A 275,896-nucleotide genomic window follows, 5' to 3' on the forward strand; every position below is an offset into this window, starting at 1 on the left:
GGTGCTTCTACAAACTACGGGCTCAGGAGGCACACTTTTCATTTTCAAACAATGTGTGTCAGCCTTCCGCTTAACTACTTTGTGTTTGCAGCAGGGGACACAGAATCTACTGAGATGTACGGCTTGGCTGTGCAAAAATGTGGGGAAGATCAAGGTGTGTCACAATAGTTTTCACCTAATTGTCACCATTTTGAATCATTTCATTAGTGTTAAATCTTAGCTTCTGCCTGTCACATTTTGTGATCTTGGCTTTTTTGTTGTTTTTAAGTATTGACTAAACAAACAGACGGAGTCTTTGTGAGGCTCCCCATCTAATTTTGGTTGTTATGCATCGATTTTCTGTCAAAAGACAAATGCAGCTGTGTCTTTTTTTCACTTTCCTCTGCATTCAGCAGGCACGTTTGCAATTTCTGCAGAGGCATCTTCACTTCCCTGGTCTCCATGACAGCAGGGGACAACACAGCATCGCTTGCAGCGTGTGACGTAAGGTTTCTTTCCAGGCGCCAGCAGGATTTTTCCCAGTGTAGCGCTGCAGACAACCCTGGCCCAGTCCTCTGCTTTTGTGTTGTTTCCCAATGTGACACAACAAGAAAGATTGTGCAATATGGTCAATTCAGAAAACGCTTCGCTGCATTCCTCATGTTATGGTGCAGAAGTTTGAAAAAGGAAGGAATATTAACCATAAACAATTCAAGATTTGCACACCTCCCCCCTCTTTCATTTCTATGATGTTCTCTTTTCCTTCCTTTCACTCCAGCTTTCCCTTGTCTTTTTTTCCATTGCATAATTACAGCTGCTCTCCGTTGGTCGTCCCTCTGGCCAAAAGCTTAAAAGACTCAGAAAGTCCCACCAACACTATGACTTCAACTTTCCACTTTACGTGTGTCCTTGCAGAGGGAACAAAGCCCCATCATAACAGTTAGCATACTTGCATGATGTAACCTGCTGTGCTTTGCGTTAAGTAGAAATCCTTGTGCAGGACTGACATAATTTTGTTAGAGCACTAAAAGTAAGAGTCAGGGATTAAATGATACTGTACAATCAAACTGTGGAACAGAGAACGCTGCTTATCCTGTTGTTTCTTGCTTTAAGGCACAACCAAATCACAAATCCTTTCATTGATTGCATTACAATTGCAAAGTTTAGTTTACACGCTGAGCAACACTATTCCGTTTTCTGAAAGTCAGAGTCCAGCTTTCTTCAGCTCCTATGGTGTCACTGGCATGCTAAGGTGGAGAATAACATCTGATTTCATTGTTTGAAGGAAGATAAATAAATCTGATTTTAACTTTTTCCAATTCTGGATGCATGCAGACTATCAAAAACATTGACATATAGTCCAGGGGTCTTCAAATCCAGCCCTTGAGGGCCGGTGTCTGGCAGTGCTAAGATGTGCCCCTGGTTCAACATCCATCCATCTATCGTCTGTTCACCCTTGTCCCGTAGTGGGGTCGGGAGGGTTGCTGGTGCCCATCTCTAGCTACGTTCCGGGCGAGAGGCGGGGTACCTGGTTCAACATGCTTCAATCAAATATCTGTGTTACCTCTTCGGTGCAGTCAAGCTCCCCAGTGTCCTGCTAACAACCTCATTATGTGACTCAGGTGTGTTGAAGCAGAGACACCTGTAGGACACCGGCCCTCCAGGCCTGGATCTGAAGATCCCTGAAATACAGTGACATGCGGTCAGGGGAGGCAGGTGAGGCAGTGCCTCATCAGCCATCATGGAAAGAAAGAAAATATATAATCATAAAGTAATTTAAATTGTTATATTCATCCGGTGGTTTGTACTAAAAAATATTTATTTTTCATGTAGCTTCACCAATTTCGATTTTTATTTGTTCAAAATCGCTGAATTTTCTTATTTTCCCATTCAAATGCTTGGAAGCGATGCCGGTGAGGCAGCAGCGAGCTCTGCCTCACCTTGGATTGCGCAACCCCTGGCTCTGCGCTGGCTGCTAAGCGGAGAGAGCATGTTGCTGTACGGCGTCAATAAAATGGTTTAAACAAATTTAATATGTGAACTTATTTCCAATAACTTAGCTTATGTATATAATGTACAGTGCTTTTTGTCACCAACTGTGTTTGTGTAACGTGTTTCGTGTAATGAGCGATTATAAACGGCAGAGAACAGGTTCGAGGTGAGGCAGGCAGTTCTCTTGCCTCATGGCAGGGGGCGCTCAAGATCCCAGACGTTCGTCTTCACTCCTCAACTGCCGAGTAAGTGACAGCGAGCTAGGCTAAACGATTCAGGAAGCAAGTCAAGTGCAGCGATAGATTATAATAGAGATAGTGATTTTTTGTTTTGTTTTTTAAGGAAATGTGTGTTTTGTGAGCTACAGTTTGTATGTGTAAGGATGCAGAAGTGAAACATAACCTGTAAACTGCTGTCAATCTATGCATCTATTTGCAAATCTGATTCTGATGACGTCAGTGCCTCACCAGCTATGAACCTCACCGCACGTCACTGCTGATATAGATTATTAAAGCAAAAATATAGAAGCCAACAGCAACAAGCTTTACAACAGATACATTTCTGATGTATATGCCCTCAACCAGATTTTTTTTTTTTTTTTTTTTTAAAAAAAAATCCTTAATACACTTGGGGCATTAAGGATAAAGAGGGCAGGGGCTCAAGCCCCCTATGCCTATCTCTTCTGCACGTGCCTGGGATGTTTTGTTCACATTTAAGATGAGATGATAGTAAATAAATGTGCCAGATCCTCCTGGCACATTTACTGTTACAAATTCTCAGACTTCATTGAGAGTTAAACAAAGCAAATGACAAGTCAGCAATGAGGTTTTAGGAAATAAGAGGCAATTGAAGCGCTGCCCGGCCTAAATTCTTCATCAGTAGGTTTACTTCCGGCCTGCCTCTCCGTAATAGTTTTACTTTCACTTGATTGGACAGACCATCTTTAATGACAAACTACTGAAGCTTCTGATTGGATGCTGTTAAATGACGTCAAATGTATAACACCGGAAAAGCCCGTCTCAAAGTTCGGCGCGGAAACCACGAAGTAACGGAACGAGATGGCTGAAAACGGCTCAAAGTCTAAACTGAAACGGAAGAGGAGTTCGGTGGAGGAGCCGAAGTCTGAACTAGGTCCCCGAGGAACAGCGGAGAGGAGCGGCGCAGCTCCGCTGTCCAGAGACGGAGCAGCACATCCTGACAGGTCAGGCTCTTTACGGCGGCTGGACATTCAGGGGGAACAACGTCCAAGGCGAACTAAACGTCTCAGGCGTTTACAGCATGCTCCGGAACCGGAACATGCTCCGTTCCGACTCTTCTGGCTCACCGGACTGCTGACTGGTGAGCCAGGATGAGTTTTAATCACCGTGTTGCATTCAGGTTCACTGTGTAAGGGAGGTTATATGGTTTCCTGACGTGTTCAGTGTCAGAGACATGCTCTGGTCAAAATCCATCAGAAATACAGCAGCAGAAGCCTCGACAAATTTTCTGTCTGTCATGTTTTAAGCTATATCTCTCATCCTTTCTTTTATCGGGATACTAATCCATCATTTTAAATCACTGCAACATTAGAAACTCTAAAACACATTAATATGCCAAGATTTTATATATATATATATATATATATATATATATATATATATATATATATTTATTGTTAAGGGGTGGGTGTATTGTAGTTTGTCATAATAAACCTTCAACGAGGATCGGTTTGCCAAGTGTAGAAAAAGCCGTGCTGAGGTTCAGTATCTTTACCATCCAGGAAATGAGTCTTTGGATGTTGTGGATAGTATAGCTCACCAAGTAGTAAAGTTCAATCTATCGCTGAATTATTAATAAAAAATGAAAAATATTTAGAAGGTTATTCTTTCCAATTAATTTGGCTGCTCAGTCTAGAAAACTGTTGATCAAAAGCATTTGAAGATGGCGTCCCTGGTGGCCAGTTGGCTGCTGTTTTATGCCATTAATGGGAAACAATAAATACCTTACAAGATGCTGTCTCAGAATTATTTACTTTAACCTTTTTGCCGAAAGCTTGCAAGACGGAAATGTGTCAGCCATGTTGTTTTCAGAAGGTTCTGGATTCAAGCACAAATTCCAGTTCATTGAAAAAGACAGAGTGTAAAATGCGCCGTTACGTTTTGAAGTTTGATTCAGTGGCAGTCTGTCACCTCAACCTGGCTCAAACCTGCTTCTGTTTCTGCGAAGCAGCCAGATTTCAGCTTCTACTCTTTATATATTCAAAGTCTCTCTCTTTCTTGCGCTTTTTAAAAATTCTTTTATTTTACAAAAGGAGTCACAGAGCACCAGATCAAAGAGGAGCCTCATAAATAATTTAACGCCTAGATTAAAAATGCATTGAAAATCATTTTTGTAACGGGGAAGACGACAAATTAAAATTACAGTCCTTTTTATGTTTTGTTTTTTTTTGTTTCTCCAAAAACTTAAAAAATCTGTTGAAGTGTGTCTCATTTTTATTTTATTTTTTTAAAGTGTTGGAGAGTATTCATCATCGGGCCTGATGAAGAAAGAGCTCAGTTAGCTTAGTAACGCTGAGGAACAGAGTGTGTGAGCTGCTTTCAGGTGTCGGCCGCCTGCAGCAGCAGCACCATGGTGGAACATGTTGCGGCCCCCCGCTGTGGAGAGCCTGTGGGCGTTCACACTGATGTCTGCTCTGCCGCACCTGCAGAACCAGCTCTGGGACCCGGTTCCTGATCTTCCCCTTCCTCCTGCTGCGGTAAGTTACCGAAAGCTGCTCCTGTGGAGAATACAACTTCCTTCAAAGATATTCAACAGGCTGCGTTAAAAGTCCAAATTCAGACTTTGTGCACTAGTTCACTTCAGTTCAGGTTGTCTCTATAGCACCGGTTCACAACAAATGTCATCTGGAAGCATAATTCAATCCTATATTCGGATCCTCTGTCACACAGTGCATCACGGTTTCCATCTAAGGAAGCCCAGCAGGTCGTTGACTTGCAGCATTCACTTCCCCTGGATGATGTAGCAACAGTGGACAATCGCTTGTTGACTTTGCAGCAGTCCCTCATCCTGAGAATGCGTGTAGTGAGTGGAGAGGATAAACTCCACTTCTTTAACAGGAAGAAACCTCCAGCAGATCCAGAACTGGACTCGGTAGGACCAGCCGTCTGCCAAAACCAACAGGGGGTTTGAGGAGACGGAGCAGATGCACAAAAAAAAAAAAAGAAAGAGAGGTGATCCAGGAGTGTTTTCTACACTGGGATTCCCCTTGAAGACTTCCCTGCTGTGGGTTTATTCTCTATGTTTGAGCTGTTTGTTTATAAATTCACAGTCCTCACTGCCAATTGAACTGCGCTCCCTCTATTCACATATTTCAGTGCAACCCGTTGTAAACACCAACCTGTGACTCAGAAGTCTAAGACATGGAAAGCAGATGAATTGCTCTGTCACTGGTTTGTGTTTCTGTGCTCTGATTGGCTGAGGTCTCCCCAGTGACTGCTTCCTGATCACAATCCAGACACAGTGGTCTCAGGACAGCATGATCATTTTTGCATGTTTTTGGTGCGTTTGCCTGAATGATGACACCAATAGATAGCCTGTTTTAAATTTTGTAGACCTGATAAGACTAGTTTTTTTTTTGTTTGTTTTTTTTTTCTATTTAGAGACCTGCCACACCAAAGGTAGAGGAGCAGTGGACGTATGATCTCTTCAGTGATGCTCCTCCCTTTCCAGAAGACGGCCCACTCCCCCCGGGGCTTCCGTCAGACCCGGACCCTCAGAGTGCGTCTTCTCCCCAGGAGATTGCCCCAGTCCAGACCAGGCCTTCTGGAGAGTCGCCTGACAAAGGGCCATCGTCTGACAGCAGACAGAGTCCTGAACAGCAAGCTGAACCTCCCAGATCCCTCAGCAGGACTCAGAATCCAGCTGCGTCTCCAGCAGGAGAGCCGAGGGTCGGACCACTGAGCAGACGGCTTCTAGCCGAGTCGCTGAATGTTTCCAACCCACCGGATTCTCCAGGTGGCGAGAAGGAGAAGGAGGAGGAGAAGGAGGTGCAGAGTGCTAGCAAACATGAAGAAGGAGCTCTGCAGAGCTGCCCCATGTGTCTTCATGTGTTCCCTTCTGGGTAAGAGCTGCTCGTCACTCACTTTCTCTTCTTTTCACACTAAAATGAAAAGGGAACATTCTTTCCCGTTAGTCCTCACGAGTGGCAGAGGGCAGCTCTGGAAAGTGCCCGGCGAAATAATGACCGTCACCTATTCAGCACAAAGGTGTTGGTTGCTTTATGTCTGAATGTGGTTGGATTCTGAAAAGTGACACGTTTACAGTTTCTCTGAGTTTGGCCAGAATATTTGCAACGTTGCACTTTGTTCCCTGATCTAGGGTCTCTGTGAACAAGAGGAGGAAGAAAAATCTTATAGGTGTGTCCAGAAAGAGGGAACATTTTTGTGTAGTAACAACGTCCACATAAGAGATGATGTCGGGCCAACCTGGTAGAACATCCTGTTGATGATGAAGATGCTGCTCGTGATTGGAGTGTTAGTCTCGCATCCTTTTCCTGACTCCCGTAATATTAATGACTCAAATCCACAGAGTATTCCTATGAAGTAAAATCCCATTTCCATCCAAGTCTCTGAAATGAATTGTTCTTAGTTGATTGAGCTGAACTATGCTGCAGGATTCATTATTGATGAGATGTGATGGGAGTGATGAGTCCTTGAACCAAACCTTCATGTTGTATGACTTGTTCCAACTAAAGCATCCTAGGAACGACGAAGCCCCAGAGTCAAAGGTCTGATCAGCTGAAAGATGGTCGTTAAAACTATATCAGCTCACTGTCCATGCAGGGTTTTATTACGACTCGCGTAGTAAATCCTGGTCAGCTAATGACTGATGTTAGTGGCTCTGTTTACGGTCACCATGTGTTCTTTTAGCGTCCCCAGCTGGTGTCGACGGGCCCCGCTCCAAATACTAACAGAAATCCTGTCCGACATCGCCTCAATCACATCGGAAACGGAATACGCCGACACATCCCTGACCGCACAGACCTTTCACACTCTCACCGCAGCTCAGATACTCACCTGTTTCCATCAGCGTGTGATTAATGCCCTGCGTTATCTACCCAAGTGTTCAGTTCTTATTTCATTAGATTCATAAAAGTGTCTAGAGTTTTTTTGAGAAAGTGTTGCAGGACAGAATGTATTATTATTATTATTATTATTATTTCTGTTATTTTCTCTTAGTTAGCAGCTTCCTGGTGACCTCGTCCCTCTGAGTGTGATGCTTTCTGGCCCTCCAGGTTCACGCAGACGGAGCAGGACGGCCACCTGGCCCAGTGTCTCTCTGAGCTGAGCGTGGACATGACCTGGTGAGGCCACAGGAAGCCGGCGGCCGTCCCGGGGCTTCCGGCAGCCAGATGCCCCGACACACTCCAGGACCCGGTCAGCTGGCAGAGGGCGTGGTCAAGTCATTTACTCCACTGACAGACTGAACACTCGCGTACCAGAGGGTCAGAGCTGGGGGAACGTTAGAGGGCTTTGACTTGAACTGAGAATCTGATGAGACTTGCCCCTCGTGGTAACGCAGCCGCTGAGTGGCTGGGTGAAGCTGTTTCTTCTTCTCTGCATGACTTTTGGAAAGGAAACTTTGGCTGTAGACGCACCATTCAGCTTTTTGACCCACTTACAGCTGGTTCAGGAAACAGAATTATCTGCTGGAAAGTCCTTCAGGACCAGCAGCGCCTGTAAAGTTCAGGAGATGAGGCGCTTGTTCTATTATTGGATAAATTCAAACTCATGTTCCACATTTCAGATCTGTAAAACTGGAGATTTTCAACCTCAGTTTTAAACTGGAACTGATGATCCATTTAAAAAAAGTAAATAACATATATACATATATTTTAAAAGATGTAATTGTTCTTGAATCTGTAATTGCAGTCATATAAATGTATTTCTCCAATTTGATGAAACTCAGGGTGGAATATGTTCTTTAAAAAAAATAAAGAAAGAAATTGGGGTCTGCTTTCAGTGTTGGGATGGTTTTGTCACCATGGTAACAGCCTTTAAACCCACTCTGTACAAACTGGTGTGTTTTTGTAGCCTGTTTATACTTTCACCTCCATCAGAGACGGTTCAGTTGGACCTTGGAGTGGATTTCTGCAAGAATCGTCATCATTTGTCTGAATTCTCGGTTTAATATGAACGTTTGATTTAAGCCACGTTGGACGGCTTTCCAGGATGAACGGTGAGTTCACGACCCTCACCTGCCGAGAAATTAAACTTTTGTCTCATCGTTCCACAGAATATTTTCTGGATGTCTTTGGGTTGGCCTTGTGAAAAATAAATATGCTTAGTATAATAAATATTGAAAAAAGAAAAACAGGCAAAACTAACAGAAATAAAGAATACTTAAATTCCTGTCAAAAGCAAAAATACAAATGTTTCATGGGGTTCAAACGTTTTTTGAAACATCTGTCCTGAATTTTAGGTTGTTTTTCTTTAATCCCTTAACTGTCGCACCAAAAACACTTTCATGCAAGTCAGCGGATGCATGAGGTCACCATCGTCCTCATGACGGGTTAAAGTTAAACAAACCTTTCTGTTAATTACTTTATCTGTTTCTTTAAGTTCAGCACGTTGTGAGCTTTTGTGCATCGTCATTGCCGTCCTGCGCTTGACTAAATTAGAACATTTTGAAGTATGTAACGCAAGAAATGAACTTTGTTGGATGAAAACAATCTGGCGCATTTATATTTCATATACCTTTCTTCTGAAGCATGTAGACAGGTTTTCTTTTCATTTAATAAGAGTTTCCCCAGGTCTCTACACAGTAATTTATGTATGAAAATATTTATTTCACAATAGTTTTTTTTTTGTGTGTGTGTGTGTGTGTGTGTGTGTGTGAACATTTTAGCTTTTACCTGGCCATTATGAGTCTTCTAACACAATTTATGAAATAATATTTTTCAATAAAAATATTATTTCTTTGAAGTTTTCTATTCCTAAGCTGTTTAACATTGTTGTTGTTTTTTGTTTTTATTTGCTTGTTGCTAAATTGTAAAATTTTTGCTTTGCCATAAATTTGTTTTCATCCCATTTCTCTAACAATGTTAATTATCCTTCCACCGTAGAAGCTGCTCCAGACTTCAGTATTAATGTGTTGTCAACACATGGAGTAAAGGTTAACTTTATATTCATTTATATTCATATATTCTTTATATTCAACTTTGCATTCATTATTTATGTCACGTACAAAAGGGTTAGGACTTGTGTCGGTCCTACTGGTTTAATGCAGTAAATCGTTATTCGCATAATTTTTTTTTATTAACATAGTGAAGAAAGTGTGTTTCCCGAAAATATTTAAAAATTCGTTGATATGGAAATGTACACAGCAGGGTAAAATGAAGTCAGATTATCTGCAAAGAAGTGATTCGGCTCTGCTGTGATCTTGGGATGTCGCGTTCACAGCGATCACCCTCTTCCTGTTAATCAAGGTAATTGGCTGGTTAATTGGAAAGCGCCTTCATACCAACATTGTTAGTGTGACACTTCACGGTGAACCTTTATGTGAAGGAAATGCTGGCGAGTTTTACTCGGTGATCCCTCATCAACTGGCAAATTGACTCTGCAAGGTGCTTTTTTTTTTCATCAGATCATCTGCCTCACACGGAGAACAAGTGGTCAAAGCTCAGCGCTGCTGCTGGGAACCATTACCGAACTGGAACGTGCAGGGAATCAATCCAAACAACAGGATCAAGTCCTGCCACATGCTAGGAGGACTTCCGTGATGCAATCAGCCAGGCCGTGTTTTTTTTTTTTTTTTTAAACCACTCGGTGTAATATGATCGATTGAGTTTGATTGTCCTACTTTACACTCGTGATTGAACCGGAGTGTGTGTAACTGGATCTGAACGGGGAGGAACCGGACTGATTTGGATTTGTTGTACTTGCATTTGAACGCGAGCCGTTTGTCAAACTGAAATGCTGTGTTGGATACACTGAGCTCCTTTAAATCAAGGCTAAAACCCGTTTACTTACTTTGTCAAATGCCGTCAACCTTATTCCTCCTCTTATTGATCAAAGTGCTTTTATTTTATAAATGGCGACTGTAGCATGATTTTATAGTGTAAAGCACTTTGAACTGCTTTATTGCTGAAATGTCTTTTCATAAATGCTGTTCAATTTCTAAATAGTTGTATCAATGGGGGAAAAAAAATCTTCTTTGTCAAATATCGGTGTGATAAATTCTCCTTTCTGTTTCAAGTTTACTGGCCATATCTAGACCCAAATTCTGCTTGACCTGTGGAATCAACTAGTCACTTAAATAAAACCTTTTTGACAACAAGTAGGCCAAAAGCTAGCAAGCTACATCATGCCTCAAACCATGAATTCAGATCTGCATCAGAAAACATGAATGAGAATCTCCAGATGTCAGTTTGTGACTTTATCCAGTTAAGACGTTGCGATCTTGAACATGCATTTGAATGAACGAGTCACAGCAACATTTGTAATAAATTGAATTTATTAAACATGCCACAGAAGCCCGACCAGGACCCCGACCATCAAGCAAATAATTCTGGTCCGGCTGCATTTCTGTCCCAACATCAGTTCTTGGTGTTTTCTGGGGGGAGAGTTCTGTTCTGTTCTGTCTTCTCAAACCTCAGAGCCACGTTCTGCTTACGCTGGAGGTTCCTTCCTGTTAAAGGAGTTTTTCCTCTTTGCCGTTGCTACATATGGAGTATTAAGTCATCGACTCAACGCGAGCCATTGTCTACTGCCGCTACGTCTAGGAGTGAATACTTAGTCGATGCCCTGCTGGGTTTTTCCACTAATCCGATTTGAGAAATTAACTGATTTTGAACACCACTGTATAAATGCTACTTCATTTGTCCCAGTAGATGAACATAAATGTAGCCTACATTAGGCTTTGGGATATTCTTTGTATGCCTACGTTGGCTTTTAGGTTTAGTCAGTGGAACTTGTTACTGTAGAAATATGTAAGTTCTGGCAGCATTTATGTGGAAAAGGTGCAGATTGGAAGAATTGTGTGTGTGTGTGTGATTTATTTTTCTTTTTTTCTCGGCACCCTGAAAATGTACAAACTATTTAAGAGCCATTCGAGCATTATGAAGTGATTTTGACTAAGCTGACCCAATCACGTGAAGATGCAGATTCATGAATATTCTAGTAGACGGATGAAAATTTCAGAGGATGATCTAAGAAGGTTCTTCCCTCACTGTGAGAACGTAGAGAGCGCTGATGAGCCTTGATGCCGTTTAACACTGGAGCTTCGTTTCCCTGCAAATCAAACAAGGACGGAGCAAGGTCACGGAAAACCAGTATCATTTTAATAATTACACATATTTACAAGGACGTAGTGAAGCAACGGTAAGCAGATTGACCCAGCATTATGTTTAATAAAAATCGTGGTCTTATTTCCTTCATTTTTCAGTCATTCTTTAAGGTGTTCTGACGTTTGGATTCAAGGACTTCCAGTTCATCCATTGGTCCCTCAGAAAACATGTCGTCCGACGTACAAAAAAGCTCAACGAAATTGTTTAGAACATGCAGCGAAACAGGTGGAGTTTATCGGGGAGGCTTCCTCTGATCTCCATCAGCATGTTGGTGGAAACAGAAGCACTTCGTTACCTATCCGATCCCACCCTGCAGATTATTAAGATTCACAGTCAAGGTGAGCTCATTAATCCTATTACGGCGTTATCAAATTAGCACAGGTCACAGTTCATCTCGTAATTCCCGGCCCACAGAGAGCTCCTCTCCCCCCACCCCCCTTCCCGAGGAGATCGACCTCCATCCTCAGAGTTGATATTCACAGATTATTATGGGGTTCCTGAACACAACAGTTCTGCTCCAGGAGAAGTCGGAAGAATCTGGGTGTTTCCAGACTTTTCTGTATTTAAAGGAAAAAAAAAAAGCTCAAACTTAAATCTCCAACTCAGTAGATCGTGTATAAAAATGGACTAGATGCATTAGCCACTCCAGTTGTTTTTCTTCAACAGAAGAATCATTCATTATCCGTCTCAGGAAAGCAGTCTGTGCTTTTTATGTTCAAAGGAAATATTTGCAGCGCGAGGGAAACGAACATCTGAACTTGAAAACGTCACATATATTGTCAGTGACAATATATGTGAAACGTCAGCTGTGAGAGTGGCAGTACGTGGATCAGCTAGAACCCGGGTTACCTTCAAACTGCAAAGCGTGCGCCGCACGCCGAGCTGCAGGTGGCGGCTGGGCTCTGGACCATGAGGAAGGCTCTCGGTGTAGAACTGACACACGTCTTCCAGCAGCAGCACCACCGTCCAACAAGATCAATGATGCGATCCCTGCTTTAAACCTTCTGAGCATCAGACTCAGGCAGAAGGACCTTGACAAAAAACCAAGGGCCTGCTGCACAGACTGGTGCACTTACATCACACAGGAATCAAACGTTGAAGAGACAGCTCATGCAAATGATCCAACCAAGCTGGGTCTTGGTTTACCTTCCCAAATCCTCTCCTCTCTCTCGTGTCCAGCAGAACGCCACGTAGTTTTCTGCTTTGTCTTCCTCCTGACTCCGCACACAGCCAGTGGAGCTAGAGGTCCAATCTTGAGAAGAGTGTGGAAGGTTTAGGTCGAAGAGCAGAGTGAGGCTGATCCATGAATACGGTGTCAATGTTCAGGAATGCTGACTTTGTTCATTCAGGGCTCAACGGGTTCTAAGCTTCGCGGATCAGCTGGGGTCCAGATGCAGACGGAGGATATGGACTCTGTACCTGAACACGGTCAGCCTGTCTGGAAGTACGACAGGCTGACCGTCACATTTCTACCTCCGCGACCAGTTCAGGCCAGCTTAAGTGACAGAACCGGTTGTCTGTATCACCACAACAGATCGGAGCAGCGGCGGCAGTACTGCAGGCTCCACCCATCCATCTTCTGCTCCATCCTATCAGAACTCTCTGGTAACAGCTTAGGTCATCGTTCATTTAATTCTACCCAGTTTGCTGAGCGAGACCTGTGATTCAAACTGTGTCTGGCTGAAGGGACGACACTGATACCAAACAGCCATCAGCTAACACGACAAGGCTAAACCGTCCGACGTTCATCTCTTGAAACCTTCTGCTGGTGTTCTATGGTCCCCTGCGGATCCAGAGCCCAGCTCTCTCTACATCCAGCAAAGCCGACCTTGGTTCGGAGACGGAGACACGTGGCGTCTCACTGTGGAAGTCAGAACCAGTCGAGTGCGGATGCTTCTGTCCAGCTGTCTGGCAGGAAGTGGGACGCTGGGGATGGCGTCTGTTCAGGCATTAAAGACTCAACAAGCTCTCCCTGTGTCCCGATTCTGCTCGAGCAAACTTATAGACAATCATCGCTGAGAGGTTTTAACACTGAAAACAAGAGGATTGGACTGAGCGGCCGGAGCCGGTGGGCGGAGAAGGTCCAGGAGGAGCAATCAGAGACAGAACTCATTTGATCTTTGAGGCACTTATTAAATAAAAACTACTCTCTCAGACAGACTCCCAAGTTTAGTTAGAGACAATCAGAGAAGGTAAAAAAAAAAAAAATTGCGGTTGAGAATGAGAATGTGCCAGTCGCATCAACAAAAGGCATCGTCCATTTTGGATTCGTTACCAACATCGTAACACGCAAAAACCTGATTCTTTACGTTGACATTGTACATTCTTGCTCGGTCCGAGGCGTGGCCTCGTCTACGAGATAGAAACACAGAAATGAGGAACGGGGCACCTAAAGTCATCTGAAGCTCTCGGTCAGAACTCTGGTCTTCATCCTGGGACGGGTGGAAATGTCTTTCATGATGGCAGGCACAGAACGACACACTTCTGCTCTGAAATCACAAAGCCGGTCATGCTTTGACTCGAGGATGGAAATAAGCTGAAAGAGAAAAGGAGAGGAGAACAGAAGGGTGGGGAATGATCCCGGAGTCCACGGTTTACTTTCCACTTACAAACTCCACAGACAGCAGAGTCTGATACTCAACAAAACAACCCAAAAGTCCAGGAAGGAAACTTTCCCGTCCCCCTGTCCGCGTCGCCTTCATGAAGCGAGTTCATCATCCTCCTCCTGGCCTTCCACTGTTGGCTTGTGTTGGTTTTATTTTTGGCTAAGACGGCAGCTTGGACAGACAGAAGGTGGGCGACAGAGGAAGCTGCTCTCTCCTTCATACAGACTCCTCTGTGGATAGCAGCAGGGGGTTGATGTATTCAAATCCCTCAAACTCTGACTGGTCTATTCTCTTGATGACGTCCCTGAGGAGGAGAAGGAGAAAAAAAACAAAAACCTGTTAGAGTTGTTCCAGTGAAAACAAACCACCTGGCTCTCTTTGGATTTTATTCTGCCCAAAATCTGGTGGCCTGCAATTGAAAATATGTCCCGTCTTTTTTTTTACATACCGTGATATAAATGTTTACGCATCCTGTTGTAATGCTTTATTGTCGGGATGTCAATAATACAATGTCATTTCTAAGCTTTCTTGACCTTTAATGTGATATTTCTCCTGAACAATTTGCCTGAAAACTCTGGGGAGAAAATCCAATATGTTGTTGAAGCATCATGGCATTCAACTCATGCCATGAGTTGAATGCCATGATATATTACTGTTCCACTTGGTAAAGGTTCTCTAAATCACTCAGACTTCCAGAAGGTCTCAGGTTCAGTATCAGGAGAAGTTTGATATTTTATCAAAACGTCCTTCCTTAGTCATGTTTGGATTTGACTGCATGCCTGGACTCACTGTGGAGCAGGAAAAGGAAATTAAACTTAAAATTTCTAGAACTGCTCGTAATTTCATCCACCTCAACAAAACCCTGGTTAGATTAGAAGCAAGTAAGCCCACAGCATGCTGCTGTCACCATGGAGACGGTGTTAGGTGTGTCCTCAAACGCTTTCTTTTTTTTTTGTTATTTAGCCTGTTGCGATCACACAGAGTCTCTGGTCACCAGAAACAACCTTTTTTTCTTTCTTTTTTAAAAAAAAACTGGGTTCTGAATACTGGTTTCATGTTTCCATGGAGCCACGATGACATCATAGCGCCGTCTCTCTCTATCCCCGCATGCGCCTCGCTCTCTCAAACATCGTCTAGGCCCGCCACGATAATCCATGCATCAATTAATCGCATGATAAATTAAAACAACATCTATCTCAATATTCATCACTTCTTTTTCTCTCTTTCTACCAAAAACTGGATGATAAAAGTCTTAAGTTTGGTGACTTGGTGTCAACTAGCGCTTTTATTGAAGGACAGTTTTGTTTACAAAGTCTTCAAAGTGAATTTTATGTGTTGTTTTATTTATTTTGGATATTTAAACTGTCTTCCAGTTCCAGTGTCAAAACGTTCATTAGAACTTAACGTTCACTGATCTTTCAGAATGTGTTCTTGAACTATTATTATGCCATTAGCATCACATTACCTAAAAATGATCTCAAAACAACAACGTTGTCGTTCATCGCAATAACTTCTGGGACAATTTATCGTCCAGCAAAATTTGTCATGGTGACAGACCCAGTGTCGTCTGGTGTCTTTTGTGTTGATCTCTGGCGCCACCGATTGGCCCGGCGTGTCTCTAGAGACCCAACCTCGACGGAGACCTTTCTTACATTTTGTTTATTACTTTAATCCCAACAGATTATTGACTCTGTGTCATCATAATGGGGAGTTTGTCTCATTGCTGCTCGTCCAGTCAGGAGCGTACAGACTGTAGACAGATCTTTATTTCACTGTTACAAACTGGATTCACATTCTGGATTCCCCAAATCAAAGGAGAAGCCAAGCTGGTTTGAAATCGACAGCCAGAGCTTCACAATGGTGCTTGATTTGCGACGCAGGCGTTAACGGAACAAGCCGCTCGTCTTTATTGTCTCTCAGCATCCGTGTGCGGTTCCAGCCTGTACCTGCTCTGCTGGCCCATTCTTTCACAACAAAAGCCACGAATTTCCTCCTCAGGCAGCAAAATAAAAAGCCATAATTTGTGTGTGTGAGTGTGTGTGTGTGTGGGGGGGGGGAGGGGGGGGTAATTATTCTGAGAATATTTCTGCTAACAACAAAAGCGTCATTGCAGGTAAATGAAGTGGAACCCCATGCATAGAGAGTGAGGAGTAGCAGAGTAAAAATAAATGGACTCCCTTAGCAATGCTGCTGCTTTCTTCTTCTGTAGCAACAGGGTGTTTACTCATCTGTGTGTGTGCTGGGGGTCGAAGGAGAGACGAAACCCAAAAAAGGCCTCCTGCTAGAAAGGCTGGGAGGTTTTCCCCCTGCAGACCCTGAGCGGGGTCTGCAGGGACCCCTGGGGCTTTGAAGTGAAAACAAAAGGTGCGCTGAGTGGTCCACCAGGTGGGTGGGAGTCTCCCGTTAAGGGCCACCAGCGGCGTCCAACAGGTTGCCCGTCCCACCCACACGGAGCACCGGGACAAGAGAATAAAACACTACAGTGTCTTTCCTCGAGTGTATTGAGTGGAATATTGATGAAGCAAATATTTTTCTTCCGTCTGATCTCGTGTGAAGTGCCGCGAGCGTAGGAGGAGGTCAACCAGCGAGACAACGATTGGATTTGGAACACGGAGGACTTTCTGAAAGGCGGGGAGACGGAGCAACAGAGAGGGGACACAGAGCAGAGAGGAGACGCTCTGGGAGGGGACCAAAACAAACACTGGTATTTTTCTCTTCCAGGCCAGGAGGAGCTGAAAGCATTACCAGATGCAGGGAGAGGAGCGCACTGAGGGAGGAGAAGGACCAGGACCAGGGAGGCTGGACGCCACTCAAACCAACACTTTACGGCCTAAACTCACAGTGACCGTGGGACAGACTGCGGCATGGAGGCGAGCACAATCACGAGTCTGAGTAGTTTTACGAAAAACTACCAGAAGATTCACTTCCTAGAGTTGCAAAACGGTTCATTTGAGACAGTTTAATTTAAGATGTTAACAACAAAGGCCATGTCTAATAAAGCAAAGGTCAGATTTTATGGTTCAGACTATTCTCTGGATCTTTACTAATGATGGAAGACAGATGACTTTCCTGCCACGATGTTAACACCTCATTACAAAAACGACCTCTGCAGGTTTTTTCCCCAGAGGGAAAAGAATCCGCAGCACTTCCACATGTTGGACCTTTCACTGCATCCGCCTCTGTTCTCAGTGACGAGGGATTAACGAGTCAAAGTGAAACAGAGTGATGCATTGGAACAGTTTGGAATGGTCCTGAACAGAAGGAACAGTTCAACCCAGTTAGGAAAAGTAGGGAATGGTTCGGGACGGTTTGGAATGATAGTAACAGTATGGAGCGGATCAGATTGGTTGGGAACAGTTGGGAGAGGTTTGGGACGGTTTGGGACAATAGTAATGGCTCGGACCAGCCGGGAACAGTTGAACCGGTCCAGAAGGGTTTGGAACAATTCAGAACGGCTCATAATGGTTCGGAAAGGTTTAGAATGGCTGGGAACAGTTCAGAATGGTCTGTTCTGGTTCAGAACGGATCGGAATGGTCTGGAGCGATTCGGAACGGTTCAGAACCCCGTAGAACCCGTCAGGAGGACAGCGAGGCCAGCCTGCTCTCTAAAACATGGACTGCAGCTCATTTAGATGGGTGGACAAATGAAACTATCAGCACAAATCATTCAGATTGAGGTCTAGACTTTTACTAGGCCACTGCAGCACAGATTTTAATTTTGTCCATTGTAGTGTAGATATGCTGGTGGACTGTAACACCCAGCCAGCTATCTGAGGCCTGTAGAGTCTGAAGTAGATCTGTAGAGTCTGATCTAGTTTCTCTGAGCACTGCCTGTTCTCAACCTGCCGTTAAAATATCACCTCATAGGTTTTCCTTCTAAAGAACTGTGTTCATTGAATAAACCTCCTCTGGTTGATGGCAGCAGCAGTTGTTTCTTTAGGATCACGGCTCACGCGTCTCCTACTTGACACTGTGTTCACACACGCCCGCGCACACACACACGCACAGAGCGTACTGCTGCTCCAGAGCAGCAAACTGCCCACATCCCTGCTGTTACTCAGGCCTTCTCACTCGCTGATGATTCAGCAAGAAAATCAATTCCATATTATCAGCAGCATGTGCTTCTCTGCTTTCTCTCTTACCTCTTTGGAAGCAGTAAAGGTGACCCATCGGCGGTAATGGATCAATATATTACAAAAGGCAGCAGTTTCTCAAAAGCTCCAATCATTGGACGTCACGTTGTTTGTTGGATTCAGTTCATAAAAACCAGCAACAAGCTCAGACGTGGATCAGCATTGGGTTACACAATCTGAGAACAACATCCAGGAGGAGCAGTAGGAGATTTACCGCCACCCCCAGCCGTACATATGGATCCGTCAGGAAACCCAGAGGACCATTCCTGCTGATGAAACCTTCGACTAGAGTTGGCCAACCTGAACACGTTGACCAACTGCTGGACTGCGGTGCAAAACTTTTCACAAATGAGTTCCTGTTGATCGTAAAATGGTGTGAACACAACAGGCTCCTAAAGACTCTGCTGGGACTTCTTGAGGTGAGAACAGACTGTAACATGCTGCAAAATAAGAAGTAAGGATGGATGGGAGGAGGGCTGGCAGAGGAGGGGGAAAACTGGCCGACTGGTCATCAGTGAGCGGTGATGACCCTCACTACAGCTGGCTGTCACACACACACCACCTGGACCAGGGACAGAGGGCACAAAATGTGCTTTCCTGGGCAGTAGCTGAGACAGCCATTTTCTCCCAGACAGAGCTGGCACAAAGACCCCTCCGCCTCCTCCCCCACCCCACAGCAATCCTGGCTCTTAATGTAGCAATGTAAATCTCTAACATGGAGGGTTTACACTCCTCTCTCCCCACACAGCTTTCACTTTTCTTTCTTCTCGTGCCAAGCCCATCATGAGTGGGAGCGAGAGGAGACTGAAGTGCTTTTTGCATCACCCCCTCCTAGCGGGAGTGGGCGACGCCAGCCCCTCTCCTTGGTAACAGAGGGAAGAGAAAGGGAAGGGGAGACAAAGTGCGAGACGCAGGAAAAGATGCGTGGGTCTTTCTTTTATTTTCTCCTCTTTTTTTTGTTGTTGTTAATTTGCCTTTCATACACAGGAGAGCAGAGAGGGATTCTGGGGGATGTGAGGAGCGAAGCTCATGTGACTCCATCAAACAGCCTCCGCCTGAAACGGTGCTGCAGGCCACCCTGTCCTGCACCGTCTTCTGGTGTGTTGTTTGAGGCTGAGCTAACGTCTCCACTCCTGAACCAACAGGCACTCCACACCCACCCACACACACACACCCACCCACACACAGGTCTGTGACATACTCCCCTCATCACACCCTGTCACAACGAGGGGCAGAGCTTCGGCGCCACCCTGCTGCAGCTTTTTTAATGAGCTCTGAAGTCTGACAAGCAAAGCGGCACCTTCAGACTGAAGGAGTCGCGGCGTGACACTAGTTCAGTGCCACCTCGCAGGACCGGAGGAAGTTCATGTCGCTCCAGCTGAAGGTGAATATAATGAGGATCCAGGATGGGCAGGTGGTGGCAGCGAGGCAGGGGGCGATTTTACAGGTCACATATCCCAGCCGTGATATTCATATCTCAAATATGATGCTGCGAGAGACTTAAATGGACCTAAATACTGAAACTGAAAATAATCTGGCATCAATCTGCACATCTATTGTCTTCCTACGAAGAGAATAGCAGAAATCGGCAATAATCCGATCAGCCTACAGACTGCTGCAGAGTCCTCCTCTCCTTGGTGGTAGCAGACTTTCAGTTAGCACTAGAGTTTGTTCGATTCAAAATACTTTATTGGATCAAAAGAGTCATGGTTTAAAGACTCAATCTCAATTTAAATTTCATTGTGACTCAGCACTCTAATCACATTGTCATTAGCAGGGTATTTGTGTCTAGAATCTTGAGGAAAGAGTTTGATTGGAAACCTTTTGGAATAAGGCTGGAGCATAAAAAGTGAAGTGCTATGAATACTTTCCAAATGACCTGCAGACACGACCTGGATGGTAGCTCTTTGACCAGAAACGCTGGATGCAACATGTGTTTACCCCATACTGAACTTCACTGAATTGAAAAACTCAAATGGCTACAGCTGAGAGAAATTAGCAGCTAAACAGTTTTCTGGATCGTCGAGAATTTCAAGGTGAAGTTCAGCTGGATTGGAGATCTGGAGAAAGCAAAGGGGGGAGAGCCACCAGGCGTCCTGGTTGGAACCGACAGCAACACACAAAGATCCAGCATAAGGTGTGGAGATTAACAATGTTAGTTCTACCCAATCAACCTGCTGAATATTAATGAAATCATTTATCTGGTGCCAACTTGGTCCAGCAACCCAGAAGCAATAGCGATAATCTGTTGATGTTTTGGCAGAAAATCAGAACAGAGACAAATACTAAACCAGAAAGTTCTGTTTATGTAAGATACCTACCCATGTCAACCAGGAGGCAATAATCTGTTGTCTGTCTGAGCCTCTGAGATAAGGACAAGTCCAAGAGTCAAAAACCTCAACAGGTCCTAGAACTGCTGCAGTCCAGTTCTTTCTAGATGTTCTCAGTCCTACAGAATATGCTTCAACAACACAGAGGTTCATTCCTGTTTAATATTAAACTGTCAAGCCTTATTAAAATGTCCATTTCTTCCTGCTTATGAGAGGTCTGTTTTTTGAAAGTGTATTATACATAGCGGGTATTGAATTTCCAGTCTGTCTGTTTTTGAGCAGCTGCTTTGTTTAGAGATTGATGGAGGAAAAAAAAAAAAAGAAAAACAGTCCAATAAATGCTTTGCAGGAGAAGTTTAAATGCTGGAGCCTGAACAATCAATCCTGCATGGATTTATAGAAAAATCTTGTCTAGCAAAAGCCTGGTATCTATTGGCAGGCCTTATTAAAGGCGTATGGAAGCTGTTTCTAATGGCACAGAGGAAAACAGGCCGAGCTTGTGTCTTCGTGCTGCGTCTGCAGACGATCCCCAGCAGCAGAGCGCCACTCATGTCTGTTGTTGTGCCAGATATCCTCAGCCCCTTTTCTCTCGAAAAGTCAAATCTTAAACAAGAGCTCCTGTCAGGCCCTAAAAGCTCCATGCTGGTGTTAATCAAGACAATGTCCCTGATGGATAAAGACATCAGCCTGGGAACCCCGTGGGGGATGTTTTGCTGTATTTGATGAGAAAGTCCTGTGGGAAGATGGAACAGCATGCAGCGCTGGCGTGAAGGTAGGATGGGGAGGGGCTTCTCCATGTTCACCACGGATAGAGGGAACATGTTCTCCCCCAACACCACCTCCCATTAAGCCCCTCCTCCTCCCTCCCAGACTCACTGTATGTATGCTGCCGTTAACAGAAAGTATTCATCATCTTTATTCATGTCTAAAGGGGTAAGTTTTACCCGACAGGAACACTGTGACATGTCCAGATGATGTGTTGCTATAGTAACAATGATGTGGAGCTACACAGTGAAACCTGAATAAATGTGGATCCATCCAACCATCCATCCATCCATCCAACCACACCAGATTGAGCTGCTCAATTTGTTTCCGACTGGTTTAACTGAGGAGAATTGTCCAGGATGAGTTAGTGGAAGATGGCGTCTCTGATCTACCACCAGTGTTGTTTTGTCTTGTGTTTGAATGAGAATGTTCCTGAAGAAGGAACATTCTCATTCCTCCATTAATCCTTCACTTTGTCCTTTTTTAGTAGAAACTCCTGGATTGGTGCTCCTGTGTTTTTAAAGTTTGTGCTCAAACCCCAGTTGGTATTACGGTATTGCCACATGCATGTTCACCATAGCTGTAAAGTAAACCACTGAATGAAACCGACTGCCCACAGTAGCTGCATGCTTGCCCCAGAGGAGGGATTGCTGCAATGTAATTTGAGGTATTTTCTTAGATGGAATTTTTAAAGCAATAGCTGCCTCAACTTGACTGCTTATCAAACTAAAACAAAATAGAAAAATTTCTCTGATTGGACTGACTTGATTACATACTTCTGCACATGAACTGCTTCTATCTGCCTTGCAAAGTGCCTTAAGATGCCATTTTTTGTGAATCGACACCACATAAATAAAGTGATTAAATGGCGCTTTGATTGGGAATGACTGAAAGAAATAAACCGAATAAGAGTCAACATCCATCAATCTGTTGCTGTGTGGACCTATTAATTCCCCTCTCTCACGCTAATTGTATCTATTGACTATAAAATGATTAAAACAGACATATTCTTCTGAATTGTTTCTGCCCCCCAGCTCTGTTGGTACAGTGTGTGAGCGCTGGCTGAAGCAGAGGAATGAAGAAACTGCTAACCGCCTTCAGTCACTATAACTTCTCCTTCAAACCACGGTAGCAAGTAGCTGCAGGTGTGCTAACAGCACAAGCTGCTTCGAACACATTCAAAGCAGCCTGTCAGCTGCTTTATATCGTGAATATATTGCCAGCTGACATGGTTAAACAAAATCAATCATTTATTTCAGACAAAAACTGACTGAATTCTCCTTTAAAACAAGTTGTCCTACTGGGCTGCTGTCCAGCCAAACATCCTTTCCTTTCTGGCAGCTAAAGCAGGAAAATATGTAAAAGAGAGCATTTTGATGAAGAATTTAGTCCTATTAAAATTCAGTTATTTAGTTAAAGTGACCAGGAGAGACATGTATGAAAACAAATGGCCCAAATTGCCCAATCAATATGGTAACTGCAGCACCTGACCTTTATTTTTCCAACTGCATTACATACAAGCATGACGAATTAATGCTAAATAGTTCATGCAGAGACTGTGTGTGAAACTGAACTCATTCATTATTTTAGCAGGGGATTTATAAGGATTTTTTTCCCCCTTTACTAAGCCTGCTTTTTATCTTTACACAGATTATCTTAGTCAGAGAGTAACATCTGTTACAGGTAACATTTCAGTGCAACAAATTGCAAAGAACAAATACGCAAGGGGAGCAAATACTTTTTTACAGTGCTGGGCGGCATAAACTAGAACTACAAACACTTCATATGAGCAGAGAAGAAACAGAGAAGAAATAGTACTCACTCATCGTCTGGTGTTAGCTGCACTGGTTCGTTGGTAAACTGCGTGTCAAAATTTTCCAAGCCGTACTCATCAGTGATTTGAGGTTTGAAGGGCGCCGTCATCTCCTTCTTTTCCAGCTGAAGAAAAACAAACCCATTAACATGTGTCATCACCGTGTGCCGCAACAGTTTTTCTCTTCAGAACTGTGGAGTGGTGGCCATGGAGAGAAGAACAAACAGCCTGTGTCAAAACACCGCTAATGACCATGCTGATTTGTTCTTAATACGCTGTTTGTTATTGGTCTTCCTCGGTTTTTCCTGTGCTGCCGTTTTTAAAGTTTGCAGTCGAGTTTCAGAGACTGATGACGTGTTGTGAGCCGGGTCGGTCCCGGAGGCATACAGTTCTGGATGCGTGCTTGAAAGGTTTCACTGGTTTTGTCCCTGCAGCTCCGTCTCTCTGCTACACACTGCGCTGTCGCTAACGCTGGCTCTGTGTGTCAGATTGCTGCATAGTGAAGAACAGGATGCAACCACGGGCCACTGTCGCCACATGCTCATTCAACAGGAGACTTGATTTAATCTGCTGGATTTTCTAAAGTCGTAGTTGACTTTGAAATGATCTGTATGGTTTGAATGGACTACAAACTTCTGAATACAGACGGTTTTTTTACGTTTTACTTGTTTTGCAAACTGCCTCGAGAAAGTATTTGTCGCAAACTGGAGCAATTTGTTTATTATTGTGCTTTAAATGTGACATGACTTTGGCATTTCAGGCATGTCAAACTGAGAAGATGGTTGTCTACAAATGCCAGGGGGTATTCGCTATAAAAATGACATCTTAAGTCCACATCCTAATTGTCTGACAGACTTTATTAAATCTGGACGGACTGTTTGAGAGGTGAGGATGGTGGAAGGTCCCAGCAGCCCAGGGAACAGAGGCACAGGGTGTTGATCCACACCGACCCCGACACACCACCATGAAGGTTTAGGATAACAAGTATGGCGACCAAGGATGGCGGACAAACGGCAACGATAAACGTAAGTTCTGTCTCCACCATTAGTACGTTGAGCAGCACATACATGAGCATAACTGACAGCACAAAGACTCTCCTCTTGGCCCTGATTGTTCCTGACTGGGAGTGGTGCATTTCGTCAGACAGCAGTAATCACACTGGGAGGAAATAGAGGAGCAGATTATCCGTCTCATATTACACAACATAGTAACAGTTTTAGCAAGTATAAATCCCCAAATGAGAGATCTTTATCTGGCTTTGTGTAACATTTGTATTAGTATATAAATACTCAATGATCCTATATTTTTCTTAATAGCTACAAAGATCTGTCACACTTTTAACATTCTTATTAGGAAAAGATATTGTAACCAATATTGTAACCTCTTTCTGTATTTCAATACGACCAAGTGTCCAGGGAATTATGCGTAAATGTAGTCCCTGTGTCACATTCACACAGTGGACTGAGCTGCTGTTGTTTTCCTTCAGAGAACTACTACAGCAGGTCTACCACTCCTAGAAAGGATGTGAAGGATTTCTTCCCCCCTTTATCTATACTTTCAATCCCTGTTAATCTTCTTTTTGCATAGTGCTGAAATAGTCCCAGAAATATTTATCCTTCATTTCTCTCATCAGAACTCATTGTGTTTTTCCCACCTTGGAAGTTTTGTGACAGATTGTCCTGGCTCTCTGCTGATTGAGCATAGACTCAAAGCCTCTGTGTGATTGTGAACTTCTATAAAAAAAAAAAGAGATAGTGGAAGCGTTACTGTTGCTGCATCTGCGGTGAACACACGTTTTGTGTTTGACCCCGCGGCACGTCTGAGGAAAGGAAAATACCCTTGCACATGTTCGGTGGTTAAGCAAACACAGGCCAAAAATAAATACTGTTCTGTTCAGTCCGCCTGGTCCTTTCCACATGTGCTGCAGTGCAAACGGGAGGATTCTTTTTGCGGCAGTGACGGCAAGAAGATAGAAAAACAACAAAATGCTGAATGTAGAGGCAGCAGAATAATTGAGCTGGAGTGATTCAGCTGGGAGAATTTTTGTCTGCTGTGTTTCCATGGTTTCACATCAGTAACTCACCCTTTTCAATTTGAGGCTGAGGACATTTTCCTAGAACACAAACAGGTACAATGTTTCCTTCTTCATGCGATTTGGGAGGGTTTGTTAAGTCTTAAGGACTTTGTTACGGACTAAACCCGACTGGACGACTGAACATTGGTTTTAGCTTATTTTGGTAAAGATCGAGTTAGGGGCAGGGGAAAATCTTATCTGATCAGTTAATGCACACTGCAGGTTCTTCAAAAAGAACATCCAGGAGATTACACATTGATCATGTCAAAAAGCACAAAATAATCTTTGTGGTGCTAAATTAACCAAGTGAATCATGGCTCACTGTTTAAAATAACCATAAAGTCTGTGCACATCACAGCAGAAGTGTGCAACAGATTCAGGTTGTCTGTGCAAACCTCAATTCAACCAGGCCAAAAGCAGAAAGCATAGCTGGATGTCCTTCAAGCCCTGAGGCAACACTTGACAGGAAGTGGTTGGTTAATACATGAAGATGGATCAAGTTAAGCTGGGAGCACACTGCGAGCCAACAGTTACCCCCCACATCCACAAACAGAACCCAGGACCGAACTAAATACAAGAACTACCAAGTCCTCTGGACACCAGCTCCTCACAAAGGGACAGAAAAACTGCAGACTTGGACACATTAGTCAAAGCACCATGCAGTCTGCACCTGTTCACTGTCGCCACGTGCTTGCTCAGGAGGAAGAATGACTTTGTCCAATGGCAGGGCTTCTTTACAAACATTACTTTGATCAGTCTTGTGTTGCATTTAAAATATGATTAGATGGTCTGTGACTCAGTCCTATTTGTCTATATCAGCCTTGTGTAAAGTATGAGCTCCAGTTCAGATCTGGGTCCAGACGCCACCCAGAAAACTGGACAAAGTATTTTGCACATCTGACCTAACAAAACTTGGTGTTATAAGAATCCAAGCTTCACAGAAGCCACGACTTATTGAAAGAGAAGTGAAAAGGTCAGTCTTTTTGTGATTTCTCTTGTGTGTCCCACTTACTCCTACAGTTGAGTGAGAGTGGCCTGAACACAGCAGCACACTGCAACGCTGCCCGTCAACTACAATACGACGTACAAAGCAAAGGGATTCAGTTAGGGAGCTTTCCCCACACAAACATAATTGGAATTGGTGTAAAAAGAAGTTGATATAGGAGTTCAACATACAGTAAGTATCCCAACAGAGATAGAAGATATTGGATGTTTTTATAACATTCAATGTGTACTTTACTAATAGGGGTTTCCAGAGAAAGCCCTACTAGTTTATGTAAAGCACTTTGAACCACCTTGTTCCTGAAAATGTGCTGTATCAATAAAATGACCTTGTATTACCCAACACCTCCAACAGCAAAGATCTTCTGGTGAATGAGACAGACTTTCTCTAGCTGCTTGTGCCAAGTCACTTCCAGTTATCCCTTGTTGTGCATAAGTCTAAGTTAGGTGTGTAATCTTATTTTTGCGACTTAAGTGTGACTCATGTCGGAGTCTGAAGCTTGAGTCGCCATCTCTGCTGAATCCTAATATAACCCCTGGTGTTGATAAAGCAGTTTTTTTGTTTGAACATGATCCGTGCTGTTGAACTGTCACTATACAGAGACTGCGTGCTGCAGATGAAGTCATTCCCACTTCACTGTTACTGACAGCAGTAGTGCAGAGAGACTGACTGTTCTGTCATTAAAATGACAGGTGGCAAATAAAGGTAGGGGGCACAAAGGTTTGTCATATTCTACTGCAGGCACAAACAAACAAACATCTCTAGAAGGGTATGGAAGTATCTTTATAGGTTTATGTTTACTTTAACTACACCAATCTGTTAGCGGCAACTGAGCAGATACTTTTTTTGTGTGCGTCTCTCAGCTCGTCTGGAGGGAACGCTCCAGGCCAAGTCATCAGAAGGCAGTTTGTACTAGTTAGCACACATGTGGGCTAATGGGTAGCTCTGTCTGATGTAATACATTTTTTAACGAACTCACTTGTGGGCCGGACTGAAATCAACATCATCAGCAAGCATAATGTGGTTGGTACCAATGGGCCTCAGATCATCATCATCATCAGGTGGCACACATGTAATACAATAATCGTAATTATGTCGTCAAATTAATCATCTGAAAATAATCATTTTTGTTTATTTTTTCCTCGAAATTTGTCACTTAGTGAGGGTGGAATTCTCCCTCAAAGTCTACCATGCCGTAACATTTCTATGTGGTTAGCATGGGCTACATCATGGTAGCCCAGGAGGGAAAAACTCACTAAATCTGATAAATAGGCCTGAATAGCATTCTAAATTTCATGTAAGTGTTCATTTCTACTATTGCCGACTGACCTTTTTATAACACAAGTGATATCGTCCACCCAGCCCCCATGCACACACACACGCCCACACACACGCACACACACACACACACATTGAAGCATAGAAACCACAATCCAAAGCTCTGCTGGAACTCACAGGATTAAACAGATTACCTAACGATGCTCAGCTAAAATAAGGAGGATTTTGTTTTTAAGAGGAGGGCCACAAACTGATTAGTTATAAGATTAAAACAGTATTAAAGGAAACTACCACGGCTCTGTCTGTGTTGAGGCTTTATTCCTGAGACCATCAAGGTTTGTTTTATTGTTTTTTTTAAGAGTTTGGTTGATTTGAATTGGAGTAGGTACAAGCAGTCAGCATCATCCCTGTAGAAGTACATTCAGAGTGCTGGCTGTTTGGATCCTCAGGGAGAAACCGGAGTAGTGAGGTCAATCCACCAAGACCCACCAAGAGATCAGCTTGGAGGGATCTTTACAAGCTCTATTTACAGTTCTCTCCAAATTGTTCCAACTTTTCTGGTTTTCTACTTTTGTACACTTCATTTCCATTCTTAGATTATTTATTGTCTCAGGGTGAGCAGCCTGTCAAAAACCCCAAATCCAATCTTTTATGATCTGTCAGCAAAAACAAGTTGCACTTACAATATTATCTGTGAGGATCTAAAAAATAAACTCGGAAGAAGCTAGACGGATGCTTGACTAGGCTGGGTTCTGTGCAGGGTGTCCAGAGCTGGACCTGCATGGATGCTGGGGAAACACTCTCCAACATTTTCAGTTCCAACAGTCCTTGTGTGTGCCAGAGGCAGTCATTTCATTAGTGACGGGGAGAATCAACCCTGTAGCTGCAGACTTTGCTTTCAGTACAAAATCTTTTTAAAAAAACCTTCTCCTGGTTGTTTACACCTGAAATGTGTATTTAACCAGATTGGTGTAGTTAAAATAGACAATATGTATGAGAAAAAAAAAACAACTAAAAATGTTTCCCCAAGATTTTTAATATCTATAGTCTATGGGCTAAACCATCTTCTGGTCCATCTCAGGGTAGCAAAGCCCAGATATAATCTTCAAAAATGATACATGCCTCTAGTCTAGATAATAGTTTGGTATGATACCCCTTCTAAATAATACACAATTTCCACACTTTTCCACAATCTACATAATTTTTCTTTTTTTTTTCCATCAGGGACACAAGTTAAGAACTGAAATACTTATCAGACTCTATGCATTAGGAAAATATATAATGTACCCATAATGTCTGTCCATGGGAGTCCGAGCTGTAATTTGAAGTCACAGATTTGTGCTATAATCTTAACTGGTTCTTTGCTGTGTGTGCGTGTGTATGTGTGTGCGTGCGTGTGTGTGTGTGTGTGTGTTCCAAAAGCATTGATGCAACAGTTGGCTCAATCTAAGGCAGGTGACTCAGAACACACTACAGTTTACTCTACAGCATCAATGAATCAGACGCCCGGAGTGGTGCTTCAGTACACCTCCACATGAAGGAGTTAAACACGAGAGAGACTGAACTTGTACATGCTACATACAAAGTCTAAAAACATGTTTGACCAACAAACAAAACTCTTTTTTGTGAAGTAAGGACATTTCACTAGTTCTCACATTATACTGCGCTCCACTTTTAGCTTTACAGATTTGGTGTGACCAAAGTTTTGGTTGATGATACGTAAATGGGGTAAGTGGGTGAAATGAATGGAAGTCGATACAAATAGAAGATAGGAGTAGAAGAGAACGTGTGTTTTCTTACTGCAGTCAGGGGAGGGAAATCTCTTTACAGTATCAGATAAACATATTTTGTTATTTGATGGAAAGCTCTATGTATCAAATGAAACATTCCTTGCACCTCAGCATGTTCACGTGGTCATCAAAATTCAATAACAGATCCTGAAATGGCACCTACTCCTTGTTTTCCCAAAGTAGGAATGTCATTTTTGGTGTGAAAGTGCTATGTTTACCCTCGTCTGGGTTAATGCTGTTTAACGATGCCTCGGCAGCATGTTCATCCCGCTTCCTGCTCAGATCTGCTCTCAGTGCCACTGAGAAATGCCATCCAGCTTATGAGTCTCTACTCCGAGCTCATCACCCTGACAGTGCTCTGGCAGTCGCGTTTGGAGGGGAATAACAGCGGCGGCAGGTAAATGATGTTCAAACGTGTCATCGTTCCACAGAGAACAGCCGCCCCTCAGGAAATGTCTGACAATATTAATATAGGGTAACAGCAGTCGTGGCGTGCCAAGCCTGCTAGGTATGGAGACCAAGACGGGTTCTTGGTTTAAGGCCACAAAGTGTCGCTTCTCTACTTCTCCCAGCTTTGTCAACCTGCTTCCCACTGCAGTGTGTGGGTGTGTTGGTGCTGGGCTGAGGGGGACTCCCATGAACCAGCAGCACTAAGGCACAACTCATTAAGACACAAACAATCAATTTTCTGTTTTTATTACCTGCTGCTCCGCTTTATTGTCCCACGGGAACACTGAAGCAATGAAGTTGGAGAAAGAGGCTGAGTTATTCCCGAACACAGAGCCGGTCATGTATTGTGCTCTTTAGCTTTTTTTTTTACACAGTGCTGCACTAAAACTGGATCTAATCCCAAATCCTTTCAAGTAGCCAGACGTTTAAAGTCCTGCAGGTTTTCTGCTTTTTGCTGGTCTAAGTTCTGGTTATATTAAGACTGCACAATATCCCTTGTTTTTTAAGGTGATGTTTTTAGCTCAATCACTATAGACCTACAATAGGTGAGGCAGAAAAATTGATGTTAGCTCTGGTTAAAAGAGGCACATTTCATGCTCCTGGAAATCCCCCCAGTGGAAAAATCAAACCTGCCGCTGGTCTCCTCCCAACATCAAAGTTATTCCTGCACAGCAAGTGGCTGCAGTGCTCATCTAATGCTCCAACATGAAACTAGAAATAAACAAGGTGACCTTAAATGCTTCCTTTTGAAATTTGGATTCGGAGTCTCCAGTGACTTGACACTGTTTAGCAAGCAAAGTAATGGCGCATAGAAACACTGACATAAGACTCCAGATGCCTTCTGACCACGGTCATACTGAATCGACAAAGGATTCCTGAAAAGGTTTATGTTTTGAATGCAGCTGCTTTCCATCACTTGTCAGTTGGCCAACAGACACGTACCGATACCAAGATCAGCTTTTTTATTGCTTTATTTCTGTTAGATGACCTTGTGTGTGCTAACGGGCGTCTTTAAATGAAATGTACTACTATTATTAGGGCTGGATTTTTAACTTGTTCATTTGTATTAGTTAATTAAATCGATTTCAACATGTTAAAAATGTTGAAGCAATCAATTGCTTTTATTTTCTGGTCATACATAGGCCCCTGTATTATAATATGTTGCGTGTTTCTGGTGCACAAGCTACAGCCATGCACAACGGAAATGGACGACAGAGCTGCCTCTCTTGCAGCCCCATTTGTTTCTGCTTCAAAAGTGACGTGAAGCAGAATTGAATACTGGAGAACACTACTGCTGTGTTCAAGTTGTACAAAATTGGGAAGATCGCCGCAGTCATTCAAGCCTCACACAGCACTTCAATTGCTAAACATGCTTCAGCAGCACAGATGTCCCCAACGCCAATGTCAGCATCCACAGTCCCTCCGTTTGTCTATCCATCTTCTTCTGCTTATCCGGAGTTGGGACATATGGGTAGCAGCCTAAATAAAGAGGCCCAGACTTCATTCTCCCCAGCCACTCGGGCCAGCTTCTCCAGGGGAACCTGGAAACATAGTGACCTCCAGCGTGTCCTGGGTGCTCCTCTGGATCTCCACGTTTCTACAGAAGCTCCGTGAACAATCAGGGCTTCCTGAAACACCAGAACGATGAAAGGCCAGAATAGCACTTTGGTGGTTGAAGAGCCTGGAGATTAAAAAGCTATAAATATCTTTGCAGTGGAGCTCATGTTTCTATTTATTCAACTACTTGGCAACTAAAAGGGGTTTTGAATTGAAAATGTTTATTTTCTCTATATATATCATTTGATTAAAATTTGATTATTTAACAAACGGATTCAAAATTAATACTTTTGTTTCTGAGCTTGTGGTTTTTAAATTATAAATATCTATTTTGCTGGCATGTAATTTTTTATTAAAATGCAATTAATTTTGATGATCTAATAATAAACCTTGCAATTAACACGATTGAACATTTTTGATCGAGTCCCACCACAAATTACTACTGAACTGAAGTATGCTGATGGAGGCAATCAAATACATTAAACATGCCCTCCATCAAACAAAATGGGCTCCCAAAAACAAAACCCTAAATGTTGCTTGAATAGCAACTGCTGTAATCAAACACATTCAGCCTTAAACGTGGAGATAAATTCAACTCCACACCTACAGGCCAATGTACGGCATGCAGAAATGGTTTGCTAACACAAATAGGAAATTAGCCACTCATGAAAGGATCTTCATGCATTTGACATCCAGATGTGGTGAATAGGAATGTGTCAAGACATTAGTGATGGTGGAACCAAGTGCACAAAAGCAGCAACAGCAGAGAGTGGAGTTGAAAGTTTCATAAAAAGATGATAAACAAAAACTTGTAACAGGATTTAACAGGAGAAACCAGCAAGGAGGAACTGAGTAAATATACTGGGGATCTTGATTACTAGAACAAGGAACAGATGGCCGACTAGAAGCAGGTTGCAGGTGTGAGGGGAGAGAGAGAGAAAATGGCACAGGGGCGAGCGAGAGAACAACTAGACATAAGGAGCATAATTAAACTAGACAAGGAATAACTAGAAACGAGAAATAAACATCGTGAACTAGAATCACTAGGAAAGGACAGAACTAAAGTAAATCAGACTCAAGAGGATAAGTAATACAGAATAATAAACAAATCTGAAAACAACCTAGAATCCCAACAGAATGGGCATTTTAAGAGACTTTGGTTGTTGGTGTAAGACTGGATGGTACTGGGATGTTCTCCAGCCACCATTTTCTAAGTTCACAGAAAAAGAAGGAGAAAATACTGCATCCATTGAGCAGTTGAGTGGATAAAAAGTTATAGTTGCTGTCAGAGGGAGAGGAGATTGATTCTAGATGCCAGAAAGGCAACAGCAGCTCCAATCAAGAGGTAATGTAAGCAGAACACCGACTTTGATCACAGACCTTGAAGCTTGGGCCACAGCAGCAGAAAACAGGAAACTAAGGCTACTATTAACACGGCTCATTGACTTTCAACAATACCAGATTGGGAAAAAAAACACATTTCCTGGTTCAGTCTCTGTTTGAGCAGGGGGGGTACACCGTGGACAGACCACCGGTCCAGCTGACTCTACGCCTCAAAGAATTAAGGAGGATCTGAACGGGAAAGGGCTCCAAAACCGAACCAGCTCAATGTACCTCAGAAAGAGGCAGGTGAACATAGATTTCTAGCCAGTGTGTTAATTGCACAAAGCTAGACACACAAGGCCCACAGATGACTTCATGTCACAATCACAAGAAACATGTGCAGTTCATCCAATAAGTCATTAAACATGCTTCCAACTCAAATCAGTCTTGAGCTTTAGAGATTAAGTATTAATGGTTATTTATGACATCCCATCTCCAGACGCATTCACTGAACCAAGCTCAATAATTTTTTTAGTAGACCCAGGTAGAATTCACAAATACTTCAGACGCCCCTCTGAAAATGAAATATTTAGATATTTATGCACACTTACTGAAGAAACCTTTGACTACTCAACCCTGAATAGGTGGGGGTCCACTGGACCGAATTCTGTGCATTTGTATTTTTAATTGACACCATTTTTCTCAAATTACAATAAACATACATTAAGATGAGAGTCATTCAAAAAACCCACACGATTTTTTATTTTTTTAATTTGATCTGCCACTGTTTCTATCTTCTTATCGTGTGAATAAAAAGTAAAGTGCAGTACAAATGTTTCAGAATGAATAAGTGAGTATGTGTGTGATTAATGATTCCCTTTTATTTGCCTTGTTGCTTCACCCGGGGGGAACACGTGGTGCAGGAGTCTACGCAGTGTTCAGAACTACATCAGTTATTTCTAACACAAACACGCCGATCATCAACAGGAGGGTGTGTTCTGTGTGTTGTTTAAGGTCTTCATATGTACAGTAGAGCCAGAGACCGGAGGCTGATGAAGGCGCTTCAGAATGCATAATGACAGCTGCGCGCTCTGCCGCTGAGCTGACTCACATTAAATGTGGGCGTGCAGCCTTTTGTTTCTTTTTCAGATGTGTTTTAAGTGAAATGTCAGGGCGTGGAGTCGGAGCACAGATCATGTGTGAGCAGCTGTCTGTCAGGAAGCAACATGCAGTCAAGATGCTCCGACGGTGACAGGAAAACGTGGAGTACAGTCTTTTCTAAATGGGAATCAGAGATAATGCTAAGGTTATTTCCAGGGTTTTTCTTCTATTCCCACACAAGCTTTATTCAAAAAGGTTGTCCTAAATCAAGTGGATGGGGGTCTAAATTGGTCATCAAAGGCAGTATTCGTGGAGTACGGGTGCGCCGATGTGAAAATTTTGGCTGATGCTGATGTTTAATTTTGAACATTGCTGTTTTTGGTGATAACCGATGTTTACCGAAATATTTCACTAACCTTTGGATCCCATGTGGAAAAACAAGCACACCGCTGACTGGATCACTGCTTCTCTTAAACTCCCCACAATTCTGTGCTGCGTCACTAACTTCACTTGGACTTATTGCAGCCGGGCGTCATGTTGCATCTTACAGTCTCACCTCTCACACTGAACCTTTTGATATGGCTGACTATCAAGATTTGATAAAGGGGCTCAGACAGTGTGACACAGCTCCAAACTTCTAAATCTAAAGACATGACCATTTTTGATCAGACCTGTTTCATTAAATTATTATTATTATTATTATTATTATTATTATTATTATTATTATTATTATTATTATTATTATTGTGAGCCACCATTCAAAAGTAATATCTGATTTTGATTGGTCATTTTTTTTGTATTCCCCTTTTGATTATCATTGTTATCAATTTCAAGTTATTTAAGTGGCTATTGTGGGCTTCAGTTATTAGCAGAGGATTACTAACAACTGCTTTACACCTGTGTATATTGCAATAAAATGAAACGGCATCAAAAGGTTTCTGTATTTTAAAGATGCAAAACAAAAAGTGAAACTAGTGCAGATTCCTTACACACATGGTAATATATTTGGTAACACTTTATTTGAAGGGATGTGCATGAGACTGACAGGCCGCTGTCATAAACATGACATAACAACCTGTCATGAACATGCAGGAGTCTTCATGTCATTTACCGAATGATAGTTCATGTCAAGAGTCATAAATATTCACAAAGACTCCTTCATAGGTATGACAGGAGGACACGCAGTGAATGCTGTCATAACATACGACATGTTATATGTGTTATGTCATGTTTATGACATAACACCTGTCAGCACACTCCTTCAAATAAAGGCCTACAATATATTTCAATAATTGGTCTTTATTCGTCTTGATAACTGTGGCTAATCTCTAATAGAAATCCAAAATTCTGTGTCTAAGAAAATTTTTATATTTTATAATACAAATAAGAAAAAGTTAACTTCTCTATGAAGTTAACTTAGGGACTATGATTTCATATACCTGCTTATACACCTTTTGATGATATTCTCATTTATTGACTATCATCAAATGGCTTTCTCTCCAGGCTCAATTTCAATGAAACAAATGTCCACATTTCAACAGTTTAGAGTTCAAACTTAGGTTGGACGTTTACTTGGAAAATGCAACGATATATATATATATATATATATATATATATATATATATATATATATATATATATATATATATAAATAAAAAAAACTCCCAGTGATTTAGTTCTTACCTGGTCCCAGTCTATATTGCGGAAAAACGTGTGTGACTTGATATCTGTGAAGCCTGTTTGGACCTGGCAACCAAGGCGCTCCTTGGGATCCTGTAGGGATGAAACATTGGTCAGAGTCATGCTCACAGACATACTGCAAGTACCTAGTGAATGCCCGCTCCATCTTTTCCTGCACCGTGGCTGTTTCACGACTGGATGCTGAATGTAACGTTCCACGTTAAATAACTGGGTGACCAGAGGTGGTGGGTGTGGACGGCTCTCACCTTGTTTAGAAAGCCCTTCAGCACGCTGGCAGCTTTCACCGACAGAGACCTCGGGATGCGAATGGGCTTCTCAAGGATAACTGTCGACAAAAAAGAAGGGCAACAGGAAGAGAAAGAAGACAGAGACAGTGAAAGGGCAGTCGTGAGTTGGGAGAAGGATGATTCAACTTGCCCGTGGGCGACCATGTCTGCTGAGTGGGAGTCGGAGGAAGGGAGGACACGCAGTGAACGCTGCTCTGTTTTCTGCATCACGTTCCATGCTCCACTAATAACCTTGGAACTCACACAAGTGAGGAGAGCTTGAAAACAGATTTTTTTTCACCTTAAAACCTTACTTCAAGGATGTCCAAAGCATTCATGCTGAATTTCTGTTCAAGGTAATGTGATCAGAGTGTGTTTTTCACTCATGTTTCAGAATTACACACTGAAAAGTGGCTCTGTGTGGTGTTTACTACCAACTTCTCTGCTTTAGATCTTCCTGGAATCGTGCCACTCCTGGTGGCAACATGTAGGAGTTTCTCTGTTAGCTCTGATTTGTTCTTTCTCAAGACTTTAGTTCAGATTTTTTTGGGTTGTTTGTTTTTTTTGATGCATGTTAGGACAATTAATCGCTCTGGTTCCGAGTGCTGCGCAGAGGGAAGAATTTTTACTGTTTTACATTAGAGCAGTTGCCATCGCGCCAAAACTCAGAGGGATAGAAAAAGGAGACTTTGTGGATGCAGAGCAGAACCAGCAAGCAGAGAGAGAAGGAGGAAGTTCATCATAGTATGATCATACCCAGACTCCCACAGCTCTCTGCCCAAACAACCAGAGAGAGAAGGAGCAGCAACAGCAAATGAAATACTGAGCTGTTAGCCTGTAATAACAGCCAGGAAATTGTCATAATCCTTCCTGCCTACAGCATCGACTCCTTGGACGATAGGAGTTACAATGACATTTAATCTAACATTTAGATAGATATTTTTCAAAAGTATTTTTGAATTGAGAGGCTGAGTGATTTAGACAAATGGCACACAGGTCAAGGAACAGTTGAAAATTGACTATATTAGTCAAAGATTAGTTTCCATCTTGTGCGAGGGAGGTTCTGTGTCTGTTTTACTTTGAGGGAACATGGTTCACCACATCCACCATGGTCTGTATAAAAATGAGCCACTATATACTGTTAAAGTCCAACGCAATGGGAAAATTACATCTTATATACAAAGCATGTCCTTGGTCACTTTCCACTGTGTAGCAGTTTCTTTGGAAAAGCAAAAAGACCATTACATGTTTTTGCAGTTCAATAAGAAGGCAACATCATGGTTCATAATTGGTTTCTGTATTTCTTAGGCTGTAAAGCACTTTGAACTGCCTTGTTGCTGAAATGGGCTGTACTAATTAACTTAACTTGACTTTGCAGAGCAAAATCCAAACAAGTTTACTTCAGAAAACAGGACACGAAACATACAGTGTTTCTGCCTCGAAAAAAAGGCATTCAGCCTCTATTTAGAATCTATTTGACTGAAAAGTTATGCCTCATGATAAATGTTAATCACTTCCAATTCAGCTCAGTTAAATTACTTAGCATCAGTTTAACATGTCACATTGAGGAATTTTACAAAAAAAGTCAATTGCTGTTAAGTCACTCATAATATTCCTGATGCTGGTTATTAAAGTTCAGTTCATTACTGAAATCAGAAGACGGAGGGCATGATTTTTGACAAACAGTAATATTTTAAATTCTAATATTATTAGATAAAGTACAAGACTTGTGAAAGTAGTGCAACATTCTGGAGTCACGATGGATTCTCATTTAACATTCAACAGGCAGGTCAAGATTGTGAGCATAGTTGGAAAAGCAAATCTTTAATACTGTCTAACATTTCTTGTTGCAAATATTTTTTAGGACATTAATTATTATTTTTTTTTTTTCATTTAAATTCATGTTTAAACTCTTGGTCACCAGCAGCCCCACCCGCTACTCACCCCTCGGGATGATTTAAAAAAAGAGAAGGCCTTGGACCCAAAGCCTGCTAGATCTCTTTTTTTTTTTTTTAAAGATTACAAACTGTGTAAAATTTTCCAAGTCTTCAATGAATTTTGTTTACCCGGTACGGTTCCTTTTGGTTCCTGAAGTAACTGGTGGAGGGTAAAGTGGGAACTGTAGGGTTCTAAAGCCTTTGTGGGTCAAACAGGAGGAGCAGACGGTCGGAGTTCCCTTCCTGCAGGCTTCAGTTTAGATTAGAGCTCAAGCAGTTTCTTCAGAGCAATTTTTCCTCTTGATGGTATTGTATTGTGTTATTATTCTAGCGGGGTTAATGAGTTTTGTGTTTTTATTTGTGTTGGATTTTGAATGCCGTATTAAGTTGACATTGTTTTTTTTGTACAACCAAAAAGCCCAGATTTGTATTGCAAAGCAGCTTATGTTAAAGTTATTGGTATTAACACTATTTCAGTGCAAATAAATTGGGTTCAGTGCTCATCATAATATATTATTGCACATATTTTATTATTTTAAATACTATGTACAGTAAAACAACAAAATTATTCAAGAACATCTTTATAATGTACCTGTATCCTATGAGGTAATTTGCTAATTTTTAAATTTCTTAAATTCTCCCCTCTTGTTCTTGCTTTGACATAAATTTCTGGTTGATTATCAGAATAACTCCAACGTTCTCCAGTCTCTGAGTATCTTAGCTCTGGGGCTGGCCTGTGCTGCACCAATAGCCAAAGCACACCCATGGCACCGGCTCCATCTCGGTGCCATATGGTGGGTGGCTCTTCTAGTGAAAGGGTTGGTTTCCGTTGGCAGGCGTTCTCCCAGGAACCTGCTGATCAGCCGCAGTAGAACCACCAGGAGGATGGTACCGATGGCAGATGCTAGCTGTAGCGCCGTGCTATAAGCTCCTGACGGTCACAGCTGAGACAAAGTGCCTCACACTGTAGTATGGAGGAATTTCTGCTGCTGCGGACAGTGCGAGGACGGGAGGGGGAGGTGATGGGGTTGCGCTATGTAAGGAGACCATATGGCTCGAGGAAACACAAACACAAATAGAAGCAGAGAAATTCTCCACAATGATGAAGTGAGATGACACCTACAGCTCGATTTCTGCTGAGCTCTCACTCTTTAGCACGCTGTTGCAACTACGTTCAAAACTGGAGGCAAGATAGTCGGATCTGTGTTAGCCATCTTTTTTTTTATCCAAAACCCTGTGATTGTATTAATGTTGAAACATCCGATTGTCAATATGCAAATGAAACATGTCTCTTCAGAGAGAGCTGCTACAGATATTAAAAAGGTACCAAAAAACTTTTTTAATGCACGTCTGAGTGGAACAACTAAGCCCAGTTTATAAGTTTTAACATGAAGTTTTAAACTGAAGTTTTAACATGAAGAAAACGGTATACTAATGTAAGAAAATGAAACGCACACACAAACCACAAAGTAGGGATGCAAACAATTGATTGACTTATGATTAATGGTTCAATATATTAAAATTAGTGCCTTTTGATTAACTAATAACATGAGCTTACACTTTCTTTCAGTGTTGCAGCACATCAGAGGGAACCACTGGTCATCCTTAAGCCGGAACTGATTGTAAGAAAAATAAACATGGCGAAATCATCCGAGAATGGGAAAGAGAAATGCTCCAAACAGAGTCCGCTATCGGATGGTTGTTGCACTTCAAGCGGTTCTGTTTTGAAATCTAAACACTCAACAAACTCCGTAACTTACAGAGTTAAGCCGATCTGCAAGACGGAGACGGCTGTCATCTTCTCAGTCAAAAATTATTGATGTGCCACGAAGGCGAGAATGACGCAGAAAAAGTTTAACATGATAGCAAAAGATGTGATGCCGATAAACACAGTTGATTTTGAGGGATGTTGTGAGTGAGAGCACTTCATGGAGCCCCGTTTTAACATCCCTTCAGGAGCAACAGTAACTGCCTGCTTGGAGGCATACTGCAACTAACAACACAAAGGGACTAATAAAGTATTTTAGAACTGAATAAATAGAAGTGATCTTGACAAACAGCAGGTGGGATGATCATGTTGGTTTCTGCTCAGAATGTACGTCTGCAAACATCCGAGAGAGAGTCACTGAATGCTGACATGTTGCTCCTGGAAAACTTGAACATCTCGTTAGAGTGAAGCCACAGTTTAGTTTCCTTCTTATTAGAGCCATGTGTGTGTTGTTGCAACAGCTCTGTGTAAATAAATGAGTTGGGCCAGTCTTTTAAAACCACATCAGTTTTATTTGATTGAGAAAATCCCCAAAACCTCCCTCAAGAAATCTGACTACTTCACTTCCCATTCTTCAGTCCATGTTTTAAGAAGGTAGTGAAATGTTGTATTAAAAGACTAATCCTTTAGTTTATGACACAAATATTTCAGTGACATAAATGGTTACTTCCATGTGGTCAGTTAAACCTGGCATTTTAGTAACTGGAGCTCATTTGTTCCCTGGATCCACTGATCCTCCGCTTAGATACGTCCAGCTTCTAATGCAAACTGATGACATCAACCAAACGCTGATTCAACTCCCTCAGATGCTGCCCAAGTCGAGTCTTTCCTGAACAGATGGAGGCCTCCATCTTGGAATAAAGCTAACCTGCTGTGGTAAGCAGGGCTGCAGCCATCCTGTAGTTGAATGAACACAGATGCTATCTGTAGATCGATACACAGTTTTATTGATGCTCAGGTCAGATTAGGTCATCATGTAGAGACCTACTTGATCTCCTGGGCTTGATTTCTGACAGGTGCAAGAAATTAGTGACCTCCTGCAGTTTGTATTTAACCTTTGACCCGTTGTGCATTCCTACTTTCCATACCCCACGTACCCCAGTGAGGTAGTCTCCCAGCACTCAACAGCAACTAAGGGAAACGTACTCCACTACACAGCTATACAAGTAGTAGCAAACTTGTTCAGGGGACAACAGACGGATATATTTTGTTTTCTAGTTCTTGCGTACCTCTCCCCGTATAGCCCAAATCATAAACTGCGTCTGCATGCCCGTTTTCAGAAAACGCTTAAGAAATTGTTTTATTGTCTCAAACCAAACCTGTCTGAAGATTCTCAGTTCTCCAGGTTTTTGTATTCAGGAAGGTTTAAAGGTTTTGTCTAAAATCTTAAATTAATGTCCCCCTCCATTCATTTAATATGGAACTTGTGGGACGAGGCAGTAGTCGCTTGTCCTCATCCAGCCAAGCAACCGCCATAATTTGTGCATGTGAAATTTTGAGCTTGTGCACATAGATGTGCACAAGCGGGCTGACAAAGCAACACAGGAAAGTTGAAAAATTTTCAACTTTTGTTGCTGTCTGCTGTCGTTTGCCACTCCCCTTGCATCAGGCCCATATCATTGTGCTGTGAACTACATAACCCTCAGCAGGAGAGAAGCTTTTAGGTCGAAATAGGTAGATTGATTAATATGTTTTATGTATTGCTAACACATTAAAATCTTCAGACTCATTGCATGCCTTAACGCATTAACATTAATTATAAAGTGAACTATGGCATTGGATCACTCTGTCATGTTGTATTATATTGTGTTAGATGTCATTGACTTTTATTATCCTACTGTCACTGTTGTGTTAGTTAGCTTTGGTCCTTACAGAAGAAAACAGTGCAGGTCTAAAGAACTAATCTCGACAAAAACCTCCCTAGCAACTCCTGGGATTTCTCCAAATGTGTCCTTATAAAAATAAAATTGTGACAAACATTGAAGCATTTCCTGCTCAGAATCCTGGATCTATCACCAACATTTCGTCACTGAAGCGACAGAAGAGAGTTCTGTGATTTCAGGTGGCTCAGGATAATGATCTGGCTCCATCTCTGCTCGATGAAAAGTCCATCAGCTGCCAAACGAAGGAAAGCCATGAAGGAAACACTCCACTGGTCCTCACATGCAACCGAGTCCCATTTGTTATAGAGGCCATGATGTACTGCCAAATCCTCCAGGGCTCTTGTGGGGCAGGACTTCGTACTGAGGATGCGTTTTCAGCCAACGTCATTCCGAGTTCGAGCGTTTACTCAGCACACACTGAGAGATCGAATAACTTCACCTCTTTTAAAGATTTATGTGATAACATGAACTGTTATGGTATTTGAAGAACACAGTTTACAGTCACAGATTCCATCCAGTTACACTGAAGCAGCAGAAACTGATCAGGAATGGCTTTCCAAATGTTCGTCGCTGGCCTGGATAGTGGATAGTGTCTCTTAGCTGTTCAGCGTGTTAGTCCAGACCTACGTTATGTTACTGCCAGATCACGCAGACAAAGATGATTTCCAGTTTAAGGTCTAGTTTTCTCTGTAGCACTGAAAAAAGTCTAAAAAAAAGTAAAAAAAAGGCCCAATTTTCATATTTAACCGTATACGTTCTGCATACTTCATTTTATTTTGCCAGCTGTAAAATTGTCCCAATTCCATCTAAATATGCCTGCTCTAAAGCTACACTACTATAAAACCTACTTTCTTCATATCTGCAAATTATTTTCTTGATCAGTTTCAAACAATTTTGAAATCAACTGTAACATTTTATTTGACGGCGTGTGCATAAGACTGACATAACACCTGTCATGAACATGAAGGAGTCTTTATGAATGTCTATGACTGATGTCATGAACTGTCATTCTCTTAATGCAAAGTTTCTCTAAAAGTTGTGTTGACAGTCCTCTAAAAGTGCCAACTTTGAATAAAAGTGACATTATTTATGAAATTATACAAAGTTGACATTTCTAGTGGACTTTTAATGCAACCTTTAGGGCAACTTTGAGTTAAAAGAATGACATTTCATGACAACAGTCATAGACATTCATAAAGACTCGTTCATATTTATGACAGTGTCATGTCATTCTTATCCACAAGCCATCAAATAAAGAGTTACCAAATCAACTAATAAGGCTTAAATTAAAGACGTGGCATATGCAAAGTGAGCCAAGTGAAGGATACCTCTGGACTACTTGAGTTTTCAGTTGACCTTTCAATCCAAGTGCCATGAAATGACTAAACACATTCCAGCTTAGGGTGACGGCAAGCAGAGCAAATGACTGTATCTCACCTTGGAAGAGGTATTCCTCTGTGTTCATGTCAGGATTGTCAGTAATAATATCAAACGGAGACCTTCCGGCCATCATCTCGAACATCAGCACACCCAGAGCCCACCAGTCTACACTGAAGCCTGGGGGAAACACACAAACACAGGATGGGCTGGTAACTAAGCAAAGTTCATCAGCATAAACCTGCCTCAGCAACACTTTTTGTTGCTTAGCACTAACACATTCATGGATACTCGAGTATGGCATAGTTTAAAGCAGCTTAGCAACCTTACAGGACAGAAACCCTGAAATGAAACTATTGTTCCAGTTCCGGACTGTCACGCTACAGCCGGCATGTTCTCACCATAGTCCTCTCCTCTCAGGATCTCCGGTGCAATGTAGTTGGGGGTCCCACAGAAAGTGCTGGTGGTGTCCCCTGGTCTGATGCCCTCCTGGTAGGTGGATTGTAACGTGAAGTGAGCAACGGCGCCAATGTGGGGATAACAAAAAAAAAACTGAGGTTATGCTAGAGCTTCCAGTTCAGGCTGCTCAGCTTGGCAGACAACACGATTAGAACTTCAGTAAATGTTTGGTTCTTGTAGACCTTGCACATGCCGTAGTCCGTAAGCTTGATGTGTCCTTCATGGTCCAACAGAACGTTGTCAAGTTTTAGATCTCGGTAAATAATCCCCTTCTCATGAAGGAAGTTCAGAGCGATGCAGATTTCAGCAGCATAAAATCTACAAAGAAAATGTTTAAATCATCACACAGCGCCACCAGCAGGCCAAAGGTGTGCATGCACACATACCTGTGACTATTAAAGTCATTCGTCTCCAGGGTTTGTGCACAAGTGTATTGCAAAAACAATACAAGGTTTAACAGCAAATGTTTGCAACCATAAAAGGATTGGGCAGCAAAGCCTCCAGCACCTGGGCTGCTACTGTCCAATTAGTTACAGATTTTAAATTAGGAGAAAGGAGATAAACTCAAGTTCTGCTATTAAAGTGTCTGCAATGCTCAGAGGTAATGTCAGAATAAAAAATAGCAAATAGGTAATCAAGAATGTAATGCAGATACAGATGTGCTCTATGTCAACAAGCTAATTCAACTTTGTGATGAAGGACAAAACCTGCCTAAATGTTTGATAAATATAAAAACGTATATAACTAAAGGAATAAACCACAGGACTAAGGCGACACTTCAGAGTTAAATATGAAAAGAATCAGAAAAAAAGTTTAAAATCTGAATATAAACAAAAACATAATCAGGGGGAAAATAGAGAAAAGACATAAAGAAGAATTAAAGAAAAAACATGCCATTAATTAATGTTTTGTTAATTTATTGAGCTGAAAACAAAGCTGGTTGATTTTAGTGGTTTCACTGCTGCAGTCTCCAGGTGCAGACGGCTCTTGAGTTGTCATCATTGTGTTCATATTCACGTCGACAGTCAAGAGCACCAATCTAAGAGGTGTGACCAGGACAAACCTCCTTCAAAATGCTCAGTGACCATGTTCCCATAATGCATCCATTTTTCCCATTTCATTTCTGACCACAAATTCAATTTAGTTTATTTAATGTGTGGAAATTCAAAGACCAGTCTTTCTTAATTTTTCTACTGAAGTCCATTTGTATTGTAAAAATAGATCTTAATGTTTTGTCTATTTACAGTGGCTTGTAATAATATTCATACCCCTTGAACTTGTCCATATTTTGTCACATTACAACCACAAACATAAATATATTTGATTGGATTTTAATGTGAAATACCATCACAAGGTGGTATAAGTGGACACCACACTTTTCAGTTAATTTGTAAAAAAAAATAAATTATAATTTAATCGTGTATAATTTTCTTTCTGCGTGGTCGGTCACATTAAATTTCAATAAAATATATTTATGTTTGTGGTTGTAATGTGACAAAATATGGAAAAGTTCAAGCCACATGGGGACACTGTAGTTTTCAAATGACTTCATACGGCACTGCGATAACACATTTCTGTAGATGTTCTTAATCATGGCATACACAATATATATAAAAAAACAAAAACAGTCTGGACAAAATAAAATACCTGAAGTGTAAAAGGAAACAGACATTAAGGTTTCTTTGGTTTCCTGCTGCTGTCAATAATCTCTTCGCTCCGATGTTTCCTTGCGCTTCTCTAGTTTCCGACTCGTTGGAGCAGAGTTCCTAAACTCACCCGCTAAACAAGTGAAACTTTGGACAGCGCTGCGGCGGCACTCTGCTGCAGATCCTTCAGTCTCCTGCTGTGAGTCATGCTCAGAGCCCGTTTGGTGATGATAAAATTTACTTGGACTGCTTCTTTGGTGAGTCAGCGGTGTGTTTTCTCTCCGTGTGTAGGTAGTGTTTTCTGTCTCTTGGAGACAAGCCTTCATTAACTCTGACAAGGCTTTCTGTGTCTGACTGCTGTAAACCAATGATTGTCAAACAGTGAGGGGGGGAGGGAGTCTGCGTTTGACAGAGGAATCACAGATCCCACGGCGCTCACCCACATCTCGGCTCTGGCAGCCTCTGTTGTTCTTCTGCTGCCTTCAGACGGCGCAGAGACACGTCCTATCAGCATCACCCGCGTCGCCCACTGCGCGGGGGAGCGCGTCAGGGCTCTGTCTAAGAACGCTGCTCATGAATATGTACAATCATGATGAGTGCTTAACATGCTGCTTTGCATATGTACAGCCACTGTCTCCAGGTTGCAGATTGAAGAGGCCGATCAGGGGCCCAACGGTGCCTCTCTAAATTACGGAGCCTTTGATCCGAAATTTATCAGAGCTGCAGTTGGAGTGCCCCCGAAGCAGGCAGGCACAATGAATTATGGGTGCTCGCTGCATTTCTTCAAGATGTAAAGAAGTCTTAATTCAGATTTGGAAGCATTACAACGTCCCCGCGAGGATCTGCTCGGTGTGAAAACGGAGGCCCCGCAGGAAAATGTTTATAAAAAGATCTTCAGTCGCTATCGCCGACCGCACTTCGACAGATCCTTCCATAAAACCGATGCTGTTTGTTCTCAGAGATCGTCCCATCCCTCCAGAGAGTCCACGTTTAAACAGCTGGTGGTTCCATGCATGCGTCTCCCGAGCAGCCGTCACATCAGCTTAACCAAAGTCCAATAAAAGCACCGTTTACTGATCCTCCTGGCCCTGCAGCAGATGCCTCTCAGCTCTAATCTGGCCCACAGAGATTTTATTACAGCAGATGCAGAAAATCCAGATACAATTATATTACTACCTCAAAATGAAGCCGACACATGAAAAACCTATAATAGTAACCTTGCATGTGAATGAAGGCCAGTTAAAGAGGTCTGACTGCAGAACTGGACAGAGACTTGGATTGTGTGTGGAAACAGCTGCTGAACATCTGGATGCTTACCTGGCATGTTCCTCTGGGAGTTTCCGCTGCCGTTGCATATGAAACATCAGATCCCCACCATTCACATATTCGATCACCAGAAATAACCTGAAAATACAGCCAGGACATTTTTAATCCCCCACACGGTGGTAAACATGTTAAGAACCCCTTAACATGGTAAATGGCTTTACTCTACAGTCAGACATACACACGTTCACACACTGAATATTACTGTTGAAATAAAACGCACACCAAAGTAAAACCTGTGGTTAGTCAAACTAAAGCTCTGCTCGCTACCTCAGAAAAAAGTTTTAAGAAATTTTGAGTCTCGTTTAGGTGGAACATACTTTTAGTTTTATTATGATGGAAACAAATTAGCTTTGCTGCAAACCGAGTAATAATTAAAACAAAACAAACATACATTTCTGTAGGTGTGTTACAAGGTTTGGTGTAAAAAGGTATTGGCATCTAGTGGCACAAATGCTCACTATTGTCTCAAAACTGTGATAGTTATGAATAAAGTGCAGAATAATGAGACCCGTAAGTTTTGAGAAGATGCTTGTGATTAAAATCCTCTGATTTTGACGGACAGAGGAGGCATCTTCAACATCTGGTCTGATCTGCTCTTGCTGACCTGGTATGAACTGCTGGAAGACAGAGCCTTGATTTGGTTGGAAAACTAGATCTAAAGTCACCATTGTCAGAGCTTTGGACTTTACAGAGAACATGCCATCTGTGGGATCGCCTGATCAGCTTTTCCACAAGATTATCTGGAAAAAATCTCATCTCTCAGCCCTGTTTGCTTTATTCACGCCATCCGGAAGAAAGACACTTTCAGCATCTGGTTTTGTCTTTACAAAAAACATTCTCCCCTGTTGCTTTTAGCAACATGATGGTGGTTTGACATTAAAGTCTTCTGCCACACAGACAGGACTGTTCCTCATAGAGTTGATCTGCTAAAGTCTGAAAGCTCTTAATGCTTGAACTGGGTTGGACAATGAGTCACCAAAGGTTCATTTAGGATTCAAGCCACCACCTTTTAAACTCTGATCATTACAAATAGGTTATGTGTTTTTGTTTTATCGCCTTGGATTTCTGTAGTCTCTTTGGTTACTGATGTTTCTCATTAATAAATACCTGTAAATAAAGATTAATTTGGTTAAATGTAAATTTGTACTTTTATTCAAGCAGTTGGTGATTTGCCTCTTAGTCGATCGGTTACAGTACTGGTAGGAAAACCTTCAGTGTCCAACTTATGAATGGAATGTGATCACACAATAGCAGAGAACGGCAAACACAACGGGCCTCAAAGTCTCTTTTCTAATCCAAATAGAAAATAGAAAGCAAACGGGAGAGGAGAGCTGATCAAAGGAAAACCATAACAAAGTTCAGACTGTTTGTCATGGATTTGTTTATAAGGACATGGAGTTGATGTGATTTCTGTCTAAAATGTCCTCATCAGATATTGATCCAAATGCGGGAATATTGGACTTCATTATCAAAAGAGCTGAACCTGGATTGCTTAGCTGATTGAATATTCTATTAAAGGCAGAAAATATCAAGACAGCATTCGAGGTTAAATTGATTTTTGTTTTTATTTAAAACGTCCTTCTAGTGTTCAGAAAGCATTAAAAAGTTGTAGCCGAGAAGGGCTGGCCTGTAACTCAACACTATCAGTCTTATCTGGCTCTTACCGACTTTCTGTCTGAAAACAGGAGTGGAGGCCGACTAAGAATGGATTTGTAGACGCCTGCTCAAACACATGCTTCTCAGTCTGCACCCAGTCGATATCCTGCAGAGAAGAGCAAAGACGGCGATGGCAGATAATTACAATCAATCTGTCTGATCGATCGGCTTCCTCAGACAGACTGATACTCCTGAGATCAGTCGGTGTTCATGCTCCGGGTGATTCAGACTGTTTGCTTCTCTGAGTCGTCCCAGATAAAACACTGCACCTTGACTGATGGGCTGGAACAAGGCAACATTAGAAACTTGTCTTACAAACTTATTGACTCACACAAGTGACAGACTGACAGGAATCACCGTAGCTCAGGAACGCCTTCATGAAAGCCAGACTGTTCTATCATGTGCATCCCGTTTCATTCATCACATTAAAAGAAACATAAAAATTAAGTAATAACAACAGAGCCAAAATAACATTATTTACTGATTTGGCCTCTTTGTGAGGAAGACTTTTTTCTTGATACTAGAAAATGACACAAATTTTTATTATAAACAGATAGAAGTAGAAGGACAATCTGACAAACGGCATCAGAGAAAAACAACGATCCCACATTGACAACTAAAACACACGTATTCTGTGTAAACAAACAACGTATTCATAGTGGAAAAAATAATTCTGAATAATTTCATGTTGAGGAGAAGAATGTGAAGTACAAGCAGAAGAAAAACAGATTTCAGAAAGGTCAAACATTTTTCAGTCACTGAGGGCAAAAAGTAGCCAGACAAAAAAGGAATCTCAAAACTATCAAAGCATTCTATGAAGAAATGAGAAATCTCATTTTCATTTGCAGAAATCATTAATTGCAGAAATTGCTTCTTTTCTTTTTCTTGTTTTTTTTTTCTTAGCAACAAACTATTTAGTTACAGGTCCTATCATTTCTGTCCAAGCCTGTTTCTTTCGTTTGTTGTCGTTTTTTTTTATTGATTTTGTTGAACCACAATTCAAAGGTAGTGCATGACTTTCATTCATTATCAGTATCAGTGATTTTTTTATTTATTATGACTTTTTGTATTTGATAATTTTAACCATGTCCATAGAAAAATCCTCCATTTTAAAATGTAAAAAACTATATCTGCTTTAGTCTGAGCTGAAATATGTACAGTTTACTTTGAATTGATATCCCTGACCTAAAAAAAAAGGAGAAAGTTGTGCTTTGCTGATGTTTTCTTTTGCTGCAACATGCTTTGGAAACTAATTTGAGATTGTTGGAATGTGTTTGGTTCCCTTTAAATGATCCCACACTTGTAAAGAAAATGCATGTGTGTTTTGAGCAGCAGAGTTGACTATGTGGATCCATAATCTCCTCCATTAGGGCCAAACAGCTTATTCTACTATTAACTCTTGTTTGGATTCAATCTTATTGGGTTCAATAAGATTTGAGAAGTCAAGACATATTGGCCATTTAACACTTTGTTCATTTACCAAAAGAAACAGCCACAAGGACTAGACCGCGTCTTTGATCAAATAAAACAAAAAAAACACATACACTCTTAACAATATAATACGTTTTAATTCATTTTCTTCTTGCCTACCTAAAACTAAAACTTATAATTTACACCTTGAGAATATCCACATGTAAGTTTTACAAGTTTTTCCCCACTATTTCAGTTTATGTTGTTCAGACTGAAACCTTTCCAGCTCAGGTAGCAGCACTAAGACACCGGGTCATATTTCCTCATACGGGCCAGTTTTAAAGAAAGAATAGATCTAAAGCAGAAGGCATTCTGTGGGTGTTGTTGAGCGTTCTGTGATCAGGAATAACGGGGGAATTTCAGCCCATAAAGTCTGAGGATCTCCTGATGTAAGGGTAATTAAATCAGCTTTCCAAAAGTAGATTTATTTTCAAAAGCATGTTTCAGGAGAAAAATAATTGACCAAACACTATAACCTAGTTTCTGGAAATCTGTTCTCCTTCTGGTCTCTGTGTTGGCCAACACACACTTCTATTGTCCTAAAGATCATTTCACAGATGCTCTAAAACAGGGGGGTCCAAAGAGCAGCCCGGGGGCCATTTGTGGTTCTTGGATTGTTTTTTTGTTTTTTTTTGTGTGTCCCCCCGCTGCAGTTCAAGAATGACACTAACTTGTTTAGACAGAAAATGTTAAGTAAGACACAAAGTATTCATCTTTTTATAACCAAGCTTGCATAGTAATTAGAACCACATCTATCCACATATTTTTACTGAAAACCCAACTCTTTTAATTAATTTATTTTAATTAATTTGTAGCAAACATTTTGAAAGAATGCAACTCAAATCCTGCTTTTATAACTGGAAAGAAATATATTCAATCGAATCCAAAATAATTTGAAAACTATTATAAAAGTTCTTGTAATAAGGCAAACATGCAAAATCCATTTAATATTTTGAATCTATGTCAAAAGAAAAATTATAACTAAAACTAATAATAACTAAAGACGAAATAAATCTGGAGGACTATTTGCTTGATTTTAGCTGTTGTCTTTCGGATCACTTTGACGGGATGATTTTGGCTCAGGTGACAGAAGGTTTGGACAGCCCTGCTCTAAGCACTCTGCAAAAGTGCAAAATTCCCCATTAGACCATAAAGTCCGTAAAAGGACATTCAGGACCTTACCTTTTATCCCATATAGGCTGTGTGACAGAGTCACAGAGTATTTATGACGTCAGTCAGCTGTTTTTGATCAGAACTAGAGTGCTCAGCCTGAGGCGAGAGTGTTTGATACTGATTTAAAGTGTCGTTAAATGGATTAAAGTTCACGTTTTATGTGTGCTACAATAAACCGGTTCTACATCTTAAGTTGCCATGCTGTGCTCTGATACGGTTAAGGCCTAATTCACAACAGCACAACACAAACCACATGCTGTGCTCATGATTCTGAATTTCTTCTTGTTGGCTTCAAGAATCTGTAATCACCCACAGAAAACTGAATAGCAAAGTATTTTATCTTTTCTTTTCAGCTACTTCAACTAGCTCTCAGTGGAGGCTTCCAGGCTTCTCTGATGCCAGATTAAAGGAGAGTTGAGAAGTATTAAAGTGGTGTGAACAAACAGACCACAGAATCAGTGCCAATAGGATTTTCAAGCGAAAAGATGAACATTTTTTTCCTTCGAGTCTTCGCTGGTACAAAACCAGTTTACTACTGAGTCCAGTTCACCTTAATACTAAAAGGCAAAGATGCTGGATGCTGATCTTAAGTGTAACTTAAGAAAAACATAGGTTTGATTTCTTTTTTTTAAATGAGAATTTGTTGGGCAATACTGACATCTGCTGGATGACCAGTTAAAAATACAACAGCCAATCTGCAGCACTACAGATCACTGGCTCTTTGGGAGCAGTAATGGAAACATTCTCACCTCTCCCACAAATTTAAATTATACAATTTTGCAGGCGGATTTCTAAGATTTCCCTTTGAATTGTTCTATATTAACATATATTGCTAGGAAAAACTCTAAATCCATCCATTTGGGATTCATGTTTTGTCTAAACAGCGACCGTATCCTGTAATCTCTTGACGAGGCCTTTGTCGGTGCTTCTCCAGGCTTCCTGGAACTCTTTCAGATTTCTTGGACAGCTTTTTCTGGTATCTTTAGTCCAGTACCTGATCATTTTCACAGCAATCTCGGTTCCTAGCTTTGACATTTAAATCACCCACGGAAAAGCTCCAAAACTGAAGAAATGACCAAGTGTCATGTCACCACATAAGCATTTAGCAAAGAACCTATTTAAATTGGATCAAGAGGCCTAGACTGCTAGATGACATGGTTCCCCCACAGCAAGAAGGTCCTGGGTTCAAATCCTGGGTTGAGAGTGTTAGCTTGTTCTTTTGTGCATGTGAGGGTTTTCTCCAGGGACTCTGATTGCCTCTCACACCAAAAAGCACGTCAGATGAAAGGTCTCTCTAAAATGCCCTTTCTGTCCAGCGTACCTGGCTGGTTGTCTGTGTGATTGTCAGCCTTACCAGGTAAGTGTCTCAGTATAATTTCATTATCCCTCCTCACCGTCAATGACTGATGAAGGCAGGCTCCATCCATCGGTTGGTAAGTTTGTCTGATTTCAGGGAGAAATCTGTTTTTTGAGTCTAAAAGCTTGGGAGCAATAACAGGAGGTTGTTCCTCTTCCTTCATATTTTTCAGTGTTAATTTTTCCTCTTTTGCCTCTTTTCTTGCTTATGATGTCACCTCATTTACTGTGGAACTGCTAAACAAGGTAATGGCTTCTGGCTAATAAGTTGGGTGAATCCGACTTCTTATTTTTTTCTCGCAGTGATTTTGCAGTCCAAGTTCAGTTATGCTGAAGTTGCAGGTAGACAAGTCAAAATGTTCAGTTCAAGGGTGTATTAACACACACGAGTTCTTACATCAATTTTGCATGCACATGATGAGGTCCTTGTCATTGGTGTGATAGCATTGAGCCTTCAGCTTCTGTTAGCGCTGTGTGCTAGCTTTTAGCTGCCTCTTTGAGCATGTTTTGAATGTAATTATTTGGCTTTATTTTTACCATTTTTGTCTTGGGAAACACATAACCCAAATGCATTCAGTGACGATCTTGATGTTCACATTAGATAACTCCTTCATTATGTTGAGGCTTTGTTTACTTCATTCATATTGTGGTAGCATTAATATTCAAATAGGTGTCTAATATGCATGGACACTATAGTTAAGCTACGCTCCTTATTGACGGTAATTGGTATAGATGGTGAGGGAGTAAATACACTAATAACACCATTGCAATGCATTTATTTGAACGCATAATTCTGCCGTCTTCATTCTCCTGCTCTGGCTCCAACATGCAAGACTGGATGGACAAGTCCTCCGTTGTTGACATATTTAATAAACTTTGGAATGAAAGGTTTACCTGCTGGTAGATAATGATATCGCTGCTATCAAACTACAAAAATGGCCAAAAAATGGCCAAACGGGATGGAGTAGAAAGTTGTGCGGCCAGAAGGGGTCGTCTTCATCCTCACAGTTGTGTTTGGAGCCAAACATGGTCAAGATCTGCAAGGCTTCTTGCTTCAGACGTGGGGAAGCTGAAACAGGAACCATTTGGAGCCATAAAGGGGAAGAATCGGTCCTGACAAACTACTCCTTCAGAACCAAATCTGCTTGGAGGTCAACCAGCTGCATCTGTAGATGCCCAGAATTTACTCACTTGAAATGCTGTGTGACTTCCTTTGAGAAGCTTCTGACATGGGTTCTAAATGAACATGGTGAGCTGAAGCTGTCAAAAGTTTACAGTGAGTTTCTCAATAAAGTCAAGAGAAGAAGACGCATCTTGCTGTCCTTAACCTTTGTCCTGCACTGCAGGGAAGTGAGCCGGCATGGCTTCCTTCAACTTCTTGAAGTTTCCTCTGAAACTGAATTGTACCTGCGCTGTAGCCTCAAGTTCAGCTCACCTACATGTGAAGTAATGTCAACCGAAAGGCCAAGCTGTTCATCTGTTTCTCATTTTCTAGGAATTCAGAAAACTGTTTTCCCTTCTGACTTTTTTTTTTAGCTCTGCCAGAAAATATGTCATTTCGTGTCAAAGCCCAGCGTTTGCTAACCTGCTTAATAAAAAAAAGGCAGTTTGAGACCTTCTGAGAAAGAAAACACGGTGCATTATCTTGCTGAGGCGAACATCTGAATGCTGCAGATGAGATTGAGGTTCATCAGACTGGGAAGCATCACTTCAACCTGTTCTAGTCCAGTTCTGGTGAGTATGTTTGGAATGTAGCTTCAGTTTTCTGTTCTTAGCCGATAGTAGTGGCATCCATCGTTGTCTCATGCTGCTGACGCCCGTCTGCTTTCAGGTCTGACATGTTGAGTGTTTCCATACAATATTCTGCATATTCTAACAAGTGGTCATTTCAGCACACAACCCAACTGTACCCAATTGTATAGTAGTATATGTATATGCTTTGAAGTTGGTGTTGGCAGCAATATTTGGTAAGGACAAATTTTGTGGACTAAAGATGTAAAGTTTGTTTCCAACAAAATAATATGCTGGTTATTTCAACATACATTTAGTGAAGCCGAGTGTGGGATTGTTACAATTAGAATTAGACTTTATTGTTTGTCACTGAACAGTGAGGTTAAAGTCTGCTCCAACAGTACAAACAATGTAGGGATTATGTACAATATAATTATAAATATGGTGATATTTACATGATTTACAATATTAAATCAGTTAAATTTATATATACGAACACACACACATAAAACCACCGTACAATTAGGCTTATCTTTCAGGGTGTTAAATGCTTTTGGGAAGAAGCTGTTTTTGAGTCTGTTTTGCTTTTGTTTTGATGCACCTGTAGCGCCACCCTGAGGGCAGCAGGTCAAGTATTGTCATGCCATAATAAAAACTTGAGTAGCAGGAAGATAAAATATTCAACAACAAACTCATGCTTCTGCTAATCCCACGGCTTCACTCACCTCATCATCATGGACCAGCTCCTTCTTCACCACTTTCATGGCAAACACCTGCTCATTCTTCTTTAGCCGGACCAGCAGCACTTTGGCGTAGCTACCTCGCCCAATTACACGGATCAGCTCAAAGTCGCCCAGACCCAGAGTGGTGCCTTGGGACAACTTAATGCCGTCGATGCCGTCCACTACAGCCTTGATGTCCTGCAGGGGATTGAGGTCAGAGTCCTGTAAGTCGGAGGATGCAGTACGATGAGTTTTGGTTTGGATGCTTTAAGTGAAAGAGTGACCAGGCCAATCTCTCACCTTCGTCTCTACATCTCCCCTTGAATCCACTGCACAGTTGTGTGGCAGAAAAGATACTGCGAAGAATGGAAAAGAGACAGACGGCAACGTAAACATGCAATCCTGTTTAGGGCCAGCAGAGGGAGAAACATAATAACAAACAGAGTTATGAGAAAACACCAAACCAAGTGAAACCATGCAGCTCTTTGCAAGAGCAACTCTAAACAAACAGTCAGTCTGGTTGGCCCATCAGAGTCCGTTTAACAGGAGCATCAGCTGAGCAGGAGCCATGTGGGCTAAAGTAGTTAGGTAACCGCTGAGAGTTACATAAGCAGTGATGGTGAAGTGACCAAGGTTTAGCATTTTTGACAAGGAAATTCTGTTGTTGATGTTAACAGGCTCTTCTATCAGGGGGAGTCTAACCCCGAAGGTTACATTCTTTCACATGGTTCTTTCTCAAATTAAAAACTGTAAATACTAACTTGAACTTCTCATGTTCTAGGTATTATAGATACACAGAGGCTGCAGTGGGAGGATCAGGTTATGGACTAACTGAGATAACACATGTCAATGTGTATTACATCAGAAGTAGGTCTCATATTTTTTTTCGCACTCTACACATTATAGGTTTATATATATATATGAATATGTCCTGCAGGGGATTGATATATATATATATATATATGTTGATATTCACATGGGAGTCTTTTAAAACTACCTCATTCTAATTTATTAATTCATACTGAACATTAATTCCATTTTGGGAATTTTTCACCATTAATACCATGTAGTCACTTAATTTCACAGTTTAGAATTAAGTAATCATTGAACTAATTGATAAAAAATTATCTAATTTATTATACATTAAGCATAAGAAATCATCAAGTTCTGAGACGGATCAGTGATCGGCCGCAACAAAACTCATAATTACAGGAAATTGAAATCTTCCTTAAATCTGTAAGATAAATAATGATATATATTGATTTTATTTTTAACAGACCGATATTTTAAAACTACCCAAGCTTAAAAATTACAATGTATATTATGTTGCAATGTATGAATATTATACAGAATACATTATAAAGTTTATTTATTCAGCATCAGAAGCAGGAAAAGGGTAAACAGGGTCACGCTGCTTTAAATGGGCAAAAAGCAGCACCATCTAGTGAGTGAACATAGTAATTAGAAATATCATAAATAATTAGTTCTAACACAAACAAAATAATTAATTATGTTAGCTTAAGATCCAATATGGAGTTTTAGTTGACTTTCAAAGAGACATGGTTTGTCCTTCAGAACAATTGTCTTGGTTTAGGTGTAGTTTAGCTACTTTGAGCTAATTTCAGAAACTAATAGATTTTTTTCACAAAAATATAAATAAATATCTTGGTAAACATGAGCTGCTATCATTCAGCACATTTCAAACTAAATGTTCACCAGATTGGTTAAGGGTTAAAACCTTTTTAACAGGGCGAAGCAGCAACACAAACACGGTTGGGGATAATGTCTCCTTAAAGAAGAAATGTCTTACTCCCGTCTGTGTCCTCCGTGTCATCCGGTGGGACGTCCACCTCCTCTCTCTTGGAGTCTGCAGGGGGTTCCTGTGATGGCATGACTGGATCCTGAAAAAAGAATTTCAAAACTACGTCTAAATATCCACCGACGTGATCCCCCAGATATCCAGTGACATGTCCTTGGATGTTTTTACACTCTTGGTGAAGAGTATGCTGAATCACATCAGCAAGGACTGTGGAAGAAAACTGCATTTGTATTGTTGCTTCCAAACAAGCAGCCTAAGGAAAGACAATGTAGGACTCCCTCCGAAACAGGCATTCAGCTTTCTGGGGCCACAGAGTCACTAATCTGCCTCTGATGACGACATGCTGGTCAATATTCAGACAGCGGACACTGAGCTCACTGTCAGAGCTAGCATTATTGACCACATTGATTTTCTAATCTGGACTTCTGTCTTCAGATTGCTGAGCTTGGAATCTGCTCTGCTCTCTGGTCAACTCGACTGGTCACGTGGAGCACGCCGCTGTGCTGTAGTGGTGGCTAACTTTACAGAGGATGGAGCAGGAAGCTGAGCTGCACAGTGACCGCTTAAGACACCGCAGAACACGTTCTATGCTTACTGACAGCCAAACAGTGACTGGTGACCCGTTAGACAGCATTAATAACACATTAAGAAATTTAGTAGGTGGTAAAAGAAGTTTAAAGTGGGGTTAAGTTAGAAAACATCTCACAGAGCAAAGTTGAGTGTGTCATCCAAGACAGATAGAAACCAAAACATTGACCAGCTAATCAGTCAAGATGACTGAGTTTCACATGTAAAGAAATAAACACATGGGTATTTTTTTGGCCAGACAAATAAAGAGCACTGCAATTAAGACTGGTAATTGGCTCAAATACATAAGAAAGGCTTCAGCTCCACCTTGGATACAGAGAGGTTCAAAGACTGTTGGTCACCTAGGGGCCAAAAATAATTGGGCTCATTTTTTAGCTGTGTTGCGACAGCCTGTGTGTATGAATGAGCCAACAGGAATGTAGCTCAGGGTGGCATGTGGATCCATACATTAGTGACACACAAAGCAAATTCAAATAGAAGTCAAACGTGCCAAGTTGCTCTCCTTCTCCAAAGCCACGACCTGATTCCTCCCCGTTATTTCCCACCCGTGTTAAAGAGCACAACAAAACAACCCTTTCTGCTTCGCTTGTCTTAAATAGCACACACTGGATCATGTCGCATCCCGAACTGTGCAACAGGGATAAAATGAATCATCACATGTGGACTGAACAGTTTTGATGCTTACACCAATTTTACTTTGGAGTTTTTATTTTGTCAAAATGTCTTCTGATTGGCCCACATTAACATTGCTTTACAAAACCACCTTGGTGCAAAAACTTTAAGGCTCATGGACTGAATGTCCATGGACTACCTCTCTTAAACTTACTGCTAATCCTAGAGAAAATGTCATGAGTGAAGCATCTTGGAAAGCTAATCGTATGCATCAAAGAGCTCTGCGATGCTACCAGAATTCTGACACGATGCAGGTTCCCCATTCTACTTGTCGCCTTAACACCAGCATGCAGTGCTGTGACATGTTGGACTCCACGGCGTTTTCCCACTCAGGGAATGTATCCTCACACTTTCTAACTGCGTGAAACTTGATTTCAGAACGGAGTGTTCCGTCGAGCCCATATGCAAATGAATAACTCACCATAAGCCTTTGGCAGGTCTGAGGGAGGAGTCTGTGACAGCGCTTATGGACCAACAGTTTGCAGCTGATACACTTGTAGCCCTGCCCGCCCAGCCCCCATATCCTTTCGCTACAGTGGCCACAGTAGGCTTTCTGGAAGACACAGACACACACACACACACATTAGTTTCTCGATCACTGCTGAATTTATTCATCAAACACAGGCAATAATGTTAAGAAATGACAATAAATGTAAAACCAGGCTTTTAAGGATCTATTTGCAAAATAATATATCCAATTAATTTTGTGTTCTTCCTTTTTAGATTGTTGATGGGTTCAGTTCACAACAAAAATTCTCTTCACACACTTTATTTACAAAGTAAACTGGTCTGGTTGAACTATTGCCACAATCTGCCAGGTTCATCCCATAATCAGATTCAGATTTTAATACACCTGCATTCTAATTAAAGTCAAGTGATTTTATCTTAGTTCAACTCAGAACTGTGAAATTTAGCAACTAATTTCTGCATGCTCTTCATGCTTTAGAAACATAAAACATGAAATACACAGTTTCAATACTGTACAGTGATGTGTACAAGTATATCATGACCATGTAACAGTCCACATGATTGTTACATGATGTTTGCACATGGTGTACATGGTGCACATATTCCAGTACATTTTGTGATAGGTGTATCAGTAGGTCTAATCAACATTGGCTGAAGTTGTTGCGATCTGACTTGCCTAATATCAGTCTTTTGCTCTCAACCGGAGGTTAGAGGTTAAACTGTAGATTGTGTCTCAGAGTAGGAAAGGTTTTATAAAATTGGACAAAATGTCCTCTTCTTTATCTTCCCTATACTTTGATCTGGTTTGCAGTATGATCATAGAGTTCAGATTCATTTATTCTTACACATCTACTTCAAGGCTGCGTCTCAGTTACATCACAAGCTCTACAATGAGTTTTCCCATTTCTACTATTTCTGTTGCTGGCAATCTTGGCTTGTGTTTATTTACGCTACATTAGTACAAAAGGATGTTTGCTTCGACATGTTCATGACTCATCAAACCACAACTCCTCAGAAAGGAAGCTGACACTTGAAATGCGGCGCACGGATCTGGCTGTACCAGTACCATTCATTGACAGAGGCTGTAAAGAACAAAGAGCCTCAGTCATTGCTCTGTTTCAGTGAAACTTCAAGAGGCTATGTTCACTCATGCAAAGCCAACTCTGAGCAGATGTCAAGCATACATTTATAAAATATTCATAGTTTTCTACATCCCGTCTCTGCAACACACAGGATTACCCTGTGGAGTAAAAAGATCTTCCTTTAAACTTTGGCCTGATCAATACAGTAAAAGAAACATGTTGGAAAGTCTGGTCTGTTTTCCGTAACACCCACATCTATTAAAAAACCTGATAGTTATTATACAGCGTTTAGAGGCTTCAGTCAGTAATAAGCAGTGGAGTGTAGCAGCTACTCCGGGATAAGCATTAAAGGGTTATTAAACACTCCAGACCAGATTGAAAACAGGTTGTTGCTTGAGGTAACAACAACAAGGTATGTGGGATGTTTTCTATATGAGAAAATAAAAATGAGGCTCTACTAATAGTATACAGCGTATTCCAAATTATTATGGAAATTGGATTTAAGTGTCATTAAATGTATAGATGGTATTGTGTGTCAGGGCTTTTTGAATCTCTGTAATTAATTTCAGAGAGCTGGTTGATTAGTTTGTCTGGTGAGCTCAATTAAAGGAAATCTACTTTAGAAGGATGTTCCACATTGTTAAGCAGGCCACAGGTTTCAAGCAACATGTGAAAGAGAAAGGATCTCTCTGTTGACAAAAATCATCAGATAGAGTGGTGCCAGAGGCTTGTGGTGCATCAACCAACTATTGGGTCCCTAACCAGAGCTCACAAGCAGAAACAGTCTCAGTGGGCCCAGCCGTACATGAAGATTAATTTTCAAACAGACTTGTTCATTGATGACTGCTGTGCAACCTGGGATGGTTCAGATGGATGCAGTAGTGGATTGGTGGTGGATGGACACCACGTCCCAACAGGACTGTGAGCTCAGCAAGGAGGTGGAGTCATTGCTGACTCCATCTCCTTGCTGAGGTGGAGCAGGTCCTAGCATTTGGTCAAGTCCTCAATTAGTTAAATTAGTCCCCGACATTTGGTCAAGAACAGCTCTGTGCATTGTGCTTTCAGGACTTAAAAAAGCTTTACCATCCCTACAGCCTTTATTGCCGTATTTGTCACATGGAGACTGTCTTGCAATCCAGACTCCAGCTACCTTACAGATGTCCTCTTATTTATGATAACACCATAGCAGATCATAGAAGTGCCCAGAAATAATCACGGTCCTGCTGTCCAGCTTGATGTCATGGTGGCTAAACTTGACCTAAACTTTAAAGAGACGATGTTAGTAGTGAAAACAGCCCAATAGAGACGCAACTAATGAGAAACAACATCCTTCTGCAGCAGAACTAAGACACTCTGCTTGTCGAATGCTCCACTAACCAAAATGTTATTGCCTGTTTCAGCTTAGTTTTAAAAGAAATGACATCAAATCAGATAACAGTCTGAAGTGAAACTCTCTTAACCTGTTTTATAAAACATGGATTGTGTTGAGTTTTAGGCCAAAGAAAATAAATCTTGATAAAAAGTTAGTGAATCATTCAGAAACTAAGAAGAAGACGCGATCAGACTGCTGTAGAGGACGCATCTGAAACACTTTGATCTTGTATTGTTAACAGGTGCTGGAAAAGAATATTTTCCCTCTGTAATATAATCAATCTTTCAGCCCTCACATTTTTGGCCTTCATGCTTGTTTGTCTGAGGGAATTTGTCACAGTGGATAAGCTTTAAGAGGTGGAAGACTAAATTCTGCCAACCTCATGATGTTTTTGGGATGCTGTCTACGTAAGATGGCACAGACGGGGACAGATAGAGAGACATGGGAAGGTGGGAAAAGTGCTGAAAGATGAAGGTGCTGGGTCTGGCAGAAAAAAGGAAGGAAGGAGTGAGAGAAGAAGGGGGTGGAGGTTGGAGGGAGTCTGACCTACTTATGTTTGTCTTATTTATATGCCGAGGACAGCAGAGGGAACCAAGCAGAGGCTGCAGGCTGACTGAGATAAATCAACTGCGCTAAAAATCCACTCGGTAATTTCTACGAAAAAATACTAATTTAAGACAAGAGAAAAGCTTCTTGTTTTCATTTCAAGCTCAGCTCAGATCACCACTACACATCAGGTAGAGAGGCTGGCTCTGGCACTCATTACCGCTAAGACTAATCAGGAAAACTGTTGTTCCCAGACAGCAACTACACAGTTTGGGCAAGAGACGTTCTATATCCAGCGGCTGTGTTATTAAACAGGTTAGCATATTAAAATTGATTGTGAAATGTTATAAAAACAAGCAAAAGACAAATGATAAGCTAATATCAAAGAGATCAAAAATAATAAGGACTTGGAGGGAAAAAAACACTATTTTGTAGCACATGGAGGTCAGTATGGACAAATCAGACTTTAATTATTTTAATGTTCATTTATGATGGAATTTCAAGGAAGGCAGAAGACATGACTGAAATGTGTGAGTTCAGTACTTTGACAGTTTTCTCCAGCTGTAAGGAGAAAATGACTTGGAGAAGATCAGGATGAGTGAAATCGAAAGGAAATCTTTTGAAACACCGGAAACAAAAGAAAATGTTTTACAGCCCGGTAGTGGAAATACAACAGCTGTGTGTGTGTGTGGATGTTTTTCTGGGTTTAGCTCTCTTACTCTCTTATTTCCAGTGAAGAGAACTCTTAATGCTGCAACACACAAAGACATTTTGGACAACTTCATGTTCCTGCCTGGGAAACAGTGGGAACAGACTTTGCATCAGTACCCAAAGGAAGGTCTGTAAGGACCTGGATGAGTGAGTTTAATGTCAAAGAACTTGCGTGATTTGTACAGAATCAGACCCAGTACTACTGACATTATCTTGGAACAGATCTTGGGTTGAGGGCACCAAACCAGACGCCACAGTCCTGCATTACCACAGGTCACATTAGTACTAGTTTTACTCCAAAAGCTGTGGAGCCGTTGATTAACAGAATCTAGGTTGTAATCCTAATAACTGTCCTTAGAGCTCTTAGAAATGTCCATAGTTTTCTTAGACTGACACAAAACAGGAATATTAACAAACTAGATATGTTAATATGTTAATATCTAGTTTGTTAATAGATAAATAGATATGTGTATTAATATCTACTAATAGATATTAATATATATCATTTATTTATTAATAATAAATATTATTATTAATAAATAATGTTTATTATTATTTGTGATATTATTAATATATTATTAATAATAATATTCCTTATTAATAATAATAATAAATATTTATTTATTATTTATTAAATAATTAACAAGAAATTCTTGTGGTATTTCTCATATACCACAAGAATACAAGAAAGAAACCATCAGAGCTGAAAATGAGAAAAAAGATAATTAAAAAAAAAAACAAATTTCTGAGAAGATTTTGAATTTTTTTTTGCCAATTTTAAGTCTTGAAGAAATCACCCTATGCTTACAATAGCAGTCTCAGAGGTTTTAAAGCGGTAAACTTTGTACTTTGATTCAGACTGCTTACTGAGTAAATCTGAGTCGCTTCAGGGGGTGTGGCAGAAACTCACAGACGATTAACATTCTGGCCTTCATTGGCTACTCACACACTTTTGTTGTTGGTTCTGGCCAATAAGATGAGAGTCTGAAGGAAACACATGGCTGCTTAACATTACCATCACATCACCTTAATGCGTGCAGGTTATGGGCCGTTGGAAAAAAAGACCCACAGCCCAGGTCTGTCTAAGGGTCCGGGCCGAAAGGAAAAAATAAAAATCTCCATACTGTTAAACTGTTGTTGTGTAGCAGCAAATGTCCTCGGAGTACAACCTGCTAATGGATCCTTTAACTTCAGAAAGAGAATAGCAGGACATCAAAATAATTAGATGTCTTGAAACCAAAAGAGCCTTACTTGTTGATGACAAAATCCACGAGAAAGATACCAGTGAGGAAGAAAACACACCAGGACTACTTACATGATTGGAGCAGTTAATTATTAGTTAATTTATCCAAAGTAATTTAAATGAAAAGCTACGTTAATGCGAAATTATTTTGACTATGATTTATTTTTAGGAGCAGTAAAATTGTAAAGCATCCAAGGGGTGAATACTTTTTACAGGAGCTGTATCTGCCACTGCCTAAAAGACAAACTTTAGGAAATAACCCCAACATGCCACAGCCAAACCTTTTAACAACATTAAACACAGATGTGAGGTCTTTTTCTGGCAGGTGGAACCTGATCTCCCTTCAGTGCGACCATGCTACTTAAGATCTGAAAGCACTTGAATGAATTTCTTGCAGTGCTGTAGAAGATCACTTACATCCTGTTTGAGAAGGCAGGATGGGCAAGTGGAGCCTTTTAACATCGTAGCAGGGAAATGATGGAAGCTCACGTCTCAGAGACGAGGCATCAGCTAAACAAACCACAACTAGGTCAGCATGAATTATGGATCAGCAGTCAGAAAGCTCAGCTGTAGATCTGACTTGATTACTTGTGATTTATAATTCAATGTGCCGCACCTTCTCTTCAGATAAACCGGAAGAGTCCTGTGTTCTGCTCACATTCAGAAGCAGATAATTGTAGTAAGGACTTGACTTGGAACAGATCCTAACCAAACGTGCTGTTCTCTCCCAACGCTCCTGGGTTCTACAGGACACAATCCTTTCTCCGTGTAGCTACTGAGTTACAAATAACTTTTCATTACAACAAATGCGACCTGACCTGACTGAGAAAATCTCATCTTCATCTGATCTGAATGCTGAATGGCCATGTTGGAACTCAAAAATCCAGCCTTATGTGACAGCACTGCATGCATACATGCATGCAAACTATACCAGGCTGCACTGACCGCACTGCTATAGCATGTCAGTGTTATACCAGCACATCTTCTACACTACTACCTAGTGACGAAGATTTTAAGTATCAGTGAGGAAATAAAATTGAGAATATTCCAGCTCAGTACAGAAAAGGCAATGGAAAATATTTAACACATTTTTAATATTTCTCTTAAGTTACAACTGGAAGAGCATTTATAATGATCAGAATGTGCAAATCAAAGCTGTAAAAAAAGCTGTAAAAAGGCACAAATTTTTTGGTAACAGATTATTTGACGGGGTGTGCATAAGATTGACAGGACACCTGTCATAAACATGACACGACACCTGTCATAAACATGACACGACACCTGTCATAAACATGACACGACACCTGTCATAAACATGACACGACACCTGTCATAAACATGACGTGACACCTGTCATAAACATGACGTGACACCTGTCATAAACATGACGTGACACCTGTCATAAACATGACGTGACACCTGTCATAAACATGACGTGACACCTGTCATAAACATGACGTGACACCTGTCATAAACATGACGTGACACCTGTCATAAACATGACGTGACACTGTCATAAACATGACGTGACACTGTCATAAACATGACGTGACACTGTCATAAACATGACGTGACACTGTCATAAACATGACGTGACACCTGTCATGAGCATAAAGGAGTCTTTATGAGTGGTCAATAATGACACTTTTAATGAACCATTAAAAGTTCCAACTTTGCATTAAAGTGTCATTATTTCCAAAATAATGCAAAGTTGGAACTTTTAAGTTACTTTCATGGCAACTTTTAGAGCAACGCTGCATTAAAAGTGTCATTATTTACAGAATGACACTTCATGACAAGTCAGATGTTCATAAACACTCCTTTATGTTCATGACAGGTCATGTTTATGACAGTGTGATGTCACTTAATTTGACATTTCGTCCAATAAAGTGTTACCAATTTTTCTTAGTGCATTTCTAAATGAGACTGCCTCTGAGCTGAACTGTAGATGAAAAGTTACTTTGCAGAATGCTGACCTAAATCACTTTTGAGTAACCAGTTTAAATAATAAACTGAACTTTGCGGAAAAATACTCTCCATATGATTGAAGTGAATTTACTAAATATTTCTGGATACAAATTAAATATATTTTGTGAAGTACTTTGAAATGGAAGTTGTTGTGAACAAATGATATATATGCAATTTGAACTGAACTTTTCTTCACTATAGTTTTGGTTGTTTTGCACCAGATTATTTCAGGTATGTAAAGGAGTCGTCAGCCACAAGTGTAGCTTGGGATGAACTGGCAAAGTACAAATGTGGCAAAGTACAAGTCAAGTCTCAAGTCTGTCTCTGGAATTAATAAATTGACATCTGTTTATCTCTGCATTCATATTTAAACCACATTTTCTTCTCATTCTGAACAATTTTTAACAACATTGAAAACCATTTTCTACATCCATATTTAAAATCTTTGCTCTCAATTCTATATAGTGACGATGTTTAAATTTAAGGTACAAATTCCAACATCATGAACAAGACAAAGTCTAGTAGGGAAATAAATGAGTAATTTATTCTGAATGAACAAAACAGATAGTGATTTTGTGATGACGTTTTCCGCTAAACGCAACAGGAAGTGCTTCTCCAAAGGTCAGTTAGACTATTTTGCTTTTAAATGATCCAAAATCCTCTAATACAGAGTTCATTTGGAAAAAGAAATTCATGTGGGCATCATTATGAAGCTACAGCTAACATCAACAGATTGCTATGAGCCATAATAATCCATCAACACCACTGGCTAATAATCAAGATGATCCTTTCATCAGTGACGTGCGGTGAGGTTCATAGCTGGTGAGGCACTGACGTCATCAGAATCAGATTTGCAAATAGATGCATAGATTGACAGCAGTTTACAGGTTATGTTTCACTTCTGCATCCTTACACATACAAACTGTAGCTCACAAAACACACATATTATCTCCTGCTTCGATTGAAAGTCCACTTGAGAAAACTTTTTTAGTGTTGCAATGTAGTCATCCATGTCGAAAGTCGGGATAAGCGAGAGGAAAAAAATCACTATCTCTATTATAATCTATCGCTGCACTTGACTTGCTTCCCGAATCGTTTAGCCTAGCTCGCTGTCACTTACTCGGCAGTTGAGGAGTGAACAAGACGAACGTCTGGGATCTTGAGCTGCCATGAGGCAAGAGAACTGCCTGCCTCACCTCGAACCTGTTCTCTGCCGTTTATAATCGCTCATTACACGAAACACGTTACACAAACACAGTTGGTGACAAACAGCACTGTACATTATATACATAAGCTAAATTATTGGAAATAAGTTCACATATTAAATTTGTTTAAACCATTTTATTGACGCCGTAAAGCAACATGCTCTCTCCGCTTAGCAGCCAGCGCAGAGCCAGGGGTTGCGCAATCCAAGGTGAGGCAGAGCTCGCTGCTGCCTCACCGCATCGCTTCAAGCATTTGAATGGGAAAATAAGAAAATTCAGCGATTTTGAACAAATAAAAATCGAAATTGGTGAAGCTACATGAAAAATAAATATTTTTTAGTACAAACCACCGGACGAATATAACAATTTAAATTACTTTATGATTATATATTTTCTTTCTTTTCATGATGGCTGGTGAGGCACTGCCTCACCTGCCTCCCCTGACCGCACGTCACTGCCTTTCATAGTGCAGCAGCTGCAGTCTGCAGCTCACATAACAGCTAAAACTGGTACTTAAGACTGTCTGTATGTCTGCACGTTACATCAATATAAACAAGCACGAGGCAAAATAGAAAAAAATATTATTGGTTTAATCTGCAAGTTGGAGTTCACGTCAAACTCTTAATTGAATAAAATTTCCTGAAAAAACTGACAGTGATTTTACCAATGGAAAAAAGCAGCACATCCTCAGAAAATGAGTGTATATCAAGCTTTAAATTTTAAATACTGATGGATTCAGTCCAATATAACTGACTCAATCTCTGTTCACCTTTTTCCTCCAGTTGTCTGTAGCTGAGAGCGAATTGTGTGTGTATGCCAGAGGAAGGTGAGAGACTCACCCTGTTAAAGCTTTTGGCCTGGAAAAGGTGTCCGTTCACTCGGTAGAGCTTCCTCCATCTTCTGGCCCCGCGGCGGTAGACTGATTCTGGAAAACAGATGAAAAAGCTGAAGAGCCGCAGCATGGTGGCTTTGCTAAGGCTTTATAATAATGTCATAGTATAATATTTTCCATCATCCCACTGCAATAAATGCTTTTAAAGCCATTTTACTTTTCATGATGTCGATGATGATTTTATCGGTATGAATCAGATCGTATTTAAAACATATTTTGCTACAAGGTTTCTGTATCTTTACTGGTTTGTTTTCTCGCAGAGACGTGTTTGCTTTTCAGCTGAGTTAGGTGTGTAGCTGTAGCTTGATGAAACAGCTATTCTGCTGTAAAATAAGCAAAAGGCAGGATGTAAACAGTGACTGAGCTGCTGGGATGATTTCCCAGTAATAATTCATTAGCTGCTCTCCCAGACTTTACTGGTTTCCTAGTATGTCTGGCTGCTGTTACTGGGTGTGGCTATGATACATTCCTCCAATAACTCATTTTCCCCTCTGTTGCCATGGTAGTCAGACCATCTATCTGCCAACTATTGTTGGTGAGGAAGTCAGGATGACATTGCCTTCTAATAAAAGTGTATCTCCAGATCAAAGCTCACTGTGTGACGCTTGATGAAACTGACTGAAGCAGAGCAGCAGGAAGAAGAAGATGCTGACACCTCACAGTTTTGTACCTGCATGCCCCGGAGTGAACTCCAGATATTATGATCATCTTCTTTGAGACAAAAATGTATTATTCCACCTCTGCATGTGAAGCATGACTACTTTCTTTTCCAAAAAATAAAATCATTCCATCCCATTTAACAGCCATCCCATCTTTCATCCCATCTTTGTGGCTGCAGCTAGTCTGCAACTGCAGCCACAAAGATGAGTAAATAAACATGATACTTTATCCATGGCTGCAGTCTGGTGTGTAACAATATGACCCATTTAGATTCAGCAATCTAAGCAGATTAGGTTTTCAGAAGATTACATGCTGCATAATACACATGCTGAAGTTAAAGGTTTTGGGTTTCTGGTTGTGTGATGAATGTCCATGTGCTAATAGATTCTGTTTCTATCTCTGCGATTCAGGGTTGGTGAGATCAGCGTGAAGGATCAGAAACAGAAGCAGGCCACCTCCTGAAATCAGTTCAAGTCAGACTGTCATCGTCTTAGTTCCTTGTTCTCTGAATAGAAGTGTGAGATGCTACACCTTCTTACATCTCATGCTAGATAATAAGAATACATTGTATTTATTTTAAAATGATACGACAAAATGATTAAATCACTTGAATAGAAAGAGAAAAAGGCTTCAGGTAGAATAAGATAAAATAATAATACTATTAAAGTACTAGCACAACCACTAAGAAGAAATCTGTTCTTAAAGTCATCTAAGTGACGTTACATTCAGGAAATGTGTTGATCTGTGATTCTTACAATCCAGAAAACATGGTTGAAATCCTGGAGTTAGACAAATCAAATGAGTCACATATTGAATTGGCTAAAATATATTTGGGCTCTGCCAGCAGGATTAGAGACACTGACATTCAAATGGCTGTCAAGAGAAGGCGGGTCACTGCAGCGGGCCTGTGGAATGTGAGGGAGGGTCCGTGTTGACCACTGTGGTCAGGAAAACATGAGGATCTTATCCAAAACACACAGCATACAGCAGAGTTAGCCAATCATTTAAACAAACTCACACAGACAAACATCATGGCACACAGGATGGGACTAATCAGACTGGGACCGAGTGGAACCGTCTGACACAAACACACCAACTGGGTCTGATTGAGGTGAAGCTTTACAAAGCTGGCAGACAGCTGCAGGTCTGTAGGATCTGTTAAAGTCACCAGATCAACAAACAGGAGAGATCACAACTCCCTGTGCATCCTCCTGAGGCAGTCACCAAAACTAGACTAACACACTGTGTTTGGCTTTAAACTCTGGTGTAGACACTGCCCCTGACTGAAGGATCAGCTGGCAGTGTTCAGCATTAGTGGTGAGCCGAAGATTCAACTAGAAGACAAAATACTGTTTTCCTGCAGGTTATTCAGGAGAGCAGGACTTTCAGCACTTAGTCCAGTTCTGTCTGCTGTGGGAGAACCTGAATTTGGAAATCCTGGGAGATGCTTGATTTTCTAAGAGGTTTAAATCTACAATCTCTGGGAATGTAAACAGACACTGCTGTTTACATGTTACTCATTGCTGTTTTGGCTGGATAGAGCTAGCGCAATTGGACCTAGCATACGTCATATACCCAGAAACCATCCGTCCGTGTGACAACATTCTATTTAAATTGAAAAACCAAACAGTACTCAATGTTTTTACTGCAATATCTAAAATGAATTTAAAAAAGTCTATCGTTACAGCTGATTGTGGATCCATTTAACTAACCTCGCAGATGACGGTTTGGTGACTACAGCTGTAAACATCGCTAACTATTCAGGTGACCTGGTAATAGAGCCCAAACCTAAACACACCAAAGAGATTTCCATTCTCAGTTCCTTCCTTCATCTTTAATCAGATAATCTGTTGTTGCTAGAATCTGCTCTGTTCCATTTTAGTGCGATCACTTATAGCACAAGTTCAGTCTTCTCCACTCCCACCCCGAAGGTCAGAATTGCTGATGATGCTCCTACAACACGTTTACACTCGCCTAACGCTCCTTCAAATCACTGACAAATTTCAGCGCCATCCTCAGGAGAAGACAACTGCTCCAGCGCCCCACTTTTCTTCCAAAGAGCCAGAGAGAGAGAGAGAGAGAGAGAGGAGGATACGAAGGGAAGGAGGACAACAGGTTACGTAAAGAGTAAAATACAACACCTCCAGATGTATAGGCCAACATGCAGAGTCCTGCCATTCTCTCTGTAGAGGGAATAAAGACGAGCATCCAGAGTGCCGCTGATGGACTGCAGTCTGAGAAATGAGCCGAGCAGCTGAGGTTCAGAGTCTTACAGGCAAATCTATCAGGACAGGACATTTACAAAGGCTTGCCTCACTTCCAGACATTGTTACTTTCACAGGAAAGTAGCAGCCACAAGTTACTGCCAACAAGACCCGCCCTTTCCCTCACACACAAACACAGTGGTCATGGTGTAACAATGCACACCTTGTGCTCATGTTGCTCTGCCAAAGTACAGCTTCTCGCAAAAGTCTTCACACCCATTAAACTGTCAATGTTTAAGTTCCAACCAAAAATGCCAGCATATTTCATCTGGATTTTATGTGACAAACCAACACAAAGTAGTGACTGATTGTAAAGAAGAAGTAAGAAAACAAAACTTGCTTTCAAACATTTTTCTTCTAATAAAGATGTCTAGAGTTTAACCTCCTTTACTCTGACATATCTAAATATAGTCTAGTGTATATTTAGATGTACACTAAATGGGGGGTTCTGTGGTCTCTGCAGATCTTCCACAGGATTGGATGGCAGAGGTACAAACCACCATGTGGGATGGCAGACAAATCAGTGCCACGTGCTGATGAGTCAGTCCATCTCGGTGACACCATGCCAACAGATCTATTGCCATGTTACCCCCGCATCCAACTCACAGCACTGAGCAGTGAGGTATGCATAAGAACAGGAAGCGGCGCATCACAGTGGGCGATGAAGCCAGTATGAGCCGATACAGTATGAGAAAATATTGACGCTCAACATCAGAGACTTAAAGCAGTGACTGACCTCCACAGTCACTCGGATCAATCTATTTTAAACTGTTTAATTTATTCTGCACAGTAAACTGTGAAAACCTCGTTTAGTTCATGAACTGATCCAAACAGTCACAATGAAGACCCCACCCCCACCTTACAGGAGCGGGGCTGTTCATGTCTGTTTTATAGCTAATATCTGGACACAGATACTGGCTACACACTCTGAAGGATTTCAGATATGCAAGTAAAAAAAACAACAACAAAAAAACAATATGAGTTGATATGATCCAATTTCACTTCGAATTTCACTTGCTTTAGAGCAGCTGATTCAAATGATTGCATGACCATCAAGTGTTGCAGAAGCCTGTTAATCACCCACATATTCAATCCAGGTGTGTGGCAGAAGGGAAACACCTAAAACATGCAGGGCAGGGGGGCCTGAGGACCAGAATTGAGAAACACTGCTTTAGAGCAAGTGCGCTGGCAAGTGCCGACTGCACTTCAATGGGATTGGTTCAGTTGAAGAGACTTCATTTCACTAATGAGACACAACACAAACATGTCTTGTCTGCCAAGTATAGCGCAGATTTATAAAACCTGACTAACAATGAACCAAAATACACAGCAAAGCAAAACGATAGTACTCGTCAACCTGCAGGTGTAACTGAGCTGTGAGGAATAAATGCATTGTATACATCGTCAACAATAAAAATGTAATTTGTTTATTTGCTTTTACAACTATTTGCTATGTAATGCAAAAACATTCAGTGCTGCTTCAAGCCAGCACTTGTATCACCAGCACTTTTAATAGTTAACTGTAATGACTGTCATGTTTGATTATTGTTGTGGTGGACCAATACCAAAAATGATGATGAAAATTATTAAATCTTCATCATCGAGCAGATGGTGAAGATTTAATAAGAAATTATGATCAAAACAAAATTTACAGCCAACCAGGTGAACACAAAGATCAGGAACAAAACAGTTAGTGGGTACGGGAAGAGCACAATGCCTCCCATCATGCTGTGCGTAGCCTTAAGTTTTCAAAATGCTTCTGGTAGCAAGAACTAGTCATTTAGTTACCATTTATCGCTAGTCAAACTCTGCTCATAATTCTTATTAAAGTAACAATGTTTTAAATCCGGGGATGCACTAAGAAAGGCAGGCAGGTCAACCAGCCATTGACCAGAAAGGGTTTGTTTAGCCCTGACTATTAACTGGGATTGCTGTCCTTTCTGCTCCACCCTCCATAGTGTTGGTTCCTCTAGGAGCTAAGTGTATCAGCAAGTCAAATGTTCATAAAAGATAGAATTGTAATTAACGACTAAGACATCTACATTTAAAACAACAGCTGATAAGGTATAACAGCCATGTCTGACGCAGATGCATGCTGGGTGTTTAATAAGAAGTGCATTGCTGGTGCACAGAGACACAAAGTAATAACAGCTGGGTTTTATTCATCAAGCTGCTGGCCATTACTGAAGCTGCACCATCAGCTGAGGCATGTAGCTGACAACAACACTACTACTGTGAAATCTCTTCCTGTCAGTTCAAAAGAAACTCCCAGAACAGTTCTTGTTCATGTCTTCAGAAGAGCAGGGAGCTGTGAGGGCTTCAGAGGCTCACTGACACAATGAGCTACAGAAGGTTTTAAATGTGAGCAGACATTCAGAAGATTCATGGTGCTGCATGCTCTGAGAAAAAAAAAAGTCAAGATCAGCAAACACCTGCTAAAGAATCTGATCATAAACACTCCTTTTTCCTTCCACTGCTCAACATTTGATCTTTTAGTTGTGAGAGGAACTCTACTGTAGGTGCGTGGCCGGACCTTCAGTAGGTCCGCATTACAGCTTTCTGTGTTTCGCTTTCCTGCTGTTCCTGCAGAAAAGCCGTTCTCTAACAACTGAACATTTTCCTTTGGCTCAAACAAAAATCAGGCTGATGCATTTAAAGGACAATAATACTCAAATTGCAAAATAAATTAATAAGATAACTGCACCTGTATGTACTGCTCAGTCATGTTCTGTGTGGCCGACAGAGATTCAATCAGCAAGCAAAGAAAACCTGGAGCAGATCTGATCTACGTTCAGCTACAGTGTCACTGTTAACAGACCAAACTGCTTCATTCTCTTAAAGAGTCTCTGATGAGAAACTGGACTGGTCCCAGAGAACCTTTGCTTTAATAAAAGACACATAGTGAAGTCTTCCTGAGTCCTCCATGTTCTCCTACCTTTGACTTGAAAATAGAAGAGCAGCGTGAGCAGCATCCCTCCAGCTGGAAACCAATCAGTCCTTCATCCTCTGGATAACCAGCTGACTTTTAGATCAGGAACTCTCCTCCTCATCCTCACCTCTTCCACATCTCTGTATCAGTCTCACAGAGCTGCTTGTCTTTCCGCTCTGCTCTCCTCTCTCCCTCCTCCCCTTCCTTTTTATTCGTCTGTAATGTCCTGAGAAGTGCTCATCTTCAGCTTCCTGCCATAAACATGCCAAGTTACACACATCAGAAAGCTCCTCCAGCTCCACCACTAACCAGTTCTAGTCCTAATCTGGTCGGGCAGCTGAGGCTCCTGGCAGAAGGGAAAACTAAACCACACGACTGAGCCTTTTTAGAGCAGTGTGCAATAGAGTTGCAGTTTCAGCTTCATGCCCACAAGATGGCAAAATTGGTTGTGATATCTGCAGCGTCATCATCTGCTCCCTCCACCTTTTAACCCAAATATAAACCGTTCTTACTTGTAGAAACCCCAAAGCAGCTTCTCACAAAGCAGGTGAAAGAAGCAGTTCTAACAGGTCTGTGTACCTCTGCATCACCACAGACAGCAGGTCATAGGTGACATTAAGCTGTCTCATTTGGATCATAGTTGCTTTAAGTTAAAAACAGACACTGCAGGAAATGTGAGAATTCCTATTTTTGATGCAAAGTAATTTATTTCTATTCTCTACTAGACTTTCTTGTCAACTATGTCACTGCATTTGCAGTTGCTGCGGATGGTCATGGACTTCTGATTAATCGGTTTTGTGAATCTGCCAGTTTTTTTTTTCTCACTGACTTTGTAGTCCAAGGTCAGTTATGCCAAAGTTGTAAGTAGACAAGTGGAAATGTTTGGTTCTAGCGTGTATTAACCAACACGATTCCTTATATCGCACTCCAGCATCACAGCCTCTTCAAAGTACCTGGTAAAATTAAATTTTTCTTAGGTATGCATCTACGTCACTGGGGAAAGTCAGTTTTTGTTCCTTCTCTCTATGGAAATGATGGACACAGCAGAACAGTAAGCTCCAAATAACACTAAAAAGACAACAAAGCTTATTGCTATTGACGTTGGTTGGATCGTTAGCGCTGTGTGCTAGCTTTTAGCTGCATCCTTGAGGAAATAATTCTATTGTATGTTTTGAATATAATTATTTGGCTTTGTTTTTTTGCCGTCTTTGTCTTTGACTAATGCATTCCGTGACGTTCTTGAAGCTTGCATAAGCTAAATGTGGATGCTAGTTTACTCCGTTCATATTGTGGTAACATCCACATTTTAACAGGTGTCTGGCACGCATGCACACAATATTTAAAATAGATCCCATGTTATAGATTATTGGTATGGATGGAGAGGGCGTAAATAGAATAATAACAACAATGGGATGCATTTCTTTGAATGTGTGGTTCTGTAGGTTCTCTATATTGGTCATTAAAGCTCATCTTGGGACAATAAAATGATCCCAGAAACAATAATGACACAATGAGCCTTGTCACATCACACAGCTGCTCAGGACAGATGGGGAAACATCTATTTATGGTAACTTCCAGACTTCCTACATGACTATCTGAAAAAGCTCTGTAGGAATAAACAAGTCCAAAGAGCAGACTCACAACTCTCTAACATCAACCACGTTCATGTATTTTATTTTAGAACAAACTGAGACTATAATGTGCGGTAAGAGCGATAAAAAACAAAAAAACCTTCAGCTGACAAGATGACAAAAGCCATAAAGTCAACCATAAACACAAAGACAGGCTCACAGTAGAGTCTCCTTCTCCCAGCTCAAATTCAGACTTGGACAGGCTTTGGTCTTCTCTTGCCGGCCAGTGTTGCAACAGCAGCGAGGTTGTTCAAACATTTTCTGAATTCTTAAACAGTGACGAGGGAAGTCTGGAGACACTTTTATCAGCGCAACCTTCAAGACATTTCTTCGTTATCTGAATTCGTCGGCAGCAACCTGGGTTAGGCAGCTATTTTCTCTGAGTCAAAACGGTGGCTAAAATAAGCATTAAAACACAGATAACATAATTTTAAAGATATTTATACTATCATCCCTCATCTGTCATGAGAATACCAGTGTGCTTGAAACCTGCTGACTTTCATTAAGTGTTTTGAAGGTGATAGTTAAGGTGTTTTTAAGGAAGTGAGTAGCTGAAAGAAAATATAGTAATTTTTATTTTTTTTTATCTTGTTACTGGCTGGGTTTACATGGGTTGCCTCCCTGTACTATTCTGTTCAATTGTCATCTCTCTTCAAAGCTCAGTCTGGGCTTTCTCCCAGTGACGGGGATTTCTACAGCAGAATTTCCACTGGGCCAAACAGTGAACAGAAGGAGAAGCTGTGAACGACGCACTGTTTTAGAATTGTAGCAACAGCCAATGAGGAAGTGAAGGAAGCCATTCAGACTGTGTTTCCAAATATTGAACTAACATTAGCGTGACCAACAAGGTCTATCTCTATTGGTGCTTCTCTCTTTGCTGTGGAGATTGGCTGCTTACAGTTCAGGGAATTTCCTGTAAGCTTCATGGCGTCGAACTGGCACATTACATGTTGAAGTTTTAACATTTAAAACCTCAACAGAGTTCCCACCTCCAGAATTGTTTAACAGGCTCCAATCGATCCAATCATTTCAGGTACAAATAAAGTGTTCATCAGTGTGTGGTGTCGTTCCAGAACAAATTTTGCCTGACAATCCTCTAAAGACTGACGCTCTCCCTGTTGCTGTCGCCCCTTCTCCTGCCACACTTTTTCCTTCCACTCACTTTTCTGTTGATATCTTTGAACAGACCAACCAGACCTGTTGGGGCTTCCACTCCTTGTGAAGGGTATCGATGGCGTCTGTCCAGTCAGCACTCTTCCTCATGATTGTGTCCTACTGACCCAGAGTTAGAAGCCATTCAAAGGCTCAGGAAACCTTTGCAGCTGCCTTGAGTTCATTAGCAGATTAGGGCGTGAGACCATGAGTTTCCATTAATGACATTTTTCAAAGTATTCTTTGTGCTACAGATAGTAGATTTTCATATTCATAAAATGTGCAAGAAATAAAGGCTTGGAATATATTAATACATATGTGATGATTTTCTGAGTTGACTGCAAGAAACATTGTACTTTTATGCAATAATCACATTTTTTGAGATGAGGAAAACCTTTTTCAGTCAATGAATGCGCCATCTTAAAGCTCTACAGCTTCTCTCTGGAAGCTTACACCGAGTGAAAAAGATACCAGCTGACCTTTACATAGAATCTGTTGGATGAAAATTAGCTTTGAGGAAAAGGCAGTTGAAAAATCCTTTGAATCAAGGTAAGTTCAACATTTAAGCTCCACTTTTCTTCAGATGCAAATACATTTTTCTATTTACTTGCTGAATTAAAACTAATTTTAACCAAATGAGGAAGATCAAGACTATTCCAAAGTGGACATGGCAGGTCAGAGCTGAAAGGATAACAGAAAGTTATACTGGCTGGGAAAATCTTGACTGGTGCAGCTCCTGCATCAAAACTCATGTGTAATAAAAGGTTTCCAAAATGTTGTGATGTAAAGAATATAAAAACTAAGAAGAAAATTGCGTGAAAAACTAAGTACCGCCTCTTGTTTCAAAAGATGGAAACAGGAAAGTAGCAGCCAGACAGATGCTGCTTGTCAAAGCAAATAAATAATCATCAGCAAATATGATCCCCTTCACAAACATCAGCCTCTTGTTGCTATGGAGAGGAGTGTGTTAGCACAATGCTAAGAAGAAAAGGCTATGGCAGTGCACACGCTCAATTTTGAACTCTACAGGCCCCAGTAGAATGTTAATGTTAAATTTCAGGACAGGACAGTCAGAAAAAGACTAAGCCTACACCAGACTAAGCCAACTAAGGAAGAGTGGCCTGCAGAAAACCTTTCCTCTCTAAGAAGCAAAGTTGCATCTGAAAGTAACAAAACTTCTGGAACAGTGTCTTTGGAGACTTAGCAAATCTCAATGATTTCAAGAAACATTAAAAAGAAAAGTAGACCAACATTTCACCACAACAATATCAGAAACCTATCAAGTCAGACAGAAAAGATGGCTCTAGGACACCTGGAGTTTATTTCACTCAAACACCGAAATGATTTCAGAACCTGCTTAAGACCAGATCTACACCATGTTTCAAATGATTATGCAAGTAATATTTTCTCAGATTTTCTTAAATGGTCAATGCAAATGATGGTCGGTATAACTTTCAAGTCATGAACTATTACAGTGTAAATCAAATTTTACTAAGCAAGGCTCACTAACGCTTCAGTTTTCATTAAATATCTAAAGTTTTCATACGACACTACACTATCTGATGATTTTCATCAACAGAGATTCTTTCTCTTTCCCATGTTGCTTGAAACCTGTGGCCTGCTTAATAATGTGGAACATCCTTCTAAAGTAGATTTCCTTTAATTGAGCTCACCAGACAAACTAATCAACCAGCTCTCTGAAATTAATTATAGTGGTTCAAAGAGCCCTGATACACAATACCATCTATACATTTAATAGCACAACAAAAAATGTTATCTTTATGACACTTAAATCCAATTTGCATAATAATTTGGAACACGGTGTATATGAACGTGAACTGTTCACGTACAAGTCTGATTGCGGTTGAATTTAATCAGCAGTATGAACGACCAGACAAAAAAAATGTCAGATTTCAGCAAAGAATCGGAAATGAGCATCAACTGTGAATGTAGCCTTTCTGGCTAACAACAGCAGAAAGGAGTCGGGGAATGAGTGATCAGTCTATAGGTGCTGTTGCAGTGTCGCACCTTGTCATGTTGCCATGGAAACATTATCCAAGTATACATTAGTTCCACTAGTAAAAAAATAAATAAATAAATAAATAGCAGAATAAATAAATCAAGAAGTTCTTGCAACACTCCTGTCATGACACATTGAACATCACTACGATACAGATTATCAACTCTGAACAATGCTACCTTGGTAACGGAGCACAGAGATTAAAACCCTGGCTGCTGTATCTCTGGTCTGGAGGTTAAAATCAGAATTATAAGCCACCATCTTTAGAATTAAAATTAGCTATGCGGGATGTAATCGTAAAATAGTATTTAACCCACTGACTAAGGAATTTCTCACTCTTTTTCTCTCCAGCCCAGAAATTACTGTACCTGTGTAATATTGTGCATTATGGATTACTTCCTGAGGGTGGAGAACCTCAGTCTTGGACGGTTTTTAGCCCAAATAAAACTTTAAATTTAACTTGTCTACTGATGCCACTCAAAAGAAACGCTCGCAGCATTTTACTTGGGTATTTTTTCAACTTGCAAAAAATATGATTTTCTGACCCAGAGCTATGCTCTCATATTTGGGAGGAAGTTGTACCATCAGTCCACAGGAACAGTAACAATAATACACAGAACGAAATTTGGGAAAATGCAAATGATTAAAGGTCTTCATTCTAATTTATGATGTTTGTGACCTTGATAAGTTGCCGTGCTCCACTGTTTCTGTAGACATACTTTAAAAGATCGCGGGCATGTTTAAAACGCTTTCACTTCACATTACCAACCGAGAACAACAAGGTGACCCGGTCAGGCGCGAGGTTCAGTGAGCAGAGAAACGCAGACCAACACAAGAACAGGAGTTTAAAAAAGCTGTGACAGCAAGGAGAGAGCAGACTGTTATTGAAAAGAAAGGGCACTGATGAAGGGAGGAGTAATATCTGAAAGAGGGGGCAGTTAAATAAAGAGGGAATGCCACAGGGGAGACGTCTGAAATGAGGCCAGTTCAGTTCAGAGGAACTTAGGCAGCGGCGAAGCAAAGCTCTCTTTCTCATTGGTGGCTGCAGTGACGCTATTGTTGTACGGCTTGTTTGTGCCAGCTGAAGTGGCGGCCCAGTGGGAGCATTATGCAAGAGAGCACGTCGTTTGTGGATTAGCCTTCTGAACAGATGTGCTGCGGGCTAGCGCCATTCACCGTAGGTTCAGCAGCAGGACAAAGCATCAGCTCCAAATCCTGGACAACAACAGAATGAAGCAGCAACAGCAGAGGCAGAGAGGAGGCAGAGCTCAAAGAGAAATGAAGTCACTAAGGCTTTAAAAGCCCTTAACTGTCACCCTGAAGCCCACTGAATAGCTTACAAGCAATGGGCCCCATCCGTGTACTGAACAGGTGCTTAGAACAAAGCAATGCATGGATAGAGAGCTGCATAAAAACAGTTACAAAGTCGGGCTTCTATCACCTGAAGAGCATTTCCATGATTAAGGCACTAATGTCTCAGTAAGATTTAGAGAAACTCATCCATGAGTTTATCTTTAGTTAGTGATTACTGCAACTTGGACAGGAAGTGCAAATTATACAGTTTGCTATAAACAAACTGTATGAAACAAGTTTTTATGGGGGGGGGAGGGGGGGGGGCACCGTAAATTAAAATCCAATTGACAATGCCCCAAACTGTCTTATTTGAAATCACTGCAGTCAAAAAGAGCAGGAGGCAGTCACAGGTTAAGAAGACAGTCAGGCGGCATTTTCTTTCAAAGTCTTGTGTTGCTTTAAATTATAAGGAGCTGACTTTATGTAAAAAATTTATTCCTCAAAAGCTTAATCTACAGTTTGGAATTGGGTCTAGAGTGAGTAAAAGACAGGTAAAAACACGCTTCGAACCACTGTTGCAATGAGGACATTTCTCCAACCACATTTTGTCTGAACCATCACACACGATGAGCTTGCAAACTTCTGATCCTCTGGATCAGACCTGGTGGGGTGGAGGGGAGTTGAAGATAGAAATGAACTACAATGTATAAAACCAGTCAGGTGAGCAGAGCAGCTCTTAGAAAAATGAACTGGTAATCATATCTCTAATCTTTTCTTTCCTAAGTATTTGTAACAGAGGGATTAGACCATAGGTGTCAAACTCCAGTCCTGGGGGGCCTGCAACTTTTAGATGTGCCTCTGCTGTACAACAGAATAATCAGGTCATTAGCAAGGCTCTGGAGAACTGATCTACACAAGGTGGAGGTAATTAAGCCATTTCATTCCAGTGTTTTGTACCTGTGGTGCATCTAAAAACTGCAGGACAGCAACTGGAGGGCTGGAGTTTAACACCCCTGGATTAGACAAAGAAGCCCAGATTAAACAAAGTTTCAATCATCTGTTGGTCAGGCCACTGTTCTCCTCATCTCCAGAGAGATACAACGGCTTGCAAAAGTATTCACACCCCTGGAACTTTTTCATGCTTTGACACATTACAACCACAAAGATATTTCATTGAAAATCAGCGTGAAAGACCAACACAAAGAGGTATGCAATTGTGGAGAAGAGGAAAAATTATAAATGATTCAAAACATTTTTTACAAATAAAAAACTGAAAAGTGTGGTGTGCAAAAGTATTCACAGTCAGAGCAGCTGGGCTTGTAAGGAGATTAGATTACAGACAAGTACAATAGAGGTGGACTCTATTTAGTCATCAGGCAACTTCACAATTGACGGAGAATGTTTTAGCCAGGCAGTTCATTTTTGATGTAGTTCATGTGCAATTATAGAACTAGAATAAAAAGATGTGCAATGACTTTATGAACTCCAAGCTGGAGTAGTAACCTCTGTTTAAATGACCTTCAACCGTCTGGATCATCTGTCAGTGTGTGGTGGCGGTAGCATCTTTCCATTTTAAACGTGTTTTAAGGCTTTTAATAGTGTCTGCTGTCTGTGTTGCTGAAAATCTGATCCAAATACAGGATCATTGTTCCAAACAGGAAATGGACGTTTCGTTTTCATTCCCAGTCAGCCTCTATTATTAGTAACAGGTTGGGAAGAATCCGAGTCCAGATTGATACAAAGCTCTGATATTTCTTGATAAACTGTGTTCATCCATGAGTCTTCTGGATAATGATGATTTATTAATGTATTACAGTTTTAGTTCGCATGAGTCGGCTGTTTCTAAAACGTTTTCTGTTGCTATCAGGCCAGTTCAGCCGAATGAGAGTCAAAGTCATATCAGCATTTTCAACGACTAAGGCTGATGATGTCACTATCATGCCACGTGTGTTGACAAAAACAAAGTTTCTTTATGGGACAGGAATGTGTGCCGGTGTGCTGCTATTGGTGCTACACAGATGAGAAGCTACTCTAACTCCATTACAGATGAAAACACCTGGATGAGGATCCCAGTCTGATCTGAGATCAGTCCGAATTTCCTCCGGTGATCACGCCACAATGTCAGCTGCCAATCAGAGTCAAATCAGGTTTTCTCTGCTCCTGAAGTGAATCTGACAAAGGTGGCAGCTAGAATAAGGAACGTGAAAATGTCAAACTAAAACTGTGTAGCAAACGGTGTGTCAGAAAACCAAAAATGGAATAATAGCAATGTTTTCTCTGGATAACAATGGGTGACCAGCCTGTACTGCATCTCCAGGTTCCAAGGAACATGGAGTGAGAAATCCACCCAGCAACTTCTCCAGCTGTCAGTGAGGAGTCACAACTGGGAAATCAGCAACAGAGAACTTAAGACGATGTTTTGCAGAGGGGTGGTGGGGAGCCGAATGCCTCCTCTAATGTTTAACTTTATCTGATTAGCAAAAATAAGATGACAAATTCAAGGGCACAGGGAAATCTGTCTTTTCCCAAACCTTTGTGTCTATGTGACCCGATAAACACTTCTTCTTTAGAATGAGATCAAAAAGGTTTCCATGCAACTGTTTCTAAGCTGATGTTTGGATTCGGGGAGAGCGGTACTGTTTCAGACATTCACTGGAATGTTGAATTCCCAAAGGCTAAGCTAGGCTAAACTAAATGACATCATTTATAAGAGTAGGAGTACAGTAAGCCCTGCTTCCAGCTTTATTAAAAGCGGCTCAAGTTAACTCATAAAAACAGAATAAATGGCTGAATGTAATGTGAGCACTGAGAGGCACAGAGACAGGAGCTTCATTCTCCATCTGTTTGCTTTTCAATAAGGAATTTCACTGCAATAAGCCTCATTTACACCACAGCGAAGATTCCAGTTAAAATTCTTCGAGTCTTTTAAGAACAATTAGAGATTAAACTCAAAAACATGAGACTATTCACAAATATTGACCTAACCTTGGTGTAAGTTGGCATGAGCAGCTCATACTGACTGCTAAAGTTCTGTAGAGATTTACCTGGTTTATTTATTTATAAAGAGATTTTCTGTATTTCAGTATGTCCATTGAAGTATATTTTTGTTGTCCATAAAATTCTTTTGAGAGACACACAAGTGAGGTCTCTGTAAGACAGACTTAATGAGTAAACATATTCATTAAGCAATCTAAATATACCTATAGATTCAACCCAAAATTTTGAGCTTAAGGTAATCAAAATTAGACGCAACCACAGCTTCCTATATTTGGCATCACTGCTTGTGTACATTGGACCTCCAAGCCCTGGTCTTTATTCAGCCTGTAACTGTAGACTAGGCCAATCTCAGCACAAAGGTCTCATCCTGAGTGTGTTAAAGATCTAATCTGTTTTCAGACACTTATACCAGTCTGTGTTCTCACGTTCACACTTCACAACTTCTAGTTGTTAGCATTTATCCACATTCATTATTTAAAACGGACCGAGATCAAAGGAAGGCCAGACTTACAGTAACAGAGTCATTTGATTTTAAAGTGAGCATGTTTTGGAAACAGTCATGTTTTTAAGTGTGTGGCTTATGCTAGTAAATCTAGGAAATAATTCTGATTTGGCTGCTCATGTAAGAAAATATCTTGTTCAATGAACAAATCTGTCAAAGGAAAACAAAGGGCACTTCCTTCTCTATTTCATATTCCAACCACAAACCTCTATGTGTTATGGAGGATTTTATGCAATAAAGTAGCTGCATCAACAATTGTGAAGCTGAATGAAGTGTCTTTTTTAAAAACAAATAAAAATCTGAAAAGTGTGGTGTGTACTTGTACTGAACTTTAGACGTTGCCTGGTGAGGTGTGTGTGTGATGTCATCTGAGGCCAACAGGAGTTGCTCTTCTTCTGGCCTCAGAAAACAAGCAGCATGATGAAGACCAAGGAACACAGCAGACAGCAGACAGGAATGTCAGAGAGAATGTTGTGGAGATGTTCAACCCCAAAAACGCTTACGTTAGTCAAGGGGTCCGTGACTTCATAGAAAAGTAGCAAGAAAAATGCTGCAGTTGAAAGAAAACCATAAGAAGTCCCAGTTAAAGTTTGCCATTAGATCTGGTATCTAGGGGACACAACTGACATGTTCAAGAAGATGATGTGGTTAGATCAGATCAAAATAAAGTGTTGATCTACAAACAAAAGGCAATGAGTGACTGAGAAGGAAGATTGAACAGTCACCTACTCAACCACAACCATACAACACAGCGGTGGAAGCATTATCCCGAGGCTTTGCCTTTATTCAGTAAGATAGATGAAACTAAATCGTTAACAACCCTGGAAGTAATCAGTTAGAGGCTGCAGAGGACCAAAGACTGGTCAACCATTCCAAACACACAGCCAGAGCTACAGTAGATTGGTTCAGGTCAAGACTGTTCATGAACTAGATTAGCCTCGTCAAACACAAACCCACTGAGAATCTGTGGTAAGACCTGAAAACTAATCTTCAGAATACTGAAGATTAGTATCAGTGTATCAGGATACTGATACACTGATACCGTAACACTGATGCATTTTGATCTAACCATGGCACAGACCGCTGATCAGGACCTCAGTCAGTATTTCATATCAGTCTGTAAACAAGCTGTATCTGGTTGTGTTCTGTAAAAACAGACACTGCCCAGAAAAAGAGAAATCCATTAATGCCAAGTTCTTTTAGAACTGATTCGACCTGAATGGATCACACCTACATATCAGGTTTTCCTCTAGCTGGAGGAAGCAGCTGTGCAAATAAAAATATCATCCTCATGACACCTAAAAGTGTGTCTGATTATTTTTAGCCACAGCGCTGCTTGCATGTCTGCACTGGAGAAAAGCAACAGAACAGAACCTGGTCAGACTGAAGCAACTCTCCCCAGAATGGATAAAATCCCTAGAGACTCCCATAAAAGTTGGCTCAGCCCGGCGAGCCGGTGTCAGGCCCGGCCGCGTCATTAGCAAGCCAACATTACCTCTGGATTCCTTGCATCACATCCGTGACTCATGTTCATCGCAGATGGCAGTCAGTACTTTTCATTCCTGACGCTGCTGCTGCTGCTTCACACATCTCTCACTCTGCCTGCATCCTTTTTTTTCTTCACACTGCAGTGTGAGTGTAGCAGCATCATGCTGGTCTGCACACTAACTGAGCAATCCCTGCAGTGGCAGCTGAAGAGGCTGGACGTCACTGAGAGAGCATCAGAACCTGATCATAACTACAGCTGAGCTTCAACACCACCAGCTACCAAAAGCTGCTAAAGAGCTGAGGTCAGGTTTTTTTTACAGGTCACCTAAAAGTCTCAAAATAAGGTCAAATCTATTCCAATAGTACATCATATCCCATCATCCGACCGGGAACCACAAGCCCGACTGCTAATGATGTATTTAAGGTAAGAGGGTTTTAGTACTTATGCATTGGTGCTAGAACTCCAGAAAACAAGGTTCTGGAAATAAGTAAAGCATATTTTCTTAAATGTTCATCTCAAGCTCATAGAAAATGAGCAACACACTATGTATCATAGCAGAAAATAATTTTTTTTTATGTCAACTTAAACAAAAGCATAAATTATTACATATTAAGTGAATATAAAAAAAAGAATTATTAACTTAAATCATTAAAGCTGAAGCATGCAACTTTTATTTAAAAAATATGCTTTTTAAAATTGTCACCGTGTCGTGACAGTATAATATGAGCCAGATAATCTGTTTAAAGATCAAGCATGTCCGCCATAAATGTATCAGAGCAGAAAGTCCTGGAGGCTCTGCTATCGGGAAAAAGGTGTAGCGTAGCAGGGAGCGAGGGCAGAAGGGGCTGATGAGCAGTACACACACAAAGATGACTGACAACGCTAAGAGCCTCTTCCTGGCTCTGATTGGTTGCTTCTAGTTAGTACTGGGAGTGCTGGGAGATGGCATAGGAGTTTGATTTTCAGATTTCAGATTATGTCTCATACCATGAGAAGTGGTACTAGCCTGTTTGGTGCCCTGGGAAAAGCACCTTTCCGGCACCCCCTCCAGAAGGTTGTTGACGGGGGGGGGTTATGATTTGCATTAGGCACTATTGACATTCAGATCCTCCGGTTGTAGGGTTGTAGGGTGGTCATGCCGCCCTTGGGAGTTGCCCATGCTGCCCATATCAGAAACCGTCACTGCATACTTCGCTGTCAAGACATACTGTAGACATACTTTTCTTTAATTGTATTCTGTCTGCAACCTTGTTATAATGCTTGAATAAAACTTGATTTGGATTCTCCCTATTTTCTCGCCACAATTGCATTCTGTTAAGTTAGGAGGAAGAAGGCTTCATATGAATTAAATGAAGTCATTCTGATTGCTGGGAATCATCCCCTAGAGGACGAAACACATTTAAAAACTTGGGACCGGTTGCTTCGCTTCCTCCTCTGGTCAGACAACATCAGCAACAAAGTGATTCCCAAAGAGCCGTTAGCATTTATTTGGCATATAGCCCTCAGTTCCTCTATTAGGTCTCCAGCTGCTATCCCAACAAGCTTAAACACACTGGAACTGAGACTATTCAACCCAGTAAAATAATGCTTCATTACTTCTTATGTGCAACTAATAAGAAACAGCAGATAAGTTCTCTTTTCTCAAGGCTTTTAGATACAAAACAACAGAAAACAAGATGACATTAGCAGCTAATTAGTATGATGCTTGCTCGGTGAAAACAACTGATCCATTTTTATTTTTTATTTTTTTTACCAAGATTGAGAGAGCAGGTATGCTTAAGTAAGTGTTCCCTTCTTCCTACTCCCATACCAGTGTATGGGTATGGAATCTGGCTCAATGACCAAACAGAAAAGTAGTGGTAAACAAATTATTTTGTTCTTGGTTATGTATGCACCTGTTTCTTGGATCCTACTGATTTGTTTGAAATAAATCCAATCAAATCAAAAATACATTTGTGTCTGAAACAAGCTTTGGATGCTTGTCATACAAATATAATAAAATGAAATGTACAAAATAAATGACGATTCATCGTACCCCCTGGTGTGGGGGGCCTCCATCCTCGGAAACCAATGATGGAAACTGATGATGGAAGCTGAACTCAGGACGGTCGCGTCGAGTTCTGCAGCCTCCACATGCGGGGCGCCGCTCTAACCACTGCAGCATGCAATGCCTCAGCATTGGCCTTAAAGGGACAGTGATGATGTATTTTACAGTCACACAGAATCATTTTATAGCATAATCAAGTACTTCTGTTGTTATAAACATGCTAAATATATCAAGCATGACTTGATTTGACGCCTTGAAATTGGGCCCCTGTCTCATTAAGAAAGTCCTTCTCTTTCCGACCATCCGCTCTTAGGAAGTTGACACAACATCGGTCAATAGGGTCAATAGAGGATGGTTCTGGTTCTGGTCCTGGTCACTGCTATCCTCTTCAGAAAGCTTCTAATCCTGCCATTCTCAACTCTTTATCTGGGACCTCCTCAACAGCCAAACAACACAGCAACCCTTCACAGAAAGAACCACAAGCCAGAAAAGAAAGTAATCTGAACACAGTATTTAACGTCATATTTCATTCCTATTCACAAATGTGCTTCAATGTCCAACAGTAACATGAGAAAATTGTAAACATGTAAATATTCTGCAGCTTTGTTTGATGGAAGTGTCCATCAAAGGCAGATTTGTCAACACAAACCCAGAACTGCCTCAGGAGAACGTGCCTGTCAGTCACAATGCATCATTCTGCTCACTATAGAAACTTCAGTGTGTTAAAGGCAGAACAATGGAGCACTGCTGTGCCACAGTTAACACCCTTCTGACAAGGCGTGATTGAGAGCTTCAAAGCTACAGCGCTGGCAGAGACTCTAAAGTTGAAAATGAACCTTCCTAAGAGCAGATGAACAAAACAACCAAGGGAGGTAGAGTTCAGGCTTTTCATAATTTACTCCGTCTACAAGTTGGATCTTCCACAAGTAGTACTCGGATGATTTACCAAATGTTGACTGCAACTCCAACCATCTGTTCCACAGTGATCAGTTCCACATCCAGACGGATGCTGTAGCGGCATCAGCTGCTCCGCTCGGCTAGCAGCAGAGAGAACATGTGGGTGTGCTGCAGTGCAGCAGGGAGACCTGACCCATTACAAAACCGCTGCTATTCCTGGAGCCAGAGATGGCCAGAAGTGGAGGTGTGCTGACTGGTATGGGTGTGGAGCCGGGCTCAATGTCCAAATGCTCTCGTTAGTAATAACTGCAGATGACAGCAGCCATGTGGCAAGGCATCCTCCTAATGAGCAGCTTATTATACAGGCAGAGGGGAGTAATGTGGGACAGATGTTTTAAATCCTGAAAGGAGTCTGCTGCTGCTGCTGGTGGATGGATTCATTATTTTATTTGTTCTTTATTTTACCAGAATAAAATCACCTACTGAGATTAAAGCCTCCGTTTCAAAGAAGTCCTGGTCAAAATGTCAGAGGACACCGTCTTCTGCCCAACTGGTCATTGTTAATCTTGATTTTTATATTTTGTTTTTGTTACAACAAGACACTGCTCAGTTTGTGCTCAAAAATTTAAACAAAAGACAAGGCAAACAAACAACAATTTAGCCAAAAGACAATCAAACATTTGAGCGCAAGCACAAAAATCAGGTTCAGGTGACCACAAGCCCCCACTTTGTTAAGGCCTCGCTCACTGAGCTGTAAGAAAGGACAGAACATTTAAGCTCTTTCTTGAGCAAAAATAAAATACGGTCAAACAAAACAGACAGGCAGCATCCAGCCTTATGGTGGCTAGCGTCACCAAAAGCAAGTAGATAAGGCCGGGACTGGTCTAGGCAGGATTCGGCCAGGAGTAGAGTTAGACCAGAGCAGAGCCCTAAGTCAACTTGTGACACACAGAGCACAGATGCTTTCATACCACAAGATGCTGGGCCCTGCTGGACCCAACTTGTTGTGTGCCTCGGAATATAAAAACAAACAATTAACAAAATCAGTAAGGAATCCCTCCCTTAAAGAGAAGGCGTCAAAGTTTTTAACCCTTTAAAAACTTCATGTTTTTGTGTGAGCCTTTATATGTGATGTTGCTATTATCCCTTAAATTTCCTATAGTGGTAGAAAAGAAACTGCTTCCATTATATACTAAGTCACACAGGCTGTGTCTTAATTCAGCAGCCACATCCTTCAAAGGACCTGGCCTATCGAGTTGCAATATTGTTATTGTTCAAAAAACATAAGATTTCTTATGCTCTTTTAAAATTCAACTTGTCCTATACTTCTTAACAAGGATTGTTAAGTAGTATTTAACTTTGCAGAAAAGTGAAAATGTGTTGTTTTTTTTGGGGGGGAGGGTGTTTGTCATTGGTGGTGAATATAGTTAAGAACCAGATATTTCTACCTATTGGTAGGGGTTTGTCCCGCAATCAGTAGGTTGCTGGTTCAATACCTACTCCATCAAATGAATGGCTCGTGAGCAGGCCTCTGCAGAGCCAAGATACTGCTAGTGAGAGAAGTCAGCCTTTTGACTCAGTCTTGCTGGAGCAGGGATGCATCTAAAAGTTGTAGGGTGGGGACTGAAATTGATGGCAGAGTAATTGCTCTGCCACCAATTACCTTCATTCTAATCACCTGTGCCTGATTATTGCTTGCTGCCCCTCACTCAGGTGTCCGCCAATTAAAGCTCCTTCAAGCCAGATGTCCCCTGGCAGCCGGATGTGTAATGATCCTCCCTTTCGAGAGCTTGGTAGCAAGGTGACACGGAATTAGATTCAGCTGTGAAATTGCTGTGTCGAGGAAGAGGGGATGGCATGGAGAATTGAGGTTAGCAAAAACATAAAGTATGGCGAGAGCAGAGAGGAAACTTGTTTAAGTGGGGAAAGTAAAGGAAATGTGTGGAGATAAGTTAGGAAATAAACAAGGCAATGTCACTGAAAGAAAGAGCCAGATTCTACAGGATGAGGATGGTGTAAAGAAGCTCAGTCACTGAAACTTACAAAAATCATCAGCGAGATGGAAATGTGCTAATTGGGTGCAGTGATGACGAACAGATTGGAAAAGCAGCAAACGTAGGGGACAGGGATGGCCCCCAATGAACTCTGGGTACCTTTGGGAATGGAGTTGAATGAGGTTGCTTTGATCTTACAGACACAAAGATGAGACCTTTAGTGAAATTCACTCATAAAACTGTATTAGTGATAAAATGTTCATAGAAAAATGTAAATGTTCTGAAATTTATATTTTTAACGGCTTTGTAGAGTGAACATTTCCTGGAGATTCGATTTCAACCATAGGACTATAAGTTTCATCATCAGTTTACAGACAATGCTGAGGGTTGAGGGGTTATTGCAAAGTAATGTAAAGTAATATAAACTCTTAAACTCTTTCCTCTTTACACCACCAGGTTGCTCAGCAAGTTTGGGGAGAACCTTTCAGAAATCTCGTTTTCTGAACTCAAATGGCCATACTTACTTAATTTCCCTTTTTATTTTAATGTGTTTGACATCACTGGAGAGCTTATCCACATGTTCAGAATCTATAAAACTTTGTAACTTCACTGTTGGCAAGTAACTTGTGGATTTCTTCAAATATGGTGAATCAGCATAGTCTGATGGAGAACAGCTGAGGTTATTATTACCAGAAACTTCTTTTTTTTAATCAAAAGCTGAAACTTGAAGCAGAAAATGGATGATTCCTCATGACAGAAAACATAACTGGGGTTTTAATTTATTTCCTTTATTAACTGTTAGCAAAAGAGAAGTTAGTTTGTTTGTAGAAAATACAGATTTATAGTGAAGATTTTCGATGTCAACAAAACAAAGTGGTGCAAATTGACATTGATTTAGCACGCACCTCAAAGCGTAACTGATTAACTCATTTCCACGCACAAGTTATTGTGCAGTGATGAATCCACGACTGTCAGAACCCATCAAATTATATCTCTGAGTAGAAGCATGCCAGAGGATTACATTGTTGGTTGCAACTTAAAGAAAGTAATGAGTATGCTGGAAGTAGCTTTCCAACCCTGGTCGTAAGTTGGGGATGATGAGATTATGTAATGCCACAGTTTGCCCAAACTAAGCCGAGGGAATTTCTTCCCTGTTAGAATGTAAACAAAGCGCCAAGAGATGAATAGCTAGAAATCCTAATGTAATACAGAAGGGAGAACATGACTTATTTTTCCTGTGCTTCAGCTGCTAACAGTCATTGTAGAGAACATAGATGCTCATAATTACTGCACTGACTGCAATATCGAGTCTTAAAACAACCCCCTAGTCTGGCCTTATTCACAAAGAGTTTTAGCTCTCAGATTAGCTGCCAGAGGCTGCCACTGATTTGTCCAAAAGCCCATTTAAAAACTGGAGCGTTATGTGATGTGATAAAGACAGAAAAGCCTCTCCCTTGTTTGACTGTGTTGCTGGCCAGGAAGCCTTCCAGCAATGATATGAGAGCGTTTCCAACAACTCTTTCCTCCAAGGTTAAGCAGAAAGCAGCACAAGCATGACAATGACAAACTGAGAGCCTCCAGCGTTGAGCCTGTACTCTTGATTCAGTTGTTCTGACAGACCATAAGGTTTCTTCTGTAATGACGAATGCAGACCGATTAGGAGAGAAATAAAAATAGACGTTGAAATCAGGTGTCCCGATTTCAATGCTGGCACACACAATCAGCTAGTAAACTGGAAGGCAGTCTGTGATCTAGTCTGATAGTATCTAGTTAACTTGTTCAACTACTTACAACTGACTGGAGTTTTATTTTGCTGTCACACTGGGTCCGAATCCAAGGAGCGCTGTAGCAGCTTCTGTGTGCTGATTAAATGTGATGTCCATTAATAAGAGGAAATGGATGCAGATGTATTATTGTGTTTGTTGCATATCATTAACTTATGTTGCAGACTGAGGAATACAGCTGAGCACTGTCCATTAAGTGCTAAAAACAGGTCAACAAAAAGATGCAGGACCAAAACAAACACACACATACATATACATTTTCTCCTTGATACATAAATAGTGTTGGATAAACTATCAGATTACTCCATGCAATGGGTCATCATTGCATGAAGTAATGCAACTCATATTGGCCTAAAATCTTCTAAAACTTTATAAGCCTCTAAGATGTAAAACTTCAGAGAGCAAGTGAGGGTTAATAAGGCTGAAAGCACAAACACCACAGTGTTACTTTAGGTAAAACACAACTAGAAGCTAGGCACGATGATCCTGTCCATTATAGAGGTCAGTGTCAACCACTAAAACAGAGCAATCCTAAAGCATTGAGGAACTGCTATTTAACTTGTTGTTTGAGAAAAATGTTAAAAAAATCCCCAGATGGACAGCAGATAGTCCTACAGAGAGGATTTTTCAACACTTTACAGTTTTCGTGTCTCAATTTATTGATCATTAACCAAAAGTAAAACAATCTGCATCACTACAGGCGTCATACATAATCAAGCAATGAGAGAAACCAGTGGTCATGAAGAAACAGAGAGACGTTATAGATGTAGTACTTTCAACAATGGTTAAAGTGTTAAACTCACTGCACTAATGAGGCAGTAACTTGCTAGAACCTAAGAGGACTTAGTCTTATGTAACCAGTGATATGAAATATAACAACAACAGTCTAGTTATGGATCTAAAGTCCAATAGTAATAAATATTAAATAAAATGTTGTCTGGTCTCGGTCTTATGAAGTAGATGTTGTGCATCCCAGCCCATGTCTACAGGTACAAACTGTAATGTATAATCACAACTTTATAAAGATGGATCACACAAAGCCACAAGTGATATTGTCTTTGATCCAAGTCCTTCTGAGATAATCCTGAAGGCATCACCATGTCTGATACCACCACACCTGCCTACAGAAAGAATCAATAACATTTTATTTCACTGGTGAACAAACTTGGTTTGTACCTCCGCTCTCTTTAACCTTTCATATATAAAAAGAAAAGCAAACCAAAAGCAACGATAGAGTGTTTTTACTGTTTTCTCATCTTATGAAAGGAGCACAGCTACAAAGTGAGAAATCCCCTAAAGCAATCCCAGACACAAGTTTAAACATTTCTGCATCGTGACTGAATCTCTGAGACAAAGCCACACTTAGCTTTACATCTGATGATGCAACCAAGAGGTAAAATGAGCTTTTTGAAGGTCGATCATTCACCTGAGTTCTATCATTTAGCCTTTAACCCATTTTAGGCCACACAACTCAGCAGAAAGAGCTGTGTTTTTTTGTTTGTTTGTTTGTTTGTTTGTTTGTGAGGGGTTTTTTGCAAAATAACCTTCCAAAGCAGCATTTGGCTGTTAGTCCTGATGATCAGAGCTCTGAGGACAACTAGAGGAGGGATGCTGTAATGAACAGCCAGCCCGTTATATCAGGTGATGTAGTCAATGCAACATACTCTGATGTAGAATGGTTATTAGCTTGAAGGTAAGGCTGGATGCAGACACAACAACAACATGGCAGCCGCGTATACACGCCAACATCATGTCAGTCACTGGCAGGGGCAGCCTCTGGCAAACACAAGCTCCCAGCTTACAGTAGAGTGAAGGCAGCCAGCTAGCAGCTAGCTCAGTGAATCACACACACATGCAAAATCTCGGAGGAAAACAGATCCCCTCCCTCCGTAACACAACAGAAACAACTGAGACAGGAACATCCTCGTCCTTCGTCTCAAACAAAGAGGCTGGTGAGGAAGATGGAGAGATGAAATGATGGACTGATGGATGCAGGAGAAGATATGAGATAGATAGCTCACCGGGTTGCCTTCTTCCTTTCTCTCTCTCCTCCTCTATCTGCACATTATCCAGGCTAAGTGTGTGTGTGTGTGTGTGTGTGTGTGGACATGTAGGCGTGTGTATGTGGATGTGTGGCTAGCCGGCAAAGATACACACCGCTACATCCCCTCCTCTGCCTCTCTCTGATGATCCCTCCCTCTTGGTCTCTCCTCCCTGTGATTTATTTCATTATTTCCTTTCTCTCTCTCTCTCCCTCTCTCTCTCCAGCTCACTCGCTCTTTCCTCCCCTCCCTCTGCTCACAGCTGATAGAGCTGCTTTGCTTTTCTCCTTCACCTCTTCTCAGCTCCTCCCTTTGGAGTCAATCATGCTCCATCTGCTTTGTCAATTTTCTTTGGCACAGAAAACAATCAAAAATAAGCTCAGAGCTAAAGAGGCGGCAGGCTCATGTTGTACATTATGTACAGAGTATAATAAACCTCTCCTGCCTGCCTGCCTCACTTTCACACTGTGTCCGCCTCTGTTTCTTGTGTTGATGCAGCAGAGAGGCAGGCTCCGCCCCCAGAGAGACAGCGGTGCCAGGCCAGCTGATGGGAAGAGAGGGGGATGATGGGAAAAAGGGGCGGCGGTGTGGAGGAGTAGGAGGAGGGTGTAGTTTGGTGGTGATGGGGACGAGGAAGGTGGAAGGGGGGTTCCAGTGCAAAGCAGCCTCTGTCCCCTGAGCACAACATCCAGGATTTTAACATTTCCACCTCCTCCCATTCTGCATCAGTTTCAGCACACAGAGGGAGGTCTGTTCATCCCATCTCTCTTTCTCTCTCTCTCTCTCTCACACACACACACACACACACACACGCACACACACACACACACTCCATATGCCTCTTAGTTTGATTAAATTATCAACATCAAACTACTTTCAGGAGAATTTTCTTCTTCACTGAGCTTTTGATGTAGTTGGTTTGTAGTTCGTCATATGACTTTTGCATCATGAAAACATACTGACATAAACGAAAGATTCCCATTTAATATTATGTCATTTTAGAGGAAATCTTCACATAAACATATTTCTATCTCTAGAAAAGAAAGTGACATATTCCACTTAAATAGCAAAACCCCAAATTTTACTTGTGATCAATTTGATTTCAACAACTAAATAATAAATGTTTATGTGTTGATACTTTAGTTTGAAAGGCTGCTTGTATTACTGTGACCATATTGCACTTTTATTTTTGCAATAATAAGCAACGTGTTAGTTGCAGAAGCAACTAAAACGTGTTAGTTGCTTCTGCTATTTAGCTTCTTAGGATTGGAACTTGTTTCTGTTGTTTGGATGAGCCTTTCCCTGTTACATGGACATGCAATATGCATGTATTGAGTTATATGTTTCAGTCTGTTCAGTTTTTTATTTTTATTTTTTACTATTACTCAACAAGGTCATGGACCTCCAGCGAACCAGTTTTGCAAATCCGTCCATATTCATTTCTGACAGCAATTTTTTGCTGCAAGCAGATGAGTCAAGATGCTTGATTTGCTCTATTGAGCTACACAATTCATTACACTGTGCAAACAGCATCACATAGCTAAAGCTCTCTTTCTTGAAGTGCTTTGTAGAAACACAAAGGACTTTCCCAGCGCTGTGGGAACATTTCCAAGAAAAGCTAAGTTTAACCAAGAACTTTGAAAAGGTTCTCCACTAATATCAAGGATTTCCCAAAGGATTTTGTCTGAGTGAAGGTTCAGTTCCTTCTGTCTATGGAAACGACAGACACAGCAAATCAGTAAGCTGTAAATAACACTAAAAAGGCAGACTTTATTGTAGACATGAATTTATTGGGTGATATTAAGACATCCTGGCCACTATTTTAATAACAACTGCATTATGCCTTCTGCTTATGTTAGCTCTGTCTGCTAGCTGTTAGCTCCTTGAGGACAGAACCATGCTGTGTTTTTAATTGTCTTATTACAATAATAGTTTGCCCTTGTGTTTTGTTTATATTTTTGATCCAAACGCATTCAGTGATGTTTCTGCACTGCGAGACCATTGTATCTCTGCCATCAAACTGTAAAAATGGCCAAACAATACTCTGTGACCTGGAGTGGGGGTGGGGTGTGAAGTATCTCATTTGCTTTTAAAGAGACGGTACCAAAACAAGTTGCTCTCAGATGCACCTTAGAACGGGCTAAACTAGCAACCTGTGGAACTACAATGATGAGGAATTCAGACTAAAGCATTTCATTTCACCTTTGCATAAACCACAACTGAACGATTTCAATGCAAAATGGAAGGATTTAAAAGCATGGCAAGTCCACTTTAAGACATTTAAATGCTAAAAAAAAAATCATTCATTTATGTTGAAAAATGCTTATGAAAATGAAAAACTGAGAATTGAGTAAATCTTTTGGAATTGGCCACTAAAACTTTCAGAATATCAAGTTTCTTGAAAATATTCCCTGCATGAAACCCAGTTGTGGAAACATCTTGGGTTTTTTCTTTTATTTTGTTCTGCATAGTTTCAGAAGATCTGAGTTAGCCTAGAAAATAAACAGTGTGAAAATAAATAAGCAACTGTGACTTCCTTCATCTATCCATCCTGTGAACCCTGTTACTCCTCCCTGAGAAGACAAGCCTGTCCTCGCCTCATCATTCAGCTAATTAAAGTATGGAACCAAATTAAGCGTAACAGCAGTCATCCACAGATGATATAAAAGCAAAACTTTCATTACCTGCCCACAGAACGACACTCTTCTCTTCGCCCAGTAAACCTGGGTTAAGTCTCCACTAAAGCCGACAGTTCCCCATGAAATACAACACACAGAAACACACACACCCACCCAGGAGTATGGTTCAAAATCAGTAGAAAGTTGCTAGCACAGCAAATGGACAGCGAGGGAGTGAAGCAAACAGTGTGAGAACAAACTGGGGGAGGAACATGGCAACAGTGAATCCTCATAGTTCAACAGCTGGACTGATTCTACATTGTTGTGTATCAACTTGTCCATCCTTCCACAGGTATCCTCCTTATATTCCTGAATCATAAGGGTCAACTAACTAACTGAAAACTTTATTCAATCTGTAATTACATATGTTCATTCCTCTATTTGACTCTATTCGTTGCAAAACATGTTTAACAAGCAGTATGTCATTCTCAAACACTAAAATCTGAATCTGGCTTTAGACACACAAGTAGCATAAATGATTATTTTCCTAAAGGCTCAGTCCAGATTTTTTTCAAATGCAGTTCTAATCAGTATCAACTCCCTCACTTCAAGCAGAAAAATGTCATATTACTTGCTGGAACGTGAATACATTCATGGATTCGTGAAAGCCAGTTACCCGCCTTAGCTGACTTTAGTTAAAACATTCTAAACTGAAAATGGTTATATCAGTTACATATTACAACATCTTAGATAATTTATTCTTCAGTTCAGTTGGATTTCTCAAATTTTCCCTGCTGAACAACATTCACGTGTCTCTGAAGTGATGCTGGCTGTGTCAGTCTTCCAGGTCGGCTGTAACTTGTTAGTCTGCTCTCCTTCCAACCAGGATGGAAGAAATGCTTAGAATTTTAAACCATATCAACATCTCCATCACCATGTTGAACCGAGGCGGCATGGATGGTGTACAGACCAAACTCTGATTCTACCATCTGAATGTCACAGACACAATGATTAAAATTCAAACCAAAGTCTTTCCATTCTGTCCAATTGTAGTTTGAAGTTCCTGATTACAGTAGTGCTGTCATGGTTGCATACTTAGAGATGGTTTTGTGCATACCTTAGGTAGATTTTTCAAAAATGTTATATTCCCCTTGGGGATCAATACAGAATATCCTATTCTGTTCTGACCAGGAGTTAGAAGATCTGTTGAATTGTTATTTACCTGAACCATTTTTGTCCACACATCTGCAGCCCATTGCATAATTTCTGTTTCAGATTGCTCTCTGTTAACCTAAAAGATGCTTGTGTGTGATAAATTAGACCAGACCTCTTCTGGCCCCAACAACCATGTTGTTCAAGGTCACTACATTCCTCTTTCTACACAGCCAGGCGCAAGGAGTTTCTGCAACCAAAATGTTTTTGGTTGCATGGCTCACTGTTCATTCAGGCGTTTAACATTTGCCTCTTGTAGGAGCTAACCAAAACATTTCAAATGTTTATACGGCAAATTCCATATTTGTTTCCCTGATCTTATCAATTAAACTTCTCTAAAAATGTTTTCTCTTAAACCAGTTACTTCAGCGAATCCTGGTGTTTAAGGTTCAACTGTTCAACTTGCAGAATGTACATCACATTGATGAGAAGGCCACCATGAAATTGGATAAGCACATTTATGTCCCTCAGAGACCAAACCCGGTGCTTTTAATTACAGCATGCCCTTTGCTCCTCCAAGTCATTTTCGATGTGCAGTGTCTAAAGGACATTTTGTTGAATATAATTTAAGTTCTATCTTAAAGTCTGCATAGAATGTTATTTTATCCTCACGACATTGTCAGAACAAACCAGTTCTTTATCAAACAAATACTAGGTTACTTCCGACTAATATTTTAGAAATTCATGTTTATGTTCCAACATTATCAGGATAACAGGACGCAGACCTGTCCTCTCTGTACAGAGACCCCAATCTGACGGCCTAGAAGTGCTTGAACTGTAATCCTGAAGGCTGGAGACATTGTTAATCACTACATTTTACACCGGGTTTTAAATCTCTTTGCACTGATCAAAGTCAAAATGAAAGACAATGTTCAAACTCATTAACAATGTTTGCAGTGTTTCTCTGAGCTGTATTTCTCTGCTTGCATACAGATGCAGACGGTTTAGCCAAGGCTCATTGTTTTGGACTAATATTTACATATCACATATCTGTGTAAATGGATCCAATCCAGTAATATCCCAGTCCCTTTCATACTAACATTTCTAGAGTTATGGGGCGCCTCTCAGCTACAGCTGAAAATAATTCAAGCAGAAATGTCAAAGTAAGAAAACTAATAGACTCTCTTTCTGCTTCTACTATGGAAAGATTAGGTCACTCTCTGTCCTGCCAGAATTCCAGGCTGGTAGTGGGATATGAAATGCTACCAATCCAATAAAACATCTTGCTAAATTTTCTCATTGTTAAATATGCTACAGTCAAACCTTAGTAGTGTCATAACACAGAGGTGACTGGAACAACAACAGGTCAATCACCAAGTTGTAGGAGGAATAAAATCAGAGAGTGCAGTGGAGACATGTTCTCGGACAAATCCTGCCTCTGTCTGCGATTCTAATAGAGAATCTTGATTTGGCTGCTGCAAGACAAACAGCACACACCTGACTGCATCGTGTTACACAGTTCTATGATTGGCTGCCTCTCAGCTACAGCTGAAACAACTGTGCAAAGTTGAAATAAATGTGAAAAGGGGGGGCTAAAGAATCCTCTTACTGTCTTCTCCAGGGCAGGGCATGCCTGGCTGCTCTGGAGCGCTGGGGAAAACTGGAAGAGACAAAAAGAGTTTCAGAGGTTACACTCCAAACAAATACATTACTGATTTACTTTTCGCTCAGATTCTAAAAAGCAAGAGTGAGTTATAAGTAATGGCAGCGACAAATGTAAAAATGTAAACATTAGTCACAGACCAGGACAGAATTCATTGATACTCTTATAGTTCTTTAAAACAATACAGAGTTTTTGGCTAAAGTTGTCAAGAAAGTAGACTTCAAAAACATCTAAACATGTTGCATCAGTGTATACGACATTATTAGATTCACACAGTGTGGAAGGTGTGGAAGGCCTTAAGTGCCAAAGACAACTAAATTGACGTAAAATACATATGTATGCAAATGAACATTTCAATAATCAGTTATTTTTACGCTTTTGGTAAATAGTAATTATATTACTATTATTTTATTTCATAGCAACATGCTAGAGACAGTAAAGAGCTGGTCTAAAGTGTTTGGCTGTTACCTACTGAGGATCAGGTTGGACCACAACCTCTAGAGTTTGATTATTAACAAAATAAAAGATGAACGAGGCGGGGAAAAAAAAAAATCACAAATTTAATACAAATAGACCTTTGGACACCAATAGAAGGGAAATGAGAAAGATACTCTTTTTTTAATGATTAGAGAATTCTTTGGGGGTCGCTGCAGAAAAGTGTCACTGTTTGAGGTGCCACTTCAACTAAAGAATTTGTTTTTATTAATAATTTAATCAATGATGAATTATTAGTAAGCCAAATAGCAATGTAAATTCTGTTTTTTGGCAACAGATGTTTTGAATTTATGATTTAATGATAATTTGCCTCCAGATCTTTATTTTGCTCCAAGACAAAATGCCCAGTTTGAAAGCAGATGAGGAAGGAACTCACCATGCAGCAACAGTCCAGATCTCTTGCTTCTCCTGTAAATCCTAAAAGCCTCCTCCAGCTCCATCTGAGAGGAAATAGTGCAAGGGTCTCCTGCAGACACAAACAGGTCACATTTGAAGGAAAAATGGGGTGTATGTACCATCCTAACTGGGAAATACAGGGGTAGCAGCATCATGATGTGGTGTTGTTTTGATGTAGGAGAAACTGGTACAATTCATAGTCATGAGGAAAGAATATTATGTTAAAATATTGAAGCAGCATCTAAAGATGTCAGCCAGGAAGTAAAAGCTTGTGCACAGATTGGTCTTCCAAATGGACAAAACCCAGCAGCATTTTGGTTACAAAGTGGCTGAAGAACAACAAAGTCAGAGTTTTGTGTGGCCATCACAAAGTCCTGAGCTCAGTCTTATGGAGAAGTTGTGAGAAAATCTGAAACGGTTTTGTGGTTGGCTTTGCCTTTACAGTGCAGGTGACAATCATAGTAAGAGATTGTCTTTTAAAAGACCAGGTTCAGTAAAGGGACAGTGTTGGGAAGCTTTTGAGCTATGTGTGGTTTCCTTCATTACCCACAGATATCCACCGGAGGAAGCCAGGAAGCTGCTGCTCCACTGGAGGGTGGACCTGGTGCATGATCAGAAGCACCTGAAATCGATCAGCCTCATCTGCCAGAGTATAAGAAGGCCAGTTGTCAGTCCTCTGGTACATGAGTGGTTACCTTCAGTGGTACCCCAATCCACCTGTGTCCAGTGCTCTCTGTGTCTCCCTGAGTTTTCAATGACTATACACTTACTCGTTGTGGTTTCCTTTAGAGTTTCTCAGCAGCTTCCTGAATAAAGCTGCTTGTGCCACCAGGAGCCTCCTCGTGTCTTCAAGACTCTCTGTGAAGATTTCTGGTTTCATTTCCATGACTGGCAGTGCCCCACTCCTCTTACTCCATGTCAGGTCTGCCAAACCTGTCTGCCCTCCAACGATTCCTTCATCTAGCAGCTCCAATCAAATCACTCCAAGAACCCTCCGCTGCCCACAGGAGCATTCATAATTACTTTCAACTTCTCCCTTCAAATTATTCATCTTCTCACCACTCCATTCCCATTCTCTCCTGTTTCCAGAACTCCAGACAAAGATGCACATTTCATTATTCACTTTGTTCAAAAACCTTTTGCTTTTTACTAATTGCCTTCTGAGAATACTCTGCATGTGGGCCAAAGGCATACCCAAAAGCATGACAGACAAGGGTTTCATTGACCCATTCCTTTACCATAAAGGATAATTCTTCCACCTTAGGGTACTCTGAAGAATCCTGAGGGATGGTCAGAGAAGAATACACAAACTCAAAGTTCCTCTTGGGAAAATGAGGAGTAACTTGGTCCACACAAATCCAGAATCTAATCCAGATCTAAACTCCAGAATCCAAGTACTAAGTACAAAATCCAGAATCCAGAATCAGCTAGTCAGACAGAGAGCAGGAGTCATGCACCACAAAGCAATCCAAACAGGCATATAACTAACAGACTCTAAGGAGCAACAACGTTGGAGGGATCAAAAACAGTCCCTAATCTTCTAAAGGTACGCAGGCAAATCACTAACAACAGTTGGCTTGAAAGCTGAGTCAGGGCTGCAGATGATCTGGCAGAGGACTGGAGAGAACCTGAGAACTTTATGGGCAGCAAAACAGGGGCATGCAATTGAGGTAATCAGGCAGAGAGTAACTGGTGCATTCAGAGTAGGCTGGGATAGCAGATGACAGATCAAACTGTGACACACACAATATAGATGAATACTTAGAAAATACTTAAAACTTGCTAGGTATAAATAGCAAGTTTTAGATTAAGAGGTATAGGGGGGATAAAACTGGCACTAAGACTTGCGTCTCAGACCAGGAGTCCAAGTCAAGACTCAAGTCTTCATGGCACAAGTCCAAGTTGAGCCTGAAGTCTTATTTTTGTGACGGGTCAACAAATCTTGTATAATTCTACAGATGCAAGACATAAAATAATTTCCAAGTGCACTGTGATGGTGATGACTTGTGAAATGGCCAGTCCAGGAAGAGGACTACAGTTTGCAAAAGTACTCAGAAGAGAATATACAAACTCAGCCGACGTCAAACAGATATATGGTATCTGACCATGTAGCTCATTCACCTTCATCATCGATCCACTTGAGTGTGATGGGCTGTTGCTTAGCAACGCTGCACATTTTTCTCACTTCCTCACACAGCTCCACGAAGCTTACCGTGGCAGCCAAGTCAGTGATCAACATCAACCTGAAACCACACAAACAGAAGATGTCAACAACAGGTCTTCACTTTAAAGACTGGATCTTAACGTCAGAATTCTAACCAAAGGGTAAATTCCTTCCTTATTACTGAGTGCAGACAAAACTTCACCTTGATAATGTGTAATACAACAAAGAAGCCAGATGTTTCAGCTGCTCCCTAAAGGCATTTACACGGCAAGGACACACAAACAGGTTTACAGAGAAAATGACTATGTATTCATGAAGGCCCACTCATTACAACCGTCTTGTTTATCATTTTTATACAGCATGTAAACAAATACAGCAAAAATAACACATCAGGATCCAGTGCTGCATGCTACAAACTATGGTGGCTCTCACAGTCTCATGATCAACAGCGATCACTTAAACCTTTGGTGAAATCAAATCGAAGACGTACAACAGTAGAACTTGGCTATGTTTAGCAGTGAAAGTAAGAGTATTTCCACAGGAAACTCAAGGAACTGGAATTGAATAACCTCAGTCAGTGAGGATGATCAGTGCGACTCCAGAGCAATGGAGGGTCATATGGTCTGATAACTATCCAGAGAAACTCCTCCATGCATTTATCTTTAGTCTCCTTGATTACTGCAACTATGTTTCCACAGAAAAACAAAATCAGACAGCTACAGCTGATGCAGAACGCTGCTGATCTCGTTCTCACTAAAACCAGGAATATAGAGCACATCATGCCAATTCCAAATCCCTTACACTGGCTCCCCGTAGCTCAGAGATGAGATTTTAAAATGCTGTTGTTAGTTTATAAATCGCTGAACGACTTAGCACCAAAATAAATTAAAGAGCTGCTGTTGTTGTATCAACCTTCCAGACCTCTCAGGTGACAGCATTTAGCTTCTATATGCCACATATCTGGAACAAAAACTGTAAAACAGGTGAAACACTGAGTTCCTTTAAATGAAAGCTAAAATCATACCAGTTTAGAGAAGCTTTGAACCCATTATCACTGGAAGATTGACCGACATGCATGACGCGTGATGATGATTTTGATGATGGCACTTGACAAAATGTAATGTTTGTTTCTGGTTTCTCAACAGATGACTGGATGGTGTTTTGAGCTACAGGGAGCCAGTGGAGGGACTTTAAAACTGGTGTTATGTGCTCCATCTTCCTGGTTTTAGTGAGAACACCAGCAGCAGCATTCTGGATCAGCTGCAGCTGTTTGATTTGTTGAGCAGAACTATGAAGACACTGTTGCAATAATCAGTGTTAAGTCCCTGTGAGCACATTTCAGCCTCGTTGCTGAAATGTGCTATAGACATAAATTTGATTGATTGAGTGATGAGTCCAGACCGACTCTCTTCCAGAGGGATATTCCAGGACAACAATGCCAGGACTCAATGGGCTCTGATTGTGATCGAGAGGTTCAAGGAGAATGACATCATTTTTACTCATGGATCGCTCTCCACAGAGTCCAGAACCTTTTTTATGTCAGCATCCATCATTTACACTGAAAGCCATGGTGATCTGCAATCTATAATACTGAACTTTTTGGAGCATGTTCTGACTTTATTACAGGTGAGATGCTGACTACTAACAATGTTTCCTCACAATCCCACTCAAAGAAAAAGTTAGCTGAACTAGTACATAGGATGATATTTATTCTTCGAAACCACTAGGTGGAGCTTATGTACACACACGCCACATGTCTGAGAACAAATATGTTAGTCACTTTTCCAGTTTACGAATCAATGACCAAGACTTTACCCTCTCTTAAACACTGAGGCTATAAAATGAGCACAATGGTCAACTCAAAGGTCATAAACAATGTGTTATTTGAATTTCATCTCAGTTGTGGCCTTCATGTGCCCTTATCAGCTAAGAACTTTTCTAAATATGGGTGCACATGTTCAGTTTCAACATCCACACTCAGAGTTCTGCTGGGGACTGACTGTGGATTGTTCTGCAGCTTGTATTGACATTCAACAATGCAGCTGATCAGTACCAACGTCCACATGGAGACAGGGCCAAACACACACACACCCAGCAGTGTGTTCTAGAGTGGAATCTGTCTGAGCTGCAGCGAGTGGTCTCCTGATTGTGTCAGACAGCTTTCTGGGTGTGTTCATAGAAATATCAGTTGGACTCTGACAAGGTGGAGCAGAAACAGCGAACCTCTCTGCAGGCATTACCCCACACTCTTTAACACACACCTGAGTGAATGTAGAGTGTCATCAAGCACATAAATGCCACACTCTGGCTTAAAGGTATAACTGCAGAGATCAACTAAAGGTGCTTCATTACTGATCCAGCAAATGTTTCTTAATTCGCTCAGATACAGATCGCCTCGACTCACTGGAATTATTAAGATGACGCCATAAACAAAGCTTATCGTACTGAGCTAATCAAGTCAGATATGTTCTTGTTTCTAATATAATACTCAGCTCAAATGAAAACATTCATCTTTAGTTAAAACACAAATGAAGAAAGACGAGAGTATTTTATTATTACACCCTCAACAATAGTCAGAGCAGAAGAGACCAATTTAAGGTGCGTATAGCAAACAAATCACACATTTGTAACACTGAGTAACACTATTATCAGTGCTCACCATGGCAACACTCGCTACTCCTGCTCCAGACTGGCCAAAGGAGGCCAGAACTGAGATGGTGGAGAACCACGCAAATTTGTGCAAAAATTCTAAATTCCCACAGAAACATAAGGATAGAACCAAAAACAACTCAGACAGTTCATCAGCAAAAAAAAAGTTGACTTAGGAGTTGGTCACATGTTAAGGACTGCAGTGAGAAGTTGACTTGCTAACACCTAATTTGTTTACGCTGTTGTTTTAATAAAGATCACATTGTTTTGGGCAGTCAGTGAAACTGGAACTGTGGACTCTTAAGTTTAAAACAGTTGGAAATATAAACAAAAAGGTTTTTGGTTTTTTTTTTGTTTGTTTGTTTTTTTCCAACCATATAGAAGCACCCGGGTGGCTTTTTCAGGGACTTCCCTTTATATTTTTTTATTCAACTGTAGAATATTATTTTTAGGTTTAAATTTTATGTAGTTTTATCAACATGTATCATACCAGGTACTGCAAGTATTTTTTGGTAACACCCAATATTGTCTAGCTGCAATATTTTAATAATATCTGATTCTAGATTGTTTTACAACTTACAGTGAAATAACTGTAACAGTTTAACAGTTTCTTCAGACAGATACAACTTGTCAAACTTCCTAGAGTCTAGAGCTTTCTCTCTTCTCTGCCATCCCCTCTGCAGCTCCTCTGTGCCTCTGCTTCAGATGCTCATCCAGGGTAATATCTGATTCTAGAGCTATTTATATTTTATGTCCATCAACAGTTTCTTCAGACAGATACAACTTGTCAAACTTTAGAGTCTAGAGCTTTCTCTCTTCTATTCATGTATTTGATGGGGACAGATGAAGATAATCAGAATTTTATAACCATGGCTAATTCACAACAGCTGCAAAATAAAAAGTTAAGATTAACAATAAAATGATCAGAAGTCCAGTTCAAATATTAAAAATTATCTAATATATATATATATATATATATATATATATATATATGAAGCCTGATAACACAGATCACTTCCTGCTCCATCACCAGAAACCAGCCTTTGGTCCAATGGTGAGGGCGAACCAACCAGACATAGTCGTGGTGGATAAACAACAGAGGAAAGCCGTTGTGGTGGATGTGGCAATACCAAGTGACTGCAACATCAGGAAAAAGGAGCATGAGAAACTAGAGAAATACCAGGGCCTAAGGGAGGAACTGGAGAGGGCCTGGAAGGTGAAAACCACAGTGGTGCCTGTGGTCATCGGGACCCTCGGGGCAGTCACCCCCAAACTGGAACAGTGGCTACAACAGATCCCAGGAACATCAGACATCTCAGTCCAGAAATGTGCAGTCCTAGGTACAGCCAAGATACTGCGCAGAACCCTCAAGCTCCCAGGCCTCTGGTAGAGGACCCGAGCTAAGAGGAAGAAGAATCACCACCCGCGGTGGGTGAGAAGGGAATTTTTTTTATTTTATATATATATATATATATATTAAAAACTTTACCTTTATCCCACACTCTGAGGTAATTAAGATGACACACCCACAGCAGAGGGGAGCGTAGACAGATAGATACACCTGCATAGCCTGAAGCCTGATAACACAGATCACTTCCTGCTCCATCACCAGAAACCAGCCTTTGGTCCAATGCTGAAATAAGACACTGTAGGTGAGATTTTAGGTTGAGCTCTCAACCAGACAGGCTCATAGGACACATGATGGCATTCTAATGAATTCCTTATGGAATCCCCAGGGGGGCCATATCTCCCTATAAGATGGAGATAGGGGGCTGTGCCTATCTCTGTCTTAGCCTGTACAGATCGCCATTCCATCACAGGGCAACACCACCAAATAACCCAACAGTCTTGTTTTTGGACTGTGGGAGGAAGCTGGAGTACCAGGAGAGAAACCACACATGCATGGTCTACTCCCCGGGGTGGGACTCAAACCCATAGGATCTTCCTGCTGCAAGGCAACAAAGCCACTGTGCAGCCCAGTTCATAACCAATGTAATTAATTCATATGACTATGCAATCATAAGCAATTTCATTTTTTTATTTATTTAATTCCACTCAGTAATAATCCAGTTTCATCAAGTCAATGAGCTAGCTTTCCTCCTCAGCAAGCATGTGACCGCAGTGGAAACAACCAACTGTCCTTCAACAGGAAGCAGCTATTTAACTTCACTGGATCCTTTAATACTATGTATGCAAACGTAATTTAGCCCATAGGTTTAGTGAGGGCTGCACAGTGGCGCAGTTGGTAGCACTGTTGCCTTGCAGCAAGAAGGTTCGATTCCCGGCCCGGGGTCTTTCTGCATGGAGTTTGCATCCATACCGGGTTCTCCGGCTTCCTCCCACAGTCCAAAAACATGACTGTCAGGTTAACTGGTCTCTCTAAATTCTCCCTAGGTGTGTGTGTGTGTGTGTGTGTGTGTGTGTGTGCATGGTTGTGTGTCCTGTATGTCTCTGTGTTGCCCTGTGACAGACTGTTGACCTGTCCAGGGTGATCCCTCCTCTCGTCCGGAACGTTAGCTGGAGATTGACACCAGCGCCCCCCAAACCCACTAGGGACAAGGGTGTACAGAAAATGGATGGATGGTTTAAGTGACTGACGACACATTTTTCCCAATGAAGTCATTTCTAGAGTTTTGAAGTGAGGAACAGCAAGATCCTGGATGATCAGGCATGTCAGCACATAACAAACTCTGTATGTGAACAAGTACCTAGCTAAAGATACTTAGTAATAAATAAGAACAATCCCACTTTGTTAAGTAAAAACAGCCCTGTGACTCATTCTGCTTCTCTTGCTACTTCTGTGCTAACCACTGAAGCAGAGTATCGGTCAATCAGACAGTAAGAATCTCGTCAGATTCACAACTTCACTCATGTTTTCTACTCTCAAGCTCCCTAAGTCGATGTTAGCCTAATGTGTGACAATTACTGCTTCTCAGTAATTATTTGCTCTTCTAGTTTATGCAGCAATATTCTCTGTAGAAAACAGTAAATTCTAGGACGCAGAGAATAATCCAGGAAGCGGAACAATGTGGCTAATACTCTGGCCAAGATGAGATTCATCTGGACATGAGTCACAAAGGAAGGGGTCAGTGTGTTCAGCATGAATCAAAAAGGAGGATTATAGGAAACGGATGGAATTAACTTCAGCATTATTGGGCGACATCACCTACAGCCCCTACACACACACACAAACGCACCCACACACACACGTACACGCCCGTACTGCTACACAAACTGTGGACTTTATATCGACCTCTATTCATTTTAGTAACTGTATCCAGGCATTTTCTATAACCCTCACCATTACTAGTCTATCCCTAACCCTACATTTAATCAAAACGTTATTCACATTATACCTCTAAACCTCACTAGTAGAGCGCAGTAGAACTGCACAAGAAGAGAGGACTGGGAAAAGGTCACTTTCCAGAAATGACTTCCCTTTTGTTGGTAAATATTGTGAAAGTGGTTCTCTAGCAGTACATACAACTGTACACACACACAGGTCTGATCAACTGAGTTGTGACTGAATTTACTATAAGTATGCATTAGCTGCTACTTTAAAAGCAGAAACTGCTGGACGTTTCTGGGAACATGTCCATTGAGTAACACAAACATTCCAGGCTGCACCATCAGGTGGAGGTTATGTCTAAGTCACAAACAGAAAAGGAATGGTGAGAGTACAGCGCCCTGTGGCGCTCCTGTGCAACTGACAATTAAGGGCAACAGTTACTAGATCGTGCTATAAAATGATTCCATGTAGTTGAAAAACACCTAATACTGTCCCTTTAAGATAAATGTCAGAGTAAACAGCACCAAAATTATCAGAATCACAAAACAGTCATTTATTCTGGAAAACTTGATTTAGATCTAAAGACTCAGCCAGCCCCATCAGTCTGATTAATGATGTTTACATCAATAGTTTAACGACGTTGGAATTAAGAGTGCACACATTGCAATCTTCTGGCCAATCACCAATCTCTTTTAAAAAGTGGCTGATTTTCAGACCTTTCGCACATAGATAAAATCGGAGGATAAGATTGGTTTCACATTTATCGGCCAATCTCCTGATATAAAGGAAATCCGGGCTGATCTATCGGTTCACCCATAATTTGAAAGGAATAAGCATATTAAGATTTAATAGTTTAACTTAAGGTATTATATGAAAAAGTGAATTAGATATAATCACTGTCATATTTTTTCAAAATTTAGTATCCTGGATTTTTCCAACTTTATGTCACAACTTATTTAAATTGATTTTTAAATGGACTTGCACCTAAACCGTTACGCGATTGTATACAGAAATTGCAGGGCAGCAGTGGATCGACCAGAGCAGCTTTACATGGCAACTTCACAGTTCCCCTTCCGTAGAACCATTTTTGGTTGAAGTACTCTCACCGTGAGAGGATCTGAAGTTTGGAACGCCACTCCCTGTCAATTTAAAATCTTTAACCAGTTTCAGTTTGTTCAAAAAAACCAAACAAAACTCTGGCTATATCAAAAACAGAAATGTAACCATATTTAAATGTTTATTTTTTACTGCCATGTTTTTACATTTTCTTGCTTTATATCTACGATTTTGCATAATGCTGTCAACACCATGTTTCATTATTTTGAATTTCTAATACAATTTGACTTCTTAATAGTTTTTAGATATATTGTTCAGAAAAGCCCGTCTAGGGACAAGGGCTGCAAGTTAGCTCACGCTATAAGCACCATGATACAAGCATGGAATTGCTGTTTTATTCAGTTTGCCAATGTTAATGTGCGTCTGTCCCTATCAAATAAAACTAACTGAGTTTAATTGAATTATGCAGGCACATTAACGCCAGCTGTGGTCGATATTGCCAAAAAATGATATCACAATATATATTTTTAAAAACCTCGATATCACAGATGATATTCCACATTTTCTGTTTCTTCTTTACTTTGATTTGGCCAGACAAATATGTAACTTCCAAGTCACTAGAGTAAAAGAATATATTCATATACAAACACAAAATCACATGATATGCTTAGTGCATCAAAGAAAATACAAAACAAATGAATAAATAAAAATGTATACTAACTTTGGCCAACAAGCAACAATCTGAAATCAGTGCAGTGTAAATAAAAATGATTAAATCTGCAAATGAAGCAGACTACAAGATGTTAGAAAGAGTTTCTCCCTCGTGTTTTTTAAAGAACTCAAACATTACGTGCAAAACTAAGAATCTTGTTTTAATATAAATGGTAATCTTTCGTTTTAAAATGGGTCAACAATAAAAAAAAATAATAAAAAAAGTTAAACAACAAAACCCAAGCTTTGCAAAAGCTTGTGCTCACTTCTTGATGATCTGGAACTTTGCACATTTTCATTTCTACCACTTGTCACAAACATCTAACGAGAGGTCAATGTTTTGCCGTTTAGCTTTCTAACTGCACTGTAGGCAGATATGCAGATTTGACAGGGATGTGATGAGGACGAGCTGTTGAAGTTCGAACATTGAAGCAGAGGGACTTCAGGAATACAGCAACTGTCTTCTAAGAACAGAAGAAAAAAAAGAGTTTCTTTTACAACATGTGGTTTAAAGAAAGAAGGTTGTTAAGTGTCAAACAGTACACACACACACACACACACGCAGGTCCACAGGGAAACATGCTGGTGGGACCTCAGGTGTGTTTTCTTCATTAAGACTTCGGCATCCTGAACAACAATAAGCAGCACTCCATTCTTACACAGACAGAAGAGTCATTCTGGTAGACCAAAATCAGAATCCAATAGATTTTGGTCTATTGGAATCTCCGAGACTGATCGGTTTAACTCCCTTTAATAACATTTACAGAGCTAAAGAGTGCTTTCATTTACATGATGCTTTATACAGCATCTACCTGCTGCATAAAGCAGGCAGATGTGTAACATGCACAAGTGAAGCATCTCCACATTATGAGAAGCTTTTACAGTCCATATCTGTTCAGAAGCTGTTCAGTGGTATTTTCAGAGCACCAACAACTTTTTATCTACTAGTGTTTATTATGGTTGAAGAATTAAATAAAATGACATGAGCCTATTCCCGATATCATTCCTTATTCCTGTTCGGGGGAAGAGAGTTTGGAGATAGAATTTGTGATTTACCAGAAGATGAGGAGAATTCAGGAGTAAATAAACTAGGCTGTCAGTTTGTGTTTTCAGGCAACTTGTGTTCCAAAAATCTACTGATGTGATGCTAGAGCACTTGCATAATAACGCTGAATGACGTCCATCCATACCTGGAAATAATTTAGAGTTGAGTTTTCTGGAATGACTGTCATCAAAAATAATGGAAGATAAATGTATTTTTATTTAAAGGTAGACTACTACTGCCTGTCCCTGTTTCTAGAGGAGAAAAAATTTACTACACTAATAGAAAGAATAAGAGAACTATTACAAGTCATTCATCGATAGATTATTTGTTGAATGTTGCCAGGAATAATTACAATAAATAATATTGTTTTGGAGTGGTCCATTCAGAGTACTGACTTAAAGTTGATACAGAATCTGTAATAAAAAAGTATTTTTTTCTTAGAGATCAATAAAGTATTTTTGAATTTAAGCTAAAGATTAGGGTGATGGCCAGGAGGCTTTAAGTGCAAAATCTCCCAAAGGATCAACGGTAATAAAAAAATAAAAAATAAAAAAAAGATGTGGAACCATGCAAAACCGTCAGCAATTGTGTTTCATTGATCTCGTGCTAGTAAAGAGTTTATTTCTTTGTTGTTGTTTTTTTGTTTTGTTTTTTTTTTTGGTTTATGTAAATAAACAATGACATCTCCTGTACCTTGTCTCATCTTTAGGGAGTTTCCATGGCTCATTTTCTACCAGAAGCAATCTTCTTATTGAATTGAAAGTAACTTTGAATCTAAAGGTGTGTTCACCTTTATGCTTTATGTATGAGGCCAAACCTCACACAGTACGAGAAGAAACCTCTGAAACCTCTTCCACCAGCCAAAATGAACACCGATGCAGAAGAATATTTCTTTGCCTCGTGTTGAACTTTTTCTGATTATAAAATTGCGTCACACTCAACTTCATCTGATCTTCATGGTTTAAACCAAAAAGCCTTGGCATAATGGTCCGTGAACACGCCTCAAGAAAATAAATACAACTCAGTTATTAACTTCTGACATACATTCTAAGTAAAGAATTGCGAGTTTCAGACATTTGTGCAACCATTCTCCAAGCTGGAACTAGTTTTCCTCCGTCCAGCTGAGAGTCTGGTCGGTAAGGTGTGCGGCGGAAGCACTCTGAGCGCGAGCCAAGATGACGAGGGTACAGTTTGACCCATAACACAATCTCGCTGTTTCCCCTCGTCACCTCGGCTCGGATAAATAATGACAGCTTTCCGGGAGCATCCCACGGACAATCACTCACCCACGGTAGTGAGCTTTAACTTTCACCCACTCGGAGTTCAGGTCCATGATGGATCCGTTTGACGCCAGCATATGCATCGTTAAGAGTTTGGTTCAACTCCCAAGCAGCCCAACGTTAACTGGACACGTCCAAACTTTGCTGTCCCGAACCTCTTCTCACTTTAGAATACAAGGTTTTACATACCGAGGCTGGAGGTAACGCTTAGTCTGAATTAAACTAGCACAGCTACTTTAAAGTTTTCTGTTGTTTCAGAATCATTAAGGCTTCGATGACGGAGTTTTTAGTCATAGGAACTTAAGTAGCGGTGTTATTTCCGGATTTGATTTTCAAAATAGAACTAATGCTAATCATTGTCTGTTAATATTTACGGTGGTGATGTGGTAGCACTTTTATTTTGGAAGCAAACCTTCTTTGCAGTTTAAACAATGTCTGATTTAGCTTGACAGAACGTCTTCTCTCTCACTATGGTTACGGTAATCCAAATTCACCTGTCCCGCTGTTCCTGTCCGTGGCTGCCACAGCAACAAGTCTAACACTAGCGAGACGGAAACAGAGACTGGGAATACTTTTGTTGAATAAATTTAATAAACTATTTATTGTAACTTCTTTCAAGGTATTCTCCCTGATTTTCCTCTTTCGTAGCAATATAAACGGGGCTTCTCCAGCAATCATGAAATAATTATATCCTACAGTGTAATTCTTAAAGTGTTTGTAATGTGACAGTGAAATACTTTATTTTATTAGTGCGATGTTGCAAAAATATTTAGGGATATGCGTAAAAACATATTTCATTGTTGATGTTCACAAATATAAAGTCACGAGGCGCCATCTGGTGGAGAATCCGCAGTAAATGCAAAATTGCTGTACTGAAAGGTCTTTTGTCTTTATTCAAATTCAAAGAATATTAATAAATAAGAGTCAAATAAACATGTTTATTAATGCACAATATGAAGATGTAAACAGTGACATGTATAAAATGTTGAGTAATTATGCTAACAATTTTAATAAACATTGGCACATTCGTGGAATAAATCTAAGAGTCTAATGTTTCCAATCTGAAGTCTACTTCTTTAAAATCAAAATCAATCTACTGAAGTAAGACTAACAATAATATTCCAAAGCAAAAGTGCAGTTTTTTAGATCCTAAAAAACATTTAACTATTAAACAGATAAAGTTAAAAAGCAAAACTTCAGCCATGTCGGCTTTATTACTGAAAGCTGGTTAGAGCTTTAATGGTTATCAAACTTAAATCTAACAGTTATTCAAATCACAAACCCAGAGGTTTGTGGTGGAAAGCACTAAGCACAGTATTAAGAAGCAAACAAATGGCAGCGACAGAAAATATCTGTATCTTGGTGATCCACTGCTGCAGACGACATCGGCCGTTAAGCTTCCGTCTTGGACCGGGGTTTGGTTTTCAGAGCATCTGTTTGAGAAAAAAAGAAAAAAATTTTAGCCTTCCATGACCAAATTTGCACATATTTGTTCTGCCTTTAATGAACTGTCTCTCTTTAGAGAAAACGTCCATGTTTTACCACTGTTTGATTTAAATCGGTGTTGCTCGATTCCGGTCCGCAGGGAACACTGCCTTACATATTTTAAATGCCTCTGTTCCAGAACGCCTGATTTAAATCTCTGCATGCAATGTGCTACACCTACAAGTCAGTTATGTGGCAGAAGTGAAACACCTAAAATGTGCAGGGGCAGTGGACCCTGACGACTGGAACGGAGAGATTCTAAATCGGTGGTGTCCAAAGTCGGTCCTCGAGGGTTTTAGCCTGGAGAGAGAATAAAACTCCCCAGTTTAACCCACCTGGGTCAAATGATGGCTCATTAGAAGACCTAAGAAGAACGTTGACATGCTGAGGAAGTTGTTGCCACCACCAGGGAGAGAACTGAAACATGCAGGACGCCTGGCCTCGAGGACCCACTTTGGGCACCACTGCTCTAAATGAAGCTACATTTTTTTCCACCTACCATTATGACCTGTACTTGTATAACAGGGTACTATGCAAGGACAGCAATTGGCACCTGTACTTGTAAAGCACTTTATCGAGTGCAGAGTCATGCTTCCCACTACATTCAGTCATTCAGATGATGATGGGCAAGCAGCGGTCTGTCACCGGCAGACACCACGACTGAGGCAAACAAAGCTGGGGTCCTAACTGGCAACCCACCGGTAATGGGATACACTCCTACCTCCTGAGCCAGCGGTGCCCACGTTATTCCCATGATTCTTACATGAAAAAAAAAAGAAAACTAATTTAAACTTAATTTCATCTGTCTGCAGCTGATGGCAGTAGAAGAAAAGTCTTGCTGGAAGAGAATTCTGACGTAGAAAAAAAATATAATGAGGAGACTTTTCAATATTGATACTTCAGTTTATTGCTCACATTAAACACCTGTCAGACTCCTGAAGTTCCTCTGCAGCTATTAAATTTGTCTGAGAATCATCATTGCTTATTGTGTTGGAGTCCTCCAGTGCAAAATGGCCTTATGGCACCTTTGTCTTTGCCTTAAACCATGCAACACTGGTTCCACAACCATACAGTTCAGAGTGGACACGGGTTTATGACTGCATTGCGAGGTCGATCAGGGCTATAATAATGGTCAGGCTGTTTTAACCCGGGACGTTTCAGTTCATTTTGAGGAACGACAGCCATGTGGAATGAAAGGATGAGCTGAAAGGTTCTGTTATCTTACTTTGTCCACAGAGTGCAGTTCACCCCATTTGGGGAAAAGGATCCTTGCTGACAAGCTTCACACACCGTATCATGTCTGCTGGTTCCTGTTAAAACACAAACACAGTTTAACACAGAAACACACCAACATTTACGAATGCTTTTAAAATCCACGAATGAATTCAGACTCACCAGGTTGCTTTATTCTCTCTCCAGGCTTACAGACTGAATGTCTCTCTGCTGTGCTGCATCCTGTACTATCTGTTAAGCTTTTGCAGAAAAACCCACTTAGAACATCGCAAACCGTATCTGACGTTGATTTACAGTTCTGCTTCGCGAAGAGACCAAGCCCTAGAAAATAAAAGCGCTTGTTATGATTATTTAAAACGTTATCGAATGTCCTGTCTTTTCAGTTTCCCTGAACCCTTTCCACATGACTGCACCTGGGTCACAGGTGGCGCAGGAGAGACACTTCTTCAGTCCATTGGGTTGGTTCATGTAGGTTCCCGTCTCACAGGGGACGCAGCGTGTCCCTGACTCAGCAGTGCAGTCCCTGGCGACCACGGTTCCTGTAAGAATACAGCAGGAAAGTTATTTCACTAGTAGTAGATCTTCATCAGCTCAGGTATTTAAAACATGTAATCCATCATGTAGCTTTGAGACGTGAGGAGACTGCTATGTGTCCATGTCCTGTTAACGCAGTGGCAGAACTCTGGAAATGTTCTCAAAAAGGCCCCTTTACGCTGATAATAGGATGCTGTAATAATTCTAAATACCTTTCTACAGACACATCATTACGGGCTTTTATGTCTAATAATAAGACATGCTTTAAGTTTATATATGCAGCTGTTTCTTCTCCAGTGTTGGAAACTACTTTGCTATCAATCTTAAAGCATTAAGCTGACGATCCAGGCAATCTTTAGGGGTTTTGAAGATTCCTATACATTTCTATAGCTTTATAGCTATAAAACTAGTAGCTAAGATTATAGATAAGATTCCAAATAAAGTTAAAAAGAGACTGTCGTTTGAAATGGGGTCATACAGAGAACCTGTCCTAACACTAGTCAACATATTTCCTGCAGCAGACAACAGAGTAACATCTCTTGGGAAGCCAGCTATTGTTTTTGTCTGAGAAAATATTGTGGATGATTTTGTTATTTATAAGGGTCAAAGAGGAGAAAGGACATTCTTTTCAAAGACCTTGTAGTGCTGCTGCTTTGTTTTTTGTGTCTCTTTTCATGGCATGCTAATCGGTTGTGGTGCTTCAAATTTCTTTAAATAGGTTTTTCTTCCTTCCACTGTGTGGATCCTAAGCAGAGGGGGTAGAAATTAATTACTTTTACTCAGTTAATTGAGTAACTTTTTGAAAACTATTTTCTTCCAAGTAGTTTTACCGCACTGCAATATTTGCTTTCACTTGAGTAATACTCTATCTGCTATGTGTAAATTCACTGAATAAAGAAGAAAGAACAAATGTTTTAACCAAAACCTTAACAGATACAGACACAGTTATAGTTTGTCAAAATGAGAATAATTATTTTACTATAAGCTTTGTTGTTCTGATCTTCATATGTGTCTGAATCTGATGAGACTTTTGAAGGTGATAAAGATACAGTAATCTAAATATTGTCAGTGGTTTTATTGATAAAATAATAATTTGGAAAAGGTTTATTTTTCCTGGTATGATTTCTTGTTTTGTAATATATATTTCTAAAGAGTTTGTAATATATATCTATATATACATATATACACTCAACAAAAATATAAACGCAACACTTTTGTTTTTGGTCCCATTTTTCATGAGATGGACTCAAAGATCTAAACTTCATTCCAGATATACAATATTACCATTTCTTTCAAATGTTGTCCACAAATCTGTCTAAATGTTTGATAGTGAGCACTTCTGCTTTGCTGAGATAATCCATCCCACCTCACAGGTGTGCCACATCAAGATGCTGATCTGACATCATGATTAGTGCACAGGTGTACCCGCCACAGCTTTTTATGTGGCCCTCCAAATTTCAGACTAAACACTAAGCATGCTTAAATATTATGTTAACAATCAAATCAATGCAGCGTTTATCTGTTTACTGCCAAATTATATCAACCAGTCCCTCCAGTTTCTTGAGAATTATTATGGAAATTCACGATATTTGGTGAATTTTTGCGCTAAAACATAATTGGGAGTTTATTGCAGATTTTTCTCAAAAATTGTCAAAAACTTTCTTACTTGGACTAAACACCTGCCTCGGTTTTAATTGATGTCAAATTATTGTCCATGATCTATACAGTGAGTAATAGAAAGTGGCATATTTACCATCATAAATATGTGCAAATATTTCCAAATTAGCCCCACAAACACTTAGATATTTATTTGCAAACAACACAAAAAAAAGTTTCACAAAATCTTACTTTTTAAGGATTCGTTGATATTTTAACAGTTTGTAAACAGATTTTGTCAATACATTCTGGCACAACTGGCCCTTTAAGAGAATTCATGATCTTGATTTGGCCCAAAACCAAAATGAGTTTGACACCCCTGCTACAAAGCACTGCATGTTTTAAAATGCTTACGTTATTTTTACTACCAATGTCCCATTCCCGTCGCATTACCAATGGCGCTCTGTCCTAGTTTCTCTAACTACAGTTTACCAAGGCAACGTTCAATGTTCAGTGAGTGCTTTGTTCGACAGAAGTATGTAAACCACACAAAATGGCTCCGGAGTTTCGATTTTCCTTTTTGTTGTTGTTGTGTTATTCGTTTCTCTCGTACCTTCTTGGCACATGGGACAACATTGTCCATCGCTGGTTGGGTATTCTTTGTGTCTGCAGGTTGATGCTGGTTCAAACAAGGAAACGCCGACTACAAAAGAACGTCACAGCGGAAAGAAAGACTGCATTGAGTGTCTTCATCATCATATACGTTCAACTGTCTTATCGGACAGTCAGACTCACCTAACACGACCAACATAGAAAACATGTTACATCATGCACCGCTGATTTATATGTTTCTGATGAAATTTCTTGGCGTTCTCTTTTCTTAGAAATCCGACATAAATCTAACCCGTTTAACCTAGAAAAAAAGCTAGTTGCCAGATTTGTCTGAAAAACCTTCATTATAGAGTTCACTGTAAGCAGTTATTTGTGAAATGAGACCATATGTGGCCAGTTTTCTACTTGATCCGCAAGTGTTCTCTTTCCTTTTTTTTGCTTCCATCCTCGCATCTGTTTCCATCCAAGAAACAACAAAGTTTCGTTTAAAGTCTAAGATGAAGACCTTGATCCAAATGGAACATTTATCACATTATAGAGCCATCCGAAAACAACCAATGAAAAATAGCAATTCATGAAAAATATATAGAAAAGTTCATTAAATGCCACACAACATATGCCCATAAGGATCAAAATTAAAGCAATTTCTCGAGTGTTTATTAATTTATTATAGTGCGGTAATTACATTTATCTAACTGTAGAGAAACCAATCTGAATGAGCAACATCATCTCCGAGTTTAGCTTGTTTGCTCTCTTAACAGGTTTTTTTCAGTGATGTGACAGTTTATGTTTCTGACTAAACATCTACTTACATCCCCACACCCACCCTTCTGCTTCCTGCAGGGGAGCGCATTTCTTTCTTTCTTTTTTTTCTTCGCTTTATTGCCAACCAAAAACAGGCAGTTTATACAAACACTTTCAGGATGTGAGTGTGGCGGTTAAACATTATTATTCATACGAAGAATCCAACATTTTCCATTTGCCATCACACACAGCAAGACAGGTGACCCAAACCAAGAGATTGGAAAATAACTGAACAGTGACGTGCGGTGAGGTTCATAGCTGGTGAGGCACTGACGTCATCAGAATCAGATTTGCAAATAGATGCATAGATTGACAGTTTGAATTTTTTATTGCTTTTACTTCAATCTCTTAAGAACTTATGTTGTTGGTAGGCTTGTCTCTGCATATCTCTATTCTACGCCTGATGGCTTCTCTGCATCCTGAATCGTTTAGCCTAGCTCTGCTGTGCCTCACCTCAACCTGTTCTCTGCCGCTTATCGCTCATACACGCGTTACACAAACACAGTTTGTGACAAAAGCACTACATTATATTATATTAAGCTGTTATTGGAAATAAGATCACATATTAAATTTGTTTAAACCATTTTATTGACGCCAGACAGCAACATGCTCTTCCGCTTAGCGGCCAGCGCAGAGCCAGGGGTTGCAATCCAAGGTGAGGCAGAGTGCCTCGCTGAATAATAAGAAAATTCAGCGATTTTGAACACATAAAAATCGAAATTGGTGAAGCTACATGAAAAATAAATATTTTTTAGTACAAACCACCTGATGAATATAACAATTTAAATTACTTTATGATTATATATTTTCTTTCTTTCCATGATGGCTGATGAGCCCAAATAGCAGCTTCGTCGTTTCTCCATCCGCTGTGTTCCTTGGCTCCTCTCAAGACAGTGAGGTCCGACTGCAACGCAGCACTTCTACTTCAAGTGGCCTGAAGCTGATGACTCCAGTGGCCGCTTCCCGTTCCTTAATGGCCGGACAGTTAATCGTTTGATTTTACATACACATGCTTGAATTTTTATTGCATAAACACACAGAATAATGACATCAACTGAAGTCTTACTTTTAAATATATAGTAAAAGTTATTTCAAATAGGCATAAGGGCTGACATTTCGTTAAGAAAAGAATGTAGAAAGAATGTTAAAAACGCATATTGGTGCGGGGGAGAATTGCTTATATGGCAACCCAGCAGTGACGTTGTAAAGACAAAAAAAGAGAAGCAGCAAACAGGGTGCGGCAGACAGGATATTTAAAGGGGAAGTAGCCTATTATGTATTTTCTCGGAACATATTGCTATTTTGTAGCTCAATCAAGTGACTATGTTACCTTCACTTTAGTGCTTCATTTGTGAATAAAACTATACCGGAACGTAAATAGAGTAAATATGAGACAAAAGGTTAGCTCAGGCCAACACTGAAAAGTAAACACAACACCCGTGGGCGCTCAAGTGTGAAAAAACTAAACCAATTCATATTTCTACATTACTTTGAAATGCTTTATGTGTCATTTATGAATGTATTAAGTGCGTCTTACCTGTCTGTTGCCGCACTGCGATCAGGTGAAAAGGGAAGTAGCCTATTATGTATTTTCTCGAACATATTGCTATTTTGTAGCTCAATCAAGTGACTATGTTACCTTCACTTTAGTGCTTCATTTGTGAATAAAACTATACCGGAACGTAAATAGAGTAAATATGAGACAAAGGGTTAGCTCAGGCCAACACTGAAAAGTAAACACAACACCCGTGGGCGCTCAAGTGTGAAAAAACTAAACCAATTCATATTTCTACATTACTTTGAAATGCTTTATGTGTCATTTATGAATGTATTAAGTGCGTCTTACCTGTCTGTTGCCGCACTGCGATCAGGTGACGAAGCTGAAGTTGGTTTCCGATGTTCGCTTCCGATTCAGGAAATGACTAAAGGGCGATTCCACCTAATCTTTCTTCCGCATCTTTAATCTAGTCTAGTTAAAAAACTACAACACATAGACACTTCAAACTTGGACTGGATTATTCTGCTGTAATAGCAGAATATTTAGAACTATGTTTTGGATTTATCAAACCTTTTTCTGACTCGTGACACTTCAATAAAGGTTGAAACTTCAATCAAATTACTATTCATACTTGTTCCATGCAGATTTTTCCCCCCCAAAATTCATATTCAATTCTAATTCAAAACCACTTTCTCAATCCCAATGGGAAATTAAATGTTGATGTAACTGATTAATTCTTCAACGAGTTATTGTAGATGGCGCTGGCTGTTGGAAGGAAAGATCTTCTGCAGCGGTCTGTTAAGTGAAGTGAAGTTTTACAAATCAGAAAAAGGTTTCACAAGTCACAAACATCGCTTTAAATATTCTGCTATTGGAGCAGAATAATCCAGTCCAAGTTTGAAGTGTCTAGGTGTTGTAGTTTTTTAACTAGAGTAGATTAAAGATGCGGAAGGTAGTAAAATATTAGGTGGAATCGCTCTTTAGCCATTTCTCGAATCGGAAACCAAATTCAGCTTCGTGATCAGGCGCGTCTCCTCATCCCCGTCACTGCTCCTCACTTTCTTCATTCCTCACTTTCTTCATTCTTCACTTTCTTCATCACAAGAAAGTTCCTACAAAACACAGCAAGCTTTAAAAAAGGGTGCTCCAACAAAATAAACACAAGACGACACACAGCCATGAGAGATCATCACTGCATGGCGCAGCTCTTTTATTAACAATGCTTCGCAGAGACACATTTCTAGTGGTGCGCTCAGTCCATTGAAATGTCAGTCAAAGGCTCAGCCGACAGGACGAGGCCAGAGTTGATTTTATGCTGTGAAGCAGCAGCGAGCGGGGTCTGCTCCGATGCATTCTGTGAAACTTTTCCAGAGGTCAGTCATTGTTAATTATCATTATTAATTATTATGTGTTAAGTGGATCAGCAATGACAAAATAAGCATTACAATCACTAAAATTTCTAAGAAAATTGTATCCATCCATCCATTATTTTACACGCTTAACCCGAGTGGGACTGTAGAGGTGTTGGGTCTCCAGCGCTCAGGAAATTATTTATTCCCAGAAACGTTAAGTAGACTTTAACTATCTTTATTTTTTATTTATTTATTTATTTTTTTTGGTGTTTCAGAGCTGTTGACATTAGTTACTAAAAATATTTGATTAAATCCCCATCAAACTCAGTACCTCAGTTTTGGAAGATAATTCTACAGGTTGTTTTAGTTTTGGTTTTGTTTTTTTTACAGTGTATTTCGGGTTATTTACGCATCCAACCATTATTACTACATCGGTTGTTTGTCCAAACATTTTTATCGTTTGAAAAATATTTTTATATACATATATATATATATATATATATATAATCACATTTTCTTAGTATAAAATTACATAATCTGTCTTGTTTTCTCCACTACTCAGAATGAGGAGATTTAATGTTTCAGTCTCGGTATATGGAGTTTTTGATCTCCTAACTCCTAACTTTCAAAAACTCTTAACAGCAAACCAGAAAAGGGTTTCATACGAATTCCCAGTTGTTTTAAAAACGTGTTGTTCAAAAATATATTTTTGTACTAATAAACTAGACTGTTAACCAACAGTTAACTTCTTTTTTTTTCTTTTCTCTTCTTTATTATCGCACATTAAGATCAAACCTCAGAAGACGGACCAACCTGTGATTTCTGGAAGTTAAACCTCTGCCACAAGATGGCGCTGCTGCTCTCCTTAGTTTTCAGGGAGTTGTTATTTTTCCGTATTTCAGCAGTGCAACCTACAACGTCAATTTTTTTTTTTTTTTTTTTAGAACTCAGTAACTTTAATATAAGAGCATGTCAAAAATACCGTAAGTCTTGGAAGGCTCAAATATCTAAGCTTTTCTTCTATCTTCGATGCAGCACTACAATTACAATTCTTCAAAGCTTTCTACCAGCATTGAACGCCTCATCTCCCGTGCTGTAGGAAAAGTCTCTCAGCAGCATGGGGGACTCGTGCACGCGCATATTTGGTGATTTGCATGCTTAGTGTGTAATTATACTTGTTCCGTTTGAAATGTGTACATTCGAGAAACTGCTTACACAAATGTGAATGTGGAGGTGCGCATTTATAAATTGTGTTGCACATCGTGTTGTACAATAAGAAATCTTCTTTTACACTTGTGGATGTTTTATTTTATTTATTTTTTAACCATAAATCTTCCTGTGAATCTTCCCTGACAGGATGTGCGGATGAGGAGAATGTGTTGACTTGGGCTCCTCGTGGTTCCTGTTTTCCCATTGGTTGCAGAAACTCGTTTACATTTAGCTGCAGAAACCTGTTGGAACATTCACCAGAGAGATAAGAGGAAGCTCCAAGAACCTTCGGGGACTTTAGACCTGTGCCCGTCTCCCTGAGGCCGTCTGGGCCCCATGTGACGTAAAGGATCGCCGATGCGGCTTGCTGATGAGTGAGCGGGTTTCGGAGTTTGATCAGTTCTGCGCAATAACGACGCTCCTTGTGCTCTAAATGCAGCACAAGGAGGGAAATCTGTGCTGAGGAGGATTTCGTGCTCTTCCGATTTCATCTCCTTATCAACAGATTAGATTGATTCAATATTTTTTCCCGTTTTACACCAGATCAACAACTCAAGACTTGAACTTGAGACACCTTTGCTCTTTAATTAATTGTGTCGCCCTCCCCCGCCCCTCCTTTCTCCTCTCCCAGACTCCTTCTTGTCAAGTCCGTTCTTGTTTTGCATGAAATGTCTTCGTTACCAGGAATGGTCCCGCAGATGATGCGCCCGGGACCCAGACAGGACTACCAGCGCACTGGACTCCCGCTGGAAGGTGAGCGTCATAGGATGTAGGGCCCGGAGAGAGGCAGGCAGGAGTTCAGCTATTTTATTTAGAAATAAATAAATGAAATACAATTTTAAAAAAGAAAAGAAAGGTTTATATGCTTGGACTATTTGAAACCCCGCCTGCTCAGACTGAGTCGGTTTTATTGCTCTTATAAACATAAACTATTATTATTATTATTATTATTATTATTATTATTATTATTATTATTATTATTATTATTATTATTATTATTATTAAGAAGTTTTAGGGGTGAGATATTTTTGGAACTGGTCGTAAAATCTGTATTTATTCCCTAGCTGAGAATATATTTCGACGGTCCAATTCTGTGTTGTTGTTTTGTTTGTTTATTTGTTGTTGTTTATTTGTTTGTTTGTTTTTTGTCGAACTATTTCTGATAGCTGAATATTCAGCGGCCACTTTTATCAAATTTAATTCGCTCATGAAGTCTAGGAACGTGTGAACATGTACGAAACACCGAAAGGTCGGCAACTTCAATATCTGAAATGAGTGGCCCAGTGAAGACGAAAAGAGATCTTCTGCATCTTTTAATTCAATTTCAACAAGCATTAAAGAAGAATAAAAAGATCTACACGATTATAACACAGTAGCATAATTAACATATTCTTTTTTATTTTTTTATTAAAAAAAAAAAAACCTTTCTTGTGTGCCAGCGGTATCCACTGCTCTCGGGCAGGGACGGGTCAACCAGCTGGGAGGTGTTTTCATCAACGGCCGGCCTCTACCAAACCACATCCGGCACAAGATAGTGGAGATGGCCCACCAAGGGGTCCGTCCCTGTGTCATCTCCCGGCAGCTGCGCGTCTCTCACGGCTGCGTCTCTAAGATCCTCTGCCGGTTTCAGGAAACGGGTTCAATCCGACCAGGAGCCATCGGTGGCAGCAAGTCCAGGGTGAGACAACTCGATAAATACGTGTGTGTGTGTGTGTGTGTGTGTGTGTGTGTGTGTGTGTGTGTGTGTGTGCGCGCGCGCGCGTGTGTGTGCGTGAGGGCGCGCATGTTTGTGGACACCATGCAAAAGTGTGTACCTCAATGTGAGCGAGGTCCTGCAGCAGTTATCTACGTCGGACGTGGAGACGCGAATAGAGGAGTACAAGCACGACAACCCCGGGATGTTCAGCTGGGAAATACGGGACAAGCTGCTGAAAGACGGAGTGTGTGACAGAGGCACAGTCCCTTCAGGTTATTATTATTATTATTATTATTATTATTATTATTATTATTATTATTATTATTATTATTATTATTATGGCCGAGCAGCAAAGCGCTGCGAAGGCCTATTGTAATTGTATTGTTTATTATTGTTGTTGTTGTTGTTGTTGTTGTTGTTGTTGTTGTTGTTGTTGTTGTTGTTGTTGTTGTTGTTGTTGATAATATGACCGTAGGTCTATTTTTTTCTTACCACGCCTGGACCAATTACAGTGAGTTCGATCAGCCGCGTGCTTCGAAATCGATTCGGGAGAAAGGATGAGGACGAATGTGACAAAAAGGACGAAGAGGCAGAAAAAAGGAACAAACACAGCATAGACGGCATCCTGGGCGGCAAAGGTAGGAGCGACTGCTTTCAGACCGTCGGCTGCTCGGTTCTAAAGCGATAAACTGTCGACACATTGGGGCTCTGGTAGTTTTGTCGCTCTGGGGTTTTGTGTTTTCCCAGCAGGCGCTTAATTATTTATGTTGTGGAATCGCTAAAGTGGATCTGGGTCCCCTGGTGCTGGTTAAATGTTCTGCCGACAGCAAAGCAGATGGGCGACTGCTGGCTGCAGTCAGATTGAGTTAGATCACTGACACATGGCGGGGGCCCTCAGCAGCCTGTTAGGAGCAGAGCAGGAGCTTTTCCTAATGTCTGAGAAAGAAGAAGGGCATGATGATCAAACCTAGTAGACCTACAGTTGGAATGATAGGTTTACGATTTACTAAATTAAAAATGTTAATAGATTGATATTAAAACACACTTTCCTCTTATTGCATGAAAAATATTCTTTATTACTTTCGAGCCTCTCTCCTCCTTTGCACAGAGTATTTTCCTGCTTGCTTCCTGTCTTCCTGTCATCTAGGTCTTAAGTTTTAATAATTTGACGACTGAGCCTATTACAACTGGTAATGAAACTAGAGTGTGATGAATAGGCAATTGTACAGGAGAAGGTGTAATAGCTCCAATACATTTATCCCCTATCAGCTCTCTCTCTCTCTCTCTCTCTCTCTTTTTCCCCATCCACATGTTCCAAGTTCAAAGGCTTTAAAGCAGATTAAATTGAGCCCTTTATTTCTTTTCACTGTCATCCGTCTGGGGCGCACGGCATGTTTTGAATTCAGATTTCAATGTGTAAATCTGACGTGATGTTTCTGTAGGAAATGTTGAGAGCCTGCCCTGAGAGTCAGTTCTGGCTGTATTCCCTTGTTGCAAACAAACCAATCAAATATTGTTTTTAAGCACCAAAATAAAAATATGCTACATACAAGATGTAAATTTGTTATACACGGCATCACTTTGATATCAAAATAACAAAGAGAGAGAGAAAAAAGTTCCAAATGACTGGAGATGCTCCACTGAATCCTTTACATTATCTTCATGTCAATTAATGTTTTATGTCAGTCTGAAGAAAAACGCTTAAAAATGTGTACTTAAATAAAATTAAATATATATATATATATATGTGTGTGTGTGTGTGTGTGTGTGTGTGTGTGTGTGTGTGTGTGTGTGTTTTATATGTAAATACTAAATTATGTATTTACCTTAAATTCCTTGGTAACATGTTGAAGCCCTCTAGAAATCAGCCTTTTCTTTGATGTTGATAAATATTTTTGGCACATAATGCATAAAGACGGAAACTGTCTGTTGAAGTTGAGATGCAGTTGGAGTAGTCTTTGCATACGTGAGTGACAACACTTGCTTTGGTTCTCAAGTCCAGCTTGGGTGAATGTAGAAATATGTGTACAGCAAGGATTGGGTGCGTGGTACTTAAAGAAACATGCATCCACGTTCAGTGGCAAGTTGTAGCTGTCAAAAATAATTTTCCCCAGGCGCACACTTTTACTCCACACCACCTTCATATTTGAGCAGGTTGAAATAAGGGCCCAAATGTTTGGAGGGTGATAACACAATCATCCCAGCATTGGTCTGGGGCTGTGAATCAGTTTATTAAAGTGGGATTCATTTCCCCCTCCTGCCCCCCTGGCTTGCACCAAAAATCCTGGTCTTAATGAACATACTAAAAATGTGGTGGGAATAAATCAGTGTGAAGCACTGAGGAATTTTTTCAGCACTAATAATTTGAACTGTTTTACTGTCTCATGTCAAAGCGTTTATTTGCAAGTCAATTTTTTGCTGCTGGCCAATATAAAGCAAAACAAACAATCAAAAAAAAATCACCTAGATAATTGCCTAAATTAGCAAGCCCCACATGGATAAGCCTGTTCAGCAAAACAGGCTTTTTTCTTTTTAATTCTGACATTGAATTAAAAAGAAAAAAGTTTATTCCTGGCTTCTCCTTTCCCTTCAAAGTCGACAATAACATCTTTAGTAGCAAAACTTTAGGGTCATAATTGTTTCAGAGTTTTAGAAATAATGGAAAAATTAAACAGAAAAACAGGAAGCAGCTGGAGAGACAGAGAGGGTTTCAACCACACACTTGGACTCTCTTGTTTGTTTAGTGAAAAACATTCACACCAACTCTACCCTTAGTGACAATTTTTTCTAGATTATATATATATATATATATATATATATATATATATATATATATATATATATATATATATATATATATATATATATATATAATTGTTAAAAAATTGTTAATTTTGCAATTAGGTTGAGACAAAATGTTGAGACAAAAGGTGGTGTATTTGTCTATGTAACTTGAATGCATCTGTATATATCTATAGATATATACAGATGCATTCAAGTCACATAGATGAATCCACCACCTTTTGTATTTTAGAAATTCAGTTTTAGCGTGATTGACTTCAAATGAATGTTTCTAACGGATTTTATAAAAACTGGGTGAAAAAAAAAACACAAGTATTGACTTTTATTTTCAGTTCTTTAATGTTATAATTTATTTAAAGCAAAATTCACCCTCAAGTCGACTTTTTTTTTGTTGTTTTTGTTGATAAACTGTCTAAATAGGTTATTTAGGATTCTATCTTTTCGTTTTTCTACAAATCTTGACATTTTTGGGGAATTCTTTAAGTTCTGCGTTATTTTGCCTAAAACCTTCTCGCTGCTGGTCGAACAGTTGTTGGGCAGTTGAATTTCTCCATTGGTTGCAGCGGTACGGCTCGGCACCACTTTGCTCCCTCCCTCCCCACCACATCGCAGCCCATCTTCAGTCTACAGCTGCAGCATGCTTACCAGTGTCACTCCTGGTAACCATCAAATGATGCTTGGAAGGCCTTTTGCTTAAGGATAATGCCGTATCTCAATATAACGATTGTGGAGCTTATTACCAAAGTTGATTATTAAAACAAACCGCTCTGCATTTTCAACCAATCTGATGTCAGGTAGGTATAGAAAGCAAGCATGTGAACATGGGAGTTGGAATATGTTTTTTCATATATGGTTCTGCAAACACACAAGCAGCTGCTGCAAGGGAAAAAAAAAAAGAAAAATGAAGCTGGTCATTCTTTTGTGCCTGCCCTGAAAGAGCTGATGAACCACTCCGAATTGTTTACTGAAACAGTATATGCTGCACACGTCATGAAAGAAGGCTGACAGTCTTTGAAGTGGCCCTATTGTTCCTTCAAGACAGAAGCATGAATGGTTGTGCACAGACTCCCGCAACCTGACGTGATTCAACTAGACAACAGCAAAACGGGGAGAGAAAAGCTTCTCTTCTCAGATGTGTCGGCTGGTCAGCATTTGTAATCTCCTCCCTTTAAATATCTATACAGGGCATTGAGAAAGCTGTTGAGTTTTGTTACTTCTATTCAGATACGAGGAACAAAGAATCGACTGCCAGGTTTTTGGAGCACGCAGGTTTATGGACCGGTAACAGCAAGAGATCCCAAAAACCATTTGACGTCAACTTTTCAGAAGTGTTGCATTTAGTTTGGAAACATGAGACAGTTAATTAATAAAAGAAGTCTTAGCTTAAATGCAAGTAAAAGTTACTGCAGACTGTGTATATTTCTAGAAGTGAGGCTGGTATTGACTGTTAGAGGGACTATTGATAAAAATGAGAATTTTTGATCTAATTTAGGCACATTTGTATGGCAGGATGTTGAACCATCTCCACTGTGCCTTGAGAAAGAGATCTCTGACATAATTTTAGTTATATATCTCTTGAATGTATTTATTTCAAGTTTCTATTTTAAATAAATGTTTATTTAAAATTGTTATTTTTAAATAAAAGTAATGTTACAGGCGACCTGTCCAGGGTGTCTCACCCACTGACCGCTGGAGATAGGATAATGTTAACTTAAACAGCTTTGGATCTTTTCTGGACAAAATCTTCTCTGGATTCATAAAGTAACACTCCTGAGTTTTGGTCAGCTGTCCTGGAACAAATCATAGTTCAGGTTAAAGCATTATTTAAGGTTTTAGGAATTAAGTTGAAGTTCAAATTTTAAACAAAATAAGGGAGATACGCTGTAAACCTAAATCCAAATCTCACCAATTTAAACAGGAAAATTAAGTAAGTCCAATTGTCTTTTCGCTGTTTTCAGGAAGCCAAATGGAAGAAGTGTCAGATGTAGAATCGGAGCCTGATCTCCCTCTGAAAAGGAAGAAGCGCCGAAGTCGGACCACCTTCACAGCAGAGCAGCTCGAGGAGTTAGAAAAGGCTTTTGAAAGAACACACTATCCTGACATTTATACCAGAGAGGAACTGGCCCAGCGGACCAGGCTGACTGAGGCCAGGGTTCAGGTAAAACACAGACACATCTTCAGATGGGGCCGGCTGTGCGGGACCGGCTGCAGCTTCCAGAACATTGCTCGATTAAAGAGCTGCTTTAGCAAACAAGTTAGGATAGCCTTTATTAGCTCAAAATCAGAAACACAGTTACATTTTCAAATGTAAAACTTATAAACAAAACCACATTACAACAGCATAAAAACATTCAATCGTGCACACGATTAATACAAATACAATTATATTGTAAGAATGTCTTTGGCTGCTTTTTAGATGAGTCAAGACAGGCAGAGCCACATAAAAACAAATGAAGCTTGTTCCATGGTCAGCATGCAGAAGTGTGGAATGAGTGATTCCCCCAAGTTTTATAGTAATAGTCCTTGAGTCCTTGACTTTGATTTGAGTACCTGAGTATGTGGCTTTAGCCATTCAGTAATATAGAAAGTTTCTTTATCAACCAGGGCCCTGAAAGGTAAAGTCAGGATTTTAAAATGAACTCTAAAATTACAAGGTAGCCCGTGAACAGACAGTAAAACCGCATTGACACGAGTTTTTCCTGTTTGCTCCACTTTGAGTCTCGCTGCAGAGTCTTAGGACAAGCTGAGGTAAACAAGAACATTGGTCTGCTGTGTTTCATATGGTTGATATGAATAAAGTTTAGAGCGTAAGTGGTTTTAGATTAATATACACGTTAAGTCTCAGTTTTAGATTAAAAGTGATATAACAAACCAATGTAAAACGTGTGCATGAACAGCCTTTCAAAATGTAAATAATAGCAAAGTAACTTAAGCGGGAAAACTCAAGCTGGTGTGGGATTGGAACGGTCATGACACAAGGCATTGTTCACTAGATATTCAACACACACTCCGTCTGTCAAATGTTCTTGTGTTTAAGGTGTGGTTTAGCAATCGCAGAGCCAGGTGGCGCAAGCAAGCAGGAGCCAGTCAACTAGCAGCATTCAACAACCTCTTGCCCAATGGATTTTCTTCAACAGGGGTGTCAACATTTTCCACATATCAGCTTTCAGAATCAGGCTACTCCTCTCTGTCCCACGGTAAAGCACACATCAAATGTCGTCATTCGTTCTTTCTATAGAGGCCGGTTCTTTTCTACACTGATATTCTTTTTTCTCTGTTTACCTTGGGATTTGTGAAAGGAACATTTAGGGTTTTTATCGTTTTGCTCTGATTTCGATCTGTCGGTATTCTGAATAATTTAAAGGGGTCAACAAATTGAAAGGATGAACTTGGTTCCCAGCCATATGGTTTGTCTTGGAAGTCCTGGTGCTGGACAAAATCTGTGCTGTTGTGTTATTAAACCAACATTAAATATTAAAAGACATTAGGTTGTCTTAAGCTAACACTCAAAATGAAACGTTTGGGACCATATGGATGGATTATTAACAGGTTCAGCCAAAATAAACAAAGTAAATTCAATTTTAACTGAGCATCTATGATGAGTAGAACAGATTTTTCATGAAGTTGTTGTACAACAAAGATGTGTAGTTTCCCTCATTGAGCAGAGTTTCCAGTTGCAAGGCTCCTCTCCAGTTGATTTTTCTCTGAATATACTGTGCTTGAATATATTGTGCTTCTGCAAAGTCAGTTCCAACTTGATGCAAGTTTTAAAAACAATGCAGTCAGAATCATTGCCTTATTCTAACTGGCTAAAGAGTTTTCTGTCTAAGGAAGCCCAGGAGATTGCACTGAGTCACTGACCAGCAGCATTCAGTCCTCCTGGAAGAGCATTTAGCAATAGTGTAGAGACTGTGGACAGTCAATTACATCGAGTCGTTGTCTTTGCTGTAACTCCTCATACTGAGCATGTATGTAGCGACAGCAGAGAACTCCATTTTGACAAGAAGAAACTTCCAGCTGAACCTGGCATGAGAATGACACGGGGTTTAAGAAGATAGAGCATTCACAAAGAAAACTAAGAACCACCAATACTGGAGGACTTTCTATGCTTAAAAATGTAGACATAATATTAGCATTAGCTCCATACCTATCAAGCTTTGGACTTGAGGATACGGGAAATATTTATCCGTCTGCTGCTGCTGTGGGAGGGCTAGAGACTCCATTGGTGGAAGACCAGCATCAGAGGGGAAGAGGTGGGTGGGTGAAGAAGACTACCGTAAAAGGAATAGGGAGTGGGTGAGTGATGTGTCATGTAATTACTACAATATGGGAAATCTATGGGAAAATACTAATACGGGAGCAAGGTGGGACAGAGGGGTAAAATAGGGTAGTTTCTCTGTCAAAACAGGAGAGTTGGCAAGTATGATTAGCTCCTTTTGTTCCTTTTTCTAGGAGAGGGACCAGCTAAAAGCTCTCAGTTTAAAGTGTATAATTGTATAAGATGAAAGAGAGCACAGAGAAGCTCAGACAGCCAATAGCCATGTCCAGGAGTGAGTGTTGGATTTGGAGTATAAGCAAAGCACAGTACAACTCACTGCTACCAGCTTCACACTCCATATTTAAAGAGTAACTCTTTCAAAGGATAACCCAGCAATATATCTAGTGTTTCTTTATTAACAATGTGGAAGTAGAAAGCCAGATAGAACGCTTAAATCTTTCCTTATTTAAGAATGAGAAATAGCTACATAGATGTTTTTGCTCTTAATAACGTCTGTTGCTCATACACACATTGTTGTATGATCATTTTCAGAGAATGACGACACGATTCATCGTCCACAACCACTTCCTCCATCCACTGTGCACCAAATCGGTTTGTCCAATGCAGACAGCGGTCCTGCCTATGCTCTTTCCTCCAACTGCAATGGGTTCTCCAGTTATTCTGATTCGTTTTTGAGCTCTGCAGCTCAGAGCAATCCCGTCAACAGTGGACTTTCACAACAAGTAAGACCGAGTTTCCAGTTGCAAGGCTCCTCTCCAGTTGATTTTCTCTGAATATACTGTGCTTGAATATATTGTGCTTCTGCAAAGTCAGTTCCAACTTGATGCAAGTTTTAAAAACAATGCAGTCAGAATCATTGCCTTATTCTAACTGGCTAAAGAGTTTTCTGTCTAAGGAAGCCCAGGAGATTGCACTGAGTCACTGACCAGCAGCATTCAGTCCTCCTGGAAGAGCATGTAGCAATAGTGTAGAGACTGTGGACAGTCAATTACATCGAGTCGTTGTCTTTGCTGTAACTCCTCATACTGAGCATGTATGTAGCGACAGCAGAGAACTCCATTTTGACAAGAAGAAACTTCCAGCTGAACCTGGCATGAGAATGACACGGGGTTTAAGAAGATAGAGCATTCACAAAGAAAACTAAGAACCACCAATACTGGAGGACTTTCTATGCTTAAAAATGTAGACATAATATTAGCATTAGCTCCATACCTATCAAGCTTTGGACTTGAGGATACGGGAAATATTTATCCGTCTGCTGCTGCTGTGGGAGGGCTAGAGACTCCATTGGTGGAAGACCAGCATCAGAGGGGAAGAGGTGGGTGGGTGAAGAAGACTACCGTAAAAGGAATGGGGAGTGGGTGAGTGATGTGTCATGTAATTACTACAATATGGGAAATCTATGGGAAAATACTAATACGGGAGCATGGTGGGACAGAGGGGTAAAATAGGGTAGTTTCTCTGTCAAAACAGGAGAGTTGGCAAGTATGATTAGCTCCTTTTGTTCCTTTTTCTAGGAGAGGGACCAGCTAAAAGCTCTCAGTTTAAAGTGTATAAGTGTATAAGATGAAAGAGAGCACAGAGAAGCTCAGACAGCCAATAGCCATGTCCAGGAGAGAGTGAGTGTTGGATTTGGAGTATAAGCAAAGCACAGTACAACTCACTGCTACCAGCTTCACACTCCATATTTAAAGAGTAACTCTTTCAAAGGATAACCCAGCAATATATCTAGTGTTTCTTTATTAACAATGTGGAAGTAGAAAGCCAGATAGAACGCTTAAATCTTTCCTTATTTAAGAATGAGGAATAGCTACATAGATGTTTTTGCCTTACGAATAACGTCTGTTGCTCATACACACATTGTTGTATGATCATTTTCAGAGAATGACGACACGATTCATCGTCCACAACCACTTCCTCCATCCACTGTGCACCAAATCGGTTTGTCCAATGCAGACAGCGGTCCTGCCTATGCTCTTTCCTCCAACTGCAATGGGTTCTCCAGTTATTCGGATTCGTTTTTGAGCTCTGCAGCTCAGAGCAATCCCGTCAACAGTGGACTTTCACAACAAGTAAGACCTTGTGACATCACTAACACTGAGCCTGTCTCCACTCAGCCTGCGGCCTGGCATGCATTGTGCAGTTGAAAAAAATGGCGGCCTCTGTTGGTGAAAAACATAGTAAGGACATTTTTTAATAGTTTTTTTAAAGTATCACAAACAGTGATATTTAGGTCAGTAGGTTAATAGGAATAGGGCTGTATCTTATCTTGTTCTGTGTGTTTGTGTTTGGTAAGAGCTCCCAGGCCATATCCTACACTATATCAGCTGGGTTTCCTTGGAAAGAAGACTTTTCTTTTGTTGTTTTACCAATTCCAAAAATAAAATGAACCTGAAGGCACCACTCACCTTGCGTATTTCGCTGAGTGGTAATATTGTTTGGTAATAATACACTTGATAATTCCTACACCTTGATATAAAAAGTTTGATGACAATCTTGAAGCACCTCTTCTCTCTGTTTGCAGGTTATGAGCATCATGAGTAATTCATGCCGTGTTTCCTCGAAGCCACACCATGACTTCCCCCTGTCACCTCGCCCAAGGTCTTTGGACTCTTCTTTATCCAATATTATGGCCGCCAACGGCAGTCAACAGTCAGCTGAGGTCTCTGTGAAGATGGCGGAGAGCTTTCATTCATCTGAATCTTACTCCCCAACCACATACGGCACCACCAGCTACAGCATGGACCCAGTTGTGACAGCTGCCAGCTACCAGTACAGTCAGTATGGTCAGAGTGAGTGTTATTTTATTACATGTGTTAAAGCTTTTAAAGCTGCACTATGCAACTTTTATTAAAAAGTGTTTTTTACGTGTTTAAGCTGTGGCTATACAATAGAATATGACAACGGTGATCCATGGAAAGATTTGAGTTCTCTGCCTTGTTCTATGGTCCTGCTGTCATCTGTTGAAATATGCTGCTGCCAAACACTTTGTGTATGCGTTGCTCAGATCCTCCCTCTTTCTCTCTGCTATGCTACATCTGGTTCGCCTCAATGGAGTCAGCCGTGAATGCTCAGGCTAGTTAGCATGGTCGCTGGTGGGGGCAGATAAACAGTTTTCCTGGAAAGTTGTTCCTCTACTATCAGCCTATTGATCAGTGTACACTAGATTGATTGACAGTGGTAAAACCTTCCAATAGTAGCTCAGGGAGGAGGTGACGGAGCTCAAACTATTCACAGATTAACTGTCTCATAATATACTGTACCAACAAGAAAACCAGCTGCAGGTGGGCAAACGGGAGTCTTTCTGACATCACCTGTAAACATGATGCTAAGATATTTAAACTTCTGGATCAGTAACAGCCCCCGGCTTGTGGAGAAGTCCACAATTTTTCCAGTATTATTTCCATGGTTTGGTATAAAGTATCTTTAAAACAATTACTATATTAGCACACTACTTTTGCATGCTATACAACGTAACACTGTTTTAAACTGTACTGAAACAAGACAGGAATGTTTGAAGGAAGCAGTAAGCAGTTAAGCTCACTCAGAAAGCTCTTTTTTTCTGATAGCTGGTATTAATTCTCAACAAATATTTACTCAGTTACTGACGTTGCTCCTCCCAGGTTCAGCTGGTGATGCCTCCTCAGACAGGACGAGTGACGGCGGTGATATTATAGGATCTGTGCATGTTTGGGCGTCTGGGAGGAGATAGGCAGCGTCTGACAGTCCAGATCAGAAAGAAAACTATCACACCTTTGCTAAGAAGTTTTAAAAAAAAACATGCATGGGCAGGACTATCTGCCAAGATGTCATTTACCTAAAGAGCTGGTGGGGGGCAATATTTGTGTGTGAGGGAAGAGGGATTGGGACAACGGAGGTAGGGATGGGTGGTAAGGGGGGAGGCGATTTGTGGAAGGGCTTAGTGACAGGGACCCTTTAAGAGAATGTTTTTCCTGCCAGCCAGGTTTATACCTTAAATCCTCTGAGGAGGCAAACAGATAGTCCCTGCCTCTGAGATATAATGTGTTTACACATAAGCACACTTTTGTACATGTCAGTTATTTTACTCCTGTGGACTCTGACATCTACTGGTACCTCTTTATAGCAAAGGTCACATGTCAGAGTAAAGTGCTAAAAATGATTGCAGAAATGCTAGCTTGGAATTGAGATCAAAACCAGTTCATAAAAATTTACTGTTTGAATACTGTTTTGAAAGGTATCCTGTTGACATGTAACTGTTGAGCTGATTGGAATTTCAGTCCAATTCAGTTTATGTTTATATATATATATATATATATATATATATATATATATATATATATTTATATATATATATATATATATATATATATATTCAATTCAATCACATACAGTTCAGCTGATCCTAGTTACTGTTCACTGAACAGTATGTTCAATGAAATATTCAATGTTGATTAAAAAGTTTATACCTAAGGAAATGCAGCAGATGACTTGATTCAATCTGCTGGGAAAGAATATCTTAATAGATAGCATCCATCCTTTTTTGTCAGTTTGAACCTCTGAGCTCAGGAAGGCCTTATATGGTCTCTGTGACAATAAAAACATCTATAAGAAGTCATTTTTCCCAGTGCAATAAGCATTGTTAGCCAAACTAAATATGACAACATTTATCTTTGGCATACAAAATGCTTTATTCTATTTACAAAATGTTGTCATTGTGATATTTTATAGTTTTATCTTATGTTTTTCTCATTATATATACATATATATGCATTATATTTGGACAATAAAGCAAGACAACAACTGTATGGAAATAAAATGTAGGTTACCAAAACAACCCAAAGGAAATGAAGGTTGTTAAAGTGTTAAGTTTGCTTAAATGAATCCACAATTAGTTGAACATGTTGGGCTAAATATGTTGTAATTTTCCTATTAACTAAAGAAGTGATGTTTGTAATAAATAAAAACACATAATTACATAATTACATTAATAAAACATTTTTGTTATATTTTTTGTTATATTTCTGACTCATGGGGAAATTGGGGACTTTGTACCTGCACAATGCCTGCTGGCTTGATGACACAGTTGGATCAAAGGAAGGAACAGAAGAGTTCAGTAAACACAGGAAGACTAACTTCCAAACGTTGTTTTTTTTTTTTTTCTTATCCTGTTGCATTTGACTGGTCTAAATTTAGGCAGTGAAATACTGCATCACTGTTGGCTGTAATTTAAAAAAAATAGTTATGAGTCTGCATTGTTTCCAAGTTGAAAAAAGAAGAGCGGAGTGGGAAAGAGTCAAACAAAACTTCCAAAACACCTACATTTGTGCTCTCAACATTTCTCTCCAGAAGACTTTGAGTTATTTTTACGAGCAAAATTAATGAAGGATGATCTAACTGATGGTTGCTACTCTTGCAAGCAAAAAACAAATGTTGCGTCAACAATTAGCATTAGCTCACCACTGGCTGGCGAGAGAACGACACTGGGAGAAACACCAGAGACAGGCAGAAGTGAAAGCTGTTAAACGATAACGAAGCTATTGCCACTGCCATCGGTACTGGATGTGAAACCACAGAACTGACACCAGGCCGAAGACCAGACCCTAAAAAGGTGTCACCGGACCAAAGACCGGATCTGACACAGAGCTACAGAAGTACTTACCGGATCGCACAGAATGACCAGAGGTACGTGTCAATCATTATTTTATTTATGAAGCTGAAGTTGGCAGTAGCACAAGCACCAGCTTCTTCCGTCAACTCTTTCCTCTTCCTTCGTTTGTTCCTCCTCATCTTCATTACCACTTGTGATTTCTACACTGCCATCAATGTCAACTTGCCCTGGTTCAAACTAAAAGGCTTAATGTTACTCTTTGTTGTTTTGGCTGGATGGAGTTAGCATAATCAGACATGAGACACGTCATTTACCCAGAATCTATTACAGTGTAATGAACATGGTGACAGCCATGACAATATTTTATTTAAATTTATAAAAATCATTACAGCCCACAGTGTTCTGTATAGTTTTTACATCTAAAATAAATATTTCTCAAATAAACTCTATTGTCATCTGTAATTATAAACAGTGCAGTATATATAGAAACAAAATTAAGTTTGTTTCAGGTATTTCACAGCTTTCATTATGATTATTATCATAAAAATCTATTTAATGTTACAACTGCATGGAGGTTCTGTGTATCACAACTTAATTTAGTTTTCTACATAAACTTAGTCTGGCTGTAATTAAGCTCAGAATGCCAAAGAGACTTTGATATTGTGAGGCTGTTCTTATAACTCGTTCATCAGTGTTTTTATCTTCTTCATATTTTTGCAGTCTAAGCAAATGAAGATGAAAGAGGAAGCCAGGGATCAGGAATTAGAAAACCTAAAGACTGTCCTGTCTCAGAAGAGGCTCTGGTTCCACCAGATCACCAACCAGTTCTGAGGATGAAGCTCCACATCGTCTCCATGGTGGAAAGCTTTTTTTTTTTTTTTTTCTTAAACTGAACAGCTGGCCACATTTTTAACAGCAAAAACTGGTGTGTTACCAACGCCACTAAGTACTTAATAAACATGATTTGATTAAAAAAATTACTGGACAGTATTTATTTCCCTTGTTAATCTATCATTTCTCTTTCATACATTCCATTCATTGCTAGCTTTTACCCTGCAATGGACTGGTGACCTGTTCAGGGTGAACCCGCCTCTCACCAGTTGACTGCTGGAGATGGACACCAGTCCTCCTCACCACCCTGTAAGGATATTTGTGTTGGCTGATGCATGAATGGAAAGCTTTTAAGGGAGTTTGTCCCCCTTAAATCTCTAAACTGATAAAACATACTTTAAGTTAATGCATCAACTGATTTTATATCACTGACTGTTTTTCTACTTCTCCCATTTACACACGCAGACAAAGGAGACAATCTGAAATGTTTTTTCACCCCAGGCATCCGGCCCCAATCATCATCAGTTCTTTTGAAGCAACATACATAGCGAGTCCACAACGTCATTAAATTGTAAATTATACTTTTTTTCTGCACTTTTTCACATACAAGTGCGTTCTCTGTCCAATTGCTCTATTGTTCTTTTTTGTAGTTTTCTGTAAAGTGCAGTGGTGTGGTGAATGGGAATGTTCTGTCATTGATGCTCACTGTTTTAAGGAGAAATGTCAGTTTGTCTGAACTAATACTGAAATCCTGTGACATTGAATTAAAACAATATTTTTAATTTGTATTTGGTGAAATATTTTTCATATTTCCTCTAAAGTGCACATATTTATAGATACTCATCAGAGTATCTATAAATATCTAGATACTCTGGAGAGTATCTAGATATTTATAGATATATACCTGTACAGACAATATGCTACTCCTTATTAGCATATTGTCTGTAAACTTTTAATATTGACAGTTAGTACAACTCTGTGTTAGTAAATTGCCTATGTACTCTTGACTATGTGACTATATTTAATACAAAAGTAATTTTTTTCACCTGGAGAACATGTTGAGTAGGCCGTTCAACCTTCAGTGTATTAATATATTAATACACAATAATAAAACCTTCAGTATTTAATATATTTACTGCAGTACTGTAGTGTGTACTGAAGCATGTAATGCACAAAGTAATAAAGGATCAGTTACTAAAAACTTCACTTCCTTACTAATTATAAGAAACCAAAGTATAACAGAGCACATAGTCGCCTCAATACTAGGATTTCAAAAGTGTAAGGTGTGAATTTGGAATACATTCAAAATACAATTTAAATGTAATTCTTTCTCAAACTAGTACACTTAATTTTTACTCATCAAGCATGTAAATAAAACATAAACAGCCATATTATTAAAGTGTACAAAGAAAACTTTAATTGTTCCAGTTTAATGCACAATAGTGCACTTGATTCACTTCAAACTGTGATTTTCAAAAATTTCATTGCAACTAAAATATATCAAGTACAAATATAGTCGCTTCAAAATAACATGTTTTAAGTCAAATAATTGTTTACACACTTGAAGTAAACTGGGGATTAGTCTGGCTTCAAGTATTCTAAGGTTTGATCTATTTATTTTTCACAAGGGTAGTTCAGGAGTTTGGTCTTGACAAATCCAGAAATAAACATGCAGCGTTCTGCACTACATGTCAGTCAAAGAAACACAATTCAGGAGCTGCAACTCATTCCACCTCTGTCCTGTTATTGTTTTCTTTTTTCACCTGCACTTTCCCAGTACACTGGCGTTTTGCAGCTCTGTTTGATTTATGATCAATTAAACTTAAAGTAAAATTTGAAAATAATTTGTCTTTTAATTTTCTATTTTGTCACCTGTCTGTTCCCAGCTGCTGTGGATTACTTGGCAAAGAACATTAGCCTCTTCAGTCAGCACAAGATGAAGCTGACCAATCACTCAGCTGTGCTGGGAATGCTGCATGTCAGTACCGGCCAGGCCTACTAGTACTTTAAACAAACGGCAGCAAACCTAACCACCAGCAGCCCCTACGACTCCTGCTGCAACACAAAAGTCACACGGAGGTTTCCCACCAATGCCAGTGTTGTTTTTTCCTGCAGACTAAGAGCCACAACACCTCTTGAAATATCTCTTCCAGTAAATGTTTGGTACTTGATTTGGAGAGTTTAGACTCTCCGTGGTGGTTCACCAATGCAGCTCCACTGTTCTACATTTGTATTAAATGGCCATGTTTGTCTTGTTTGGTCTTTTAGGGAAATGTAAATGTTGCAAACTGTGATTGTTTTGAAAACATGCTATTCTTTTGGGACATAGTGACCAACATTCACATGAAATAACAGCAGGAAGGAAAGAGACAGTGAGCTGGAGTTATTCCAGAGTTTATTCATCTTTCTCTTAAGTCGCACACCTTAACCATTAAGCAAACTCAGTGGAATCAAAATGAGTAACATTAATATTCATTTGCTTCACGTATATGTTAAATGTGAAGAAATTTAAAATTCTGTGCCAGTATTTCCATTATGTGATTAAAGATTTTTTTTTATTATTTAAATGTTTTATTTCTTAAGTTTGTGCGGTCATTAGCAAGAACCATCTCTAAATGTACTGTATACTAAAATTAATCTCTTTAAAAGAATCTCTAATTTATTTAATATTTGAATGATAGCAAAAACAAATAATACAGGTTTTGTCCAAATGGATCTAAATTCTGACAATAAAGAGATGTATTCCAGAGAAAACGTTCCTTTTCCCCCCCTTTTATTTATTTAAATGCACTTGCACTCCTAGTTTGAAAAAGCTTTTGTTTTAAGTGTAATCCTCTCTTTGTATCTTTGTTTCTGGTTTGAAGAGAAAGTGTGAACTTTTCTTTCTAACTTTAACTCTGAATTCTCTCTGCACTTTGAAAGAGGAAGCGGCAGCCTGTGGACACGCTGCATAAACTTTGAGTTGTCTTGTTGATGGGAGCACGGCATGGAGAAACCGTGTGGCTGTCTGTTGCTCTATCCATATTGATACCTCATCATGGTTAGATTGTGTTTTATTTTATTCATTTTATGTTTAGCTGGATTGGATTCCTGGAACGTCCATGTGGTAACGATACGAACCACTGAACGGAGAGAAAAAAACTGAACTGAAAAACACATTTTGACTTGATAAACGACTGAAAAGACAAAATGAAATACTGAGCTCTGTAGGACTGAGGTTTTGATTTTGACATGCCAGCTTGTCATTACTCTTATCGTTGTGGTTAAACTGTATTTTATTTTATCATTTTCTACAAAATAAGAACTATTGTTGCTCATTTCCTGCCTCCAGCTAATTCATTTTGCTCTCACCTCAGTTCCTGTTGTAACCAGGTTGCACCTAGCAACTGGTCTAAAATACTTACTGAGTCAGGGGTTACAGACAGTATGACGTAGAGAGAGGTCAACATCAGTGTACAACAAGTTAGAGTGACAGGCGTCTGCAGAAAAAAAGGATGTATAAATTGACACATTTTACATGTATTTTGTGTTTTACACCATTATGGAGAGACGCTGGCAGTAATTAAAAAGTCCCATCTAAAGATTCATTACTGACATACACAGGCTGAACTGTAGGAGATGAAATATCGATAGTTACTGTTACTGACAGTCCATTAAGGTTTTGGATGCACATTAATTAGTGTTTATAAGACCATTGAGAATCCGACAGAGGAACATGAGAGGAGGTTCAGCAGTGACTGAAATGGTAAAGAAGCTCAAATCTCTGAGTATGTGAAGGATTACACACCTGCTTGTTCCTGACAAAGCTAAGTTATTTGAATGAGTTTGTCCAGGTTTAAAGTCGCAAACTGGGTCCAAGACGAGTCAAGTCTGGTTTAAAAAAAAAAATCACTTCCAACCACCACATTAGGTAAGTGTGATGAATGCATTTATATAGTTTTCAAAATACCACATCTGTTATTATTATTATTTTTTTACTTTTGACTTGAGTAATGACTTTTAATGAAGCGAGAAAAAAATAAATGGAAGACTGCAAATACCAATTTGTATTAGTGTCCAGTTTGTGATTTTGTATATTTTGTTTTTTACCTTTGTGAAAATCTGCCTGCTTCTATTTGTCTTTCACAGTCATGAATTTTTCCAGTAAAGTTTATTTCTCTTTTTTTTTAATTGCTTTTTATTTTTGCATTTTAAAATTACACAGACTGTCATCAACCCTAGTAAAATAAAACTTGATGGTGGGGTACTACTTACAAGTGACATTAAAACTGACTACCACAAGCCAACTTATAATGTGGGAATGTTTTGGTTTTAACTTCATTTATGACGTATAATGTACGTTGATTATCTTGTATTTGACCGCCTTCTATGAAAACTCTGTGAATTTCATCAGATTGGGAAGAAAAGCTTCTAATCTTGTTACAAATTTCAATAACTTGCAATCAGTGTTCAAGACAGAAATTGATCTAGAAGATTTGCAATGCCCCATATTTTTACCTTCCTTTGATAGGACAGATATGCCGGGGGAGGGGTTTCCATGAGGGAGGGTTTTTGGCATTTTTTAAAATTAAATTAAATGAATCTGATATTAGCACGTTCACTAAAAATCTTGTACCATTCACTGGGTAAACCGTCGCTTCCAGGGCTTTTATTTGCTTTGAGTCTAATGATATTGTCATGTTCTTTTTTTGGTCATTGGTGAACCTAAAATGTAATTTCTCCTTTTCTCCTGGTATCTTTAGAGGTGCAGGAGAAAGAATTTAAATAACCGTATTTTTACATTTTAATGCTTACATTTGGATGTGTGGGTATCTTGCACAAGAAGCACATGTTCCCTTTACCCTTCTGAGTTTTGTCAGCATTCTGCTTCTCTTTAATCAGGTGGCAAAGATCGTTGACATTTTATAGGACTTTTGAATTAAATGGCTAGGGAAGCATTTACACAAATAACAGTGTCATGTTTCCAGGCAACATTTAGACACGCAGAATCAGAACCTGGAGACCGAGTAAAATACAGTCATTTTATATAGAATGAATGCAGAGACAGGACGACCGTTCTAGAAGAGAACTAAGAGGGAAACTGAATGCTGATAAATCGTCCTGAGGATGGAGTGTTGTGTCGAGAAAGTGGGTCTTTAACTCCAACAGCTCCTTAAATTATCCACACGTAATTAGATGATTGCCACCAGGTGTGAAAGCTGCAGCCAGGTAACCACACCCAGCAGGAGACACTCTCACACAAACAAAGGTTTTGCATTCATTTGCAAACCTTTTCCCAAACAAAGAGCTGGGGCAAAAAATACAAAACAGTCCAAACAAACTAAATGGTTTCAATTCTGTGTGTGTTTTATATCACCAAATCACAGCTAATCATCTCAAGGGAATTTACTAAGAAAATTGATTCAGTCTAATCATCCATTCTAAAAGATTCTACTTATTAAACAATGCAATCAAGTTCGGTTTATTGTTCTTATTGGTCAAAATAAATAAATAACGTCTGAGTAAAGCCCACAGATTGCTAGTCAGGACATCTGTAGCAACATTTGAAAATCATTGTATAAACGGTGGTGCACATGCACAAAAACTAAACCAAACTTGTTCTACCGACAATATCAAACTACATCACATCAAAACTCACCTAAATATTGTTCAGCAATTGACACGTTTCCAGTTATTTAGACCCCCGTCGACAACTTAATGCATGGGGTTCAGGAGTGAGGGCCTTGTTCGCTACAGTTTTAGGTTTTTCAGGTTTGATGTTCGTTTGCCAAGGCAATTATGCGATTAGAAATAAGTCATTGCTGTAGTCGATTAGCAACCAGGTAGATTAAATACCACAATCTTCCACTGCTGTGGTAGATTAGTTGATTTAAATACCTTCACCTCTGCAGCGATCGGCTGCTGCTCAGTTCTCCTGAAGAATGAGACCAAGAGCAGTACAGGAGAAGAAGAGCAACTGGTTTTTATCTATTCCTGAGCTGCTCCCTCTAAGGAGTTTCCTTGTGTGTGTGTCTGTGTGTATGTCTGTGTGTGCATGCGTGCGTGTGTGTCCTTCTTATCTATGTGTGGCTCCAAGGACTTAGTGGTGTGTGGGTAAGTTGCAGCAATTTGTGTGCTGAGCAAGAGAAGAAAGTAAAGGATCTAAACAGAACAAGCAAGCATGCAAGGTCGTTTAATGTATGTTTGGAAATTAATAGACCTTTGTGAATTGAAAGCATTTCCATTCCATAAAAGTGAAACTTTGAGGAGAAGTATTTGTTTTCCAGGCATGTAGTGCCATCCTACAGCATAATCTAGAAACTATGCTAACCTTACATAGAAAAATTATGTATACGTCAAATATGACTTGAAAGAAAATTGACTTCCTAATTTAATGCCTTGAAATTGGGCATCTGTCTCTTTAAAAAGTGCTACTCTTTCTGAAACTCCGCCGGTGTTGCAGAGTAGCTCCTATACAGCTCAGAAGATGTTTCACCAGGTGTTTGCTAATTGCTGCTGGCTAGTCTGAAGGAGCTGAGTGGGAGAGTCGTAGTGGAGGACTAATCTGTGAGGCCGAAGCACTGAAGACTTCAAGCTCTGGGAAGGAGCTGGGTCTCGAAGGTGGTGCCAGGTCCAGCCGGGTGTTTTGGACCGCTATTAAGATTAAAGCATTTTTACAAACATGCATAAAAGAATAAAGGCAAAACTCCAGGCATGTTACTGATAAGGGAATCACATTATGGCTCGATGTAGAGCTCAAAAAGTTGACTTTGCACAATACTAACCCTTTAAAATGTAATTCTTAAAACTCTTGACTCTGGGGCTTGGATACTTTTACACACCACACTTTTCAGTTTTTTTGTTTTATTTTTATTTGCAAAAAATGTTTTGAATCATGTATAATTGTCTTTCTACTTCACAATTGCATAGCACTCTGTGTTGTTCTTCCACATTCGATTCGAATGAAACAGATTTATATGTCTGCGGTTGTAATGTGGCAAAACATGGGAAAGTTCAAGCGGTGTGAAAACTGTCTGCTGATCATCAAGGAGAGTAAACCACTCAGAGCTGGATGAATGGACTTAGCCTCTATATGGTCTATTAAGTTTGTTTTTGCATCTATATTTAGCACACTAGAACAAACAGGTGGAAACTGGCATGCAAAAATGCTTCACTATAGGATGAGAAGGATACACAAGAGAGTCTGCTTCTCAAAATATTTGGAGCATTTACAAAGTATTTATTTAAAAAAAAAAAGATGAGAAATATCCTCCAGTAATGCCAATTTTAAGCTGCAGATTATTTGATTCCAGTGCGCTTATGGCCCAACACTGTTGTCTGGATCCCTATAAGGTCATGCAGATTATGTTTGCTGCATGTTTAAAAAAAAAATGTGCAGGCAAAATAATGTTTGCATAAAACAGATTAACGCAGCCGGACTGCTGATAATCTTTATGCAGTTAAGTCAGAAATGAAAAACACCTTGATTAAACTTAAATATTTTGCCATGTAATTTAGAAACAGAATACAAAATGGATCATTAGCAGTCAGCAGTAACAGGAAACTGTCACTGGCTAAAAGGATACGGAAGATAAAACCATTTAAAGAAAAACTGTCCTGTGCTCCTTATTCATTCAGGTTGCAGTAAAATATTAACAGCATTTAAATCATTACACTATAAATCAGAATTTAAGTTTAAATTTACCAAAGGAGAATCGAGAGGAAACATTTCAGGTCAGAAGGAAAAAATAAATGCTTTCCCTTTTTTTTCCCACTAAATCAGGCTGTTTGTAATTTTCAACAAGTCATTCTACGGTCCTATTTTTGGTTGAAGGAAAAATCTAAATATTTGCTTATCCTTTTGGATATGTTGAAACCGTACTATGCCAGTTGATGAGCTGCCCAGACAAAGAGCTTATTTCTGCAACATTTAACAGCAGCTGAAAATGAAAGCAGACCCTTTTCTCCTCGACTGAAGGAGGACAAAAACAACCGTCTTTATTCTCCAACGTTCAAGACTCTGTTTGCTTGAATTTCTTGCATATAATTCAGGACATTTATTTAAAAAAAAAACAATTATTATTAAATACATAAGTGTGTTTTGTGAAGCAACATCGTGTGGGGCAGATGGGGGGCTGGGGTTGCAGAAAGGGACTCCCCCCCTCACACACTCAGCCCCCTTCCACCTCCTTATCTCATGCCGACAGTTGTCAGGAATCGCAAGCAGAGGCCTGAGTTAGAGAGGCAGGCCTGGGGATATGGATCAAAGAGACAGAACTGGAAAACCAAAGCAGCTCTGATCCCCTACAACACTGTCCTCGCTCACTGGTTCCCACTCTCACACCAGCATTATGCAGGAAGTGCAAAAGCTCGACTCCACAGATGTAGACTAAACTGTCCTCTCACAACATTCCAGGGTGAAGGCGTGACTGTGACAGGAGTACCACGTCTTTTTATTATTCTGTGATTAGCTGAGGTCATATATGGGATAATAGTAATTCATAGTTATAGATTTGCTGGCTGTGTGATTGAGGAGAGATGGGGGGGGGTTTTCCCCAGTGAGATGGATGCGGTGTAGGTTGTTGTCGGTGGAGGGAGTTGCTTTAAGCTAAAGGCTTTAAGTAAATTTATCCAAATAAGTTCACTTTGCATCTTTAAAGAGCGCAGCGAGAACTTTAAATGCAAAGCTTAAGCTGCTCTATTTGTAACAAAAATACATTGGCAGGGGCAACATTTAAGACTCTGTCCCTCTGGCAGTGAAACTCCAAACAATTTATTAGTGAGAAGTCGAACTATGACTAAACTTTGGTACACATGTCCAGGGTTATAGTGATGTCTGTGTCAGGATCTTTGCTTGTTTGAGTTTGTTTTGGGTTTTGTTATTATTTATGCTCCAGTTTCTTCTCCCTTTTAATTCTGCCTGGCTTCTGTTTTCACTCCAGCTCCTTCTCAGAGATTGTAGTTATGTTTATTTATCGTGTCTAGTCCTTTCTTAGTTACTCTGGTTATGTTTCTTTGTCTAGTTAACTGCTCCAACAACAAGCCCTACACTGAACAGCTGCTGAGAACAAGTGGATAACCACAGAGTTGCAGTGAACATTTAAATAAGCATTCCTGTTGAGAGAATTTCTATTTCAAGTTACAATTAAATAATTTGTTGTTATACGACCAGGCCTGGCGACCTTTGCCTCATGTCTTCCCCTTCTCTCATTGCTCTACTTCCTGTCAATTTACTCTTAAATAAAGGCCACCAGAGCCAATAAAACCTTTAAAAAAACTGCATGCACACACTGACACCTAAGGAGAAAGAGTTAAGCCAAAAGAACATCTCTTCTGCGTTCAGGTCTTCAACAGACTGACAGAAGAAAATATGCTGCCATCTAGTGAAGGTATGGTGCAATTGAAAATATTGACCAGACACAAGTAAAATGCTCGTTGCCCCTAAAAATATTTGGCAGGGCTTTGAAATATGCATTTAAAAATGCATAAATCACAATGAAATTTTATTCATTTATTATTCCTCCATGTTTATTAATTATTCCTTTCGACTTAAAACTGTAGAATCTACCTAAAGTGCATGAGTGTCACATATAACTAAACTTTTAATGATGTTAAATCTTAGTTTAACTAAGTGGTCTTAGTTAATACCATGCAAAAATATTTTAAAAAAAATGTAAATGCCTGTAAAAGAAGATCATCTAACATTCATGAAACAGAAGTTTACATATTGCAAAACTGAACAACATCATTACAATAAATCTAAATTTCATAATTAAAACAGCAAAGCCGGTTAAATAATCCATCCATCCATTTTCTAACACCCTTTGTCCCTAATGGGTTCAGGAGGTGCTGGTGTCAATCTCCAGCTAACGTTCCGGACGAGAGGCGGGATCACCCTGGACAGGTCGCCAGTCTGTCGCAGGGCAACACGGAAACACACACACACACACACACACACACACACACACACACACACAGGGAGAATTTAGAGAGACTAATTAACTTTATGTTTTTGTCATGTGGGAGGAAGCCACCATGCACAGGGAGAACATGCAAACTCCATGCAGAAAGACCCCGAGTTCAAATTTGTATTTGATCCCCCACTGACGTTAACATTTTTTATACAAAAAAAAAGAAACATCTCATAATTTTGTGCCTGCTTTATTTTAACAGTGGCACTAAAGGAAAACTGAAAAAATTACGAAAAATAAGAGAGAAATAAATTTTTTATTTCATAGAAGGAAATAAGTATTTGCGGTGCCCTGACCGAGGCGGGGAAGTTTTCATCCAGGATGTTGCCGCACATGGCTCCGTTCATCTTCCTGTTGATGCGGTGAAGTTACATTTTTGGGCAAATCCAATAAAAAGAATAAAATGACAAGAAAAGCAGAGAATGTGGGAAATCATCTGCAATGTTGATATCAATATATTTAAAGATATATTTTGTGATATCATTCACTGACAACATTGCTCAGCCCTACTCTCTGCAGTAGGTTAGCATGGCTGGTTAGCATGGCCACCGATGGCAGCAGAGGAGAAATGTTCCTGTAACAGTAAGTTGTCTCTCTGTCATTGGCAAATCGAGCGGCGCTAAGACCTGTCTCCCGGTTCTGATTGGTTGAGAGAGATATATATATATATATATATATATATATATATATATATATATATATATATATATATATATATAACAGATATACACTGCAGCTCTAAAGCTGTTCTTTTCCACTTCTACATGATATACTGGAGTCACCATTTAACAAAATCAACTTCAATTCTAATCTTTGGATGAATCTGACTGAATGTGATTGAGGCCCGTTTCATTTTGTGTAAACTGAAGGCTCTTTGTAATTCAGGTCAATATAAAAATTGTAAGTAAAGGCTTCATTTTGTTACCCTAATCTTTTACTGGTGTTAAAAAAAAAAGAGAGACAATTAGAATTCAGTTTGTGTAATAAGTGGTCTTAGTTAATACAACCACCAACCATTAATTAAAGCATAAAACATATGGTCGCGCCAACAAACAATAAGAAAATCAAATAAAAGCAATGACTTTGAATCCAAAACATGTATAGTTTGGACAAGAATTCAACATCTAGACAACAGGAGGGACACTGTGCTGCCGTCTGCTGCTGTCGGCTCCTCTGAACAGAAATGGGAGTAAGATGTCAGCCACTTCACTGGGCAGTCTCTGAAAACACAAAGTGTGAAAGAGGTGTGACGAATTCTACAAGGTTGCAACGTATTCCAGTAAACTGCAAAAGAAATCCTGCAATATTTTTACCGGTGATATTTTTGCCCCTTCCTTCTCTGGTACTCTGTTTCATCCACCGTCCACACGGCTCCCTTTTCCCCTTCCACTCGCACAAAGCACTTGTGAAGGCTGAGATTGTGACGTATTGCATTCTGGGAAGATGAGCAAGGAAAAGGGCCTTTTTTTTTACTTTTTATTTTGGCTATAGATAACATTTTGATTCTGTTAGGGAGATGAAAAGTGTGCAGAAAGAATACACTTAAATTGTTTAAACCTTCCATGTTGCTGTGTTGTGTCTGAAGTAGAAGAACATGGTAGTGAACCAGTTGTAAATCTCATTTAGATTCCTCTGTTTGTCTGGAGACTCCAAGATCGACTACAAAATAAAGGTCACAGATAAGAGCAACTTGTTACCAGAAAGTATCGACTGTCCTCACACTCATACTAAGCCAACAACTGACTTGCATTTGCAATAAAACTGCAGCGTTCTCAACCTTGAGGTCATAAAAAAAAATTAATAATAATAATAATAATAATAATAATAATAATAATAATAATAATAATAATAATAATAATAATAATAATCTATTTGCAAATCTTATGTAAACTTGGATGTACTTACCCATCTTATCAGGTAAGCATAGGTGTATGGAGGCCTGATGTTGTTGTATTTGTAGCATTCAATACCTGGAAACAAATCTGCAAAATAACCAACAAGCTGGTGAAGAAATACAAAGGCAAATCAAATAATTTGTTAAACTTTGGTGACAAGTTAGGAAACAGAACAGTCCACAGCCACACAATGGTGACCAGCATCTGAATCTGAATCATGAGCAGGTTGTCAGCTAGGAGGGAGCAAAGGGAAACTTACACCGTCACACACGTATACAAGTACAAGCGAATACGCTCAGGGGTCATATCGATATGCAAACAGCTGCTGGCATAATGACTATGACAGCTTCTAAAATAACTTTGAAACTTTTTTCTCTTGTAAAAAGTAGCTAACTGAGTTTTTTTCTTCACGCCAATGGTTTGAAGAGCACACAGCTCTCTGTGATAAGTGGCTAAACAAAGACAACTTTCTCTCTCTAATATCACACCTGAGCATATATGTGTGGGTGTGTGTGTGTGTGTCTGTGTGCGTGTGTGTGGTGAATGTGTTCACCAGGTTACCTGGCAGAAGGTGTGTGGAGGCTTTAGCTGTCCAGTCCTGTTGGAGTGTCTGATTTTTGAGTTCCCCCAGTTGGATTCTGTCTCCGTTGATTACCTGAGCCTGGAGCAGCAACAGAAAATAAACTAATCACTCCATGTTCTTATTCTACAAGACAGAAATTAAGATTAAACAGTGACATTCTGATTTATTTTGTTTTTTATTTTATTTTAACTTTTTCAGGTTTTGTCAACTCTAGTGGCCTTCAATCAATAATGGAAAAGGAAAGTGGGTTGTGATGTAGAGGGAAGAGATGCAGCAAAGACCCCCAAGCCGGGACCTGAACCCTCTATGGCCGCGCCACATGGGCCGGGCCCCACTCCTGCCCCACGGCCACTCGCCCTTCTTCGATTTTAAGATTTTTATTTAGACTTTCCACTGATTGTGGTTACAGAGCAAATGTAAACAAGCAAACATTCTCTTTAGTGTTCAAACATACAACGACGAAACATCTTGCTGTCTACAAAACGATCTTACATACCAGGTTAGAGTAACTGTTCTCTGACAGATGAAGCTGCATTGCGAGAAGTTTTTGTTTTTCCAGGACAAGCTGAAAAATACAGAACATGTCGGGTCACATCAGGTTGTGATCAAGTTGGTCATGTTCTGCAGCGTTCCAACGTGACAGAAGAGTGATGTGTGGAGTTCAGACTCTGCAGTCGATTAAGGAAAGATGCTACGATGTTTTGCATTTGGTTTCTCCAGCAGACTTGTGAAGTGTAAATGTTGCATTGCAAAACCAGTCTGCTTAGCGACTGAAAATGTAAAACATGACGAAGGGACACTCATGTTAGTGGAAAAACTCAGCCTCTCTCAGTATTCTTTCATTTTCCTTTCTAGCTGCGCTGCTCTTAAACCTCGACTGGTGCCTCTGCGTTACACTACAAGCACTATGTAGAGGCAAAAAGACATTTTCCAATGAGTTATAGGTCCATGCATTACAGCCTGTGACGCCACATGCCTGAATACTTTTATATTTAAAATATCTCAAGCATCTTAGAACTTAAAAAATGTGAATTCGGTTTTGGTTAAGGTTAGGAATGTACTAGCAATGATTAGAGTCAGGGAAAATATCTGAGTTAAGCATGAACGTAGTTACTGAATTGAATGGAAGTCAATACAAAGTCCTAATATGGACAGAAATACAAAACTGTGTGGGAGAGAAAAAGACACACAGAGAGAGAGAGAGAGAAAAAAAACCGTTCCAGTAAACCAAAATTAAAGATTTATGGACATGAGAAAATTAATTTGTTTAACCTAAAACAACCTGCCACGTCGGACATCACCAACAAATATATTATTTTGTGAAGAACCTAAGATTAAGTCTCACCTGACGTTCCATGTACTGGACGATATCCTGCTGCACCCTCCACTGAGCAATGCTTTTGTCGTTGTGTCTGTGTTCAGAGTGGAGGTGCCTGAAACACAAAATAATTCAGAGTTTTCTAAGCATTTCCTCAGCATCCTAAAAACTTTATTTTTGAAATACAGCTTCGGCCTACTCCTTGTGAAGCTCCCCTGAATTCCTGAATGGATTTTGCTTGGCAAAAGGTTGTAAGATATGACTCTGATGCAAAGTCAAATTTCTTATCTTATTTTGGATGTATAACATTTTCATAACAACAGAAGGTAATATAATAGCTATATTACGCTTAATAGTCTTAGTAGTGGGTCAGAAAACTATCTGCTCGGGGCTGTCAACATCTACGTTGGCCAGCGGCATTATGGGATGTTGTTAGGATTCTGTTTAGGAACTGACTTACTTTAAGAAAGTGGAGAAATTTTCCGATACGACTCCACAGCCTGGCCAGCGGCAAAGACCACTCACAAACAGTGCATTCATCCCTTCTGGGACCCTGGGAGAAATAGAAAGGTCTCTTGTCATTCTCAGTGTTGACCAACAGCAGAAAATCTCTTCTCATCAAAGAAGTTATTACATTTTGTTTCTTCCTTGCTTTTCTGACAACCACAAGAACCAACTTGAAAAACATGGCCACCATACAAGAAGCACCAAAGTGGTGTATTGAAAGTACACCAGTGAGTCATTATGTTTTCACACCTGACAGACGAAAATTGCTGCGTTTGTTACGTTTTCAGCTGGTGTGGTTCGTGTCCACACTGCACTGTGTCAGACGATCCAAACCTGTTCACCTTCTCGCCTGTGATGAGGCTGCACCAACGACTGCTGAAGGAAACGACACTAAAACCTCCCAAGAAGACCAGCGCGGCTTCCTTCTTCACAAAACGTAAACAGAACCGGAGTGGCATCAGATTTTAGCGGTTGTAGGATTTCTCTTTTGTCTCTGGTAAAAGACCACAAACCATTTCCCCCGGTGGTGCTAGACTCACACATTTGTTGCAGATGTATGTGCCCAGAATGTGCTGTGCTATAGTTCGCTTCCTGCTTTTGGAGAGGACTCCGGCCCACTTGCATCCACACACAACCGCACCTGAGTTCGCTTCGACCGAACCGAGACCGAGAGGATGTTAGGCGGACTCAGAGTTGGATTATTTTGGTCCGCAGTGAGAGTTCAGTTGCACAATCACGCCTCCACAAATGGACCAGACTTTCTAGACAAATGATTAACAGTTTGACTAAACAGTACTGGTGTGGATGCATTTCATTCTAAATCTTTTTAGAAACCAACTTGTTGGTTGATGGAAACCTTATATGAACCTGACGAGTATATTTTTAATTAGCTCCCTGAATCTCTGTGAGGTTGTGCTCAACACTTCTTCTTTTTTTTATCTGTTGCTTTCAAGGGACCCACATAAACTTGATTTTCTGTCAAGGATTATGAGTTGTTCTCTTCTTTTCCTAAGTGGCTCCTTTCAGCAGGGCATTTCCTAACCATCCCTCCTATAGACCAAGAAGAAGAAATAAAGCCCGTTGTAAGATGTCACAGGTATGGCTGAAGTTTAGATCCTTTTCTACTGTTATAGAGAAGCAACACAGTTTGTATTTGTGTTCATGTTCTTGTGTTCAAAGTGTCTGAATGATGGACACCACTGCAAAGCTGCTAAAATCTGTCATAAGTCTCATCTCAGCTTCCTGCGGTATCACACTGTAGTTCACAAAATGGTAAATTATTGCACAAAGCTCATTACCTGGTCCCTTCTTTGTCAGGACTCTTCTCTGTCTAATTCAAGTCTAAACCTCTGAGAACCTTCATTCCTCTTCTTCAAGATTCAGTGAAAAAAACCCACAAAAGTCATCTGCTAAGTTTTTCCACCAGTCAGCCTTTTTCATGTTTGCTCTACCACAGTAGTGGATGTGTTTAACCAGATGGTGTACAGAAATGGTCATTAGAAAATCCCTGTTTTTGTTTTTAATTAGAGAAGTAACATCTAAAGTAGGTTGACATGTTAAAGCTTTGCATATTACTGTTTGGTATTTTGTTAAAGGTTTTGGGCAGAGCTTGTGTTCTGAATCTTGTGTGAGATTTGCTTATTACAGCACTGTGACTTAATAACATTTCCACCAATCCGGATTTTATTAAATCATTAATCTAAAGTGTTTTGCTTTATGACCTTTACTGACATGTATTGCTTTAGTCAGTCAACTACTGGACACTGAATGATCCTGCTCTGTCGTAACAGTTGTAGTAAATACATTAGGTTTGCATTTACTCACCCGTTGTTCAGGCCCATCTTGACTGAAGGTTGCTTTGGATTGTCTCCCTGGTGGCAGAAGATAAAGGTTTGGGTTTGGCAGCATCAGAGAGGAATTTGACCAGGAAAGATGATCTGTATCCACCTCCTCTTTACAGAGAGACCCAGATCTACTACTGTCTGAATTTTACAGCAAAAAAAAAAAAAACTTTGTTGGACTGTTATGTACAAATCGAGGCAATATGGACAGTAATATAGTACTTGAAAGACAAAACCAAAATCTGCCATTTCAAAAGACCTTGCATATCTTTTGGAACAACTCTGACGACTGATCTAAAGTCAGCACTAGATGGCATAATTGCCATGGATGCGCATTTTTGACTGGAGCAAGTCACAAAAACATTTTCCTACCTTGTTGTTGTCTGGAAGCTGCTTGTGGAACGTGACGCACAGATGGCCTCCTCTGTTTATGCTTTTGTATCTCATCCATTCTGCCCTAAACTAAAAAAAAAAAAAAGATATGTGGCACAATAAAAATTTGAGAACCACCAAATCTGAGCATCCACGTTTCCATGGCACATCCGCAAACTACTTTATAGAGCACAGCTCTCAGGCAAAAAAAACAAACAAAAAAAAACAAAACAGATTTTTAAATAACTGCTAAGAAGGAGCAAGGCGGCACTTACATTTTTTAGACATTTAAAAGATCTTTACAAATTTCCAAAGAAATATGAATTAAGTCAAAATAATTAGGCTGTATATCTTTTAAAGTAAGCTTGATTTTTCCAGTTTGTGTGCAGTTATTTAATTTACAGCATAGAAGTACTTTTAAGTGATCTGTTTACAGAACTGATACAACACATACCATGACCAGGCGAACGTGTGCAGCTACAAAATAAAAAAATGCCTGGACGAAAAATGATATTGTTCTGCCATCAATAGTTAATAGTAAGTGCAATGGGAAGGAGACACTTTCAGATAGTTTGAAGTTCACATCAGGAGATCACATACAAGTTGCGTATATTTGGAAATGTGAACGACCACTTAAAAAAATGTCTGTTATGACAACTTGACATTAAACAAGAAATCATGATCTGACATTAATTTGTTGTAAAAGTATTACTGATTAAAACTTTAAAACTATGTAGCTCTATGTTATTAAAGCTAAAGTTTAATTTGGATTTAATAAAAAAATAAATAAATCTGAATTTAGCATTAAAGTCTGCAGTGTTTGCTAATTTAATTAAAATCTAATAAACCATTCACCAACAAATCATAAGTCAATTTGTTGTTTCCATCCCTTGTACAGGATTCTATGCTTTCACTGCTGTGAGGTTAGTAATTTGCATAACTAATTGTCTGATTTAGAAGCAAATTTGTAATCACAATTTAGTTCACCTTTGAGGAGAAACACGCAATGATCCATTTGCAGCACGGCTGACTTTGCAGCACCTTGATTTACCGAGTGTGCAACAATAAACTGTGTCTGTGTGTTTTCAGTCAGGCACTCATTGGTTTTGGTGAACCAGTAGATGTGTTTTATCAGTCTCTCTGGGTGATTTCAGCAGCATTTGTGCTTTGAAAAGCTGAGAAAATGACAGAATGATTTGTTTTGTTTTAAAGGTGTATATGTGTTTAGGTTTTGTTGTTGCAGTGTTTCTACCAGCTGGGCAAATACGTTGCCCAAAGATGGGACTATGGGAAGTTTGTTGTAGGGTGTCCCCTACTTCTTGCTCATTGACAACCTGTGAAGTGCAACAGCTCATCCTAGAACTTGCGTTTTGAAAAAGTGTTTTTGCTAAATTCTTATAAATAGTACATCTGTATCTGGATGCGAATGTGTGGAATATTAAAGAAACCTGTAGGGAACGTTCAGTTTGATGAAAGACAAAGGCAGGTAGTAGTACTTATTACCAAGTATATTATGCTTAAGGAGAAGAAATGGATTCAAACCTGAAAAATATAAATTCCATGAATCACAAAATCGGATGCATCTACAAATCAGCAACATGATTATTATTAACACAAATAAGCCAGCAGCTGCTGGTGCTTGAGTCATGATACTGAGTGAAAGCGGCAGGAGTAGTATTTGACAGGTTCGATTTTATTGTTGCTAAGTATGGCAAGGAGTTGAAAGTGTCAAGTTAGGTGCAGGTCTAAGAGCAAGACATCACAAAATTAAATTTTATTGATCAAAAGCCTCCATCATAGTTCCAGAAGCAACGACTAACTTAGAAAAAAATGTCAGCTTTATACAAACATAAGATGATCAGCACTTTTTCAAGAAGACCCTGAAGTACTTCACACCACATTCAGCCATTCACACACACACACACACACACACACACACGGTGTCAAGGTACACTACACTGTAGCCACAGCTGCCCTGGGGCAGAAGTTTATATATTCATACCTGATGTCTGTATGTTGGAAGAGCCTGAAAACTAAAGTCAAGGTTTGATATCATACAAATTTCCACTCAGGTTTTTTTTATTCTGTGTTTTTATTCTACATAGAAAAAAATTTCCATCCTGTTTTTGCCACTAGAATACAGAGAATTGGTTCTAACTTGTGCTTAGGAAGTGGTAAAGTTTGTTCCTGCATTGTTGGGTGAAGATACATGTTGCACACCTGACTTCCTGACGTATGCGGTGAAACCACTTGCCTGATTTGAGGTGGGGGATGGTAGCACGTCTCTCAGCCTTGAACAAAAACAGTATTTTTGACTGATGTATATGTTATTTATACATGTTTATTTCATTACTTTTACACAAAAAGATATAATTCTACACTGTAAAGCAAAGAAGGGTAAAAACAGCTTTTCACCTAAAACAATGTTTACTACTCTTATATTTTCAATTTCATTTCATTTGAGGAAAGACTAAATGAAATACTTTTCCATTTAAAAATTATAAAAATTTTAAATTCAAATAAAAAAAAATGAAATTCTCAAATGTATTTGCAAATATTTGAGTTTGCAATATATTGTAAAATATAATACTACATTTCATGTGAGAGAATAATTTGTGCGCTGCACTGAAATGTTTTTTCTCTAATATACTGCAATATATTATTGTTTCATAAGGGCTACTAAGAACATCCATCCATCTGCATCAGCTAAAACGATCTTACATACCAGGTTAGAGTAACTGTTCTCTGACAGATGAAGCTGCATTGCGAGAAGTTTTTGTTTTTCCAGGACAAGCTGAAAAATACAGAACATGTCGGGTCACATCAGGTTGTGATCAAGTTGGTCATGTTCTGCAGCGTTCCAACGTGACAGAAGAGTGATGTGTGGAGTTCAGACTCTGCAGTCGATTAAGGAAAGATGCTACGATGTTTTGCATTTGGTTTCTCCAGCAGACTTGTGAAGTGTAAATGTTGCATTGTAAAACCAGTCTGCTTAGCGACTGAAAATGTAAAACATGATCAAGGAACACTCATGTTGTGCGCTGCACTGAAATGTTTTTCTCTAATATGCTGCAATATATTTTTGTTTCATAAGGGTTACTAAGAACATCCATCAGGATGAGCATGAGGACATGTAGTCGTTATTACGGTACTACTGTGGACGATGTTGTCCTCAGATCTGCCTCTGCTTTCACCTGTTCACCTTCGTCGTCTGCGCCGTCGCCTGGATCCTCTCTAGTCTGACCTCCTTCATATTGATGTCCATTTCCTTCAGCATAGGCGGCGTTTCTTCCATTATGGTAAATGTCTTCATTCCTGTGTCCAGAAACACTTTGAGCTGGCCATTTTTCTTCTTCAGCTGTTTGATGACTTCCCTCACCTTCTCCCTTTTCTTTTGCACCACCTAATAAATTGCACTATGAAATAAATTGTGTTCTTTTTTCCACCCTTTCTGCCATGGATATTGTTGTGCCTCTTCCTTGACTCCAAGCCATTACATTTCTCTGAGAGTTTCATAGATTCTCAGAGTAGGAATTTCACAGTCCATTCTATCCGTATTATCTTGTCTCCAGTATTCGCCACTCTTTTCTCCTTGTGAGCTACCTTCTGACGGTTCAACAGAGTAATGACTCCGCGTAAGTTTGGCAATTAAGAAGAAACCTAGGATTATGTTCCTCTATTGATGACGACAAACACAATGTTCTGGCTTGGCAAAGGATCTCCTTTAAACAGGAATTTTCATTAACTTGAGAAAGGCTGGAAATTGGAGTATTCTGTGTGCGTGTGTGTGTGTGTGTGTGTGTGTGTGTGTGTGCGTGTGTGTGTGTGTGTGTGTGTGTGTGTGTGTGTTTGTTTTTCCAACCACTACTGCCAACAATTTCCCTCTAAATGGAGTCATTAAAGGTTTTGACTGAACAGAACTGAGGGTGTTAGATAATTGTATCCAGAAATAACAAAGATTTCATGAATGATAGAACCCAATGGAGAAAATGCTAATATGTTTGTTTTACCAAAAGAATGTGATGTTTCTATGTTATTCTTAAATCAAACTTTGTGAAAATTCTATTTTGTGATAATTCATTAAATTGATCAATAAGCAACATTGGAATTTAGTTAACTACAGAATAACCCAAATCACCTAAATGCTAACACCTTTGGATCATCTAAGAAGATGAAACTTTAGCTCAGTTTTAGATTTCACAAAGTCTTGAGCACCGTATATGTGTAATGAAATTTTGCTTTGAATAGACAAAGATGCATATTTTCAATGTATGTCTAACGTGCTATTAGTCATTTTTAAGTAATTAGACAAATTTCCTGGGTATTCCTTGACACATTCTCCTGGTGTTTACATTTATAGACACCTGCAGCATGTAAATATTTGAAATTAAAGGATAGAGTTATCTCTCTTTTGCTTATCTGAAAGCCGCATCAGGAATACAGCGTGCATTTATACAGCAACCCAAACAGCAGATACGTATCTGCAGATGCACACCCACAGACACAGGAATTCAGTAGAAAGTGAGAGCTCTCAAATGTTGTGGTTTTTCAGTGTGATTTCTTATTCTGGCTTTCATTTTTTACTTTGTGCTACAACCGAAAAAAGAGTGGAGCTTCAGTCCTGACCCTCCCGTCTCAGAGTAGTGAGCTGATCGGTTAATCTTAGTCATTGTAATCTTGTGCTCTCACATGTGTCTGCAGCACACTGATATTCTATATTGAAACTCAATATTTCCATGTGGGGATGTAGCCGGAGGCCACAGTACAGTTTGGAAAACTGCCTCACACTGGCACGACTATGAATGTGTGGGTTTACTACTCATTTCAAGTGACACGTCACGTCAACGTAAACGCGTAGAACACTCTTGTTTTCAATTATCACTAAGAAATGAGTCTTGATTGTCAGACAGTGTTAGTGTTGTCTAAGCGTATTTGTTGTAATGTAACTTGAACATAGATTTGTGTTACTTCTACTCAGTTAATTATACAAAAGTGAACGGTTATTGTATGTTTAAATCTTAATTTTCCTCACCACTATTACACGTTTTATCTTGTGTAATAGTAGTAGTAAACAGAGGTGGTGGTGGATGAAGAGGATGGCCGCCTAATATGAGTTTACATGAAGAAAACCTTCAAAGCCAAAAGAAGAAAATGGAAACTTGATGCAGGAAAGCCACAACCAAGTTTGAAACTGGAATCACTCTCACTGCAAAGGATTAGAAATTGGCTATTTTGGTGCATGCTTTTTAGCTGATTTCTTTATTTTTATGTATTACAATCACTTTTGACAATCCATACTACAAAAACTATCTGAAGGAGCATCAGCAAAAGAATTGCTGTTGCCTGTGGAGGACAGTACAGGCACCAGCACTCCACCCAACCCTACTGGGGATGAGGATGTAAGCTGACGGACGGACGGATGGATGGACAGATAAACGGATGGATGTTGCACATAATTTTCTCCTTGTAGGTTGAGTGTGAGTCAAAGCTGAAGGATGAAGACACAATCAAAACCACAACGTACACCACCAAGCTAATTTAACTGCCTAATGATTCAGTGGAATCAAATTCACTTACACTGACATTTATCAAGAATTTGCTTAGATCTATTTTATTTCCACATTAAGGATAAAACAGACGCCAGATCATCGTTGTGTACATAATACAGGTGCATTTTGAAATCTAAAAAATCCCATTTCTATCTTTCTAATATTGGTCTGAGCTTTATTTCCTGGTGGACACAGTTGACTGCAATATTCTCTGAGACATGTAGATATTAAGGGAACATCACTGGGCTGGTTTAAATCTCATCTCTCTGACAGTTTCCAGTTTGTCAGTGTGAATGATAAATCTTCTTCACAATCCAGTGTGACTTGTGGAGTACCACCGGGCTCTGCGCTACTCTGTATCAGGCAGCATCAGACCAATTTTCACTCTTATGCTAATGGTATTCAGCTATATGGATCCATAAATCCTGATGAATCCAATCTATTAGGTAGATTCCAGACATGTCTTGATGACTCTAAACAACTGAATTGACTTTTAATTTATTTTATAACTTTTAACTTCTAATTCATCTTCTTTTAAATTCTGTCTTGTCAGAAGTTATGGCTTTTGGACCAGAACCTTTGAAAAAGAAGCTGTTCAGTCAATCATTTGATCTGGACAGCATTAAATTGGGTTAAAAAGTAAAGAACCTGAATGTTACTTTTGACCAGGTTATGTCATTTCAATCCAATATTAATCATGTTTCTAGAAGTTACTTCTTTCGTCTCCGAAACCTTCAGCTGATCCAAAACGTTGCAGCGAGAGTTCAGATGACATTTAAAAAGACACATCATATTTTTCCTGTTGTCGCTTCTCTTCAGAATTTAGGATTCTCTCCTCACATATAAAAGCTCTTAATAATCAAGCTCCACCATACATCAGAGATTGGATTGTTCCATCTGCTCCCAACGCAGCTCTTCACTGTCGGGCTGCAGGTTTACTGCTGGTTCCTAGAATTTCAAAACACAGAATGGGCCAGATCCTTCCTCGATAAGTGGAGCCAGATCGGTTTGAGTCAGAAACCCGACTGCCCAAGTTCTTGATATGTTTTGTCAAAAACTTTCCTTTTTGATAAAACATGTAGTTAGACTGGTTTAGGTTATCCTGAGTTATCTCTGTAGTTACGCTGCCGTAGAATTAGACGACTGCAGGACAAAACTGGCCACCTTTTCTCACTTTCTTCTTTTACTCCTCTCAAATTCGCATGATTTTCTGGTATTTTAACTGTTAACATTTTGTTTTCTCTCAGCTGTTTTTCTCTCCATAGGAGCTACACCTGGTCTGGCAGCCTGTTTGGCTGTGACTCCTTCCTGGAGGAGGGCAGCAGCTGAGGTAATGCTCCTGCCAACTAATCGTCTTTCCTCTCTTGCTATTAACTTTTTTACTTTCATGAGCATCAAAAACAATTCTGCATTCAGTTTATCAGTTTCTCCTCGCGCATTCTGCCCCGTCTTCTCGGTTGTGGCAGCTGGTGGATTGTGCTGAGCCCGGTTCTGGTTCTGCTGGAGATTACTTCCTGTTAGAGCAAAGTTTTTCCTTTCTGCTGTTAATCAGAACCAAGCCTTTTCTGTTGACTGTACATGCATGCTGCTGTACAGTCAACAACACAACGGAAGCAGTTTTCTGCTGTCTTTGGTGCCACTTCAATCAGTTCAACAACTGACTGAAGTGGCACCAAAGACAAGGAAGCCCAAGCTAATGTTTATCTAATAATTTCATTTTCCCTTAGGATCTAAATTATTGTACAAGCTGCAGCTCTAGCCGATTATGTATAAAGCACGAGACTAATTTTATACATGTATAGACAGAGCAACATGTTGTAATGTACTTATATGTATGTGTACATGCACATTGTATATATGTGTATAGGTAACACATAAACCACATTCAGGATTAAACTTTATATTTCCCAAAATGTGCTTTATTCTCATATAAATTCTCATAAAAAGCAGATTGAATTAATACAGTTTTCTTATTACTTCACTGTTCCTTTATCAAAGTGTAATCATACCAACCCTAAGAGCTGCTGAAATCCAAAATCTCCACAGGAGACAAACTGTGTTGCGTTATCCCACCTACGTTAGAAACACACAACAGTGACGGCAATAATTCAGAACGCACGCTGTTTAAGAGACGCTATCACAGATCCCAATTTGAGACTGTTTTTAACCACATGCTGAATGACAAAATGGAGGTAAAAGGTTTACTAGAAAGACAGAATTAGTTATTCATACATAACTACTGATAAAATGTAGAAAGTGTGAAACAGAAAAGGCTTGGTTCTGATTAACAGACTCCAGCAGGTCTGTGAAGCATTTGGAAACATGGAACCAAGTGGCCAGAATAATGGGACCATCCATGCGTTTATCTTCAGTCATATTGATTATTGTAACGGCGTCTTCACAAGCCTGTCCAACAAATCAATCAAACAGCTGCAGCTGATCCAGAATGCTGCTGCTCGTGTTCTCACTAAAACCAGGAAGATAGAGCACATAACTCCAGTTTTAAAGTCTCTCCACTGGCTCCCTGTAGCTCAAAGAATAGACTTTAAAATACTGTTGCTAGTTTATAAATCACTGAATGGTTTAGCACCACAATACATTAAAGATTTGCTGCTGTTGTATCAACCTTCCAGAACTCTCAGGTCTTCTGGTTCTGGTTCTGCTCTGCATCCCCAGAACCAGAACCAAACGAGGAGAAGCAGCATTCAGCATCTATGCACCAAAAATCTGGAACAAACTTCCAGAAAACTGTAAAACAGCTGAAACACTGACTTCCTTTAAATCTCAACTAAAAACACACTTGTTTAGAGTTGTATTCGAAACGTAATCAATTGCAAATTTATTAACGGAATTTGACTTGATGTTGTGTTTTTATTGTTGATTCTATGTTGCATTATATTTTTGTGTTTGATTTGATGTAAAGCACTTTGAAATGCCTTGCTGCTGAAATGTACTATACAAATAAAGTTTGATTGATTGATTGATTGTTCAGCTCATCTGGAGTTCTGTGACAAAAATGGTGGTAGGCCAAAGTAAAGCACAGCAGCTGCAGAAAACAATTTATAACACTGGACAACAACCCGAAAACCTTTGTCAGGACAACAAACTCAAGCACCAGAAGCCACAGCAGCAGATGGAGGAACGATCATCCACTGACATCACATGGAGAACAAAAGCAGGCAGATGGGTCACCGGATGACACGCTAGAAATCATCAGACTATTCTAAAACCTCAAGTTACTCTTAAAGGATTTAAGTGTTTTAAAAGTAATTAGAAATTACTTAAAATTTTAAAATTGCTCCCAGTTTTTAGTAAATATTTCATTTAAATATATCCTCCTGAGACCCGGCCCATTCATTTGTGTCCTTTATAGTGGACATTTTGTTCACCTGTATTTTCTTTTACTATTTTGAGTTACCCTATCAAGCCCTGCATTACTCTTTAGAGGACATCCTGGGCTTTCCAGTGATGTGTCATGTGATAGGTTTGCATGCTGGGAACTCACTTTTTCTTTTCAATCAAAATGGCTGGCATACCAACAACCACATTTTATGGAAAGAGGAAAGGTAAGCAAATTATTCTTTATCTATTGCTATTTTTACCATGATAATTATATATAGTCTTGTTTATTAACATGTCAATGATAATATTTTTATCTCAGAAAACAGTTTAATAATTTCTGTTTTGAAATAACAGTCCTTTTATGAATGTCAATTGTAGTGGACACCAGGACCATTTTAATGTATTTAATGAGTCAACATTCTTGTAGGAGAAAGAAGTGAAGCAGAGAGGATTTTATACCGAATAGTAGAGGGAGATTCAGATTTGGGGCTGTCAGATGAGGATGAGGATGAGTATCAGCCTGGGACAGGAGAAGATGGTGAAGAAGAAGTAGGTGAAGAAGGAGAGGAAGAAGATGCAGGAGTATCTGATGAGGAGACAGACTCAGAACCAGAAAGGGAGCAGGAAAGTCGTCGTGCTTTGTGGGCCAGGACTACCTTGTATGTTTTATTTAGTTCTAGGCTAATGTATCCAATTCTATTATCATATTAGATTATTGCTGTATTAGTATTTAAGTACTTATTTGTGTTTTTTTTCCATCCATCATAATAGATTCACACCTGTGCTACCTGGGCTTCCTGTCTGTCAAGATGACCCTAAAATCCGAGAACACTGGAGTCCAATCCAATACTTTTCGCAGTACATCGACGACAAAATCTTTGAAGATTTGGCAGCTTTTACAAATCAAAGACAGCTGCAAACGACAGGAGTGTCACTAAATACTACTGCTCAAGAAATCAAGATTTTCTTTGGCATATCAGTACACATGGCCTGCCTTGGCTATCCCAGAGTTAAAATGTTTTGGGCTAAAAAAACTAAAGTGCCAGTTATTAGCAGGAAAATGACAAGGGATAGATTCTACAAGCTGAGAAGCTCACTCAAGATTGTTGATGATCTGGATGTAACAGAAGAGACAAAGGAGTCAGACATTCTTTGGAGAGTCAGACCATTGCTTGACCGTGTGAGGCAAGGTTGTCTCAGACTTCCAAGGTATAATAAGGTCTGCATTGATGAGCAAATCGTCCCTTTCACAGGCCGCTGTCCAGTCAGGCAATATGTCCCAGGCAAGCCAAACCCTACTGGCCTAAAAGTCTTTGTCCTTGCCTCTCCAAATGGTCTAGTACTGGATTTTGAGGTGTATCAAGGGAAGAATACGTTCAGGGGCCAAAGGTTGGGAGTTGGAGCTGCAGCAGTCTTGCGATTGGTTGAATCTCTTCCCACAGGAACCTGTGTATACTTTGATCGATACTTCACAACAATCGATCTCATGGATGCTTTGCTTGCAAAGGGTCTTCCAGCAACTGGAACAATAATGAGGAACCGAGTACCAAAGCCATGCCAGCTACCAGGAGATAAGCAGTTGCGAAAAGAAGGAGAGGAGCATCAGTGACGATGGTCCGGAGGAGGCCTGAGCTGGCAATCACTAAATGGTTTGACAATAAACCAGTGTTGATGGCTTCCACTGTGTATGGGAAAGATCCAGAAGATATCTGTAGCAGATGGTCCAACAAAGAAAAGGCTCATGTCCAGGTGCGACGACCAGCAGTGATCAGAGAATACAATGACAACATGGGTGGCGTAGACTTGTGTGACCGAATGCTGAGCTTTTATCGCATGTCAACCAGGACCAAGAAATGGACATCACGTGTGATCGCTCATTTCTTTGATGTTGCCATTACAAACGCTTGGATCCAATACAAGTCTGACAGTAAAGCGATTAATCGATCATCTAAGAACACCCAACAGTATCTGGACTTCAAATTGCACCTGGCTGAAGAGCTGTTGGATAGTCCTTCATTTGATGACAGCAGTGAAGACAGTGAAGAAGAGTATCAGCCACCAACCAAAACAAGGATCCCTCAACCAGAGCCCTCTGTACGCAGACTAGGGGCCAGGCACATGCCAGAGATGGTGGATATCAAGCATGCAGAAAGATGCAGGAATAAGGGCTGCAATGGCAAGACATACATGAGGTGTACCAAATGCAAGATGTTTCTCTGCATCACCAAAAGGAAAACGTGCTTCCAGGATTATCACCGCTAAAATATCCAAAAGAAGAACTGTAGAACTGCTTATGTTCAATGTTCAACTAAATACACAGGCAACTATTGTCCTTGCAAGCAATAAGCAACAGAAAACAACGAAGAGTGATAAAGAATTTAGTTTTTGATCAAATTAAATTTATTCTTTTGTTAATATTACTCTAAAGCGATAATCTGCTCATTTTCTAAATTCAGTTGTATTTTTACACAAAAATCATCCTGTTGTCCACTACAGTGGACATGCTGTGAAATTAAAAATAAAAATATTTTTAAAAAAATTTTAATTGTAAGGTGTTTTTTTAGACCCAAATAGATAGGAAATCACACAAAAAAAGAAATTGGAACACACTTTTTTTCTTCGGTTCCCAGGAGGATATGTCTTTAGATATTTAAGTCAGATATTTAAGACATATTTCACTTAATCCTTCAAGTTTAAAAAGGGGGAAAAATTAAACTGAGAAAAAACATTAAAGACTTTTATTCATTTGTAATTAAAAAAAGCTGAAAAAGGTCTCATATGGTCACATTGTTAATGACTGCTATTTAGTTTTCTAAACACAGCTGAGAAAATAAGTTCAATTAATGCTTATCTGACCGAGTCAGATTAAAATGACAGTGATTTCAGTCCTGGTTTACATTACAACTGGTTGCAGTAACTTCTATCTTCAACAACATGTCAGTTTTACTTTGTGGAAGTTTTCCTTGAAAATATCCAATTGAAAAGAGAGTCTGTGTATGAACTAAACCTCACTTAACAGTAAAGTCACTTTGAATCAGGGAGCATCATTAAAATGTGCTGCCTCACCTGTTAACGCATGAATGTTGTCACGTCTTGGATGTGAACGCAGCAATGCTCTCACTAACTAGCGTACTTTCTCAGTTGCCCACTGTTCTCTTCGTTTTCGACATTGTCTAAGAGTTTTAACTTTTAAAGTCAAGCAGTGAGGTTTGCTCTTACCGTGCGCAGAATCTCCCGCCTGCCACTGCCTTCGTTTTCTGCCCTGACAGAAAGCAGATTGAAGACGTATTCCACAGGAAATCTATTTTTACCTGAAGAAGAATCCACAATGTGTGTGTTAAGAAGACGACCAGAAGGCTTGTCTAAATAAAACAACCCTAGTCAGAGTTTAAGTTGTGTAATATAGTTTTCTATCTACATTTATTAGACAATGAAACCTTCAGACGTGGATAGGTTACATTTTACTGACATCACAATAAAACGAGAAAAGAATACACAAAAGAAACAAACCTCACTGCAGTCTGAAGAGGAAAAGGCAGCTTTGACATCTACCCTCTGTATTTATGCAAATGGCCGATTGTCAAAGGTGTTGGTCTCATCCGCGCACAGACTTAACAAACCATACAATACTCATTTATTCTTGTTTTGTTGCTGGCATTTTGGGTTCACATTCTGAACAGTTTATTTACATCTGTTATGTTTTATGTTTTTCATTTGTTGTAAATTGGCGGTCCTGTTTTTTTTACACCTTTAGATCACGAGATGAAAAGAGCATTATAAATGAAATGCATTGTAAGTAAAATTTTGTTGCTGGGGCTCTCAGGCTTTAGGCGTGTTATTTGTACATGTATATTAATACAATTGATGTATTTGTGTCAGCATTGTTGTGATGAATGAAATTATATTTTGACTTTGTGGCTTAAAAGACCAGGAAACTCACAGAATCACAGGGACTGGAGGGTATTGAGGATGTAAAATTCAGAAACACTCGATTCAGTCAGTCTGATTAAAGAATACTTTATTACTCCCAAAGGAAAATGAAAGATGTCAGAAAGTCATTGTGACTTTTTCCGCCTTGACGGGACCATCATTATGTGGTCCTTGAGGTCTTTAGTAAGACATTAAGATACCAGTGGAAAAACAAAACATGAAACAGCTAAAGACTTACTAAATATGTTACTTTTAAGATGCATATGTGTAAATAGCCAAAGCATTAAGTTGGATGATGAAAACTATCTAATTTCTAAGTTAGATATTATTTTATTTTACAGTATTTTGCGGTGCTGCTCTGATAAGATAATGAATATTGTTAAATCAAAAACTCACAGTAAGTGTGTAATGACTTTTCTTCATGTGTGACAGTTGCATATAAAACGTCTTAAACGTTCGGTGTAAGAATATAAAGAACATGCAGTAAATTAGCTGATAAGTTGCTCCATTATTACAAAGATCACGAATAAGTAAGACTGTGTGAACTCTTTGTGAAAACTAATCAGTCAGCTGTTTTTAATACAAGATCCACATGGGACCAATTGAAGTCTACGTGTCTGAATCTCTGCCTTGATGTCTTGTTTCTGTTGCATTTTGCCATCTCATGTTGATTTGGGTGAGGAACGGAGGCAGCTGCCTCAAAACTGTTTCTCTTTAAAACATGCCTGCAAAATCAGGTGAGAACAATGTTTTGAAACTTGCTGACAAGGTTGCTGAGGAGCTGGAAAGATGCGTTGTCCTTTCAGTGTGTGAATCACAAAACACTGAAAAGGCACAGTTTGTGTTCTGGTTCAGACAATGATTCATCTTTTCCGTCTCAGAGATGCTGGATGTCAAATCTTACTCAGCTAATTCAGTCCAGATTAGAGACGTTGCATTTGTTTCGTGTTCAGTGTGAAGGTTATGAATTATCAAATGATGTTGTCTTTATTACCAGCTTTATTTAAAGGTACAAAGAGTCATTTAGATGGAGCGCAGTCATTCCACTTCTGTCCTAATGAAGCTTCCAGGAACTTCTTTTGCGTTCGAGGTGCTCAGAGGCGACGTTATTGTGTAAACACCGATGGGTCACATGTTGGACTTTCTCCCTGTACAGGATTTCGTCATCATCATCATCATTTTTGTAAATCCTTACCTTTTGGTCAGCAGATCTTGTACGGCGATTGTGTTGTGGATGAACACGTTGTTCAGGGTGTGTTGGGTAAACAGGGTTGGGCTGAGCACGAAACTCAGCAGTTGTTATTATGCAGAACTTTTTCAGAGATGTAAGGTCTCCTTGGAAGAAAGATGGTTGGTCTGAGAGTGATAGTGTGGTAGTTTAATGAGACGTTTTGGGGGTTCTAACCTAGAAAAGAGTGTTAATGTTTGTATTTGGTGGTTCTAGTTGAGCCACGGCCACTTGAATTCTTGTGCAGATGGATCCTTATGTAGACCTTCCTCAATAAGCAGTCTGGCGGCAGCTCAGACTGTGCTACATAATCCTCTCCAAACACACTAATCACAGGGATAAGAACAGCTAGATGACAGCAGTTATTTAGGCAAGTGATGTTTTAGAAACATTGTCGCTTACAGTCGTGGTTGCTGCTTTGGTGATGTTGACTGCCGTCAAGATTTACCTCATTGGAGAATAAAGTTGTTCAAAACCTAAAGAGGAGTCCCTTTGGCTTACAATCATCCCAACCCACTCTCACTCCCAACTCGTCATATATTGACGCATGGGACTTCCGTCATCGTCACATATTGACGCGAGGGGTACCCCTTTCGCGTCAATATGTGACGCGAAGGGTTTTACCTGATACCTTACCGTAATTTTTGCCCTAAACCTAACCAATTTTTGGGTTTTGAAGTCTCGGCAGTGTTTGCGAGGACCATTCGCGTAAATAATCCATGTAAAACATGCGACCTTCCAAAATCGTCAAAATCGTCAAAATTTTACGGTGAAGGAACCTGCCCAAGTCGTCACATATTGACGCGAAGGGTATACCCTTCGCGTCAATATGTGACGCATGGTCAGACGGCGTCCCAACTCGTCAATATATGACGAGTCGGGTGTGAGAATGTGTTGATCATCCTCATGAACTGTCAAGGTTTAGCAAAGGATGTGCCAAGCTACTCTCATGATTTAGTTTTCATTACTTTTCACGTGCTTTACTATCAGTGAGGGTTGCATGAATGATCCTTTTGTCAAGCCTCTCTTTCTGCAAAATAACTCACTGTCGATATAGGGTCTAAAAATACTTTCTATAGTTGGAAATTAAGATACAAGTAAAAAAAAAAAGTCTCACTTTGTAATACAGCTGGCAGTAATGTGTTTCCATAAATATAAGACACGTTTGGTAAAAAAAAACAAAAATACAAAATTCTTCTACATGTAAAAATCTTTAAAGTACCTGTTAACACGTACTAATATTAAAATATACATTTAAGACCAAAGTTATTCACAACCCCTAGCAGGTAATGTCATCTTTAAGCTCACCAACAGGTAAAATTCTGTTGAGGAAGCAAAATGGCTAGGGGTGGAAAATACTGCCAAAAATAAATCACCAAATACCAGAGGAAATGAGCAAAACGCTGCTCAGCAATTATCAAAAGAGTTTGATTGTTGCGATGTTAAAGAGGGCACTTCCACTGGTTGTGTATCATTTTTAACATGTCATTTGATATTAAAATATAAATACAAACATCTACTTTTGTTTTCACAATGAATACTTCACTGTCATTGTTTTCCTGCCTTTTTAGAGATGTCTCATTACATGTTTCAAATCTTATCATGGACAAATGTTGTGGGATGAAGATCATTTTAAATCCAGACATGCCCTAGGTATAAATATTTTCAGTCTCGTCTCTAAATCAGTATCTTTTGTCTTTGTCAGACAACCGTGTTATAAACAGAAGCACACAATTAGATGCAAACGTGCTAATACATTTGATATTTAACAAGCATAAAAGTGCTAAACGTTCAAATTAAAAACCAAGCTTTTAGCAACTGAACTACCTAAATATTTCACTGCAACATTATCAACCTATTACAATTACTTTTTATGATGTGTTACTGCAGAGAGATACAAGGCACTCTGTCAGCAATTAGCTAAACAGTTTAGATCAATTAGCACACTGCAATATAAAACTAATGTTTTTACAAGATTTTGAACATTGCTATATTTTAAGGGGGTAATACATTCATGTCAAGAACACCTTTGTTTGGTTATTGTTCATACTTGTTCACCTAAAACCTCCTACAAATCCTGCAGTGATGATGAATTTTCACCTAAAGCTGTGCTAAGCTAACAGTTCACACTGATTAGCAACAGGCCTGTTCCTTCCCTTTAGGAAATATCTTAGAAATGAATAGAAACATCAAATGGATGGCTCTAGCTTTAAAGCTAGAGCCATCCATTGATTTGAAAGAAAAAAATTTAACTATATCTGATATCTCCAATTATCAAAATCATAATTACTCGAGGAATCTGCCTTTCCTACTGAACTAAAATCTGCCATTGTGACCCCATTTTACAAATTAGGAGATAAACATTAGTTGTTTAGAATAACTACATTTGTCTGTAGCTTTTCAAAGAAAAATGGTTGCTAAACAGCATATCCTGAAAACGAGGCTTGTTACAACCCAGGCAATTTGACTTCTGAACTAATTTTACTGGAACTGCACGTTGTTATTTTATGTAGTCAGTAAAAATGAATGTTGATACAGAAAAGAAGATGTTTTCAGACATTTTACAGTTAAACTTTGGGCTTTTGACATGTTTTATCACGTGGTGCCGTTGTCTAAATTAAAACAATAGGGTACAACTTACCAATTAATGAGATTCATCTAACTGGACGCTTCCGGTGTGCGTGAGTAAATGGTGTAAAACCATGGAGAACCCCAGAGATTGGTCCTGGGGCCACTGTTGTCCAGGTTACATGCCAACGACCTCACCTTCACGTAGACTACAATGTACTGGCGACCTGTCCAGGGTGACCCCACCTCTCACCCGTTGCCCACTGGAGATAGTAACCAGGAGCCCCACGAGGGATAAGAGTGTAAGATGATGGATGGATGGAGTAAGTTATAAGAAAAATTTTAAACTAAGTATGAAACATATCTAAAAAAAATACAATGCCACACATAGAAAATGTCATAATTAGTTATATAAAAAAAGAGGAAAGATTTATCTATTTTTCCTCTTCTTGTTATTTTCCTGACATTAAAAAGCTAAACGAAGCACATCTTTTGCATTTTCTGTAACAAATCTACGTTTTTTACACCATGTCTATGTTGGAAACTGCATTTCTTCAGCCAAAGCAGTTTTTTTTTGTAAGCTCAGTTATCAGTGTAAAATGTCACACCGCTTTTTTTGAAGAGGAAACATTAACAGCAGTAAGCGCTGGGGAAGCCCATTTACATACTTTGACATTCTAACAGGTGTCAGCAGCAATTTCTGAGGTTATTTTTTCTGTAGGCAAAGGTCATCTCACCTAAGAATGCCACTGAGACAAAACTGAAGCACAACTTATTTCAAAGCTTGGGGTTTTTTTTAAAGAAAAAAAAAAAAGTTTCCTAATAAATAGGTTTAAGAACTTTAGCAGTTGTCTCAACTTCTTGTCTTCTGTAGAAAACCTAAAAACGGGACTTTGTTGAAAATGTTTAAGTGAATAACTTTTGCCAGAGAGCAGCAGGAAGAACAAACCATTTATTTATCAACAATGCAACAGTGCAGAGCAATTTATAAGCTTCATGTTACAACTGCATGGAGGTTCTGTGTATCACAACTTAATTTAGTTTTCTACATAAACTTAGTCTGGCTGTAATTAAGCTCAGAATGCCAAAGAGACTTTGATATTGTGAGGCTGTTCTTATAACTCGTTCATCAGTGTTTTTATCTTCTACATATTTTTGCAGTCTAAGCAAATGAAGATGAAAGAGGAAGCCAGGGATCAGGAATTAGAAAACCTAAAGACTGTCCTGTCTCAGAAGAGGCTCTGGTTCCACCAGATCACCAACCAGTTCTGAGGATGAAGCTCCACATCGTCTCCATGGTGGAAAGCTTGTTGTTTTCCCCTTAAACTGAACAGCTGGCCACATTTTTAACAGCAAAAACTGGTGTGTTACCAACGCCACTAAGTACTTAATAAACATGACTTGATTAAAAAAATTACTGGACAGTATTTATTTCCCTTGTTAATCTATCATTTCTCTTTCATACATTCCATTCATTGCTAGCTTTTACCCTGCAATGGACTGGTGACCTGTTCAGGGTGAACCCGCCTCTCACCAGTTGACTGCTGGAGATGGACACCTATATTGCTGACTGTTTTTCTACTTCTCCCATATACACATGCAGACAAAGGAGACAATCTGAAATGATTTTTTTTAACCCCAGGTTAAAAAAATCCCAATCATCATCACACTAGTTCTGTGTGTCAACCCCAGAAAGTCAGCAGGACCTGACAGTGTTCCTGTGTGCTGAGCAGCTGGCCGGGGTCTTTCTGTTTCCAGTCAAAGGCTGAAATCCGGCCTGAAATCCTCCATCGTTCCAGTTTATAAAAAAAATTTTTTTAAATCCATCACCTGCCTGAAGGACTACCAACCAGTGGCTCTCACCCCATTGGTAATGAAATGTTTTGAGAGGCTGGTTCAGAGTCCTGTCTTGGTGTACAATCATCTTTGATACACTGGTTTGCTTATAGAGCTGTTGCCACGGTCCTGCATGCTGTCTTGTCTCACCTTGAGCAAAGAGAGAGCTACCCACACACCCTCTTCATTGATTTCAGTTCTGCATTAAATACCACCCTCCTGACAAACTGCTATGCAAACTGTCAGATCAGAGGATCCCCTCTTCCACCTATTGCTGGATTAAGGACTTTCTGACGGATCACAGACGGTCATTATGGGTCCCCATAGCTCCTCAACTATCAGTATCAGTACTGGCTCTCCTCTGGGCTGCATGCTGAGCCCTCTGCTCTTCACTCTGTACACACGATTGTGTTTCAGTCCGTTAATGAAATGTTGCTAAATTTGCAGACAGCACAACTGTAGTGGGTCTCACCTCAGGGGGAATGAGTCTGTCTACAGGAATGAGGTGGAGCGACTGACAGCGTGGTGCACAGACAACAACCTGATCCTAAACAGTCAAGACCAAGGAGCTCATGGTGGAGGTCAGGTGGAGAGGATGTCAAACTTCAGTTTCCTGGGAGTTCATAACCTGATCTGCGACGTAAACACAGCAGAACTGGCAAAGGAAACCCAACAGAGACTCTTATTTCCTGAGAGTCCTCAGGAGAAACAATCTTTCTGAAAAACTGCTGGAGTCCTTCTCTCGATGCTCTATTGAAATCATCGTCTGCTATCGTCTCTGTGGTTCTCCGGCTGCACAGCAGCACAGAGGAAGACTCTCCAGAGAATCAGACAATCTGCCCAGAGGACCATCAGCTGCTCTCTGCTTTCTCTTGAAGATATGCACAGATCCCACTGCCTCAGGAAACCAGGAAGGTTTTAAAAGACTCCTCACACCCTGATCACGATTTGTTCCAACTGCTGCCATCTGGCTGCAGAAACAGGAGCATAAAAGCAACGACAAACAGACTGAAGAACCGTTTATACCTGGTAGCCATGAGGGCATTAAATGCCACCTAGTATTATTTATCAACCAATTTCATTATTGTTTATGCTATACTACGATAAAGATTTTGTCATTATTGAATATTGATTCTGATTCCACATACAAGTACTTTCTCTGTTTAACTGCTCTATTGTTCTTTTCTGTAGGTTTTTGCAAACTGCAGTAAATGGGAGTTTTCCTTCATTGTTCCTCATTGCTCTTAGAAAGGAGAAATGTCAATTAGTCTAAAGTAATACCGTGACACTGGATTAAAACAATATTCCATCCTTGGTGAAATATTTGTCATATTTCCTCTAAAGTGTACCTATTTTTATAAAAATGTTGCTAATTTTTGTTAACATATTGTCTGTAAACTTTCGACATATGCACAGTTTGCACACTTCTGTATTGGCAATGCAATCTTAAAATGTGAATATATTAAATACACTTTATTATTTTTCACGTGGAAGGTGTGTTGAAGAGGCCCTTATGCAATTCAATATTAGTAGCACAATATTTTTCCAGCATTGTAGTGAAGTATATAATGTAAAGAGTAATAAAGTACCAGAAGTGAACTTCATTGGCAATAATAAACCAAAAGTATAATGGAGCATGTTGTCGTCACAATACTAGGATTTCAAAAGTATGTTTACGAATTTCTAATCTATTCAAAATACAACTTAAGTTTAATTATTTCACAATTAAACCCATTAATTGTTTCAGCCCTAATGAATATAATCCAACATGAAAAAATCAATTTTAGACAAATTTGATACGGAAACAGTCTTTCTTAAATATGCTCTTTTTTTTTTTCTTACATCCAAGCACACAGTCTCATCTTTACTACAAATATGTACAAAAGATACAAAAATATTGGATTTTCCACATCATTCTGCAAGCCAGTGTGTCTTTGACAGACATCACTGTACTTGCAACACAGCACTGGCAACATGGGCACCAACATAATAAAAATATACAATATGCATGACACGGTAAAGTTAAGGGATCCGACAACTCATTAAAAATAAACAACACACGGGTCATGAACTGAAGTTCAAACATTCATAGACTCGAGTTGTAGAAGACTATAACAACAGAACATAATGCAGCTGACAAAATAGATGAATAGTTTTTCATCATTAGTCTAGAAAAAGATACTGTCCAAAGTCAGAGCTCACAGGACCATCAAACCTGTGAGAGCACTATAAAAATCAAAACCCTTTCATTTATGCCTCAGATTTACCTCAATCTAAAGTCCAAGCACAAATATAAGAGCTCGTGAATTTGCACTTGAGCAAATCTGTTGACAAATGCCAAAATCAAAAACAGCTACAGCTGTTTGTCGCTGCTCTCAGAAGAACATTTATAAATGCTGCTCAGACCGACAGTCTGTAAAACTGCATTTTAATGTCGGGTTAAAGACACTCGGGTGTAATGGCAGACTAAAGTAGAAGCAAACATTTAACAGCAGAAGCTGCAGTTCATGGTAGAAAACAACAACACCGTATGTATTAAAACATTGCCATGGGAAAATATAAGAAGTTTTTTTAAAAACTTATATTTAAAAAAGAAAAAAAGAAAAAAAAAAAAAAAAACTTCAACTCCAGCTGTCATTTCTTTTTTTTTTTAGGGCAACATTCTTTGCAGACCTCTGTCAAAACAGGTACTTTCGACAGGATTCTGATCCACAGCGACACTCCACTCGAATCCTTTTCTTTGGTGAGGTAGGGAGTCCTGCTAGACTGAAACTGGAGTCCATTTTGGTACTTTCTGTGTCCACTGGATCAACTAGAAACAAAGAAAGCAAGTCGGAGGGTTTGGTTTTTGTGTTTTTTTTTCCCAAAAGCAGACTTCAATAATCTATAATAGAACATACAAAAGTGGGTAATAATTACTTTGCATCTTGTAGTCGAATGTCAGCTCTTCTCCAGCACGAATCGCCCGTGTTGAAAATAAAGCAATTCTGGGAAGCCTCTCGTCAATGTTATCAATGAACACATTGAAGACCTGCAGGTTTGGGTTACACTACAAAAAAGAAAAGATTTTCAGGGTCAGATATAACAAGAATAAAAAGAAATGCTTTTACGTATTTTAAGAAAACCGCACTGCAGCACCTTTTTTATATATATATTTTAAAAAATAGCATATTTTTATGTAAATGGCTATTAAAATTGAACTGCAAGTTGCCCTTCACATTGAGCAGCAAAAACTATAAAATAACCACTAAAAGGGTTTAAGACTAATGAAAATGAAAATCTCAAAGCAGCCATGAACAGGCAAGCAATAATAAGTGTGATTTATTGAGCATCGCTCCAGATTTAATGAGTTGATTTGTCATTAAATCTGCTACGTATAATCCTTACAAGCACAAAGAGTACATGTGGAGCAACACAGATGCTTACAATGAGGAGAGAAAATCACTTTGTCCACTTTTATATAAATTAGGGTTGGTTTTTTTTATTGGTCGTACTATTTATTTTTATTTTTTTTATGAAAATTGCTGAATTTACGCATTGCCTAAAGAAGACTGGGTTGAGGCAGTGCTGTGACAGTACTCACACAGCAGGGTTACCCCAGTGTATTACAGGCCTGGCAGCCACCATGCTTCACTAGCCCCACCGCCAGGCTGAGCCGTTCTTGTTTATGTTTTTATGAAAAAAATAAAAACATTGCTTCTTTTTTTTTTTTTAGGCCAGATTGCAAGAGTTTCTGTTGCCCTGAGCGTTTCACTGGCAGAGCAGATTTATTCCTAAAAGATGTTTACAGAACAACATCTTAAGAACCCAGACAGAGCCGAGCCCAGATTTAAATGTTAAACAATTTAAATCTTTTAATTTATTTATGGTGAAACTATTAAATCAAATTCAGCAGCATTGATGATCTGAATAAACAAATGACACATTTATGTATCTGTGTTCTGTGTTAAGATTTTAGCATTTATGGGCCCCTGAAGCCCTGGGGGGCCGTATGGAGATGCTGACTGAATTTGGATTAAACAGAAGTGCAAACAATTGACATTCATTTTAATCGTCTTTTTTGATTTGATTTTTAAAACTAGTTGTAGGTTTAAATATCGTTTCACTGGCGATGTGGCGATCTCTGGAGAAGCATCACCAGAGATCCCTCACCCCCCGACCACCACCTCTTCTTACCCCCCAACCACCATTTCAGGGCAATAAAGACAAGAACAAACAGACTAAATAACTGTCTCTACCCGAGAGCTGTTGCTGCCCTGAGCACCACAAATTCATCCAAACCCTGAGCAATCATAATTTTCCAGCTCACAAACATCCCGAGTGTTTCTACTGCAGTTTTATATTATATTGTCAATATACTTATATGTTCTTTGCTGCACTGCCTTCAGGAGTTGACATTTTTAAGCTTTGTTCTTCTTTCTTGTACAATGACAGGAGGAATTCTAATTCAAATCAGGTAATGTCCCGACGTAGTAATTTTGATCTCATTTACTAATTTTGTTAATTATGCCCTTTGCTCTCACTTATAGTTATTCATTTGGCAGACAGAAGTACTAAAAGATGTTTGGACTCTGCGGACACTTACGCTGTGATTGACGAAGTGGGAAATGTTTCCTAAGTGAGCTGCATCCACAGTGTAAACATCTTCCACATAGTCCAGGTCAAACAGGTACGTAGAGCCCTGGCAGTCATAGAAATGGCCCCTCTTCTCTGCTTCATCTGTTGTAATGATCTGAGGAAACGATGGAACATGTAACACAACGCATAAATGCATGCCTCAACATTCACATACGTGTAAACAAGTTTCTGAAATTTACACGTTCCAAAGTGCACAAGAATAATACAGTGGGCCAGTCCCCAAAATGTGCGTGCCCGAATCACCAGCTGCAGATGCATCGCTCAACATGAGCTCATGGGTCAGCTGGCCTGCGCGTTCGACGTGCGGGATTCGCAACTGAGACGATGCGTTCAAGCCTGGTGAAAAGGTCAGATATCAGAGTATTTCCAGGTCCAGTAGCACAAAACCACTATATTAAAGACATGCACTCATATTAAAGTTAGTGGATTCTACAACTATTAGCTTTGTAGGCTGCACTGCTGAAATATACCAATTTAAATGGGAAGGTTGTTTTTTTTTATAACATTTTGTGAACAAAGAATTATGTTTAGCAGTTGCTTGGTTCTGTGTCTGCGCTGCAGCTTGATAAAGTTTGTTTGTCTTCCCTGATTGGTTGGAGCGTTAGTACGCAAACGAGCACTAAAGGGCCAGACAGCTGACAACAGCAGAGATCTGGAAAAACTTGTCATAATCAGCCTACAAATCAAATAGCCTCAACAGTCAGGAAAATGGAAGAGCTTGGTCCCTACCATCTCTCTACGGTGCTGGTCCCTAGTGCCACATAAATTAAATCTCCCCATTTGTCGCTCCAAGCTCAGTGTCGCCTCAACCCTGCACGACTCTTGCGTGTCATACAGGGCTGGTCCAAGGTTGAATGGGGTCTTGAGCAGAATTTGAATAATGGGCCCCTCTTCCTGCTAAGAATATCAACATCACTAACAGTAGTATAGATTTAGTGGAATCTAGGAGAGAGGATCTAATTTAATTGACTAAGCTTAAAAGCAGTAGGTTGTAATTGTAATTTGCTGAACCAACTGAGTTCAAACACAAAGATTAAACTCATAGACTCAAATTGTAGCTATGGTAACCAAGGTTTCCCCCAGAAAACCTGCTAAGCCTGTTGGTTGGGTGGTAGGGCAGCTCACCATGTTTTTGAGTTAAAAATTATTTAAAGTTCAGAGAAGATTTTAAAATATCACTTGATAATTATGTTTTTTACAGGAAGATTAGTTGGTGTTTATAGTTGAACACCAACTGTAAAATCTTACACAATGCAAAAAAAAACAACAAAAAACTCTAAGCCTGGTGGGGGCACAAGTGAAGCCTGGTGGCCCGCCAGGCTGATAATACACTGGGGAAAACCCTGGTAACAAAAGACTAACTATAGAGACTGTTCTTTGCACTTTTACAAGTTAAACTTGCCAGCTCTTTCAAATCTTAAATTCCAAAGCTAAATAATTTTAAATCTTAATTTATATTTGCTGAAACAACAAGATCAAATTTAACAGAATTGTCATTCTCAATAAACAAATGTTAACATTCTAGACCAATGGTCTGTGTTCAAATGTTAGCATTCATGTGGGCCCCTGAAAATCCGGGGGGCCTTCAGTGGCTGCTTAGTTCATTTATGGTTTGGGTCAGCTCAGAATGTGACCCGCATGTTTTAAGACCCACTGGCTGGTTACTTCATTGGGACTTAACAGAAGTGCAAAAAAGGTATTTATTATTTTAACTGTATTTTTTGTTTGTGTTATTGGGGCCTGCCCATAGCAATGCATAAGGAGAGCAGTGACTGACTTGCGAAGCAAGTCAGTCACTGCTCTCCTTATGCATTGCATGGCAGGCACCTATTGTTCTACACCCAATAGAACGTTTCTTTATTTCTTTATTGGGGCCTGCCCATAGCAATGCATAAGGAGAGCAGTGACTGACTTGCGAAGCAAGTCAGTCACTGCCTCCATGCATTGCATGGCAGGCACCTATTGTTCTACACCCAATAGAATGTCTCTTTAATTATTGGGGTTGCCCATAGCAATGCATAAGGAGAGCAGTGACTGACTTGCGGCAAGTCAGTCACTGCCTCCATGCATTGCATGGCAGGCACCTATTGTTCTACACCCAATAGAATGTGTCTTTATTTATTGGGGTGCCCATAGCAATGCATAAGGAGAGCAGTGGCTGACTTGGCAAGTCAGTCACTGCCTCCATGCATTGCATGGCAGGCACCTATTGTTCTACACCCAATAGAATGTCTCTTTATTATTATTGGGGTTTGCCCATGCAATGCATAAGGAGAGCAGTGACTGACTTGAAGCAAGTCAGTCACTGCCTCCATTGCATGGCAGGCACCTATTGTTCTACACCCAATAGAATGTCTCTTTAAGTATTATTGGGGTTTGCCCATAGCAATCCATAAGGAGAGCTGTGACTGTCTTGCCAAGCAAGTCAGACACTGCCGCCATGCACTGCATGGCATGCACCTAGTGGTCGACACCCAATAGAAGGTTTCTTTAATACGTATTATTGGGGCCTGCCCATAGCAATGCATAAGGAGAGCAGTGGCTGACTTGCGAAGCAAGTCAGTCACTGCCTCCATGCATTGCATGGCAGGCACCTATTGTTCTACACCCAATAGAATGCCTCTTTATTATTTATTTTTCTTCCGTCTCCGTTAATGCGGCTCGCATCCATGCCCACCCACAAAAGTGGTATCAAACGCGTGCGGCTCGAACCCGGCATTGGAGCTATTACTTTTGGTGGGATTTGGAGTTACCATGGCGCGTAAAAGCAAAAAACGACCCCAAAATCACTAACGAGCTCACCAGGTGCAACTCTCGTCGTCAAGGGGACGAGGCAACCAGTAAATCCTGAAAATACCCTATTTTTGAGGATTTTCTGTGTCGTCATAACTTTATGTAGAAACGCCATTCAAACTTCATTTTGTAGATACGTCCGTGATCTCTTAAAGTGAAGACAGCACGTCAATATGTATTATGGTTTGTCCACAACTTCTTTCTAAGCGACCCAAAGTTTTTCATTTTTGGAAAAATCAGAGTGTGAAGGCCGCTCCGCTAGAGTGAGAGTCAGAGCGACATTTTGACCCCAAATCATTTTTTAACTCGCCCTCACGCTCACAAATATTGCATGATTGGTATCAAACTTGGTCATGACATTGATACGCGTGCCTGCTCCGGTCAAATGTTTTCAAAAATTATCTAGCGCTTACAGTTTTCTCTCCAGGTGCTTCAGAGCAAAGTCATGCGCCAGGGTAGCAGACAGATCTCACTGATTCACTTCCATGTATTTCTGAAAAATTTCAGACCTTGGCACACACTTTTTTTATCTCATCGCTGTTAATACTGTGAGTGAGGTAGAGATATGAATGGCGGGACTATGTGAGACGACAAATAGCCGTCTCATATGCTTCAAACGGTTTTCGAATATGTATTACGGTTCCCGAACGGGAAACAGTTGTTTGCAATGCTTTTTTTAGTCAAACTGGCTGGCTCAAACAGAGAATTGTCTCCCCCTGGATGTCTCACTCACAGCTGGCAGAGAGGATTATTTACCATGGCAACGGAACCCAGAGCAGGGAGAGCTGCTTAGGACTACAAATACGCATCACTGTAGTTCGAAATAGTAGTTCAGTTAAAACAGAGGACTGAGCTGGCCTTTAGAACAACTTGCTGCTATGGGCTGTATATAACTCATTTAACCCTGTCACTGTTACACATGGGATGAGTCTAGCCCTTCAAAATGAAGCTTACTGAAAATTTCAAAATAAAAGCCCTTGAACATTTTTACATCAGGTCATTGCTTTTTTGAGCGTTATATGACTGATTTAATCCAATGACTGTTACACATGGGATGACTTTGACCCTTTCAAATGAAGCTTAACAAAAATTTCAAAATAAAAGCTTTGGCAATTTTTACATCATATATTTGCTCATATTTGCTTGACGTGACTGGTTTATCCAAAGCACTCTTAGACACTGGATTAGTGTGGGCATTTAATATGAAGCTTACTGCAAATTTCAAAATAAAAGCCTCAATATGCCCCTCTGGACAGTGCACCGCCGGAGGCGGTGCAGTGATATCATTCCGCATTATCTGTTTATCCGAGGTTAGGGAACTGCCTTGCACAGCAAGGCAGTTCATTAGCATAACCTTTAGCTTAAATAAGCTATTTTCTATTTTTCAGACTTATTAGCCATGTTTAGTATACTTAATGGAGTAAGTAAATGACAGTAAACATTCTAATGATACCCCACATGCTACTGACAGTATTTATGCTTATATTAGCATATTTGCTCATTTTAGCTAATACACTTACTTTATCATACTGAATGTTGCATGTCCAGCTTACTTAACATTCTTGTGATTCTCCACATGCTATTGATTACATTGCAGCTTTCTTTAGCATTGATGCTAATTCTTAGCATCAGAACGCTGGGTCCAAACGGGCACACTTTGGCAGGCCCCAGTTAAATTTCTTCAGGAATTTTCTAGTTGGGGCCTGCCCATAGCATGCACATAAGGAGAGCAGTGACTGACTTGAAGCAAGTCAGTCACTACTCCATACATGCAGGCACCTATTGTTCTACACCCAATAGAATGTCTCTTTATTTATTGGGGCCTGCCCATAGCAATGCATAAGGAGTGCAGTGACTGACTTGCGAAGCAAGTCAGTCACTACCTCCATACATTGCATGAAACACCTATTGTTCTACACCCAATAGAATGTCTCTTTATTTATTGGGGCCTGCCCATAGCAATGCATAAGGAGAGCAGTGGCTGACTTGCGAAGCAAGTCAGTCACTGCCTCATCCATGCATACATGAGCACCTATTGTTCTACACCCAATAGAATGTCTCTTTATTATTCTTAACTTATTCTTCCGTCACCGTGAATGCGGCTCGTACCGCTGCGAGCCCACCCACAAAAGTGGTATCAAAACGTGCGGCTCGATCCCGTGAGGTGTGCTATTACTTTTGGTGGGATTTGGAGTTACCATGGCGACGTAAAAAGCAAAAAACGACCCCAAAATCACTAACGAGCTCACCAGGTGCATCTCTCGTCGTCAAGGGGATGAGGCAACCAGTAAATCCTGAAAATACCCTATTTTTGAGGATTTTCTGTGTAAATCATAACTTTATGTAGAAGCGCCATTCAAACTTCATTTTGTAGATCGTCCGTGATCTCTTTTAAAGTGAAGACAGCACGTCAATAAGTATTCTGGTTTGTCCACAACTTCTTTCTAAGCGACCCAAAGTTTTTGAATTTTGGAAAAATCAGAGTGTGAAGGCCGCTCCGCTAGAGTGAGAGTCAGAGCGACATTTTGACCCCAAATCATTTTTAACTTCGCCCTCACGCTCACAAATATTGCATGATTGGTATCAAACTTGGTCATGACATTGATACTGGCGTGCCTGCTCCGGTCAAATGTTTTCAAAAATTATCTAAGCGCTTACAGTTTTCTCTCCAGGTGCTTCAGAGCAAAGTCATGCGCCAGGGTAGCAGACAGATCTCACTGATTCACTTCCATGTATTTCTGAAAAATTTCAGACCTTGGCACACACTTTTTATCTCATCGCTGTTAATACTGTGAGTGAGGTAGAGATATGAATGGCGGGACTATGTGAGGCGACAAATAGCCCTCTCATATGCTTCAAGCGGTTTTCGAATATGTATTACGGTTCCCGAGCGGAAACAGTTTTTGCAATGCTTTTTTAGTCAAACTGGCTGGCTCAAACAGAGAATTGTCTCCCCTGGATGTCTCACTCACAGCTGGCAGAGGATTATTTACCATGGCAGCGGAACCCAGAGCAGGGAGAGCTGCTAAGGACTACAAATCGCATCACTGTAGTTCTAACTAGTAGTTCAGTTAAAACAGAGGAGGACTGAGCTGGCCTTTAGAACAACTTGCTGCTATGGGCTGTATATAACTAATTTAACCCTGTCACTGTTACACATGGGATGAGTTTGGCCCTTTGAAATGAAGCTTACTGAAAATTTCAAAATAAAAGCCCTTGAAAATTTTTACATCATGTAATTGCTTTTATGAGCGTTATATTACTGATTTAATCCAATGACTGTTACACATGGGATGACTTTGACCCTTTCAAATGAAGCTTAAAAATTTCAAAATAAAAGCCTTGGGAATTTTTACATCATGTAATTGCTCTTTTTGGCTTTATGTGATTGGTTTATCCAAAGCACTCTTACACATTGGATTAGTGTGGGCATTTAATATGAAGCTTACTGAAAATTTCAAAATAAAAGCCCTTGAAAATTTTTACATCAGGTCATTGCTATTTTGAGCGTTATATGACTGATTTAATCCAATGACTGTTACACATGGGATGACTTTGACCCTTTCAAATGAAGCTAAATAAAATTTCAAAATAAAAGCTTTGGCAATTTTTACATCATGTAATTGCTCTTTATGGCTTTATGTGACTGGTTTATCCAAAGCACTCTTACACATTGGATTAGTGTGGGCATTTAATATGAAGCTTACTGCAAATTTCAAAATAAAAGCCTCAAAATGCCCCTCTGGACAGTGCACCGCCAGAGGCGGTGCAGTGATATCATTCTGCATTATCTGTTTATCCGAGGTTAGGGAACTGCCTTGCGCAGCAAGGCAGTTCATTAACGATAACCTTTTAGCTTAAATAAGCTATTTTCTATTTTTCAGACTTATTAGCCATGTTTAGTATACTTAATGGAGTAAGTAAATGACAGTAAACATTCTAATGATACCCCACATGCTACTGAAAGTATTTATGCTTACATTAGCATATTTGCTCATTTTAGCTAATACACTTGCTTTATCATACTGAATGTTGCATGTCCAGCTTACTTAACATTCTTGTGATTCTCCACATGCTATTGATTACATTGCAGCTTTCTTTAGCATCGATGCTAATTCTTAGCATCAGAACGCTGGGTCCAAACCGACGGGCACACTTTGGCAGGCCCCAGTTAAATTTCTTCAGGAATTTTCTAGTATATTATATTTTATTCTTCCGTTACCGTTAATGCGGCTCGTAGCTCTTGAGCCCACCCATAAAAGTGGTATCAAAACGCGGCTCGAACCCGGCATTGGAGCTATTACTTTTGGTGGGATTTGGAGTTACCCTGGCGCCGTAAAAAGCAAAAAACGACCCCAAAATCACTAACGAGCTCACCAGGTGCAAGTCTCGTCGTCAAGGGGACGAGGCAACCAGTAAATCCTGAAAATACCCTATTTTTGAGGATTTTCTGTGTCGTCATAACCTTATGTAGAAACGCCATTCAAACTTCATTTTGTAGATACGTCCGTGATCTCTTTTAAAGTGAAGACAGCACGTCAATATGTATTATGGTTTGTCCACAACTTCTTTCTGTTTACCCAAAGTTTTTGATTTTTGGAAAATCAGAGTGTGAAGGTCTCCGCTAGAGTGAGAGTCAGAGCGACATTTTGACCCCAAATCATTTTTTAACTCGCCTCACGCCACAAATATTGCATGATTGGTATCAAACTTGGTCATGACATTGATACGCTGTGCCTGCTCCGGTCAAATGTTTTCAAAAATTATCTAGCGCTTACAGTTTTCTCTCCAGGTGCTTCAGAGCAAAGTCATGCGCCAGGGTAGCAGACAGATCTCACTGATTCACTTCCATGTATTTCTGAAAATTACAGACCTTGGCACACACTTTTTTTATCTCATCGCTGTTAATACTGTGAGTGAGGTAGAGATATGAATGGCAGGACTATGTGAGACGACAAATAGCCCTCTCATATGCTTCAAACGGTTTTCGAATATGTATTACGGTTCCCGAACGGGAAACAGTTTTTGCAATGCTTTTTTAGTCAAACTGGCTGGCTCAAACAGAGAATTGTCTCCCTGGATGTCTCACTCACAGCTGGCAGAGAGGATTATTTACCATGGCAACGGAACCCAGAGCAGGGAGAGCTGCTGAGGACTACAAATACGCATCACTGTAGTTCGAACTACTAGTTCAGTTAAAACAGAGGAGGACTGAGCTGGCCTTTAGAACAACTTGCTGCTATGGGCTGTATATAACTAATTTAACCCTGTCACTGTTACACATGGGATGAGTCTAGCCCTATGAAATGAAGCTTACTGAAAATTTCAAAATAAAAGCCCTTGAAAATTTTTACATCAGGTCATTGCTTTTTTGAGCGTTATATGACTGATTTAATCCAATGACTGTTACACATGGGATGACTTTGACCCTTTCAAATGAAGCTTAACAAAATTTCAAAATAAAAGCCTTGGGAATTTTTACATCATGTAATTGCTCTTTTTGGCTTTATGTGACTGGTTTATCCAAAGCACTCTTACACATTGGATTAGTGTGGGCATTTAATATGAAGCTTACTGCAAATTTCAAAATAAAAGCCTCAAAATGCCCCTCTGGACAGTGCACCGCCAGAGGCGGTGCAGTGATATCATTCTGCATTATCTGTTTATCCGAGGTTAGGGAACTGCCTTGCGCAGCAAGGCAGTTCATTAGCATTAGCCTTTTAGCTTAAATAAGCTATTTTCTATTTTTCAGACTTATTAGCCATGTTTAGTATACTTAATGGAGTAAGTAAATGACAGTAAACATTCTAATGATACCCCACATGCTACTGAAAGTATTTATGCTTACATTAGCATATTTGCTCATTTTAGCTAATGCACTTGCTTTATCATACTGAATGTTGCATGTCCAGCTTACTTAACATTCTTGTGATTCTCCACATGCTATTGATTACATTGCAGCTTTCTTTAGCATTGATGCAAATTCTTAGCATCAGAACGCTGGGTCCAAACCGACGGGCACACTTTGGCAGGCCCCAGTTAAATTTCTTCAGGAATTTTCTAGTTATTTATTATTCTTCCGTTACCGTTAATGCGGTTTCGTACGCTATTGAGCCCACCCACAAAAGTGGTATCAAAACGTGCGGCTCGTTCCCGGGAGGGGAGCTATTATTTTTGGTGGGATTTGGAGTTACCATGGCGACGTAAAAAGCAAAAAACGACCCCAAAATCACTAACGAGCTCACCAGGTGCATCTCTCGTCGTCAAGGGGATGAGGCAACCAGTAAATCCTGAAAATACCCTATTTTTGAGGATTTTCTGTGTCGTCATAACTTTATGTAGAAACGCCATTCAAACTTCATTTTGTAGATACGTCCGTGATCTCTTTTAAAGTGAAGACAGCACGTCAATATGTATTACGCTTTGTCCACAACTTCTTTCTAAGCGACCCAAAGTTTTTGATTTTTGGAAAAATCAGAGTGTGAAGGCCGCTCCGCTAGAGTGAGAGTCAGAGCGACATTTTGACCCCAAATCATTTTTTAACTCGCCCTCACGCTCACAAATATTGCATGATTGGTATCAAACTTGGTCATGACATTGATACGCGTGCCTGCTCGGTCAAATGTTTTCAAAATTATCTAGCGCTTACAGTTTTCTCTCCAGGTGCTTCAGAGCAAAGTCATGCGCCAGGGTAGCAGACAGATCTCACTGATTCACTTCCATGTATTTCTGAAAAATTACAGACCTTGGCACACACTTTTTTTATCTCATCGCTGTTAATACTGTGAGTGAGGTAGAGATATGAATGGCGGGACTATGTGAGACGACAAATAGCCCTCTCATATGCTTCAAACGGTTTTCGAATATGTATTACGGTTCCCGAATGGGAAACAGTTTTTTGCAATGCTTTTTTTAGTCAAACTGGCTGGCTCAAACAGAGAATTGTCTCCCCCTGGATGTCTCACTCACAGCTGGCAGAGAGGATTATTTACCATGGCAACGGAACCCAGAGCAGGGAGAGCTGCTGAGGACTACAACATCGCATCACTGTAGTTCGAACTACTAGTTCAGTTAAAACAGAGGAGGACTGAGCTGGCCTTTAGAAAAACTTGCTGCTATGGGCTGTATATAACTAATTTAACCCTGTCACTGTTACACATGGGATGAGTCTAGCCCTTTGAAATGAAGCTTACTGAAAATTTCAAAATAAAAGCCCTTGAAAATTTTTACATCAGGTCATTGCTTTTTTGAGCGTTATATGACTGATTTAATCCAATGACTGTTACACATGGGATGACTTTGACCCTTTCAAATGAAGCTTAACAAAAATTTCAAAATAAAAGCCTTGGCAATTTTTACATCATGTAATTGCTCTTTTTGGCTTTATGTGACTGGTTTATCCAAAGCACTCTTACACATTGGATTAGTGTGGGCATTTAATATGAAGCTTACTGCAAATTTCAAAATAAAAGCCTCAAAATGCCCCTCTGACAGTGCATCACGCCGAGTGCAGTGATATCATTCTGCATTATCTGTTTATCCCAGGTTAGGGAACTGCCTTGCGCAGCAAGGCAGTTCATTAGCATTAGCCTTTTAGCTTAAATAAGCTATTTTCTATTTTTCAGACTTATTAGCCATGTTTAGTATACTTAATGGAGTAAGTAAATGACAGTAAACATTCTAATGATACCCCACATGCTACTGAAAGTATTTATGCTTATATTAGCATATTTGCTCATTTTAGCTAATACACTTACTTTATCATACTGAATGTTGCATGTCCAGCTTACTTAACATTCTTGTGATTCTCCACATGCTATTGATTACATTGCAGCTTTCTTTAGCATTGATGCTAATTCTTAGCATCACAACGCTGGGTCCAAACCGACGGGCACACTTTGGCAGGCCCCAGTTAAATTTCTTCAGGAATTTTCTAGTTGGGGCCTGCCCCATAGCAATGCATAAGGAGAGCAGTGACTGACTTGGCAAGTCAGTCACTGCCTCCATGCATTGCATGGCAGGCACCTATTGTTCTACACCCAATAGAGCGCCTCTTTATTACGATTATTTATTATTCTTCCGTCACCCGAATGCGGCTCAGATCGCTGTAGCCCACCCCCAAATGGGGTATCAAACCGTGCGGCTCGATCCCGGGAGGTGTGCTATTACTTTTGGTGGTATTTGGAGTTACCATGGCAATGTAAAAACCAAAAAACGACCCCAAAATCACTAACGAGCTCACCAGGTGAAATCTCGTCAAGGGGACGAGGCAACCTCTAAATCTTAAAAATACCCTATTTTTGAGGATTTTCTGTGTCGTCATAACTTCATGTAGAAACGCCATTCAAACTTCATTTTGTAGATACGTCCGTGATCTCTTTTAAAGTGAAGACAGCACATCAATATGAATTATGGTTTGTCCACAACTTCTTTCTAAGCGACCCAAAGTTTTTGATTTTTGGAAAAATCAGAGTGTGAAGGCTGCTCCTCTAGAGTGAGAGTCAGAGCGACATTTTGACCCCAAATCATTTTTTAACTCGCCCTCACGCTCACAAATATTGCATGATTGGTATCAAACTTGGTCATGACATTGATACGCATGCCTGCTCCGGTCAAATGTTTTCAAAAATTATCTAGCGCTTACAGTTTTCTCTCCAGGTGCTTCAGAGCAAAGTCATGCGCCAGGGTAGCAGACAGATCTCACTGATTCACTTCCATGTATTTCTGAAAAATTTCAGACCTTGGCACACACTTTTTTTATCTCATCGCTGTTAATACTGTGAGTAAGGTAGAGATATGATGGCGGGACTATGTGAAGCGACAAATAGCCCTCTCATATGCTTCAAACGGTTTTCGAATATGTATTACGGTTCCCAACGCAGGAAACAGTTTTTTGCAATGCTTTTTTTAGTCAAACTGGCTGGCTCAAACAGAGAATTGTCTCCCCCTGGATGTCTCACTCACAGCTGGCAGAGAGGATTATTTACCATGGCAACGGAACCCAGAGCAGGGAGAGCTGCTGAGGACTACAAATACGCATCACTGTAGTTCTAACTAGTAGTTCAGTTAAAACAGAGGAGGACTGAGCTGGCCTTTAGAACAACTTGCTGCTAAGGGCTGTATATAACTCATTTAACCCTGTCACTGTTACACATGGGATGAGTCTAGCCCTTTGAAATGAAGCTTACTGAAAATTTCAAAATAAAAGCCCTTGAAAATTTTTACATCAGGTCATTGCTTTTTTGAGCGTTATATGACTGATTTAATCCAATGACTGTTACACATGGGATGACTTTGACCCTTTCAAATGAAGCTAAACAAAAATTTCAAAATAAAAGCTTTGGCAATTTTTACATCATGTAATTGCTCTTTTTGGCTTTATGTGACTGGTTTATCCAAAGCACTCTTACACATTGGATTAGTGTGGGCATTTAATATGAAGCTTACTGCAAATTTCAAAATAAAAGCCTCAATATGCCCCTCTGGACAGTGCACGCCGAGGCGTGCAATGATATCATTCTGCATTATCTGTTTATCCGAGGTTAGGGAACTGCCTTGCGCAGCAAGGCAGTTCATTAGCATTAGCCTTTTAGCTTAAATAAGCTATTTTCTATTTTTCAGACTTATTAGCCATGTTTAGTATACTTAATGGAGTAAGTAAATGACAGTAAACATTCTAATGATACCCCACATGCTACTGAAAGTATTTATGCTTACATTAGCATATTTGCTCATTTTAGCTAATACACTTACTTTATCATACTGAATGTTGCATGTCCAGCTTACTTAACATTCTTGTGATTCTCCACATGCTATTGATTACATTGCAGCTTTCTTTAGCATTGATGCTAATTCTTAGCATCACAACGCTGGGTCCAAACCGACGGGCACACTTTGGCAGGCCCCAGTTAAATTTCTTCAGGAATTTTCTAGTTATTTATTATTCTTCCGTCACCCGGAATGCGGCTTCGGCCATGCAGCCCACCCACAAAAGTGGTATCAAAACGTGCGGCTCGATCCCGGGAGGTGTGCTATTACTTTTGGTGGGATTTGGAGTTACCATGGCGACGTAAAAAGCAAAAAACGACCCCAAAATCACTAACGAGCTCACCAGGTGCATCTCTCGTCGTCAAGGGGATGAGGCAACCAGTAAATCCTGAAAATACCCTATTTTTGAGGATTTTCTGTGTCGTCATAACTTTATGTAGAAACGCCATTCAAACTTCATTTTGTAGATATGTCCGTGATCTCTTTTAAAGTGAAGACAGCACGTCAATGTGTATTATGGTTTGTCCACAACTTCTTTCTAAGCGACCCAAAGTTTTTGATTTTTGGAAAAATCAGAGTGTGAAGGCCGCTCCGCTAGAGTGAGAGTCAGAGTGAAATTTTGACCCCAAATCATTTTTTAACTCGCCCTCACGCTCACAAATATTGCATGATTGGTATCAAACTTGGTCATGACATTGATACGCGTGCCTGCTCCGGTCAAATGTTTTAAAAAATTATCTAGCGCTTACAGTTTTCTCTCCAGGTACTTCAGAGCAAAGTCATGCGCCAGGGTAGCAGACAGATCTCACTGATTCACTTCCATGTATTTCTGAAAAATTTCAGACCTTGGCACACACTTTTTTTATCTCATCGCTGTTAATACTGTGAGTGAGGTAGAGATATGAATGGCGGGACTATGTGAGACGACAAATAGTCCTCTCATATGCTTCAAACGGTTTTCAAATATGTATTACGGTTCCCGAACGGGAAACAGTTGTTTGCAATGCTTTTTTTAGTCAAACTGGCTGGCTCAAACAGAGAATTGTCTCCCCCTGGATGTCTCACTCACAGCTGGCAGAGAGGATTATTCACCATGGAACCCAGAGCAGGGAGAGCTGCTGAGGGACTACAAAATCACTGTAGTTCTAACTACTAGTTCAGTTAAAACAGAGGAGGACTGAGCTGGCCTTTACAACAACTTGCTGCTATGGGCTGTATATAACTAATTTAACCCTGTCACTGTTACACATGGGATGAGTCTAGCCCTTTGAAATGAAGCTTACTGAAAATTTCAAAATAAAAGCCCTTGAAAATTTTTACATCAGGTCATTGCTTTTTTGAGCGTTATATGACTGATTTAATCCAATGACTGTTACACATGGGATGACTTTGACCCTTTCAAATGAAGCTAAACAAAAATTTCAAAATAAAAGCTTTGGCAATTTTTACATCATGTAATTGCTCTTTTTGGCTTTATGTGACTGATTTAATCCAATGACTGTTACACATGGGATGACTTTGACCCTTTCAAATGAAGCTTAACAAAAATTTCAAAATAAAAGCTTTGGCAATTTTTACATCATGTAATTGTTCTTTTTGGCTTTATGTGACTGGTTTATCCAAAGCACTCTTACACATTGGATTAGTGTGGGCATTTAATATGAAGCTTACTGCAAATTTCAAAATAAAAGCCTCAATATGCCCCTCTGGACAGTGCCACAGTGATGCAATGATATCATTCTGCATTATCTGTTTATCGAGGTTAGGGAACTGCCTTGCGCAGCAGCATTAGCCTTTTAGCTTAAATAAGCTATTTTCTATTTTTCAGACTTATTAGCCATGTTTAGTATACTTAATGGAGTAAGTAAATGACAGTAAACATTCTAATGATACCCCACATGCTACTGAAAGTATTCATGCTTACATTAGCATATTTGCTCATTTTAGCTAATGCACTTACTTTATCATACTGAATATTGCATGTCCAGCTTACTTAACATTCTTGTGATTCTCCACATGCTATTGATTACATTGCAGCTTTCTTTAGCATTGATGCTAGATTCTTAGCATCAGAATGCTGGATCCAAACCGACGGGCACACTTTGGCAGGCCCCAGTTAAATTTCTTCAGGAATTTTCTAGTTTATTGGGGCCTGCCCATAGCAATGCATAAGGAGAGCAGTGACTGACTTGCGAAGCAAGTCAGTCACTACTATGCATACAGCACCCTATTGTTCTACACCCAATAGAACGCCTCTTTATTATTATTCTTAACTTCTTCTTCCGTCAACCGGAATGCGGCTCGCACCGCTGCGAGCCCACCCACAAAAGTGGTATCAAAACGTGCGGCTCGATCCCGGGAGGTGTGCTATTATTTTTGGTGGGATTTGGAGTTACCATGGCGACGTAAAAAGCAAAAAACGACCCCAAAATCACTAACGAGCTCACCAGGTGCAAGTCTCGTCGTCAAGGGGACGAGGCAACCAGTAAATCCTGAAAATACCCTATTTTTGAGGATTTTCTGTGTCGTCATAACCTTATGTAGAAACGCCATTCAAACTTCATTTTGTAGATACGTCCGTGATCTCTTTTAAAGTGAAGACAGCACGTCAATATGTATTATGGTTTGTCCACAACTTCTTTCTAAGCGACCCAAAGTTTTTGATTTTTGGAAAAATCAGAGTGTGAAGGCTGCTCCTCTAGAGTGAGAGTCAGAGCGACATTTTGACCCCAAATCATTTTTTAACTCGCCCTCACGCTCACAAATATTGCATGATTGGTATCAAACTTGGTCATGACATTGATACGCGTGCCTGCTCCGGTCAAATGTTTTCAAAAATTATCTAGCGCTTACAGTTTTCTCTCCAGGTGCTTCAGAGCAAAGTCATGCGCCAGGGTAGCAGACAGATCTCACTGATTCACTTCCATGTATTTCTGAAAATTACAGACCTTGGCACACACTTTTTTTATCTCATCGCTGTTAATACTGTGAGTGAGGTAGAGATATGAATGGCGGGACTATGTGAGACGACAAATAGCCCTCTCATATGCTTCAAACGGTTTTCGAATATGTATTACGGTTCCCGAACGGGAAACAGTTTTTTGCAATGCTTTTTTTGGTCAAACTGGCTGGCTCAAACAGAGAATTGTCTCCCCCTGGATGTCTCACTCACAGCTGGCAGAGAGGATTATTTACCATAACGGAACCCAGAGCAGGGAGAGCTGCTGAGGACTACAAATACGCATCACTGTAGTTCGAACTAGTAGTTCAGTTAAAACAGAGGAGGACTGAGCTGGCCTTTACAACTACTTGCTGCTATGGGCTGTATATAACTCATTTAACCCTGTCACTGTTACACATGGGATGAGTCTAGCCCTTTGAAATGAAGCTTACTGAAAATTTCAAAATAAAAGCTCTTGAAAATTTTTACATCAGGTCATTGCTTTTGTAACCCATGTTAAAATCTGACATAAATAGGAATAAATAGTTGATTAAAAGTCTGTTGACAAGAAAATAGTGTCGCTGTTCCTTTAAGAGCGTTACAGGCGTGGTGCCTGGGGGACGCTGCAATCACAGAACCTGAGGGAGAGAGCAGAGGAAGAATCGGAGGAAATAGGCGTTGATTAATTAGCAGGAAAAGTTAGTATTATACTGTAACAAAAACATAATTTCCCTGGTCGGGAACTGACGGGGGATTTTATGAGAACCAAGTTACATCGGTTTTGGTGAGTTTTGTGTTTATTTTCTGCATTTTTGTCGTGTTGTACTTTTTCTTTTGGCGGAGAGCTAACGCTAAAAACGTAGCTGACTTTGAAGAAAAGCTTCGTCATAAACTGTTATCCAGTTAATGTATTGAGTTTATGAAGAAGAGTTTATTTGTATAATTTAAGGATTTAAAAGGAGTTTTATTGTGTTTGTGGCCTGTTACACAGGTCAGGTTTTTTTGTCGGTCGGAGCGAGGATTGGTCTGCTTTGTGCGGGCGTGCACATTCACAGACGGGATTCAAGATGGCGAGCCAGACCTAGACATTCTGTTCATCTTCTCCATTGCATCAGGGAGGGATTCTCCCGCGTGTGGTGATCCGCTGCCGGAGCGGTAGGAAAATCAGGAACTAGTTCGAACTGAACTGAGAACTGATTGAATTATTATCTTTTTGGACTGAATCGAACTGAAACTTTTCATTGAACTGAGCATCTGGATTTACATTTGGAGCTGAACTTGAGTTTAAAGTGTCATACTTTGATTTTCATGTTTATGTTTCTGAATGTGATTTGAGTAATTGTGGTCCACTTTGATTTAATTGTGTTGAAGGTGTTCCCTACCTGTAAAAGAAAGGAAAATGAGTTAACTCAAGGAAAAAATAGTAATCTTAAAATAGTTGCAACCTAGGGAAAAGAAACTAGTCTAATTAACTCAAATTAGTCTAATTAAAATAACCTAGGCGAACTAAAGAGCAAAAAGGAAGAGTAATATACTTTTCTTTTCTCCCCATTTTAATTTTTTTATTTACCTCATTATTAAGAATCTGCAGAGTATTTTTGGTTTTATGTATTGTATTTTATATGTGTGTTTTGCATTCAGTAAATTGCCGGCCTTTTTCACTTAAAGCAGCGGTCTCTGGTGTTATTATTTTTGCTCCCCACTCCTTAGAGCAGGGGTGTCAAACTCCAGTCCTCAAGGGCCGCAGTCCTGCAACTTTTAGATGTGCCTCTGCTGCACCACACCTGAATAGAATAATTAAGGCTCTGGAGAACTGATCTACACAAGGTGGAGGTAATTAAGCCATTTCATTACAGTGTTTTGTACATGTGGCACATCTAAAAACTGCAGGACTGACCCCTCGAGACTGGAGTTTGACACTGCCTTAGAGCCTAGAACTGGTCCAGTGGCGCAGTTAGCGGTGTGATACCGGTGCTACACTTTTTTGAGCGTTATATGACTGATTTAATCCAATGACTGTTACACATGGGATGACTTTGACCCTTTCAAATGAAGCTTAACAAAAATTTCAAAATAAAAGCCTTGAGAATTTTTACATCATGTAATTGCTCTTTTTGGCTTTATGTGACTGGTTTATCCAAAGCACTCTTAGACACTGGATTAGTGTGGGCATTTAATATGAAGCTTACTGCAAATTTCAAAATAAAAGCCTCAATATGCCCCTCTGGACAGTGCACCGCCGCAGGCGGTGCAATGATATCATTCTGCATTATCTGTTTCTCTCAGGTTAGGGAACTGCCTAACCTGAGAGGCATTACCATTAGCCATTTAGCTTAAATAAGCTATTAGCTATTTTTTTGACTTATTAGCCATGTTTAGTATACTTAATGGTGTAAGTTAAGTATAGACAACATGCTAGTGAGCTGATTATCATGCTGAATCGTGCATGTCCATGTTAGTCAACATTCTTGTGATTCTCCACATGGTTCTTTGGAAGTTTTTAAGCTTAGCATTGATGCTAATTGTTAGCATCAGAACGCTGGGTCCAAACCGACGGGCACACTTTGGCAGGCCCCAGTTAAATTTCTTCAGGAATTTTCTAGTTGGGGCCTGCCCATAGCAATGCATAAGGAGAGCAGTGACTGACTTGCGAAGCAAGTCAGTCACTGCCTCCATGCATTGCATGGCAGGCACCTATTGTTCTACACCCAATAGAATGCCTCTTTATTATTTATTTTTCTTCCGTCTCCGTTAATGCGGCTCGTACCGCTGCGAGCCCACCCACAAAAGTGGTATCAAAACGTGCGGCTCGAACCCGGCATTGGAGCTATTACTTTTGGTGGGATTTGGAGTTACCATGGCGACGTAAAAAGCAAAAAACGACCCCAAAATCACTAACGAGCTCACCAGGTGCAAGTCTCGTCGTCAAGGGGACGAGGCAACCAGTAAATCCTGAAAATACCCTATTTTTGAGGATTTTCTGTGTAAATCATAACCTTATGTAGAAACGCCATTCAAACTTCATTTTGTAGATACGTCCGTGATCTCTTTTAAAGTGAAGACAACGCGTCAATATGTATTATGGTTTGTCCACAACTTCTTTCTAAGCGACCCAAAGTTTTGATTTTGGAAAAATCAGAGTGTGAAGGCTGCTCCGCTAGAGTGAGAGTCAGAGCGACATTTTGACCCCAAATCATTTTTTAACTCGCCCTCACGCTCACAAATATTGCATGATTGGTATCAAACTTGGTCATGACATTGATACGCGTGCCTGCTCCGGTCAAATGTTTTCAAAAATTATCTAGCGCTTACAGTTTTCTCTCCAGGTGCTTCAGAGCAAAGTCATGCGCCAGGGTAGCAGACAGATCTCACTGATTCACTTCCATGTATTTCTGAAAAATTACAGACCTTGGCACACACTTTTTTTTATCTCATCGCTGTTAATACTGTGAGTGAGGTAGAGATATGAATGGCGGGACTATGTGAGACGACAAATAGCCCTCTCATATGCTTCAAACGGTTTTCGAATATGTATTACGGTTCCCGAACGGGAAACAGTTTTTTGCAATGCTTTTTTTAGTCAAACTGGCTGGCTCAAACAGAGAATTGTCTCCCCCTGGATGTCTCACTCACAGCTGGCAGAGAGGATTATTTACCATGGCAACGGAACCCAGAGCAGGGAGAGCTGCTGAGGACTACAAATACGCATCACTGTAGTTCTAACTAGTAGTTCAGTTAAAACAGAGGAGGACTGAGCTGGCCTTTAGAACTACTTGCTGCTATGGGCTGTATATAACTAATTTAACCCTGTCACTGTGACACATGGGATGAGTTTGGCCCTTTGAAATGAAGCTTACTGAACATTTCAAAATAAAAGCCCTTGAAAATTTTTACATCAGGTCATTGCTTTTTTGAGCGTTATATGACTGATTTAATCCAATGACTGTTACACATGGGATGACTTTGACCCTTTCAAATGAAGCTTAACAAAAATTTCAAAATAAAAGCCTTGGGAATTTTTACATCATATAATTGCTCTTTTTGGCTTTATGTGACTGGTTTATCCAAAGCACTCTTACACATTGGATTAGTGTGGGCATTTAATATGAAGCTTACTGCAAATTTCAAAATAAAAGCCTCAAAATGCCCCTCTGGACAGTGCACCGCCGGAGGCGGTGCAGTGATATCATTCTGCATTATCTGTTTATCCGAGGTTAGGGAACTGCCTTGCGCAGCAAGGCAGTTCATTAGCATTAGCCTTTTAGCTTAAATAAGCTATTTTCTATTTTTCAGACTTATTAGCCATGTTTAGTATACTTAATGGAGTAAGTAAATGACAGTAAACATTCTAATGATACCCCACATGCTACTGAAAGTATTTATGCTTACATTAGCATATTTGCTCATTTTAGCTAATACACTTACTTTATCATACTGAATGTTGCATGTCCAGCTTACTTAACATTCTTGTGATTCTCCACATGCTATTGATTACATTGCAGTTTATTTAGCATTGATGCTAATTGTTAGCATCAGAATGCTGGGTCCAAACCGACGGGCACACTTTGGCAGGCCCCAGTTAAATTTCTTCAGGAATTTTCTAGTTATAGTAACTTATTCTTCCGTTACCGTTAATGCGGTTTCGCACGCTGGTGAGCCCACCCACATAAAGTGGTATCAAAAGCGTGCTCGAACCCGGCATTGGAGCTATTACTTTTGGTGGGATTTGTAGTTACCATGGCGTTTTAAAAAGCAAAAAACGACCCCAAAATCACTAACGAGCTCACCAGGTGAAATCTCGTCAGTCAAGGGGACGAGGCAACCTCAGTAAATCCTGAAAATACCCTATTTTTGAGGATTTTCTGTGTCCATAACTTATGTAGAAACGCCATTCAAACTTCATTTTGTAGATACGTCTGCGATCTCTTTTAAAGTGAAGACAGCACATCAATATGTATTATGGTTTGTCCACAACTTCTTTCTAAGCGACCCAAAGTTTTTGATTTTTGGAAAAATCAGAGTGTGAAGGCCCGCTAGAGTGAGAGTCAGAGCGACATTTTGACCCCAAATCATTTTTAACTCGCCTCACGCCACAAATATTGCATGATTGGTATCAAACTTGGTCATGACATTGATACGCGTGCCTGCTCCGGTCAAATGTTTTCAAAAATTATCTAGCGCTTACAGTTTTCTCTCCAGGTGCTTCAGAGCAAAGTCATGCGCCAGGGTAGCAGACAGATCTCACTGATTCACTTCCATGTATTTCTGAAAAATTTCAGACCTTGGCACAAACTTTTTTTATCTCATCGCTGTTAATACTGTGAGTGAGGTAGAGATATGAATGGCGGACTATGTGAGACGACAAATAGCCCTCTCATATGCTTCAAACGGTTTTCGAATATGTATTACGGTTCCCGAACGGAAACAGTTGTTTGCAATGCTTTTTTAGTCAAACTGGCTGGCTCAAACAGAGAATTGTCTCCCTGGATGTCTCACTCACAGCTGGCAGAGAGGATTATTTACCATGGCAACGGAACCCAGAGCAGGGAGAGCTGCTGAGGACTACAACGCATCACTGTAGTTCTAACTAGTAGTTCAGTTAAAACAGAGGAGGACTGAGCTGGCCTTTAGAAACACTTGCTGCTATGGGCTGTATATAACTAATTTAACCCTGTCACTGTTACACATGGGATGAGCCTAGCCCTTTGAAATGAAGCTTACTGAAAATTTCAAAATAAAAGCCCTTGAAAATTTTTACATCAGGTCATTGCTTTTTGAGCGTTATATGACTGATTTAATCCAATGACTGTTACACATGGGATGACTTTGACCCTTTCAAATGAAGCTTAACAAAATTTCAAAATAAAAGCCTTGGGAATTTTTACATCATGTAATTGCTCTTTTGGCTTTATGTGACTGGTTTATCCAAAGCACTCTTACACATTGGATTAGTGTGGGCATTTAATATGAAGCTTACTGAAAATTTCAAAATAAAAGCCTCAATATGCCCCTCTGACAGTGCATCACGAGGCGTGCAGTGATATCATTCTGCATTATCTGTTTATCCGAGGTTAGGGAACTGCCTTGCGCAGCAAGGCAGTTCATTAGCATTAGCCTTTTAGCTTAAATAAGCTATTTTCTATTTTTCAGACTTATTAGCCATGTTTAGTATACTTAATGGAGTAAGTAAATGACAGTAAACATTCTAATGATACCCCACATGCTACTGAAAGTATTCATGCTTACATTAGCATATTTGCTCATTTTAGCTAATACACTTACTTTATCATACTGAATGTTGCATGTCCAGCTTACTTAACATTCTTGTGATTCTCCACATGCTATTGATTACATTGCAGCTTTCTTTAGCATTGATGGTATTCTTAGCATCAGAACGCTGGGTCCAAACCGACGGGCACACTTTGGCAGGCCCCACTTAAATTTCTTCAGGAATTTTCTAGTTTTGTAATTATGACACATAGAGCCAGTAAAACCTTACACAAAAACTATCATGCAGAAGATGGACCACGTTATGGGTAATCTGACCCATGGTGGAGGCTAAACCGTTTGCGCTGAAGATTGTGCTGCTGCTCTCGTTAGTTTTCACTGAGTTTTTATTTTTCCAGGAAAAGAAGAACATTTTCATATAAATTGGTATATTTCAGGAGCGCAGCCTACAAAGTTAACATTTGTAGAGTCCAGTCACTTTGACGGAAGTGCATGTCGGTACTATAGTGGTTTTGTCCCACTGGGCCAAGCCAAAAATACGGAACTATTACCATTAAATCTGATAACGCTCAGATATCCAAGCCTTTCAACTGCCTTCAACGCAGCATTACGATTTCAGTTCTCAGATATCGCAGGTCTTCAACAGCCTTGACCGTGTCATCTCATTTGTGTGGTGGATTTGTATGCGCAGCTTGAAAGCTGTAAATTTGACCACAGCTGGTGATCAGAGGACTCAGTGGCACCAGTGGATGGCAGCCTCTCCTCTGTGTGTAAATGTGTGTGTGAATGGGTGAATGTGGCGTAAAGCACTTTGGGGGTCCTCTGGATTTGATGAATCGTTATACAGGCCATTTAAATTTGAGGAACTGCAGCACATATGTGGTTCTTGAGGTGCACACTTTATGAATCGTTATACACATTTGTGAATTATGATGTGCACTTACAAACGTTGTTGTAGCCCTGTGAATCTTATTGCATACATATATCTTTGAGACTAATTTAGTTCCATAGGCTTCACATACATTTGATTGATTTTAAAGATCTTTTGGTTTTAAGGCTCTGCAGGGCTTTGCTTCTTTCTGAGCTGCTGCACCATTATCCGTCCTCCTGCTCCCTGCTGATCAGCTGTTCCTCAGTCTAACACAAAACAGAAGCTTAGGAAGGACCTGCCTTTGCTATGACAGGTCTTAAAATGTGGGATAAGTTACCAGAGAACTGATTTTTAATCCCTTCTTAAAACTCTTTTCTTTGTCCTAGCCTTTTGACACCGTGCAAGATTTTGATATTATCTTCTGTGTATTTTTGTAGGCTTTTATTGCATTGATGGGAATGCATTTTTAGACTATTTTCTATTTCTCTGTTTTATGTTTCTGTGTCTTTATAATGGCATTTGCATTGTTTTTATGTATTCTGTACAGCACTTTGGTCCTTTTGGGGCACAGTGTCCTGCATGTTGTAGATCAGGGGTGGCCAAAGTGGGTCCTGGAGGGCCGGCATCCTGCATGTTTCAGTTCTCCCCCTGGTGGTAGGAACAACCTCTTCGGCAGGTCAATGTTCTTCTTAGGCCTTCTAACGAGCCGTCATTGGATCCAGGTGCGTTAAACCACGGAGAGAACTAAAACATGCAGGATGCCGGCCCTCCAGGACCCACTTTGGGCACCCCTGCTGTAGATGTTTCTCCGTTTTAAACACGTGATTCAGTGCAGTACTGTTGTGTTGAAGCAGGGAAACACCTACAACATGCAAGGCAGTGTGCCTTGATGACCAGGGTTGGGAAACACTGACCTTACATAAATAAGCATTCCATATTGCGCAGAACACTGCAGGTCTCTTCACAACGAACAGGAAACTAAACACCAACCTAGTTTTGTTGAGCTACATCTGTTGACAAAACAGCTCTTTTTAGAATACCTTAATTTCATCACATCAAGAATATAATTATTAGCTGAGCTGTACTTAGTGAGCCACACACAGGGCACAGATTTACCTAAAAAAAAAAAAATTTTTTTTTTTTTAAAATAGACCCCAGTTTACTAAAAGACTATAACAACATTTGAGCAGGTCTCACCTCTCCAACATACTCCATGACAAATGTGTTCTTCTTGATGTGCTGCAGCGTGCGGACGCCCCAGCCACGGCCGTTCTCCGTCTTAAAGATGCACAGGTCGAACTGGATTCCTTTCTGCACCACTCTGTTGGCGCAGTCGGGGCCACAGTTGCATCTGGAGTTGCACTCGTAGATGGGCTGTCCTGGCCGGATCCGTACTTGACCCTTGTCGTTGTAGGCCATTCGATGGAGCGAGGCCCCCGGGCAGCAGCCATTCACCGGCTCGTTCACGCAGTCCGTGCATTCGCAGCCGACAGCCATTTCGTTGATCACAATACCTGGCCCGACTTTGTAATTGTTAATGTAGGTGAAGTGTTTCGGAGGGCCATCTAGGTCCACTTCGTTTATGACAAAAATGCGACCCGGGTGATTGCGAGTCTTGTTTAAATGGATTTCCCACTGGTGCAGACTCTGACGAAGTTTGGCTTTCTGAATCAGGATCAAGACAGTTTCTTTATCCAACCTCTTGGGGAGGCCACGCCCCTTTTGGCGCTTCAGTATTTGATCCAGGTCCAAGTGGAATAGTTTCATTAGTTTTGGACATTTGAGGTTCCTTTTGGGTTCCCACGTATTGACAGATTCAGGGAAACCTTTCCACTTAACAAAGTAGAACTCTTCTCCCTGAAACACATAAAAACTTTAGTCCTCCCAAAGACTGATCTACATATCCTTCACCAAGTTAAAGAGAGATGACTCAATTAAATGTTTCAGTATATTTATATGCTGCCAGTTCACAACAAATGTCTTGAAGCACTTTACATAAACACAGATTGAGCTGTGCCCATCATAGCAGCTGTTTTGTTTGCTTTTTTTTTTTTTTACTCATAGTGGCCAACTTTTTATTATCCCCATCTTGATTTGAACCACCACGGTGGGATTATTCCTCCAGTGAGGATAATGTTTGCAGTCTTGTTGACTTCTGATCACTTCAATTGGTGAAATGTTAACTTTCAAAACTTTGTCACTCCAGAGAGAACGTTAAATGTGTTCAGCTTGATGATGGATTGTCTGTTCAGCTGTCGTTTTAAAATGTATGTGTAAAAAAAGATTAGGATTACATTTTGTTTGGCAGTCAAAATGATGGACACCAGAAATGCCTAGTGCCACCTCTGCTCCAAACTATTGATATTTTCACCCCCTCCTGCCATCAGATTTCTCATTTCTTCTTCTTTATTTAGGAGGATCAACAAATAACTTATTGTTTTACCACCATAACCTGGTATGCGGTGTGGTTTAGTGAGCTGCACTGCAGTGTAAAGTGGTATCAGGTCGGAGTATGATTACTTAATGCTGGTAGCGTGACACCGCAAATGTTTGCTCATGAAAAGTGTAAGGTGTAGGGCCATTTTACTTTCCAATGCCGACAAGAAAACTATAAACATATTTGACAAGTTGAAACTTTGGAAAGGGTCTAAAATAATATGAAAGGAGTTGTTTTATCCAATTAGAATGTGTTTCTATCATTCTAAAGGATATTTTAAAAGCAGTCCTCTGATAAAAAAAGATCTTACAAAGTGAAATCAACAGTATTTTTTTAGCCTACTTGCATGCAAACATAGACGTTGTGGAATTTCAGCACTGCTCAATTATTTATTGTTCCAATAGCTTGTTTTTTGAAACTGCTGCTTTACAGCATAGCTAAGCTCAGTCAAAGTGTACTGTTGTAATAACTGACAGTATGCTTATCTACACTGGTTTCAAAATAAAAGGTGTGGAAAAGACACCAGACAGATCTTCAGAAAATAAACTGAAGTCGTTATTTCCATGCACACTTCTAAATTACCCGTTGTTGTTTTTTTTTTTTCCCAAGACACTTTAGCAATAAGCCTGGTGAAACTTGAGACAATATTTGCAGTTTCATGTGTTGGTTTTCTGGGAAATAAAAAAGGGAACGCATGCATAAGCAAAACCTGGCTAAACTATTTCTTCTGTAAATCAGTTAATGAAAAAATATATATATTAAGAGAATGCATCTTATTTCTCGACATAAAAAAACTGAAAATTTTACAGAACCAGTTATATTCATTGCTAAAATAATAAGATCTTACCTCCTTGGTCCTCTTGTAATCACAGAGAAACTCCACTTCGTAGTCATTGACATTGGCTCTGTTGACATTAAGCTCTTGACAGTACAGCCTTTCCCCACGGCAAAGCGTCTCTAGCTCATCCAAAGTTATCTTGCAAGGTACGCAGCAATCTGGCCATGCAAAAATCAAAAAGATGTACTTAAATGCAGACGGCAACGCAAAATGCAAGGTTTTAGTCTAATTCAAAAGCGCAAATTAGAACAATCACAGAACCCTTGGGACATAATTTATTGATGTTTTTGAACATGTGTCCGCATAAACCAAGAAACTGTTGGCTTTTGGGGGGGGAAAACAACACATCGCTCATTATTTAGAAAAGGATTGGGAGAAATATTTGCTCTTACTGTTCTGGCAGAGCTAACTTGACTAATTTTCAAACACAGATCAAAATGCAACTTCTCGTAAGTCTAAATGTGAAGCCGGATACGTCTAAGTACAGATCCACAGACATTTAATCGTTTTCAAGGCGCTGCTTCCCGCGTGGAGCTCTCCGTTCTCTCAGGCCGTTCTGTCCCTCTTCCTTTCACATCAGTCTTCCACACTAACATTCCACACACAAGGCAACATGCTTCTCTAAACACACACCTTAAATTGTATTAAAACTTGACAACCGAATTCATGAAGAAGCGCAAGTAATTTGAATTGTCCAGCAGTCGCGATAAAGAAGATACTCTGCATAGCAAAAACAAAGTTGACAGTAAAGTTCTGTCACAAAGTTGACCCGTGGATTAGCAGAATAACAATAATTCTCACGTTGCAACTTCCTAACGAAGGATACCCCGAAAACACAGTTAAACAACACTCTCGATACAGTACCTTTCAAAATTTGCGCCATGTTTTCCGCATAACCGCCAAAATACATTAAAACGCCAGCGGCTAAGACCGCCCTCCACCTCGGATCTTAGCAGTTGCTGATTGGATGAGCTGCATCTCTTAGCCAAATCATTGGTGCAAAAGCAGAGGGACAGGAAAGACGCTCTGCTATTGGCTCGTTCGAGATAAACGAAGGAAAAGGTAGGTTGAGAGCAAGCCAGTGGAAATGTATTGGTCGTACCGAAGCGACCTCGTAGCTCAGCAGAGGAAGACATATCAGTAGTGATGGTGAGATGAAGCCTCATGAGGCATTGAACCACTTGAGCCAACTGGTTCGAGATTAATTTCTTGAAGCTTCATGTGCACACGAAACCACCTACTGGCCAGGTGTATAATCACAGCCAGCTGTATCTTAACACGTGTGATGAATTGAATTTTTGTCTATTATGGCTCTTGGGAATGACTTCACAAAAGGTGAAGAAAAAAGAGACAAAGAGATAGAGAGAAAAAAAAAAATATATATATATGCAGAGAGAGAGAGGGAGACACAGAGACAGGAAAAAAGAGAAAATCCTATCCTGTCCCACAGCTATCTTAAAAATCCTAATATAAAAATTAAGAACTTTAAAACTAACTAACCAATCCTATTTGTAATAGTGAGATTATTAGTAAAAAGTTCAAATTAAATAAATAACCCAATTATTAGTCCTGAAATAATAAAGTCTAAAATCATTAAATATTAATCCCAGAAAAATAAATAAAGGGGGAAGGGAAAAAAATTCATTTAGATCAATACCTTGCTTATTCCAGAGCAAATCTGTTTATGATGTGTGTGATGATGGTATTGGAGTTCAAGGTAACTCGAGTTAAATCAGTTGGTGAAAACTCACGTATCCTTAATATTAGAATAAAAATTTAAAATAGAATAGCTGTGGGACAGGATAGGATTTTCTCTTTTTTCCTTTCTCTGTGTCTCCCTCTCTCTCTCTTTCTCTGTGTGTGTGTGTGTGTGTATATATATATATATATATATATATATATATATATATATATATATATATATATATATTTATTTTTTATTTTTCTGTTTCTATCTCTAGATCTATATATCTTTCACTCTCTCTCTCTTTGCCTCTGTCTTTTTTTCTCTCCCTCTTTCTGTATCTGTGTCTTTGTGTCTCTGTTTCTCTGTGTCTGTCTCTCTCTCTGTCTGTCTCTCTCTCTCTCTCTCTCTATATATATATATATATATATATATATATATATATATATATATATATATATATATATATATATATATATATATATATATATATATATATATATATATATAGTCCCTACCTGTCTCAAACTAAATAACCACTATCCAAACTCTGCTAACTTAATTATGACAAGTCAAAATTACAATTTTGGATTTCTGAATTAAGAATTGCGCGGAAGCCCCTTTACGCTGTCCAAACAGTTGCCTGCAGAATTTTATGTTTCCTGCATAAAATTGTCAGTACGTAAATGCCACAACGTAGAAAGAGCTCGGCAATGTTGGATATGCAGAGAACGGAAAACCTCATCAACTATAAGACTGCTTCTCAGATATGCAAAGAATTTCCTGTTTATTCATTTACAACAAACCAAATACACTTAAAAACAGCAATGAAAAGCTAAAATTGCTGTTGCCAAAGCATTTTCAACAGGAAAATTGTGCATTTTCAAACATCTTTTTGTCGTTCTTTTTATTCTTCATTGTTTTTTTAACTTTCAAATTGCCACATAAGTCAGGGACGTTTTGACTATACATAATACATATTCAAGATATCAGTAATGTCATTCTGACTAGCGAGAATGTTAATTTAAGATATCTTAAAAGGAAAAGCTGTATGGCAAGCCGTTTTAACATAAATTCGGTTTCCCCATTCAACTCTGTGGTAAATCTGACGTCATTTCGACTAGTCAGATTGTAGAGATATCTGAAATAGGTATTTTATCTAGTCAAGATATAATTAGAGATATCTTAAATCGCTAAAAACGTCTAGTCATAAAACAATTTGAGATATCTGGAACGTAAGGGCGGTAAAACCGAATTTAGGTTAAAACGGCTTGCCATAGTGGCATACATAAAAGCAGAAAAGTTCCTCCATTATTTCCTTCACTCTGTAAAATATGCTTGGTGGAGCACATTGCTGGACAGTGACAGACTCCTTGTACTAACTGTATCTCTGTTCCAAAATGAGTTTGTATTTTACATTGCTTCATTGGGCATTAAATCTCTTTATACATAACTAATAATCTGCTTATTTCTTAATGAACGAGTGAATAGAACTTGTGTCTGGTCTCACCTGGAATAAATTCTTCGGCTTATGCTGAATAAAACACAACAGACTTGACTGTTGAAAATGTGTCTATATTTTTCTTAGATTTTTATAAGCATCCCATTCTGTTGAACATACATTTATGTCTAATACATTTACTAATTTGGGATCTGGAGATGTTGTTCTTTGCTGGAAACTCATTCTTACTCAGAATTTGACACGGCATAATGCTCCAGCATAAACCATGGTAAACGGTACATTCTGAGTGATAGAAAATCTATTTTTACTGACGAGTGGTACTCAAATAATTGTGGGCTGTTGCCCATTTTATGGACAGCAAAAATAAAAACCTTTGACAACATCAGGAGTTCTATAAATCCATGAAAAAATATAACCAAATTTTAAACACTATCCCATTACTTTAGCAGGATATGATTAGTCAAGACATATACTCTGATATTACTGACAATTTAAAACAACTTGAGATACTATCTAGTGAGCACCGAATACTTTCTTGTGCACATGAGAAAGCATCTTGGCACAAGTTGGTATGTAGTGAGTATTGCAGCAGAAAGTTCTTTTTCCTTCATTGTCCCTTTGGGTTCTCCATAGATTATACTTGACTTTCAGATGTGGATTCATCCCAAAGGGATCCAACTACCTGCTTTCAGTTCAAGATAAATCCAATTTAGGGTATTTAGTGAGTTTGATAATAGCAAATATGGTGTAAATTTTCTGATTATATTAGGTAAAAACTATTTACATACATGCCGGGTCTTTAAATATGACACACTGGAAAAATGTGCTACTCTTATGCAAAATATATATGGTTTGTAACAGAAATAAAACTTTGGTCAATTTCTTACTTTTTTAAGTCAATTCTAAGTGTTAGTGAAGAATTGATACCTTTTTGTACTGTAATTTGTTGAGAATTTTGGGGAGAAATTGCAGTATCTCAGAGTACCTATCTCATTATGATGATTAAAAAAAATTCATCAGTGGCAGAAATGGGCTTCCATACACTACGTATCTTCAAATTATTACTCAAGACCTACCTGTTTAACCTCGTCTATCCACCACCACCGTGTGTGTTTAGTTATTTTTCTCTTGTAAACCATCTTTTAGTGTCCTAAAAGCACTCAAAAAATTGCATATATGTATTGTTATTATTATTATTAATAAATGACTCTATATGAATAATGTTAACTAAAGAGCAAAAAAAGAATGTGAACACTTTCACAGGACACTTTTATTGTTTACATTTTGTTCAAAGACTGAACATTTACAGAAATACTTATGGACTAAAACTTACAACAACAACAAAAAGTAAACATAATATGCAAAATATAATAAAAGAAACATGCAAATATAGTGACCAGGTCCAGTTTAAGAAAATAAACTGACGACATGATGAAGGATTTGCAAGTTTAGCCCATTACTATTTACAGTAGTTTTAAAAACTTAACATATCTGTATGTTAAGTTTTTGTGTAGTTTAGATGTGAACAACACAATTCATTACAGAACCAAGTTTTTATTGTTTATTTCAGTCACATGGATGCATGTTGATACAAAAAAAAATCTAACTTCAAGGAAATATTTTGTGTAAAAAAAGTTTTAATGACGGACAATTTTTTTTATCTACTACAACAAGTTCACTGAATTAAACGATAGAAAACCCAGCAAGCAAAAACGATCCAGTGGCTCGCCCAGTTCAGTTCAGACCACCTCTGAATGGTATGGATCGCTGCGTAACCCTTAAACAGAAATAACAAAGATTACGGTTTTATTCAGATCTCAACCTTTTTCTCCAAGGGGTAGAAAACTCTTGTGCTTTCATTCTGTGTACAAATCAACTACGTCTGAAAAAGAGTAAATACACTTGATTGACCTGGTGTTCCATGTAGATCTCACATAGTACGAGTTTGTATTAAAAAAAATGACCTTGTGTTTTTTTTCCCTCAGCAATTCTAAAGTATGTTAACAAAAAGCTGACTTGTCACCATCATCAAGATCCCATGCAAATCTAATAGAATTGTTTACCTCTTCCACTTCCTGTTCGTCAGATCCAGGATCAAACATGGAGCCCAAGTAGGTGAGATGGAAGACGACTAGCAAGCTGAACACTAGATTCAGCAACAGCACCCACACTTTCTAAAGAGGAGAGCAAAAACTGGAAATAAGAATCACTGATCAAAATTCAGCAGTAAAAATCCAAATAGCTACAGCCAGCGCCCAAAGTGGGCCAGTGCACTGAATCTGTGTTTAATACCAGCATCTTAATTCATGAACAACGGAAATATCACCAACTGTAAACTAAGTCTAAGTGCTATAAATAATATATACTTCTGTGTGTGCATGCCGCTGAAACCAGAAATAAAACAAGTTTTTTATACTCTTTCTTCTCTTCCACAGATCAAACGTCTCTTGTTTTACGTTAGTTAGAAACACTAAAATTATTTCTAATTGCTAAACGCCAGAAAACTTAACAATAGATGTTTTTTTAAGATTATTTTTGTACCTTCAATTTCAGAAATTTACGTACATTTGGTCAGTTTAAAAAGATTAACTGTTGTGCTTTCATTCTGTGTACACAAAAGCTTTTCACAATAAGTGTTTCTCAAACTGTGAATAAAAAGTGTTGCTGTGAATACAGAATGAAAGCACAATAGTCCATCTTTAAATCATGTAAGTGGTTTTATCGTGTCAGTGACACTTCAAACATTCATTTTGTTGTCCTTAAGCCGCATTATAGCCACTCTGGCTGTATGCTTACTTGACGATTTACCCAGATTATCTAAATCGTTTTATTATATTATGGAGCGCAGATGATGAAATCCCATAATTACTTGCAATTGTACACTGAGAAATGTTGTTCCTAAACTATTCCTAAACAGAACTACATCAATTCTAAAAAGCAAAAGTCACAACCTAATAAACTGACTTCAGGAAAATACCTTAACGTTTGGTAAAATTGTCTCTCACCACCGCTAATCATCTTCTGTCATCTCCTGATCAGCTTCTGTCAGGTATCGTCTCGCTTTATGAGCTAAATTTATTCCTACACCCCTACTAGCTGTGAAGTGGAAATGTTTAAAGCATTGTCCATTTCAGGCACTTCAGCTGTCAGTGTTTATTATTCAATTGTCAAATAAACCATGGTAACTTTCTGAAAATGTAAAATTCCTGAACACAAGATAATTTTTCTTTTTAAGGAAAAATGATGCTGCTTAAAAGGCAGCATCAGTATATGTCATGTTTGGCTCAACTTTCCTAACCCACATGCAGAACACGACAAGAGAATAGATGTTCCGTTAAAGGTTTATTTTACAAAGAAAAAAGGGTGATGTATCGGCGGAAGCGTCTCCCAGGGAGCGGCTCGCGGTCTGCTGACACACTAGGAAGGTAACAGACAGATGGTGAGTTTCAGGTGATGGGAATTGGGAGCTTCGAAGGAAAGGAGTGGTCTTACTTGTGGCGAGGTGGATAACGAGCTGGGGGGGGAGTTCCGGGCCGTAGGATCGGGGAGGATCTTCGAGTGGGTATTTTGAGGTTCCAGGGGTCCAGAGGGAGAAGGCTGTGGTGGAGGGCGGACAGGTAAGAACAAGCGGAATAAGTTCTCGGAAGGGAACTTCACGTTTCCAGTGCAGCACCTGAAAGTGACAAGCAACAGATTAATTTTCTCAAGAGGCAAACTCAGGTAAACTCAGAGAGGTTCTTTCTCAGTGGCTCGGGCTACCATTGCAGGTTAACACTCAGGCGTTGAATGAGTGTCGGTCAGCTCCTCTTGAACAGCCGAGCAGATGAGTGATCAGCAACCGGTGTGTCGGGAATCCGACACACCCCTCCGGGACGGCAGCTTCTGGCACCCTCTAGCGGTTGACACAAAGAAAAGGAACCCAACCCACAACTAAAAAGAAACCAAAAACCCCAGTACCTAACAGTACCCCCCCCTTAATGGTCGCCACCTGGCGGCCTAGATGAGCTGGACTGAAGCGAACCACGGTAGTCCCTTATAAGGATGGGTCAATAATGAAAGAGCCAGGAACACAAGATCGATCCTCCGGACCGTAGCCCTCCCAGTCGACGAGGTACTGCCACCCACGACCTCGCCGACGGGAGTCCACGATCCGGCGGACAGAATAAGCTGGATGACCATCTATGTCTCGGGCGGGAGGAGGGGGCTCGGAAGGAGGGCACAGCGTGCTGGTTTGGACGGGTTTTATCTGTGAAACATGAAAAGTGGGATGGACGCGCAGAGAGGCTGGGAGGCGTAGACGAACAGCAGATGGATTGATAATGGACTCTATTTCAAACGGGCCGATAAATCTTGGAGAAAGTTTCTTGGACATAGATTTTAGCGGTATATTTTGTGACAACCATACCTTCTGGCCGGGGTGTAATCAGGAGCGGGGATCCTCCTGCGGTCGGCCAGCCAGCCTTTTGTTTTGGGCAGCTGTGCGGTTGAGTGCGTGAACCGTCTCCCTCCAGATCTTGTGACAACGACGGATGTGGTGTTGCACAGATGTAACCGCAATGTCGTCCTCTTCAGTCGCAAACAGCGGTGGCTGATACCCTATAGAGGCTTCGAAGGGGGACCGACCTGTGGCTGTGGAAACATGACAATTATGAGCATACTCCACCCATGGGAGAAAAATGCTCCAGTCAGCAGGGTTGGTGGATGTGAGGCAACGGAGAGAGGATTCCAGTTCCTGATTCATTCGCTCAGTTTGGCCATTGGTCTGTGGGTGGAACCCTGATGTCAGAGCTACTCTGGCATTAAGCGCCGAACAGAAGCCTTTCCACACCTGTGACGTAAACTGGGGTCCTCGGTCAGACAAAATCTCCACCGGGATGCCATGCAAACGAAAAACATGTTTAACCAGTAATTGAGCTGTCTGAAAAGCAGATGGTAGTTTACGGAGGGAAATTAAATGACAAGCCTTAGAAAAACGGTCTATTATGGTAAGGATTGTTGTCATACCTTTAGAAGAGGGAAGGCCAGTGACAAAATCAATCGCAATGTGCGACCATGGGCGCTTGGGGACGGATAAAGGTTGGAGGAGGCCCGAGGGAGGTCGGTGGGAGGATTTATTCCTAGAACAAACAGGGCAGGCAGAAACAAATTCTTTAACATCCTTATGTATAGTTGACCACCAAAACTTCCGGTTAATAAGAGCGATGGTTCGGCTGATGCCCGGGTGTGCAGAAAACTTAGAGGAATGGATCCAGTGGAGAAAACGGGGCCTGACTGTAGATGGAACATAAATTTTATTTGGGGAACAGGACTCGGGAGTAGGCTCGAGTCGCTGGGCTTGTCTTATAAGATCCTCGATCTCCCAAGAAACAGATGCTACCACACAGCTAGGAGGCAGAATGGTGGTCGAAACTCTGTCGGAGTCATCTGGAGAGTGAATACGTGAGAGGGCATCAGGTTTGATATTTCGAGAACCCGGACGGAAGGAAATGATGAGATTGAACCGGGAGAAAAACAGGGACCAGCGTGACTGCCGAGGATTAAGTCGCTTAGCAGATTGGAGGTAAGCCAGGTTCTTATGATCCGTCCAAACCAGCACGGGATGTTCAGTACCCTCCAACCAGTGCCGCCACTCCTCTAAGGCCAGCTTGATGGCTAACAGTTCTCTATCGCCCACGTCATAGTTTCGCTCCGAGGGAGAAAGCCTACGGGAGAAAAAGGCACAGGGATGAGTTTTGCTGTCAGTGTTAGAAACCTGTGATAGGACTGCTCCTACCCCCGTGTCAGAGGCATCAACCTCAACAATGAACTGTTTCTGCGGGTCGGGTTGAACAAGGACCGGTGCAGTCGCAAACAGGGATTTAAGTCTCTTAAATGCAGCGTCAGCTGCTTGGGTCCAACAGTAACTGGACTTGGTCGAAGTTAGTGACGTTAGGGGTGAGGCAGTCTGGCTGTAATTTCGAATGAAACGACGATAGAAGTTAGCAAATCCTAGGAACCGTTGGAGCTGTTTACGCGAGTCCGGGGTGGGCCAATCCAACACGGCTTTGATCTTCTCCTCTGTGGGTCTTATCTGCCGCCCTCTAGAATATAACCAAGAAAGAGATTGAATCTTTGTGAAACTCACATTTTCTGCCTTCACAAACAGTCTGTTTTCCAGGAGCCGCTGGAGGGCAGACGGACATGGCGGCGGTGTTCGAGAGGTTCTTAGAAAAGATGAGAATATCATCAAGGTACACAAAACAAAAACATTAAGGAAGTCTCTCAGGACGTCGTTGACTAGTGCTTGGAAAAATGCAGGGGCATTAGACAAACCAAAAGGCATGACCAAATACTCAAAGTGACCTAACGGAGTCTTGAAGGCTGTCTTCCACTCGTCACCTTGACGAATGCGAAGAAGATAGTAAGCGTTTCTTAAGTCGAGTTTTGAAAAAATGGTGGAGCCATGGACTGGTTCAAATGCAGATGACAATAGAGGTAGAGGATATTTATTCTTAACAGTTATTTGATTTAAACCCCTATAATCAATACAGGGACGGAGAGAGCCGTCTTTCTTTCCCACAAAGAAGAATCCCGCCCCTAGAGGAGAGGAGGATGTGCGGATGATACCTGCGGCCAACGACTCCTTAATATACTTCTCCATAGTCTCCCGCTCAGGTCGGGAGATGTTATAGAGGCGGCTAGATGGAAGAGGTGCTCCGGGTAGGAGATCGATGGCACAGTCATATGGACGGTGAGGCGGAAGCGAAAGGGCCTTGGTTTTACTGAAAACTGGTGCCAAGTCATGGTACTCGGAGGGAATTGTAGACAGATCTAGTGAGTCTGCTGGTTCAGATTGTTGCGTGGGAGAGCCTGGAGGAAACGCAGAGCGGAGACAGGAAGCATGACAGGAAGTGGACCATGACTCGAGATGTTTGTCAGCCCAGTTAATATGTGGGTTATGACGTTGCAACCAGTTAAAACCGAGGATCACAGACGAAGTTAGCGGTGGGGAAGACAAAAAAATCACCTACGCTGTGGTTACCGGAAATAATGAGGCAGCGGCTTAGTCTGGTGAGTGATTCGGGGAGTGACTGTCCGTCAATAGCTGTAACTCGGAGCGGAACAGGCAACGGCACGGTCTCTAGAGACAGCTGGTGGACTAATGCTGTGTCAATAAGATCACGTTCACACCCTGAATCAATGAAGACAGACAACGGGAAATCACGGCTGCCGATGACGACGGTTGCCGGTAGTAACAGGCGAGGAGTTTCTTTGTTAAGAGGGGGGTCCGCCAGCCTCCTCATTTTTACTGGCGGACCTGACGGTTTAAACGCTCCGGGCAGGTGGCAATAAAGTGGCCCGGGGCCCCGCAATAAAGACATAGCCGGGAAACCATGCGTTTCTGCCTCTCCTCCGGAGAGAGGCGAGTGCGGCCAATCTGCATGGGCTCGGGATCGTCAGCCCTTGGTGAGAGGGATTCAGGCAGTGTAGTCGAGGGTCCAGCAATCATCTTAACCGCAGAGACTCTTCGGTTTCTTTCTTTGACTCGGGAACGGATCCTGGTATCCAGTCGGATGGATAGAGCTATTAACTGCTCTAAAGTTTGCGGTTCATCAAGGATGGCCAGTTCATCCTTTATCGATTCGTTTAAGGCGTGAAAAAACGCGCTTTTAAGAGCTGCTGCATCCCAGCCGGAAGCGGCTGCTTTAATTCTAAAGTCTATGGCAAAATCCGAAACGGTTCGTTGCCCTTGCTTCAAATTCCATAGCTCCCGTGAGTTAAAAGCTGTGTCCTGGTCCTGACCGAAAACTTGTTTAAACTCTTTTAAAAACTCATCAAAAGAGCAACCATAATTAGTGGGTGTGGGAAAACGAGCCTCGGCCCAGCATAGGGCGCGGTCAGACAGTAAGGACAGGACGTAAGCGATCTTCGAGCTATCATGTGAAAAACTTTGGGGCGAATGATTAAATATTATGGAACATTGTAATATAAATCCCTTACATTTGTTGTGATCTCCAGAAAACCTTTCAGGAGTCGGCGGGCGGATCTCTGAAAACGTGGTTCTGGCCGGTGGAACTGGATCCGGAGTAGCGACTGGTTCTGGTGCCGGGGGTTGCGGCAGAGAATTCCGTAGAAAAATGGCTAATTCGTCCAAGCGGCGATTGGTTTCCGCTTGGCGAGCACTCAGCTCCTGCAGGGCGGACTCGTGGGACTGAATTAGAGAGTGTTGTTCTGATAAAGTTTTCCTTATCGCGTCCGCTGGGCTGGGATTTAGGCCTGAGTGTTCTGTCATGTTTGGCTCAACTTTCCTAACCCACATGCAGAACACGACAAGAGAATAGATGTTCCGTTAAAGGTTTATTTTACAAAGAAAAAAGGGTGATGTATCGCGGGCGGGAAGCGTCTCCCAGGGCGGCGGCTCGGTCTGCTGACACACTAGGAAGGTAACAGACAGATGGTGAGTTTCAGGTGATGGGAATTGGGAGCTTCGAAGGAAAGGAGTGGTCTTACTTGTGGCGAGGTGGATTACGAGCTGGGGGGGGAGTTCCGGGCCGTAGGATCGGGGAGGATCTTCGAGTGGGTATTTTGAGGTTCCAAGGGTCCAGAGGTAGTAGACGGCGGCGGAGGGCGGACAGGTAAGAACAAGCGGAATAAGTTCTCGGAAGGGAACTTCACGTTTCCAGTGCAGCACCTGAAAGTGACAAGCAACAGATTAATTTTCTCAAGAGGCAAACTCAGGTAAACTCAGAGAGGTTCTTTCTCAGTGGCTCGGGCTACCATTGCAGGTTAACACTCAGGCGTTGAATGAGTGTCGGTCAGCTCCTCTTGAACAGCCGAGCAGATGAGTGATCAGCAACCGGTGTGTCGGGAATCCGACACACCCCTCCGGGACGGCAGCTTCTGGCACCCTCTAGCGGTTGACACAAAGAAAAGGAACCCAACCCACAACTAAAAAGAAACCAAAAACCCCAGTACCTAACAGTATAATGTACCAATATTGTATTCTTCCCGTTTAGGTTATCTAGTAAAGAAGGAAGGATAGCACTGCATGTTGATAAATGGAACTGCTTTCTTTAGTCAATTTAACAGCAATAATAAAAACAATAGGGCCGCACCTTCTTGTGTCGATGGCTGCAGTCAGATGCACAGGGCCTGGACAGAATGCAGGCACTAAGGATGTGTGCAAGCTTCTTTCTCAGAACTGACGACAGGCAAAAAATGTAATTGTTAATTAATCAATTAGCTAAAAAGAAATGACATTTTATTTATGCAAAAGAACGTGCTGGACTTTAGGAAAAGGAAAAACGTGTAATATCAGAATACATAGAAGTAATTATTACATTTAATACTAATTTGAGTAAAGAAAGGTGATGAATGTTGAAGTGGCAGAGAGGCAGAGGAAGCGAGTGGTGATGAAAGTTTAAGAAAAATGCTTAACAAAAACTTACAAAAATCACAGGGAAAGCAGGGAGCCAGAGCAGAACAAAACAACAAAAAAGCTAGCAGGGTGAAAAGGGAAGTAATGGGATTAAACAGGAGGATCAATCAAGGAGGAATGAGAGAACAATGAATAAATACTGGGAGTGTGAATACTGGAACAAAGGATTAACTGGCTAACAGGTTGTAGGTGTGAGGGGAAAGGGCAGATGGCAGGCTGAGGAGAGAGAGAAAAATGGCACCAAAATAGAAAAAGGCTTATCTAATCAAAATAAAGAGACTAAGGAACAAAAAAATAATAAACAAGCCCCAAAACAACTCAACAACCCCAAATCCAGACAGTGTCTTTGTGTCATAAGTATTTCTTCCTGTACGCAGAAGTTCATTTCAGATGAAGACGATTAGTGTTTCCTGCATTCATGAGGCTGTCAAAGTCACCTACTGCACAGGCAGAGATGATTACATACCATGTTCAACATATGTGATGAATCCCAGTGTGAGCAGAACAGCTCCCAGGTGAAAACTCAGGCCCTGAAGAAAACAGCAGCACAAAACAGCCTCAACTATTCAGCAATTTCCTTGAAGAAACAAATAGACTAAAGTTTTATTATGCTTCTTTATTTTTGTCATTCTTATATGTGCTTTTTTTTTTCAATTTACAAAAAAAAATGACTAGCCAGCATATTTACTTCCTTATAACTAAGTTACTAACTCGTAGCTAATTTGTTGTTGGAATTAAGATAGTTTTTGGTTTCTTTTGACCGCTGGAGATAGGCACCTGCCACTTCCAAAATCCCTGCAAGGACAGGACGGCATGTCCGTACTTGCATACGTACAGACGGACGGACCTAAACTTTAAAATACATGAAACTGGAATGAAATTGACTAAACAGAAGATTCTGGTCTGCTAACATACAAAAATAAAAAATACATTCGAAGAAAGGTTCAGTTTTTAACCATTTAATCCAAAAGGAATCCATGAGCAAACTGGAGTTAAAAATTATGTACTGTTTCAGAAATTATTTAATGTTTCACATTCTAATTCGGAGTGAAGGCTCCTGCTAATCCCAGTAAAATTAGCCAGTCCAGTAAAACGACAAAAAACTAAAGTATGGGAATTACAGTACAGTCCAGACATATACACACACACACACACACACACACACACCCACACACACGCACACACACACAGAGACACAAACATCCATAGTTTTATGTTTTCACAAATTTGAAGTTTCGCCCATCTCGTACACCAGAGACTTGTGAACAAAGAAAAATGACTGACATGCAGGAGAGCGCTGGCTGTATATGTCACAAGGATTGCAGGGAAGGTTCCTAGTTTCATGGAGGTTTTAAACACATCTGAAAAAGACAGAGAAAAGAACACGTTCAAACCAATTATTTAACATGCACAGCTCTTTGTTTGCCTTCCAAGAGATGTGGATTCTAACTCTGAGACAAACGAGAAGCTATTAAGCGATTCAGCAGTATAAGAGCCATCTTAATCCTTGGTCAAGATAGTTGATCAAAGATTAGCTATCTTGATTAACTATCGAAATCAAGATAGTTAAACCATGAAGCCAAACATATTCACCATTGTATTGGTTTGAAAAATCTTGGGTGTGTTTGACTACAATAATATCTAGTAATAGTGAATGAGGGAGACCAGGACCCACAGGTTTTTAACCACTGAGACATTGGGATGTTCCAGGATATCACGACCAGCACCATGGGCGAGGCATTTCCACACTCAGGGCTTCACTATCCTCATATTCCTGCACAAAAAATACAAAGAGTGATTAGAAATAAACATATTCTACATTTACCCAGTTTGCCTTTTCACAAATACTCCACTATAAATTAGATAAGTCCAGTAGCTAAGCTCAGTGAAAGTTACCATTGGATGTTGTCTTTTTCTTCTGTGAAACCCACTCCGGCCAACATGCTGGTGCCTTCACTGAGATGACCCACGAAGTAATTACTGAAGTGGAAGGACACTGCATTCTCATAAGCACGCAGCCACCTGTACGGCACACATACATTCAGCTGGCCTTCTTCTTCCTCAACGTCAAACACTTGACACTTTGAACTGAAAATAAACTTAATGAAGCACAGAAAATCTTACAATACTTTCATTTCAAACAATGTTTCGGCAGAAGTAAAATAGTTAAGAAAAACACTAAGGTCATCTATTCTAAAAAAAAAAAAAAGAAGAAAAATAGCCAAAAAATAGTGCTAATGTAATCCCCAGCACCAATAATGTTTTTTTTTAACTTGCTTTTAATAGTCTGGTTTGTTTTTGTAGTTGTTGTGAAAAGGACAAAAAATGCAGGAGTAAAAAGAGGGAGGAAAACACAGAAATCTGGAATGGATTAAGAAGGTAAATGCTTGATTCTTGGTAAAAGAAAGGTTCTTTTTTTATATATTGTCATGTTGTAGGTTCTGGTGGACGACCCAAATGCAGTGAGGCAGAGACGGCAAGATGATGAAGTTTTTTTAAAAATAATGAAGACAGAAAAGCATTACAAAATCACAGGGAGCATGGCGAGCAGCGCAGAGCAAAGAAATATAAATATTGGAGAGCAGAAACAAAACAAAAAAAACTTTCCCAACCAGGGTGGGCGGAAGGAACCTCCAAAGGACAAAACTAGAACTCCATTAAGTTCACAATGGCCACAGCAAGCTGCCCGCCAATAAAGGAGCAGAGAGGCTGGAGGCCGGCAACGAGGGAGCAAGAACCCTGGAGGAACCCATGAAGAGAACCTCGGGGTTGACCTTTCGGCCAGTGGAACCCCGAGGTTTGAAGATCCAACAGCGCAGGAGTTTGGGAGCAACAGAAATTTGGGGCCTGCAGGACTGTGGCACTCGAGGAGCTTGATGCCCACAGAACCGTGGCAGAGCAAATTCTCTGAAGGTTGGCATCGGAGGAGCTTGAAGCTTGCAGGCCGGCGTCAGCTAAAGGTTCTTGAAGTCCCGTTGAATCCTGGGGAGTACAGCTCAGCTGACTTTAACACACATAGAGGCTAGGGAGCTGGGGAAGACGACCCACATAGAGGCGCTGGGGACCCACGGAGTGACACTGGAGTCAAGAGAGACCCACGGAGGGTCTCTGAAAATGAGGAAGCCCCACACAGGAGCTTTGACTGTGGGGAAGAAGACCCACATCCCAACAACTAACCACCTCAACATATCAAGGGATAGGGGAATGTGAAACTACCAAAATACAAAATGAAGGGAAACCAAAAAGTACCACAATGTGCATCCACAACTCCAGTAAGCACAAGAAACTTTACCCTTAATATAAAATTAACATCACAAGGAAAACGTTAGCTTGGCGCTACAGGCTATACAGAGTGAACAATTAAAAGAAGAAATTAAAGAAGACATAAACTCTGCGTTGAAGGAAATACAAAGTGAAATCTACCGGAATATATCCACTAACACTGAGAAAATCAAAAAAAGCCAATGGGAGTCAAAGCACAGGGAGCCAAGACAGAGATACTGAGGTTAGCAATGAAGGATGCTCTGGTAAAAGTAATGGAAAGCCATAAGGAGACACAAAGAAGGTTAACATTTCTAGAAGGAACAACATGGTGTCTTTTATGACTTTGTGTTTTTATGATGTAAATACCTCTGAACTGTTTTGTTGCTGAAATTTGCTACACAGATAAGCTTGATTGACTGCTTGTTTACTGGATTGGTCAGCGAGTTCAGGCGCCATTCCTATGCATTGTTCATAAAACCATCCCATTCTGATGCAGGGCGAGCATGACTCTGTCACAAAAATGGTTGTCGCGCCCTTATTTCTTATCTGACTTCTGTCAAATATGGCTCAAAATAAGGCTGAGAAAATTGCCAATACTTGGATTCGTAAAGTGTGTTTTCTCCCTTGATAGAAATCTATAAACACATTGGTCCTGTTCACTTCTATGAAAATGTGAGTCAGGACTAAATACATTTCTTTTTTTATATTGGAGATGTCGTTTGTTAACTGCTTTATGATAATTTTTCCTATTTGATGGTTGTTATACCCTGATGTTCAACAAATCAAAGAGGCAGTGCAGTTTAATGAACCGTCAGAAATTAAAGTGCACCACGGCAAAGGGAACATAATGCTGACAAACAGGTGAAGAACAACTAATAACCACTTATATTATTTTCTCTATCTCCGCATGTCGCCTTTATTCCACACACACACGCACACACACACACAGCCGTTGTCATGGCAACCAACACTTGTCTTTGTTAAGAATGTTTCACTGAACTGCGAAATGAGATTCCTTTGGACAATGATGTCTTGTCGTCATAGTGTCAAACTGAACGAAAATTAAAAGCAATTGAATATGTCATGTTGGAGCCTTACCCTGTTCAATTGCATCTTGGAAGCAGAAACAGACAGACAGAGTGTTCCTTAAAAAATAGAGATTTTTAAGGCTATTGCTTTGGACAAGGCCAACAGGATTTGTATAAATCCATTACTTACTTTTGTGTGACAGAGTTCCCATATAATGGCAGGAACAAAGGGAAAAGATATGGAGCGATGCAGGTTGACACCAGCAGACAAATCTGACTTTTACGAGGCTGACGAACCAGACAGCCACAAGTAGCTCTGAGAGATGAACCATTCAGTCGTCACCAAATATGACAATTAATAACATAAACGGAGATGTAAAGAAGAATAAGAAAAAAAACTCACCAGTTTCGGACCATCAAGTGCATTTTTGTAACTCGACAAGCTGATCCATGGGCCAAACACAACAGTACCCACAAAGAAGACATAGCCAAGGAACTCAGCAGGGCCTGGCAGGTTATTGTCTTTTCTTCTGTCGAGCTCGAAGGCCAGCGAGATGACCTTCATGGCCACCACCATCTGAGAACCTGACACAAACACACTCTCAGAATTACTCTCCTTTCGCACCAGAATGAACTGTTTTACAAACTGGTTTTTCCACAATTTAGCAAAAACTGATAGAGATGGGAACCTGTACTCTGGTAGTGGAGGTTTCCTATGTAACTTAATTATGTCAAAAAGATTTACTTAGGATTTGGATGTTTGCTGGCTTAATGTAAACAGTAAAAGTGGCCCGAGATCTGGACTTATCTGGACCTAACACCTACTTTGGATTATTAGGCTGATGAAATAATTAGAGCCGAGCCATCAGACAAATGTGACTCTAGAAAGACTTTGTTAAACAGAAGATCAAATGGTCCATCAATGAAAGCAAGGCCACAGTGTCTTTCATTGAACATCTGTGTTCCCAAAGATAAACCAGACTTGTGCAGCAACACGACATTCTTCCTGATGTCTTGGCTGATTTCTTTGGACCTTCTTATCATGTCAAATAAGATAGTCTATATATATATATAAAAATTCCCTTCTCACCCACCGCGGGTGGTGATTCTTCTTCCTCTTAGCTCGGGTCCTCTACCAGAGGCCTGGGAGCTTGAGGGTTCTGCGCAGTATCTTGGCTGTGCCTAGGACTGCACATTTCTGGACTGAGATGTCTGATGTTGTTCCTGGGATCTGTTGTAGCCACTGTTCCAGTTTGGGGGTGACTGCCCCGAGGGTCCCGATGACCACAGGCACCACTGTGGTATATGTATATATATATATATATATATATATATATATATATATATATATATATATATATATATATATATATATATATATATATATATATATAAGAAATCTGGTATGTAAATATGAGATCTGTCCAGGTTCACGCAGAACAACGGATCATAAAGTGCCTAAGAGATTGCTGCAGCCCTGTATGTTGATTAAAAATGATTGCTTATTGTGTACTCTTTGTATGAGAATGTGTTCTCTGTATTCTATTAATGTTGTAACGAGAAAATAGAATCGAAACATCTAATGTACTAATGTTTTATATGATTTTAATGATTGAAGTAACTTGTATGATTAAAGTTACATACAGAATAAGGAGAAGTAAGGTTGGGGTGTGGAGGCTGACACATACTGTTGTTGCAACTCGGAAAGTCCCAAAAAGTCCCAGGCTATGACACATACTGCTATAGCAGCTCGGAAAGCCCCAAAAAGGCACAAACACATAGTTTCGCAATAGGGTCATTGTGTCTCAAGCTGGAGTCTATTGCTCTCGGAAAGTCCCAAGATTCACAAGCACATTACCTCACAAGTGAGTCATCGTGCCCAAATTTGCAGATGGGCGGGTTGCGCAACTATGAAGCAGCGCACAAACTGTTCTTTGTCTTCCTCTCTCTCTCTCCCTCCCTCGGTGTACTCCCCAGGGAGGGAGAAAAGTATAAAAACATGAGACCGAGGTGATACGTTGTTCTTCGTCCTCGGCGCTGAGACTCGACACAAGAGCGGCAAGAAGACCAGCAGAGGACTACACCCTGGAACCAAGAAAAGCGCCTCACTAGGAGGACAACGGAGCTCCTCACGCCGGACCAAAGGACAAGTTCCACTGACCCAATCTCTTGGTTCCTCATTGGACTTCCACACTCTGCACTCAACTCCACGATCTCAAAATACATCGCAACGGACTTGGGGAACTGAACAAAAGTCACAGGATTGATCGCGAGCTGTTCGGCTGGATGGCAGACAGTTCATTTTGTTTCGGTTCCGAAGAGGATTTTATGATTCGAAGACAAAGATTCTGACCAAGGACTACAAGGATTTCTGTTGCCCTGATCCAATCCCACCGATGAGTATGAGATTCTGCCGCACCCCAAAGCCTTATTTGATAGAAAGATGACAGTGTAGGGAAGTTTTTTAGAAAGGTTGAATTAATCTAAATTTTATTGATTTCTTTGTATGGTGGTCACAAGTAAATTCTGTATGCCTGTCATTTTCCCTGCTAAAGCTTGCTTAATAAATACATATATCTTAAAAATTCTGATTAGGTTGTGGACATTGAAATTAATTGAGTCATTTGAGTTAAAGTTCTTCTATTTATAGTAAAATCAGTATGCATGATTCTAGTAATGTGGTGGCTTCAGACCTTCCTTTGGTGAGAGTAAAATAATGACCCTGGGACTTAAATCTTAGTCACTAAAAATTATCTAGCCGTTACCAAGTGCACGTTACGACAGGAAGAGAACTACCGTTAACAGAAGTGGTTATTGGAATTATGCAGCTGTGAAGGCTACTCGGTTGATTGTTCCTTAACTGGAAAGGGTCATAACTTCTGGATAGGAGGTAGTTAGTGCTAGACGAATCTCTTCCGCCACCAGTTTAAACAGATTATCTTCTATAGACTTTGTTCAGGGTAAGACCCGGGTCTTAGAGATTTTCCGGACCTGTTAGACAGAGAAGAGAGGGCGGGGCTGGCTATTGCGCAGTAACAAACATGGCGTCCCTGGGTGGGCCCAAGTCCAACGGAGTAGGAGGGCCTCAGGTACTAAGTCAGTAAAAACAGATGTGTGATTCTGAATAGCTCACTTAGTGGCTAGCTCCTAGGGAGAGGAGCTAGTGGTGACTGATAGGGCTGTCAGTCACAACCCTCGCAGTAACTGTATAGCATACAGGTGAGGGAAAGCTTCTACTGAGGATAAATGACCAGATCCAGACAGTGAAGCCAGTAGCCAACCCGGCCTGGACCCATCCCTGCTCTATATCGATAAGAGAGGCTTTGGGGGAGAGGCAACTCGAAGACAAAGAACAAGAATGGATAGTGAAGATGATGGATACTCGAAAGTTGGACCGATGCAAGAAAATCCACAAGGAGGTGGCCTAGGCCACGAGGATGGCGAACAAAGTAAAGGAGAGTGGCGATCTATGCTCACCACATCCCAACTACAAAGAACTCCAATGAAGTTGCTGCTGCTTGGTGATGGGATAGACACATGGACCGAAGTAAACCAGCGTATGTTTTATGATCATCACTACGCACTGAAGCGGGACGGTCTACCAGAGTTGATGACACACCTGACGAACACCAAAGGTATCTACAGCTGCTCCAAACTGGACTATGGCACACGGTTGTGTGTGGTTCCATGTCTGGTTAAGGTCAGCAAAAAGAGTGAGGTTAAGGCCTGGCTGAAATGGTTTGCTGACCGGCTTGAGGAAAAGAAGGACAGCGAAATAAGGACGATCTACAGCCCGTCTGAGAAATATGACGGCGTCGTCAAGACAGCAACCCTGGCAGCTGGGTTAGACGGGATACTAGTGGACCCCAGTGCCAGAGGAGTAAATCGCTACGCTGAATGCCGTGAGGAATTGGAGCGGCTGGCTGCCTACAAAAAGGAGAAGAAGAAACGGGGACAAGCATCAGCCCCGGCTGTGAGAGAGGAGGAATCGGATGTAGCTGAGGCTCCATCCTGTTTCCCGAGCAGGAAGGGAACCCCCGTCGGAGAGCTGGGGTCGGCGGACATGGAACTCGTCAACCTGACTTCGGACGACGACGAAGGACCATCGCGACCGGCTCCGTCATCGGCCCAAGGAAGTCCTCGACCGACACGTCTGGAGGAAGCGAAGGAAGCCCTCCATCAGATAGTTCTGGAGGGGGAGCTGAAGAAGGCTGCAGCGAATTGGTCGACGCAGAAAGCCCAGCGGCCCGAGTTTCGCCCGATGCTTCACAGCACAGGGAGGAGACCATCGGTGCCGCCACAACATCGGGAGGAGAGCAGCTCAGACGACGCGGGGGACAGCACAGACGAGGAACTACGGGGAACCGACAGACCGAGGAAAAAGACCCAGAAGTCGGACGGCTGGAGGATGGCCCAGGAACTGGCCCCACTGCCGCCGGAGGCCATCTGTGTCAAGATGCAGACCGGGCTCAAGGTGTTTCAGCTTATCGGGAGCCCCTGGGACGCCGCTGATCGTGTTCGCCAACCACAAATACAAGATTCACAACCGGGAATTCCGAGGGGACCTCCAACGTCAAGCCGGAGAGAGTTATCAGCAAAACTCACTGCTGCTGCGGGAAGCGGCCAGAGCCGCGGCAACCAGAGGGAAGGTCCTCATTGTGAATGGCTACAAGCTTCCCTACGGTGCAGTGATTCTGGTCCCGATCGACGCATACCAGAAGGGGGATAACCTTGAGGACTACCGGAAGAAGATTTGGCACGGCCTCGAGCGAGGTTTAGTGGCCGGGAACAATGAAGGAATGAGGCGAGTGGTGGTGAGCGTACAAGGACTGAGATCACCAAAGCTGCCAGGGAACACCGCCCAGTCAGTTGCTGAGAACGGGTTGGTGACCATAGCCAAGACCAACAGTCATCTTTTCGGTTTCAAGGAATGGGTGGTGGTGGTCGACCCTCGTCTGCACCGGCTTCAGACGGAGCAAGGGGTACGGATGGCAGCTGCGATAGAGGAGCAACGCCGGGTCAACCCCCCCCCACCAGAGGCTAAGAAGTACCCCCTGGTGATCCAGCCGAGTTCGCCTCCAAGTACCTCACAGGCGGGCAAGGCCAAAGTGGTGGAACCCATCAAGATAAAGCTGAGAGCCTCATCAGACGGAGCAGATCCCCAAGCAGCAAAATACGTCAAAGAGTTCACGTTTGAAAGAAGCGACAGTGAGCAGGAAAAATTCAACGCAGACAAGGTGAAGAACGAACGGCAGGCTGACAAGGAAGATGGACTGCTGAAACCGGTCAAGATTCAGCCGCTGAACTCCCCCCGATGGGACCCTCTTCTTACAGGCCGCTCCGGACAGGACAACATCGAGGGAAAAAGAAGGAGACGGAGACGTTTGACATCGAAAAGTCTTCCGAGAGATTGGCTCGAGACTTGACCTGGGGTCCCGTCCAGGCTAAGGATGGACGGCGGGCGTATGTACCAGAAGTCGGGCAAAAGGAGTACCAGATCCCGGGAGGTTGGGCCAGCAGACTGGAGGACCGAGTTACACTCGAGGTGGAGGCGACAGTCGGGGAATGGGCTAACATACTGATGACACCGTCCTGCTTTCCCTGACGGCGCACTACTAACTTCAGGACAGCCTACATCGGGATTATGTACGACGTGATGCTGCGACGACTGAAGAAAGCCGCATACAAGTATTCCCGAGAAACTCGACAGAAGCTGGACGAAGTGTCTGCTGATGAAGAGGAGCCCCAAGGGACATCTCTGCAACTGGGACAAGGGGATCCGCCGCCAGTCAAAGGTGTGTCAGCCCAGCCGACGGGATTAAGTGCGAGCCAGGATGCTTACGCTGAACTCAAGAATCTGAGACTGATAATTAGGAGTAAGGGTGCAGATGAGACCAACGAGGAATATCTGAAGGACGTCTGGCCTACAGTGGTGTCTGCTACTAAGCATGAGGGAGCCAAGAAGCTGTGGCTTACTAGCGTGACCGCGGACCCGATGACTGGATCGGAGTCTGCACAAAACCACTATGAGAGGTTGGTGTTAGAAGACATGGATGATGAAGAATCCCAGATCAAGAGAGCCAGAGGACGACTTGACAAAGGGAGCCGGTTAGAGCCCCTTTGGCACACACTCAAGCAAACCGTTTCCCCGGCACGATATGTGAAGGTGCTGCGCGAAGTGACTAAAGGACGGAGAGGTGAGCTGGTCTTCGTGAAACTGCCGGTGAGAAGCACCACAGTCGCCCAGATGGACACAGCAGTGCAAGGATTTGACCTGGAGCAGCACTATTTTGAAGAAAGACGGAAGAAAGAGTCTAGCCAGCCTGCAAAACCATCTAATAAGGCAAATGTGAGACCACCATCTAACTTCCAGAGCAGACCCTACCAGCAAGGAGCACCGGAGCCGCAGGGAAAACCAGTCGTCCCGCCAGCACCATCAAACCAGCCAAGGAAAGGCCCGTTCCTGTCAGATGAGGATTATAGAAAATTGAGCCCAGAACAGAGGATGGCCCTCCGTGAGGCCCGCAAAGTCGGGAACGGAGGGTCAACGAAGTAATGGAGTCCAGGTCGCGGGTCATCTTAGAGAATGCCTACTGGAAGGGGGATGAAATCTACGCTAAAGTGGATGGAGTGCCCTATCTAGTGGACACCGGAGCAGAGGTGTCTATGACCCGCAAAGACCTAAAAACAGCAGGACACCTAAAGGTTCAATTTGCCAATGGAAAAGTAGAAGAAATGCCATACGGGACCTGGAAAGGAGTAGTGTGGGTAAAAGGTCCCTATAATCTTCTCACAGTAAAAGACTTAGAAGGACTAGGAAAAAAGAAGAACAATCGTCGTTCCTTGGAGCGACGACTGACAAACCTGAAAGCCAGGCTTGTGAGAGTCGGACCGACACAGGCTGGACCAGAAACACAAGACTGGTACAAGCCGGTCGACATACCAGCAGTGACAGAACAGAAAATTGAAGAGAGCGACTTCTCCCCGGCTGGGAAAGAGAAGCTGCGTGAGATCATCACATCAGCGGAGGTGGCCCGGTTCAAGAACGACTGTGGGGATCTGGGTCCAAAGTTTGTTCATCACATCGAAGGTGGGGTACACCCGCCTGTTCGACAGTACCCGTTGAACCCGGGAGCGGTCGAGGAAATGGACAAAATAGTGAAGGAGCTGAGCGCCCTGGGAATCATCAGAGAGGAACTCAACCCCATCACGAACAGCCCCATCCAAGCGGTAAAGAAACCTGAATCGGCAGGAGGGGGTTGGAGACCGGTGATCAACTTCAAAGCCCTGAATCGAAGAACCGTAGCGAACCGAGCCAGCCTAATCAACCCGCAAGGCACACTGAAAACACTCCGTGTCAAGAAGTTCAAGTCCTGCATCGATCTGGCTAATGGATTTTTCTCACTTCGCCTGGCAAGACAATCCCAGGGTAAGACGGCGTTTACCCATAAAGGCAAGAGCTACGTCTGGCAGAGGTTGCCCCAGGGATACAAGAACTCTCCGAATGTTTTCCAGTCGGCCGTGATGGAGGTACTGGGGGATGTGGGGGCAACAGTCTACATAGATGATGTTTTCATTGCTGATGACACTGAAGAAGAGCACCTAGCAAAGCTGCGAACTGTGGTCGAAAACCTCACTAAGGCAGGTCTGAAACTTAATCTCAAGAAATGCCAATTCGGACAGTTCCAAGTAAATTATCTGGGGTTCCAGGTCACGTCGGACCTGGGACTCTCGGAAGGATACAGAGAAAAATTGATGAATATTCAGCCCCCTCAGTCAGAAAATGACCTGCAGAAAATATTAGGATTATGTAATTATGTCAGAGACCATGTGCCCAACTACCAAAAATATGCCAGACCGTTGTACAACTGCCTGAAGAAAGGTGAAGATGAAGGAAAAGGAGAAAAGAGACCGTGGGTTTGGACAGCAGCCAATCAACAGAACCTGGAGGATTTGAGGAAGGCGATCCAAGCAGCTGTGAGACTGGAACCAAGGAGTTTGTCGGACAGACTGGTGGCAGAGATCAGCTGTGAGAATGACGCCATGATCAAAGTAAGCAACGAAAACGGGGGCCTGGTTACCCTGTGGAGTTACACTTTGACCTCTGTGGAAAAGAAGTACCCACAGGAGGAGAAAGAGCTGGCGGTGCTAGCTCGTTACTGGAGTGTCCTGAAAGACCTAGCACAAGGACAACCAGTTAAAGTCATCACTCAAAGCCAGGTCCACAAGTTCTTAAGAAAAGGGACTGTTGAAAGCACCAAAGCAACTAATGCACGGTGGGGAAGATGGGAAGACATCTTGTTAGACCCAGAGCTCGAAATTGGGCCTACACAACCCACGAAGAAACGACTACAAGAAGCACCTGAAACACCAGAACAACCAGAGTGGATACTCTACACCGACGGATCAAGAAAAGGGTTCGATCAGACAGCCTACTGGGGGTTCATCCTGAAGCAAGATGGCAAAGAAAGATGCCGACAGAAGGGAAAAGCCCCCGGCAGCGCCCAAGCAGGAGAAGTGACAGCAATATTGGAAGGACTGTTGGAGTTGGTGAAACGAAGAATCAAAAGTGCCAGAATAGTCACGGATAGCTATTACTGTGCTCAAGCCTTTAAAGAAGATTTGGCCATTTGGGAAGAGAATGGTTTTGAAACAGCCAAAGGCAAGCCAGTGGCGCATAAAGACTTGTGGAAAAAGATTGCCGAGTTAAAGCTGCAGCTAGAACTTCGAAGTTGAGCATCAAGCGCTACGCATGAGGGAGCTCATTGGCGTGGGAATGAGGAAGTGGACTGTTACGTCCAACAGCGGAAGATTGTCTTTGTCGGTACCGAGAAGTGGGACAGTACTCCCAAAGGTCGGAGGTCCCAGAAGAGTCGTGGACGAGGTCGTCGGAGATGCATGAAGCCCTTGGACATGCCGGCGACCTACCCGTGAGGGAGCTGGAGGAGCAAGAGCTTTGGATCCCAGTGAAACAGGTCCAGCGCGTGCTGAGGGACTGCGAAGTGTGTGGTCAATACAAGCGCCGAGGGCAGCGGTTGGACGGGTTGACCATCAAGAGCACAGTTCCCTGGGGCTCAGTCTGCATGGATGTTGCAGGCCCCATGGGGATAACAGGAAAAAGAGGTGAGAAGTACCTCTTGGTGCTGGTGGATTCTATGTCGGGATTTGTAACTGTAAAAGCAGCCAGGAAAGCAAACGGCAATAGTGTTGTCGGCATGCTGGAGCAAGTGTGCAGTGCCCTGGGAATCCCGAAGGAGCTGCGTACGGATAATGGGACGCATTTCCGTAATGCACAGGTTGATCAATGGTGCCAGACCTATGGGATAATGCGAGTTTATTCACCCCCATACACCCCACAAGTGGAGCGCACCATAGGATTAGTGAAAAGCTGGATAGCTAAGAATGCTAACACCAGCAGCTGGAGCACCAAAGCGGTGGAAATTGGACAGGCCCTGAACGACAGAAGCAGAGCCGAGAGACCCGCCCCCGCGATGGAGCTCAACCAACGGCCGTTCACCACGAAGGAAGTGGGGCGGAGCTCCAGCGACAAAAAGGAGAAGCTGACGCCCAAGGTGCCATTCCAAGTGGGACAGCGCGTGTGGGTCAGAGCAAGAGATCAGCCTGTGAATGCAGCAGTGAAACCCAAGTTTGAAACAACAGACATAGTCAAGCAAGTACTGGATAGGAACACAGTGTTGCTGGAAAAGAAGGGGATCCAAGGAGTCGAACAGCTCAAGCCAGTTCCTAACTAAAGTGAAACAGAAGCCGGTGAAATGGCCAGTGAATCATGTAATACTCCACCCTATCTCGGACTGGCCACCGTGAGAGGGGTGGTTGTAATTAGAAGAACAACTTCAGGGATTTGGACAGGAAAAGCCCTGAAGAAATTGGAATGGGCCAAAAATGGAATCCTGTCGACGGAGAAAGAAATGGTGATGTGGAGTGGACCTAAGAACTGCTGCCCTGTTTGTTTAACGGACAACCAGCTCCCTACCACCTGGGAAGGACCAGGCCGTGACAAACCCAGGCGACAGGAGGCAACGGCGTTGGTACTGGGCTCCCTGCCGGTCTCTCCGGTCGTCGTCTTGAGCACCCTGTTCTGCGGGAACTGCCGGATAGGCTACCTGCCCCGACTTACGGTGATGGCCCAGTGGGGCTGGCAGGAGGAGGAACTGAAAAGATGTCAATGCATGTGGGACGGCGAGGAACTGTGCTACTGTACTGTCTGTTATGACTTGATTCAGAAGGCAGGGGTGTCTCCAACGGGACTGGCTGAAGGCTGGCAGGTAAAGAGATACTACAGCGCCCTACGCCTGTTTAAGTCGAATGACCGTGCCCGGTCAACTTATGAGAGCCCCATACCAGCACCCCCTTGGTTCCCCGGACCTTCTGCTCCTCCTGCTACTCCGGAGGACCCGTCGGGGACAGAAGAAGGGGTGTGGAAGAAAGCAGAGGGGCCCCATGACGACTTGTGGGCGTCTGTTCAAGCTGCCTGGCCATATGATCCCTCTCGGACGCACGTACCGTTCCTACCGGTAGGCACCCAACATTCCCCAGTAATCTTTCGGGTGTATCGGCCTCAGTTGAGTCATCCTGCTGGAGAGTTAAATCTACTCCCGGATGACACTAAAGTGCAGGCTGTCAACGGGGGGTGGACAGGCCCTTGGGAGCTAACCACCTGGGCGCATCTGATCTTGGAGATCATCAATGACTGCACCATCCCAGTAACGGATCTACCAGACGTACCAAGGGAGAGTGGAGTACGCACGTCGAACGTATATTACTACAACACCGAGCTGGATGGATGGGGCAGTAATGCCTCGAGACCCAAGGAAAAGTCATCTCTTTACTGGGTGACAGCAGAGTCATCTTTCCGCGATGGAATACTGCAGGTCCCTGGAGGCGTGGCTCATAGGGTAAGAACGCCCTCTGATTCAAGCACCACCCGTCAAGTTCAACTGTCAGTGAAGATGGTCATCATCCCTTTTAAGGGGATCTACTCAGTCGGAGCAACAATCAAGACGGTGCCGGATGAACAGGTCTATGCCACCGTGTCCCTTACTGAACCGGAGCCACCTCGTAAGAAAATAAAGACCAACCCCTGGCAGGCACTCACCTTCACATTCCCATGGAAGAAGAAAAATTAGAAATAACGGACCTACAGGCAAGAGGGACACGAGTCGTCACAACTAAAGGTCAGCAAAGAAATGAAAAACGAGATGGAAAGAGATATTTTGTAAGTAAACTATTTAAAGTAGGCACGGGGGCTTGGTCAGGGACTTCAAAAAGAGGGCCTTTTCTGAAACTCCCCCAGGGCTCCGTTTTATTAGATAAACCAAGAGAAGATTTCACTACTTCGTTCCCACTTTCTGAAGCTTATTATTTCCAACATTTGATCTACCTACGTCCAACCGATCTTCAAGACATAGGGAAAGTGGGAGATGGCGATGAAAAGGTGCCGAGATCATGGCACAGCGTGTACTATTTTTCCCCGTCAGAACCTGTGGTCTGGAGGGGGCGACAAATGACTAGCGTGGTGAAACAAGCAGAGATTTCCCCGGACTGCCGGAGACATCTCCCCTGGATCTTCAACACTGTATACTGGATGACAGCAGGAATGGAAGTAAGAATCAGATGGGGACCCCACTATTTGGAGCCAATACAGGGATTATACTGTGAAATAGCGTTGAACGGCTGCATCATCTGGGCATCATCCCCCGGCATGGCTAAAACTCTGGTGAGGATGGAAGGTGACCCGGACCGTTTCATCTTCAACAACACTCGACTGCCGCTGAGACTGGAGATGGACAGGGTCTACCCCAACCCTCCGCATCAAAGGATTTTTACTCCACCACCGATGGGGTACCGCACCCGGCTCACACTGCAGGGCCAATCTTTGTGCACATATATCACCGTTCCAATCCCCGTGGGGCACATGCATGGCGCCTGGAAGGATAAGGCGGTAACAAGTGGTAGTGCACAGGGCCCACTTCCCAGGCCCGACTGTTGGAGGATGTTCTTATGGAAGTGGGTGTGGAGGGGGTTGGAACCAGATCTGCCCTACCCCTCTCCAATATATACCACGCTGCTGCGAGGAAGAAACATCAGACGGGTTGCGAGGAACCCAGCTGCCCAGCGACACACCAACGCATTAAAGAAGATCTGCGTAACTCCAACTGAAGCAGACCCCAGAGAACGACTGATTCATCACATGTTAGAACCAAAATGGAAGACATCCATCTGAAAAGAATGCCTACGACACCAAATCTACTGGCCGACATATCAGCCCCGGAAGACTCAGACGACGACGACTCGGAAACCTCTGAAGGACCCCTGCTACGGAAAACGACTTCGATTAAAGCCAAATCCCTTTGTTGCAAAAGCTTTCTTACGCTCTTCGCCCTGCTAGTTGCTTCTGCTACTCTCACCACTATCCTATACTTCGTTGGAGTTGGACCATGGCAACTTACACACTCAAGAGTCACCTATGGTCACTCCAAGTACGCTAACTTTAATTGCTGGAATGTAAGTACAACATCCATCTTTGTGCCATGGGAAAAAGATACTTCCACCGAGAATATGACTGCCGTATTTGCCAAGGATTATGGCAAAAAGTATGTGGAAAGTCGAGCATATAGCCTGAATGATTCCGACATTGATGCCCTCATGAATCGTACATGGGAGATCTACAACTACAACTTCCTCACTGACGGAGTGCTCTGCTGGATAAGGATCCTGCAACGCAAGGAACGCCGAACCGTCCGATGCAACTGGATCCACCCAGACCTAGGGGTGCCGGAATGGCACTGTAACATGGCCTGTCGACCTTTGATCTTGTTGCCCCTACAAGGATACTGGGATACAGAAGTAGTCTATGCGGCTCCGCATAGATCCTCAGGTTGTCGAACCTGGCTCCCACGTTGGGACTTTTGGGGGGATTATCACCTGAACTGTGGGGAAGATGTTGTCGTCACCAGAAGACCGCCTGTGGTAAGACCTCCAAAGAATAAGACACAACTTCGTCAGGATTCATCAAGTTTTACGAACATCACTGCTTTTCTGATTCGGCAAGGCCCCAGACGATTCATATATCAAACGGACCAGGCAGACTGTTATGACAACAAGTTTAAGTTGCTCTCCAGTTGCTTGTGGAACAAATTTATGAGATGTGGCAGTCAAAATTACATAGTACTAGGCATAGAAGAATACATAACTGTCTCATGGGTTCGCGTGAGAGCTGTGCGAACTGAAATAGAACCCTGGCTAAATAACTCGTTCCCATGGACCTACATTGCAGCAGCCGAGCTGTACTACATTGGAGATTTTCCCGAAGGGACTGCTCGTTCTCCCGACGGGTTAAAAGGACCACAGGTTGCCGACCTGCGCACCCAACGACTCCCAACTCCTGACGATCTTCTCAATGCTCCTAAAGACCAGTTTGCGAAAATCGACAAGTGTGTGGCCAAGAGGATCTTCGACAGCCTCAACGGAACCACCTGGAGGAGGACTCTCTCCTCTCCACGTTGTGACATCTGGCAGACTAATCACGCCCTTTTCACAGTATGGACCTATGAATGCCCCGACCCTGACTTGGTCCCAACAGCAAAGCTCGCTCTGCAAGGCTGGTATGAGGATTATTATCGAAAGTGGGACTGGGAATTTTGGGGATTTCAACAAAGAGAATTTCAAAACTGGGTGTTACCTTGTCTCAGTCAATCAAATAATTATTGGATAAAATATCAGTATGTTGCCACTGTCTACTCCAAAGAAGTCACCATATGGCCCGGAGCTTTTTGGAGACCCGAGCCATATGTGAATCCAAGACCCTGGCGCATGACGTGTCGACGCAATAACACTGAATGCGTCATATCATTGGCCAGGAAACCTTGCCAAATGCTCATAGGTTGGGAAGACTACTGCAAAGACCATTACGCAGAAGAGTATGACACCCATTCATCGGAGGTTACTTGGAGGAAGATCAACGGAGTGTGGCGGAGAGCAATCGTGAGTGGAAAAACATGTACTGATGCGATCCTGGGCTATCACCTCCAGAAGCGCAAAAGCATCCTTAATGCCCCCGTTCCCTTCATCCCACACCCTATCATCGCCATTGCGGAAGGGCATGCATTCCGGAAAAGTCTGTGCCAGGGTGAAGTAGACCATGGGTTCGACTGGGTTGGACCTAACCTTATGTATTCTAACCTTACCTGCTATGTGACCAAAGAGACATGGCAGCAATGTGGAGACGGAAAGAATCAACATGAATGTTACTGGTATGAGGTCCTGGGCTCCTCTGTGGTCACCGTAGTCACCGACGTTGTGGAAGGAGTTGCCGACGTGATAGGGGGTGGGCTCTCTATTGTCGAGGGTTGGATACTCAGTGCCCTGAGTATGTTGTGGCCATACTTGCTAGGCCTCCTGGGCGTTGCCGTGGTTTTGATCATGGGCAAGGTCATCGTGGAGGTGTGGCTGAAGGAACTTTGTCGTTGCAGGGGGAAGGACTATAAGCCCCTCCCCCCCAAGGCGGAGCGTAAATCCGCATAAAAGACAGCTGCTGCTGTGTGCCGCCGAGCCATTCCTCTTCACGGCTGCGGTGGGGACCTGACCTAAAGAACAACCATCATCAGAGATCATGGCATCTAACTCATCTACTAACTCCTCTGCTCCGACATCACTCTTTGCGCCTATTCAAGTGAGTACCGTGGAGCAGATTAGTGTCATCTTTGCCTGGGTGATATATTCCCACACCGGTTTATGGTCTACTGATCAGCCACTAAGGGTGGTTGTCGCTCTGCAAGGGTATATGAAGATCATCCTACGCCCTATCTTTCTCCAAAGATGGGATTGTGCTCTATCCCTCTTTGCTTGTTATTTGATGGGCCGAACCCGAATCAACTGGCGTAAAGGCATCGTCGCAGGCCTCTGGCTAACCATGGATACAGCTGCCATGGTAATGGAGTTGGTGTGTGGAGGAGTTCATGCCACCCGTGCCGGTCCTCTCAAAATCATCACTGCTATCGTAGAGGGGCTCTTGGCCGTCTACATCCTCGTCTACCTGGCACACCAAGCATATTCCATCAAGGGTAGCAGCAAGCGTCGCTGGCTCCAGAGATGGGCGCTCCTGGTCCTTTGGGCAGTATGCTGGGGGGTCCTGGTGATCCTTTACTGGATAAAGAAGACCTCTACATTGCCCCTCATTGCTTGGCTCATGACCTACTCTGCCATATTTCATGATTCCATTCAGGAGCCTCAAGCCCCCATCTACGATCCCCCCGTGATCAACTCCCCATGGCTCGCAGCTCAATCTGGCACACCAGCTTAGTCTAATTTACATCTTTTCCTCTGCTTTGGCATCTTGGCTACATATTTATGTAAATATTTTTTAATCAGTTGCAACTAATCATGAAGTTACCTGGGTTGCTATTTCTCTCTAGGTACCGATCTGCTGTGTGGGGTGTGGAATCCCCGCAGAATCCTATGGATTCCTTTGGGTTGCATCGTCAACTCGGTGGTGTCTGAGTGTGTGCACACTCACTTTAGCTATGTAACGGCTCTCTTCTGCGTCGAAGGGCGTGGGGCCCCGTACATTGCGGCTTCTACATCTAGAAACCTGGAGCGAGACCACAAGATCGTGTGGACCTCTGCCTTGGGCCAAGACGATGACGAGCTATCATCGTCCAAACTGGGCAATGGGCGTCTGTACCCCATAGTTAGGAAATTGTGGGAGAACCAAGTGTCCCGTCGTTGCCTACCTACTCTTCATCTTTTGAATGGCAAGGTGGTGGCAGTGGGAGAGTACATTCCCCCTGTTTGTCCGGTATCTCCGGATGTGTTCGTCGACGTCGGAACCCAAACCAGCACAGCAACACAGGATCAGTGTTCCCAAACTGAGCTACTCAGTTCATCTCACCAACCCTGCCAGACGACTGACACCGGTTCTTCGTCATCCACCTACGAGGAAGAATTCCAGGAGCTGTTGGCGGAGTTATGTCTTCCCACACCTCCCCAAGAGGTGACTGCGACTGGTTCTGCCACACCTCCTCCACCTCGGCTGAGTCCCCCACATCCTCAGCTCCAGCCCTGCTCTACATCTGGCGAGGATATGGACACGGATGACTGGCTCCCACCACCATCGAATCTTACGGAGTACAACGTTGTGGATGCGTGGACACCGTCTCCTTCTCCTACGGCCGTCAATGAAGGGGATGTTCTCTTTCTTTGCTGTGATGATGGACTGGACAACGGCCTTGACCTCTTTTGAGTAGGTCTGTGCGAGTTCTGCTGAGCACTGTCCAATCTCAAGGAGGGGGTGTCAAGAAATCTGGTATGTAAATATGAGATCTGTCCAGGCTCATGCAGAACAACGGATCATAAAGTGCCTAGGAGATTGCTGCAGCCCTGTATGTTGATTAAAAATGATTGCTTATTGTGTACTCTTTGTATGAGAATGTGTTCTCTGTATTCTATTAATGTTGTAACGAGAAAATAGAATCGAAACATCTAATGTACTAATGTTTTATATGATTTTAATGATTGAAGTAACTTGTATGATTAAAAGTTACATACAGAATAAGGAGAAGTAAGGTTGGGGTGTTGAGGCTGACACATACTGTTGTTGCAACTCGGAAAGTCCCAAAAAGTCCCAGGCTATGACACATACTGCTATAGCAGCTCGGAAAGCCCCAAAAAGGCACAAACACATAGTTTCGCAATAGGGTCATTGTGTCTCAAGCTGGAGTCTATTGCTCTCGGAAAGTCCCAAGATTCACAAGCACATTACCTCACAAGTGAGTCATCGTGCCCAAATTTGCAGATGGGCGGGTTGCGCAACTATGAAGCAGCGCACAAACTGTTCTTTGTCTCTCTCTCTCCCTCCCTCGGTGTACTCCCCAGGGAGGGAGAAAAAGTATAAAACATGAGACCGAGGTGATCGTTGTTCTTCGTCCTCAGCGCTGAGACTCGACACAAGAGCGGCAAGAAGACCAGCAGAGGACTACACCCTGGAACCAAGAAAAGCGCCTCACTAGGAGGACAACGGAGCTCCTCACGCCGGACCAAAGGACAAGTTCCACTGACCCAATCTCTTGGTTCCTCATTGGATTTCCACACTCTGCACTCAACTCCACGATCCCAAAATACATCGCAACGGACTTGGGGAACTGAACAAAAGTCACAGGATTGATCAAGGGCTGTTCGGCTGGATGAAGCAGACAGTTCATTTTGTTTCGGTTCGAAGAGGATTTTATGATTTAAAGTCAAAGACTCTGACCAAGGACTACAAGGACTCCTGTTGCCCTGATCCAATCCCACCGATGAGTATGAGATTCTGCCACACAGCCTATTCGATAGATAGATGACAGTGTAGGGAAGTTTTTTAGAGAAAGGTTGAATTAATCTAAATTTTATTAATTTCTTTGTATGGTAATCACAAATTCTGTATGCCTGTCATTTTCCCCTGCTAAAGCTTGCTTAATACATATATCTTAAAAATTCTGATTAGGTTGTGGACATTGAAATTAATTGAGTCATTTGAGTTAAAGTTCTTCTATTTATAGTAAAATCAGTATGCATGATTCTAGTAATGTGGTGGCTTCAGACTTTCCTTTGGTGAGAGTAAAATAATGACCCTGGGACTTAAATCTTAGTCACTAAAAATTATCTAGCCGTTACCAAGTGCACGTTACGACAGGAAGAGAACTACCGTTAACAGAAGTGGTTATTGGAATTATGCAGCTGTGAAGGCTACTCGGTTGATTGTTCCTTAACTGGAAAGGGTCATAACTTCTGGATAGGAGGTAGTTAGTGCTAGACGAATCTCTTCCGCCACCAGTTTAAACAGATTATCTCCTATAGACTTTGTTCAGGGTAAGACCCGGGTCTTAGAGATTTTCCGGACCTGTTAGACAGAGAACTGGTTCAGTAGTCAGCCCGAGGAGTTGTGAGGAGAGGGCGGGGCTGGCTATTGCGCAGTAACAAACAATATATATATATATATATATATAGATATATAGATATATATATATAGACAGCTATCCCGACACTGACCACATTTATGTAAACTTTTGAATTCAAGGAAAAAATTTATTCTAAAAATAATCTTTTTGAAACGTTTTCTGGCATTTAGGAAATAATTTGGGTAATTCTAACTACCATAAAACAAGAGATGTTTGATCAGATTTAACTTCAGACGAGGAGGAAAAAATGTATACGTGTCTTTTTAATCAGTGTATATAAATATCTTGTTTCAACTGTCTACTTATAATGAAACATTATAATAAAAGAAAGTCAGGTTCAAATTAGAATTGTACTTACAGGTTAATGACAAATATAGTGTAAAAATGTTTATTATTTTACTTTGAGATTGGAAGGCCTCATTGCCATCACCGTAAACTGAAGTTTCTCACCCGTTCTCTGTGAGATTCAGTTCTGGACTGTGGCTCTGTGTTTCACTGGATCAGTCAGAAGAAACATTGACAAATCACTTTGAACCTACAGTTCTCACGGATATGAGTAATTTGGTACTTACCTCGTATTTTATTCCAGGTTCCCATGTCGAAAAAATGCAACTCTCTGAAATAAATCAAGAAGACAATTCTTACAAACTTTCAAGGTAATCTCTATTCTACATATTGCACTTTAAACTTCAGACAATTTATTTCTGAAGTTTAAAGAAACTTCAGAAATAAAGTTTCTAAAGACTAAGTAGCCTTTAGAAAAGTATGCAAGTTGAAAGCTTAATTTGTAATATCTCATAAACGAAAAGCTGCCCAAAAGACAATTTTAATGGTAACTTAGCTGATTAACATCTGGATGACTTAAAAAATATTTTTTTTAATATCTCAGATACCAAAGCAGCACAAACGGAGCACTAACCACTCAGTCTATTTGCTGAAACCCTTCACATGGGTGGGCTGTCAGCTTCACTCAGCTACAGACAGAGAGACCACAGAAAAACAGTTGCAATATTGGCTATATAATTATTCATAGCCAAAATTGGACTCCTACTAAAGCACAAAGAGGTCAAGCAGTGCTTTAACCAAAAAAAAACAAAAAAAAAGCCGTGTTGTTTTGTGCACTGTTCTCTCACCCAATGAGAAGGTAGACGAGGATAATGCCTGAGAGGAAGAGGCCTTTGTTGCTAGAGTGTCTGCAGAGCAGGAGACCGAGGTAACAGATAATACTGAGCAGCAGCACCCACACCATGTGCAGCTCCAGGAACAGGAACAGGCCATACATTCCGATCAACGTGGACGCGACGTGCTTCACCGCTGATCCGACTCCTGGGTGATGGAAACAGCAAAGCAATAACACAAGACTTCATTCTAAGTAACTCATAGAGATTCCAGACATTAGATTTGTTACATAATTTAAATGCAAAGAATTGTACAATGCTGCTCAAATAAAGGCAAGATGTACTGGTTGAGCATCTTTCCTTTCATTGTTTTCAGTCTTGACAGAAACAAGACAAATCAAGACGATAAATATGGAATTTCAAAGGATCCTTGTTTATGTGTTACACAGAGGGGCAAAGAAGGAACAGGTGTGGAAAAGGCAAATTAAAAGCAAAATGTGTGTAATTACACAAACATTGACATAGGAACCAGTAATACCAACCTAGCCTGAAGCAGACTCTGCAGATGAGACAGAGAAGAAGCAGCCTCCACACCTGCTGCAGGCTCTGATGTAACGTAGTGAAGCCACAGCTCACAGCCAGCTCCTGCCACATCATTACCCTGGTGCTTAAGTCCATCCTTTACCCAAACACACACACACACATATTAACATTCTATCTTCACAAAGATTTTGCATTGACTTTTCCAAACCCTGAACCTGACCTGAAATTCACCTAATCAAGATCATCATAATTAGGTCAAGTGGGTCAGAGATGGAGTCTGTGACTCTTTACTCACGGCGTTGGGGTTTAGATGATGTCACCATATGACCACAAAATGTCAAATTTATTAAGATTCACCAAAGTGCTGTACAGAAATAAATAAATAAACTATTTCTTAAAAAAATAATCAATTTTAAAAAATCATTATAAAAGACTCATATTTATTATTCTAGATCTTTATGTAAATGTGTATGCTATTATGGAACTAAAACAGTGTCAATATTCACAAATGCGCAGAAAGAGATTCACAGAAGACCTACCATCATTAATTGACACATGCTGCCCAAAGGTTTGCAACCAGCTCCTATTGCCCTGACCGTGAGAAAGTAGTGACCTCCTCCCAGTGTCAGAATCTCACTGAAAAAAGAATTGCATTTTTTTCTGTCGCTTCAATATGTCTGCTGTAACTGATGCATATAAAATAAGTCAATAGAGTTTCATTTATATCTTTGTGTCATGCGATTTTCTCTCGGGCAGCTGGTGAGAGAAAAAGTAGCTCTTGGTCTCAGAAAGTTTGAGAGTTTTAAAGGAATAGCTTTTCTAAGCTATTCCTTAAAAAAAAAAAAAAAAAAAAAAAAGACTTTATTTTAGTATTTTTTGTTATACATTTTATCCTATTTCTACTTAGCCTCCATTTCTATCCTATTTCTTCACAAATGCATTCTTAGGTTTTCAGAATTTCTTCTAACTTATAAGACTTTGAATTTCACGTACAAAATGATATCATCTTCAAAGAATTGGAAAGTGTTGCTGGCAGTGAATTTTTGTAGGCTCCCGTGTTTAAGATAGTGGTTTTGTACAACCTGTTAAACCTTTTTTCCTGTTATAATCTTCAATAATTGTCACGTATCTACCCTTATTTCTGCTATGTTTTGTGCCCTTGTCAGATCTGTCTCGACTGTTTAGTAATTCGCTGATGTTAAAAATATAGTGTTCGTTACAAATAAAGTTCGGAGGTGAAAAAAGAACAAGACTCGCCTCTCTTCTCTGGAAGGGAAACTCCAAGGTTTCCCCTAAAGCACGGGATAACTCTCGACCATAAGGTCAAACCAGATGTTCCCAGCGGTCTCGATGAAACCTACGAAGTTAGATATTCCTCTGCGCTCACACTTATAAGAGTTTTGCATAAGCCTCCTTTTCGGAGCATCCCGAATGGCTGCGGCGGGACGAACAACTCAATGTTTCGTGGGTTCGTGGATCCGCACCAAATCATGGTGCGAATCTTCACCGGAAATAACGTGATTTTCCATCACAGGAAAGACGTCATCTATGTTTTGGGAGAAGAGATGTCATGAAAATTCACCCATTCGGTATGTGCCGGACAGCGCAGGAGAAAGTGTAGCGATGGCCTCCGGGCAGGGTGTGAAAAGCCGCATTCTGTTAGCGCCAGAGTATTCTGCATTGTGCCTCACTAGTTTTGTTGACGCTGTCTATGCGTCAACGCGAGCGCCATATTGTGAGTGGCATTGGCCGCTTTTGAAACAATACAACGTGCCAATAGAAGGGGTTTTCTGAAAAAAATGAAAATAAAATACATTTTATTATCGAGTTTTTCTCGATTGTTTACACACAATTACTGGTTCTTGAGACACATTGACCACAGAATACAACTCACACAACTATCCCCTGAAGTTCTGCTAAACTTCAAGGACTATTTCTGCTTTATATTGAGATTGCAGTTCTAAAACACTTTTTTTCCCTAATACACACAACTTTCTGCATTTGGACCAATGTTCATGAGGAAAATCTTTTGTTTTCACAAGGAACACACTGCCAGATTCTCAGTGATCTACTCTGCACACTGATCCATCACATGGACTAGCTGTCACAAACGCATGCCCCTTCTCCAAGCTGTGGAAGATGCATGTGGAGTTAGAGCAGATGATGCTTTTCATGGCTGGATTGGCTCCTAAATGTGCTAAAAATATAACACATTTGTTTTAAGAGTGTATAGACAGTAGACTCTACATACCTGGACTAGATAATTCCCAACTAAAAGCTGAATATTTAAAACCAAGTTTGTGATTTGTGAAACCTTTATTTGATTTGTGAGACTTCAATAAAGAGCGATTTCAGCCCATTTTATTCATCTGCACCACATGTGAACTGAACTCCTCCTTCCCTGAAGTTTACACTTTTTGCTGTTAGTTCCACTTTTAACATTCTGTTTTCTCTTTTTCTTTTATCTTCAGTGTAGCAAGATTTGGTCTTGTGTTCTGGTTTTTTCTCTGATACCTTCATGAAGGGGGGCATCAATTGAGATAATGCTTCCAACAGCTTAATGTTCTCTTCATTCTGGTTCATATTGAGATTTTATCTAATTATAATGACATTTTCTACTTATAATGAGATAGCTATCTCATTATATTGCCATACTATCCCATTATATTGATATACTATCTAATTTTATTGCCCTATAGTGGTGACCGGCAGAACTCCATCTCCGCCAACCAGTCGCCATCATCATGTTCTTGAGCCGTTCCTGCACCAGTCCATTAGGACCCTATAGCCACCAGCCAGCGTTGAGAAAAGGATTAGTCTCATATTTTTCTGTCAATAAACACAGGCGTAGATCTGTATGAATTGTAGAGCTAAAGGAAGAGAACCAGCAGGCTTCCTGTTCAAAGAAGGCGAGGCTAAGGTGATGTCATGAACTGACCATGTGAATATGATGAGTGCTGGTCAGCTAAGACAGAGCTAAAGTCTCAGGCAGGTTGGAGCTTGTGTGTGCAAGTCATTTCACCTTGATGTTTTATGGCAAAGGGTTCAAGATTCAAGGTTTGGCCATGCCAACATGCTTTTATGTACTCAAAGGAATTTGATAACTTTTGACCTTTTTAGTGATTATGAAACCTGCATCTCAAAAGATGTTGGAAGAGTTTGCTGATAGACAACATTTAAAAGAGACAAAATGGTTGCTTTGATTCAAAATGGATGATTCTTGTGGGGTTTGGACCATGATGTAAGGCAAAATGTTCTCAAAAACTGCACACCGCCGTCAACGTAGTTTTCTCAGCCGGACCCCATCCGCCCAGTGCTGGATGGCTCTTTAAATACTGACATGACGTCACAGACTGGGCAGGGGAAGTCCCAACCACGCCAGGCCTGCATCTTTCCTATCCGCCTGCAGGGGGCAGTAGAATCAGCCCTCTGTCCGTGGTGCTGAAAGCAGAATCGGCTCTGTCCAGGGTGCTGGAAGGCTCATGGGGCCTGGACCTCATCCGTGGACACCACTGGAGAATTCAAAGTTTTGTGCTGTGTTCAGGTGCTTTGCTTTTGTAGGGTTTTTTTTGTTGTTGTTGTTGCGTGGAACATCGTTACCGAGGGCGACAGTCCGCCTCCCTAGATATGTCAAGGCGGAGGGGGAGGGGAGGATTGTAGTGTGAGTAAGGTAAGGCTTTGGTTCACCAACAAAGAGCTCTTTTATTCTCTGTTCTTATCTGCACTCTAACAGTAGAGATGATGTTGGATTTCATAACGCGCAGGGCGGAGGTGACACTAAACGGAATCATGCGTTTTCTGCCCAGTTTTGTTTTTGAGAGCCGACAAGGCTCGATCCAAATATGCGTACGGTCATTGCTTTCAAAAGCGTTTTACTATTGGATGGTCTTTATACTCTGCTTACTGTTTTGGTCTACCGCTAACACAAAGCGTGGGGAAAAAAAAAAAAAACTGTAAAAAGCCGCGATTGAAATATTTGTTCAGAATGACAGATTAGCAGAGGGAAAGGCCTGAGCAGGCCTTCACGTCTCTGTTGTCAACGCGCTGAACGCCTTCACTCTGCATGTGCGTTTCTCATGTTTCCTTTTGTGTCACAGCGCATCAGGCAGCAGGCTACCCGCAGTCAGGTGCCGTCAAGCAGCCGCTTTTCATCCAACTGCATTTAGAATGTGTTTTTTTTGTTTGTTTGTTTGCTTGTTTGTTTTTTCATCTATTATCGATTCTGGGAAAATTCAGCTTGGTTTATTCGTCATGGTTTTTTAAATTATTATAGATATATTATTATTTTTATGCTTTTACATTTTCTTCACCTTTGATTTGATTACATAATAATTGTTGAGCTGCTTATCAACCCAGTTTCCTGTCGCAGTTCTTTACTCCTCCGTTTTGTCCCAGTCACTTTTTTTTTTGAATTCGTAAACAAACCATTTCACATCGTTGTACTTTAAACACGATGTTCTCCCATATAATTTACCGTATGTAATTTACTAAATACTTAAAATCATGCCATACTGTCTAGCGGGTGCTTGTTACTTCAGCTCTAACTTTGCACTTTTACCGTTTTGTCGCCGACTTTTTAATACAAAGAGCTTGCCCCTCAAAGTTACGTTGATATATCAGATGTCATAAAAGTTCGCCTCCACAAAGCTGCAGACAGCAGAAGTAAGACACGAGTCGAAGACATGAAATAAGATTTTTATTTTGTTGTGTATATATATATGTGTGTGTGTGTGTGTGTGTGTGTGTGTGTGTGTGTGTGTGTGTGTTCTGTATTCTTTAGTTTCTTCTTATTAGATCCCTCTAACAAAGACATCACTTATTTCTGTTTTACTTTAGTTCAGTCCTTCCTTAGTAATTCTAGTTTATTATGTTTATTTCTTGTGAAGTTAATCTTTGTTACTCTAGTTTAATCATGTTTCTTATTACTAGTAATTCTTTAGTGTTCAATTCATTTCCTAGTCCTTGTGTACTCTCCCACGCTCCCTGCACCACTTTATCACACTCTCTTTCTCCTCAGTCTGTCTTCTGCTCTCTCCCCTCACACACCTGCAGTCAGTTAGCTAATCAGGCCAGGTCCATCCATCCATCCATCCATCCATCCATCCATCCATCCATCCATCCATCCATCCATCCATTATCTTACACGCTTATCCCTAGTGGGGTCCTGAGGTGTCCAGAGGTCAACAGGAGAGAGGCGGGATCACCCTACAGGTCACCAGTCCATCGAAGGGATATGGACACAGACAGACAGGACAAAAAACCATGCACACACGCCCACACCTGAGGAGAATTTAGAGACCATTTAACCTGACAGTCATGTTTTTGGACTGTGGGAAGAAGCTGGAGAACCCGGAGAGAACCCACCATGCACAGGGAGAACAAACAGAAAGACCCCGGGCCGGGAATCGAATCCAGAACCTTCTTGCTGCAAGGCCACAGTTCCCATCCAGGACCATTGTATTCACTCTCCCAGTACTTATATGCCTCCTTTCACTCCTTGCCAGTTCCTCTCATCTACTCCCATCGTATCCTGTTGTTCTTCCCCTCTGTTCTCTGCTGTCTTTCCCTTGGATTTTTGGTTTTTGTCTTTCTCTGGATTCAATGCTTTATTTAGATTTTTGTTCTTTAATTTTCCTTAGATCTTCAGCATAGCTTGACGTTTCTAGCCTGCGGCACTTCGGTCCATCCACTAACCCTTATGACAATAGGGGAGTTTCAATTGCATCTCTATAGAAGTTCTTGAGCAACTGAGCAGGGAGTTCAACCATTTTCAGTTTCCTGAGGATAAAGAGTCCATGTTGAGCCTTCATCACCAAAAAGGCTTGTTCACCAACCAGGTCAGATCCGAGGTGTTGCAGATGCCCAAGAATTTGAATTGTGCACACACTCCACCACATAATCCCTGAATTGTAATAGGTGGGTACACTGTCCTCCTGCATCTCCTGTAGACCACTATGACCTTGTTGGTTTTGCTGGTGTTGAGTACCAGGTTGTTCAGTGAACATCACTGGGACAGGTTCTGGGTCTGGTCATTGTTTGTTATTAGACCCACTACAGTAGCATCGTCTGAACCCTGTTGGAGCAGTGGAGAGCTGCACAATGTTGGGTGAATAGTGTCAAAAGAACTGGGCTAAGCACACAGCCCTGTGGTGAGTCTGTATTCAGGGCCAGGATGGAGGATGTTCGACCCCCTGTTGTCACCACCTGAGACCGGTTGTTGAGAAATTCCCTGATCCAAAGACAAATTACTGTTTGAAGTTCCAGATTATGGAGCTTCGCTATCAGTTTTCTCAGGATGGTGGGATTAAATGATGAACTGAAGTTCAGCATACGTGTCAGGATGCTGCAAGTCTCTAAGGGCTGTGTGTAGTGCAATGGAGGTGCCCCATTCTGTGGCATCCCTAATGTGTGATCCTCTTACATCGTTTTGTAATGACTGGGGTTAACTTGATCGGGCGGTAGACATTCATGCAGGTCACAACATATTCTACTGGCACAACCACAAAGATGGAGCAATGGAGGAAGACCGGGACAGCTGAAAACTGCAGATTGAAAAGGTCAACGGGTCACCACATGATCTCAGAGTCCTCCCCAACACTTTGTCAGCCCCTGGGACTTTGTTGGGGTTAATGCTCTTCAGAGAAGAAGTCACCTGGTTGAGCTGCAGGGTCAGAGGCTGATGCTGCTCCAGGAGGAAGGGAGCATTGTGTTAGTTTGAATGAAGGAGTTTGATCTGTAGGTCAGTGGCCTTTATGCCTACACAGAGCTATCAGCATACCTATTGATAGGCATTGATGGGTATGCCTGTACCTGTATGCCGTTTTGAAATATTTAATTATCACCATGACTTACCAGAAACTTCAAAGACAATTATACTGATACATATGTTTGTAGAAATATTTTAATTTATTTCCAAATATTTCCTAAATACTAACTTGGCGTTAACAACTGCCGTTTCCCAGTGTTGAAACTAACAGTGTAATCTGTGATTATTTTTAGTTGATGGTCCAATGAGAAAGAAAAGAAACAAGTCAAACGCGTAACATTTCTTGAGGTTTAATAGAAAATGTTGCTTTTTAGAGGCAGCAAATCAGAGTCTGCTCTTTAGCATGTTTCTGTTTGTATCTGTTATGTTTAAAGTTACCTGTGAGATCAAATAGCCAAACTTGTTCTCTTTTTTTTTCTGGATCACTCTGATCTCATAGAACCCAGTAAAGTTTGCATTTTCGTTCAGGAAGGCAGAATGTAGATTTGCTCTTCTTAAGAGCAAACTCAAAGCTTTATCCGAGCTGATTTCCTATTTTGTGTCCAGCTCTAGGCATAAATGAGTTCAAAGATAGATGAAAGTAAGTGACAAAGATTTTTTTGTTGTTTTTTCCCTCCCTGTCTGCTTTCTCTGTCTGTCTGTCTGTCTGGCCATCTCTCCTGTGTCTGTTTCACCCAACCCTCTGTCACATAGATGAGTCAAGACACAGAGACAAGAACACGAGCTCGCTCCAAAGCCATCCGGGGTGAGTGTGAGCACTGACAAGCCTGCATGCAGAAACGAGAGCAGAAAGTGAGACTTGATTCCCAAAGATCTGCTCTCCTCACTCTGTCTCACTTCTCATTCATGTTCTAAAAAACCCAGTCCAGTCACATCAAGAGTGACCAGCACATTGCATCAGATATTTTCTTCTGTTCATTTTTGGTTTATTAAATCAATCATTTGTCCTTCCAGCCAATCAGAAATGATAAATAAGTGGATTGCTGACACCAAAAAAGTTCCAAAAAGGATAAAATTGTGATAAAGTTCAAATTTTCTTTTGACTCATTTCCGAAAGTGAAACTTATGTGATTCATTACACAGAGAAAAATATTGAAATCCTTTATATCTCAGAATTTTGATGATTGTGGTTTACAGACTATTACAGATTTGAATGTTAACATCAGACCAATGAACAGGATGTTTTAATCATAAGTGTCAGGCTTTTGAAGAGCGTGTTTACCTCTACGCTCTCAGTATTTGGTTGGGACTGTGTTCGCCCTGTTGGAAAATAAAAATCAGCATCTTCATAGAGCTTGTGAGCAGATTGAAGTACAAAATTTACTGATGTATGACTACATTTATCATAAATCTTTCCATGTACTTCAGAAAACAGTGAATGAGCACCGACAGATGACATGGCACCCCAGATTATCACCCACTGGAACCTTCACTCTGGATTTGGATTCTGTTATAAAACCCATTTCACATCAGCTAAGGAAGTTGGGAAAAATAAAGCCAGTTCGTTTTAATAAGCAATTTGACATCTTCATGCTTTCATTAATGCTTGACCAGATTCTTGAAATGCACTTTGTATGGGGTGCAGTGGTTCCAGCTACAGAAAATTCAAACTGCTGTGGCAGGTCTTCAATCTGGAGGAAACAGCTACAACCACATTTTCCACATTCTTGTCTTACTCCTCTGGCTTCCCATACATTTAAGGATTATTTTCACTTCTCAAAACTCTTTTGACACCAGGTGAAATAGGGATTTTAGTTTGTGCTTCTCCTATACATTTTCTTTGTATGTCTAATTTTTAAGGTATTTTCTATTTTAGTATTCTATGTTTTGGGGATTTTTTGTCTACAAATGAAATGAAAAATCTTCTTGTATTCTCATTCTACTTCTGTGAATCTCCTTCAAATTCTTGAATGGATTTTACTTGGCAGTAATCATATAGTTGTGATTATCCCTGTTAGGTGTTGCACCTTTTGGTATAACACATTTTCCTTCCACTCAACTTTCTATGAATGTAATAGGATTTCTTTTAGCGTACACTAATTATATGAGACACAGAACTTTGGGTTTTGTTTTCTGTAACACATACTCATCAAAATTAGAATAAATAAAAACTTGGATTTATCTCATTCAATGTAAATTGAATTATTTTACTTTCTGAAATGAGAAAAAAAAATCTAAAATTTTTAACATCAAAAAATTGTTTAGCTTGAAAGAAAAATTCCCCCATTGGTTTTCAGTCATATACATAATAAAAGTGTATCTTGACAAAATCAGACGCATGGATTTAATTTTGCAAAGTTATTTGATTTAAATCTAGTTGGAACAGTTGTTTTTGTAAAACATTACAATTAGATTTGAAGTTTGTAAATATATCCAGAAACTTTTCCTTTCTTAAATGCTAATTCATTTGCAACATCAAACCCACTCTGTTACATTGTTGTCATCACGCAGTTTAAGCTTTTAAGGTTAGGTTCCAAACGTACACTGGCTCTTTTCATCAGAAAAGTTACTCCATTTGGAACATCCACTAAGTCCTGTGATCAGTCATTTAAAAAAAAAAAAAAATGACGAGGTATTTTTAAGATGAACCAGAACAGTGACCTCTATTCTGTCCCCATATATGGACAGCTAGCAGGTAGTAGATGGCTTTTTGCTGTGGACATCAGAAAACACAGTGGACTAATTTCTCAAGTCAAAGCTTTAGTTATTTTGACTAATCAAAATAAAACAAACTGAAACATGTTTTGCAAGATTTCAACTTTTTAAAATCATTGATGGTAAATGGTAATAATGTGGTTTGAATTGACTGTTGGCTGCTGGTAGTTGTGGAGCTGTTCTCTCTTTTTGCTAATCGGATTGCTCGCGAAGAACGGCAGCTTTGAATCACGCAACCCCATGAATGCATATTTGTGAAAAGACAGACATGAAGACATTCAACAGAACTGAAGATGACGAATTAATAACTGTTCTTTCTATTCTGTTACAAGACGTGTAACGTGAGATATTTGTTTGTGTTCTCGGGTAACGCGGTGAACTCTACTCTCTGTCAGCGGAACAAGTTGGACAAGCGATGAAGCTGGAAATGAGGTGAAGTATTCTTGTCCTGAACGGCTCCCAAATCAAGCAGTGCGATGTGTTTGAAATGTCGGTTTTTCTTGGTTTCTGCCAGCAGCAGCTGTCCCACCCCTGGATGTGATGGCAAAGGTCACGTCAGTGGAAGATATTCGAGACACAGAAGGTGGGAACCAGCAGAAATGATGAGAGCAGGACTTATCATCAACAATGTAAATGTGTCATAGTATTCAAAATCTGCCTGACGATTCACTTCTATAGATGATGGACTTTCTGTTTTTGTAGGGCAAACAGAGGGAAGAGACGTCCATGTTATGAATTTTGGTCGCTAAAATAGTTATTGACTTAAAAGTTTCCTGTATTCAAGAGGAAACCATTTTGTTTTTCCTTGGCTCCTTTTAGGGTGACATTGTTTTACTGATGAATAGCCCACAGGTTCCCAGCTGTTGGCCTATTTCATGAGGCAGACAAAGTCATCCCTCCAGCATCTCTGAAGCTCTCCTAAACAGCATCATTTAACAGATCGTATTTACAAGAGAGATTTGGAAATTTAATTTGCTTCATCGTATGCAGAAAGCACCTCCTTCAGGTCTTCATCCGTTTGTTTTCTTTGTCCCATGAATTCCTACAAACCCCACTGGGCGAATTACAGCTCTAAAATATGGAGACAATAATAGAGAACTTTTATCAGATTTGTTGTGAAAGCAACTTTCTACACGGTTGTGATACTGCTCCGTTATCAGTGTGCTTGCATCATTTCGACTTTAACCACATAATTTATTTGACTAAGCATTCATTTCTAGTCAAATTAACGCACCATATAGTTCTGCTGCCCGAGTGTGATGCACATAACAGTTCTTTTGTTTTGTCCATCTGGATCTCAGCGCGCTAGGGTGCCCAATTGTAAAGAAAAGGAAGCTCCAGGAGGCTGAGATCGAAGAGAACCCGCTGTCGCCCAGGAAGAGGACCCCGCCTACCAAGCAGGCCGATGAGGACAGCGACATGGCAGAAGAGGAGGAGCAGAATGAGGAAGATGGAGAGGAAAAAGATGGGATCAAAGACAAAAAGAAAAAAGAAACAAAGAGCGAGACTGGAAAAGGTGTGTAACTCAATCTTTCACACATTTCCCGGATTTCTTTCAGCTCAAAAATGTGAATGTGAGCGTAAATGTGAACAATTTTCGTTGTTGCTTAGACCAACCACACAAATCTGTTGCCGATCTTTTTACTGATGGATGCAGACAAGATTACAAATGAGCAACATAGCAGCTCTGACGTTTTTGTGCACTTCGGTTCCACAGTTGAACGTACCTCGGTGACCACAGACAGCCCAGAACAACCTTGCCCTTCACCTGATGATAAGAGCAGAAGTATCAAATCAGAGACTGAGAACAAAGTAGAGACAGAAAACTTTAGTGAGGAGGTAACATGTGTGATAATCACAGAGGAAGAGGAGGTTCCGTCGGCCTCCGCGTGCCTCCCACGACAGCTCCCAGCAGAAGAAACAACTGTCCCTTGGCATGGAGAGACAAAAGATGAGGAAGAAGGTAAAGCAAAAAAAGCAAACCTGGAGGAGGAGGAACTGGAAAGTCAGAGGAATGTTGCAGAAGAGATGGAGATAAGAAGACAGATGATCAGGCAGGAAAATTCTGATCACCAGTATTCAAGTGGAGATTACAAAAATCAGGCCAAAGAGTCAAAACCGATAGAGAATAATGAGACTGAAGAAGAGGAGGAGGACGAGGAGGACGCAGAGGAGGAAGATGAGGAGGAAGAGGAAGAGGACGAAGACGATGGAGCAGTGAGGCAAGTTGAGACAGTTTTCATTCAGGAATCTGAAGCGACTGTGTCACTCAGGGAAGAGCAGTGCGACACCCTCAGGGCCGAGGAAGAAGCAGCAGAGGAGAAGCAAAGCAGCAAAGCTGGTGAAGTAGAGCAAGAAGAAGAAGAAGAAGACGAGGAAGAAGAAGATGAAGAAGATGATGAGGAAGAAGAAGGACACTCAAGCAAAGCCTCTCCGAGCACAGTCATCATCGAAGTTCACGCAGAGGAGGAGGAACACGAGGAGGACGAGGAGGAAGAGGAGGAAGAGGAAGACGACGAGGAACTGGAGGAGGACGAAGAAGAGGAGGAAGAGGAGGAGGACAGGGGAGAGGAATTGGATCGCGTCTCCGAGGGATCGGGCGTCACGGACGACTCTGAAAACTGGGACATGACTCGAGGGAATCTGGGGCTGCTGGAGCAGGCCATCGCTCTGAAGGCAGAGGAGGTCCAGGGAGGTCAGGAGAGCAGCAGTTCTGTTGACTACCAACCCAGCAACGCCTCCATGAAGAACTCTGACGGTTCTGCTGGAGCCCGCCGCTCCACCCACTGTAGCAAAGGTACACAGTCTGCCAATGACATAGAGTTGTGGGTGTCAAACTCAAGGCCCTGAGGGCCAAATCTATGGCTATCCGCCAAAGCTTTTAACGCGGGCCTAGAACCGTCAAAAAAAGATAACGGTTATTTTTTCAATCAAATCAAAGCAGTTTTTATCTATTCACTGCTAAATCAGTCTCGCCACTTTTCTGCAAATTATTGTGTAAATTCTCGTAAAATCAACAAAGCCCTGCATTTTTTTATTTTTTTTTATTTTTGCACTGAACCATAATTGTGAGTTTATTGTAGATTTATGGCAAAAATGGTGAAAAATATTGGATCTAAGGCACTGTTTATTCCCACCTCCATGTGTCTCTTACTTCTACTAAACATCTGCCTCAGCCTTACTTTATGTATAATCCATAACAATACAGCGAGTAATAAAATTTCCTATTTCCCATCATGCAAAAGTGCAAGTATTTCAAATTTAGAGCCACAAACATGTCAATTTTTATTGCAAAAAATCCCAAAGACAGTTGCAAAATCCTGGAGGGACTGAAAAGATGTTCAGGATTATTTAATTTTAAGAATTTGTTTATGTTTCAACAATTCATTGACGGGTTTTAGCAATAGATTCTGGCACAACTGGCCCTTTAAGAACATTCATGATCTTGATTTGGTCCAAAACTAAATTGAGTTTGACATAGAGCAACACGTCTAACTGTAAGCCCTGCTGTCTTCTTATTGCAATTAATGTGACCAAGATTTGACGTTTTGATTCTAATGTTTAATGTTGAAGAAATTAAGTTTGTGTCAAACTGTGTGAAAAAGAATCTTATCAGAAAAATGCAATATGTATGGATTGTTTGGTGTCTCCCATGTTGGACTTCAGAAAAAAATAATTTTCCCGTAATCAGTTAAAATACAAGCAAAATTTACTTTTTTTTTTCCATAAGGCTCTTGTGTTTTGATGACATTTAATTAAGCTTCTTCACAACTTTTCAGAAAAGAAGGAAGTAAAGTGTCCAACTCCAGGTTGTGACGGAACAGGCCACATCACTGGGTTGTATCCTCACCACCGCAGTCTTTCTGGATGTCCACACAAAGACAGAATACCTCCAGAGAGTGAGTACATCGCCCAGTGGTACCCAAACGTTTCACCCTACGACTGGTGTCGGTGGAAGTTAAACAATTTCCCTCATAGAACAATAAAAGGAGGGAATGAAAACACAGACGGATCGACCAAACAGCTGTGTCATGCTGTTTTTAAAAGTATATATATATATATTATCACTTCAAAAATGTATTGAATTCAGTGTGACAATGTAAAAGTACCGACTTGACATTTCACCACCCTCAATGTATCTGATCACAACTTTGGGAACGACTGCAATGAGTGAAAGGTGGTGCAGGCATTTTAGATGAGAAGAAAAACTGTTTCTGTCATCTTTCTGTCTAGAAGTCTTCACTAGCACTTGTAACAAAATCAGTTCAACTAACACTACTACTGAAGCCTGACTAATACTGTTGTAGCAAGTGCTTTCTTTAGCTCACAGTCACTGTGTGTGCTCAGAGTACATGTCCTATTCTAAACATGCTGACCTTAGTGTACTTCTGCTGTCTGTAGTTTTGGCCATGCACGAAAATGTCTTGAAGTGTCCCACTCCCGGATGCACCGGCCAAGGTCATGTGAACAGTAACCGCAACACACACCGCAGGTTGTTAAAGCACACGCACACACACACACACACACACACAGAAAAGGGCATGCACACAGCAGGTCATTTCATGCTTTAGTATAATCTCTCTTTATTATTTATTTCAAAATATAGCATGAGGACTGATTTTAAAGATACATTTAGAAAATAAGCAGCAGAAAATTAAGACAAATTAATGTCCTCTAATAGAACTAACACATGTTTGATCAAATCACCTAAGATAAAAAATCTCGATGTTTGCTTTGCTAATTAAAAATTCGTGTTTGGATCTTCCACCCCTTTCAGCCTGTCCGGTTGCCCCATAGCAGCAGCAGCTAAGCTGAACAAGAGCCAGGACAAGCAGGTTCATCTGCAAGCTTCATCCAGTGAGCCAACTTCAAACTCTGACAGAGTGCTGAGGCAAGACAAGAAGCAAACGTTTTGTTTCCTCTTCACCCCTATGGAAGTCCATGTCTGCTGATGCATTTTGGTCGAACCTATGGTTTTTCTTGCAGGCCAATGTGTTTTGTGAAACAGCTGGAGATCCCTCAGTATGGCAGCTACCGGCCCAACACAGTGACAACCACACCTCGAGCTAACCTTGCCAAGGAGCTGGAGAAATACTCCAAGGTTTCTTTTGACTATGCAAGCTTTGATGTCCAAGTGTTTGGAAAGCGTATGATCGTTCCAAAGACGCCCGACACTACTGACACATCCACTAAAGTTTTCAAATGTAAGTCTAACTCCTGTTCTAGATTTAGCCACAAAGCTAATCTTGCATGTTTACACCGGGTTCTGTGGTGGCACAGCGTGAAGGACTAAGCACTAAGGGGCCCTTAGTGCTTGACGCAGCCCTCACAGGTTTGAGTCCCGGCCCGATGACCTTTGCTGCATAAAGCATCATGTTTTTTTCACGCAACTCTGTATCAGCTGGAGAAACGATATTGCACACAAAACAATAAACACCCATTTGAGCTTGATGTAATTTGATTCACAATTCAAAAAACTTTATTCTACCCAGCAAGTGAACATAAAATCAAAAAAAGTCAGAAAATTAAGTCCACTTACATTCAGGTAAGAAGAGTAAACATCTAAAGTGGGCAAAGTTCAGATGCTTAGATTGTCATACTGCAAGTAATGTACAAATTATTGCACGAAAACGATGTTAATTAATTAATTAAACAGATCCCTTCCGATCCCTTCTGTTTAATGAACTATCATGCTGACGCCAGTGTCACCAGTGTCCTCATGAACCCATTCACCTGATTGTTTTGGTGGTGACAGTTAAAGGGTTGATAAAATGATCATTTGTTAGTCAAAATAAACAATATTTATAAATGTTGAATTCATTACAAAACTAAAAGCCCTCTTTTGCTGGTGTGATTACATTCAGAAATGCTATGAAAATCAGTAATGCAATTTCTGGTGTGGCAGTGAGCAAGAGCTGAGGTGTTGGTAGGCATAAACTCTCAGGCCGCCTTTCTCCCCAGTCCTCCCAGTCCGCCTCACCTGAGCCAGATCCTCCGACCAGCTGATAAACATAGTCCCTCCTGCATGTCCCTGGGTCTCCTTCCCCCAGACACCTCCACTAGCTACTCCTGATGTGGAGGAGTTCCTGCTGGAAAACTGACCTTCTCAGTTTCGTTGCCTCAAAGGGAGAGCCCAGACACCCTGGAGGAAACTCATTAAAGCCGCCGGACTTTACAGTCTCGTTTTTTAGGTCACTACCTAGAGCTTGTGAGCACAGATGAGGGTGGAACATAAATGAATTGGTAAATGAGAGCTCACATAATCGAAGACGCCATATCAGTCAATCTATTAACCTAAGTGTTTATTTTTGTGCCATTTGCACACAGCTAAACCATTTTCCAAGGCGTCCTCCCCAAGCCATAGTACATCAGGAGGTTTCGCCAAGAACACCCCGTCCTCTAGTGGTTATGACTACAGCCAGGATGCAGAGGCAGCCCATATGGCAGCAACAGCAATCCTCAACCTGTCCACCCGCTGCTGGGAGAGACCGGAAACCTGCAGCACTAAACTCCGGGAGCCTTGCACCAAGGTATGCAGATCTACTGCGATGGATACTAAAGAATACAAGAACTCTTTAGCTAAAGCCGCTTACTGTACAATTGCACCTGAGGACAACGTTAGTGTCTGTCGAGTGGCTCACAGCCAGTTTAGGATGTGAACATTGGCTTTTCCAGTTAGGTCCAACATCCATCCCATACTTCACTTACACCATTTATTTTAACACTGCAGGAGGTCGCGATTGAGGTGGATGAGAATGGCACCTTAGACCTCAGCATGAAAAAGACCAAGAGAGAGGACATACAGTCTGCAGAGACTGCATGTTCTTTGCCTTCCTCCTCTCAACTTGTGGATGCCACGTTGTCTCAGGACCATCCTCAGTCAGATTGGGACGGTCCACTAGATTTCACCAAACCCAGTGAAGACAAGGAGGAAGACCATGAAGAGGTAATGAATTTTTCCACTGACAGGACATTTTGGGACAAAACAAAAGCTCAAGGAAAAGAAGAAATATCAGTGTCCCGTGCCTGTAGCAACTGTATATGCATTAAAACAATTTTAAAGTTGGAAACAGACTTTGATTAGATAAACTTTTTCGAAAGTATCTTAGCCATTTATGCTCCATTTTTACTTCTGACTAGATGGAATACACAGCTCCTTCATATACATCATCTGATGATGAGGAAGAGAACCAAGAAAACTCAGAGGACCGGAAATACCCCGGTGAAGTCACTACCGGCAGTTTTAAAGTCAAGTTTCAGCCCAAAGACAACAAAAAAGAAGTCATTGTGTAAGTTCAATACCTTCCCATTTTAAAACTTGTGAAAATAGGGCTTGTGACGCAACAGGTGATCTTCAGTTCACTGTTTGATAATAGCTAGAAGTGTCAGATCTAAATCAAGAGTTAACTGCAAATATTGTATTTCTTATCAAACGGCTGTGTGAAAACAAAATGCTGAATCCATTTGCTGGTTTGCGGGAGAATCTTAAGAGATGGAGAAAGACGTGTTGATAAATTAAAACTAGCTGAAATATTAAAATACAGTGTTTAATTAAATCTATCAAAGATTTGCAGCAGTAGAATGTCAAGTAGCAGGATCTACAGTGAGAATTGTAGCTGTAAAGCTTAAAGTGAACCAGGATTAGGTGAACATGTTGAGCTAAATATGTTGTAATCTTTGTTTTAACTGAGAAATTGCTGTTTCCGATACAGTTTTGGGGGTTTTGGCGATTATGAAACCACCAAAACTCATTATTACTTCAAAAATGTGCATCTTGTGTTAGAACTTTCACCGACGGAGGTCTCCAATTTTAAACCTGCTGGGTTTTGGTCCATCCTGTACTGGAGTTTATAGAGTAAACACATGAAGGCCAACTTTACCTGAGTAGTTGTTTATCATATTGCGTTTGACTGGTGTAATTTTTGATAATGCCACACTGTGTTACTATTGGCTGTAATAAAAAAAAAATAAAATAAAAAAAACAGTGAGGGGAATCTGGATAATTTCCCACATGAAAAAAAGGAGAGCACAGTGGGAGAGAGCCGGAGCATAACACAACTTCTGCAGGACCTATATAATTTGTGCCCTCAACATTTCTCTCCAGAGGACTTTGTAGGAGCAAAACCCACCAAGGCTCTGACAGGTGATCTTTACCTTCGCGAAATGCCGCGCTGCCAGTGTTGAGACGGTCAGAACTGGAAGCTCTTTGAAGTGCTAACGGAGCTGTACTGCCGGCAGTACTGAATATGAAACCGTGGATCTGACTGGACCAATACCAGACTCTAAACAGCTGTTACTGGAATGGACACAGAGCTACAGACGCTGGGAGAAACATCAAAGACAAGCAGTGCTACTTGAAATGCTAACAGAGCTACATTACTGGCAATACTGAATATGAAACCACCAATCCGACCAGCAGCAAAACACCAGCTTCTTTAGCCAATGCTGTCTCTTCCTCTGTTTGGTCCTCCTCATCTTCATTACCTCTTGTGACTTCATCACTGTTTTGGCTGGACGGAGCTAGCACAGTTGGACCTTTAGATGTCATTTACTCCAGAAAGCGCTTCAGAGTGAACAACATGGCGACTTTCATGTGACTATATTGTATTAAAATTTATAGAAACTAAACAACCTACATTATTATTACTGTAATGTTTTTACATATAAAATAAATACTTCTAAGATAAAGTCTGTTGTTACAACTAATCATAATAGTTGTAACTAATACAATTAATTACAGCTATCACAATAGTTGTAACTAATTACGGTACTATTATCCCTTTAAGAGTAATTTCTGGTGCAATGCAGTTTTATGCCAAAAGATGGCGGTAGTGGCGCACAAGAGAGACTGACTTCCAAGCCTTATACAGAAGAAGCTCAGTGTAAACAAATCTACTGGCGGAACAGTCGTCAGTATCACAGCAAAGCCACTATTAAAGCATCTGGTTTCTGGTTTCACAGAATAGAGACTGTTTTACCCACAAACCAGTGTGTCTGCCGTCACACGTACAAAGTAATTGTTACACACGTAACCCTACCTTATAATAGATGCTGGCTGCAAGAAATCTTTTGAAGATTTTGTTTTGTGTAATTTCATTTCAGTTAATTTTGGTTCATTTAGATAGTATGTAGTCACAACACGTCATCTTTCAACACCGGCAGCCCACGACACTTCTCAACTTGCTTTACAAAAGAGAAGAGAAAATCAAGTCAATCAAATTATACATCCATCTCAACCGACGCTTGATATCAAAAAGTTTAGCTTGTGATTTAAACCTAGCAGCTATCATAGAGTCGCTGACTCGCAGCCTTGTTGCAACAGGAAGAAACCCACAGCAGAACCTGGCTCAGGTCTAATCCATGATTATTATTTTCTGTGATTTAGATGTCCAACACCAGGCTGTGATGGCAGTGGGCATATCACTGGCAATTATGCATCACATCGAAGGTAAGAACTTGAGTGTGTATTACGAAAGTGTTTATTATTATTATTATTATTATTATTATTATTATTATTATTATTATTATTATTATTATTATTATTATTATTATTATTATCATCATGTTAAGCCATTCATTTTTGTCAGTATATTTGTTAATTTAACTGACAAATAAATGACTGAACACTGAGGCTATAGTTATGAACTTACCTTTAGTCATTTTTAACAGTCCTACGTTTTCCTCATAAGTTACTTATGACCATGAATATAAATATATAATAGCCTACATCAGTGGTGATCAGTGGTCTTGTAAATTTCGAATAAATTTATTTTCTAAAGTTATCAAAGATTAAATAAATTTAACATGAGGCTGACAATAATAGTCAAGTAAATTCAACATACTTCTTAGGTTATTTTCAAAATATTTGTAGCAAAATTTAAGAACACACCAATTTCAGAAAACCCCTTTTATTAATAAGAATCTTCTTATCTTCTTATAGTAGCTTCTTCACACGCGTGTGCAAAACTGTTGGCAACACTTTGTGACCTAAAAGCCCCCAATGGTCCCTGAAATAAATTAAAATTGACAAAAGTAATACATAGCATTTATGGAAATTGACCAATGAAAATCCACATTGCTTTTGAAATGTGGTTGAATACAATCATTTTAAAAAGCAAACGAATGAAGCAGGCTTGGACAAAAAACAATACCTGTAACTTAATATTTTGTTGTGCAACCTTTTGAGACAATCACTGCAATCAAATAATTTATGCATCTGTTAATACGACTTCTGTACCTGTCCAAGGGTATTTTGGTCCAGTACTAGTGAACAAACTCCTCCAGCTGTCATAAGTTTGAAGGGCGAATTTCTTCAAGAGGCCTCTTTCAGCTCCTTCTATGTTCAATACACTTTAGAGCCACTTCTTTGCCCATATGGGACCTATATTCTGATTTTTCACCCCCCAAAAAATATGATTTGTGCCACTTGTACTTGAACTAATTCTGATACGTATCCAAATGTTTTCAAAGCGTCTGCAATCTGCATGGTCAAGTCACATTTTTCCATCTTTTATGACATTGATGTCATAATTTTACACCAGAAAAAGCCAAATACAGTAAAATCAGGATGTAAAGAATATAATAAAATAGAAAGTATTCTTTATCATATACACCTAAGTGTTTTGTATGTGATTTAAATATGATGTTATATAAAGAATAAATAAATAAAATAACAAGAGTTGACATGAAAACGTGTTAATCTATAAATAGTCTACAAATGAGTCCAGAGAAAATTAGATTTAATGGCTGAAAACTATGCTTATTAACTTTTGAAACAAGTCTGTCACAGAAGGTCATCACATCACAATCAGACCAGTCCTGGGTCTGACTATGGATCCAGATGGACTTCTGTGCAGAAATTGCAGTAAATGCGTCACAAAAATCCATTGCTATTAGTTGTCCTTTTGTTATTACCTCCCTTCGTGTTGCCGTGGTCTTGTGACAATAATGTCGGCTCCCGTTGCTGAATAAACTTTGAAACATAAACGATTCCATCTAGGGTTACTTCTGTAACCAGCTTGGCTCATACTTTGGTACAAAATAGGAGACTCCACAGACAAACCACAACTTGCTCAAATGTCTTCATAAAAAAACTGTTCACTGTGAAAAGAAGAGATAATTATATCAATATCAGATGTCAGAATATCAGATATAATTATCTGCTTACTGAAAAGATTGAATAACCCAGAAACAAAAAAAAGACAGCTATAAACAAAAACATTATCAGTCTGCCAGCCTCCCGGAGCGAGACAGAAAACAGAGAGGGACCTAACCACTGTGTTCAATCCACCTTTATACCTGTCACACCCACCTCTCAGGTGCAACTGGGGCTGTAATGAGCTAACATAGTCACCACATTATACGGAGGAACCAACATGTCAAACGTAAGGTTCTCAGACCAGCGGTGTGCGACTCCAATGTTCTTCTTCTGCTCATGTGGGTCGCTCTGCGGATATAAACAGTTCACACAGCAGTCTGACTGCAGTTGGGTGTAACTACTAGTATGAATGACCTGCAGGGAAAAAAATTGGATTTCAGTAAAAAAAAAATTGAATTGAGCATAAAGGTTTGTTTAGAGGCTTGATGAGTATTTCACAATCATTAATGCGATTACTATCTGCCATAGCAGTGGTTGATTGGCTAGAGTAAGCATCTGCTCTACCGATGATCTGAGTTGGTGTTTCAGTTTTTTAACTGAGCTGAAAACACCAAAAACACACCAAGCACATCTACATGTTATGGTTGTCAAAGTCAAGCTGTCATAAATGACCTGCTTCTTCTCTCTCTCGTTATTTCATGTTTTAAATTCAAACTTTTTCCCCACATTGTTATCTTGTTGTAGTATTGACAATTAGTAGCAAAGCGCTGCGTCTCTTTTCTTTTGCACATGCATTTAAGATTTAGCGCATTAGCAGCTGGACAACTAAAACCAGCTTTTTGCCCTCCATCAGGGAGCTTGTCGAGTTTATTTCTAAGTTTATTTATTTTTTGTTTTTCGTTGTACATTATTCTGAACAGGTACAGTGATACTACAGTCCTGATACTATTATTCATTAATAATGTCCATATTGTCCGGTTGTGAAAGTGGTGTCTTCCTTGGTTCAATAGTCATTAAATATTTTCCATTTTCCAACAAATTGACCAACTTGCAATCTCAGTTTATATGAGAGCTTTTACATCACAGATATCTCCTCCATAATGCACAGCCATTGCTCCACAATCGGTTCCTCTTTATGGCATAATCTTGTGATGGCTTTCTGACATGCTGAAGTTAATATTTTTACCAGGTATTTGTCTTCTTTTTGTAGTACGTCATGTGTAAGATACCCCAAATAGATTGTCCCACATGTTCTGCGTATTCCATATTCTATGTTTTTTTTTTTTTCACTTTTATGTTCTTTAAGTTCCTTTTGCCATTTTTTAAATATAGTAGATGTTTTCCTCCCTGCCATCAGTCCCTGGTGCAGTGCTGAAATTACTCTGCATTTTTCCCCTTGTAATTTTTCTGAAATATCTCAATTTTACTTATGTTGTTTTGTATCTCTTTCTCACAGTAATCTCTTATCTATAAATATCAATATCGATCTTAGTTGTCTAGTCCAAATTTTGTCTTTTTGTTATAAACTCAGCAGCTTAAATCCCTAAACTCGAGGTCCTAGCAAACCAACTCAACCTCCTGGTTTCTTTCTCTAATTTATAATTATTAGTTTCAACTGTAGTATTAGTTTTTAAACCCAACTAACTACTTAACTTATTTATACCAATAGTCCTTTGTTGGCTGTTTCTTTTCTTAATTCCATATCTTTTCTACCAATTTTCAGAATTTTCCATTTTGAAACATTCAACATTGCACCAACCTATCAGAGGTCTAATTTGCACGGTTTGTGGCAATGAAGCCACAAACTTTCACTTCCACTTCTTCTCACGCGATGGGAATAGGGTTTGATCTTACCCTATTTCTCCTGAAATCTATAACCATAAGCAAGCTGGCGGACAAAGCGGTAAAACCAGCTTTAGATTATTGTCCAACTGTGATACATTCAATAACTGCAGAGTCATCCGAGCATTTCTGCAGATGACAGAAGTCGGACTTGTGCTGGACGTTTGAAGCGCAGAGAGTGAATAGGAATGGTGAGAGTACAGAGCCTTGTGGTGCTCCTGTGTTGCTGACCACCTGGTTAGACACGCAGACCTTCAGTGGTCTAATGGTCTGTTTCTCAGATCCTGTGTCTTCTAGAGTTTCTGACTAAACAGATCGGGCTGCATTGTGTTAAAGGCACTGGAGAAATCAAAGAACGTGATCCTCACAGTGCTGCCTGCCCTGTCCAGATGACAGTGGGCTTGTTGAGGCATATGTATGATGGCATCTTCAACTCCTTGGCAATAACAAGCAAACTGCAGGGAGTCCTGGTATGTGCCTGTATGCTAACTCAAGAGGGCTAGCAGGAGTCTCCCCAGGACCTTTATGATGTGGGGAGTCAGGGCAGCGAGTCTGTAGTCGTTAATGACTGATGGGTGAGTCGGAACCGGAACCAAGCGGAATGTCTTCCACAACAACAGAACCTTCTGTTGGGTCAAGCTGCTGCAGAATCCCACAGAGCTGCTCTGCTCTGCACAGGCCTTTGGGACTCTGGGGCTGACAGCATCCAGACCTTCAGCCTTGTTCTGGTCCAGTCTCTCCAGCTGCCTCTTCACCCGACTTCTAGATACAGAAAAGTGGGAGGGGGGGTCAAAGGGAGCAGCAGCATCTCCTGATGTGGTCAAAGACAAACTTGTGGAAACAGAAGAGTCCATGACTGAGGTGGAAGACAGAGCGTCTGAAAGCCGTGGGTCAAAGCAGGGTGGGATGAGCTTGTTCCAGAACTGAAGCTATTGAACAATGTGTTCAACTCATTTGCTCTGTCAAGACTTTTCATCTGTCCGATCCTCCGTTTGCTTGAAGCCTGTGATCTTCTTCATCCCTGACCACACATCTGTGATATTGTTCCTGTGGTTATCATAGCAGCGCATGCAGTCGCAGCGACTTAAGGCTCTCTACTTCAGCCCTCTTTTCTCTTTCTCTTTTTTTGGGGGGGAAATTTTTGTGTTTTGGGCTCTTTGTTGGTCGTTCATATTAACCTTCTCTTCAATTTGAAGGACTGAATGATCTTTGTTGTCTTAGCAGCTGTAACAGTTTTTGTCCACATGCATAGTCTGTAATTTGAAGGTTATGTCATCTACAGACGAAACGCTGTGGCGTCCTCTGGTCCCTGTGTATTCTATCTAATTTAGGCAGCTTGTGAGTTTTCAATTGGAAATTGGAACAAACCTATTCAGGAGCAAGCAACATTGTTTACACTGCACATGGTGATTTATATTTTTTGTTTTTCTAACAATTACACTGCTCAGGTAGATAATGCATCAAATCTCTTCTCATGGGTGCAACCCAGTTCTGACTTGACTTCCATTCTGGTTGAGCTTGTGTCCTGGCTCTTTCCATCTGTTCTAACTTCTGTTTTCTGACTCTCTCCTTCTACTTTTTCAGTCTGTCAGGCTGTCCTCTTGCTGATAAATCACTTCGGACCCTCATGGCTGCCCACACAGCTGAACTGAAGTATGTGTGTTTTATTGAGTTAATTGTTTCCTGACTAAACCTCAACAAGTTTACTGAAAGCTCTGCAGCTACGGCTTGGTCCATTTTCCCATCTCTATGCTTCAATTCGATTAAAAGATGAAAACAGCAAATAAGGGTGGTGGATATCTAGCTGGAAGCATACAACAGAAACTATTAGGTGCATAGTGAGAAAAATAAAAAAAATAATAATAATAGTAGAAGTGTGCTGAAAGCCTGCCTACATGTGTCTCAGGTGTCCGACTCCAGGCTGTGATGGATCGGGTCACATCACTGGAAACTATGCGTCACACAGGAGGTGGGAGCTCCTCACATTTGCATTTTGATCCATATAAGTAAAGTAATGACACCTGATGAGATGCCGTCTTAATAATAATGAACATTATTAATTGCACTTTAATTATTTGGCCTCCTTACTTCACAAAAGTGTTGACATTTTCACGTGTGACCCTGCCAGTTTGTCTGGATGTCCACGGGCCAAGAAAGGAGGAGTCAAATCAGCGCCTTCCAAAGACGACAAGGAAGAATCTGAGCTGCTGAGGTAAGTGACTGTGTCTTAGCATCGTTCCTGTTTCTGTTTTCTATTAGACTAGCAGTTCATGAATAATGCTGGGAGGACAGACTTATAAAGCATTCTTAAAATATCTGTAGACAGAACCGTGAAGTTGTCTTAAAGGCTGATTATCCTGAAACATACCAAGCCAAGACTCTGTCTTGGTTAATAGATTTTTATATTGTTTTACTGTTACTCTACTGTGTTAATACCATCTACAGGAAAGAAAAGCTTTAAGGATGCGTTTAGGGATGGGCAAAAATAAAACAATCAACTATTGCAAACATTTAAGAACAATTTTAGGAGTAAATAAGGATTCTAAGGGTTAAATCGAAGGCAGCTGATCATTTCTTCTTGTTTATGGAAAAGGCTTTTCAGTTCTCGTCATGGGTTTGAAGTATCAATCACAACAGTCACATTCACCGATCTGACTACGTTTTCTGGTCCATTGTTGTTCAGTGCTAGCATGCTTGTTTGGTCTTAGCGTGTGAATATAAGTGTGTTGGGAGACGAGTCAGGGCTGCAGAGTAAATGTTAGAATTATGAAATCTGACGACACTGAACCTCTTTTGCTATTGTTTACTTATTTTGACCTGGATGGCTCACAATACCTGTCTTCCCTGTCACAAAAACCAGTGCCCCTTGTCCATGAGATGCAAATGAACTGCTAAGTTTTGATCAAAAGTGTGTTGGACTATTTGTGTGTGTAGCTGCTGTTTAGTTTCTCCAGTATTGAAGTCTGAGCATTTCTCCCTACACTGGACTGTACCACACCACTAAGCTGGTGTTTGGGTGTTTTTTTGTTCATTTGTTTGTTTGTTTTGTTATTTTTACTCCGGTTGCACCTGTTCCTGTCGATTTGCCGGCCTCTAGATGGGGCTCTGAGTGAGATTCAGACGGTGGATGGAATGTTATGGTTGGGTAAAGTCGCTTCCTTCAATGATCAACGTCACATTGACAAATAAACATTAGCAAACACCTGATGAATTTTGCATTATTGTGCTGTCCACACTTTATAGTTAGGCAAAAAAAAAAAAAAACCAGCTTGTAATGTTTCTGCAGACTAGAGCATCTACCTCAACAGAACACACTGTAGAGTCAAAGTCACCTGTGGTCTACATCCAATAGAGCCTTTTCACTTTCACCACCACAGGCAGCAGTGAGTTTCATGACTGATGAGGTATGATTTCTCTACAGTCAGTTGTTCAAATCCAAAATGCAACATAGAAGCCAATCATCCAGCCAACGGTCCTCTGAATGGTCTCAACAACCCTCTGAAGCCTCACTCTGTATGCAACAGTGCAGCTGCCGTACCATAGAGCGATGCAGCGTGTCAGCAGGCGGTCAATGGATGAGCTGTAGAAGGTCAATAGCGGCTTGGAGTTCAGCTCGTGCTTCTTGACGATTCTCAGGAAGCGTAGCTGCTGCTGAGCCTCCGTGATCACTGCTGCGATGTATTTAGAGGTCGGTGGAGATGAGGACGCCAAGAAACCTGAAGGTGTGGACTCTCTCCACACTCTCGCTGTGGTATAGAGAGAGTACCTGGGTCGGTGCTGAGCTTCCTGAAGTACATGGTGACCTCCTTTGGTTTTCTTGGTGGTCAGAGTGAGGTTATTGTCTGAACACTCTCTCTGCTTCATCACCCTGTGAGATGAGTCTGAGCACCGTGGTGTCGTCAGCAAATTAACGATGCGCTTGTCGTTGTGGGCCAGACAGTCGTTTGTGTCAACCTACAATAACCGATTTTAAACAACAATCAGATCAAACTGCAAAGGCCGTAGTTTTTGTGCAATTCTTAAACATTTTACCTTGCCAACATGCATTCACCAAAAAATGTATTGAATGGAACATGAAGAAAGCGTTTAGTCAAATTAGGATTTCTGCTTATCTCCAGGTGTCCAGTTCCTGGCTGTGACAGTCTTGGACACATCAGTGGAAAGTATGCTACCCACCGTAGTGCCTATGGCTGTCCACTTGCAGCAAAGCGACAGAGGGAAGGTCTACTAAATGGCACTCCTTTCTCTTGGAAGGCCTTTAAGACCGAAGGCCCGACCTGCCCAACACCAGGCTGTGATGGTTCTGGTCACGCTAATGGCAGTTTCTTGACACACCGCAGGTATCCTGCTTTTTGTAGAAAATGTTGGTTTTGGTGTCTTGCCCAAGTACATTTGGAAGTGTGGAGCGGCTGGATGTTGAACGCTGTTCTTTATTGACCAATGTAGCTTTAAAAGAATTATATTTGTAACTATTCTAATGGCACAAAAGTGAAACAGTTTACAAACGTACTCATTATGAAGTCGAGATTTCTGCAGTAATTACAACTTTTAAAAAATGCATTTTGATTCCTAAGCTGGTCTATTAGTACCACAGTTTTTTGTTGCTGCTGTTGTTTCTTTTTTTTTCCTGTTTGCTTTCTCTATGCCGTATCCCACAAGAACATGCAGAAATAAACAAGCAGGCATTTCAGTAAAAATTTTAATTGTACAGTACAGTGTGACAAAAAATTATCTTACACTAAAATGATTCAATTTAACTATGCAGTGGATGTGGCAGGTTCACACTGATGCAACACTCTGGCAAAGGAAAATTATAAATCTAAGGCAAGGCAACTTTATGTACACAGCATCCGTCAGCCAGAGACAATTGAAATTCCTTGTACAAAGAAGTTAAAAACACACCTAAGCAGAAGAAAATGTGTCAAATAGATTAAAATTAGACAGATAAAATGTAAAAATATAAGACCATAAACTGAAATAAGTGAATAACAGAAAAACAGCCAAAAGGAAAAGAAAGGTTTTTCATCTTGGGCTGAGCATTTTAGCTGTCAGGACATTTCAGTTTGTCCTGATATGACTACAAAAAAGAAATTTTTGATGAAGTCATTTCTTCTTTTCTTTCCTTGAGGCTCCAAAATCTGTTGAGCCAGCTATAAAAATCATGACAAGAATCTTCTTTAGTCTCTCAGGTTGTCCCAGAGCTCCAGCCAGCAAGAAGAAAGTCAGGCTTCCTGGAGACGAATATATAACAGCAAAGTTCAGAGCCAGCGACGGTAAGATGAACACAGTAACGATGTTTGCCATGTATTTGCACTGTTTTATTTAGATTATTTTAGGCATAATCAGAAAAAAAACATTCAGATTTCTATTGCTAGTCTATTTGCTTTTTTTTTTTTTTTTTTTCATTTTGGGTCTCGTTCCTTTGCTCGTTGGTAAACAAATTGCAATTATCGTGGTCAGTGATGTGTAGAATATAAAATGAGTTTGTTTATGACACACAGATGACACCCATTCAAGCGCTAAATGCAGTCATAGAACAAACCAAAGTGAGGATGTACCACAGCTTTCTTCAGCTGAATGAGAACAAAACTGAAGAAATTATTTTATGGCTAAAGGAGGAAAACAATCGAGAGTCAGAACCCAAAATCTGGGTATCGCGATGAACTCTCAGATTCACTAAAGGGCAATTGCAAATTTGGCCTTCTGTCACCTGAAATATATTTACAAGATCTTGAAAAACCCAAATATGCTGTGGTGGCCTTTATTTAACAGTGGCCTGACCCAATGTCAGACGCTCTTAATAAAGGCAAGGGAAAAAAAGGGGCCCAGTGTAGGAAGGGTGTTTTGTAGCAGTGGAGGAGGAAGGCCACAGGGGGCGCCACACAGCTGGTACAAGACACACACTTCTCTTGACAAGAGGAAGAGACAGGGTTGTGTTGGACGTGCAAACTTGATCAGGATCCTAGCATGTACAGCTTATTGACATTTGAGATCTAATTTATTCCACAAAGAAGTTAGCAAAATCATTATGCACCTTATGTAATGGTTGCAAATGTTTACATTTAAAACCAGGTGAAGTCTTCTATAAACAACACAAGTGTAGCGACTACTTGTCCATGAAAACTAAAAGGCTTAGAACTTAAAGGCGATCCAAGTCAAAGTGAATGTAACTCAAATAGTCACTTGATGCACCGTGGGTTTCTGGTTTACATAAGGCCAAAAAAAGGTCCAAAAACCCTCAGAAATGCACTTCATTGTTGGTTTGTTCCGAGTTTGTAGGCAAACAACATGGTACAACATTTCACAAGATGCCTCTCCTGATCTATTTCTTGCCTTTGCCTGAATGCCTCATCTGCTCACCCACCAACTGGCCTCACTTTTAAAACTTTGCACATTTTTGCAAGCTTGTAACCTGATTCAAACCCCTTATGTTCACTTCGACTGAGTGCACATTTCATAGAGGGTCATAGGGTGCAGTGTAAATATTGGGACTGGGCCACTAAGTGGTTGACCGACTGAAAAATCACAAGACCACCCATGTGCACACAGAGCTCCTTAAAGCCTATCTATTATCATTGAAACACCCATGTCCTAAATAAACATTAATTAATTAATTAATTTAATTACCAACCAGCAAATTGATTAAACAAAAAACAAATATACTCATTATCCATCAATCAAAAAATAAGCAAATTAACAAAAAAAAATAATCAAAATTTTTAGATTTAACCCATCAAATAGAGAAATGGCTCCTATAACAAAAGTCATACAAGTTGGCATTAATAATCCTGGAAAAATAACTAGTTTTGGAAATCTTTACAGCTCTGTAATGACAATTCCTACTTTCCTCTAGTGCTTCAAATGAGACGTGAAGCCAGTCCTTTACCCACTTCCTTTCTGTCCTCCTGCATTCTTCCCTCTGATGACCGAATGTCGTCATCAAATCAATCAGTCAATTCAGAACCTCAATTTGGGAACAGCTGGAGATTAAACGCGTCCCAAACCTCTGCGTGTACACTCACAAAGTCAATACCAAAACATGCAGCTCCATCCCAGGAAGGAAGCTGTTACTGCAACACGTGACAGGCAGAAATAATATGCTTACACATCGTGTGTGATTCTGTCAACCAGTTCTGGATAATGATGAAGACATCAAGCAGCTGAACAAGGACATCAGTGAACTGAATGAGTCCAACGCAGAGATGGAGGCTGACATGATGAATTTGCACACTCAGGTGAGGTTAAAGCAAGTTCTGTCATTTTCAGACGCTCTGCAGTCGTTGGGTGCAGTTTAGCTGCCTCTCTAATTATACTCAACTTAAACTTGGAAACATGTCTATCAAAGAACCAGGGTTGAACATTTCTGCCTAACCCAATGCAGAACTTTTTCTCTTTCTGATGCAGATTTCTTCAATGGAGAAGAACCTGAAGAACATGGAGGAGGAAAACAAACAGATAGAGGAGAAGAATGAAGCTTTGTTCTTGGAGCTCTCTGGTCTGAGTCAGGTGTTAATTCGCAGCCTGGCCAACATCCGCCTGCCTACCATGGTGAGACGTTTCAAGGTTCAAACTAAGGAATAAAACAAGCAAATTCATATTATTTCTCTTTTTTTTTGTAATTAAGATTACACTTCCTCCTAAGATTACACTTTTTTATGTTTTTTTTTTGGTTTTTTTATCGGGGTGTAAAAATGTAGAAACTACAATCCAACAACATAATACTTTTTAAACAGCATGTGCAGAAGATTTCTTTTGAATACTTTGATGGAGTTTGTAATGCATCTGTGACACAAGCATGACTTTCCAGAAATTATTATTTTTTTTCTGATGTGAAACAACCCTTACCTGGAGAAAAACTAAACCCGCTTTGCCTCTGGCAGAGTTGTCTGGATGTATCTTTATGGACGCACTGCAGTCATAGAGATTCGGTGGGAAATAATCGGAAGAAATGGTTAAATGTTGTCAGTGGGGAACACAGTTTACCGAAAGCAATTGGAGGGCAGGGAAGAGTTTATACCGTTTCCAAAACCCCAATTTAGTCTGGAAAATGTAAAAGATGCACACGTCTGGATACAAACAGTGATCAAAGGTATAACTATATGTTTGTCTATTTGAAGGCAACTAAATCTTTACATTACATCGCATGCTTAATGCATCCAGCTGTCTAAAACACTGTGTGTTGTGGCTACAAAATGGATACGGTTTCTTTGTTGAGCTGTAACTTTTCAGGCACGTGGTACAAATATTCACACACAGCCTGAAAAACGTGATCAAAAACACAGCTCAGATTTTCACAAGATTATTTACAAACTATTAACCACTGACTCGCCTGCTTTTCCCGAGTGCACATTGTGTCCGAGAACGATGGCAAAAAACATTTCTAGCCAAATGTTTGTAAGATTGATAAATAAATAGATGATAAATATCTCCCAGCATGCCACTTTTGAACAGCTTAAAACTACTTAACAGTACCAGCATAACGTTATGCGACAGTACTATTATGTCTGGCTGTCCTGGCTCTAGAGACCAGTAATGGTGGTGCAGATGATATTTATCTGCTGGATGATACACAAATTGCACAGGCAAAGGATGTCAGATAAGGACAGATTAGTGCAGCCGGACTACTGACAATAGTTATGCAATGAAACTGAAACAACAACAACAAAACAGACCATGATTAAACTTTAATATTCTGCCGTGTTATTTAACAAACAAAAATGAACATTGACTCCAAACAGAGACCAGGAAACCCATTACACGGCCAAAGGGATATCAAAGGTAAAGCAAATAAAAGGAATCCTCCCTCCTCCCTAAGTCCATTTGAATCGATTACATCCAGAATCAGAGATTTTTGTTTCAAATTTTATTGATTCCATCACATTTATTTGACAATCTGCTGAAGAACTGAAATATAGCAAATAGAACAGGTAGTACTGTAAATATAAACTAAAATAAAACCAAATAACAACTTAAGAAAACAAAAATCTAATCTTCAACGGTATTATTTATTTTTTTATTATTATTGATGGTCATTCCCTCCTCCATCCAAAAGAGCAACACATTTGTGAGATCTTTAAATGTTTGCTGATTGATTTCTAGTTGAAGGTTTCTGTGGCGTGTGAAACAGGTGATTTCATGTTGATCCATGTAGCTTCTAACATTTAGGAGCAAGTGATTTCAGTTTGGTTTGCCGCATGTAGAACGATGGAGTTTGAGCTGCTTTAATGACATTCGGGTAAACTGTTCTGCACAAGGAGTGAAGAAAATGCGTCGGTCCAGTGAAAACAACTTTAGACATATGAAAGAAGAGCCTTCTGCTCTGCTGAAATAGTGATGATGAAAAAGGATTGGATCCCAGTTCAAAGCAAACAAGACAAACTGTGAAATTGGAGCGAGGTGGGAGAAGGAAATTAGTTTTTGTCCTGCAGCATCCCAAGCTTGCAGCAGCGTCTCCACGGAGATCACTCAGGATAATTTAACTGCTTAGCATTCAGAGGGACAGAGTCAGGGCCTCTCGTGGTTTTACTGGTAGCTCAGTTAAGTGTTACTTGCTTAGTGAGTTTGTTAAAGTATTTTAACTGGAAGGTGGAGTTATTTTTGTTCTTGTTGTTTTGTTTGATAATTTATATTAAAGAGAAGCTCTCTATGTTTATTCCATACCAGCGTAGTGCTGTTTGAAACATCAATGCTGGACTTATTCCTTTATATATTGTGAATTAATCAAATAAATTAGGGCCTGACTTACATGGCTGTCTGATGTTGAGAATAAATAATTTTGTGTTTTTCTTTCGATCTCTTTTAGCTGGTTGCAAAGCTAAAGCTAAAGGAAATGACCTGTTAGGAAACGCCCTCAAAGCTAAGGGTAGAGGATACGACACACTAGGGAATTTCCTTTCTATGGCGTAGCTTAGATAGAGGCTAACAAAGGGAATGGAAAACTTTTGTTTGATGCCTCTTTGTCCTGCGAACTCCTAAAGGTAGCATGAGAAATGGACCGGCTGTATTTTGGTATTAATATTAATAATAAATACAATTCGTGAATTCAACTCACCGACTCTTCTTCAACCTCAAACATCAAGAACTCAACAAGGAGAACAGATAAATTCTCCACACTGACGATCCAAATCAACTCTACAAATTTATGAATTTATCCCGACTACTAATCTTGACTTCTGAACTCGTGTTTTCAGCAGGAACCAGTGTCCGAGCAGAACTTCGATAATTACGTGGAGACTCTGACCTACATGTTCACCAATAAAGACTGCTACCAAAACCCCGACACCCGGGCCCTGCTGGAGTCCATCAGTCAAGCAGTAAAAGGCATAGAGGTATGATGCAAGACGACGACAAAACAAGCAGCTGCCACATTTCTTCTGAGTTCTTACATATTGTATGTGATCATTCTTCTTACTCGGTTACTTAATAACTCCACTAGTTGTTTGTTTGTTTTTTTTAGCATGTTGTTGGATGACATATGAGCCAGAACAGATGACTGCATGTCGAGTGTGTGTGTCACCGCACTGGCATCCAAAGGTCACTTTAAGTCAGGAAGACAAAGTGCATAACCAGGAAATGTGCAGAACAAAATAAAAAAAAGAGAAGAAAATAGCCTGAGCTTAAGTGACTCTTAGTTATTACCATATCCCAAGAAATCTGATAGTACTCTACATTAGATTAGTGTTGTTGCACCTCCAATACCTAGTTTGTAGGTTTATTTTGCTATTGTTGTGTAACTATTTGTGTCCTGTGCAATTGTTAGTTGAATAACTAACTACTCAGATTTGCTGCATTATTTCTAGCTATTTATTATTATTTATCTGCTTTTTAAGTTATTTCAAAAAAATCCGAATTTAAAATATTCCAACACAATGAGAGACAAATGGTCGTTTCCTTCCTGGCTGAACAAAGAGGAAATATTTTAAGATATCAACTATGAATTATTTTCTATATTTATTGTTTATTTATGTACTGGGATCTTTTTATGTGCAAAAATTTTGTATCTACAGGTTTTTAAATAATTTTGTAAAGATTTTTGTGCTTCTGTACTTTTGCCTTTTATTTCCCCAAACTATTTTGAATACACTGCTATACAGTAAAGAAAAGGAGGCGGAGTTGTGCATATTTGGTATTTATTTGGTTATATATAAAAAAAAAAAGTGATGGTGAATATTTATTTTTTATTGTCTATGTGCTAATGATGGTTGTAAATTGATTAGCCTTTACCTTCATCTTGAAATAAAAGTAAAGCTACCATAAATCTGTTGTACTCTTCAGGTATTCTGACACCACTGCTCTTGTTTAAGCAACACACCAGAAAAGCTCCATGGTACAAAGACAATGTTTACTGTATAAAACATTAAAACACTGTGCCTATGAAAAACAATGTCATCCCCTTGAATGTTTTACTTCGCTTTTACAATCAAATCAAAATAATTTGACTTTTTTTTTTTTCAAATCCCCCACCTCTTTTTAGTTTCAAAGTATAAAAAAACATACTTCTGCAAAAGAATGGCAATATCATATAAACATTTAACATAAAATAAGTGACTGCATGAATAAGTCACCCGTTGAAGTCAGTATTTAAGTCTGCGCTGTGATTGAAGCATAAGCTTGCCCATCCAGACACAACAGTTTTACTATTTTTTTCTTCCTTGATAAACTGTTGAAGCTCCGTCAGGTTGTGTGGGGATCGCCCGCGAGCTGGGCTGTTCAAGTCCACAGCGATATTCAGCTCTCTCACGTTTACCTTAATAGGAAGAGTCTGAAACCGGAGCGAGGTGCTGCCACCAGCCGACAGCTCTGTGTGCGAGAGCCGAGAACAGACGGGCGACATTGCAGAGCAGATGGCAGTAAAAAAGAAAGGATGCCTTTATTTCTTCTACCATCTTCAACGTGGAGCCTTTAAAACCATACAATAAAATCTGTGGTTTTAAATAAAATCTGAATGTTATACATCTGAATAATTTCTCTAAAAAAAAAAAAAAAAAAAAAAAACCCTGGTGCTTTGAGCGTTAAGCTTAAATTATGATATTTTCCAGATGAAATATTCATTATTTCTACCTATAGATAGATATAGAGATATCTAAATCTAGATAGATATAGATCTATCTAGATCTAGAGCTAGATCTATCTAGACGACTCACAAAAAATGTGGTGCAGATCGGTCCATTTACGGCGGAGATATAGCTGATGGATTAACCTAGGGGGCGCAGTGGAGTCAAATTACATTTCAAAACATTTGAGCTCTTTAAAGGTTACCATAGGTCTTACATTTCGAGTTTGGTGCCAATCGGATCATCCATGTGTGATTTAAAGACGCACGTATACGGAAGAGTGTGGTCCAGTCACTTACGAATCAGAGAGTTAAGAACCTCAATGCTGGTTCAAGATCGTGTTATCCCTGATATGGCATTGACAGTGACATTGATAAGAGTTTTCCTTTTAATAAATAGGAGTTCAAATTAACGAGAACAAACACAGGGGCATCGAGACACGGAGGCTGCATTGACCAGTGTACATTGCTCTTTGTTGGCTCTTGGGTGGATGTACACGAAAGTGAATATCTGGGGAAGTTCCTAGGGGAAGCAGAGTGGGACACTGTTGCCTTGCAGCAAGAAGATCCTGGGTTTGAAACCCAGACTGGGGCTTTTCTGCGCGGAGTTTGCATGTTCACCCTTTACACAGGTGGGTTCTCTCCAGCTTCCTCTCACAGTCCAAAAACAAAAACCTTTCCTTAGGTGTGTGTGTGTGTGTGTGTGTGTGTGTGTGTGTGTGTGTGTGTGTGTGTGTGTGTGTGTGTGTGTGTGTGTGTGTGTGTGTGTGTGTGTGTGTGTGTGTGTGTGTGCGTGCGTGCGTGTGTGTGTGTGTGTGTGTGTGTGCGTGCATGCGCGATCAAGTTGTATTGATCTATTTATTGTGGTTTAAATAGAGGAGTGGCCAGCTGACTCTGCTGAGGAAGGGAAATCAGTGCAGATGTCCGTCAGACAGCAACTGGCGCATTGCTCCACCGTTCCGCTCCAATTAGTCACTCATCTCACATGATAAATGACAGATATACAATATATAGCTACACTGCTACTTGTGGTCTAAAAACTAAACCAGTAAAAACTTTACTGAAATAATATATCGGATCCCTCAAAAATGTTTTACTTAAATACGGGTAGAATTATTCAACATATTTTTACTCTAGTAAAAATAATTAGTAGTCATCCAAGAATTAACTCAAGTCAGAGTAAAAAAGTATTTGGTAACATGTCAACTCCAGTGCCGAGTAATTGATCAAATTATCATTTTATATTTAAAAACTACATCGGACGGACCAAAAATTCGAAGTCAAGCAAAAATTTTGTTATTTTAAGGAGCAAAACAACAATTCGTATGAGTAAAACAAAAACAAAATCGGGCAAAGGAAACAGTTTTCAAACTCAGTTTCTTTCGATATAAAATGTATGAAACGTTAACAGAAACTGCAGGTGTGTTTCTGTGTCTGGTGAATTTTTGGTTAAAACATGTTTGTTTTTCCTTCAGTGGGTAGATAATCCAGAAATCTTACACAAGAGTAGCGAGACTTTATAATAAAATTATTCAAGTATGGGCGTGCTGTGGTGGCGTACGGGATAGCGCGACCCACATATGGAGGCCTTCAGTCCTCGACGCCGTCGCGGGTTCGATTCCTAGTCCCGTATGTCTTCCACCCTCTCCTTCCCTCTTTCCTGTCATATAAGGGACACTAGAGCCCACAAAAAGACACCCTGGTGGGGAAAATAATAATAATAATAATTACTCAGTATGAGCAAAAAGTACAGTGTAGTAAAATAGTCCTAAAAGTACTTTTAAAAGAAAAGCCACTCAAGTAAATGTAGTTACTTCCAACTGGGGGGTGCATGGTCCTCCTCAGCGTCCTGTCACCGCAGCTGCTCAGGTCACGCAGATGATCCCGCCGTTTGCGGCTTCGTCTTGGAAATGAATATTTTCATAGCGCCAAAGGTACAACTCTTTGGAATTTAGTGAGGTTACTAAGTTCCGACTTCACAGTCTGTCTGTGAGCAATTTGGGAAAACTGTCTAGCTGAAGGATGGAGGAAGATTTTGCAGAAACACAATGCAGCCAAGATCCAAACCAGGGAATTAAACTCAACTCCCAGCGAGTGAAACGACTCGTTCGGTTTGTTCCAGCTGTTCAATCGCAGTCAGTGTCTTTTGTTCTCTTCCTCTCTTTTCGTAGTTTATCACATTTGAATTCAGGCGTAATATTTCTTCATAACTTGTTTTCCTTTTCAGAGTGTGTGAGTGTTTGTTCCAAAACATTGGGTCACAGTCTGGACCCGATGTAAACCTTCGTAGTCAGAGAGTTGTACTCCTAACTGGGTAAACGATTCAATCAGGGGACAGGCTGTACTGAAATGAAATCTTGTTGCGCTTCTATACAATGACAGAAGCGCATTCTGATCAAATCTTACTAAATGTTTAATGTTTTATTGCATCTTCTTGTCACTGCATTTTGGATAAACTCCACAGGTCATAGGGCAGAATATTTCCGTTTTCTGATTTATTCCGTCTGGGTCAGAAAACGAAAATATTTACATCTTGCATTCCCATTCAGATCAAGTTTCAATTTGTTACCTTTCTTAATCATTACAACATGCACATATTAATAGATACACACCAAAGTTTTGAGGTAAATAAACTTGCATTTAAGATTTCTATTTGTGATCCAAACGTTCAGATAAACTCCAGGCCGATATTTCATCCCTTCTAATGTAAAATTCTTCTAAAATCAACTGTGTGAGCATTGACTCATCTGAAGAGTTTGCCAAGTTTCAGTCCAAATCAAAGTTAAATCCTCATTAATGACATTATAATTTAAGAAAAAAAAAATTATATATATATATATATATAAGATCTGACCTACAAAATTCACGACTTAAATGTGTCCTTAAAGTTTGAAATCAATAATTTTCAGTTTGTTCTAGATGACTGGATTTCTGAAAATTTCTCCCTGGATGTAATCTGTACCTTTTCTCAAAAACCATACGAAATCCGTGAGCCACCAGTAAAAAATTTTTATACATCTTAGAAATATTATTGATAGCAAATGGAATATCTTCAGGGCTATTCAGATTTTTTTTAAAGGGATAGTAAAATGTAAAAGACTTTTTTTGAGCTTCACTGGGCTACTTCTCAAATCAGCTCATTAAGTATTTTAACGGCTTTACTTCTGCATCGTTTTCATTGCGCTGGATTGAATCCAGAGAGATCAAACTGATGAGATTGCTTTTTATTCCATGTTATAGAAACACACGTTTTTGATGCTTTGATTCTTCCATGCATGTTTGA

General features: G+C 40.6%; 8 protein-coding genes, 1 long non-coding RNA gene and 1 pseudogene across 28 annotated transcripts; 4 read left to right on the top strand and 6 right to left on the bottom strand.

Annotated features, from left to right (window-relative positions):
- The first annotated feature begins 2,881 nt into the window (after positions 1 to 2,881).
- Positions 2,882 to 16,676, top strand: LOC122820556 (Fanconi anemia core complex-associated protein 20-like). 2 transcript variants are annotated; one of them, XM_044098173.1, is made up of 5 exons: positions 2,882 to 3,172; positions 4,552 to 4,705; positions 5,610 to 6,070; positions 7,244 to 8,187; positions 16,624 to 16,676. In XM_044098173.1, the coding sequence occupies exons 1-4, from the start codon at positions 3,030 to 3,032 to the stop codon at positions 7,314 to 7,316; spliced, it is 831 nt and encodes a 276-aa protein (XP_043954108.1). In that variant the 5' UTR covers positions 2,882 to 3,029; the 3' UTR covers positions 7,317 to 8,187; positions 16,624 to 16,676. The 2 variants fall into 2 exon arrangements, with proteins under 2 accessions (XP_043954108.1, XP_043954043.1); XM_044098108.1 differs by lacking the exon at positions 16,624 to 16,676 and adding an exon at positions 9,595 to 10,063.
- Positions 10,443 to 111,099, bottom strand: prkcz (protein kinase C, zeta). 10 transcript variants are annotated; one of them, XM_044097381.1, is made up of 18 exons: positions 110,782 to 111,099; positions 100,703 to 100,824; positions 98,562 to 98,651; positions 97,637 to 97,687; positions 66,504 to 66,589; positions 57,491 to 57,622; positions 55,801 to 55,891; positions 54,291 to 54,346; positions 53,994 to 54,188; positions 47,547 to 47,644; positions 45,874 to 45,960; positions 43,093 to 43,228; positions 42,853 to 42,940; positions 42,512 to 42,631; positions 35,466 to 35,545; positions 35,203 to 35,292; positions 22,953 to 23,068; positions 10,443 to 14,206 (listed from the first exon to the last, which is right to left on the bottom strand). In XM_044097381.1, the coding sequence occupies exons 1-18, from the start codon at positions 110,856 to 110,858 to the stop codon at positions 14,119 to 14,121; spliced, it is 1,803 nt and encodes a 600-aa protein (XP_043953316.1). In that variant the 5' UTR covers positions 110,859 to 111,099; the 3' UTR covers positions 10,443 to 14,118. The 10 variants fall into 10 exon arrangements, with proteins under 10 accessions (XP_043953316.1, XP_043953235.1, XP_043953542.1 ...); XM_044097300.1 differs by having other exon boundaries at positions 53,994 to 54,212; XM_044097607.1 differs by lacking the exon at positions 100,703 to 100,824 and having other exon boundaries at positions 53,994 to 54,212; positions 110,782 to 110,856.
- Positions 111,100 to 111,648: 549 nt separating this feature from the next.
- On the bottom strand, positions 111,649 to 117,338 carry LOC122820666 (tumor necrosis factor receptor superfamily member 14-like). The gene is made up of 6 exons (XM_044098264.1): positions 116,419 to 117,338; positions 116,237 to 116,326; positions 113,907 to 114,032; positions 113,656 to 113,814; positions 113,486 to 113,570; positions 111,649 to 112,208 (listed from the first exon to the last, which is right to left on the bottom strand). Exons 1-6 carry the CDS (start codon positions 116,441 to 116,443, stop codon positions 112,034 to 112,036), a joined length of 660 nt encoding a protein of 219 aa, XP_043954199.1. The 5' UTR covers positions 116,444 to 117,338; the 3' UTR covers positions 111,649 to 112,033.
- Positions 117,339 to 121,049: 3,711 nt separating this feature from the next.
- On the top strand, positions 121,050 to 139,054 carry LOC122820754 (paired box protein Pax-7-like). The gene is made up of 12 exons (XM_044098373.1): positions 121,050 to 121,122; positions 121,246 to 121,472; positions 121,730 to 121,851; positions 122,538 to 122,776; positions 122,937 to 123,066; positions 123,307 to 123,432; positions 127,555 to 127,754; positions 128,634 to 128,793; positions 130,407 to 130,573; positions 131,915 to 131,947; positions 132,400 to 132,667; positions 138,183 to 139,054. The coding sequence occupies exons 2-12, from the start codon at positions 121,456 to 121,458 to the stop codon at positions 138,296 to 138,298; spliced, it is 1,578 nt and encodes a 525-aa protein (XP_043954308.1). The 5' UTR covers positions 121,050 to 121,122; positions 121,246 to 121,455; the 3' UTR covers positions 138,299 to 139,054.
- Positions 139,055 to 146,977: 7,923 nt separating this feature from the next.
- On the bottom strand, positions 146,978 to 156,057 carry LOC122840371 (forkhead box protein P3-like). Its single transcript, XM_044132723.1, has 10 exons — positions 155,965 to 156,057; positions 152,374 to 152,420; positions 150,503 to 150,595; positions 150,070 to 150,157; positions 149,221 to 149,289; positions 148,703 to 148,802; positions 148,152 to 148,216; positions 147,804 to 147,905; positions 147,560 to 147,681; positions 146,978 to 147,466 (listed from the first exon to the last, which is right to left on the bottom strand). The coding sequence occupies exons 1-10, from the start codon at positions 156,055 to 156,057 to the stop codon at positions 147,364 to 147,366; spliced, it is 882 nt and encodes a 293-aa protein (XP_043988658.1). The 3' UTR covers positions 146,978 to 147,363.
- A 5,594-nt stretch (positions 156,058 to 161,651) lies between these two features.
- Positions 161,652 to 164,263, top strand: LOC122820824 (piggyBac transposable element-derived protein 3-like). Of its 3 annotated transcripts, XM_044098493.1 has the most exons (3): positions 161,652 to 161,877; positions 162,081 to 162,312; positions 162,425 to 164,263. In XM_044098493.1, the coding sequence occupies exons 1-3, from the start codon at positions 161,802 to 161,804 to the stop codon at positions 163,260 to 163,262; spliced, it is 1,146 nt and encodes a 381-aa protein (XP_043954428.1). In that variant the 5' UTR covers positions 161,652 to 161,801; the 3' UTR covers positions 163,263 to 164,263. The 3 variants fall into 2 exon arrangements, with proteins under 3 accessions (XP_043954428.1, XP_043954494.1, XP_043954583.1); XM_044098559.1 differs by lacking the exon at positions 162,081 to 162,312.
- Positions 164,264 to 173,025: 8,762 nt separating this feature from the next.
- LOC122820970 (histone-lysine N-methyltransferase SUV39H1-like) lies at positions 173,026 to 202,894 on the bottom strand. 2 transcript variants are annotated; one of them, XM_044098870.1, is made up of 6 exons: positions 202,832 to 202,894; positions 201,739 to 201,887; positions 199,652 to 200,311; positions 175,801 to 175,947; positions 174,135 to 174,264; positions 173,026 to 174,027 (listed from the first exon to the last, which is right to left on the bottom strand). In XM_044098870.1, the coding sequence occupies exons 1-6, from the start codon at positions 202,863 to 202,865 to the stop codon at positions 173,894 to 173,896; spliced, it is 1,254 nt and encodes a 417-aa protein (XP_043954805.1). In that variant the 5' UTR covers positions 202,866 to 202,894; the 3' UTR covers positions 173,026 to 173,893. The 2 variants fall into 2 exon arrangements, with proteins under 2 accessions (XP_043954805.1, XP_043954714.1); XM_044098779.1 differs by lacking the exon at positions 202,832 to 202,894 and adding an exon at positions 202,594 to 202,687.
- A 3,244-nt stretch (positions 202,895 to 206,138) lies between these two features.
- On the bottom strand, positions 206,139 to 239,717 carry LOC122821076 (annotated as a pseudogene).
- Positions 208,266 to 213,952, bottom strand: LOC122821203. Of its 2 annotated transcripts, none has more exons than XR_006368984.1 (3): positions 213,633 to 213,952; positions 213,366 to 213,546; positions 208,266 to 208,292 (listed from the first exon to the last, which is right to left on the bottom strand). It is a non-coding gene; the product is annotated as an uncharacterized LOC122821203 (long non-coding RNA). The 2 variants fall into 2 exon arrangements; XR_006368979.1 differs by lacking the exon at positions 208,266 to 208,292 and adding an exon at positions 213,276 to 213,290 and having other exon boundaries at positions 213,633 to 213,951.
- A 1,891-nt stretch (positions 239,718 to 241,608) lies between the features above and the next one.
- LOC122821281 (myelin transcription factor 1-like) lies at positions 241,609 to 271,110 on the top strand. Of its 6 annotated transcripts, none has more exons than XM_044099179.1 (23): positions 241,609 to 241,870; positions 245,660 to 245,711; positions 248,017 to 248,053; positions 248,139 to 248,204; positions 248,923 to 249,137; positions 249,339 to 250,418; positions 251,401 to 251,520; positions 252,023 to 252,113; positions 252,399 to 252,512; positions 252,608 to 252,825; positions 253,949 to 254,151; positions 254,352 to 254,567; positions 254,762 to 254,910; positions 257,007 to 257,069; positions 262,146 to 262,214; positions 262,468 to 262,530; positions 262,690 to 262,773; positions 264,680 to 264,901; positions 265,743 to 265,834; positions 267,693 to 267,796; positions 267,966 to 268,109; positions 270,752 to 270,889; positions 271,018 to 271,108. In XM_044099179.1, exons 2-23 carry the CDS (start codon positions 245,660 to 245,662, stop codon positions 271,030 to 271,032), a joined length of 3,555 nt encoding a protein of 1,184 aa, XP_043955114.1. In that variant the 5' UTR covers positions 241,609 to 241,870; the 3' UTR covers positions 271,033 to 271,108. The 6 variants fall into 6 exon arrangements, with proteins under 6 accessions (XP_043955114.1, XP_043955271.1, XP_043955028.1 ...); XM_044099336.1 differs by having other exon boundaries at positions 241,622 to 241,870; positions 248,136 to 248,204; positions 270,755 to 270,889; positions 271,018 to 271,110; XM_044099093.1 differs by having other exon boundaries at positions 241,622 to 241,870; positions 248,136 to 248,204.
- The last annotated feature ends 4,786 nt before the right edge of the window (positions 271,111 to 275,896 follow it).

This window comes from Gambusia affinis, linkage group LG01, assembly GCF_019740435.1.
Source record: "Gambusia affinis linkage group LG01, SWU_Gaff_1.0, whole genome shotgun sequence".
NCBI lineage: Eukaryota > Metazoa > Chordata > Actinopteri > Cyprinodontiformes > Poeciliidae > Gambusia > Gambusia affinis.

Excerpts from the sequence above, each read along its gene's own strand:
- LOC122820556 (XM_044098173.1), top strand. The coding sequence starts at position 3,030 with ATGGCTGAAAACGGCTCAAAGTCTAAACTGAAACGGAAGAGGAGTTCG. Across the intron at positions 4,706-5,609 it reads TTCCCCTTCCTCCTGCTGCG|AGACCTGCCACACCAAAGGT; the intron begins GTAAGTTACCGA and ends TTTTCTATTTAG. Across the intron at positions 6,071-7,243 it reads CTTCATGTGTTCCCTTCTGG|GTTCACGCAGACGGAGCAGG; the intron begins GTAAGAGCTGCT and ends CTGGCCCTCCAG.
- LOC122840371 (XM_044132723.1), bottom strand. The coding sequence starts at position 156,057 with ATGGAAGAAACGCCGCCTATGCTGAAGGAAATGGACATCAATATGAAG. Across the intron at positions 149,290-150,069 it reads TCCAGTACATGGAACGTCAG|CTTGTCCTGGAAAAACAAAA; the intron begins GTGAGACTTAAT and ends TGTATTTTTCAG. Across the intron at positions 147,906-148,151 it reads ATGCTTACCTGATAAGATGG|TCGATCTTGGAGTCTCCAGA; the intron begins GTAAGTACATCC and ends TTTATTTTGTAG.
- prkcz (XM_044097300.1), bottom strand. The coding sequence starts at position 110,858 with ATGCATATGCTGGCGTCAAACGGATCCATCATGGACCTGAACTCCGAG. Across the intron at positions 42,941-43,092 it reads CGGACTACGGCATGTGCAAG|GAGGGCATCAGACCAGGGGA; the intron begins GTCTACAAGAAC and ends TCCACCTACCAG. Across the intron at positions 23,069-35,202 it reads GCAATATAGACTGGGACCAG|CTGGAAAAGAAGGAGATGAC; the intron begins GTAAGAACTAAA and ends GTTTTTCTTCAG.
- LOC122820824 (XM_044098493.1), top strand. The coding sequence starts at position 161,802 with ATGCTGGGAACTCACTTTTTCTTTTCAATCAAAATGGCTGGCATACCA. Across the intron at positions 161,878-162,080 it reads ATTTTATGGAAAGAGGAAAG|GAGAAAGAAGTGAAGCAGAG; the intron begins GTAAGCAAATTA and ends ACATTCTTGTAG. Across the intron at positions 162,313-162,424 it reads TTGTGGGCCAGGACTACCTT|ATTCACACCTGTGCTACCTG; the intron begins GTATGTTTTATT and ends CCATCATAATAG.
- LOC122821281 (XM_044099093.1), top strand. The coding sequence starts at position 245,660 with ATGAGTCAAGACACAGAGACAAGAACACGAGCTCGCTCCAAAGCCATC. Across the intron at positions 252,513-252,607 it reads AACTCTGACAGAGTGCTGAG|GCCAATGTGTTTTGTGAAAC; the intron begins GCAAGACAAGAA and ends TTTTTCTTGCAG. Across the intron at positions 267,797-267,965 it reads TGATGAATTTGCACACTCAG|ATTTCTTCAATGGAGAAGAA; the intron begins GTGAGGTTAAAG and ends TTTCTGATGCAG.
- LOC122820666 (XM_044098264.1), bottom strand. The coding sequence starts at position 116,443 with ATGTTTTCTATGTTGGTCGTGTTAG. Across the intron at positions 114,033-116,236 it reads TTGTCCCATGTGCCAAGAAG|GAACCGTGGTCGCCAGGGAC; the intron begins GTACGAGAGAAA and ends GTATTCTTACAG. Across the intron at positions 113,815-113,906 it reads CTGCGCCACCTGTGACCCAG|GGCTTGGTCTCTTCGCGAAG; the intron begins GTGCAGTCATGT and ends TTTATTTTCTAG.
- LOC122820754 (XM_044098373.1), top strand. Across the intron at positions 123,433-127,554 it reads CGGCATCCTGGGCGGCAAAG|GAAGCCAAATGGAAGAAGTG; the intron begins GTAGGAGCGACT and ends CGCTGTTTTCAG. Across the intron at positions 132,668-138,182 it reads GTACAGTCAGTATGGTCAGA|CTGCTGTGGATTACTTGGCA; the intron begins GTGAGTGTTATT and ends GTCTGTTCCCAG.
- LOC122820970 (XM_044098779.1), bottom strand. The coding sequence starts at position 202,639 with ATGTATTTTGGCGGTTATGCGGAAAACATGGCGCAAATTTTGAAAG. Across the intron at positions 201,888-202,593 it reads CATGGCGCAAATTTTGAAAG|ATTGCTGCGTACCTTGCAAG; the intron begins GTACTGTATCGA and ends TTGCATGGCCAG. Across the intron at positions 174,028-174,134 it reads ATTCGACTACAAGATGCAAA|TTGATCCAGTGGACACAGAA; the intron begins GTAATTATTACC and ends CTTTGTTTCTAG.